Source organism: Chelonia mydas, chromosome 1 (assembly GCF_015237465.2).
Source record: "Chelonia mydas isolate rCheMyd1 chromosome 1, rCheMyd1.pri.v2, whole genome shotgun sequence".
NCBI classification, from domain to species: domain Eukaryota; kingdom Metazoa; phylum Chordata; order Testudines; family Cheloniidae; genus Chelonia; species Chelonia mydas.
The window spans coordinates 285929624-286216582 of record NC_057849.1 but is presented as its reverse complement, the minus strand read 5'-3'; the positions used below and the strand labels follow the sequence as shown (position 1 = coordinate 286216582).

General features: G+C 43.0%; 2 protein-coding genes and 1 long non-coding RNA gene across 4 annotated transcripts; all 3 read left to right on the top strand.

Annotated features, from left to right (window-relative positions):
• Positions 1–48846: 48846 nt before the first annotated feature.
• LEMD3 (LEM domain containing 3) lies at positions 48847–131240 on the top strand. Of its 2 annotated transcripts, XM_007069730.4 has the most exons (13): positions 48851–50483; positions 87089–87126; positions 91366–91429; positions 108005–108072; positions 111025–111104; positions 111184–111329; positions 114499–114600; positions 115948–116050; positions 122189–122367; positions 124378–124459; positions 128461–128566; positions 128645–128723; positions 128975–131240. In XM_007069730.4, the coding sequence occupies exons 1-13, from the start codon at positions 48977–48979 to the stop codon at positions 129136–129138; spliced, it is 2718 nt and encodes a 905-aa protein (XP_007069792.3). In that variant the 5' UTR covers positions 48851–48976; the 3' UTR covers positions 129139–131240. The 2 variants fall into 2 exon arrangements, with proteins under 2 accessions (XP_043404285.1, XP_007069792.3); XM_043548350.1 differs by having other exon boundaries at positions 48847–50483; positions 128461–128723.
• A 2220-nt stretch (positions 131241–133460) lies between these two features.
• On the top strand, positions 133461–271438 carry MSRB3 (methionine sulfoxide reductase B3). The gene is given in 7 exon segments (XM_037887230.2): positions 133461–133661; positions 170706–170832; positions 191185–191293; positions 192984–193061; positions 209604–209632; positions 257935–258032; positions 268459–271438. Coding segments are annotated over 7 exon segments (792 nt in total). The 5' UTR covers positions 133461–133475; the 3' UTR covers positions 268624–271438.
• LOC122466154 lies at positions 151262–152184 on the top strand. Its single transcript, XR_006291459.1, has 2 exons — positions 151262–151572; positions 152066–152184. It is a non-coding gene; the product is annotated as an uncharacterized LOC122466154 (long non-coding RNA).
• Positions 271439–286959: the final 15521 nt, after the last annotated feature.

Here is a 286959-nt window from a genome sequence, read left to right as displayed (position 1 = left end):
GCACCTTAGAGAGTAACCAATTTATTTGAGCATGAGCTTTCGTGAGCTACAGCTCACTTCATCGGATGCATACTGTGGAAACTGCAGAAGACATTATATACACAGAGACCATGAAACAATACCTCCTCCCACCCCACTGTCCTGCTGGTAATAGCTTATTTAAAGTGATCATCAAGTTGGGCCATTTCCAGCACAAATCCAGGTTTTCTCATCCTCCGCCCTCCCCCCCCCCCCAAACTCACTCTCCTGCTGGTTATAGCCCATCCAAAGTGACCACTCTCTTCACAATGTGTATGATAATCAAGCTGCTGCAGCCCAGGCTGCCTCCTGGCTTGTGGCTCAGCCTTACCCAAATCGTATTTACCAACAGTGCACCATGTAGTTTCATCTGACGTTGAAGTTTCCCCACCACTTTGTTTCCGTAACCCCTTTTTTAGCAAAGTACAGGAGCACGTGCCCTACCTAGCCCTTCCTTCAAGAGGACTTTGCTCTGCGAGCTAAAGACAAAGAATGATGCAGTTTACAAATATTTTAAATAATCAGTCCTCTGATACCAGCAGCCCTTTGCTTTACCAGCTGACACCTACTCTGCATGCATTTGATTGTGGCTTTACTCAACCTGTATCCTGCAAGCCGATTTGCACTGCTACCTCCTACAGTGCCTACCCCCTTTAAAGTCAGTGGGGTTCTGCACATGCCCATTATTAGTGCCTTTGGTCATAAGGAATTTAGGGCAGGCATTTTGTCTCATGCACCTGGAAAGTGTGGTGTGCATTTATGATGCTACATATTATCAAATTATTATAATTTGCATTGCAGTAGTACTTAAAAGTCCCTTGTTAATAAGATAAATATAATTAAAATAGGCAATTCTGAAAAATCATGACTCCTTGCAATAAGGAATTTTCTAAATGCACATTGACAGTACACTAGGTTTAGTATTGGAGAAATGTGAACCAAACGACATGTGTGTGCAATTGGGCAGCGCCAGTGGCACATGGGCCTTCAGCAGAGCCGTGTGCTCCAGTGAACCTTTCCCTGAACCCAACAAAGGCAAAGTGCCAGCTTGCTATAGCAGCCTTCCAACTACACAAGCTAGTGACTTGTGAGTACAAGCATTACACGGTTTTCTTTGCTTTGGTATACGGATGCATTGGTGAATCTGGGACAAATACCACTAAGGAGCAATCAAGCTCTATCTTGCACTTGGACAAATGATATAGTGTAATGGATGCTTTTTGAAAATATCAAAGTAATGTTGCAATTTACATAGAAATCATAGCTTAACTAACAGACAAACTAAATACAGCAGGTCAAAAATTTCTATTAAAATGTTTTTAAATGAAAAACAGACTTTTTAAACCAATTTTTCACAGAATACTTTTTTCCCTAATGTTTTTGTTTTGTTGTGGGTTTTTTAATGAAAAGCTGAAGGCCAAACATTTTGGTTTTCAAGAACTAGAAACTGACCTTTGGGGGAAAGGGAAGGGTTGTTTGTTGAAAAAAAAAATGGTTTCCAGATATAATTTTTAAAAAATACTATCAAAAATATTCTTGGAAAATACTATTTTCCAGCCAGGTTTATAATTACGATTAAACATACTTTCAAAACTCAGTTCTTAATATCATGGAAAGCAATGACAAATCAGATGTGCATCAAGACAGAGCTTTACAAGAATGGCATATTGTGTATCAGCTGGTGCAAATACTCTGTGCAAAAAAAAAAGACGTATTCATTTGTCTTTATGTGTGGAATATGTATATTGATATCTGGATTAATAATATTAATTTTTTTTAAAGAGTTTTGCTTTAGAATGGCAACCAACCTGTAATTTATAGGAGACTAGGAGGAAACTTTCTCTGGGGGAAGATTATCTCATAAGTGCCTACTGTGGTATTTCTTTCATCATTTGTGACGCATTTGATCCTGGAATAGAAAGACCACTGCTCTAATCCAGTATGGTAGTTCCAATGTTTATTTCCTACCTTATTTCTGTTATTTTGACTGAATGTCTTTTAAATTTGTCAGAATATATTCAGTATACTATTTATTACATCTCAGAATTACCCATACAAGTATATTTGGTTTTTAAAAACAGAAACTAATAGATGTACTCTTACTCTGAATTTTCCATGGTTTTACATTTTTGCTTGAAGATGCTTTCAGAATAAAGGTGAATAAACTAAATGCAGGATTATAGTTCACCATAATTTTAATGTTGGCCTGCTTTAAAACTACTCTATATGTTTTTAAAGTATTTAATCTTAATTTTCACAAATTATGACCATTGACATCCAAGGATTTTGTAAAATAACCGAAGCATGGATAGTATTCCTCTCCCCTTCTTTTGCACCTATCATTTTAACAGGATTTTGTAATAACAAAAGCTCTCAGTGCAAGGAGGCCCTCTACAGGCTGATTTGATCAATAGCAAATTGCTGAAGGACTGAATCTTCTTCCAAAAGTTTAGTGAAGGATAACAAACACATCAAATCATGACAAAACAAAACAAAAATCATTTTTATTGGGGGTTTCTGGAGGACGGTTATATTCTCTTTAGCAGCAGAAACTTTTCATACTGTTTTTTTTTTAACAATGGTGACAGTAGCCCACTGGCATCTGAGCATGGCTTCTCCTTTTTGTGTCTGACCCCAGCTAGACATCAGCCCCAGAAGTTCCATTTTTTTCTGTTTATTTTCCTTGTACACAGCTATGTTACCATCCTACTCCTTTGGCCTGGAAAGCTGAAAATCTGTCTTCCCTGAACCCAGTGCCAATAGCATTCTTTGAAGAAGGTGTTCATGCAAAAAACAGCCTTCATTTTTCTTTAAACGCCAAATCAGACAGCTAAAGAAATAACCCTTCCATGGCTGTGGTTTTTCAGGAATCTTTTCCACAATCAGCATGGTGATACATACACAGCCATTATTTGACTATATTGGGGGACAGTAAGTCTTTCTGGGGGGACCAGAAGGAGGGGCCAGCTGGCACAAGTTAGAGCAGCACCCATCCACAATACCCCACATAACCAGGTCACACAGATCTTTTGAGTCTTCTATAGCTTAACAACAACATCGTGAATTGCACCAAGAAACTTACTGAAAGCCACTGCAGATCCTAAAACAGTGGTATAATGTGCTCCCAACATGAAAATCCGTTTAGTGAGCAGATAGCTGCATACTGCACTAGTTTAAGTTTCTCAGTAGTCTCAAGGTATTGAGTGCCTTACAGTAATCTGCAGTAGTGGCTCTCAACCTTTCCAGACTACTGTACCCCTTTCAGGAGGCTGATTTGTCTTGCGTACCCCAAGATTTACATCACTTAAAAACTACTTGCTTACAAAATCAGACATAAAAATACAAGTGTCAGAGCACACTATTTCTGAAAAATTGCTCACTTTCTCATTTTACCATATATTATAAAATCAGTCAATTAGAATATAAATACTGTACTTACATTTCAGTGTATAGTATATAGAGCAGTATAAACAAGTCATTGCCTGTATGAAATTTTAGTTGGTACTGACTTCGCTAGTGCTTTCTATGTAGCCTGTTGTAAAACAAGGCAAATATCTAGATGAGCTGATGTACCCCTTGAAAGACCTCTGCATACCCCTGGTTGAGAACCACTGATCTACTGTCTTGAGATGACAAAGGCGTGGAAAATTGTGGTAAAGTACACATAAAAAGCAAAACAAAAAACAAAAAAAACCAACCCAATTCTCACCACATGCAGGTGAAAAAAGTACCCTTAGCAACAGCACCCAAGAGCAGCCCAGGATGTAACAGCACAACTAAGTTGCTTACCAGTGTTACAAATTGTGGGTACATTCATTTGGTGGGGGTGCTAATATAAGTTTTGCCAGTTCTTCCATCTGTTGATATATGTTACATGGCACTGTCCAAAAAGACAGGGAATAGATGCCAATTCAGTGTTTCTGTTCTGGCATAGTTCTAAGCACTATACTAGTTACGCTTCTCCAGCAAGAATCTAATTATCCCCCTTAAAACTTGTTAAAACATGAGACCTGGTACTTTATGGATCACTCCTTCAGCGATTAAATAGGACTTAATTCCAACAGATAACCCTGTAAATAGAACTGTTGGATTTAGGGAGACAAGCTTTCTATAGAATATTGTAGGTGTCATATGAATTTGCCAAAGTAAGCAATTATAATTCAGGAGGCACCACAGCACTCGCAAAAGCCTACATCTATGATGAGTTCTATTAACTAATCTGTTAAGGATATAGGCAGACTGAAGATAAACTCAGATGCTGTACTCTCTCAAATAGCAATACAATCTGTGGCATCCTCTCTCCCTGAGCCTGTGGGGAAGGGTTATCTCAATAAAAATCAATATTCTGCCTAGGCTCCTCTACATTCCAAGCAGTCTAGCTGTATAATCCCTCCATTTTAGAAAATATAATAATATCATTTAAAAGACTCCAAATCCCCAAGGGGATCCCAGACCTACAAAATTGTTATGATGTTCTCATCATGTCAGAGATATCAAACCATTTCCAGCATTCTAATACCTTTATACACACATGGGTGGAAATTGAATGTGTATTAATGTAGCCAATTTTCCCTGCGGGTCCACTCAGTTTCTCTTTTTCTCCAGTGGAGAAAAACAAGTCGGCTGCATGAAGGGTCTGGGCTATCCTAGCAAAGAGGTATCAATTTCATCCTTGCCATCATGCAAGAGCATCTATTTGGGGCAATCCAGACTTGCAGATTGAGAACAAACCTATAATTTGGAGCACTGGCTGAGCAGGGGGATCATATGGATTTCTTAATTAGTCAGTGATGAGCACTTTGGCCCTTTTCTAATGCTAAAGTAATGTTCTGACCTGCAGCTGTCAGTGAAGTGGCAGTACATAAAACTGAAGGCATGTCTATGCAGCCCTGAAGTTTAGGTCATTAGTGTGAACTCAGAACCTTTATGTTCATACCTCAGTGCCCACATGGGGGAGTTACAGCTCAGCTCTTTGCTGCACACTGCTATTCACACCCAGAAGGTCTGAACTACAGGGCAATATAGATAGACATGCCTAGGGCTTAAATTCTCATAGAGTATTTCACAGAGCCCCTCTATTATCCCCCTTCTCCCCAGCATCATGAAAACTGCAGGGCAGTTGAAAATATTTACCAGAGTTCTGCTCCAGACAGCTCCAGCTGAATTTAAGCACTGGACATGCCCTTAGACCAGGGGTCGGCAACCTTTCAGAAGTGGTATGCCAAGTCTTCATTTATTCACTTTAAGGTTTCGCGTGCCAGTAATACATTTTAACGATTTTAGAAGGTCTGTCTCTATAAGTCTATATTTTATATAACTAAACTATTGTCCTATGTAACATAAACAAGGTTTTCAAAATGTTTAAGAAGCTTCATTTAAAATTAAATTAAAATGCTGATCTTATGCCACCGGCCTGCTCGGCCCGCTGCCGGCCTGGGATTCCGTTCACCTAGGTTGGCAGCGGGCTGAGCTGGGCCTGCAGCCGGGACCCTGGCTGGCAAGGGGCCAGCAGCCAGAACCTCAGACTGGCAGCGGGCTGAGCAGGGCTGGCGGCCGGGACCCTAGACCAGCAGTGGGCTGAGCGGCTCAGCCCGCTGCCACTCAGCCCGCTGCCGGTCTACGGTTCTGTCCACCGGCTCCTGCAGCCAGTGTCCCGGCTGCCGGCCCTGCTCAGCCCACTGCCAGTCTGGGATCCCGGCCCTGCCCACATAGAGTGGGTACCTACCTTCTCCCTGGTTCTAGCCCATTCTCTTCCTCTCTCTCTGCACTGAGCTGAGGGTGGGAGTGCACTGAGCACAGGGCTGGGGGTGAAGGAGCAGGCTGGGGGTTGGGTTGTAGGGTCTGGCCAGGAGCTAGAATGAGGGAGGGGGCTTAGGGTTGGGGCAGGAGGTTTGGGTGTGGAGCACTTACCTGGGAAGTTCCCATTTGGTGCGAGGGGTGCAGGTGGGAATGTGAGCGATGCAAGAGTCAGGGCACGGGATGTGGGGGGGCAGGGGGTTTGGGGGGGTGCTGGAGTCAGGGCTGGGGTTGTGGGGGGTGCAGGGGTCAGGGCAGGAGGCTGGGGTGTGTGGAAGGTGCAGGGGTCCGGGCAGAGGGCTGGGGGGGTGAGTGGGGGGGTGCAGGGGTCAGAGTAGAGGGCTGGGGGTGTGTGAGTGGGGTGCAGGGGTCAGGGCAGAGGGCTGGGGGTGTGGGCTAGGGTCCTGGGGTTGCTCCCAGCCCCCTGCCCAGAGTGGCTCACGGCAGGGGGCTGGAGGGGATATGCCCTGATTCCACCCCCCTTCCCCAAGGCCCCGTCCCCACCTCTTCTCCGCCTCCTCCCCGGAGCAGCAAGCGTGCTCCCTTGCAAGGGCCATCAGCTGATCCGCGGCAGGGAGGGAGAGGAGGAGGGGCAGGAACCCAGCATGCTGGGGGAAGAGGTGGGGGAGAGGGAAGCTTGCCTGCCCTGTAGCAGCAGCCGGCAGGACCAAGCTTCTTCACCCTGCCGCCGCCGGGGGGCGGAGAAGAGCAGGCCGGGGCGGGCAGGATTTTTAATGGCATGCTACTGCCTGCCGGGGTCCGGCCTGGGTTCATCAGCTGGCTGAGTGGAGCCGGCGGCCGGGACCTGGCAGGCAGCAGCATGCCATTAAAAATTGGCTCGCGTGCCGTCTTTGGCCCTCGTGCCATAGGCTGCCGACCCCTGCCTTAGACCCTTGCTAATATAGCGATTGGGTCTGGATTCCCCAGATTCCCTGTTAGAAGCCCCAGAACTACTGGGACCTTAGAAATATTTCATAAACTCTTCAGGCCCATGTCCATGATGTCTACTTTGTTAAGGAAGAGGAACTCCATTTGTCTGGCGTTCTCTGTGAAAGCGTGGGATGGGATTTATCAAAGCCCTTTAAAGAATCCCAGTGGCAGAGCATATTATGTAATATTAACAATGCTTCTGTGCATCTGAGGTTATGCTTGATACAGCAAGAGATTTTATTCAAAATGCATTGGACACCACGGAGGTTGCACAAAATAAAAGGCCTTTATCCTCTGATGTTTGTTGGCCCTGTACCAAAGAAAAAGGAACTCTGATGCATATGCTATGGGACTGTCCAACAGGCAGGCATCTGTGGAAAAAGGTGGACACAAGAGTTAAAATAGTGCTCAGCTTTAGCAGCCAAACCCCAATCCAAAATTCTTTCCTATTTACCTACTAAGCTGGGTTTAACACCGTGTGAAGGAGCAGAGAAACTGCTGCCTCGCACAGCAGGGGTTAAAGAAAACCTGTAGATTCAGCCAGCCCCGCCCTGCTACCTGCTATCCGTGCAGCCAATGCCATGCCTTGAGGGGGGGAAAAAGAAGGGAGCCTGGCTCAGTCAGGCACTGACTTGTGAGGAGGCAGGAGCTCCCAGTTTGCCTGCCTGAAGGGATGGAGTAGCAACCTGCCAGCCAGTGCAGCCACTGGAGACAAGTAAGCCTTCCTCTTGCCCAGGGGAGCCTGCAGATAAGCCTCAACTGTGGGGTAACTAGACTAGAGGGGCCATGCCCCAAACTAATGAGATTTTAATAGGAAGTAGCCCAGCGAAAGAGCCCATTGAAGGCTCTATCACAAGTGGTGGAGAATGTGGACAACGCCCTAGTCCCTGCTGAAGGGGATTTTTTTTAAAAAAGAGAGGGAGAGCCCAAAATAACAAAAGGAAAAAACCATGAATGGAGATGGAACAGCTGCTGAAGTGGATGACCAAACATAAAGCCCACCATAAAGAGCAACAGAAGCAGCTTCTGCAGCGGATGGTGACGCAGCAGCAACAGCTAGTTCGCGAATTGGCAGCTCGGCAGCAGCAGCTGGTTCAGCAAGTGGCCTCCATTTTGCAACCCAGTGCTCCAGCAGAGTTGACTAACTCTGCCCCTATCAGACTTGCCACGATGGGGCCTGATGATGATCCTGAGGCTTTTTTAGAAACTTTTGAGCAGGTGGCCATGGTAGCCCGGTGGCCCCAAGACGAATGGGCTGCAGTGTTGGCCCTGTATTTAATCGGGGTACCACAGACCACATATCGTGCGTTAGACCCGGTCACCACCCAGGAATGTGCCCGAGTTAAGGCAGTCATCCTTGACACCCTAGAGATCTCTGAGGAGACGTTTCATCGACGCTTCCGGGGGGAGCAGTACCCATCGGCTAGGCTCCCTGTAAGCTGCACAGCCGCGCAGCAGGCTATTTAGGGCTGCACAGGTCCCCCGGCCTGGCCCCTCTGGAGCTGCTGGGGAGGGGAGACCTTCCTCTGGACCAATTGGGCCCAGCCCTGCCAGAGCTGCGAGAGGTGCTGCTCCACACCAGCCCAGGTGCTACTGTGGGGAGAGAGAACTATGGGGAGTCCTCTCTCCCTGCTGTAGCCCTGGGGCAGTCAGCACCCCAAACCCCTCATCCCCAGCCCCACCCCAGAGCGTGCACCCCTAGCCAGAGCCCTCACCCCCCCCACACCCAAACCCTCTGCCCTAGCCCTGAGCCCCCTCCAGCACCCCAGAACCCACACCCCCTGCCCCACCCCAAAGCCTGCATCCCCACACCCCAACCCTCTGCTCCAGCCCTCAGCCCCCACCCACACTGCAATCCTCTCATCCCTGACCCCACCCCGGAGTGTGCACCCCTAGCCGAAGCCCTCACCCCCCCACACCCAAACCCTCTGCCCTAGCCCTGAGCCCCCTCCCACACCCCAGAACCTACACCCCCTGCCCCACCCCAAAGCCTGCACCCCCACACCCAAACCCTCTGCTCCAGCCCTGAGCCCCCTCCCACACCCCAGAACCTACACCTCCTGCCCCACCCCAAAGCCTGCACCCCCACACCCAAACCCTCTGCTCCAGCCCTGAGCCCCCTCCCTAACTCCAATCCCCTCATCCCCGACCCCACCCCAGAGCCTGCACCCCCCAGCCGGAGCCCTCACCCCCCGCACCCTGCCCCTGCCCAGAGTCCCCTCCCGCACTCCAAACCCCTCAGCCCCAACCCACCGCATGAATTTTGTTATGTGCACCAATATGGAGATGATTCTGCAGATGGGTGGAAAAAATTAGAGGGAACACTGCTCACCGGGAGCCCGACCACACGTGGTTGCCCAGAAGATGCAGGACTCATGCTGGAGATGGCTCAAACCTGAAGAGAAGATGAGAGTGCAGTTGGTCCTGCTGGAGCAGTTTGTCCAGATCCTGCCCCCTGGGGGAAGAGAATGTGTGTTGCGGCACCATCCTGAAACCATGATGGATGCCATCCAGCTCACTGAGAATTACCTAACTGCCAAGTCTCCTGTGATGTCACCCTCCCCCAGGGATCGTCTGGGACCAAGAGCCCTGTGCTGTCAAAGGATGGAACCACCTGTGGACCCCAGATCCTTAAGGAATATAGACATGCCCCCCCCACCCTGTACCAGAGCCCCAGAGGGCTCGAGGGCAAAGAGGCGCCAAGGTCCCCCACCCCAGAGACCTAGTACCATTTACTCGTACTCCAGTTCGAGACACCACAGGCCCACCAGAGGCACATCAAGGAGCCTTCCCTGGCCTGGAACTTGGGGCGGCCTGTGGGGACCAGAACAACCGAGTACCTAGATAGGAAACTCCACGCATCACCCAAGATCAGGGTCGGTGTTTCATGTGTGGCCATTCTGGGCACTGGTCCAGAGACTGTCCTTATATGGAATATAGCTTTTGGAAGATCTGCACTCCGTGGACACGAGCATGCCAAGGGGACCCAGCCAAACTGACCATCCTGCTGCAGGTAAATGGGAGAGAAGTGATGGGGCTGGTAGATTTGGGGAGTGCCCAGACCCTTGTACAAAGTGCAGTTGTTCCTAATCCAGGCCCAATTCAGGGCACCGTCATGTTACACTATGTGCATGGAGACGTGAGGGCCTACCCCCGCACAAAAGTGACTTTAAAGGTGGGGAGACAGGAAGATCCCCTGATGGTTGGTCTTGCCCCGATGCTTGCCTACCCAGTTATTTTAGGCAGGGACTGGAGCTACTTTGGAGAATTGTTAACCAAGCTGGTGGGAATCCCTTCCGATGGCCAGGGGGCCCTACCTCCAGCCACAGGACGACCTGAAGTGGCAAGCCTTGCAAGTGTGCAGGAGGTTACAGACCCCGGTGAAGGGACATCCTGGTCTTCAGTTCCAATCCAGCCAGATCAGGCCTCCTCCCAGCTGGAAGGGGAGCCCACCCTCGGACCCGAATTGGAGATTCTGACTCTCCTGTTGGACTTTGTGGGAGAGCAACAGGCTGACGACACACTGAGTCGAGCATATGCCCAGCTGGCGGTGGTAAATGAGGCGACCGTTGAACCCCATCAAGTGGGATGGTTCCCATATTTTGAGATTCAGGGTGACCATCTATACCGCTTAGAGAAAGACCTGCAGACCGAAGAGATTCAACATCCGCTCTTGGAGCTCGGCCTCTAACAGAAGGAGTTTATGCAACCCGCCGCTAGGCACCTTGAGAGGGAAAAGACATTAGCTTGGATTCTGGCCTGGTTCTTTTGGCCGGGGATCTACAGAGAGGTGGTGGATTTCTGTGCCTCCTGCCCAGAGTGCCAGCTCACTGCACCTTGGCCAGCTGAGAAAGCCCCTTTGATCCCTCTCCTGCCTATGGGCTTATCTGCTTTGAGCGGATTGGAGTTGACATAGTCGGCCCTCTGGAGAGGAGTGCTACCGGATACTGGTTCATTCTCATTAAAGTGGACTATGTGACCCGGTATTCTGAAGCCGTGCTCTTATGTTCTCTGAATGCCAAAAGGGTGGCAATGGAACTTATGAATACCTTTGCCCAAGTCGCGGTGCTCTGGGAAATCTTGATAGATCAAGGAACAAACTTTATGTACCAGACGATCAAGCAATTCTGCCGTTTACTAAAAATCAAGACTCTACAAACAGCTGTATACCACCCCCAAACAGACAGCCTGGTAGAACGCTTTAACAGAACCCTATAAACTATGCTCCGAAGATTTGTCCTGGTGGATGTCCGACACTGGGACCAGCTACTCCCTCCTCTCCTGTTCGCGGTCCGGGAGGTTCCCCAGTCTTCCACTGGCTTCTCACCATTTGAGGTTTTATATGGGAGGCATCCCCAAGGGATTTTTGGACCTCGTTTGAGAAATGTGGGAGGGGCAACCATCCCAAACCACCAATGTGGTATAGTATGTCTTGAGCCTGCAGGAGAAACTTGAGGCTGTAGGCTCATTTGCCAGGGAGAACCTCCTACATGCCCAAGAAACCCAACAAGCTGCCTACAATAAACGGACCTGCTTTTGGGAGTTTCAGCTTGGTGGTAGGATACTGTTGTTGCTGCCCAGCTCAGAGTCAAAGCTCCTAGCCCGCTGATAGGGGTGATCTGACGTGTGGGAATTGGTGAACTATGAAATCAAGCAACCCGACAAATGTACGGTACAACAAATCTACCATGTGAACCTTTTAAAATAGTGGAAAGCCCAGGAAAGCTTACTAATAGCTCCCTATCTACCACAGCCTGAACTAGGCCCGCTTGGGGAGGCTCAATTGCAGGAGTGGTCAAGGTTGGGGACAACTTTACCCCAGAACAGAGAAGTCAGGCACAGCAAGTAATCACTGCCTTCTCTTCCATTCTTTTGACCCGACCAGGGCAGACTCACCTGATAACCCATCATATTCAGATGGTAGCAGGAGTTAAGGTCAGAGAAAACCCTTGGTCCCTTCCCCAGAAACTAAGAGAGACCATGAAACAGGAACTCCTGTCAATGCTAGTGTTAGGGGTGACTGAGGAGTCTTTCAGTGACTGGAAAAGCCCCGTGGTACTGGTCCCTAAGCCCGATGGAAGTACCTGCTTTGCATTGACGTCTGCAAGGTCAACGCCATATCAAAGTTTGATGCATACCTGATGCCACGTGTGGATGAGCTGCTCGACCAGCTAGGAAAGGCAGAGTACATCACCACCCTGGACTTAACAAAGGGATATTGGCAGATCCCCCTTACACCCGAGTCCAGGGAAAAGACAGCTTTCTCCACCCCCTTCGGGCTTTTCCAGTTCCAGACCATGCCCTTCAGTTTGCATGGGGCCCCTGCCACATTTCAGCAACTAATGGACCACATTCTCCACCCGCATAGCCAGTATGCAGCTGCCTACCTAGAGGATGTGGTGGTTTATAGTCGCGACTGACAGAACCATTTAGAACATGTGACCACAGTGCTATAGTCCCTCAAGGAGGCCGGCCTGATGGCAAACCCTGCTAAATGTCACCTCAGGAAGGATGAGACCACCTACCTCGGGTACATGTTGGGAAAGAGCACAGTCCGACCCCTGTTTAGCAAAGTCCAGGCCCTCCAGCTGTGCCCTCCTCCTTCCTCAAAAAAGCAAGTACACCGGTTTCTAGGACTGGCTGGTTACTACCACCACTTTATCCCAGGGTTCTCATCCATTGCGGCCCTCCTTTCTGATCTCCTCAAGAATGAGAGTCCTAAAAGGATCCAGTGGACCAGAGCCTGTGAGGAGGTTTTTCAAACTCTGAAAGCCCAGCTCTGTCAGGAACCCAAATTGTATAGCCCTGACTTTACCAAGGAGCTCTTGTTACAGACGGACACCTCGGACATCGGCCTAAGAACTGTTCTGTCCCAGGTAGGGGGAGACAATGAACACCCCATCCTATACATTAGCAGAAAGCTGTTCCGAGGGAGAAAGCCTACTCTATAATCAAGAAAGAACCCTTGACGGTAAAATGGGCTATGGAGTTGCTCCATTATTATCTTCTGGGCACATACTTCACCCTAGTCACTGACCATGTCCCTCTCTGCTGGCTGCATGCCATGAAGAGAGCCTGGCTCAGTCAGGCGCTGACTGGCAAGGAGGCAGGAGCTCACTGTTTGCCTGCCTAAAGGGACGGAGCAGCAACCTGCCAGACAATGCAGCCACTGGAGACAAGTAAGCCTTCCCCTTGCCCAGGGGAGCCTGCAGATAAGCCCCAACTGCAGGGTAACTGGACTAGAGGGGCCACGCCCCAAACGAATGAGACTTTAGTAGGAAGTTGCCCAGGGAAAGAGCCCATTGAAGGCTCTATCACACACCGTCACAATGACTTTGGTTCTTGAGGATTGCAATGATCCCCAAGTGGATTTTTTTATTTTACAAAAGTGGAAGAGTAAGTTTATGACCAGAATAGAGCAGTGGTATTCAGATCTTTCCGAGTTAGCAGCCAAAGGAAGAATAGGTTATTGCCTTAGAGAACAATTACATTCATTTGAAGAAATTTGGACTCTGTTTCTAGATACATTTGGATAAAAATGTTGAGATGGCTAAGAGAATGCCAGATTTCCATTCCACCTAAGCCCTCCTCTCCCTGTCTATATATATCTTCTCCTACTTCTCACCCCAATGTGTTATGTCTATAGAGTATTGTCTGGCATTGCAGCTTTGGCAAGTAGTAAAATTGTGAAATTCCATAATTCTATTGTGAAGAGAGTGGGATTTGAAGACCTACAAGCTGTAAGTCATTCACCTTTCTGTATTTTGTTTCTTTATGGAAATCAATAAAAAAATTAATCATAAAAATGATATAAGCAATTAAACTTTGATGGATTTCCTAAGAAGCATGCCAATTTAATTTCTCAAATCTCTGGGTCTGATGCAGCTACAAAACTACAGCTATTCATCATTTTTCAGATTTTACTACCAATACTCTTTTCCATTATATTTTCGGGCACAGGAACAAGAGTGTTTTTAATTAAAAAACACTTTTTTTTTTATAGCGCCAGAAAAGTGCAGGCAATTTTATACCTGAAAAGGAATTAAAAATTAAGTGAAGGAGTAAAATTTTCTTTATTAAACAGTTCAAGAGATGCTAAAAAAGGCATCCAGCCCAGAGATGTTATAAAGTGAGATTCATTTCTCTGTCACTATCACTTAAATGGTTTTCTTAATATTTGCCAATGGCTGGTGTCATTTTGAGTACCCCGGAATGCTGTATAGTACATCAATTCCTAGAAATTTACCTAACTAATTATTAAAACTGATAGGATCAGAACCAAAAGCCATACCTTTATAACCTCTGAATAAGGGATACACTAACCAGATTTCTCTCTGCAGGTATTAATAAAATCAGACAGTGTCTACCAAGGATACTTCCATTCTATAGAGTACGCTCTGTATGTTTCTGTCTATCTATATAGAGAGAGTGGGTCCATATATACTTGACCTGTACTGGCTGAACGAGACCTGAATGGGTATGTTTACTGTGTATTTGAATTCCACTGGGATTAAGATGTGACTAATATTAGTGTAGAGATTGCCTTGCTCCATTGCAGAGTCCTTTGGTTACCTGAGGGTACGTCTACACTCCATGAGCCACAGCTGCAGCAACACTGCTGTAGTGTAGACACTTCTTACAGCTACAGAAGGGGTTTCTCTGTTGCTGTAGTAAATCCACCCCTCTCAAGAAGCAGTAGCTAGGTCAATGGAAGAATTCTTATCAGGGTTTAGGTCAGCTTAACTACACCTTTCAGGGATATGAATCTTTCACCCCTGAGGGATGTAGTTAGGTCGACCCAAGTTTTAGGTGTAGACCAGGCCTGAGTTCCTCAATATAGTAGTGTTGGAATGAGACTGCGCTGGAGGTTACTAGCTGTGCTCTTTGATCTCTTTGATGACCACCTTGGAATGTCTGAAAGATTTGAACAACACTACATCCAGCTGGGGATATGGTAACCCAGGAGGTGACTGGTTGCCAGGTCCCCTTGATCAGTGTCGTAGGAGGAGAGGAGGCATGAAAAGAGTGTACAGTAGGCACAACCCTGGACTGAGATGCTTAATTTGGATCCCTCTGCTTTCACCTGATATTGACTTTCAGGTGCACAGCTGATCTTGTTCTTTGCTTCGTGCTTTGTAAGTAAAGTTTGGTGGCTAATAAAGTAATCGCTGTCCCTGACTTAATTAAGGAGGAGTCTTCTGATTTGAGGGTGGCATATTTAAAAGCACTCAGCAGTGGCCTAAATTTGAGTCAGGGGTAACACTCCTGTTGACTTCACTAGGAACAGAGGTAGGCCAGTTTCAATAGGACTACTCAAGTGATTAAAGTTAAGCACATGCTTAAGTGCTTCACTGGACTGGGACCAGAGTATTCAGCACTAGAGCTGAATGGAAAATGGTTCCCTAAAGTTTTTCCATTGGAAAATGCAGTTATGTCAAAATCAAGAGGCTTTGGAGAAAAAATAAAAGAAGTTTCAACAATGTCAGGACATCCCATTTCACCATAATCTTTCAATTTTGTTTTGAAACAATTTGTCATTTTGAATCTTTTAAATTCTCTTCTATTATGTATTATAGCATAAAAAAAAATTCAAAATCTAAACAAAATGTTTTGATTGATCTGAAACACAGACATTTTCAGAATTCTTTTGCAGAGAATTTTGAAATTTGTGGGTTCTTTCTGATTCAAAAGGAAGCCAAATTTCAAAAGTCTCAAAATTCTTTGCAAAATGGAATTTCCATCCTCTGCCCAGTTCTGCTCAACACCTTGAATGATGGAGCCCCATTTACTGAGGACCTACCGTACTGAGCCCTTAATTCTAATCAGAACCTCTGGGCACTATTGTAATGTAACTAAATAGTAATTATGTATAGGACGTGTGGGACAAGTCACATGGACTAAATTATAGAATCTATGTGAACTAAATATGTTTTTAATTTTGTTGTGAATAAGGACATTAAATACAACAGTTATGCTATATTTCTTTATGTAAAATACCAAACTATTCAGTGCCAGTGTCAAATGGGTTGATGGTTTCGGTCTCCTTCTTAGTGGACAAGTGTCCACATCTCAAAAATCAAAGTCGCAATTTATATGATCACCTATATTAACAGTCTCAGTAGAGGGGCCAAGAACGGCATGGGAATGGAGATTAATTTATCTTCTATACTAGTGTTCCTCAACCTTTTTGATACCAGGGACTGGCTTGCTGCCTTCCTACACTTCAGGGGGATCTCAGGGACTGGCACTGGTCCAGAGACTGGTCGTTCAGAAACACAGTTCTATACCATTTACAGTGATTCTTCCAAAACAAACTTGAGGCACAGTAGGTTGTGATATTTGGAATTTTGCAAGAGCCATAGCTGCAATCAAGGTCCTTTGCCTTTTGCAGCTAGCTGGAGTAAACCTGCAACAAGGCCCCCTAGTTGATGTTCACTCTGGGTGCCACCAACTGGAAATTCTGCAACTGCTTCAGGTAGACTCAAAAAAGGATGTTTCTATTTAATTAAATATGAAAATGGATAATACAATTCGTAATACAATACCATACCCCGCTATTGAATTGTTTATTTTACTATTGCAGAACTTTCTGTTGATGACACATAACTGAATTGTGGGAAGTGTCAGGGGGGAAATCAGAATTTTGGCAGCTGGGTAGCCAACATTTGGAGCTTTTGGCACACAGGAAGGCACAGAGGACAGTTCAGGAGCATAGAATAAGAACATTAGCTGGATGTTTCTACTGAAACAATTCAAAGTGAAATGGCCAACAGTGTTGATATTTATACGGGTGTAACAAGCCTGAACTGTGTAGTATGGAGACAGAGTCTGCAGGAAGACCACCAGCTTATGCAAGAAAGGCCCGGAGCAGACACAGGGAGTGATTGTCTCTATGGCAGTCAGAGTTGGCACAATTTCCCCTTCCAGAGGCATTGGCCCTACTTGGCCAAATTGAAGGATTTTTCAGCTGCTGTCTCCAGAGAGTCAAGGCAGGGGAAGGGGTTGGGGGCTATAGCTGTTAGCAGTGGTAATCCTGAGGGAAAGGCTGCAGGATAGCAGGCTCCTGGGGAGGTTGGCTGCAGTTTGGTGAAGTGAGCCGACAGGTGTAACTGTGGGTGAGCAGCTCCCTTTTTTTTTTTTTTTTTTTTGATGCTGCTTCCAGGGCTTGTCCCGAGGTGCCAGACAGCTGTAGATAAAAAAAGCTAATTTGTTCTTCATCCTGTAAGCGATCTCCTTATGCCCGATTTCTCCAGTTCTGAGCCCAGTCATCGAACCTGGAACTCCCCTTGGTCAAAGTGCACCTTGCCCCATGGCATCCCTAACCTCACCCTGGACAGAAGTGGGGTAACAGCACCATATTTAGGTTTCAGATTTAACAACCCATCAAGATGAATAGCACAGTTCACATCTCTTATAGGAATATTATGGTTTAGACTCATTTCACATTTAGAGTAGGTGTTCTTTACAATCCTAAAGGTTATCAACCTCATTTTAAAATATTGAGAAATCTTAGATTCTGGAGCACAGTTCTGTGGCAGGGAGAGAATGCACTGCAAATTCCTCAGCTGCATAATTGTGTAATATACAGGGCTCTGCCCATTATACAGAGAACTTCTATTTTCAGTACTGTTAGTGTCATGCTTTTCTAAAGGATTAAAGGCAATGTAAACAAAATAAAAACCACCGTACATGGACCTTAATCTGTAGTAATCTTCAGTGCAATAGGCTATTTTTACACAAATGTAGAAAACTTGTTTGTTTCAACTTTCTCAGAACTTGATTTTCAAATTTTCAGTTCATCAGACTGTATGAAAAGTAAATCCCAATAAAACAAGCAGAAACTATAATTCTATTCTTTAAAAAGCTAAAATTAACTTTATATAGTACTACCTTGAATGTAATTTACTACATCTAGGTTTACTTATATTTACAATCAGACTAGCAAATTTATCTATACATTTTCAAAGTAGAATGCAGGGATTTAACTACACAGTTCCTGGAGGAGTCATAAATCTAATTAATCATACTTGAAAATATAGGGGCAAGGATAAAACAATTCTTGTGAGAGAATTTGCCTTTATTTGAAGTTTGAATTTATGAAGATTCCATAGTGCTGCAGGCTGTTTTGTAGTTAATGTGTGAAACAATGTCATTTCCTCTGAGCACATTTTGCTACTGCAGTGTTTAACAGCTGACTGCACATGCAACCTGGACTGTGGGACCACTGAGCCCTCTGTCCCACCAAGCTGGGTTATCCCTCTCACGTTGTGATGCTGTGTCAAGACAAAACCCCCTGGCAGGTACTGCACCTACAGACATCCACAGGCAGGGACTCACCCAGTTGAGTTACATGAATGATCTCTCAGCCACTCATGAGACTTAATTGGCCCATATTGGAGTGTGGGGTAGTCACCCCATCAATAGGGAGGCTCCAGCCAATTCCCCCCTAGCTCCAGCCCTACACCCCAGAATTGTACCTTCTTGCACTGGTCAGAAGCCTGCCCAGTATAAGTTTATTACCCAGTTCGCCCCCTCCCTCGATGTGGGGAGGACACACACTATCCTTTATAAACTGAGCTGAGATTTCCCAAGAACTTCAACCAACACACACTGTTTTAGGTAAAATATAAAACAGATATATTAACTATGGAAAGATAGATTTTAAGTGATTATAAGTAGCAGGCATGGAAATCAGAGTTGGTTACTTAAGAAACAAAATTAAATTCACGGTCTGAGTTCTACAAACTAAACAGGATTTGAATGAAGAAATGTCTCACCCTGACAGATGGTACAAACAGATCTTCAGTACACAGGCTGGAACTGCTTTCCAGCCTGAGTCCACCCTCCCGCAATTCAAAGTCTTTATCGTCCAGACGTGTTTTCAGGTGTTGAACTGTGGGGAGAGTGAGGTCAAGTGATGATGTCACTTCCTCTCTTTTATAGTTTCTTCCAGCTTGATGGAAAGATCTATATTTGTAATGTGACAATCTGTCCCCATTGGTCGAGCAGTCTTCATTGTCTACGTGTTCTCTTTAAGAAGTCTCCATTGTATACAGTTCCTGGGATAGCGGATTCTTTCCTTGATGGGTGTTGATGAGCCATTAACCACTGTCTGGCAACTCCATTGTTGTACCTGAAAGGCTGGTTGTGGGTGTTCCCAACTTCACAATATATTTCAGTAACACACCCATAGCAAAATTTCATAGCTTCACATACAATTGTAGCACATACAATCAAAGAGGACAGTAATGTTCAACAGATGAAGACTTTTTGCCTCAAGGCATACGTTTTGTACAAAACATATCCTAATTATATGACAGTGGTGAATATGGGGGTTCCAGGGTGCCACGCTGAGGTACAGAGTGTCACAACATTAGACAGGAACATAAGAATTGCAATACTGGTTCAGAATCATGGTCCATTCAGTCAAGTGTCCTGTCTCTCACAGTGGCCAGAATTAGAAGTTCAGAGGAAGATGTAAGAACCCCAGAGTGGGGAGATGTGGGTTTATCTCCCCCCAGACCAGATATTAGGTCTTGTCCTGATTTCTAGCATTTAGAGATTTGGAGTTAGGCTTAAATCTGGAAGCATGTGTAATATCCCTTCCAAACATTCTTATTAATTATAACGCTGGATATTCTTGAAATCCATATGAGTCCAGTCTCTTTTTGAATCTTAAGTTCTTGGTCTCAGTGACTTCTTTTGCCAATGACCTCCGCTGTTCAATTGCACAGTGCGTGGAAAAGAGGGTGTTTCCATTTTTAATTTCCCAGCTATATTTTCATTGAATATCTCTTGTTCTCATCTCTGACCCATTCATTTTATGTATGTTTATCATGTCCCCTCTTATTTGTCTCCCTTCTAAGGCAAACAGTTCCAATCTTTTCAATCTTTCTTCATATGAGAGTTTTTCAAAGCCCTTAATCATTCTTGTTGTCCTTTTCTGGACACTCTCTAGTTCTGTGATATCCTTATTGAGATGGAGGTAACCAGTACTACATACAGTATTCTAGATGAAGCCACTCTGTCAGTTTGTATCATGATATTGTAATATTTTCAGTATTATTCTCCATCCCATTCCTGTTCAATCTAATATTTTGTTTGCTTTTTTTATTGCAACTGCATATTGAGCAGAGGTTTTCATTGAGCTATCTAGAGAGATGTCAAGGTCTCTTGTTTGAATTGATATAGCTAACTTAGAACCCTGTAAGTTGCACATGTAATTTAACTTTTTCCCTCCAATGTTCATTACTGTGCATTTGTTAACATTTAACCAGTATCAACAGGCTGTAACATTGCAAAGGTTCAGGCAATTGAAATATACTCTGCATTTAAATTAACTGGGGAGATGATTGTGACCTAATTTCACCATCATAGTGAGCAAATTTGATACATATTGCTCACTGGAAAAAAATGAAGCATGTTGGGTAATTTGCTGCTGAATGTAGCAGCTCAAAGGTGTTTGATGATTGTAATCACACACTTAAGATTAAAAGCTCAATATTGTAATGATGGGGTCATGCAAGCTTCTTTGATAACAAATCAAAGGGTCACTGACTTGCACAGTGTCATGGGGCACACCTCTCTGTCTCTACTGTCTGTGTGCCGCCCCTCTTGCAGCCTCAGGAACTGCAGCATCCTCTTAATGGCTCAGCCCTCTGGCCATGTCACTACCAGTGTTCCTCCCTTCCAGGGGAGGTTTAGCTCCTCAATAGTCCTCAACGGTCTTCCCGCACAGTGCCTCTGTGCCACTCACCCAATGGCTAGTAGGGGAACCCAGACCCACCCTCTTCTCTGGATTCCAGCCCAGGGACCCTCAGCTCAACAGTCTGGGCCTTCTCTCTCTGGGCTCACTGCTCTGTCCTGGCCTGCTTCCTACTACAGGTTCCCCTTGGAACCTACCATTTCCCAAAGCCTCCTCCCAGGGAGAGCCTGCAGTGCAGTACCCACCCACTCCTCCCTTTCTCCTGGGAGTGTCTACCTTTTCCAAGCAGCCCCTTCACCTTTCAGCTCCTGGGCTTTATGGGCCCCACCTATTCCTGACCCGCTGAGCATCCTTAATCAGCTGCCTACTGGGTTAATTGGACCATCTGGCCTGCATTCAACCCTGCAGGATGAGTGTGGGGTGATCACCCCATCACACACAGCAATAAGGTTTGGGAGTACTTTCAGTACTTATACCGTGAAAATTAAAATTTAAAAATATAATTAAAATCCCTTCGAGAAGTAATAGAAAAAGCGCATCATAATATTTTACAAAGGTGCTGCGAGAGTCTAGCCAATGCTTGAAAAGCCAATTGTAGGGACGCTGCCATAGGAGCAGAAAAGTAGAGTTCAGGTTGCACGTTCAGCAGCGAGAAAGGTGGAAAAGAATGGACAGGGAAAAGATTGCAACTGCTATGTCATGAAACAATACTTAACTATGGTAAAGTGTATGCTAACTGCAAAGGAAAAAAAATAACTTTGGACCATATGTTCCGCTCTGGCATAAAACTGCATGGAGGAGAACAAAATAATCGAAAAATGATGTGGCTTTTGAAGTGCAGCTGCTGGGCTGCATTCTCCTCCCCACTTTCCTGTGGAACCAGTGGGGATGCAGAACAGCCAGGGTGCAGGGCCATGAACATGAATAGAGGCCAGGGATTCATGCAATTAAATCCAGGGTTTCCCATGAATCCAGGCCAGACACATGGGATGAAATCCTAACCTCACTGAAATCAATGGCAAAATTCCCTTTGATTTCTGAGGGGGCCAGGATTCCCCCCATGGAGTTTGTCTCCTTGTGCATCTTCCAGGCTTCCCATCCCTCAAAATGACAGCACAGATAGCTATTAGCATGCTGCCATTGTCTTCTAGGCCATAGATTGTATTTTGTAATTCCTCTAGTGGAAGTCAGAAAATGTGGAAGAGCAATTATTGTTGCTTCCAGCAAGTCTGATTAATTTCTGGTTTTACATAGCCATTAGCCTGTCTGAGGGGTGGCATGCTGACTGGCTGTCAGCTCCTCCCTTCCTATTCCTGGCTAATCCTCCTTTTCCCACACAATTTAATGGTCAAATTTTTCCAGAAGGGAAAGTGTAGTGGCCTTTCTGTTTGATGTGAGTCTCCTTTAGCTATTTCTTTGGGTTTTCTGCTCTCCCCACCATGTGGACAGAGATAGGGGTGTTATACAGATGTAGGGAAGATGTGTCTTTTAGGAGACACGTCTGAGGTACATTTTATAGACAATGCTGATAACACATAGGTGATATTATATGTGAAGTAGATAAAGAAGCAGACCAACATTCTGCAAGATAAGAGAAGCCACACAAAATAGACAAATTAGAAACAAAAGGACTATACCACTATAAAGGGACCCACAAGCCTCCCAAGATGAGACACCTGGAGCAGGAGACAGCCTTCCAGGGAGGGGTTTAAATGGAAGAGTTGGGCTCAGTTGAAAGGGAGCGGGCAGACAGAGTAGATATGGCACTCTCACTGTGGGAGAGAAGTCTGTCTATGGCCAGGAACTGGGGAAAGACTGGCACCTAGCAGATCTCCTGGAGGAATGGGAGTGTTTGTTGTTTCATACTTGATGTGGACTTTGAGGCCCCAGCAGGGGTAGAACTGTAAGTGACCTAGCGGGAGGGTTAAGTCTCTGCCATCCAGAAGTGGAAGCTGGGCAGAGCAGCAGAAGAGTACTTGGGGGAAACTGAGAGTGAGTGGCTGCTGCACCACACAGTGCTGCAAGATGGCACTCTAGTAAGGACATGCTATAGCAACCATGCTGTAACTGGCACAAGAGTCATAGTACAGCTGGATAGAGAAGCAAAAGTGAACACACTGGGGGAATCAGGAGGAATAAAACTATGCCAAACTTCACAAAGAAATAATGAAATCTACAATCCTAGCCATTTGAGTTCTATGCGTCCAGCCACCAGTAATTTCCTGGTATAGAAACTCCAATTTTTCTGACCGCTTGTCCTGCTGTTGGGTGTCATCTTTTGTTTTCTGCCTCCAGCTTATCTTGTGTGTGCTAAACTTCAATTCCCCTATAAGAGGGAATTAAATGTTTTCACTGTACAACCTCCAGCTGCCCTAGCACCTTTACTAAGGAACAGTGTGATTACTGTCAGGACCACCAGAATGGGTTTGTCCTGCCCTTGGAGGTGGATGCAGCGAATTGGAGCAGCTGGAGACAAAGGGAGAAGGAACTGACACATACAGGGCGCATGTGGAGAATCAGGGTTGAAGGAAAAGCTGCCAAGCATGCAGGGTTACTAGGATGAGGTGGAAAGTAAGGTGGCTTAGTACATTCAGGGATCATGGGGGATCTGAGCAGCAGAAGGCAGTGAGGTGCATAGCATTAAGTGTACTATAAATTCTAGAATGTATAGTATTACTATTGTTACGTGTTCACTGAATGGTACATCTTAGAATTATTTCACTAAAACTGAAAATCCTGGGAAGATTAATTTGCAATCAGTCAACAGAGCTGCAGAATCACTACATAATTCAGTACAGGTTTGCTATAGAACTCAGGCACCTTACTGAAAAATGTAGGGTTAGTGTACTGCCTATAACAGGCAGCTGATTGAGATGCAAAGACTACATTGCTTAAAAAGGGATGAACATTAACTCTTTGTAACACTGTCACTTGGAGAAGGAGTCTTTGCTAAGAAACCAGGTCCAATTTTTTATTTAAAACAAACAAACAAAAAACAACAACAGAGCAGTGCCAGACAAAGAGCATACAAGAGCTGTCTGCTTTACAATCAAATTAAACCACAGAGACAGCAATTTCTTCGCACTTCTGATGGTATTTTAATGTTGTCCTTTGGGGCAGGTAATACTGCATAAACCGTGCTGTTTAACAACATGCTGTCTGTAAAGTGAATACTGGTGGCCTTGACAGTAATTACAGAAAGAATTAAACAGGCTGGTTATACAAAGTGTAAACCCAGTAAGAAGCTCATAGACTAAGTGGATTCAGTGGAGGGAAGTGATGGGATATTCAGAATATGTATGGACCCCCAGAGATCCATCCATTATAAAAATATAATACCAGATCACTACCAGATGAGGGGGGAGGGGGAGAAAATGTGAGATGGCAGCAGAGTTGATGTATCACATGGAAGTTAGAGCTAGCTAATGAAAGTGCTCAAATGTATACATTTGACACATCTTTGGCACTGTTTGTTTGGGATGTGTTCATCTCCAGCAAATTCCACCAAGCAACTGCAAATAAATTTAGAGGGGTCCAAATTTCCACTGCTGATGTGGTGATCTGAGACAATACCTTCCATTAACATGACACCAGCACTGGGAATGGGACTCAACAGGAAGAAATGCTAATTTGCTGCATAGTAAACCACTTTGTAGGGAGCGAAGACAAAGGTAATGGGTGCTAGAGCCCGGCTTAAGTAAAATGCAGCTAGTGCAGGAAGTGCTCAAAGCCAAAGGATTAGAGCCAAAGAGTCAATGAAATATCATAGGGACAAGTTAGTACCTTGTCTAGCAGCTACAAGAGTTCCTGTTGGGGCATTAACACAAAATAATCGAGTGGTCATGGGTTCTACCTCATGAGGCCTGGAAGCAACTGGAGCACTGGGGTTAAAGAACAAGTGTGTGCAGCATATATGGTCCTTAAAAAAGCTAGAATAGCTGCACATGAATCTAAAGATGGATTAAAGGAGCACAAAACTGGGGCTAGAAAGGTGTGGGCCACCCTATGCACCTTTTTGTGGCCAGCTGTAGCACTGCAGGGGAGCCCCACCTTGCTTTCCCTCAACTGGGTGTGAAAAATCCACTTGCACAGATCAGAGCAATGAGAAGCACAGTAAGCTAATCAATAGAAGTATATCTCCTTTAATGGAGCCCTGGGGAAGGAGCATGTGGAATAACAGTTCTAAGGCCCTTTTCCTCAGGACCTGGGTTCAGAGCTCCCAAACTCAAAGTCTCTGTGGATAATCAGGCTAGCCTCATACTGCTGGAGAGAGATCACCACCCTTCTTTGGCTTCAGTCTCCTCTCTCGTACTCAGAGGCCTGTTCCTGTTTGAATAGTTCAGCCTTAGGGCAGAGTAGGGAGATTCTTTGATTCTCCCCAGACTGTTCTGATTATGACCACCTGGCTGAGCCTTAAAGGGGTAGTAAACTCCCTCAGAGTGTGAAGAGGAAGGGCGTTGATAAAGCTATGTTCTAAATCAAGACATGTTTTGGTCTAGTTTAGTGTTTGTGCTTTTTATTGTATTGTATCTTGGTTTTATTGATATAGCTCAACATTCTCAGTGCAACAGCAGAGGCTTGAAGGCACTTTAGAAATAAATTTGGTAAAAAAGATTAACATCTGTCATGTGTTTTGTCTGTAATTTAGTGTTTTGTTTCGGTAGGGTTTTATTTGGGGGATGGTTTTGTTTGGTTTGTCTGTTTTTTAATGTACATGAGGCCACGGGTTTGTGTTAGAGAAGGTGAAGTTGAAGAAGTGCCTTGCATCTGGAGTGGAAGGTGGTGAAGTCTGTGATGGTCCTAAATTTCTGTGGTACTTTGTTCCACAGTCTCTGACTGGCTGGCAAGAAAGGGATCTGCCTGTCTTTACAGTAGAGAGTTCCATTGTGCCTGAGGTGTGGAGTTGTCAGCCGTGGTCTTCATCAGAGAGCTTTAGTTGATCTTTTAGAGAGGCTCAGACCACTGAGCACCTTCAAGATAAGGACCAAGAATTTCACTTGTGGCTTGTCTACACAGAGACAAAGGATATGCCCACCCAGCATAGTAAGCCTGGATCTGCGGGACATGCACCTGTGCAGACCTGTTGTTTCCAAGCCTCCACTTCAGCATCCACACCCCATTGGACACCTGGGCCTTACAACTGCACTACACAGACCTGAGCTAGAACTTCAGCCTCTCTGGGCATATACCATCATATCCCAGCGTTCCCAGTGCCGTTGCCCTGTGTTGCCATTCTAGGGCTTGGTTCATAGTGCACTGTGGAAGAACTTCTCTCTCTGCCCTGTGTGAGTTGACCAGAGTTGTTGTGGGGTTTTAGTCTGCAATACATCCAATTTTGTGTCCTCACACTGCCAGCAGCTAGAGCCATCAACATGGATCCCAACCTGCTGGAAGAACTTCTCCACTTCAGAGTCTTATTTCAGGAAACATGCGGAGCATCTGCAAGAGGCTGCTGAACATTTCAGCAGCAGTTTTTGACCTGCCAAAGGCATCTCTCAGAGGAGGATTCTGACATGTCAGAACAACCCAGCTGATGCCACTCATACCTGTTACCTTAGCCACAGATTGCCCTTATGTAGACCAGCATTTCTGGAGCAGGGGCACAAGCATACAGTGAAGGGATCACATTGTCATGTGGACCTGGCATGACCGACAATGGGTTCAGAACTTTTGTATGAAAAAGCAGACGTTCTTGGAGGTTTGTGATCAGCTTGTCCCAGCCCTCCAGTGCCCCAACACCTCATGTGTCATTAGAAGTGGGTCACAATAACCATCTAGAAGCTGGCTATCCTAGACTGCTACAGGTCCATGGTTTGGAGTTGACAAATCAACTTTGGGGGTTGTAATGGCAGGTTTATGATGCGATTAGAACTGTAATGTACCCAAAGATGGGGGGCATTACAAATGTTCCTGAAATAATTTCTGGCTTCAAAAGATGAGCTTTCCAAACTTTGCTGGGGCCATTGATGCAACTCATGTGCCTATAGCTTGCTCTCTGTAAGGAGCACATGAGTCCATAAACTTGAAAGGGTATTATTCCACCATTATACAGGCCCTAGTTGACCCGGGGCAGATTCATGGACACTAATATGGGATGCACTGGCAGCGTGTATGATGTCAAGGTGTTCTGCAGATTGAGACTTCATCTTCATGGAGAGGCTGGGACATTATTTCACTGAATTACATTATTATAAATATTACATATATATACTGTTCCTGCTGTTATTCCAGGGAACCCTGCTTACCCCATGTTGCCATGGCTTATGAAACCATATTCTGATTTCAGAGCACCTGGCAAAAGAAGGTTCAACTGCACATTCAGTAGCTGTAGGATGGTGGTGGAATGTGCATTTGGCAGATTGAAATCCTGTTGGCATTGCCTACAAGACTGTATGGATGTTGTCAATGCAGTCCACATTATTGTGGCCTGCTATGTTCTGGAGAATGTCTGCGAGGAGAAGAGGGAACCTTTTTGCAGGGAGTGAACCCAAGACAGCGCTGGATTTCTGAACCAGTACACGCAGGCAGACAGTGCTCCTCTCATGACTAGTGCTGGATCTACATTCCCAATGGAAATCAGGGCTGCTTTGTGCACCCACCTAATGGGTTTGCACAGTCCCATGCATGAGGGGATATGAAATGGTATTCGAAGTTGTGCTGTGTACAGGGGAGCTGTAAGAATTTTTTTAACATATTGGCATTATGAATTTTGTAAACACTTCCCTGAAATGTACGGAGATGTCATGCTATTATAAATATTGGTCATGTATTGCAATCCACAAGCTTATGGATTACTGCAATGACAGTTTGTAATTTTTATTATGAAGTTTATTGAGAATTGGCATGTGATAAAAATGGCACAAACTTTCCTAAATTTTAGCATTGCATACAATAAAACTTGCTATCGTAGCCTTGGTGCAAAATCAACACTTTATTTTACACATGTATTTCCATTTAAGAACTAGAAAGGCAGACCAACTGCCATCAAAACATACAACACAATCACCAAACTCAGTGCCAAAACAGTGAAAGGTACATTTTGCCAAATTACATAACGGGATCACATTGTCATGCAGACCTGACATGACCGACAGGGGGTTCTGGGTGACCCCTGTCCCTCTGTTCTCCTTGGCCTTTTGGGTGCACTTTACATGTGTGGGCCGTGACTACACTGGAGGGGATGAATGCACATGGTACACTTGTCTATTCTATGTGCTGCTGTTCATTGCCTATGACATGGTCCAGCAAATCCCTGAGTTGTACAAAGGCTGCATAGTCTGCAGGACACAATAGCGGGGAGAGGACTCAGGTGTGGGGTTGGAGCAGGAGCTGAAGGTGGCAGCGGAGTCTGGAGTCTGGTAGTCATGAGCACAAGTAAGTGCTTGAACAGCTCTGTGCTCTGTCTTCCTCCCTCAATCTGTGGTCATGCTCCATGAATCTCTGCCAATCTCTCCTTGTGCTGTGCAGCCTCTCTCTCTCTTTCTCTTTCCACCCTTCTTGCATATTTACCATCTAATACTCAATCTGGTCCTTCTGGAATTCTATCTGCGGATTTGTTTTATCTAGAATCTTCCATCAACTCATCTCAGATTCTCTTTCGCCTTATCTGCAGTCAGTAGGTCGGCTCTCCCAGGCTTTGTTGCCGTGTGTTTCCCTTGCAGAGGTGGAAGGGCCTTGAAAGGAAAATGAAAGAGCATATTGTCTGATCATGATAAAAAAATTACGTTATTACTCGGTAAAAACCCCAGGGCTCGGGCAGCGGGGCTCAGGCCGGGATTTAAAGGGCCCCAGGGGGGGTAGCAGTGGCTGGAGCTCCGGGGCCCTTTAAATCCCCACCGCCGCTACCCCAGGGCTTTAAATTGCCCTCTCGGAAAGCTGGTCCTGGTACGGCACACCGGCTCTTACCGGTACGCTGTACTGGGGTGTACTGGCTTACTTTCACTTCTGGACTAGGCTAAGGAAATATTTAGGAGTCTAGTGACTGACTAGCACATCACAGAATGGAGGGGGCTTGTGAGTTACAAAGGTAGCCCTATAAGTATGCTTTGCTTTGGAACATAACTGGAGTAACTATTCTGTTAGGTTCTCTTTCATCACCAGCCAGCAAGGAGTGAAAATTCATGGAAAAATCAGCAAGATGCTCATATGGCATGGAGATGCAGTACAGCCTCCTTACAAGCACCCTGCCTCCATCCACAGACCCAAATGACTGCCAGCCAGGGGGACTCATAACACGAATAACCATCCTCATTGTAACTTGGACTCATATTTAAACTAGCTATGGACCAAATACACAGTCCGGTTTGATTTGTACTCTGAACAGCCAGGTTTCTCTGGGACTCACTTTACAAGTGGTCCAGGACGGTATAAGCATGGTTGATTTTTATTAGATATATTAGATGGGAGGGGTATGTGAGGCTGTTAATTGTGGAGACCCAACCCATTCTTATAACAATCAGTGAGTCACTAGTATAAATTTGATGTTATTTATGCTTGTTTAACTTTTCCCCTCATTTGCAGTGTCCATTTTGAATCCTACATGGCATTAGGGAAGGGTGAGTACAATAAAAGAATGGTGTGGGTCCCACACTGAACAGAAGCACATCAAACCCCTAGATTATATTAATAACGTAATAGGACCTGTTGTGATTATTGGATCTAAAATCCTTAAGATGAACTGTAAAAAGTATGTGAAAGTTATAGTAACTGTAAAAAACAAGTTGCTTACCACAATGAACATTATACCAAGTGCAAGATATCCAGACAAATAAAAGCTGGATTTGTCCAAACAAAAAAGACCTGCTTTGATTCATAGACTATTGAAATCATACTCGGTAAAAACAGAAGATGTAAAACCAGAAGATAATTGATCAAAATTAGTGTGATGCATATTATGACAATTGGTTGACAATGATGGGGATGAAGTATGGTGCCCAATTCCCCCTTTTTGGGTTTCTTAAAAAGAGACTTTGAAAACTCCATTCTTTCTCCCTCTCTCTCTCTCATCTCCTGTCGCACTTTGCATCCCAGTCCAGCTCATCTTATCTCATCCTCCCTGACCCCAAGAAACAAAATGAGACAGACTTTCTTCCAGGCTGGCTGGCCTTATCCTTGTTCAAATAACTTTGTTTTTCACATGTGAGTTCTGAAAATAACATCATGACATCCTGTCCTCAGCCTGTCAGTGGGGTTACCTAATTGCTAGCATCCCGGAGACACATAAGATCCTGTTTTGTCCCCTGCTCCTCCTCTCCCCCTGAAACTCTGCCCCCTGACCAGGTCAGAAGCCAGAAGCTGAAGCTGGTAAGAGCTGCCCGGGCAGGGGGGATCCAGCTCCAGGGCTGGCAGAGCCCTCGGAGAGCAGCGACTGTGGGAGGTGAGGGGCCAGGAGCCCAGGCTGGAGCAGGTCAGTCCGGGCTACTATGGAGAGTCCTGGCTCCTCCAGCTGCCCTGGGTGGTGTTCCCTGGAGGGCAGGGACATGGGCTGGGGGCTGCTCTTGGGCATCCCTGCCCCCAGCCTGGGCTTACTTCTCTGCTGCTCCTGCTGAAGTTGGGTGCCCGGCCAGCAGCCGCTGCTCTCTCTGCTCTGCCTTCAGAGGTGGATGGCTGGAGAGTGGCAGCTGCTGGGGGTGGGGTGAGGGGTGAGGAGAGGAAGGGGGAGGGTTAAGGCAAATTTTGGGGTGGCTATAGCCCCCCACCCCCAGTGTTGTCCCTGCTAATACACAAGGGTTAACTGTATCTGGTTGAGCAGTCTGCATGGAAATGAAAGGTTAAACATCAAGCGGCTACATTTGAACCAGGAGGTTGCTTCTGGTTCTTGGGAAGCAAGTGGGAAGTTTTGGGATGGAACGGCTGGGCAGCACAGCCTCAGGGGATTGTGGAATAGTGTTATCCGACTCTCCAGACCTGAGTCTGACAACATGGACTGAGCTGCATCTCTATGGCAAAATACCTGGGCTTTGAACTGTGTCGCAGCTGGGCTTTGGCTATGACCACCCCTTAACAGTGTCCAGGGGCCCAAGTCTAGGAGGGTTTCTGGCTTAAGTCAGATTGATTCCTGAGTGCCTGGAAGGGGGACTTGGGCTTAAACCTGCGTCAGAGCCCAGGCTTAGTGTGCTGTGTAGACATACCCTTATTGTGCAGCAAGTCAAGGTGTGAATGTACAGCTCATTAACCTGCCACGCACTAAGTTTGAAACAGCAGTATGTCAAAGTGTGCTACAAATGTATGAGGCATGGTAGCAGGGGCCACAGTTTAATAGTGTGTTTTTTTTTTTTTCATTCCAACCCTTTACTTTGTTTGTTTTGCTTTTTTAAATATAACTTCCATGCAGAGTTCTCCAGAGTAACTGCTGATGTCTGAGCCAGTCTCCTGGCCTTGGCACAGCCACAGATACCATTTAGCCACATGGAAGGAAAAGCTTTTGCTACATGACAGTTTTTTTAGTTGTAGGCCAACAATGTGTTCTCATCTGAACATTACAGTAAATGTGTCCTATTGAGAATTTCTAACAAAAAACTGTACATGAGTTTACAAACATATTAACATATAAATAATGAGAAGCTTCCTGCCCGGAGCCTCCACAGTAGTCTTTTTGCTTGAGAATATAATACTGGAAGGGAAGACCCAATCCCTTTCCACAGCACCAGTCAGAGCTGGCTTAGTCCAGTCAGCTGTTCTGCTCAAGCATCACAGGATTTGTCTTCTTCAGTGCCTCTGGCTTCAATAAGCAGTCTGTCTGTTCATTAACAGCCTGGCTATCCATGTCTCTGCTCAGAGTATTCAATGGGAAGCTGAGAGAGGACAGGTATGATCTGCTCTTGGTAGCCTGTGTTGCTGAAGATGTGTTCCAGTTGGAATTTCCTAAGGCTGATTGGCTTCAGTACCAGGTGTTTTGTATTGCTGTAGTCCAGATGAGAGATAACAAAGGTGTGTATAACTCTTCAGGGCAGGGACTCTCTTATGTGCTTGCACAGTGCCTTGCACAATGGGGTCCTGATCTTGGGCCTCTAGGTGCTCCTCTAATACAAATAATAATGATATCTTGTAACACACTGAATGGACTGCTTTGCCTAGTGACATGAGTCAAGGGTGTAGAGGCAGGCCTAATTCTGAATTCCCTTGTTTTCATTGGTTTAAACCGCAACACTCATTTTACTCTAATTTACTGTGTGTTTTTACTGGGCTTCTTGATTCTTGGAGTAAACTGAAATTTGAGTTTTGTGACATGAGAAGCTTGTGTACTACACACCAAACCTTAAAATACAAAAATAAAGATATTAACTTTATTTCTACTATATTATGGAAAAAAACATTTCTTTTAACCCTTTTCAATGAATTAGATAAATTGTAGTACTCAAAACACAATGGCATTAGCTAAAGCCAGGTACAGGGTGATATGAAAAAATATCTCTAAAGACTATCAAGCTCAGTTTCACTTATCCATACTCAAATTTAAATTCAGTACTCTTGATATATGTTACAGTGGTAGTGTCTTTGAGTATATATTTCCCGTTTTTGACCTGACCAGTTAGCCAAAAGCAGCATGTTGCGGGTTGTTTCCATTTGGAGGATGAATTGATGATGGAGTCAGGTGTTTCTTTGATGTAATCCTGTGTATTTACACAGAATGTACAAAGTCCTGTTTACCCGAACACAGCAGGACTCAAACAAGAAGAGACAGTGTCCTTTGCTTACAGGTTCAAGCCACATTTCCAGGCAGCACTTAGCCCAAAAGCTCTCTTAGATTTTCTCATGCTTGTTCTGAGGCCTTGGCTTTTCTACCTCTGCTTCTCTGATGCTTTCTCCTGCTTCCCTGCATCTCTGTCACAGACAAACAAACACTCACAGAACAATGACCACCAAAACCCTTCTGCCCTCATGTGCCTGTGTTTGGGGTGGAGGCTGCTATCTGGTTCCATAAAGGAGCTTAACGGTTTGTTTCTTACAACTATATTTAAATGAAGGGCAATGGTTACGTCCAATCCATAACCATATTCTGGGACTGATTGTCAACCCAGCCTTAATCAGGTCTCCCTTCTTTTGTGTACTACTTTTTCAAGAATAATTATTTGTAAGTGCAATTTAGGCTGGAATGACACAAAGAGACCAGGATGGGAACCAGGATCTGGGACTATATATTTTGGTTTTCACTTATGGTGTCTCCATTCTCTCTCAATATCTTAATGGTTGGGACTTATGCCCAACACCTCTCAAGCATTCATTTTACACACATTGGCCTCTACTACAACTGAGGTGTTTCTGGAGAGCATCCCAAACGGAGGTCAAATTTAGGACTGACCTCAATAAAAATGTCTGTCTGTGAAACTGTGTTTTTGCAGAAGTTCTCTTTTCCTTATCCCTTTCTCATCTCTTGTCAAGCCTTACCCATTGTTGCCAACTGTTGTGATTTTATCACAAGTCTCATGCTACTTGGTGATTTTTCTTAAAGCTCACTTTCTGTAGTCAGGTGATTACATGAGAATCTGAGTTTTCATTAAACAAATCTTGAACAATGGATCAACAACCTACTAGTGGTGGGGAAATCTTCTAGTAAACTGAGGATCTGCACAGCTTCACAACCATTTAACAGAGCATTGAAAAGAAGTCAATATCCATTATCAACAATTGAGGACAAATTGATTCGCAAGCCAGTGTGCCACCTTCTGGTCAGGTGTGGCGTTGCAGGGTACTTCCTCTGTAGTCCTGCCAAGCCAGCTCTGCTGGTGGTTGTCCCCTTTAGCCTTGTGACTTTACTCTCCAGTCAGCTCACCTTTGGCCTTACCCCTTTCAGGGTAAACCAGGGTTTTCACCTAATAGTCCCAGATCCTCACAACAGGTTGACATTCCTGGTATAGACCGAACAGTCCTTCTGGGCCCTTGGGTCCGGGGTCTTCCCTGTAAGGCTGTAGAGGAATGGAGGGACTCCATCTACCCTGGCTTCCAGCCCTGGGACCCTTACAGCAAGTGTTTAACGTCTCTCTGTTCAGATCTCTTGCTTCTTCCCTGGGCTACATCCTACATCAGCCCACCTTCTCCTCAGGGGACTCATTCTCACCAGAGGTCTTCCTGGGGTTCAAGCTCTAGTCTCAGTTCTAAATGTAACAAAGGAAAGGAAACCAAATTAACAGAAATAAAGAGCAGCACCAGCTTTTCTAATCCTACCAGGATCCTCCAGCCCTCCATCCCACTACTTTGCACTCACAGGTGACCGAAGGTAGCTTGGCTGTCTGCTGTGCTCCTCTCTGGAAGCTGAGGATGAGAGATTTGTCCATCTCTCCAGGCTGGGCACTTCTGAATAAGCATCTCCCTTTTAAAGGTTCATCCTTCAAGACTGGTATACCTCAAAGGTGCAGTGGGGCAGGGCTGCCTGAACCCAAAGCTGCTCTTTAACCCCTTCTTGCTTGGTGAAGGGTTTGTGCATCTTGTCACACCAGGGTAAAAGTGTTCACTGTCTGTGATGTCAAGAATGGGTTCTGGGATACTGAGCTAGATGAAAAGGAGGACTTGGGGCACTTTAGAAACTAACAAATTTATCTGAGCATAAGCTTTCGTGAGCTACAGCTCACTTCCTCGGATGCATTCAGTGGAAAATACAGTGGGGAGATTTATATACGCAGAGAACATGAAACAATGGGTGTTACCATACACACTGTAACCAGAGTGATCAGTAAGGTGAGCTATTACCAGCAGGAGAGCGGGGGGGGGAGGGGGGGGGAAGAGGGGGCAGGAACTTTTGTAGTGATAATCAAGGTGGGCCATTTCCAGCAGTTGACAAGAACGTCTGAGGAACAGCTGAGGGTGGGGGGGGGTGGGGAAATAGTTTTACTTTGTGTAATGACCCAACCACTCCCAGTCTTTATTCAAGCCTAAGTTAATTGTATCCAGTTTGCAAATTAATTCCAATTCAGCAGTCTCTAGTTTGAGTCTGTTTTTGAAGCTTTTTGTTGAAGAATTGCCACTTTTAGGTCTGTAATCGAGTGACCAAAGAGATTCAAGTGTTCTCCGACTGTTTTTTCCCCCCATCCCCCCGCTCTCCTGCTGGTAATAGCTCACCTTACCTGGTCACTCTCGTTACAGTGTGTGTGGTAACACCCATTGTTTCATGTTCTCTGTGTATATAAATCTCCCCGCTGTATTTTCCACTGAATGCATCCGATGAAGTGAGCTGTAGCTCACGAAAGCTTATGCTCAAATAAATCTGTTAGTCTCTAAGGTGTCACAAGTCCTCCTTTTCTTTTTGCGGATACAGACTAACACGGCTGCTACTCTGAAACCTGAGCTAGATGAGCCATCCAGGGACCTGGCAACTCTTGCCACACCTTCTGGTATGTCCCACTGGGTACAAATGCTTATGCCACAGAGATGCTCCAGTGTAAACTGAATCAGGTACTAGAGGCACTCCCCAGCATCAAGATTATAGCTGATGATGTTCTTATTGTAGAAGAGGGAGAAGTCAAGGAAGAGGCAATCCAGAACCATGATATCAAGCTGCTACAACTCCTAAACAGGTGCTGGGAACAGAATAGTACGCTGAATGCAGACAAGTTGGAGCAGAGGAGAGCTGAGGTCCCCTACATTGGACACCTGTTGACTTCTGAGAGACTCTGAGAAACTGAGAGCCAATAAGGAAATGCCTAGACCAAAGGATGTAAAGAAGTCCAGCAATTTTTAGAGATACCCTTACTATCAGAAGCCTGTGAACCCGAGAGAGAGTTAACACCCAATTATGCAGTGTGGGAATAGTCAGAGACCCAAGAACAGGCATTTGAAAGAGTCAAGAAAATAATAACAGAGGCACCAGTCCTAAAGTATTACAACCCTGCGGAGCAGCTAGAGCGACAGTGTGATGCCTCAGAAGGAGGCCCAGCAGCAGCACTGATGCAAAGCCCGGAACACAAAGCATTTGCTAGTAGCGCCCTGACACACACGGAAAGGGGGTGTGCTCAGACAGAAGAGGAGCTACTGGCTATGCTCTTTGAAATGGAATGATTCCATCAGTTCACCTTTGGGCAAAAGGCAGACATGCAGTCTGATCATAAACCATTAGAAAACATTAAAAAGAAGCCACTGGTGAGAGCAGCCAAATGATTACAACACATGTAGAGACTCCAGTACTATTGTATGAGGATAAGGTACTGCCAAGGAAAGTTACTACTGGTAGCAGATACCCTGAGCAGAGCAGAGTACAACACAAATGGCTCTGGAACAGGAGATGGAATCAGTCAACATGCTACAATACCTTCACACTTCTGATGGGGGCATTCCAGCAAGCCAACAAAGTACCAACAGGATGGGGTGTGTGATACAGCATGGCCAGAGGGCAGCAGGAGAGTGTTTTTTTTTTTTTTTTTTGAAGCAGAAAAGAATTTTATTTGTGTAACACTTACAAGGAATCACCAAAAAGGATAAAGCAAAACTATGCAACAAAACAAAAGCAAACACAAGGTATAACACAGCAGCCTTCAGGAGGGAGAAGTGTTCAGACTAGCCTGGGCCCAGAGCGGGGGGGCTTCCTCGACACTCGTGGTCTTCCACCCTCCTGAGTTACCTGGTGGCCTAGAGTGGGGGGGGCTTCCCCGACACTCATGGTCTTCCACCCCCTCGAGTTAGCTAGCGCCACGCTCAGTGTCACCGATTATTCCTCTCCTGAGAGTGCCTGACAAGATGGGCACGGCTGCGGGGTGGGCGGTTTGAGGGTGGGGGGGGGACGTACACCACGTGTGATAGGACCCCTCCTAGGTGACAGTGATGATGGTATCCACAGCGGCAATGCCTGGGGCTGAGGGGAAGAGCGAGAGACCCCAATCAAAGGGTCAGACGGAGGGAACCGGACGGGGTCACCGAGCAGAGAACCTCGGACAGCGCCCACCGCTCCTCGAAGGCGTCAAGGGAGTCGGTGGACGCCGCCCAGAGGAACTCCGCCCAGATACGTGAATGTACTGAGGAACGGAAAACGGCCCTACAATCGCAGGATGCTTCATTAGCCAACCTCCCCTCTCTGGTTTTATAAATGGCTGTTTTAGCTAGGGCTAGGAGGAGGTTAACCAGGAGATCTCGCGATTTTGTGGGGCCACGGATGGGGAGTGTGTAGATAAAAAGGTGAGGGGAAAAGTGTAACCAAAAGCGTAATAAAATATTTGTGAGGAGCCGGAAAAGGGGCTGCAGCCTGGCACACTCTAAATATACGTGCGCCAGGGTTTCCCTCACGTTGCAAAAAGGGGAAGTATCCGGGATGGGGGTGAACCGCGTCAAAAACACGCCCGTGCTCACCGCTCCGTGAAGGAGCCGCCAACTAATGTCCCTGACGGGCCTCGGGACCAAGGTGGAATACAGGCTGGCCCACCGGGGTTGCTCACCCTCCAAAGGTGGCAGGAGGTCCCGCCACTTTGTATCGGAGCAGGACACCAGGGTGTGGGCATGAAGGGCGTGAAGCGTGAGTGTGTATAGATATTTCCGTGGCGCGATTTCATGCACCAGTTCATGCAGCCGGCTCGCAGTGAAAGGGTGAGGGGTTTGTTGGGATCTACGGGGTAGGGGCCCAATTGAAAGGTCCGGCAGGCCTAGGGTAGAGGGTGGGGTGGTGCGCCCTCGCGCAGGGCTCAGTTGAGATAAGCCTGAGCAGCGGGCGTCAAGGCGGCCTTCACCTCCTGAAGTACGCGCCGTGGGGTACGAGGTTTGGAGAGCCCCATGAGCCGAGCGAGTGTCAGGGGATCCAGCCAGTCTCCCCGGTCGTAATCCAGGAGATCTCCGACTCTCGTGACTTCCGCCAGGACCAAACACTGGTGCACCGAGCGGGACTCTGCCACCTGCACACAGAGCTGGGGGTTGTGTAGCAGGGGCTCCGTGAGGAGATCTGCTCCCACGGTGGCCGCCACGGACCTGGTCGTTGAAAACAGTTTCCAGGTCCGGAGGAGGTCCTGGTAGAAGACCGGCAGCCCAGAGAGGTCTCGCGGAAAACCTCTCGGACAAAGATAAAAGAGCTGCCGGTCGTATTGGAGCCCTTGGAAGCGGCACAGGAAGGCGTGAGCCAATATGCTCCACGTCGAACTACCTGCACTATAAAGGAGCCTCTGCAGGGCCTGGAGGCGGAAGACACAGACCTGAGTGTGCAGACACTTCAGGCCCTGCCCTCCTTCCTTCAGAGGTAGATGAAGAATCCCAACAGGGGCCCAGTGCATTCCTGACCAAAAGAACTCTAGAATCGATGTCCGGAGATTGGTCAGGAAACCCGGGGCCAGGGTGTTGAGCCGGTACCAGACCGTGGACAGGACTAGTTGGTTAAGCACCAGTGCTCTCCCTCGGAGAGAGAGACAGCGGAGTAGCCTCGTCCATTTCCGGAGCCGCTCTATCACCCCGCCTTCTAAATTTTGCCAGTTCTCCGGCGGAGAAGGGTGCGTGGCAGAAAGGTAAATGCCTAGGTGGAGCAGTGGACCCGTGCTCCACTGGATAGTTTGAAGCGCAGATGGGAGGGAGCTCACCCGCCGCCAGTCCCCCACCGCCAAGCCAGAGCTCTTGACCCAGTTGACTCGGGCGGAGGAGGCTGCCGAATAGATGGCCTGGCAAGCCTCCACCTGCGCCAAGTCCCTCGGGTCCTGGACCACGAGGAGCACGTCATCGGCGTACACTGACAGGACCAGCCGCAGCTCCGGCTCCCACAGCACCAACCCCGTCAACCTCCTGCGGAGGAGACAGAGGAAGAAGCTCGATCGCCAGAGCGTACAACTGGCCTGAGAGGGGGCACCCCTGCCGTACTCCTCACCCGAAGCTGACCGGTTCGGTCAGGGTCCAGTTGAGCCTAACCAGACACTCCGCGGAAGCGTACAGCACCTGGAGAAAACTCACAAACTGAGGTCTGAATCCAAATGCCTGCAGAGTGCCCAGGAGGTACCCATGGTCCACTCTATCGAACGCCTTCTCCTGATCAAGAGACAGGAGGGCGAACGACAGACCGTCTCTACGCCCGAGTTACAAAAGATCTCGGACTAGAAATAGGTTGTCAAAAATGCTGTGACCCGGGACAGTATAGGTCTGGTCTGGGTGGATCACGTCCGCCATCACGGACCCTAGCCACAGCGAGATTGCTTTCGCTACGATTTTGTAGTCCGTGCTAAGGAGCGAGACGGGACACCAGTTTCGTAAATCGCGGAGGTCCCCCTTCTTCGGCAACAAGGCGAGCACCGCTCGCCTGCACGAAAGAGGGAGGACCCCGCCCTGCAAAGACTCAGCCCAGACAGTGGCTAGGTCTGGGCCAAGGATGTCTCAGAACGCGCGGTAGACCTCCACGGTCAGCCCTTCCATGCCCGGAGATTTATTGGTGGGCATGCGACAGAGGACTTCCGAGAACTTGGCCAGGGTGAGAGGCAGCTCTAGACGGTCTCGGTCGCCCACGCTGACCGTGGGGAGTTCCTCCCAGAGCACCCTGCAAGCGCCAGGATCGGTCGGATCAGGGGAGAAAAGGCTTGTGTAGAAGTCACGGGCCCTCCCACACATCTCCACCGGATCCGTGAGGGGGGTGCCGTCTTCTGCTAGAAGGCAGGTGACGTGTTTCCTGGCCCCCCTCGTTTTCTCCAGGGCATAGAAGAAACGGGAGCCGCGATCCATCTCCCGAAGGAGGCGGATGCGGGATCGAACAAAGGCACCTCGGGCCCGATGGTCCTCGAGGGCCCAGAGCTCCTCTCGCTTCTCCCGGCATGCTCTGCAGAGGAGCGGGTCCTCGGGGCTGGCGGCCAGACGCCTCTCCATCTCTAAGACCTCCCGTTCCAACTGCTCTATTGCTGCATTTCTCTGTCAGCTGGTGCCCCGAGTGTAGTCACGGCAGAAGAGCTTGGCGCGCACCTTCCCTAGATCCCACCATTGCCGCGCCGAGGGAAAGGCACGCCACTGCTCTTGCCAGGCCAGCCAAAACTCCCGGAAGGATGTCACGAAGCCCTCATCCTCCCACAGGCTGTTGTTAAAGTGCCAATAGGCTGGCCCCGGCCTCTCTGCGTGGAGGGAGGCTGTTATGGTGGCTAGATGATGGTCGGAAAATGGGGCCGGCTGAATGTTGGAAGAGTGGGCTTGTGAAAGATGGAAACGGGATAAATAAATACGGTCCAACCGAGAGTGGTGTGACCGATGGGCCTCCACCCGGACAAAGGTGAACGTGGAATTGTCATCTGGGTGGTGATCACGCCAGATGTCTACTACGGAGTGATGTTCGACAATTCCTCGGAGAATGTTCGCAGCGGCTGGGCTCAGCTCGGCCCCTGAGCGGTCCTGTTCCTTGAGGGTGGTGTTAAAGTCCCCTCCCAGGACTAAGCACTCGTGAGAATCTAGGGTGCTGAGGAAGTTGGACACCCGCTGATAGAATTGCGGCCGCTTTGGGCTCGTTGTCGGGGCATAGATGTTAACGAGGTTGACCACGAGCCCCTCCATATGGACTCGGAGATGCAGCAGGTGGCCCGGCACGGCCTCAGTGACCCCTAGCATCTCGGGCCGTAGGTTGGGGGAGAACAGGGTCGCCACTCCAGCTTGTCGAATCGCGAAGTGGCTGATCCGTATGGGTCTCCTGCAGGAAAACCACAGAGTACCCCCCTTCCCGAAGGTAAGAGAGCACCTGGGACCTGCGGAGAGCCATCCTACAGCCCCTGGTGTTCAAAGTTGCAATAATGAGGGGCGTCATGCGGAGGGCTGGGGGGGTGGGGGTTCCTTGTTGGCGGGGGTGTTCGCAGCCCCCGGCGGGTCGCGCAACAATCCGTGACCCATCCCGTAAGTGAGTAAATCGTCACGGAAGCTGCGGGCCCGCCCGTAGGCCGCAGCACCGTGCCTTCCTTTCCCTTTACCCTCCTTTATAAGGGCCCTTGTGGCCTGGAGGATTTGATCAAAGTCCCCCCATAGTTGGAGAGCCAGCTGTACCCTGTTGCGTGAGCCACAGATGTCTTCTAAAAACTCTTGCAACGCTTTTCGCAGCTCATGCAGGGGTGGGGTTGCGATTTCCGCGTTATTCCCTGGTGGGGCTCTTGGTGCAGCCTCGTGGTCTGCTGAGGCGGGCAGGCAGGGTGCAGACCACCGACAGGGCGTCTGACAGGCTAAAGTTATTAGGTCCATCTCAAACCTTGGGGTAGAAGGGGATGGCGGAGGGAAAACTGCAGCTCCTAATGAGTCGCGGCAGGAAAATGCAAAGGCTGCTCCTTGGGGGCAGATCTGCAAAAAACGGGGAAGAAATAACCCCAGGGGCGGCAATAGCATTGCAGGAGGAGGTGGATTGGGCAGGGACAGGGGTGGGGGCGGGGGCAGAGGCGAGGCTCTGGGCTTCGGGAGGCAAGCAGCTGAGAGGTGGTATCTCCCAAAGAAATTCGAGAGTTAAGGGGGTTGGGAGGGGGCTCCCAGTGACGCTAGACGCAGGCTCTGTGGTGGATTTGGCAGCCATGGCATCAGGTGGTGGACCACCTTCTGCAGGGTGCTCGCCCGGGAAGGTGGTTAGCGGGAGGGAGCATGGGGAAAGGGGAACTGGGGTAAGGTTGCCCAGATCGAGGCCAGCCGGCAGTAGGTCATTCTCTCCCTGGGTGACCGGGGTCAAACCTAGGGCCTCGATCTCCTCATACATGGAGGAGAGGTCGTCTTCTGCCACCCCGGGGGTCTCCCCTCTGGCGCCCGCTACGACGGTCGCTTCAGGGTTCGCGGGGGGGGTTCGGATGATATTCGGGCAGAAGGGGCTTCCTCAGGGGTCTCGGAGGGGAGGGTCTCCCGTGGAGGGGAGATTCTACCTTCCAGTGCTATTTTGTCTTCCCCTCCCGACACCGGCGGCTGGATCTCACTCATGGGCCTAGCGGAAGGCTCAGTGTCAGTGCCTCCCTTCCTGGTCTTCCCGGGGGCCTCCGCATTGGATGGGTGCAGCGGAGCTCGAGCCTTCCGCTTGCCTCGCTTTCCCTGGACTAGGGTCCGGCCCTCCATAGCATCGTCTGGGGGCTGGTTAGCAGGGGTCATGTCGGGGGGCAGAGGCGATGGTTCAGGGGCTCGGGGGGGTAAGGGTGAGGCAGCATGGCGGGGGGCGATTCTCCTTGGGGCGGGCCCTCTCCTATGCCCGGTAATATCTTTGCTGCACCCTCCTCCATAGGCTCTGCTGGATTATTAACAGCAAGGGTGGGGCTCCCTCACTCATCTGGGCGTTGTAGGGGAGGTGTCTCTTGGGCCCGGGCAGGAGCAGCGGTGGATCAAGCAAGGGGAGAGGTGGTTTCAGATGTCGGGCGGCCAGGGGCATGTGCAACGACGGAGCCGATGTCCTGCCGGGTCTCGGGTGCCCCTCCCCGCCGGGCCAAGGGGCAGTCTCTTCGGACATGCCCCGCTGATCGGCAGAGGTAGCACCGGGCCTCTCCTGTGGAGTAAAAGACCCAATAGCGGGCTCCCTGATAGGGGACTAGGAAGGACCCTTCGAGCTCCTCTCCGTCACGCACCACCGGCGGCGGTAAAAGCTGCACTTGCCAGCGGCACGAGAGGACGTGACGGAGGGTGGGGTCCTTGCAGCCCAACGGGAGAGGGCTGATGACGGAAACGGGTTTCCCCAGGGTGGAGAGAGCGGGTAACAGGGCGGCACTGGTAGAAAAGGAGGGACGGAGGTCAGGACTAGGCGGATGCCCAGGTCTTCTAGCGGCTCCAGGGGGACAAACACCCCCCCCCCACCACCACCGCCAGGGGCTTCTCCACTGCCTCCTGGGCGGCAGCTTCCGATGCTAAGAAGACGACGACCTTCCCGTACATTTTGGAGGCCGCCACAATAGCCATGGGTCCTACCACCCTCGCCAACGTCTGCACGTATGTCTCCATGTGGGGCGAGGCGGGCACCAGGAGGCATCGGACACCGTGCTTCCTGGTCATGGTGGGAAAGGGGCCCCAGCCACTATTGATGGAGGCGGAGGCGGTGGGCAGGAGAGATGACGAGGCGGCAGACGAGGGGGCTGCCGCCGCCCAGGCATACGTTCTGGGGGCTGAGGAGGGGACACCCACAGAGCTGGCGGAGGAGGCAGCAGGGAAGGACGCCGTGGTCGGTGGCAGGGCTGCAGCAGTGGGGGTGGCCCCTGCCACGGGGGGGCCTGGTGGTTTTGGCGGGGCCCTTCCCCTTCTTCTTGCCCTGGCCTTTCCCGCCAGCTGGGGGGGCTCCCCTAGAGTCTGGGGAGGTGATGGGCATGGCAGCGGCGGAGGTGAGCCCGGTGCCCTCCATTGCTGATGCCCCAGTGGGGGCGGTGGCAGGTGGTTAACAGGAGTTGGGGTCAGGTAAAAAGGGACAAGCTGTGGGGTGGACAATTCGGCGGGGGGGGGGGGCACATGAACCACCGTACGCTTGTACAGAGAGTCCTGTTTGGTTGGCTGGTGCTTCTGGCCCACACGGTGGAATCAGGGCGAGCAGCTGAGTCCAGAGGCAGATGTTAAACAGCCAGCAAAGACGGTGGAGGGGGGCAGTGGTGAAGATAGTAGTGTGGGGGTTGGGAGGACACAGATGGATCGGGGGGCAGCTCTGTGCCACACCTCCTGTGTCCCTACAAATACAGTCAAGGCCTCCCCCCACACGAAAGCACAGTTCGAAAGTTACTCAGTCTTAAGGCCCCCTCCACGGCGATTTGTAGATTCCCTGGGTGGTGTTCCTCCAGTAGACGGCTTTTTCCTTTTCTTTTCCGGGCTTTCTTTGCAGCTGTAGCATTCCAGGGATGCCGGAACAGATGATAAGAGTCTCTCTCGGCCAGATACGGGTCCACAAACAAACAGCAAGCGGCTGGGTCTGGGTCCCTCCACTCCCCGCCTCCGGGGAGCGGGTCAGCAGGCCCCCCCTCTCTCAGGGGGTTTCAGCTGGAGCGGTAGCAGCATCTGAGGGCAGGCGGGGGGAGGGGAGAGTGGCTGACAGCCAACCGGCAGCTGACCAGCACTCAAGCAACAGCAGAGAAACAAAAAAAAAGGGGGGGGACAAGGTGGAAGAGTGTCTGGCCCAGTCAGGGGGGAAGCCGAAAGCAGGGGCAAAAAGCAAGGAAAGCCCAGGCCAGGGGGCAGCAGGAGAGTGCCAGAAGAGAGCCTTATTCCCTGTAGAGGGAAGAAAGTTTGCTCTAAATTAATTAAAGCACCTGAAGCCAATTAAAGCACCTGAAGCCAGTCACATGATAAAAACTCCCTGTTTCAATCAGACAAGAGGAGGAGTTGAAGTAGAGTGGTTTGGTGTTGAAGCAGAGAGCAGTGTGGAGGGAAGCACAGGAGAGTTTGGAGAAGTGCTATGGTAGACTAAGAAGACCAAGACCCTAGGTAAAGGGACACTGGGTTTGTGCAGAGGGAGGGTAGGAAGCCCCACAAGCTGAAGGGCAGGAGAGGGAAGTAGCCCAGGGGAAGGAACTGCTAGTTCTAGTGGTTTACTGCTATCCCTAGGGCTGTGGGCTGGGACCTGGAGTAGAGGGTGGGCCTGGGTCCCTCCCTCTCCACTCCCCTCCTCTAGGACACTCGTGGGGCAGTTAATACCCCAGTTCAGGGGCAAGAAACAGTGCCCTGAACCCCCCCCCCCCCTCGGAAGAAGAGAAAGTGTGAGACCCATCACAGTAGAGCTGGCAATTTGCCATGGGTGCTACAGGCAGTAAAACAATTCAGACTCCAGAACTGGCCAGATGGCAAGAAGCAAGTTCTGCAGGAGGTTACCCTCCTGCTGCCAGCTGAAGCAAGATCAGCGAGTGCAAGATAGGATTTTATTTAAAGGGGACTGAGCAGTAAGCCCAGCAGACTTAAGCACGGACATCATGAGGCTGACACATGCCTCATACCTGGGGATTGAGGCATGCCCAAGAAGAGCCAGGGATTCCTAGGCCAGAAGGGACCATTGTGATCATCTGTGTTGTATCATCCTGTGTAGCACAGGCTATAGAACTTCCCCAAGATAATTCCTAGAGCATATTTTTCAGAAAAACATCCAATGTGGATTTTAAAATTGTCAGTGTTAGCGAATCCACCATGACCCTAGCGGAATTGTTCCAGTGTTAATTACTCTGGGGATTAAATGTGTATTTCCAGTCTGAATTTGTCAAGCTTCAACTTCCAGCCATTGGATCCTGTTGTTATATCGTTCTCTGCTTGATTACAGAGCCTATTAACTATTTTTTTCTCCATGTAGATACTTATAGTCTGTAATCAAGTCACCCCTTAACCTTCTGTTTGTTTAGCTAAGTAGATTAAGTCTGTGAGAGGAATAGAGGAAGCTGCCTGCAGGACCCTTGAGGCCTGGAGCAGACTTGCTAAAAGAGCCAACCAGAGGCACCTGGCGCAGGGAGGGAACCTCAAGCATCTGGTTCCTTGTAAGAGAGCTCTTGTGGAAGAGCTGAGCCTGGGAAGTCTGCAATGGAGTCAGCTGTGAGTAGGACAGTGGCAAGCCAATTCCCAGAGTGGATCTTAAGAACTGGGGGAAAAAAAAACCCACTTGAAGGAACCCTTTTGCTCAACCAGGCTCTCAGGTAAGAGCCATGCCCAGGACAGATATTTGGAACTTTGAGTTTTACTTTTGAGTTGACTTTGTCTGAATTAATGCAGATCCCTAACAAGGGTAGTGACTGGTTTAGTAAGTGTGTGGAATCTGTGTAAAAGGGTCTGGAAAAGGGAGAATCAAGAGCAGGGGGCAATGCAAAGACACTGCTGGTGGTATGGGGGTGCATGGGACAGTCAATTCATTTACAGAATCTATCACTATATTTCTCAGAGGTAGACTATTTGGAGGACACTCAGGCAAGAACTGTGATCAGGAAACTGAAGGCACATTTTGCAAGGTACAGTAGATCTAACATACTATGCTCAGACAATGTGACAGGTTTCAGAGTAGCAGCCGTGTTAGCCTGTATTCGCAAAAAGAAAAGGAGTACTTGTGGCACCTTAGAGACTAACAAATTTATTTGAGTATAAGCTTTCGTAAGCTACAGCATGAAGTGAGCTGTAGCTCATGAGAGCTTATGCTCAAATAAATTTGTTAGTCTCTAAGGTGCCACAAGTACTCCTTTTCTTTCTTCAGACAATGTGCTGTACCCTGCAACAGAATTCAAATAATTCAGTGCCAAATGGGAAGTTGTCTTGTGCTTAAATTCCCTTGGGTATCCACAAAGCAATGGAAAGGCAAAGTCTGCAGTCAAGACAGCCAAGAGGCTGACAGCAAAGGCAAAACAGACATGAAGGGATCCTTACCTGGCAGCTTTGAACCATTGAAATACACCCTCCCAGGGACGAGATTAGGGGTCTCAAACTCAATTTACCTTCGGGCCAGTGCCAATCCTCCAATCCTCCCAGTGGGCCAATAATGTCACTCATGCCACCCAGAACCTGCCCCCCAATACTCCAACCCCCATCTGCCTAAGGCTCTGGGCTGGGGGTGCAGGCTCTGGGAGGGAGTTTGGGGGAAGGAGAGGGTATATGGGGAGAGAGTGGGGGTGAAGGCTCTGGGAGGGAGTCGGGGGTGCAGCGCTTACCTGGGGCTCCAAGGCGGGGCAGGCTAGGGGGGCCTCCGCGTGCTGCTGCTGCCACCAGGCACTGCCCCTGCAGCTTCCCATTGGCTGCAGGGGCGCTTGGCGTGGGGGCAGTGTGCAAAGGCCCAGCCCTGCCCCGTGCCGGGGCACAAGGAGGAGCCAGCAGCCACTGGAGTGAGCAGGCAGATGCTGCTGAGCTCCGCTGAGCTCCACTGCGCTGCCAGGGCCCCTGGGGTGGAGCGCCCGGGGGCAGCAGGTGGGGCCAAGGGAGAGACCCGGCCCCAAAACTGCTGGAGCCCCGCGGGCCACGCTGGGGAGGTTCACGGGCCGCAGATGGCCCGTGAGTGGGGAGTTTGAGACCCCTGGACTAGACAGTAGCCCAGCACAATGACTGATGGACTGGAGAACCAAGATTCTGCTTCCTAAGAGGGGCAGTGTGTTTCAGTCCAGCAGAGGAATGATGAACACTACACAGAAGCAGTTAAGAGAATGCCAAGCTAAGCAGGGAGCCCTTTACAACAAAGGAGCAAAGACTTGAGGCTACTTTGCACAGGGGAGCAGATCTGGCTTAACAATTAAATAGCCACCTAAAGAAATGGGAAAAGCAAACAATTGAAAATTCAGTGGGACACAGGTCATATGAAGTAGTTACAGTCTCAGGTCAGTGGTGGAGATTAAATCAAATACAACTGTATAATAGCAGCAGAGAGCTGGCACGCTTGGACAAACAGGGCCAAGCCCAGGACCAAGAGGACACAGAGCCTTGACTAAAACAAATTTGTTAAATTCACAAAATGTGCTGATTGAGCAGAATCTGCATTTTTCAGAGGAAAAAGAATTGTGTGAAAAATGTTGTCCAGCTCTACCACCCATAACAACAAAAATTGTTTAAAGATGTAACAATCGGCATGGAACTTGAAGAGAGGAGCACAGGGTGCAGGAGGGAAGAGTCTGGAGTCACCACGTTGTTCCTGGTGGGAGGAGAAATTGGTGATGGAGTCAGGTATTTTCTTTTATGCAATTTTCTTTCTTTACAAAGAACAACATGAGTGAGTTTCCTTGCTCATAGAATCCAGCCTCTTTAGGTATATCTACACTACAATAAAACAGCCACAACTGTCTTATGTCAGCTGACTTGGGCTCAATTCCAAAACTGGACATGTACACTGCAATTTTATAGCCCCACAGCCTGACCCCCAAGAGCCTGAATCAACTGACATAGGCCAGTGATGGGTGTTCTATTGCTGTGTAGACAAACCCTTTCAGACCACACCTAGCCCAAAACCTCTCTCTAGGCTTCTTCCAGGGCCAACACACAGTACTTTGTTCAGGGGACATACAGACTTACATCTGCCTGTTTTAGGCAGTGTTCTTTGTTGGGTTTGGCCCCCTATTGTTTCTTTCATTTAACCTGAATGAAAAGCAGCTGTTAACGTCACCAGCTTCAGTGTGGTTTAACTCAACATATATCAGTATTAAACTGACATTAGCCAAAAGTGCAGTGCAATGCCCAATTACAGGCCCTAGTGATCTCTGAGGAACTGACGACTACTGGGCTGGCCAGGGCTATTAGTAGCCTGAGACAAGTACTGAGCTTGCAGCACTCCTGTTCCTCTTTACTGCATTTCAGACTGTAGCGAAGGGAAATGTTATTGAGGGTGGTCCTCATTCCATAGGTGCAGCAACTAGGGGTGCAGGGGGTGTGGCAGCACCCCCAGCTTGAAGTGGTTTCCATTATATCCAGGGTTTACAGTTTGATTCAATGGCTCTCAGCACCCCCACTACACAAATGGTTCCAGCGCCGCTGCCTCATTCAGCAGGAATAGGGACAGAATGTTGGAAACAGAAGTTCCTGTGGCAGTTGCAAATGACAAGTGGCAATTCCTGGCTACTGCTGTAGATAAAGATAATACCTAACATTTACACAGTGCTTTTCAGTCGTAGAAGAGCTATTTGAAAGGGCTCTTCCTGAAAGAGCAATAGGGCTGATTTTTCTGCTCCAGGTGAGCTCTACTTAGTAAGGAATGGAAAGAGAGGCAAAAGTGATTAATCATCCTCACCATTCTAAAAGGCCTTCTAAGCACCTGCATAGTCTGGCCCTGCCTCCAGTATAAGTTGAACAGCCTCAGAGCTAATAGTCTTCTGTGTTGAAATGAGCCTACAGGGGTGGGTACAGATTCTGAGGACAGCTCCCTATTGCCATGCCCTCTGCCTCAGCCCTAGTCTACACACAAAATTTAGATCAACCTAGATCCGTCACTGAGGGGTGTGAAAAATTCATAACCTCGAGGTCTGGACCATAATTAAAGTAGCCAAGCCTGCAGTGTAGACATGACTAGGTCGAGGAAAGGCTTGTGGAAGCAAATTGCCTACACTGACTGTACCCTCCCCCCCCCCCATCTTGATAGCATATCTTATCCACACCTATTTCAGACCTGTTCTGCTGCAGCTTTAATGGAGCAATTGGTACTAAACCTAAGCTTGCCTCATTCTTGTATCCATGGCTCCATTTTCATGCATGTGGCAGAGGGGATGACTTTATATGTCCACCATTTACCCCATGCCACTTCACGCAGATTTTTGGCTGCAGGAAGGGGACCCAACTTTGCTGGGTGGAGCCCAGCCTCCTACACCATTCCCACCAGCCGCCTTCCTGGGACGCCAGAGAATGGCAGCAATCAGCGCACCCTGCGCTACCTAGTAGCTCTCACGGCTCCGTCCCCTCCGGCGCCGCCCCGCTTGGCGCATTGCAACGCGTTCTTCTCGCCGGGGAGGGCCGCGCTGCTCGCAGACGGGCGTGCACGTGGGTGTCGTTCAGCCCCCCTGTGCCCAGCACCAGCGTAAGGCCGTGGAGCGCAGCGCAGGCCATGCTCACGCAGAAGGGTAAGCTCGGCCCCCGGGGGAAGCGTCCCCTCCCTCTCCAGTCTGGCTGGCGTCTCCGGCGGGGGGGGGAGGCGCTTCCAGGGTGACAGACGGGTCTAGGCCACAGTCTAGTGCGCACGCGTCAGTTCCGGCGGGGACGGGAGAGCGGCGCGGCGCGTGGGTAGGCAACGCCGCGGCGGCGGGGCAGAGGAACATGGCGGCGGCCGCGCAGCTCACGGACGAGGAGCTGTTCTCGGAGCTTAGGCGCTTCGGCTTCTCCCCGGGGCCGGTCACCGAGAGCACTCGGCCCGTCTACCTGAAGAAGCTGAAGAAACTGCGGGAGGACGAGCGGGCCGGAGCCCGCGGCGGCGCCAACAAGACCCGGAACAGCAACAACAATAACACGGGGGCCGCGGCAGCGCCGGGCGGCGGCGGCAGAGCGGCCCCGGGCATGGGGGCCCGGCCGGCCAGCCCCGGCCAGCCCTCCTTGCCGGGCGGCGCAGGCGGGGGCGGCCGGAGCCGCGCAGCACCCCCTGTCGGGGGCGGCAAAGTGCTGCTGGGCTTCAGCTCGGACGAGTCGGATGTGGAGGCCAGTCCCAGGAGCCAGGCCGGCGCCGGGGGCGGCGGCGGCGGCAGCAGCCGGAGGGAGCGGGCGTCACCCCCAGTCCGCGGCTTGAGGCCCGCAGCCTCCCATGGAGCCTGCAGCGAGAGGAACAGTTCCCCCCCGGAGGCGGCTAGGAGGAAGCCCAGTGCCTGGTGGGGGGCGGTGGCCAGGAGACCGACGGCCACGGCGGGGGCTCAGACTCAGGGCATGCGGGAGCCCGGGGAAGGGGAGGAGGAAGAGGACGAGGAGGAGCGGCAGTGGAAGAACCGGACTGTGAATGGTAACAGGCACCCCTCCCTTGGTAGCAGGGCCGAGTATTCCGACTCGGAAGAGGAGGGGGAGAGAGCCAAGCAGCAGGTATTGAAGGAGGAGACTGCAGCCCGCCAGCACCGGGCCAGACGGAGCCTGAGCAAATCTGCTGCCCCATTCACGGCCAGCAAATGTGCTGCAGCCGGCGCTGGCATGATGGAGACGGGCCAGCAAAGGGCTGGAGGAGGCGGCGGTGCTGGTGTAATCGCAATGAATGACAGGGCGGAGGCGGCTGCTGCTGGAAGTCTAGACAGGGGCAGAAATCAGGAGGAGGAGGAGGCAGCGGTGACGAGGGGGGGAGATTGTGAAAACTTGGACACCAGCCCTTCCATCCCCAGATACCGGAGCACTTCCTCCAAGAATTCCCCTCCACTCTTGGTACTGCCGCAGCCCACAGACATGGACAGCAGCAAAATCAGTGACCCTCTGGGCACTGTTAGGAAAGCAGCCAATAATCATGTTCTCAGCGGTGCTACTGGTGGCTTTAATATTGAACCCAGGATTTATTCAGCTACTAACAGCCTCTCTCTGGGTGCTGCAACCCCTTCTTCCCTTAGAATCAATCACTCCAACCACACGGGCTCTAATCACACCTACCTGAAAAACACCTATAAGCAAAAGCTTTCTGAGCCTGAGGAGGAGCTTCTCCAACAGTTCAAGAGAGAGGAGGTATCCACCACTGGAGGCTTCAGTGCACATTACCTGTCCATGTTTCTCTTAACTGCTGCATGCTTGTTTTTTCTGATACTGGGACTCATGTACGTGAGAATGAGAGGTTCGGGAGTAGCCGAGCGTGGGGAAGTCAACAGTAAGTATTAGGTCAATGGTAAGAGGGGCCTCTTACTGTAATGAGGCATACACTTACTCAATGCTATTTTGCACTCTAACACTTTCCACTTCAGGGTCTTGACAGCATAATCTTCCCAATGCATCTATAGTATAGGTAAGTAGTGTTCCCACTTACTGATGTATAAAATTGAGGCACAGAAGGATGAATTGCTCGAGGTGTCCCATGAGTCTGTTTGACAACTCTGTAGAACCTGACTCGATCTCCTGTTCTAACCTGTTGACACCTATCTATCTAGCATGATTTTTCTGTTTCACTAAGCACTTTGATATTTGTTTTATGTATTGGTATGATCTCAGTAAGATTCATCTGCATTCGGATGTCTTTGGGCCAAACAGGGCTGGAATTCACCTGTAGCTGCCAAATGGTAAAGCAGATTAAGTTTTAATACATAAGTGAAGCTGTGCAATCAATAAAGCATAACCCAGGTTTGGATGATATTTTCACAAATCAGGTTATACTGCAAAAGGTTTGGTTTTGCTCTAGGACAGTGGTTCTCAGGCCTGCCAAGGGAGGTGCAGGAATGTGTTAAGGGAGGTGTGAGCTGTGTGCTTTGTTTTGAAGAGCTCTGGCTGTTAAACCTGGGATGCTGGGGCTCCTGCAGAAGGGCCATGAACACCAGGGAGGTAGGGATAAAAGGTACAGCCACAGCTCCGCTGCCCTGGGGCTGACAGCTGCTGCACTGCCACATAGGCTCACATTCCTCTGCCCCTTGCCCTCACCAGGAGGTGGCTCAGGATCTCATCTCATTTCCTCCCCACCCCCCACAGTCCCTCACCTGGAGGTGGCAGACTCCAGCTGTTAGCCCTGGGGTGGCAGCAGTGGTACAAAGGTAAGGGTGGCAGTGGGGCGCTACGTCTTCTGTGAAAAGTGATATTGACAAATATAATTTTTTTCCCCACATTTCCACCTCTACTTTTGTGCTGCTGCTGGCATGGCGCTGCTTTCAGAGCTGGGTGCCTGTGTGTGTGGGGCGGGGTAAACAATTACAGAGGGGTACTGATCAAATAAGTTTGAGAACCACTGCTCTAGATTGATGTGATGCACTGCTTTCTAGCAGTGATCTTAATCTAAATTTGTTAAGATTGACTATCCTGTATAAAATAAAGGTTGAGGCCTTAGTTTGAGCATCATAGCAGTCTTTTAAATCTTCACATAGAACCTGTTTGGACTTCTTAAATATGTGAAAGTAACTTTTAAAAATGACTTAAAATGAATTTAGAAACTGCCATTCTGTAACCACAAAACACATTTCCATTTTTGTATCTATCATCTCAGGGTGGTGAATCATGCTAATTCAACTCTTGGCCTCCCTGAAATGGGCATCAAAACTGTCTATTAACTGTAGTGGTATTTTTTTATCTAGACAGCTGTTCATTAGAAATTAAAAAGATGACAGAATCTTGTCTTAAAGAGAGTGAGCAACAGTTAGATGGTAATGTGTAGTCTGGTCTTGGAACAGTGACTGAGATGAAAAGCTGCATATATCTTTAGTTGAAGTAAGTGTGTAACATGCAAAATAAACAGATGGAGGTGCAGTCACTGCCATAAATTACTTGCAGACTAGATAGACAAACTAATTCAAGACACAAATACAATAGATGTAGGTAGATGAATATATTGGAATATAGCAAATGTGTATTTCCTTGTGTGTGCAGTGCCCTAGCACAATGGGGCCCTAATTCCTGATTGACGCCTCTAGGTGCTACTGCAATACAAACTATTAATGTATCCCTGGAACCTACTGGGTCTCTTGCAACAGCATATAGTTGTCTGATACATTTTGAATCTTTCTGCTATTCTGGGAATGGGAAAGAATCCCCCCTCCTCCCCCCCTCTCTGAACACTATCCTTTTGCCTGTGGAAAGGGATGTAGCAGTTACTGTGCCATTTTTGTGGTCTGCCGCTGACAGTAGCCTTCTCAAGCAGTAGCAGAGTAATAGGTATGTAATTGTCAGTTTTATTGCTACCCACGTGGCTCAGAAGAGCTGCAGTGAAACTGGGCAGTCTTCTGCTCTTTGGGAAAGCTGTGAACATAAGGCAAAACACTGGAGTAGACTGAATACTCAGGAAGATATTCCTGTAATGTATAACCACAAGGGCTAGAAACTTGCCTCTTTTTATTAAGTGGTACTGGGCATCACAACTCCCAGTGAAGTTTTTAATAAAAGACGAAAGTATTAAATTCTGAAGATTTTGATGGGCAAGTTTTCCACTGGTGAACAGTCAGATGGATTTTATAAGCCCTCCTGAAGACTAAGGTCTAGTCTAGAAAGTTAGGTGGACATAGCTACATTAATCAGAGGTGTGCTGTAACTGTGCCAACCTAACCCCTAGTGTAGACGCAGCTAGGTCCATAGAAAATTTTCATGGATGTAGCTACTGTTGCTTGGGAGGGTGATGGTCCTCCATGAATGGGGAGAAGGGGTGGGGGGAACCTTTTAATCAGTGTAGGCTGTGGCTACATTACAGACTTATGCTGGCTTAGCTATGGTGACCTAGCTATACCTGTATAGTCTCCGGAGTGTGGATATTCCATAAGCTGGATTTCTCAGTCACTGTACAAAAAGTACTTTGTATGTAAATGTATCTTGAACTCTTTGTATTTGGAAGAAAGCTACTTCTCTTTTGAATCAGAGTTTAGAGCAGTGGTGTCATAAGAACGTAAGAATGGCCATACTGGGTCAGACCAAAGGTCCATCTAGCCCAGTATCCTGTCTTCCGACAGTGGCCAGGGTCAGGTGCCCCAGGGGGATTGAACAGGTAATCATCAAGTGATCCATTCCCTGTTGCTCATTTCCAGCTTCTGGCAGACAGAGGCTACGGATGCCATTGATGGACCTATCCTGCAGATTTATGTTCAGCCTTCACACTGAGCAAATATGTAAAAAAAGGTAAAGGGGTCACAATCAATGCTTGGTCCTGTTCTGCTTCCTTTCCATTGTCTAGGTGGTAGAAAGGCAGCAGAAACCACCTGTATGTTCCCTGCTGGAGACTTCTCTGATGAGCGGGAGCCTCTAGAGGGCTATAAATAGAGGCTGTGCGGATACAAAATTTGTATCCACAAAAATGATCTGTGGATATCTGTAGATTTGCAGAGCTTCAGATGTAAAATTTGGATCCCCATCCATCTGCAATCGGCAAAAATGGTCCATGGATATCTGCATCTGCAGATATAAAGTGGACATCTGCAGATTTGCAGGGTTCTAACTACTAGCCAATAGGTGGGCTATTAATTGATTAGTCGGTTTGGTACGGCAGCCCCCATTTTTTCATTCTACCCCTCTCTCTCTCTCTCATCTTCCTACTGTATTTTCCACTGCATGCACCTGATGAAGTGGATTTAGCCCATGAAAACTTATGCCCAAATAAATTTGTTAGTCTCTAAGGTGCCACAAATACTCCTCATTCTTTTTGCTGTTACAGACTAACACGGCTGCCACTCTGAAACTTTTTCTGTTGAGTGTAAGACATGGTAAGAGGTGGCTAGTCTTTTTTTTAAACCCCATTCAACACTTCGATTAGAAAAGTGGCAAGCACTAACTCTTTCATGAAGTAAGTGACTTGTAAACGTCAGTGCATACGTTCTCATTTCCTGTAAGTTGTGTGCACATTAAATTAGTCTCTAGCATATGACCGGGCATTGAGTGATTGAAGTTCAGTCACTATCTGACTGTTATCTTTCAGTTCTAATTTTTTCAAAAAGCCTTAACAGCTTTCTTTTCCTACCCCAAACTATTTAAAAAAAAAAAAAATTTATTTGGAATATTCCATAAACTTGTAAACTACATTTCAGCTTATGTCTGTCACTTTGCACCAGAATTACAGTGTAAAGAAATGTTATTTTAAATATTATTTTTAATCTCTCCCTCGAAACTGGCCCTACCTCTTCTCATAGTTCACCATCACTGTGTCAAGAAACACTCCTGTTGCGAAGCACAGCAATAAGAGGGTTTAATTTCAGACTGGAGCATTTTTGGCATAACTTTTTTTTTTTTTTTTTTTTTTTTGCTTGTATTCAGTTGTTTCCCACAACTGGGAATCCTCAAGGAATGAGTAAAGTGCTGTGTGGTTTATACCTTAAAAACTCAAAAATTCACTTTTTACAATGCATACACATCTTTCACTTACATAAAAGTTTTTGTTTCTTAGCCTCAGTAAAATCTAACTCACTGCAAAATATGTAAGCCAGTAAAGGTGAAATCCATTTTTTGCTGAACTGTATAAAACTTTTAGCCCATGACAGCGTTTACTCTTTGGACCCAGTGGGATGTTAGTGATCAAGCTAAAAGAAAAGGAGTACTTGTGGCACCTTAGAGACTAACCAATTTATTTGAGCATGAGCTTTCGTGAGCTACAGCTCACTTCATCGGATGAAGGCTCATGCTCAAATAAATTGGTTAGTCTCTAAGGTGCCACAAGTACTCCTTTTCTTTTTGCGAATACAGAGTTACTCTGAAAAGTGATCAAGCTGTGATACTGTGAATACAGATAGCTGTTAAGTGTCTCTGCATGATCCGCCAAGCACTTCGAGTGACTGCTCATCTTGAGTTAACTTCTTGTGTTTTTTCACAGTAAAAGAATGGGAAATTCAGATAAGGATTCTAGAGATGTTACCTCCACTCCAGCAAATAAGTCTTGAGTGCATAGTAAGGTTTCTATTGGGAAAATAAGAGTATTGTATAGTGCAAAGTGAAATTGTTAAACTGGTTCAATACATGTTGGGAAATAACCTTTCTGGCACATCACTCTAAAAGCAGTGAGGACAAGAGATCTTAAAGGAAAAGTAGTATATGTTTGGAGACTTTATATGGTAGGTTGTATATAAGGGAGACAAGGTGTGTCCAACTTCTGTTGTTGGGAGACAGGCTTTCAAGCTTACATGTAGCTGTTCTTGTCCCAAAGAAGAGCTCTGTGTAAGCCCAAAAGCTTGTTTCTTACCAAAAGAAGTTGGTCCAATAAAATAAACTATTATACCCCCCTTGTCTCTATAACAGCTTGGGACCAACACAGCTACAACACTATATACATTCTATATGCAGTCAGTACTTTGTGTAGTTTGTTTCACAAGTGGCAGAGAAGAAGATATGTGATGCGGACAAACTCATTAGAAATTCTGGAGACTCAGTGGTCTAGCTCCTTGTTGGGGTCATTGACTTGTTTAGAGGTAGTCTAAAGTTATGAATCAAAGAACTGGAAAGCAGAGCTAAGAATGAATGTCTTCATACTGGGGCCATGTTTTGGGTCTGTTGACCAGGAACCTGAATCCTTGATTAAACACTCCAGGTTTGTGGCCATTTTGGAACTCTTGGGAGCAAACTGGATTTTTAAGAGGTAGAGTGCAGTGCTACTTATTGGTGGAGAACAGGGCCGTGAAGGAACTTGGTTACAGTAAATTCCTTTCACTAATCACCATCTATAAGCTCATTTTGTTATCTGAAAATAATGCTATTATCTTTTGCTTTGTACATGACTACTTTCTACCATGAGATGATTTTGAAACTGGAGCTACCTGGCGATTTAAGTCTGAATGCAGTGCTTACAGTAATAAAAACTAATTGTTGTTGGTTAACAAAATGTGTGTGGTGTAAGCAAACAAAGATCCAGTATTGAATTGGAAAATGAACACATAGGCCTAAAGAGGATGAAATTCTTTTGACCCCTTACGCTATTTAACACTTCTTATCCGTGACCTGGAAGAAAACAAAATCGTCACTGATTGCACTTGACCCCAAAATTCTGGGAGCAGTAAATAATGAAGAGAACAGCTCAACAGGTGACCAATTCCAAGCAATCTGGATTGCTTGGTAAGCTGGGCACTAGCAAACAATATGCATTTTAATATGGCTAAACGTATACATCGAGGAAAAAATGTAGGCCATATTTACAGGGTGGGGGACTCTATCCTAGGTAGCAATGACTCTGAAAAAGATTTGGGGGTCATGGTGCGACTCTGTTGCCAAAATAGCTAATGCAATCCTGGGATGCATAAACGGAAATCTTGAGCAGAAGCAGAGAGGTTATTTTACCTCTATATTTGGCACTGGTGTGTCCGCTGTTGGAATACAGTGGGCAAGTCTATGCTACAGAATTAAGTCGACCTAAGTTATGTGGCTGTATAGCCACCGCAGTAATTAAATAGGTTTTACATGTCCACACTACACTCCTTGTGTTGGAGGTGCGCATCCTCACCAGGAACACTTGGACTGATTTAACTGTCAGTTTGGGGCGTTGTGGGACAATTTCTGAAAGGCAGCAACAGTGGATGTATAGGTGGCGTGTGACTCTTGTGTTTGGGGTGGCTGTGCTTGAGCGCTGGAAGCTCCCTAGAAGCGTGGGGGAGGCACTGGTGCCCGGACTGTGGCCCCACTCCTTGCTCCCCCATAGGCTCCGACTGCACTCCATACTGAAGCATTGCCCCAGCTCTGCCTTTTCTCCCGTGCCTCTCCTCCCCTGAGGCCCCCCTGCTCGCACTTCACCCCCTCCTCAGGAGAGGAGCGGTCGGGGGGGAAGAGGTGGAGCGGGGGTGGGGAAGGGAAGAGGCGGAGCGGGGGCAAGGCCTTGGGGGGAAGAAGTGGAGTAGTAGATGGGGCCTCAGGGAGTGGCCACTGTCTGCGTGCTGGTGGCTCCCCCACTTCTTGGGAGCTTCCAGCGGTGGCGCTTCAAAGGTGGTGGGCTGGCATGCCTCCAAAGGGAAGTGCACTGCATCTGGCATTTCTTGCCCATTTGGGAAGGTTTAGCTTCCCATACCTGCTGCTCGTGAGTGGATGTAAGCAACACAGTGTCTACACTGACACTGTATCGACGTAATTACATCGGCCTAAGCGCTGTGCCTCTCGTGGCGATGGAGTTAAATCGGTGTAGTGGGTGAGTTACATTGGTGGAAGCTATCTTTTAGTGAAGACGCTTACAGAGTTGGGTCGACGTAAGCTGACTTACATTGACCTAATTCTGTAATGTACACCAGGGCTGTGTCAACTTCTGATGCCCCTGATTCAGAAAGGATGTTGATAAATTGGAGAGGGTTCAGAGAAGATAAAGAATGATAAAGAATTAGAAAACATGCCTTATGGTCTTAGTGATTGATTCAAGGACTTAATGTGTTTAGCTTAACTGAGAGAAGGTTAAGGGGTGACTTGATTCCAGTCTATAAGTATCTATATAGGGAATGTTCAGATATTTGGGCTCCTCAGTCTAGCAAAGAAAGGTATAACACTCTCCAATTTACCATGGGTTATGGTGATCATTTTAAAATCAGGTTTCAGAGTAGCAGCCGTGTTAGTCTGTATCTGCAAAAAGAAAAGGAGGACTTGTGGCACCTTACAGACTAAATAAATAAACTAAATATATTTGTTAGTCTCTAAGGTGCCACAAGTCCTACTTTTATTTTTAAATCAAGATTTTAAAAAAAGATATGTTCTGGGAATTATTTTGGGGAAATTATATGACCTGTTTTACAGGAGGTCAGACTAATCATCACAATGGTCTCTTCTGGCCTTGAAATCTAAAATATAAAAGAAAAAGCTTTAAAAAATATTTTTAGAAAAATTAGACAAGCTGTTTTGAATGAGATGCAGAATTAAGAGGCTGTACCAGTTTGAGGTATTTTTGCTTGGAATACAAATAATGTTTTATGCCCTGATAGACTAATAAGAGACCGCTTTCTTCTAAAAGATGATATTCTGTCATTCTTCAAGTTGTAAATTAACGAGGTTATTCAGGGTTGTACGTATGGGTGTACTTACAAATTTAAGAAATATGGGAACTGGCGGTGGATCTACCATGGCAGTCTTCTGTCTTTGCCATGGTATTTTGCACCTGGATTCTTGTGTAAGCACAAAGAATGCAGGTGCAAAATACCGTGCTTTTAGAAGGAGTTACAAATTTTAAAATACTGCTTGTGGTACTTCAGTTATATGTGAAAATTACCTAATAACTGGGATAGAAGTAAGGGTTTATTCCATAATAAACTGCACACTTTAAGAAAAGTGTACTCCTTTAATTACTGAATGCTTTCTTTTACATTTCAGAGTAACAGCCGTGTTAGTCTGTATTCGTAAAAAGAAAAGGAGTACTTGTGGCACCTTAGAGACTAACCAGTTTATTTGAGCATGAGCTTTCGTGAGCTACAGCTCACTTCATCGGATGCATAGCATATCGTGGAAACTGCAGAAGACATTATATACACACATACTGTATATAATGTCTTCTGCAGTTTCCACGATATGCTATGCATCCGATGAAGTGAGCTGTAGCTCACGAAAGCTCATGCTCAAATAAACTGGTTAGTCTCTAAGGTGCCACAAGTACTCCTTTTCTTCTTTTACATTGATTATTTAGTTTAGCAAAATCTAGGACATTCTTCACATTTCAGTTGCAAGTTCCCTTTTAACCAAAAACCTGTTGGGCAGGTGGAAATTAAGAGGAACTGAAAGGATAGTGTCCTGTTGTTCATAATGTACAAATGAGTAACTCTCCTAAAAAAAACAAACCTTAGAAGATTAAAACTGACAAGTTTCTCCTTGGCTTGGCAAGCTGTTCAGTTGACTGCCTATTTGTCCATGGGCAGGTATTGTCAAATATTCTAGTGAACATATCTTGATGTAGTCTGCAGGTTTTTATTATTGCATCATGATGCCATGTGTTATCAAGTCTACTTAAATGTCTTGATCACTCATTTGGCATTAGCATGTAGCAAACTTTTGGGGGGAAAATGTGTACTGCTTGAGAGTTGAGCATCTTGATTGGCTGGACTCTTCTAGAACAAATGTGTGTACATCTTTATTTGAATACCAGACCATCAATAGACCTGACAGTTCACAAAGCATATTAATCAAGTTTTAGAAGACTTGCTCCCTGCCCTGAAAGAGCCTGCAGTCTAAACTGACTACGCAAACATACATAAAGAACTCAGAAGGGATAGGGGAGGGAGAGGAAGGTTCTGTCATTAAATTTCCCCCAACATACAGAGAAAAGGTGCACACAATCAAGCTGACTGAAGTTAGCCTGCATATTTTCATTTAAAAACTACTTTTATAGTTGCAGTGTGTTTTATTTCTGTTTAATTTCATTTCTCTTTTTTGTAACTGTCCAGTCTTGAATAATATTCACATTTAAATGTTAACCTAACACTTCTAGAAAGGTAATTCGTTCATATTGTAGAACATCATTTAACTTCTGCATTATTCTGAGTTAAAAATAAGCCTAACTTTAAAAAATTACTTAGATATATACTTAAGGCTATGCCTACTGCAGACCATGAAGTCTTACTTTTTTGTTACTTTTGTTGCAGCTAATAAATTAGTGCTCTTAAATATATGATCAATCTTTTGACCATTCAAATAATGTCAAATACCAACCCTAGTCCTTCACCAGCGTTCTTCAGTTCTAAGCATGTAAGCATAATCACAAATGCTGAGATGTCTTTTTTCCCTAATTTAACAAGTCCATTCTACAACAACCCATTGAAGTTTTTTGAAAAGGAAAAAACCAAAAGGTATTGCCACAATTTTTATTTGTATTGTGGTGTGCCTAGGGGTGGGCAGTAAGAACAATAGGGCTCTGTTGTTCTAGGCACTGTACATGCAATATTAAGACCGCTCCTGCCCCAATGCATACAGTCTAGCTATGACAAGAATACAATCGGGGTCTGGGGTCAGAGGAAAAGGATGGTACAACTCAGACTAGAGGAGCACAAGGAAGTGGTGAGACTCATTACACCGATAGCAGTGGACAGTGGTCCCAGCACACTAGTGGTTTAACTGCTTTCAAGTGTTTTTAGGTATTACAATAGAGGTGAATTTTAAGGAAGTATGTGAAGAACGACAGTGTAGGGGCTTTGTCGATTTTTTGCGGAGAGCTCCTTCTATGCATAACATGCATGTGAAGGTGTTGAAGGGGAAAACAGGACTAAAAGGCAATTAAGGGTGGCAGCTTTGGTGGAGTAGAGTCATTGGGATTGAAGGTTTGAAAATGTGTGATCTAAAACCGGGAAACTTGTGCTATGAAGGCTTTAAAAATGAAGACCAGTAGCTTTTATTTTTGCAATGGAAAAAGGGTCGTCAGAGGGGTGTGACGAAAGGGGATGATGTGGTTGGAATCGGGGATGTCGCTTGCTGTGGGGCAAGGTGAGCAATTGCCCCCAATGTGTTGGTTCCTCCCTCCCACCCAAGTTTTTCTGAAATGATGCACCTGGTTGGAATGACTTTGCAGCAACATGTTGAATTGAATTAAGTGGGCCAAACGCATTCTTCAAGACTAGAAGGGAGGAGGAGGCTGCAGAAGTCAAGAAGCGAGATGGGGAGGGCCTGGACAAGAGTTTTAGTTGTGTGGACACATCTTTTTCTATATCTCGGAAATTGTTGTGCAGGAAGACGCAGCAAGAATTAGATATCGCCTGTATATGTGTGCAGTGTATTGTAGTATCTTAATTTTAACTTTATTGTGTGTTTGGGCGGGGTGGGTTGGGTGAGAATTCTGTATACATCTGTCAGTTACCATGCAAACCAAATTGTTGTGCTTTTAGGTTAACATGTTGTTTTAGCCACCGTTCTGTGTTTGTCAAAGAAAACAGAATGTTGGACGGTTCCAGTATTTATCTTTTAAAGAATACAGAAAATAAAATTAAAAGAAGGTTCCCTGGTGTAGTCTAAGCATGGCATACGGCATAGTGATATGCCTGGTGATTGATACATTCCAGTTTTTGGGATTTCTGACACTGAATATCCCTCTTCAAATATTGGTATACACAGTCTAGTTAAGATACCTGACAATGGAAGAGATATGAAAAGACTAGTATTAAAGAAGGTTTGAGACTTGGATGAGGTGAAAATGGTATGGATAAAAACCGAAATAGTAAACCAAGAAAGCTGATCAGAAGGTGCAAAGTGAGTGACAAATTCCTGTAGTCTTAAAATAATTTCTTCTTCTTCATGCTGTTTCTAAATTAATTTTGGCTGCATGTGCTAGGGAGACAGGTAACATTCTGGCTAGAGCTTAAATAACTTAACTTTATAAATTGGGTCAGACATCTACACAATCACTTTGGGCCAGTTTAGTTTGAAGGTATTTGGGTGGCTGAAGATGCAGATTTTTTATTTGCTTCTTTAGGTGACAAAATATTTTTAAAAATATGACTTTATTACCTAGCTAACTCATTGGGACAGGGAAAAAATAAATTTGACTTAAATCACTTATGCAGCCTGTTCTTCAGGATTATCACTCCTATTTTAAGTCCTAAAGAGTTAGGTGACTAACTGTCCTCTGGACTTTTGAAAATATCCCTCTAAATCTCTTAAGATTTAATGTCAGCACCTTAACATCACAAGGGAGAGACCAGCTGTACCTGTGTGTGAATTCTGGAACACAATATTTTCCACTTGATTTTTCAGCTGGAAAATCACTTGAGCTGTTGTCAAAGAAACAGGCTGTGATGTGCTCTGTTGGGATGAGTTGAACCTCTGTTCTAAAACTCTCATTATTCTCTTCTTTTAATTTTCCATTTCCTTTTCAGATCACTTGGTAGAGATAAATTATTTGCATCTTCCAAAGAGTTATTGTTATGGAGTGCCTTGTAGTGAGTCCATAGTTAGAATTGCATTTTAAAATGGATTGTAAGTAGAGCCCTTCCAAATTCACAGCCATGAAAAATGTGTCACAAACCATGAAATCTGATCTCCCACTGTGAAATATGGTCTTTTGTGTGCTTTTACCCTATATTATACAGATTTCATGAGGGAGACCAGCGAGGGAGTTTCAGGGGATCGCAAGGTTATTTTAGGGAATGGGTCATGGTATTGCCACCCTTACTTCTGCGCTGCCTTCAGAGCTGGGTGGCTGGAGAGTGGCGGCTGTTGGCTGGGCGCCCAGCTCTGAAGGCGGAGCCTCGCCAGCAGCAGTGCAGAAGTAAGGGTGGCAATATCATACCATGCCGTCCTTAATTCTGTGCTGCTGCTGGGGGCAGCTCTGCCTTCAGAGCTGGGCTCCTGGCCAGCTGCCCAGCTCTGAAGGCAGCGCCACTGCCAGCAGCCATGCAGAAGTAAGGGTACCAGTACTGCAACACCACCTACAATAACCTTGCGACAACTCCCCCCCTCCACCCCCTCAACCTCCGTTTTGGGTCAGGACCCTTGCAATTACAACACTGTGACATTTTAGATTTAAATAACTGAAATCATATAATTTATGATTTTTAAATTCCTGTGACTGTGAAATTGACCAAAATGGACTGTGAATTTGGTAGGGCTCAAGTTATAAGTCAGGCATGAGTTCCTGTTTTTCCTCTAAAGAGGGGTCAGTTGATCTAAAATGTCAATGTTAGTTTTTATGCTATTTTAATTTTCTAGGTAGCTCTTATTTGGTTTCTTTCAATTTTTAATAGGAATAGTTGAAATTAGGCTTTGGTTTAATTTTTCTTGGCATTCCTACTTCTCTTTTTGACTATCTTCTATTAAACTGTCTACGCAAAAACTGTTAGGCAGATTGATGCAGTGGTTTTAAAAAAAAATTGATTTATGAATAATTGCCAAAAATTACCATGTTATATTTTAAAGTTTCTGCTCTGTATGCAAGCCTGTTTGGGGGTGGGTGCACATAAAATCTTTTAGCAAATCAGTACCTCTGTGCTTGGTGGTCTTCCCCTCTCTCCCAGTGTCACCCTTGTTTATGCTTTAAAATATCCCATGAAATTTAACATGCAAGAAACTTTGTTGTGAAGTAGTTAATGTGGTTGCACATGTACTATAGTTAACACAAACTCACAAAAAACAGGAAAGCAAAAAGTTAATCCACCTAACATAAATCTTTATCCACAGGCAAACACCTTGTCATTACCACACCTATTATACATCAGACCATACATTGTAATTTTGCACCCTATACTAAAGTCGTCGATGGGTTAGGTGGCCAAGTGGTCAGTGCACTTAATGCCACCTTCTTGCCTTGCAGTCCAGGCCCTCTTTTAATAAGATGTGGGCAGTGGTAGGGGAGCCTGGGCCTGCCCACTCTGTCTGGCTTTGAACCAGGGCCTTAAGAGGGTCAACAGTGTCTGATCCCCAAAGGTGCCCTCCGAGTTACTTTCCCTGAGTCTCTTCCTACTCTCTGCTGTTCTTCCCTAGCTTCCCATCCAGTGTGAAAAGAAAGAACAGTAAACCAAACCATCAGCCCCAGCCAGGCTCAGCATACATCAGTGATACTAATTAGATCTACCTGTGGGTTGATCTGAGAATTTTATGATAAGAGTCTGGCAATTTGTGCAGAAGGCTTTCAAAAAACAACCCCTTCTGCTGCCAATAAATAGAGACCTTGATTGCAATGTAAGTATTAGTGTTTCTATTTTTTAACAAAGTTTATAAATCAATATTACATGTGTCCGTGGCAATTGCTAATGGGAGAGGTGACACTGACGATCTCTGGGAAGCTTTGTGAAGAGTGGTTTGTAGATCAGGGCAAGGTGCATGCACTGGTGAAGATGCTCATCTGTCCGGCGATTGCCATGTTGGTTTTTTATAATGTTCATGGTAGAAAACCCAGATTCGCAGCGGTATGTTGATCCGAAAATCATTTAAAAGATAGATGGCTAGATTCTGCCTATTCTGAAATTGGTCAGCATATTGAGTCTAGAAATCACAAAGTCCCACTTCTCTGGAGCCTTACAATTTCTAATTGAAAGGAACTGTCCTCAACTGAATCAAGAATGTTCTTTGCTTCAGAAGGGCAAGGTCCATCAGATCACGAACAAATAAAAGCAAATCCTTTGGAATTTTCAAATCACATTTTCAAATTTTCGATCAGACTGTTTAGGAATTATTGTGGTGTTTTCATCGAGGTTTCATGTGTAGCAGCAACAGGCGTTGTGGGAAAGTGCAACATCTCTACTATTAAGTCTGTCTGAAAGATTTCAAGATTACTCTAAAAGGCACACGCTTTTTCAAACCGATCCCCAACTCTGCTCACAAGGCCTTGGAGCTGCAAGTTGAGGGAATTCAGGTGACCAGTAATATTGCACAGAAAAGCTATCTGTGACAAAAGGGACATTATTAATAAATTCCAGGAACTCGCAAGCCTGATTGGGCTTGTGGTTTGAAAGAAATTTTATTTCTTTTTGAAGCACACACTGACACATGCCCCCTATTAACAAGCGAAGGTCATTGTGCTGCAACAGGTCACTGTATTCAGCTGAAACATCTTGTAAAAGCTCTAAAAAGACTGTTGCAAGCTAGAAGTTGAGTGTATGTAGTTCACTAATTTCATCATAATATCCATTCTTTTTTTCAAGTCCCCAGACAACTTACTGCAGAGGAAAGTCTGGTGAATAGTGCAGTAAAGTGCATTTAATGATGGGTGTATTGCTGCTAAATGTGAAGCAATGCCCTTCTCTTTCCCTGTCATGGAGGTACCTCCATCTCTAACAAGCAAGTTTACTTTCTGCAGTTCTAAACCATATTTTTTTTTTTCCAAAAGAGACTTTTACCTTTTCAGACATGATATCTCATGTGGTGTAGTTTCTAATGGCATTACGCACAAAAATTCTTCCTTGAAAATGTCACCATCATAAAATCGAAGAAACAGCAATAGCTGGGCAATGTTACTTAAATCACTTGATTCGTCCACTGCAAGAGAGTTGTGTTTGGCATTTTTTTAAAATCGGAAAGCAGTGCTGACAAACAGTCCTCTTAAACTACCTCCAGTCTTCACACTGATGTGGAATCAGACAGGGGACACTGCTTCACACGGTTCACAATGTCATCTTAGTTTTTATCTCTGGCAAATAGCTCCTGCAGCATTTTCCAGATGTACTCTTTCACAAGCTCAGCATCCAGGAAGGGCTTTTTCTCTCTAGCTAGTATCAACGTTATCCAAAGAGAAGCAGCTGCTGAGAATGACATTTGAAGCATTTGGCAGTTTATAGCCCCGGCATCTCTGGGCTCCTGGCCAACAGCTAACGTTCTCCAGCCACCCAGCTCTGAAGGTAACACCGCCACCAGCAGCAGTGCTATAGAAGTATAGTCGTGCCACCTTAGTTCTGCGCTGCTGCTGGCAGCAGTGCCACCTTCAGAGCTGGGCGTCTGGCCAGCAGCTGCCACTCTCCAGTTGACCAGTCCTTGATTAATTTGTGCCAGGGTTTGAGCTATAGCTCCTCTTTCATTACAAATTAAGCATTGCCAGTAGGTTACTTACTAAAGAAGTCATAGGCAAATGGTGGGCAGAGGGCATCAGTGTTCATGTATGTAATTATAAACTTTTTTTAAGGAGAGCTGGCAGACCACAGAGGAAGCCTTGGAGGGCCATATCTGGCCTGTGGGCCACCTATTGAGTATCATTGGCATACAGTCTTAGTTCCTCGGGCAGGCTTCTCTGACACCCTTGTCAGGAGCCAGGTAGGTTTGTTCTCCTCTCCTTTCTGAGCTGAGTTGCTCCCTTTTCTACCCTTTCTCCACTTGGAGTGTGCTCTGTAGGGCTGGAGGGGCGGGGCTACCTGGGTCCAGTGGTGTCCTTTAACTCCATCACCCCCCCCCCCCCCCGCCACTCCTTATTTCACTCTTCTGCACATATCTCTTCAGTAGATTATTTTTTTCCCAACACTTTGTTGTACAGAGAGGTAGTTTAGTAAAAAGGAGTTTGCAGGAAGACAGGGTTGTGGAAATTTGACATCCCTGAGTTGTGGGAGGAGAGCAAAATTAGATTAGTATGTGACTGTGATGGCTGGTAGTTGTGTTAGTGGCGAGATGTGTGCCTGGGTGAGGAATAGAGCAATTATGCTGTTGGGTGGCTTAACTCTTCATTTCCTTGATATTGAAAAAATGTTATGTATGAACCTTAACTGTTTCATAAATCAGTTTTCTGTGTATTAATTTCCTAACAAGATTACAGGGTGCAATTTTTCAGCAGCACTGATGTGGGCCTAAGTGTGTCCAGTGAAGTCAATGAATGGTTGAAAATTCCACTCCTAATGTTTAAGCATTAGATGTCACCCTCACATACAAATTCTCACAATCTCTGCTTCTCTTTTCCTGGTTCCCCCAACTTCAGAATGGTGGTTGGTGGCAGTCTTGGATCAGTGAACTTCCCATGGTTTTCCTTAGGGGGTCCTTTGTGGTGGTGAGCCTGGGAAGTTTGTCAGACTGTGGCTGACTCACTAGGGGAATTTGGAGCTTTGCTTGTTTGGGGAGTATGCGTGTTAGTTTCCCTTTTCCTGCAGCCTTTTAGGAGCTGGGATAGAGGGGAGAAAAGAAAATTAAGGATTGTGTTTGGGGAATGAGAGGGCAATAGAAGCAGTATTGCCAAATACAAACATTCAAAAATCATGCATCAGACCTCCCCAAATCATGAGATTTAAAAACAAAAAAACCCTCCCTTTTGTAGGGCTTCTGACTTTTTGAGCTGTTATTAGGAAGTAGCCCACTCCCTATTTGTGTATGATTATTACAACTTCAAAATTCAACTTAAAATGCACAATGAGCCTCTGCCATGGTTTGCAGGACTAGCTGTGCCTTTGATCCTCTTCTGGTCTCTGAATGCTTCCCTTCAGGTGTTCACCTCTCTGTGTGGAATCTCATGATTCGCTCACTCTGGGTCGAAGGCTACAGTGCCTGTTTACCAACCATGATTGCTCAGCAGATCTGATTGGGTTCAGTTACCTGCAGTTCTTTCCTAAGGCATCTGTGATCAGTGGTGAATACAGTGACACAAAACAGCCTTGTCAGCATATAGTGTTTAATCTCAACAGTGGGAACAGGTATAACAAGAGTGAGGTTTTTTTAACACAATAAAAGATCTACACACATACGTTTACCTAAGGGCTTAGGTAGGCCTAGTTTTCCTATACCCCAACACCTGGAGATAGGGGTTTAGTCTGCTCCCCAGAAGCCTCTGTCTCTCTCTCCTGTCCTTAAGGGGCTGTCTTTTTATCCACTCCAAAGTTCTTTGACACCTGCATTGTTCTTTAAGTACTGGTAAATGGATAGGATTATCTGAAGCTATTGCCCCTTTCCTGCATATGTGCAGGTAATGCCTACTTGAATGATCCCTTTATAATTCTGTGGTAAACACAAAACAAACAAATGGAACATATAATGAAATATTACAGGCAGGTTTCACAACTTCTATGTTGGTGGCTTGGAAGGGCCTCTCTTAATCCCTGAGGTGGGGGAGCTTCCATTCTGTCATCTGTCAGTCTCCTTTGTCCTCTTCCTCAGTCGTATTCTTCCTCCATGTTTCCCATGGTCTCATCTTCCATTTGTCTTTTCTGCATTGCATGCTCAGTTGCGTTCAATGTACATTCTGCTCTCAACAGAATAGGCTGAGATTCTGATTCCTGGTCTGGAGGTAGAGTTAAGGATGCTACCATATCCGAAAGCAAATCTTTTTAAAGGAGCTGTTCCTTATGCAAAGCATTATAGGAAGGAGACAGGAGTGTGAAAGAGTGACTCTGCATAGACTTTAGTAGTATTCTTATTGCTGTTCTTCTTTGTGTATAATGTAAGCATATTTTTCGTATTGTGTGTGTGTATAATATATGTGCACGCAACATAGAGGGATAGTTGTATACATACTGTTATTTTTATGAGGAGATAAATTTAGTGCAGAATCATGAAATTCATGTTGGCCTGTTACTTCTTCTGTAGGAGAGTTGTACCCTTCAAAAACTTGTGTACAATTTCCACTGATCAGTAGGAACTGTGTGGGAGTACTCGATGGCAAATTTTGGCTGATAGTGCTTGCCCAGCTGAGTTGGCAGGAGCCTGGTAGTTAATAAAAGATAGGAATAATTTCAGTTTCATGCTTCTTGTACAGGAATAGCAAAGTCTCAGGTACAGTCCTTGGTTAATGTTTGAGAATGCTGTAAAAACCTGGTGAGACACTTTAAGAAGTTGTTCTTACCCCTTGTAGCCACAGATGACTGCTGCTGGCTGTTGTACATGCCATTGTTATTAGGAATAACTGTAAAACTGACAGTTGCACTTTCATGATCCTGTTGGACGTGAGAGAAGAAGGCACTGTATGTGTAGGCGAAGTTTGGAATTAAATTTAGTTCCTTTGTCCCTTCGTTAACAAGTGCTGGCAACAGTAATTTAGCATACTTGTTTCTTGAGGGAAAGAACTCCCGTGTTGTCATTAGGTGATGCCTGAGCTGCATTCGCAAAGCAGAAGGGTTGACAGGCTGTGGAAGGAGATGTGAAGACCTCCTCAGAGGGACAAAAGATGCACAGAAACAAGAGATCATGGGGGGATATATTAATTTTAGTATAAAGGTTGCCATTTACCTGTTTTGGCTATCAATTTATTGGGGATAGTTAATGAAAAACAAATCTCTAAAAAGAAAATGGGATATTCTTCCGTATTTTTTCCAAACGCCATCTCTGCCAGATGGGATGCTTATTAGTGGTGGATATTTTTCTCTTTTTTGATGGTGCGGAGGAGGGGAAGATGGGAAAATTGACAGCCTTTCTCCTCAAAAAGCTCAAAACCACTGCTGTTGTGGCTCTGAGACCGAAGTGCTCTTTATTCTGGTAGATATCTTATTTTGAAGGTTAAGTTGTAGGAGTTGGCTGGAAGTTCGTGCTGCCTTTTGCTGGAATAATGCTGAATTGGCTTTAGTAATCTGTGGGATCTTTTGCTTAGGAGATGGGACAACTTTTACAATAGAAATTGCTGACTGAAATAAAAACATGATTACTTCATTTTCCTAATTTGAGGAGAATGTATATGGCTTTTTGTTAATATTAAAGTGTTTAAAAATTACTGTAAAAATCTAAAGGTAGGTTGGGAAACTAGGTAAGAATTCATTTTTTGCTAATAAAATGTTTCAGTGAGTTACAGGTCAGTAGCTATTTTATTGATGCTGTTGGGTATGAGAGCTCTAGATCGGTGGTTTTTTCAAACTGTGGGTCGCGACCCAGAACTGGGTTGTGGAATGGAAGGCACTGGGTTGTGGCAGCTCTGGTCGACACCGTTAACTGGGTCGTTAAAAGTCCTGTCAGCAGTGCTGCCCAGCTAAGGCAGGCTAGTCCCTGCCTTTTCCTACACTGTGCTGCGCCCTGGAAGCAGCCAGCAACAGGTCCAGCTCCTAGGTAGGGGACCCCCAGGGCTCCGTGTGCTGCCCCCGCCCCGAGCACTGGCTGTGCACTCCTATTGGGCAGTGCCTGTTTACTGGTTCCCGGCCAATGGGAGCTGGGCCGGAGAGGGGTGGTGCATGTGAGCGAGAGCTGTGCAGAGCCGCTTGCGCACGCCTCTGCATAAGAGCCGGACCTGCTGCTGGCAGCTTTCGGGGCGCAGCATGGTCTGTAGTGCCAGGACAGGCAGGAAGCCTGCCTCTGCACCCCCACTGTGTTGCTGACTAGGAGCCGCCTGAGATAATCCAATGCCCCAACCCTGCTCTCCAATCCCCTGCCCCAGCCCTGAGCCCCCCCCAAGCCTAGAGCCCCTTCCTGCACCCCAAACCCCTCGTTCCCGGCCTCACCCCAGAGCCTGAACTCTCAGCCCAGAGCCCTGACCCCTTCCCACACCTCGACCCACTCCCGCACCCTCACCCCCAAACCTGGAGCCCCCTCCTGAATCCCAAACTCCTCATCCCTGGCCCCACCCCAGAGCCTGCACCCCCAGCCCAGAGACGTGACCCCGTCCCGCACCCCAACCCTCTGCACCAGCCCTGAGCCCCTCCCTCACCCCAGCTCCATTGGGTTGTGGGCATCAACGGTTTTCTTCAACTGGGTTGCCAGAAAAGTTTGAAAACCACTGCTCTAGATCCACCATAGTTACGGTTGAGAAGGTGATTTTTCCCTTGGTACTCTAAAATCCATACATATATTCACATTGTTGTGGAAAATTGGTTGTACCTTATCAGGGTTTGGAACAGGAATAGTGGTACAGATTTGGAATCATTTGGTCAAGAGGTTTCCAAGGCATAGGGCTATGAGGAAAAGGGACTTGTCAGTAAATTTAGGTTAGTCACCTGAAAACAGAGCTTTTCAGGATGACTTCTGCATATCCCCCGGAACCTTTTTAATAGCAGTGCCTGTTGGAGCACTCTTGTGCCCCTTGTGGTTCCTGACATTTGGAGGATGAAGTTATAAAGGGAGGAAGTAAAGGCTGTCTTGAGTGATGAAACGGGGAACATTCTCCCATGAGTACAAAGAAAGGTTTCATGAGCAGACTATTCTAGATTGAGATCCCATAGAGGTGTGGGCAGTGTAACTGGAGGATGGACATTCATTATCTCCTTCAGGGATCTCTTTACTATAACACAGATAAATAGCATTTTGTTTGATTTAAGTTGTGGTGAGCTGAGATGAAAACAATATGAAGTGTCTCTAGGCTTTCTGGTCCTGATGACTTATTACTGTAAAATTTATCAATTTGTTCCAAAACCATCTCTACTGACACCTTAATCTGGGACAGTTCCTCAGATTTGTCACCTAAAAAGAATGGCTCAGACGTAGGAATGTCATAGATTCATAGATATTTAGGTCAGAAGGGACCATTATGATCATCTAGTCTGACCTCCTGCACAACGCAGGCCACAGAATTTCACCCACCACTCCTACAAAAAAACCTCACACCTATATCTGTGCTATTGAAGTCCTCAAATTGTAGTTTAAAGACCTCAAGGAGCAGAGAATCCTCCAGCAAGTGACCCGTGCCCCATGCTACAGAGGAAGGCGAAAAACCTCCAGGGCCTCTTCCAATCTGCCCTGGAGGAAAATTCCTTCCCGACCCCAAATATGGCGATCAGCTAAACCCTGAGCATATGGGCAAGATTCATCAGCCAGATACTACAGAAAATTCTTTCCCAGGTAACTTGGATCTTACCCCATCTAAAACCCATCACAGGCCATTGGGCCTATTTACCATGAATATTTAATTACCAAAACCATGTTATCCCATCATACCATCTCCTCCATAAACTTATCGAGTTTAATCTTAAAGCAAGATAGATCTTTTGCCCCCACTACTTCCCTCAGAAGGCTATTCCAAAACTTCACTCCTCTGATGGTTAGAAACCTTCGTCTAATTTCTAATCTAAATTTCCTAGTGGCCAGTTTATATCCATTTGTTCTTGTGTCCACATTGGTACTGAGTTTAAATAATTCCTCTCCCTCTCTGGTATTTATCCCTCTGATATATTTATAGAGAGCAATCATATCTCCCCTCAGCCTTCTTTTAGTTAGGCTAAACAAGCCAAGCTCCCTGAGTCTCCTTTCATAAGACAAGTTTTCCATTCCTCGGATCATCCTAGTAGCCCTTCTCTGTACCTGTTCCAGTTTGAATTCATCCTTCTTAAACATGGGAGACCAGAACTGCACACAGTACTCCAGGTGAGGTCTCACCAGTGCCTTATATAACGGTACTAAAACCTCTTTATCCCTACTGGAAATACCTCTCCTGATGCATCCCAAGATGACATTAGCTTTTTTCACAGCCATATCACATTGGCAGCTCATAGTCATCCTACGATCAACCAATACTCCAAGGTCCTTTTCCTCCTCCGTTACTTCTAGTTGATGCGTCCCTAGCTTATAACTAAAATTCTTGTTATTAATCCCTAAATGCATGACCTTACACTTCTCACTATTAAATTTCATCCTATTCCTATTACTCCAGTTTACAAGGTCATCCAGATCCTCCTGTAGGGTATCCCTGTCCTTCTCTAAATTAGCAATACCTCCCAGCTTTGTATCATCTGCAAACTTTATTAGCACACTCCCACTTTTTGTGCCCAGGTCAGTAATAAAAAGATTAAATAAGATTGGTCCCAAAACCGATCCCTGAGGAACTCCACTGGTAACCTCCCTCCAACTTGACAGTTCACCTTTCAGTAGGACCCGTTGTAGTCTCCCCTTTAACCAATTCCCTATCCACCTTTCAATATTCCTATTGATGCCCATCTTATCCAATTTAACTAATAATTCCCCATGTGGCACCGTATCAAACGCCTTACTAAAATCTAAGTAAATTAGATCCACTGCGTTTCCTTTATCTAAAAAATCTGTTACTTTCTCAAAGAAGGAGATCAGGTTGGTTTGGCACGATCTACCTTTTGTAAAACCATGTTGTATTTTGTCCCATTTACCATTGACTTCAATGTCCTTAACTACCTTCTCCTTCAAAATTTTTTCCAAGACCTTGCATACTACAGATGTCAAACTAACAGGCCTATAATTACTTGGATCACTTTTTTTCCCTTTCTTAAAAATAGGAACTATGTTAGCAATCCTCCAATCATACGGTACAACCCCTGAGTTTACAGATTCATTAAAAATTCTTGCTAATGGGCTTGCAATTTCTTGTGCCACATGTCCTTCACATCCTCTGCAGTGAAGACAGATGCAAAGATTTCGTTTAATTTCTCTGCAACTGCCTTGTCTTTCTTGAGTGCTTAATCGTCCAGGGGCCCCATTGATTGTTTGGCAGGCTTCTTGTTTCTGATATACTTAAATTTTTTTTGCTGATTTTGTGTCTTTTCCTAGTTGCTCTTCAAATTCTTTTTTGGCCTGCCTAGTTATACATTTACACTTGCCAGAATTTATGCTCCTTTCTGTAATATGGTTTGGTCCTCATTATCAGCCTTTGCTTTCTTTGGCTTGGATGTCTGAGACCGGACCATAACTATTACGCTTTGCACTTCTGCGTGCAGAACCAGAAGTAGTGGGTCCTTAGTGGTATGTTCTTGAGGATTGGCTTTTTCATCAGACACCTGTGAGGCCAACTGGTTATGCTTAGTTGGATCCAATCTCTGTACAGTTATCTTAACCAGCACCTTAGATTTGGCTCCAGTCAAGAAGGCAGTAGTCTGTGCTAGAACTTGGGCTTTTAAGGGTCAAACTAAGGCTGGTCTCCCAGCACTTATGGATCCTGGTGCTTCAGCACAGGAAGGTTTAGCCGCTAATGGTTCATGTAATAGCATAGTTGGAGGCAATTCTGATTCTTCTTTTTGGTCCTAAAGGTGAAAGTGCTGCACTTAGAGCAATAAGAGGATAAATGCCTTCTCCCAAGAAGGCCAAACAATGCATGTGTGCACCCAAAGCAGGAAAAAAGTTAGGGCAAGAGCCATGCTTCTTGATCCCTGTTTTTTTGTCTTTAATTCTAGCATATCGGAATCAAGGCTGTGTGCCTGTGTTTAGTTGAAAAAGAAGAAAATAAAAGCAAAATAAAGAACTAACTTAATTTAAGAGGGTGGCACTGGGGATCTTTTCCAACTAATCTGGGTCCAAAGTCCCCGCATAGTTTCTGGTCAGTTTTGTATCATAGTTGAAAGGAACAGTAGTCAGCATGCCACACAGTTTATAGCTTTGTCCTCCAAACTGTTGGAGGGAAGAGGAGGGGCCATATGAGCACTCTGATGGGTACTGCTACTAGAGGACTTCCTCAGTCCATGCTGCAGTGTTAGCACATCTCAAGAGTGGGAATGTGCAAAGGACTCTTGAAAAAACTTTTTTTTGCAGACACTTGGGGTTCAAATTATTACACTGATATCCCCTGAGTTTTGCACTCTGGATGCTTTGATTTAAATCAGTGCACCGAAATGCTACTTAAATTGCTGATATAAATCATTATTTAAATCTGCAAACAGGAAACCTTGATTTTAAATAGACTTTGTGTGTTGTATTTGTACTCTGTAGTTATTTTCCTAAAAGTTGAGTCTCATTGGTTGGTAACCATTAAAACATGTTGATGTGCAACTAAATATAGCTTTTGTGCTTAATCTGGTGCTTCTTTTTGCTAACCAGAATGCTCTCTGTATGACATTTATTTAAGCAATTATATAGCTTATTTTACATTTATTCAGATTATTTTTTGTTAGAGAATCATGAATGAAGCATTTCTTATGTATTTAATCTTTGTGTGATTTGAATGGAAATTCAGCTTAAAAGCACAAAAACATCACTTAATTTTGTATTAAATAAAACTACTTTAAATGTTCTGGATACATATGGTAACAAGTTTGTCAACACCTGTTTTACATTTAAAACTGATTTTATTAAAAAAGAGGTATGATTTGTAGTTAGCAAATTTAACAGAACGTTTCTGGTCACCATGTGCTTTAGGATTTTAGAACTAGTATGCAGGTGAGTCGCATCATACGCGCATTTAACTTACCCGAATTCAACTGTACGTGCTCAGCAAAAAAAAAAAAAAAAAAGAAAAAGAAAAATAACAAGGTATCTGTAAATAGTGCGGGCAGTTTAGCCCACCATTCCACTCAATGAGCATATACCCTGGAGTGAGCATGAGATGGGATACGTGAATCTGCTGTTCCCTCAGTCGGTGTGAGTTCCTGAGTGCCTCTCAAAGTGTGAGCATCTCGCTGCCCTGAGTGTGATTCTAGTGTTTAAAGGTACTGTACATATTTTTCGTACAGTATGGCCCTAAACACAAGTCATCTACTTCATGTGGTGTTCAACAAAAGAAACAGCGATCTATTCCAATGCCGGAGGAAAAACTGGCTGTGCTGGACTTACTGAGAAGATGGTATGTCAGTCTCCAATGCGGCTTGTAAATATGCCGCAATGAATCTAACATCCGTGCCACAAGATTTGAGAGAGAGAAATTCGTGAAGCCGTGGCATGAAGTGCTCCAATAACTTTGAAGGTGACGAGCCAGGTGCGTGATAAGACTTTAGTGAAGACTGAAAAGGCATTGAACTTATGGCTGGAAAACATGAACCGTAAACGTGTGCCTATCGATGGCAACATGTTGCGCGAAAAGACTCTTAGCCTCTATGCGCTGTTCAAACCTCCTACTGAAAAGGGACAGCCTTCTGATGAGAAGGAATTCAAAGCCAGCCAAAGGTTGGCTTAACAGTTTTAGGAACCGCTTCAACCTCAAAAACGTGCAGACTACTGGTTAAGCTGCATCTGCCAATGAAGAGGCAATAAAAGCCTACCCCAAACAATTAAAGAAAATCATAGAAGAAAAGGGCTATCTTCTGGAACAAGTTTTTAATGCCGACGAGACTGGGCTCTTCTGGGGGGGAAAAAAAAAATGCCCAACTGCACTTACACTTCAAAATCAGTAAGACAAGCCCCTGGCTTAAAAGCAGCTAAAGACCATGTGACTGTGTTGTTTTGTGGCAATGTGGCTGGACATTTAATAAAGCTGGGCTTGCTCTACAGGGCTTCAAAGCCCCGTGCCCTAAAAGGCAAGAATAAAAATCTCCTGCCTGTGTTCTGGCAATCCAATAAAAAGGCTTGGGTGACAGTAGCATTATTTCTGGATTGATTCCACAAGTGTTTCATTCTGGGGATCAAGCGGTACCTCGAAGAGAAAGGACTTGACTTGAAAGTGTTGCTGATCATAGACGATGCTCCTGGCCACCCTGCGGCACTCCAGTTTGCGCATAATGATGTTGAAGTCGTCTTTCTCCCCCCAATACCACCTCCATCCTCCAACCTCTCGACCAACGCGTGCTTCGCTGTTTCAAGGCCATGTACATGATGCTTACGTTCTCACGGATACGTGGCACTATGGATGCTGATCCCAGTCTTAATGTGATGAAGTGTATACTGTACTTTATGGGCGATTTAAGGGATTTTCAAGGGTAATTTGATTATACGTGATTTTCGCCTTACGCGCTGACTTTAGAACCTACTTGAAATGAATCTGAAATGAAATTAAAATGGTTCCTGTGGATGACGCAGAGATGTTTCTCATCGTGTTCGAGAGAGTCGCTGCCAAGGCCTGATGGCCCATGGGAAGCTGGGCCCCACCCTGTGGGTCACCTACTGATCTACATGACGTACTGGGACTTCCATGTGGCGGCTGCACAGAACTACACCCTTGTCAAGGCAGCCATCACAGACATCCTGAACATCTTACCTGAAACCTGCTATCAGTGGTTCTACCGTGAGAAATTGCTGCTTGGAGTCTGGCCCCGGCCCACTGCCCAGAAACTGAGAAAAGCATTGCTGGCATTGACTCTAGCCCAAAGGATGTACGATTCAGTTGGCAGAGAAGATAGTCGTGGAGCAGTTCACTCGATCCTTTGCACAGAGGGGCATAAATGGATGGTGAGACACCAACTGGAGCCCTTGGCAAAAGCCATTGTCTTGGCGGAGAACTACCTGATGTCCATTGGGCCTGAAGCAGAAATGCTAAAGTCAGTTTGGTGTGCCCTTGGCGCCCGTGTATTACTGAGGCCCCTATCCTGCTGAGTGTATTCATCCAACCTCACCAGAGGGGGCTACAAAGGCCAAGAGAGGAGCCTGGAAGCCCATCCTCAGGTAACCAGGAGAGATTTGGTTCCGGTGGAGAGGTCTTATCAGAAGGAGCCATTCCACTCAGGAGAATTAGTGGCAGAACCTCCTTCTTTCAGAAGGGGCTCTTTTGTATGTAGGCAACCAGGCCATTTCAGATGGGACTACCTGTTCACAGATTGTGATTATGGGCCATCGTGGACAGCAGATAACTGGGCTTGGAAAAGGGGCCAAGGGAAAATTAGTCCCTGAACATATGAATGGAGAAGAAGTACAAGGACCTGGTTGACTAAAGTCTGGCTTCAGCCAGAGTCAGGAAGTGGTGGTTGGTGCCAGGAGGAAAATCCAGAGGCATGATCTATTTGCAGTGTATCCATGGGGACATACAACCTTATCCAATGATAAAAGTGTGATAGACTATGCAAGACCAGTTTACTCACTTTTTTTTTTAAAACAAATCAATGCAATATCTATTCTAACACTTAGTCTAGAAAGTAACAAATTGCGTAAATGCGAAGAATATTTTTGCTCCAGGTTATCATTTCCAGGTCAGTTTGCTAAAATGTTGATGCAGATGCTCCTCAACCCAAAGGGTTTAGATGTAGTGACCAGAAAGAAAAAAAGCCGTTTAATTAGTGCTTGACTGAGGTAGCTACTTAAGTGGGGGGAGGGGGGAGAATTGGAGTCAAGGAAAGTGTTAAACAGAACCTATTAAAGGGAAAAAAACAGTCTCTATGCAAAAGAATAAATGGACACAAATCCAATGTCAAGAATTATAACGTTCAAAAACCAGTCGGAGAAGATTTCAGCCTCCCTGGACACTCAATTACAGACTTAAAAGTGGCAATTCTTCAACAGAAAAACTTCAAAAACAGACTCCAATGAGAAACTGCAGAACTGGAGTTAATTTGCAAACTGGACACCATCAAATTAGGCCTGAATAAAGACTGGGAGTGGATGGGTCATTACACAAACTCAGAACTATTTCCCCATGCTAATTTCCCCTCTACTGTTACTCACACCTTCTTGTTAACTGTTTGAAATGGGCCACCCTGATTACCACTACAAAAGTGATTTTTTTTTCCTCCTGCTGGTAATAGCCCACTTTAATTGAATTGTCTCGTTAGAATTGGTAAGGCAACCGCCATCTTTTCATGTATTCTGTATATATATCTTTCTACTGTATTTTCCACTGCATGCATCTGATGAAGTGGGTTTTAGCCCACGAAAGCTTATGCCCAAATAAATTTTAGTCTCTAAGGTGCCACAAGTTCTCATTGTTTTTGTTGATACAGACTAACACCACTACCACTCTGAAACTTCTTAAAGGGAGTTAACAAAACTCTTTTCTACTACTTCTGTTCTCTGCTTAGTGGAACATAGCTGATTTTTAAAAATCAGCTATCTCTGAAAACTGTTACTACTAATGTTACAAATGACTTTTAAAATAGCTATAACTGAGATCAGAGAATCTTTCTTCAGTTTGTTTTGTGTATCTATCCATTTCAATTCATATTCTTCCTTTATGTAGAAAGTTTGTCCTCCTGTATGTGTTTACTCTTGTTTTATATAACCTGTAATACTTTGTTAATTTTAAACTTGTCTTGCAACTCTTTCTCTCGTTTTTACAAGTCTAAGGATAGTTAATCAGGAAGAAAGGAAATTAACATGACTGCCCTTGAAACACAATAACATCAGAAGGAAACAGTACTTGATCCTGACTACTGTATACAAACAAAATAGGAATATTTGGTGGTAGCAGTTTCCCTCTTAAAAAATAAAATGCCTAAATTCTAAAGGTTTTTTTTTTTTTGTTTGGTTTTGTTTCCAACCTCTGGCAATGACAAGACTGCACCAATGATTTGTCTGTGATGCCACTATTTCAAATATTGTGTCCTATCCTTCAGCCTCCCTGTTACTCTGAACCTTTTTTCCAAGATAAGACATAAAAATTAGGGCTGTCAAGTGATTAAAAAAATTAATCGCGATTAATTGCACTATTAAGCAATAATGGAATACCATTTATTTAAATATTTTTTGCATGTTTTCTAAATTTTCAAATATATTTCAATTACAACACAATGCACAGCGCTCACTTTATATTTATTTTTGATAAATACTTGCACTGTAAAAAACAAAAGAAATAGTATTTTTCAGTTCACCTCATACAAATACTGTAGTGCAATCTCTTTTTATCATGAAAGTTGATCTTACAAATGTAGAATTAAGTACAAAAAAAAAACTGCATTCAAACACAAAAAAATGTAAAACTTTAGAGCAGGTTCATGTTCATCGTGTCCACTTCTTGTTCAGCCAGTCGCTCAGACAAATAAGTTTGTTTACGTTTGCAGGAGATAATGCTGCCGGTTTCCTGTTTTACAATGTCACATGAAAATGAGAACAAGCGTTCGCATGGACTGTTGTAGCCCACGTCACAAGATTCATATGTCCCTTTATGCTTCGACCACCATTCCAAAGGAGACGCACCCATGCTGCTGACAGGTTCTACTTGATAACGATCCAAAGCAGTTCAGACTGACACATGTTTATTTTCATCATCTGAGTGAGATGCCACTAGCAGAAGGTCGATTTTCTTTTTTGGTGGTTCGGGTTCTGTAGTTTTGGCATCAGAGTGTTGCTCCTTTAAAACTTATGAAAGATACTCCACACCTCATCCCTCTCAGATTTTGGAAGGCACTTCACATTTTTAAACTGTGGGTTGAGTTCTGTAGCTATCTTTAGAAATCTAACATTGGTACCTTCTTTGCGTTTTGTCAGATCTGCAGTGAAAGTGTTCTTAAAACAAACATATGCTGGGTCATCATCCGAGAGCGCTGTAACATGAAATATATGGCAGAATGTGGGTAAAACAGAGGACGAGACATACAATTCCCCCCCCCCCCCCCGAAGGAGTTCAGTCACAAATTTAATTAACGTGTTATTTTCTAACGAGTGTCATCACAATGGAAGCATGTCCTCTGGAATAGTGGCTGAAGCGTGAAGGGGCATACAAACGTTTAGCATATCTGGTATGTAAATACTTCGCAATACCGGCTACAAAAGTGCCATGCGAACGCCTGTTCTCACTTTCAGGTGACGTAAATAAGAAATGGGCAGCATTATCTCTCGTAAATGTAAACTGACTTGTTTGTCTTAGTGATTGGCTGAACAAGAAGTAGGACTGAGTGGATTAGTAGGTTCTAAAGTTTTACATTGTTTTGTTTTTGAGGGCCTGCAATACCACAGATTTCCACTGGTTTCACTAGCCTTGGTTAACAACTGGCAAGGTGACTCTGTCTCCCCAAACCCGGATTTCCCCCAAAATGTGTTCTGAAATGTCCAGCCCTGCTCTGGAACAATTAGAGGAATGTTTTAAAGTTCATTGCTCCTTTAAAGAGTCAGTATCAACAGTTTTGTTACTTTAACTGGAGTTACTAAACAGTTCAGTTCAAACACAGTACTGGGTTGGTTTAGATTAAAAATAAAAGAAATTAGGTTTTAAATGAGTACTAGTATAAGGATTAAAACCAGAAATGGTTACAAGAGAAATAAAGATAAAATGCCATCTAGTATCTCAAACTTAACAAACTAGACTTGGGTCAAGGTAAAATACTCACCAGATGTTTCCATCAAGATGTTTGATGGAACTGCTGGGTCAGGACTTATCCCCGAAAGTCAAAGGGCTGGCACCTTCTGTAGTCTTAGGTGAAAGACAGATAATTTAAGATTCTGTATCACTGTTTTTACATTGAATCTTTGAAATGGATTCTTCTGAAGGATACCTTCAGATAATAAATACAACTAGGCTACATGGACTTTGCTTTGAAGGAAGTGTCCTGCGGCTGCTCAGGGGTGCTGGGGGCTATGGCCCCATCACGTTTAGAAGTGTGGGGAGGGCAGGAGTGGAGGTCTGGGGGAAGGGGTGGCGCAGGGGGCAGAGCCATGGTTCCAGTGCTGGTGGCCACCTCTCTTTTAGGGAGCTTCTGCTGCTGCTGCTTCCACTGGGATTGTCTGCTAAAATGCAAATAATTTAGTTCTTGCCCCTTCATGCAAATAAATTAGAAATTAGAACATTAGAAATATGATTGTTAGTTCCCTCCCCCTCTGTGATAGTGTTAGGTTTGCCTCCATCCCTTGTTAAGTTGATGTTTATGCAATATGTAAATGCATTCTCATTGCCTTTCGACGTACTTTGGAATTAATACCGAGGTGGGGAAACCGCATTCCGTTGTCTAGGGTGGGGTAACTCCTGCTTGGCTGGCAAAGATATTTTAAGAATTATTATTTCAGTTTACATCAAGCTGTTCGCATCAGTTGCTTGGACCTACGTTATATGATGATATTAATAACCAGTGAGTAATGAGCTTTTCATTGATACCTTGCATGCCGCTTATCAGATACATTTCATGGTATTAAAAAGGATTTGGGTAAAGTAGAACTGGTTAAGCCATCTGAAATTCATTAGCTGTTATCCGGGTGCCATTCGCCTTCTGCACTTGTGCTGTTCTTAATGTCACAATATGCAAAGGTGATAATCTAATAGTAATAATTTATGGTGTTGTCTCTGAACAGCCAGTATCTTTGTGAGAGAAGCTCCTATTTTTATCATGGACAGAAAGAAATTTGCTTACATTACAGTAGTTTGGTAAGAGGAAATAATTGTTCAGCAGATCATTTTAGCAGGTCAAGATTTCATGCATGGAAATGGAGGTTCTGCTCTCAGGTGTTCCCTTTTCAGAAATGGATGGAAAATGCAGAGGAAAATGTGTCAAATTCAGTGTATTCTGGGCCCAAAGACAAACTTACCCAAGAATCTGAAAATCCTAACTGCAACTGCAAGAATTGCTCTGCAAAACTGTTCTGAATATTTGCCTGCCATTTACCATGACAGATTTTGGTTTTTTTAAAAAAAATCTTTAAAATTAGTGTTTACTGTAGGTGAGGAGTTTAGCGGGGCTGTAATATTGTGTCTGCCTAGCCAGTAATGGTCACCTCAGTTTGATCTGCAGGATGTGGTGTAGCGATCTGGTGCGAATTGCTGTAAGAGAGCCAGTTCTCTTTCTGTTGCCTTCTAATTCAAGGATAGGTACGTTAGCTAAACCCAGTGATTCTAGTGCCAGGCTGGTGATAAGGGTGTTCCTGGTAAGAAAGCATCTTACTTTATTTGAGCATCAGCAGTGTTCTTACTACTATGCAGAGAGGAAGAAAATGTACACTGTGGAGCACTCATTCAATATATCCTTTACAGATAATTTTGTTTGTGTGCATGTGTCTGAAGATCTTGGGTGAAAAGCCAAGTCAGATGAGTTTTGCATTTCGTCTGAATGTGGAAGGTCCTGTAATGTGTGTCTGGCAGGAGTGAGCTCCATAATTGAGGTTCATCACCTGAAACGTTATGACTTCCGTTTCATGTTAATAAACCTCTGCAATTTGCCTACAGTTTCATCTTTTTATTAAGCACTTACACTTTTTATGATTATCTTAGGCTTTAGATATCTATCCCGTAAGTTAAAAACACACACAAAGATTGCTTATAGATATTCATCAAATCTCCCTCTAGCTCTTAGCCCATATTCCTCTTCGGTAGGTTGATTTTTTTTTTTTTTATGGGCTTTTTAGTATGTTTGGTTAATGTTTCTGGATTGATGCTGACTTGAGGTATTAGTTCCAAAATTGAGAATCCCTCAGAGAGAATTCCTTGTCATCAGCCACTTCCTTTATATCCGGGGTCTCAAACTCAAATGACTACGAGGGCCACATGAGGTCTAGTACATAGGCCTGAGGGCCGCACCGCTAACCCCCCCCCACGCTGCCCCGGCACCACTCCCACTTCACCCCTTCCGTGAGGCCCCACCTCTTCCCATCTCTGCCCCGAAATCCCCACCCCAACTCTGCCCCCTCCCTGCCCCCAGGGAGTGCAGGAGGGGTGCGTGGTGCATCGGGGGCTCAGGGCAGGGGGTTATGGTGCAGGGTGGGTCAGGGGGTTGGGGTGCAGGAGGGGGCTCAGGGCAGGGGGTAGGGATGCGGGGTGCGGCAGGGGCGCAGGGCAGGGGGTTGGGGTGCAGGAGGGGTGTGGGGTGCAGCAGGGGGCTCAGAGCAGGGGATTCAGCTGCAGGAGGGGTTCGGGGGGCGGGTCCAGCCCAGTGTGCACTGGGAGCAGGACAAGCTCCCTGCCTGCCCGCCCTCCCCCCCGTGCCGCTCCGGGAAGCAGCTGGGACCTCTGGGGCGGGGGGAGAGCACAGAGGTCTGTGTGTTGCCCTGGCCACGCCTCCAGGTACCTCCCCCGAAGCTCCCATTGGCTGGGAACGAGGAACCTCCCCCTGGCTGCTTCCCGGAGTGGCGCAGGGGCAGGGAGGGAGGGAGCCTGCCCTGCCCCCGGTGTGTGCCGGGCCAGAGCTGCTCTAGGTAAATGCTGGGGGGGCCGCCAGGAGCTGGCGGGCCACAGAAAATAACCCTGCTTTATATCAAGGGGGCTCTGGGCCAGGTGCCTCTGCTGATCTCTGCTTCACAGGGAGTGAGGCAGTCTCTCTTAGGTAACTCTCTTAGCTTCTAAACCTTTTAGGGACTTCTAGTGAAATGCAATTCATGTTTTCAGCCTAGTCCTCCAGTAAGGCATGCAAATTCTCTGATGTAAGGGTTCTTGACATTCTTGTTGTGCTGTATTCCTCTGATAACAGCTGTCTAGACTAGAGTCTCTCTTTTACAGGCCTGTTCCTCCCCCCCCCCCCCCCCCTTTCCCCCAATCTCATTTTCCTCCTTTACTTTAATTGCCATTGGGTAAAAATTTTCAAAAGTGCTTAAGTTGCTTTTTTGAAAACTTTACCAGTGGTCTGCTGGCTGGCCCTGCCTCCCAGTTCCTTCTTGGGTTCCCAGCCAAGGCTTACTAGATACCTACTAGTTAGAGAAATAAACTAAAGAGAGGATGTGTGTGGTGACTCCAGTAAAGTTTAGGGGCAGTGACCCTGCCATCCTAAATAGAATTTCCTATGAGAATGTTGTCCTTGGATCTGCTCAGAGACTTTAATTTATTTGGCTGAATGTTTGATATATCCGTAGGCCCCATCCCCTGGCTGCTGGGAAGGAGAGAGGTTTTCCTCCTTCCCTTTTGCTCAGAACCTGCTGGCTTATATTATGTGTATTGGGGTAAATGCTGCTTCCTCATCCGTTTCCCCAGTCTGTCTTGGGGAGTTCCTCACACACACACACAACTCCTGTACGTCTGTTTGCTCCAGGTGATTGTTTCCCCCAGTAGCAGAATAAAATTGGCATGATTCTGATTAGTTTAAGTAGTACCCATAGGGTTCCAAACAACAGTGAAACTGTCTTGATACCGTACTCTGCTGCAGTTGGGTATAGCTGTCATAATCAGAGGCATTGGGTCTGTCAGCTGATTTAGGAAGATGACACTTGCAGTAATTTCCATTGTGTTCACACACTGGAAAGTTATCTCCACAGCTGTAAAATTAGAAACATAATTAAGATGGAATCTTGTCATCCTGCAGAAACTGATAATTAAGCACCAATAATAAGCTTAGTATGGAGAAAGATTGATAGACAATCCCTGCTCCAGTGGATCAGTCTAGAGAAGAGCTGTCAAATTCCTCGAGAGGAGAGGGCAGATACTATGTTGATGGTCTGGGGGTCAGGATATAAATTAAGGATTTCATACTTTCTTCAATCCACAACAGATCCCCACTGATCTCTCTGGGAGGTTTGTACAGAGGTTAAGGGGAAGATACAAGATACAGAAGTATTAAATATTTCTGTTCTGTATTTGGAGAGAAACAGAATGAAGGATTCATATTTTGGAGTGATAAGGAAATAATTTCTCTTCTGTTAGCAACTAGGAGGATGCTAAGCAGTAGTTATAAGGTTAAACTTATTAATGTAGTCAGGACAAGATAACTTGCACTCCAAAATCTTAAAAAAAAAAAAAAGTGTCAAGGAGCTTTTTGAACCATTAATGTTGTTGTTTAACAATTATTGGAACACTGAGAAAATTCAGAGGACTGGGACAAAGCTAGTGTTAGGCCATTGTTTTAAAAAGGGTAAACAGAGTGACACGGCTGACTAGGTCGATTATCCTGATGTAGATACTGCGCAAAACCATGAGAGAGGCTGATTTGGTTGTAATCATTAAAAAAAATTAAAGGGATGGTAGTGTAACAAACGCCAATTAACAAGGCTATAAGGAAAATAGGTCTTGTCAGCTAAACTTCAGATCACTTTTTATGAGATTACAAGTTTGGTTGATAAATTGACTGTTAGCATAATGTTTCAACTTCTGAAAGGTATATGACTTGTCCTGTATGGCATTCTGATAAAAATTAGCCCTATATAATATCCATGTAGTCCATATTAAATTAATTAAAACCTGGTTACTGGTTAACTGATAGATTGCGAAAAGTAGTTGTAAAAGGAGAATCATCATCCTTTAGGGTGTTGCTAATGGCATGTTGTAGTCTCTACTTGGCCCAATGGTATTCAGTATCCTCATGAATGATCTGAAAGAAAATGTAAAAATCACTGCTGGTAAACTTGCAGAGGACATATTAGAGAAGTGGTAAATATGATGGGGACAGATCAGTTATACAGGCTGATCTGAATTGCTTGGTAAGTTGAGCATTTTAATATAGCCAAATGCAAGGTCATACATCTAGGAATTAAGATGGGTCACACTTACATGATTGTCTGTAACCTGGAATACAGTGACACAGAGAGATTTGGAGGAGATAATGAAATTACCTTAATTTAAATTCCTCCACTTTGATCATTTCATGCATTGGAACAATTGACAGTTTTTGTGCAAGAGGGGCTTAAAAGCATGGGAATATTGAAGAGTGTAGTATGGAGAATTTTGCATTTTTTTTTCACAGGCTCCTGCCAGTGCTGAAATCTCTATTTCACAAACAGTAAGATTCACCTACTTTGGCTAAGGGAAAATACTCATGTCCCATCTAGCAAATTGGGCCTAAATTATGGGAAGTGCATAGAATTCTGTAGCACTTGTCCTTTTCCCCGCTTATTGACCCAAACCCTAGTTCAATCACTAAAATATTCTTTGGTTGTGTTCACTTTAATATTAAGTTCAGTTTTATACTGTGATGCATTTTTTCTCTTTTTTTTTCTTTTTTTTTTCTTTCACCCATCCTTCCTCTCTTGGGCAGAAGCAGCAGTCACTTTAAGTTTCAGTCATAAAGGGTTTGAATTTCTTGTTCCTTCGTCCAGAAACCCTTGACTGGAGCTAGATGATGCCCCACTATACTCTAAATATTTGCCACAACATTAAACAGTGACAGAGAACATTAACACTCTGTTTTTACCAAAATGATCAGTAGTGAAATAGCTAACTTTCACACTTGAAATTACCATTGGACTTCAGGTATGAATGGGGGCAGTTCACATATCCCAGAAAAGGTTCAAGGTGTCTACAGATGCGGGTGGAAAGGGCTGCACCAATTAATGTTTGGCTAATGTTTCTAAAGTTCTTTGCAAACAGAAGGTCTAGAGATTTCACCTTTTAAATGAAAATTTAGATTTTGTAGCAAAGTGATGATGCATTTTAAAAAAACACAAATGTTGCAGTTTACACACCTGAATAATCCTGTTTTATACTTTGGATTCTTTAAAGATTTCAAGTGATGGGGAATTCACCACATCCCTTGAATGTTCCATATTCAAAATTTGTACTTTATTTCTGGTTATAATTTGTCTAAAATCCGCTTCTTCTGGCTCCAAAGGCATTCACTGTAGCCGGGGAAAGCAGATTAACTGCAGCTTAAATGAACTGTGGAAATAGTTCTGTCAAAAATACGTTACTTCCTGTTGTAAGCAGACCTATATTTCCCTATTCATTTGAGAATCTCTCAAAGTAGTGTCTCTTAAAGAAATGCTTTTGAGAGGGGTATGATGTCATGCAGGGGTTTTCATTGAATAAGAATGCATGTTGAAATACATTTGCATTGTTTACACTATATACTGTGAAAATGTCTAGCTCCTCAAAATTCCGTTATTTAAGTGTAATAGTTGAATCACTTTTGAAGTTTGTTTTGGGTTTGCTAAACCACTCTTTATTTTTATATTCATATTGAGGTGGTTGTTGAAAACAGTTTAAATAGCTATATGGCTAATTATAGCTCCTAGCTGCTGAGATGACAGAATTTGCATCTTAGTCCAATAAACTGCTGCTGTAGCTGTCTGATTCTCATTTAGCATAAATTTAAAGATATGATTGTCCCTAAAAATATCTATGTAATTGCCTTTATACACTATGAAATTTTATGTGCTAAGAGACTATAATAGTGATATATTTTATTACCATCTACAAGCCAGACAATGAGTGAACTAATGAAGTTCTTTTTTTACCCTCAATAGTTAAAAATCCCTTCAGTGAGCAGCTTGAAGAAATAAAAGTAAGTAAATATGATTATAATACATTGTGATTTATGTTTTGTTAGGTATTTGTATGAAGTCAGTGCAAACACCAAGAATTATTAAGGTGTATGAAATTTTGGAATGTATTGCATGCTTTTAGCAGAGGTCACTGTGTCATACAGGACAGTGAGAAAATTAAGTAAGCTACTGTTATGTTACACAAATGGCTACTGCAAGACCTAGGAATTAAAACCATTATTAGCTTAAAAATGCTAGTTACGTTACACCTAAAACAAATAGGATTGAAAGAATGTAAAAAAAATCCTGTAGTGCTTGTGTTGTAAAATCCTGGAAAGAATTGTATTAGTCTTCAGGTTGTTAAGGTTAATTCTGCAAAACCCAAATCTGACTTGGATAGTGTTTTAAAGTTAGAAAAAAATAACCTGTGTGAAATATCAGGAGATTAAGCTCCTTCTACTTCTGAAAAAGCTCCTTGATCTTGGTTCACAAGGAAGGGTTTCAGAAGGTGGATTTCACTGAAGAGAATTTGTCCCTCTATTCCACATTGGTTCTCTTCCATCGTGATATTGACTTTTTCAGCTAGAGAACTGGGACAACAATTTCTGAGGTGGACCTACTCTGAGGTGTCTGTATGTTGTAATATGAAGTTGGCAACCAGATCTCTGACTGATGCAATCTTCTTGGAAATACCGGCCTGATGTTGCAGGATACTGTCTTTCACCTCAGAATGCCTTCTTCCAAACAGTCCAGTAGAAAGGCCCATAAGCACTGCAGGAAGAGACACGATTCTTTTGACATTATAGTCTCTTGTGCACCAGATTTGACAGACAACCCAAGAACTTGTTTTCAGTTTCTCATCCTGTCCCTTAGGCTTTTCCCTTTCCTTCTGGGAATCTTGTCAGTTTCCTTCTAGTATGGAGTAGAATTACTATGGATTGTTCATTAGCCAGAAGGGTTATGCTCTCCAGTTCCCTTCCTTCTAATCCACATCATTTGTTGATTGATTGTTATTGTCAGACATTAAATTGATTCATGAAAACAGTTCTCACAAGTACCTTGAACAAGAGATCATCTACAGAGCTATAGGTGGCTTCTTTTTCCCATAGAAACAAAAGAATTGAACAGTGTGTTCTAAGTGCCAAACTTTGTTCGTAAGTTGATTTTTGTTTTATGTTCGCTATTTTCCATCTGGGAAATGAAATAAACAAACTTGGTTTTCTATAAAATATTCTCTAGGAAGTTGACAGTCTCCATCTCCAGGTTGTTGAGATAAAACTTTTTGAAATCTGGTATTTGGAGGTATTTGATCCTGTGTGGCTCTTGGGCCGTTACATGTTTTCTAGCTGTCAGATCCTAAACTCCCGGTAAGATTCCCAGTTATATCTGAATGTCTAGTGCATTATTATGTTGCCAGCATGGCCTATGAATGCTGAATTGTTCAGATGTTTAGTCAATGAAGAGAAGTATTTTAACTTTCCAGTATCAGGTTTCAGAGTAGCAGCCGTGTTAGTCTGTATTGGCAAAAAGAAAAGGAGTACTTGTGGCACCTTAGAGACTAACCAATTTATTTGAGCATAAGCTTTCGTGAGCTACAGCTCACTTCATCGGATGCATTCAGTGGAGGGGGCTGTAGCTCACGAAAGCTTATGCTCAAATAAATTGGTTAGTCTCTAAGGTGCCACAAGTACTCCTTTTCTTTTTCCAGTATCAGTCATCTTGAGTGGTTCCACTTTCTCTTCATAATCTTAGTAGCCACTAGGTTTGATAACAATCATTCCTTGACCCTTGAAGTTTTACATTTAGTTTGTGGTTGTTGAATAAAGCCAACAAGTCATTCAACCATTGCAGATTATGTAAAACTAATCTGTCTTCTCTTTTCTGAAATAAGAATGTGATTTCAGTTTAGACATCTGATGCTTCTGTCTGTAGGAATCTTGCACTGTGACTACATTTAAGAGCTCCAGTAACAATGAAATTCTCAGCTTTTCTGTTCATACCTTCATTATTCCAAGCATTGATAAACTTTCTTTGGTAAGGAGTGCTTCTTAATGTATGCTGCAGTGAAAATGGACTTCTTTAACAAGATACTGAACAAAATCTCCATTACAACTGACAATGCTAGGCCTTCCGTATCTTATTTGGCATCTCACTGTCATGCGTATTTAGGGAAATAGATCTTCAATCTTCATTTAATTACTCTTCACTCGTTCTCCTAGTGGCTTACTGATAATATTCATGAGATATTATTTGGATGTATACAGAGTGTAATAAAAGAACCCCAATCCATTGTTCTGGGTGCACTTAACAGTTTTTTTCAGAAATATGTTAAAATAAATCCATCATGTACAGCAACAACATAAATGTAACTGAAATTAACCACATGCACAATCTCCGAAGTCCTACATCCTGCCCTACCCAACAATGCCAGTGTCTTCATGATCCATCAAAGAAAAGGTGTACATTGCATCATGCCCTGAAGACTTACAAAACTGGCTTTCCAGAAAATATTCTCTAGATGCTTTTTTTTCTAAATAGTTCAGCGCTAATAGCACAGCTTACATGCTGCAAATGGAGATGTACAGACATAATATATGCAGCTACTGACAAGTAACTCATCCTAATAGAACATCTTTAATTCTGAGGGATCAAAAGACTATGTAGTCCAAACTGCTCAAATTCATCCATTTCTGTGGTGAGATGCTACACAACACACACTGTTGAAGTGCAGCCACTTCTGTGGCAAAATTCCAGAAAGTTACATACTTTTTTTTTTTCATTTTGGATACAAATGATGATTTCACTGTAAAATGCAGAAACTTAAGTAGACTTTCTGCATATACTTGAATCTGGCCTGGACTGAAGGATAAACACTACTACTCTTGCAAAATTTTACTCGTGGAGAGATGGTAACTACTGGTCTGACATGAAGGATGGATGTATCAGTTCATCTACGTTAGGGGTGAGATTGAAACTTGTGTGGGCATGTCTGTGCACTACTGACTTTAAAAAAAAAAAATTAAATCTTTTGAATTGGTGGAAGTTACTGTGTAATCACCTAGGTGCAGAGCTTTGTGTCTGAAGTAGGAGAAAGGAATATAAGTATCTGAACATATTTTTCCTTCATTAAACTAATTCAGATTTGAGAAACTGAGAATGAAGAGTACAAAAACTAGTCTTCACATTGCAATATACAAAAATATGAGATTCTACTCTAAACCTCATATGCCTGAGCTAATTGTTAAATTGAAAATATTGTGGTGATGAAGTAGAAAACACAAGTTAGATGCTCGAGAATAATGTTTTTGAAAAGTGTGTGGTTACCACATACACTTAAACATTTTGCACTTTAAAGAGTGCCTGCTATCTGAGAATTGCAAAGCACTTTACGAGCTCTAATAATAACTCAGTCTTATAAAAATTCCTGCAAAGGAGGTATTAAAACCATTGTACAGGTAGAAAAATTGAGTCAGGTGTTAAATGATTTGCCTAAGGTCACACACAAATTGGGCATACCTGCAGTAACAGGAGATATTAGAATAATTCACTACTCAATTTGCATCATTCTCTATTCCTGACTCCTATTCTTCTCCTTTGTCCACAAGATCATTCTGCCTCTATAGAATTGTCTCTTCCTCCCACCTTTACACTTTAGGTGTCACAGCTTTTCTTTCATGCAATATATGAGTCAGTCAAGTTGAGGGTCGCCAGTGTAATGAGTTTTTGTTCTGGCCTTTCCAAAAGTCTAATTTTGGCCTGAATTTCCCATGAATAGAATATAGTTAGGTGAATAGAAATTCAGCTGGGATGGTTAATGTACCTTGTTTTGCCTAAAGTGTCATAGGACCTTTTAATGAGAATAAATATCCAGGGGCTTTGTTTAAATTTTTTGTGAAAGTTAGCACCTCCAAGTTTTTAATACGTATTAAGACCATTCTGGGGTATTGCTTTAGTACTATGTTAGAGAGAACAGTGCAACCACCTAAATTGTCAATCTGTTTCCTATAATTTTCCTCTCTAATTCCAAGAACTAGTTTAAACTAGCTCAATAAAAGATTATACCTTGAATGGATACAGATAAATGCAAAAGCAGTTGAGACTGTCTTTTTGGTGCACAAAACACTATTTGGCTGTCTTATCTAATTCTGTAGATAAAATACTATTTTACTGTAACTAGCTTTAGGTTCTCAGTAGATGAAAAATGTATTTTTCTTGTGAAGCTGTAAATTCTTAATGTTAACCAGCTTTTTTAATTCCAGGCAAACGAAAGAAGTCTGATGAACAGCTTATATAAACTTCATGATAGATTGGCACAAGTAGCAGGTATGTTTTTAAAATTAATATTGACTATAAGAGAATAATAATTTATAAATGCAACTAAATATATATGCAGGCAGTGTTTGTGGCAATAGATAAAATCCCGGGGCCCAGATTCTTGGCTGCAAGATACAAATGACTTAACTCTGTTGAAATTACTAGGAGTTATTCATATACTGTGAATAGGGAGATTAGGAGTCCCAGTTCTAAATCACATAAGCTGCCTTTTCAAGCATGTAATCTTTTTTTTTATCTTGACACTCTCTAAGGTTTAGTTCAGCAGGATTCAAAGATTCTGAGGCCAGAAGGGACCATTTTGATCATCTAGTCTTAACTCTGGCATAGATAGCATAGGCTGTAGAACTTCCTCCAAACTAATTCATAGACCACATATTTCAGAAAAAATATCCAATCTTGGTTTAAAATGGTCAGTGATAGAGAATTCTTGGTAGATTTTTTTCCAATGATTAATTACGCTCGCGGTTAGAAATTTACACCTTATTTTTGGTCTGATTACAGGGGGATAAAAATCAATGATTTTTTTTTTTAAATAAAAAATATTGGATTTTTTTATTTAAATCAGATTTTTTTAGAAGATTTTTTCCCTCAAAGCAATCTTTGAGCTATAAAGTATTTATCTTTAGATATCTCATCATAGAATAGGGATGATAAATTCTAATTCTGTAGTATGAGACAATATAGTCGTGTAATGTTTAAGAAAAGTTTTGTAAATGAGTTCCAATAGTTCATGGATTAGGGACCCAATCTTATGGGGTTCCAGGGGCATCTGTATAGATTATTTAGGTTAATCTTTCTGTCTACCCAGTGGGACTCAGTGCTCAGTCTAGAAGATACCACCACAGATGCTTAGTTTTGCAGTTCTCCAACTCTGGATTTGTGTCTCCAGAGATAACATGCTTGTTAACAGCAAAAATGTTTTAAAATAAATAATATATAGAGGTGAGAAATAACCTCAATCCTATTATCCCTCTGCAAGTTTGTGTACACAGAGTCAATCCCTTACCTCTCTAAAAGTGCAAAGTTTCAAAAAGTTCAATGAAATTGTTGGGGGCGGAATAGATCTGGACAAGGAGAAGAAGTCTGGAGATAAATGTGAGAGGGGAGGGACAGGCAGTAGTAACAAAAGTAAAACTGTTTGAGCAGCGTATTCCAGAAGTCTTGAGGTCTTTCTGAGTGTAGCTTTCATTGATTTGAGATCTGCCATACCATTCTTTCACTAGAAGGGAAAACCTATAATGGTAGCAGGCCACAAAAGAGACTCAGTTTGGGAATATTTTAATGAAATTCTTCACAGGTAGAGGAACATGTATTAAGTTTATAATAACCAACAAGAATGCACTTTTATGTAGAAATCCATGATTAAATTGAATATTCCTGACTAGTGATTTAAATCATATCCACCCTGCGTCTCAATTTATCTAGTTTCAACTTCTAGTCATTGGATTGTGTTATACCTTTCTCTGCTAGATTGAAGAGCCCATTATCTAATATTTGTTCTCCATGTAGATACTTATAGATGGTAATCAAATCACCCCTTAATTGTCTCGTAGGACAAGTGTTTGAAATTTTTTGTGTTGGTAAGAGCTCTGGAACTGTTCCATCTACTGGCCCGAGCGGAAATAAAGCAGTCCAGTTCTATTTCAATGCCTAAATATGCTGTAATGTAGGGAAGATGGCATATTTGTTAAAAGCTAAACAAACATGCCACTTTATTTGGAAAAGAAATTACCTGTTTTATCTGGTATACTGTGCTATATTTTTCATACTGATGTTTAGAAACACTCTGTTAGCATTATTTGTTATGTACATAAAGAAATAGACAAGTTCATTAACAAGAAGTCTGAATTAAGAATGCTATGTGCTAATGTAAACCCTTTATATACATATTTTGTGACAAACTATAAAGGAACAATTATTTCAATTACTGTTAAAATAGTTAACCATAATGACACATTAAGAAACAATGTGTGTTTTTTGTCTAGAGCAATCTAGAAGAAGCTTAAAGTTACAAAGTGAAGCTCTAAAAAATCAGAAAATAGCAAAGGTGAAGTTGTCTGAACAACTCTGACATCTTGTGAGACTGCATTACAATACAGTATCTCATTGCTTGATTATATACTGTTTTCTCCATAGGACCCTTGCCTGTTTCAGTGCATAAACTGGATGGTGCATAGTGAAAGAGATTGCTTTTGAATATTTTTTTTATCCTCATTGTTCATTTTGTGGCCCCGTGCCTTATTTACTGCACACCATCCAAACTCTAAAACGAATACAGAATTTTTTGTTGACACATCTGTGGCACCCAACATAGCATAAGTGCCTCACAAACATTAAAAAACAAACTTTGCAGATAGCTGTATGTTATAGATGAGACTGAAAAACAGCATGATTTGCACAGGGTCACATGGGAAATCTGACAGAAGCAGCAAAAAAACAAGTTCTCTTGGATTCCAGTCCAGTGCTTTCCTCACAAGAGCATTCTTCCTCTTGCGGCAGGTCCTGTCTTGCTCACTGTACACGTACAACATCGCCAGTGACTGGATTTTAGAACAATTCGCTATTCAGTTTGCATCATTCTTTTATCAACATGATGAAGAAAGTCTTATTAGGTATTAGCAAAAAGAAAAGGAGTACTTGTGGCACCTTAGAGACTAACCAATTTATTTGAGCATGAGCTTTCGTGAGCTACAGCTCACTTCAATGCATACATTCATGCACAGCCTTAAATTTGTCATTTCCTGAACTGAATGCTTCATGCTGCAGCCTCATTGATCTCTTTAGCTTTTAATAGTTTCCTAAGTTTCCTACATTCTTTTTAAATAAGATTCCATTTTCAGCTATTTAAAAGACAGTAGTAGAAGGTTCTGTACTGTTAACCAGAAGGTTGGATTCTATATCATATGGAGGAAGACATGGCTCCTCCATTTGTTTGTGTAATTACACACACACACACGCCCCCCCCCCCCCCATGTATACATATATTACAGTTGTTTGCATGTTTATCTCTCCATGTATGGAAAGGACTTCAGTCATAAATAATCTTGCAGCAGATCTTCTCTCCTTATGTAGAACCCAAAAAGACCTACTGTATCCCTATTTAGTCGTCCCTCACTCCAGTGACTTTTTGAGACTTGTTTTCTGAAAACATAATTTTTCTCTACACGGCCCTTCTTTTTATTAGACTGTTCTCTGGCAGGAGCCACATCTCAAGGATTATTTGATCGCTCTACCTCGAATAACTTTTGCATGATTGATACGTTATAAACCATTCCAGGTGTTAAACTGCTGAACTTTTCTGTGGCGAATCAAGAAGAGTTTATGCTATTGGAGATATCCTTTCCTGTTCCCTTACCTTCATTCCACTCTTGCACCTCCCCTCTCCAAAACACAGGACACAGAACAGCTGCCCACTCTAATGCCCTGTTTGGTGCACCCTGTAAGCATGAGATCTATTTAAGCTTATTAGTGCCTATTAATTCCGTTGCCTTATCGCATTGGGTCAGTACATCACACCCAGATGTGAATCAGCAGTTGATCACAAAATCCAAATTTTCCTCAAAGATTTGGATGAGCATTTGAGCCTCGTAAGTGGAACCTTTTTTCAGATAAAGCTCTATTTAAATATTAAATTAAGTTAATCTTAATACAAACAAGAAACCAAAAATAAAACTGAAGCATAGGCCTTCAGCCTTTACTTCAACAGAAGACTATGCTAAGGCCCTGGTATTAATAGAGAGAATCAAAGGCCTTCTACATAAAGCTCTACTAGTAATCAGAAAACAGTTTCCAAATTTATTTTTTAAAAAGGAAAATGTATCAGCTCTTCATTTTGAGTAAGGAGAACTTTCTGAACCTGAGCTATAAAGTTGACTTTGAAGTATGTGATTATGTCCCTACTGAAGATTTTGAGATATGACAGAACAATCCGTTTACCATCCCTTGATGGAGGAGAGGGAGAGAAATATACTGGACGCTTCAGCTTGGTGTACAACTGAAAGAGAACAGATATGAAAACCAAGAGATAGCAAAAAACAAACAAACCCCCAAACCCTAAATATTTTCCCTTTTATTTTTGGTGCTTGAAGCAGGCTTTGAGATTAATGGGCAATGGCTTAATAAAAGCCAGAAGAGTCAATAGCAATTTCAAATGTTTGGTCAGTGCTGAAAAGCAAATTTTAACTTGGTTTATCTTTCCTCTCTAGTGAAGGACAGAGTAATCTTGATTCCTCTTGTAGACCAGAAGCTCTTGGACTTTCTGGGGAGAAAATCTTACTCATCGGCAACCCTACAGTTCTGCACTGCAAATTATTAGGCGCTGATGGCCCAAATACAATTTTACAAATCATGCAAAATTTGGCTCCTTTATTCAACATCTTCCTCCAGACCAAAGGGAACAATTTCAGGCTACTATATCTGAGGGACAGTTATTGGCCAGGACATCTCTTTAGGCGGCACTTGATGCTGCAGATACTGCAGCCTATTCCATTTCCATAGCAGTGGTGATGTGCAGGGCATCCTCGCTACGGTTGTCTAGTTTCCCCCAGAGAAGTCCAGAATATGGTAGAGGATCTCCCGTTTAATGGTCCAAAGTTGTTCACAGAGAATATCGATGAGTTTTTGCATGCTCTTAAGACTCGAGGGCCACATTACATTTGTTAGGTATCTACACTCCTGCAATCAAAAGAAAATTCCGTAGATTGCAAACAGCTCAAAGTTTCTACCTGATGCAATTCTCTGGAATCAAGATTACTCTTTCTTTCCTCTCTAGTGAAGGACAGAGTAATCTCGATTCCTCTTTGTTCACCTCAATTTGCTGCTAGTTCCTGATCTTGAATTTTTACAAGATATAGTAGCCTATCACAAGATATACTAGCCACTCCCTTGTCTTTAGTCTGTCAGCTGCAATGATTTGCCTACCTCCTCCCCCCATTTGGGGACAAACTCTCCCAATTCCAACAAGTATGGGGAGCCTATCATCTCAGACAAATGAGTGCTGGATATGCCACCATTGGGCTGCAATCCATTTTCCCTCCCTCCCTTCTCATTCCCCATCGCTGTTCCTCAGTTGTTCCTAAGACAGGAAATAAACCCCCTTCTTCGTTTAGGAGCAATAGAGCTGGTCCCTGTTCAGCACAGGAGATGGAGCTTCTACGTGAGGTACTTTCACATGCCAAAGAAGAGTGGAAGGTGGAGAAAAACTCCTAAGCAAATTTGTGAGGTCTCAAAAGTTCAAGATAGTGACATCTGGTATCTGTAGTTCCTTTTCTAGATTCAGGGAATTGTTTTTCAGCCCTTGACCTTCAAACATGTACTTCGATATAGCAATATACCTGATACACAAAAGGTTCCTGTGTTTTGTCATAGGCCAGGATCATTCTTCTTTGAGTGCTTGTTCATGTCGATTCCATTCTAGGTGTGCACAAATCCACGTGCACAGCCATCAGAGATTTTTGCCTTAGTGGTACCCGTAGTGCCGACTGTGGCGCCCTCTGGAATGTCGCGCTCATGCCATGGTATATCAGGTGCTGATGGCCAGGGGTGCTGGAACAGTTTTTAAAGTGCGGTGCTGAGAGCCATTGAACCGAACTGTAAACCCTGTATATACTGGAAACCACTTCAAGCCTGCGGGTGCTGCAGCACCCCCTGCACTCCTACTTCCAGCACCTATGCCACCGACCCTATGCCCTCTCAGTTCCTTTTTACTGCCTGTGGTGGTCAGTCGGAGCGCCTCTCTTGCTTGGCAAGAGCTAGCGATTGTCTACCATTTTGAACTTCATGCCGTAAGGCCATTGTATATAGTTCACTTTGTTAATCTTAAGTAGTTGTTAAGTAGTTTAGTTAAGTGTGAGTTGGTTAGTAGTTAGGGTCCCAGTGGGACTTTGCCCCAGGCAAGGCATGCCCTGATCTCTCTGGTTCGAGCCCTGTTCAGACTGCAGCAGGCCTATGCCTGTGAACGACCCCCACAGCAGCTGCCTTAAGTGCCTGGGGGAGTCACACGTTAAGGAGCGGTGCCGGGTCTGCACTCCTGCTACATCCTAATCCCGAAGCCCAAAGGGGGCCTCAGGCCCATCCTGGACCTGCATGGCCTCAAGAAGTTGAAGTTTCGCGTGGTTTCCCTGACCTCCATCATTCCTTCCCTGGATTTGGGGCACTGGTATGCCGCTCTCAACTTAAAAGTCGCTTACTTTCATGTCTCCATATTCTTGGGTCACAGGCGTTTCCTGCACTTCATAGTGACAGCACATCACTTCCAGTTTAGTGTTACCCTTTGGCCTATCCTCGGCCCCCAGGGTGTTCACGAAATTCATGGCACCGGTAGTGGCTTACCTGAGACGTCAGGGTGTCCAGATCTTCCCGTATCTCAAAGACTAGCTCATCAAGGGCAGGTCTCTGGAGCAGGTCCAACAGAGCCTCAACCTGGTGCTATCCATCTGCAATGAACCTGTTAATAAACACAGAAAAGTCCATGTTAACGCTGGTCCAATGAATAGAGTTTATCGGAGCAGTTCCCAACTCCACGCGAGGCAAGACCTTCCTTCCGAAGGCATGCTTCCAGGCCTTGTTGGACTTGATTGCCCACTTAAAGAGCATCTACTTACCACAGCCCACACATGCCTGCGACTGATGGGCCACATGGCTGCATGCGCGTATGTGGTCCACTATACCCATCTTCATCTATGACCTCTGCAGGCATGGCTGGCCTCGGTCTATATTCCCAGCAGGCACGCCCTGGACCGACTGGTCATGGTGCTGAGCCGCTTTTTTTCATCCTCAGACTGGTGGCTGGATCCGAGTTGGTGCTGTGCAGGGTTACTTTTGTGACCCAGTCTCCGTTGCTTACCCTGGTTTTGGATGTGTAAGACCTGGGCTGGGGAGCCCCTCTGGGTGAGCTCAACAACCAGCGCTGCTGGCTTCACAGCGATCTGGGCCTTCATATTAACGTCAGGGAGCTCAACACGGTTCTCCTGACCTGCCAAGCATTCTTGCCCCACCTGAAGGACAGGGTGGTGCAGGTCCTGACGGACAATACAGCCGCGATGTACTACATCAACAAGCAGGGCAGAATCAGGTCTTTGGCCTTTGTCAGGAAGTGCTCAGCCTCTGGGACTTTTGTGTGCGGCATGCCATTCATCTGGTAGCCACCCACCTGCCCGGAGCCAAGAACGTCCTGGCAGATCACCTCAGCAGGATTTTCTCGTCTCGCCACGAATGGTAGCTCCATCCGGAGGGGATCAGCCTGATCTTCTGCATGGCCTCAGGTGGGGGACTCCCCAGGTGGACCTGTTCATGTCCAGACAAAAAAGGAAGTGCCACGTGTTCTGTTCTCTGCAGCGCAGGGACTAATCAAGTGATTTAAGTGACACTGCCCGGTTATTGCTATTCGTTAGCTTTTATGATGGTGAAATTTTCAAGGAAGAATTTTTGTGTTTAACACCATTAGAAACCTATACCACATGAGAGATCATTTCTGAAAAGGTAAAAGGCTCATTTGAAAAAAAGGTTTAGATCTGTGGGAAGTAAACTTGCTTGTTACAGACTGAGAACATGACAGGGAAACAGAAGGGCATTGCTTCACGTTTGGCATTGATATGCCCTTCATTAAACACATTTCACTACATCATTCCCCAGACTGTCCTCTGTGGTAAGTTGTCTGGGGACATGAAAAAATGGGTATTGTGATGAGATTAGTGAACTACATATGCTCAATTTCTAGCTTGCCACCGTGTCTTTTTAAAGGTCTTTTATAAATGATCTTTTCAGCAGAGCCAGTGGTGGATTGGACAGGGGCCCTGGCCAATTGGGGGACCCTGGAAAAATGGGCATTCCCATGCCTGGACCCGCTCCGCCTGCCCGGCGCTCCCCCGACCCCATTTCCCTGGTAGGAGCATGGGCAGAGGGGATTGCAGGCGGAAGGGATGGGGTGGGGCCCCTACTTGCTCTGGCCCAGGGCCCCACAAAAGCTTAATCTGCCTCTGAGCACGACGACGTTCACTGGTTAATAGGGAGCATGTATTAGATTGTGTGCTTCAAAAAGAAATAGAATTTTGTTCAAACCACAAGACCAACAAGGCTTGTGAGTTCCTGGAATTTATGAATGATAGCTTATCTGTGCAATATTACTGATCACTCAACTTGCAACTCCAAGGCCTTGCGAGCAGTGTTGGGGATCTGTTTGAAAAAGCGTGCTTCTTTCAGAGGAATCTCGTAATCTGTGAGACAGACTTAACAGGAGAGATGTTGCATTTTCCCTCATGGCGTGCTGCTACAGATGAAACGTTGATGAAAATGATGCAAGAATTCCTAAACAATCCGATCAAAAATCTTAATGTGATTTTGAGAATTTTAAAATTCCGAAAGATTTGCTTTAATTTGTTCGTGTTCCGTTTGTTGTCTCTGCCGATAGACCTTGCCTTTCTGAAGCAAATAACTTTTCTTGATTCAATTGATGGAGATGCCTTTCAATTACAAATTTTAAGGCTCCAGAGCTCAGATGTCGTGAAGGCAAAATTCAGTAAAGTGAGACTTTGTGATTTCTGGACTTGATATGCTTACCGGTTTCAGAATATCCAGCATCTAAACCATCTATCTTTTAACGATGTTTGGATTAATGTACCTCTGCAAATCAGGGTTTTCTACCATGAACATTCTAAAAAACCATCACGGCAGTCGCCTGACAGACTGGGATCTTCACCAGTTCATGCACCTTGCACTGACCTCCTACAAACCATTCTTCAGAAAGCTTGCCAGAGATCATTTATGTCCTCTCCCATTAGAGATTACCATAGACACAGGTGGTAATGTTGATTTATAAACTTCGTTAAAAGATAGAGACACTAATACTTAATGTTGCAATCAAGGTCTTTTTTGGCAGCTGAAGTTGTGGGTTTTTTAAGTTTAAGTCAGCCTTCTGCACAAATGGCCTGCCTCTTGTCATAAAATTATCTGATTGGCCCATGGGTAGATCTAATTATTATCGCTGCCCAAATGGTACAGGTCAGATGGCAGGCATCCAGCCTCCATTTCAACCAGAGTGATCAGAAATGCCTCCCTTCATTTTTTGCCTCTCATCAGACACAGGCCTATGAAAGTCATCACAGATAATGTTGCCTGCGTGTTCAATATCAGTTGGTGGGGAGGAGTGAGAACCCTTTCCCTCTGTGCAAAGCAATAACATCATGGAACTGTCAAATAGAACATCACAGAAGAATTTCTGCAATATATTTCCCTGGCAGGCAAAATGTCTCAGCTGTCGCTTTTAGCAGGTGATTTTCATAAAAACATAAGGACAGCCATAATGGGTCAAACCAGTGACCGGAGTTATTCTAGTAGCCCCAGCGTTATCAAGGTAGGCATGGTTTCCTTACCTGTTTCACCTAGCTCTTTGTCCAGAAATAAATCTTCCAGTCGCTCCTCAGCTGCTCTCTTAGAGCACTGGTCGACTGCTTCATCCCAGTATTCTCCATCTCCAGGCATGGCTCCTTGATGTTTTGTGGGGTAGAGTCAGTCTGTTCTGCAGAAGTACAATAGGTATTATTAAATAGTAGGAAAGAGTCTTCCAGAAATATCTTCAAAAGTGGAGAAGCTTTTAGTCGCTGGTCTGAATTCCCGAATGCTGTCGCCAGATCTGCCTTGATTCTGCTTGTTCTGGAATATCTGCTTCAATTAAAGAAAATGGGACTGTCAGTACTTTCAGGGTTCATTTGGCTGCCTTAACAGCTTTTCATAGCACTATTGAGGGGTTTTCGCTGTTTGCTAACCCTACAACTGTAAGGTTCACAAAAGGTCTGGGTAATCTCGCCCACTGGTCACCCCTGTTTGGGACCTTGATTTGGTTCTTAAGTCTCATGAAGTCACCTTTTGACCAATGGCAAACTGCACCTTACTGAATTTGTCCATGAAAACAGCCTTCTTAGTGGCTATTTCATCAGCCTGCAGAATCTGAGAGTTTGGAGCTTTAATGGCAGACCCCCCTGTGATGGGTTCCCCCCCACCCCAGGGTGCCACTTGGAACTGGGGTACCACTGAGCCTGCCTGTCTCACTAGCCTGGGTTCCCTCTACATTGTACTGCCGAGGCAAGTCACCCAAGCCCTCCCTCAAGCTTCAGACTGCATTTTACTAGCACACACCCAGGTAGGGACACGCCCAGCTGCAGTTTCACGCAGATGCAGAGATCAGCTTTGCATGGGAAATCTCAGCTAAGGAATTGCCCAGAACTTGAGTGCACACCCCCTCTGGAGTGTAAATCCATAATTGTATCATCTTGAGCTGCACAGAGAACTATACAGTGTAAGCGCATTGAAATTCACCCCCTCCCTCAATGTGGAGGAAGATATGCACAGCTCTCCCCCCAGTTATGAATTCCACAGACTGGTTTTAGAGAAAATAAAAACAAGTTTATTAATAACAAAAGGTAGATTTTAAGTGATTGTAAGGGATAGCAAACATATTAAAGCAGATTACTTAGCAAATAAAACAAACACTCAATCTAAGCTTAAAATACTAAAGAAACTGGTTACAAGTAGCACTCTCTCACCCTAAATGTTGGTTTAGGCGGATTGCAGAGATTTTTGAAGACCAGCTGCACTTGCCTGCAGCTTAAAACTTCAGATATTTCATTTACAGGCTAGACAACCTTCCAGCCTGGGCTCAGTCCTTCGCCCTTCCTTATCTTTGTTTGTTAGATGTTTTCACTGGGCGGGGATTCAGTGAAGAACTGACCACGATTATGTCACTCCCCAGCCTTAAATCGGTTTTACATATGGTGGGAATCCTTTGTCTTCCAGTGTGATTCCCACCCCCAGTCAGTGGAAAAGTACTAATTTTATTATGGAGTCCAGTATTAGGTGACTTGATCACATGACACTGCAGCCACAACTCAGTCTGTTTGCGGTGTCCACAGGAAGGCTTTCCATGAAAGTGGGAAATTAGCACCTTCAAAGACCCATTGTTTTTCCCAGTGACCCTTTCCAGCCAGCAATCTAGACTGATTACATTCTGTCTAGTGGGCATTCCCCAGGTATAAACACATTTGTAATAGGTGCATAGACAATATTCCTAACTTCAGATACAAAAATGATGCATGCATACAAATATAATAAGTAAATCATAACCTTTCCAATGATATCTCACATGACCCATCTTGCATAAAATACATCTTAGTTATGCCATAATCCTATCATAATCATATCTCTTATGAAGCATATGGGACATAGTGTGTCACTCCCCTTCAAAGTATTCTGCAAGGACAGAGTTCCCTTATGACCACACCCCAGGTTTCTTTCTAAAGTATCTTCTGAATTTCATCTGAATGAGGTCATTTACCTACCAGTTTTCTTTCCAAAACCACATAATTCCAACCTGGAGACTGCCTTCCATACTCTAGATGTCAGAACTGTGCTAGCCTTCTGTGTAGATGGGACTAAATCATTTGGTAAATCTCATAGCCTGCTCATTTTGTTTGCAGATAGATCTAAAGGTTCTGTTTCTACCCAAAGATGATCCAAATGGATTTTGGGGTGTGTTATAGCTTGTTACAGTGCTACATTCCACCTCCTGCTGGCATGTCAGCTCACTCGATTAGATCAGTCTACATCTGTGGCTCTACTTAAAGCTGTCGTGGTATCTGAGATCTGCAGAGCTGCTACATGGTCTTCGGCACATACCTTTTCCAGGCATCATGCCTTAGTTGATGCCTCTAGATCTGATGTGGCAATTGGCAGTGCAGTTCTTTCTGCTATGCCAGATTTGATTTTGAAGCCCCCAAGCAGTATCCCCATAAGGAGAGGGAGTCACCTGAAGTGAAGTACCCACAGGGACACTATTTGAAGTAGAAAGAAGTTATTCACCCTGTGCAGTAATGGTAGTTCAAGATGTCTGTGCCTATGGGTGCTCCAATACCCACTCTCCTTCTCCTTGGCATTGGAGAGGAAACAGAGTATGATTCACCCACAGAGCCTGATATAGCCATGGTGCAGGGCACAAGGATGTCAGCAGCGCATGCGCAGGCTGAACTCAAACTGCTAATGAAAATCTACGATCATAGAGTCACACATCTCAAAGAACTGCACAGGGTGAGTAACCTCTTTTATTCATAGTGTAAATCAGAGGTGGGCAAACTATGGCCCGCGGGCCACATCCAGCCCATGGGACCATCCTACTCAGCCCCTGAGCTCCTGGATGGGGAGGCTAGGCCCCCCCGCAGCTATGCTGCTGCTTGGGCAGTGTGGCTTGCGCCCGCCAGCCTCCCAGGCTTTCCAATAAGCCTGTCCTGCCGCTGGCATGGTAAGGGGATGGGGGGCAGGGAGGGTTGGGTAAAGGGCAGGAGATCCCGGGGGGCAGTCAGGGGACAGGGGGCGGTTGGATGGGGTGGAGGTTTGGGGCGGGGGCACAGTCAGGAGACAGGGAGCAGGGGGGATCCCGGGGGGGGGCAGTTAGGAATGGGGGTCCTGGGAGGGGGAAGTTGGGACAAAGAGTTGGGGGGGGTTGGATGGGGCGGCGGGTTCTGAGGGGGACAGTCAGGGGGCGGGAAATAGGAGGGGGTGGGGGCCAGGCTGTTTGTGGCGGTACAGCCTTCCCTACCCGGCCCTCCATACCGTTTCGCAACCCCAATGTGGCCCTCGGGCCAAAAAGTTTGCCACCCCTGGTGTAAATCATCTGTTATAAGTTAACTACCATCTTTCTGTACAGGTACTGCACATCCCATTGTTCGTTGATCAAGAATATTGAATCAAAACTTTCAGTAGTTTCATCCTACTTCAATTCAACTTGATAGAAAAACTCCACTTGATTTCAGGTGGTGTGGGATCAGACACTATACAAGAAGTATCTTTCTTAAAAACCATATCCCCACTTCTTCTCCGCCAGCCACCAGTCAAAAGAGAAGAAGCCTGTAAGACATTGATAGCTTAGTGCTTAAAACACAAATTGCAAAGGCTTACAAAATCAGAGATGCAACTTCTAAATCTATAAAAGTGTATTCAGTCAAATCATTGGCTACACCAGTCTGAAAAAGGTCTGTCTTCACATAAATATTTCTTATTCAGATCATGATTGTGCTCTGGACATCACTGCTGTTTAAAATTCACAACAGAGTTGGCAGACATGGTGCTATGTCTTTCTGGAATTATTTGGTTGTAGTATTTGACTGCTAACCTGACCCACTGAGAAATTGTTTGAGCACTGTTCGTTCAAACAACAATTGTATTCAGCTACTCCATTTAAATTTAAATTCTAGTTTTACCTTAAATGGTGTGTGTCTGTGTGTGTGTGTAAAAAATTAAATAGCTAACATTTCTTAGCTTTGTTACCACTTTGGGGTTTTCCATTCTGGAAAGGATTTTAGGGGGTGGAGTCTGTTCTTGGGTCAGTGAGTGTTTCGGGTTGGCTTCCCTATCTGGAGAGAGTAAACTTGCAGACATGAATACTAGCAGAAAAAAATAATTTTATTAGGTAAGGTGAAGGGAGAAAAATGCTTTCATGGGGTTGCAATTGCCCAGCAGTTCTCTGCAAAGATCAATTCAAGGGCGGATGGAGGTCAGAGATAGTCTTTTCTTCTCTTCCCGTGTGACCCCACATTGTGTATGTCAATAAACTACAAAAAGAACAGGAATACTTGTGGCACCTTAGAGACTAGCAATTTTATTAGCGCATAAGCCTGCAGCCCACTTCATCGGATGCATAGAATGGAACATATAGTAAGAAGGAAGATATATACACACACACACACATATACAGAGAAGGTGGAAGTTGCCATACAAACTGTAAGAGGCTAATTAATGAAGATGAGCTATTATCAGCAGGAGAAAAAAACTTTTGTAGTGATGATCAAGATGGCCCACTTAGACAATTGACAAGAAGGTGTGAGGATACTTAACTTAGGCAAATAGATTCAATATGTGTAATGACCCAGCCACTCTCAGTCTCTATTCAAACCCAAGTTAATGGTATCTAGTTTGCATAGTTGACTTCTGGGTACTCTTCTGGCTCTGTCAATCTGTTTTTTCACTTCAGCAGGTGGTTATTGTAGTTTAAAGAAATGCTTTGATAGAGATCTTGTAGATGTTTGTCTCAGTCTGAGGGATTGGAGCAAATGCGGTTGTATCTTTCCATCCCACCATCAATCTCAGCCTAGACCAATCCACACAAATGGTCCATTTTCTGGACACTACTGTGCTAATAAGCGACGGTCACATAAACACCACCCTATACCGGAAACCTACTGACTGCTATACTTACCTACATGCCTCCAGCTTCCATCCAGGACACACCACACGATCCATTGTCTACAGCCAAGCTCTAAGATACAACCGCATTTGCTCCAATCCCTCAGACGGAGACAAACATCTACAAGATCTCTATCAAGCATTCTTAAAACTACAGTAACCACCTGTTGAAGTGAAAAAACAGATTGACAGAGCCAGAAGAGTACCCAGAAGTCACCTACTACAGGACAGGCCCAACAAAGAAAATAACAGAACGCCACTAGTTGTCACCTTCAGCCCTCAACTAAAACCTCTCCAGCGCATCATCAAAGATTTACAACCTATCCTGAAAAACGATCTCTCACAGATCTTGGGAAACAGGCCAGTTCTTGCTTACAGACAACCCACCAACTTGAAGCAAATACTCTCCAGCAACCACACAACAAAAACACTAACCCAGAAACCTATCCTTGCAACAAAGCCCGATGCCAACTCTGTCCACATATTTATTCAAGTGACACCATCATAGGACCTAATCACATTAGCCATGCCATCAGGGGCTCGTTCACCTGCACATCTACCAATGTGATATATGCCATCATGTGCCAGCAATGCCCCTCTGCCATGTACATTGGCCAAACCGGACAGTCTCTACGCAAAAGAATACAAAACAAATCTGACATCAGGAATCATAACATTCAAAAACCAGTAGGAGAACACTTCAACCTCTCTGGCCACTCAGTAAGGGATTTAAGAGTGGCAATTTTGCAACAGAAATGCTTCAAAAACAGACTCCAACGAGAAACTGCTGAGCTTGAATTAATATGCAAACTAGATACCATTAACTTGAGTTTGAGTAGAGACTGGGAGTGGCTGGGTCATTACACATATTGAATCTGTTTCCCTAAGTTAAGTATCCTCACACCTTCTTGTCAACTGTCTAAATGGGCCATCTTGATCATCACCACAAAAGTTTTTTTCTTCTGCTGATAATAGCTCATCTTCATTAATTAGCCTCTTACCGTTTGTATGGCAACTTCCACCTTCTCTGTATGTATATATATATCTTCTTACTATATGTTCCATTCTATGCATCTGATGAAGTGGGCTGTATCCCATGAAAGCTTTATGCTCTAATAAATTTGTTTATCTCTAAGGTGCCACAAGTACTCCTGTTCTTTTTGTGGATACAGACTAACACGGCTGCTACTCTGAAACCTGTCAATAAACTACAGTTTCTCTGGATGATCAAGGAGGTGCATTTAATCTAGAAGTCTAGTTCTGGTCAAGCCTACTAATAGAATGATGGTGATGTAATTCTTGAAGCTTTCCAGACTGACTCGGGTCTGCAAGGTCTTACGACTTTCTGTTTGCACACGTCTATTATAAGGAGATAAAATAGAAAGTTTCGAATACCATTAGGTCTGTTCAAAAAGCTGGTGTGCCTTCACACATTGATTCCCCCCCCCCCCCCCCCCTTTAAGTTTGACTCGCATTCATTTTATGATGACAGGGGCATGTGTGTAAAACGCACTCTGCATTTCTGGTGGTTCTAGATACTTCTATTTACTAATTTTTTTTTAAGGTGCGCTTATATAAGAAATTTGTAAGACCAATGTGGTGGTAAGTTATTACACAAAAATGTGTTCAGAGTAAATGGGAAATCTGCTTTTACTTTACATTGGTTTGCATGTAAAGTAACCATTTTTTATCTTTAAAATATAAAACTGTATGGTATGTATGTGTATACTTCCTAGCCTTTTTCAGTGCACTGAATTTACTTCATGTACTAGATTCATTTTAGGAAGGGAAATTTATAGAAACTTATGACTCTCACAATTTTGAAAGAAAAAGCCAGGAAAAATTAATTCATATATGCAAGAAGTTTCCCAGTAATTAGGCACAAAATGGAGGATTATCCAATTATTTAAGGCATCCTTTTGGGGCAGGGTTTGGAGGTGGACCAAGTGTTCACCCTTAACTGAATCAGTAATTCTTTTGTTTTGCCTCAGTCTTAATGTTTTTTTTAATAAAGTTCTGTAAACAACCTTTTATTTCACTTCTAGTTCTTAAAGGTTTTTAAAAACGTGCTTCTGCTCTTGTTTTTTGTTTCGTACCTGAAGTTCTAATCATATTTGTAGCATCACAGTTGATAGTTGTGGCAATCAGATGTTTGGGGGGGGGGAAAGCATCCAGAAGTCTCTCTCCCACGTTCTTATTTTAAATACTTAGCGCCTCCAACTATTCTCTGCTTGTGTAGATTGCATTAACTGTGTAAATTTGCACTTGTGGGCTTTTTAGTTTATATAACAAAGTAATAAATAGATTAAAATTTTTAAAAAAATTTAATTTTACCAGGAGATCATGACTGTGGCAACTCTATTCAGAGAAACCTTTCCGTCCAGGAGACAGCTGCATATTTAAAAGTAAGCGATTGGAAAAGATATTTTTTCATTAGTTTTATCTGTTAAGGTTTGCACAAATTAACATTACCATTTGTATTTAAAAAGCTGTTTTCACATGCAGTGTAGCAGTATAATTAAAATTTAACTACTTATTGCATATCTTTTTTGTATTTCACTGGAAATGAACATATCTTTCACACACAGCCCTTATGGTTTTTATTTTTGGGGGAAAGGGAAAAGACTGTTTTATTAAACTGCAAAATTTCTTCTGTGAATGTGAGTGTAAATGTAGAAAGTAAAGGTGCTTGTTATATCCTTTAACCTTTTCCTGTTTCATGAAATGAGCCAGAACACCCTAGATGTCGTATATAGAATCTTAAGAGAACATAGATTTTAAAACTGAATGGAGACGTTGTTTTATAAGCACAAATTTTGCTGTAAGCTTGTGAATTACAAAAGTGTAAAAGGACAGGTCAGAATTCAGTAGACAGTAGCATTTTGCTATTCTGTGTCTTCATGCTGTTTTCAGTTGCGTGGACGCAGAGAAGAAGCAAGAATGATCCTCTTTTCAGTGAGAGAGGATGGTCTCTAAGGATATGGCTACACTTGCAGATGTAGAGCACTTTGAGTTAAACCAGCCTTCGTAGCGTGCAGTAGGGAAAGCACTGCAGTCTGTCCACTCTGACAGCTTCAAGTGCACTGACATGGCCACATTTGTGGCACTTGTAGCGGCATTGGGAGCGGTGCATTATGGGCAGCTATCCGAGCATGCAGTTGACTGCAACGTGCTTTTCAAATGGGGGGTGGGGTGGAGTGTGATAGGGAGTGTGTTGTGTGTATGTGGGGGGGGGAGAGAGTGGGTTTTTGGGGGCTGAAAGCATGTCAGCGTGCTGTCTTGTAAGTTCAGACAGCAGCAGACCTCCCACTCCTCCCCGCCTCTCTTTCTCACACACAGCATTTCACAGTAATGGCTTGCTTTGTCTCGGAGCTGGCTGTCAGAAACGGAGCTTTCAAAGGGCATATCTGTATTCCTAGGTGAGTTCAAAACAATGAGAGGAGTGGCCACTTGACTTTAGGGGATTATAGGATGTTTCCAGAGGCTGATCAGAGCGCAGTAATGCAACACTTCATTCACACTGACACCCCCCGGGCATTTCAGCCACTACGCAACAATCTTCTTTAATCTTCTTGCTGAGGTGGAGTACCAGGAGCGCACTCGACGTAGAGTCAGAGCACTCTACGTGCCTTGCCAGTGTGGACAGGGAGTGAGCTAGGGTGCCCGGGGCTGCTTTAATGCGCTATAACTCGCAAGCGTAGCCAGGCCCTAAGTTTACCATGTATACTAGCCAACAGCAGTAACAGCATGAGGCCCTTTGACAGGACTTAGAGGCAGTAGTCTCTTAGGAAACCCCACCTATATATGCATTCCCTAATAGATAAGGGGAAGAGCATAAGAGTAGAGCTGGTTGAGAAATGGAATAATTTTGTGAACATTTTTGCAAAAAAATCCAACCCTCTTTCTTTTGAAGTGTCAAATCTGTATTTTTCAACCACCTCCATGAGAGAGAGTTCATATCAAAGTGATGCATTTGGAACCTTCTGAAAGGAGAGTTTTGTCTCACTCTTCCTTTTGCTCCCAATTGGGGCAAAAATACTATTAAGTTGCTACTCATTTTAATCTCTTTTTTAAAACCAAACAATATGGTATTTGGAGGTTTTTTTTGTATTCTCATTTTAACAGCTAAACTAAATGTTGTTTACTTGGCAAAAATTACTTGTACTGTGAACAAAAGGACAATTTCAACAGCATCCCAAACATTAATGGGAAGGAGTGGAGGTGTTGCTGGTTGCACTTCTGAATAATGGGTGAAGACGGATAGCAACGTTCTGTATCTATTGGTATGCAGACCTGGGCGTAACCTTTTGAGGGGGCTATAGAAAAAGGTGTTAATAGTAAAGGTAAGAGATAAAATGCACAGTAGAGGATTTTAGCAGAGAGGAAGTAAAGGCATTTGTTATGGTGATAAGATTTCAAATCTGTAAATGTGAGAGGCTGTAAATTGGTATACAAATTTGTCATTTTTAAATACAAGTTTCATTTACTCTTAACTCTCCCAGCCTGTAACTGGAATATAAATATAACATCTGATGTGCAGCACTTCACTAATTGTGTGCAGTGACAGAATTTTAAAGCAATGCAACACATTCAGCACATTAGAATCTACTCAGTGCTTTCATTCTTGGTGCGAAAATAAGTTCACACATTAACTTTTGTCCTCTAATTTTAGGACAATTTATATCAGTCTGATCCTTAGGTGATAGAATAAGACTTACTGTAAAATCTTTTTTCAATTTACATTTTTCAGGAAAGTAGTCCTTAAACTGTGTTTCAGCTTCAGTCTGGTTGTGCAAAGGATATTTAAAGGTGAATTGTGGAGCTTACCTGCCAAAACGTAATGAAGGCTTTCTCCTACAACAGATGATGTGAAATGTTTTACAGTAGAAACATTAGTATGCTAGGAAAGGAAGGATTAATTAAAATTTTGATAGTATATTATGCATTTAAAATTTAATTAATCTTTTGTTGCAGTTTATCTTCTAGGATAAATTCTATATATAGGTTCATATCTAGTTTTGGTTTTAATTTTGCAGAATGCTGAGCTCCCCCTAGTGACTAAAAGGTAGACTATTGCTGAATGTTGTGATTCATGACTCCTTTAAAATTGAGAATGGCACACTTCTCAAATATCTCTCAATTCAAGGGATGTCATTCATTTTTAGTCCCAAAGTTACATATAATCTGCATATATTTGGTGTCCCTTTGTGTGCGTTGTCGAAACTTTATATGAAAAATAGTCAGTATTGGCTACTAATCCTTCTTATATGGTATTACATAAACCTATGTGTTAGGGTTACATTCTTTAATATACTAGAATAAATCAATCTTTTACTTCTACTACTTGTTTTTGACAGAGTTTAGGTCCAGAGTATGAAAAAGTACTTAACACAGCGCTACAATGGATCATGAGTAGGGGGGAAGATGTTGGCATAAAGTAAGTGATTTTATTTCATAGGCTTTTATTTTCACAATAAGTTAATTTAGCCCTAACACTGTTAAATGTTTTTAAATAGGTGTATTGGTAATGACCCCAGTGAGGAATTAAATAATGTAACTGATGTGAAATACCTGGAATCTACTAGACCACAGATGTCTTTCAGATGTCGTTTTCGCCGTGCATTTATTACTGTAACTCACAGATTATCAATATTGCTTTTGGGTAAGTTATTTAAATTCAGCCTATTAGTGGTTGTAATTTGCAATTAAGTGTGTGGGTGGGGACAGGGTCTAGCAATGTTTGCCTTCTAATTCTGTCTGTCATATTTCTTTGTCTGGAGTGAGTTGGCTCACACTTTAATTGAAGTAATAAATTGATATGACTTGATTGTAATATCTGAAGTTTTTGGTACAAGTCATATACAATTACTTTTATAAACATTTATAGGAAGGGGAAATTTTTTTTTATCCTTGGGGCACTGATTTGTTTAAACTTTTATGGACAGTAGTAATGAAAACTAACGAAAATAATATAACCTTTACAAAACATTCTGTGTAGGTGTTGATGGAGGAGGGGGGATGAGACTATCTACACGGAGAGGATAGAGTAGAAATTCCAGAGAACCTGTATATTTCTGTAGAAAGCACTGAAAATAAAACCTATCCTGTACAGTAGCACTTGTGTGAAGCTTGGTTAATTAAAGCTGTTACCTGTAGATCAGATATTCTTCAATCAACGCCCCAGTCGCAACCAGGTTTGACTTAGGGGTAGAAAATTAGGTCTTTAACTTTTATTTTTCTGTATGGCGCACCAGTCACTGACTCAAGGTGCGATGCAATGATTAATGCATAAATAATACAATCCCCTGTACAAACAAATTCACTGCCTAGTCAAGGTCATCTTAACTAAAATATATCCCACAATAGAATAACTACAAGCTCACTTATCAACCCATTGCATGCTCCTTATCAACAAATCTGGGCTACGACAGACTGATGCAGAACATGGGTTAGTGTAATGAATCATTAATAGAAAATGCCAGTCTGATGCCCTCCTGTTTAAACTGACAGGGCTCTTGCTCAGTTGTCACTGCTGATCTCATCAGGAGTAATTTTGCATGGAAAAGAGATTTTCTTAAGTAACTGAATCCCAGACTATATATGATTCAATAAGCCAAAATCAGAGCCTTGAACTCGGATGCAGACTACTAGGCACAATTTTAACATTTTTACTGTGAAATCCTGCTGAATGAGCAGCCCATAACATTCTCTGACTTGACTGTATTGAACTTTGGATGGTATTGCTAATAATAAATAGCCTCTCAGATCCTTTGCTGAAAAGGGATGGAACCAATCAAGAGCCATAGACTGGTTCCTGTGTGGACTGCACATGAATCAAAAAAGATCTCATGGTCAGTGTATCAAAAATGGGTGGAAGAACCAAAAGTATTTCCTTCAGCACTGTTTCTTCATTGCTAAGAGATCATCAACCAGTACAATGCCTGTCCCATACTAGAGTTAAGGGGAAGAGGAATCAAAACTCCAGAAACCATCAGAAATTACCATCCATGACCTTCTCACTAAACATTCCCCCAAAAATTTGATACCGATCAATAAGAAGATTGTCCACTTCAGGAGATGACTTCTTGAGCAGAGAATTCGCAATTTCATCATTGAGAATAGTGTGGCACCTTGTTTTCCTTTCTTTCTCTCCTGCCCCCTAGCTCCTTTATGCACATGGGAATGTTTGACAAGATTGTTAATGAACAGTAAGCTTAATTTCCTGTCTGATGAAGTTCAGTGGGGAAGAACCTGGGTCAAATTCTGAGTTGAACATGTTATGTACAATAACTAGAATACCAGACATTTCTGTCTGGAACTGAAGCAGAGAAGGACTTGCAGGCTTGGCAGAATTTGATTCCCCCCCCCGCCCCATTTTGATATTTGTCAATGTTTGTTTATTTTTAACAATTTTTTATTTTTACAGTCGCTGGAAATAAAGGGGGTAGTACGGTTGGGGTTAGGTGTAGGGCAGTGCTGCACTGGGGCTTCAGGGGGCTCCCAGCAATGGCAGCAGGGCTGCAGGGGATTCCTTGAATAGTTGAGGGCCCCAAGACACCAGAGCGCAAGGTGTGAGGGAGGCTACAGTCCTGGTGGAGCAGAGACCCCTGGCTGGGACCGCAAGGAGGATATCTTGGTTGCTGGGTGCTGCTGAACAGTTCCTTGTCTGGGGATGGCTCCCACACTCCTTGCCTGGTGAGTGAGTTAGCGGGGCCATGACAGCAGAGCTGCAGAGGGCTGCCTGCATGGCTGCAGAGCCAGTGATGCCTGTTCCCTGCAGGTGTAAGGTATGGGTAAGGCTGTGGTCCTGGCATGGCAGAACAGACCACTGGCCAGGACTGGGAGGAGGAGGAGGATGAGCCCCAGCTGCAGGGGAGGCCATCCCACTGCTGAATGGCTAGTGCCTGGGGATGGAGCCATTCAGCAGTGAGATGGCCTCCCTTGCTGCCTGGAACTCGTCATCCTGGCCAGGAGTCTCTGCTCTGCCCCATCAGGCCCTCAGGCTTCCCCACGCTTTGCGCCTGCAGGGATAGGCTGTTACCGGCTCACTGCAGCTCCACTGGCATGGGAGTGAGGGAGGTGGTCTGTGACAGTGGGGCTACAGAGGGCTCCCTGCTCTGCTGCAGTACCAGGGACACCTGATCCATATAGGCACAAACTGTGGAGGCTGCACTCCTGCTAAGCCTAAAGATTTGTCACCTCTTTGGAGATACAAAGTTAGGATCAGAATGATTTTCAGCTGTAGAAATACATGCAATACTTCACAGCAAGGAACACTACTGAGTTGAAGCAGTCCAAGTTTATGAGAAATGAGACTTTCCCATTTACAAACATCCTGCCTCTACTCCCAAACGCTTGCCTGTAGCCAACAGGTAGAGTCCAAAAGCTGCAAAGCGTGTGCTTTTTAAAGTTCCACAGGCTGTCAAACTGAAGGTTTAGAGGGGATATTGGCTTATGTGAAACCTTACTATTTTCATCTGTCAAGATAATCCAAATTGTATTGTACTTCATCTCAGGGAAAATTAAATGGTCTTTAGTTTACCAAAAATAATAGCAAAATGTGATGCTCAGCAGAGGGAAACTGTCCTTTTGGTGATATCAGTGAAGTATTTTTTTAAAAAATCTAATAACCCATTTCTTATTCAGCCTCCAAACTAGCTTCTATGCTCCTTTGTTGCAAAAATGCAAAACATTAACAGTAACGTGTAGTATGTACTTCTGATACGTCAAGGCTTTTGCTGAATTTAACGCACCAGCTAGTATGTGGTGCACATTTAAGAATAGCTAAAGTTCTAAGTATATCTAAAAGAATATTATGAATTTTAATGCAGGTATAGGGATGGTTTGGGGAGTCTTGCACTACATGAAATATCGCTGGACAAAAGAGGAAGAGGAGACCAGGCAGATGTATGATATGGTTGTAAAGATTATAGGTATGAATTTTTTAAATATACAACAAACACTGGTTTAGAAAACCTGTACACATTTTCAAAATACTGATCCTTTCTGTATCAAGTCAAATGCTCATCTTCTGATTTTGTGTTTACTCTCTCCCACATCTTCTGTTGCGAGTGCATTTCCTTCCCTTGTTTCATTATTAGCTCAGTATTTTAGGCATAATACCTGTTCTGTATCCAGAAGTGCTAAACCACTTTAGCCTGTGCTTTAAACCCAAGCAAACCATTGGCATAAGGTGTTCGATTTATGAATACTATACGTTCTTGCAATCCTGAAGATTTGTGGTATTACCTTAAATATAGCATAGTCAAAGTTATGCTAACTGAATAATCTATTCTTAAAAATGGAAATAGGGAAGGGTAGTGGATGGGTTATATAATGGTGACACAATGCTCTCCACATCCAATTTATTCTTGTAATTAAGCTAGATCTGGCCAACTTTCCTTTTAAAACTGATAAATTCAGTACTAAAGTAATCTTCAGTGGCTGTATACCAGTGAAAGAAGCCTTTTAACAGATCATTCCAAAACTAGACCAAATTTTATTTACTGAAATTGAATATCCAGATTAACCCCTAAATATTAATTTACTACTTTTGAGGGACAGTATATACACGCAGTGTTGTTACTTGTTTAGGACAGTAGCTTCACTTTAAAACTGTCTTGATTTAGGACTTCCTGTTAACTACAGTGGTTGATCCAAATTCGAACGGGGTTGAAGGGCAAATATAATTATATATGATATACAATATTAATGTCCATATAACTCTACCACAATCATTTGTTTTAAAAATAACTTTGTTGGGGAGGGGATAGAGTAACGTTCTATTCTTTAAAAAAAAACAAAACAAAAAGCCCCACTTCTGTCTAAAACTTTTTTTACATATAGTTAAAAATAACACTCAAGATTATTAAAACTCAGAACTGATTTATAGAGAATACCACCCCCCCCCTTTATTCCAGGCTTATTTTTTTTTACATTTGACAGCACTTTGTATACAGTCAGTTTTGCTGTTTTCCCTGTATATTCAGTTTCCCTGATTTGTCTTCCTTAGAGCTTTTTAAAAACCAAAAAGGCACGAAAGCTTATGCTCAAATACATTTGTTAGTCTCTAAGGTGCCACAAGTACTCCTTTTCTTTTTGTGAATACAGACTAACATGGCTGCTACTCTGAAACCTGTAAAACTACTGATATTGGCAGGGGACTTGAAGCAGCTGTTTGTACCCAGAACTGCTTCTGATTCTTTATTTTTTTTTAAAGGTGACTAAATTTGAAGTTGACTCGTAACAGTGTAGCTAATTGTTGGTTGTGGTGTTCTCAGATGTTCTAAGAAGTCACAATGAGGCATGTCAAGAGAACAAAGACTTGCAGCCATATATGCCTATTCCCCACGTGTGTGATTCCTTAATACCACCTCAGGACAGGTATGTTCAAATTATTCTGTTGAATTGCTTTAAAGGGCAGTATGTTGAGCTTACACATACATAAATGCCTTAGTCAATAAACTAAGCTACTGAATATTTCAAATGAGTAAATGAATCCATCTAGATTAAATTGCAGGCATAAGAGATGAAAACCTTAGTTCAAGCGCTGGTCCCTATGTGTATTTTACACATGGGTACACATGTGCATCATACACCTGAGATCAGAGATATCTAGCAAGTAGTGTCCATTGGTCTGCACATCTCAGTTGTTTTCATCATGCTCTGAAGTGGCGGCATGAGGGGTGGTGCAGATCAATGCCTCTTCAATTCCTTCTTACCACTGCATGGCCAGAGTCAGAATCCTCTTTATCTAAAACTCTCTTTGTCGGTCTTCTAATTTGTAAATATGTATATATTGTATATAGTTTAGTATTTAGTATTCTTAGAATTTTTAGACTTTATAGTTAGTGTAGTGCTCTCCACCTCAAGGAGTTCCTGCCCACATAAAAGTACTATGCCCAGCATCCCAGGGTTAGAGCAGGGGCAGGAAATGCAGTTCTTTTTTCTCCATCAGCGGTGAACACCTGCACTGCCTTTACTGCCTTGGGGAGGCTCATATCACCACGAAGTGCAACATTTGTTGCTCTTTCGCTCCCTGAACCCATGAAGGATGAGAGCTGTTTGTGGAAACATCTCATGGAGAAAGTCATGAGACCTCAGTCTGACCCAGACTGGAGAGACCCTCCCCACTCCCTTATCCCCCAAGTGCTGTGACCTCAGATGGTGAGTAGCAACCCTCTGAGCATGAATTCTGGAGCAGAGGGCAAAACCATTAAGCCTCTTATAAGAGTATGGGATATGAACATAAGCATAAGGACGTATCTCTATCTAGATCTTCCTCTGAGAGACAGGACACCTCTCTGTCCCTGTCCAAGTTGGTTGAGTGCTCATGCGTGAGTCTTAAAGAATTAAGTCTGCTTAAATCTTCTGATCAAGAAGGGAAGGTGCAATGGAAGAAAGATCCATTGCTTCCAGCTCTGGTTCCGACTCCAACTTTCAAAGGTCAAAAATCAGCACCTGCCAGCTTCAACTAGAAATTCCATGTTGGATTCCCATTCAACATACTCCAGGAAGGATCTGCTGAGCCCATCTCCTGAGATGCACTGGATCTGTCAATCTGGCCTCCAGGACTCGGAACTCCAGGATGGACTGAGATCTTTACGTCACCGGAGGATATGTTTGACTTATCCTACCCATAATCTTCTCTTCTCTTTTTCTTGTCCCATCCTCCATGGGACATTTCAATACCAGAAGAAACCACCTTGAGGAGAAAGGGTCTTTCCTGTACCCTGTCCACAAGCTGGAACATACCAACGGCACGACGGGTGGAACTTGAACCTGTCTTTTCATCAGATGAGTCTGATGTTCTGGATGAACCTTCACTCCCTCGGAGGGAGACCAGTCTACACAGAACTTCTTCAAGGTCTTGGAGTCACCCTCCTCCCAGGTATTATGACCCAGGGGACTGTTGACACCCAGTGCCTTGAAGCACTCCCCATTCAATCAGCCTTCATTTTGACCCTTCTGGGGTCTGTACACTAGACATCCCAGATCTGGACAAGAATCACACTTGGCCCTCTTCCCCTGGCTAGTGCCACTGGCCCCATTGGAGTAAGCAAAGGAGGAAATTGAGCTGGATCGCTGGTGCCTACAGTTCCATTGGGCATGTCATCCTCCTGACTAGATGAGGCAATCTCTACATCATCCCCATCTCTGCCTGATGACCACAGGCAATACCAGGAGCTCTTGCAGAGAGTGGCAGCTGAGCTCAAGATCTGTCTTGAGGAGATCAGTGACATGCAGTGTAGACTCCTGGACATTCTACAACCTTTTAGCCCTAGCAGGGTGGCCTTCTCAGTAAACAAGGCCATTATAGTACCTGCTAGGGCAATATTCGACACTGGTGAGGCCTCATCTGGAGTACTGTGTCCAGTTTTGGGCCCCACACTACAAGAAGGATGTGGATAAATTGGAAAGAGTCCAGCGAAGGGCAACAAAAATGATTAGGGGTCTAGAGCACATGACTTATGAGGAGAGGCTGAGGGAGCTGGGATTGTTTAGTCTGCAGAAGAGAAGAACGAGGGGGGATTTGATAGCTGCTTTCAACTACCTGAAAGGGGGTTCCAAAGAGGATGGCTCTAGACTGTTCTCAATGGTAGCAGATGACAGAACGAGGAGTAATGGTCTCAAGTTGCAATGGGGGAGGTTTAGATTGGATATTAGGAAAAACTTTTTCACTAAGAGGGTGGTGAAACACTGGAATGCGTTACCTAGGGAGGTGGTAGAATCTCCTTCCTTACAGGTTTTTAAGGTCAGGCTTGACAAAGCCCTGGCTGGGATGATTTAACTGGGACTTGGTCCTGCTTTGAGCAGGGGGTTGGACTAGATGACCTTCTGGGGTCCCTTCCAACCCTGATATTCTATGATTCTATGATTCTATGACACATCTCAGCCTTCTGTGCCCCCACACCAGAAAGGGCTGAAAATTGTTACTTTGTACCAGCTGAAGGAGCAGAGTTCTGTTTACCCATCCAGTTGCTTGGCGGTGCAGGGAGCCACAGAAAGATCCAGGCTGCATCACTGCATGACAACTCTGATACAAGGTCACTAAATGCCTTGACCTTCTGGAGAGGAAGGTATTTTCATCTAGCAGCTTTCAGTTCAGAACTGCTAACTTAAGAGGCTCTGTTAGCAAAATATGATTTCACAAATTATTCCGAACGTGTGGAATTCAGGACAGACTTCCCCAGGAGGACAGGACTCAGTTCTAAGCCTTCATCAATGAAGCAAACTGGTGGCTAAGACTGCTCCAAACAGCAGTGGATGCAGCTGACACTAGGTCCAGAGCTACTGCTATAGTCCTGCAAATCTGTGAATATCCACTATTTTGGATTGGATACGGATACAAATTCTTGTATCCACACAGGGCTCTAGCTGTTGCCACACTATAGTCATGAGGCAAGAGTCCTGGCTTCATGCTTCAAGGTTCCCCAGGGAGGTCCAGAATACCCCTGAGAACCTCCCCTTTAGTGAGTCCGATGCCTTCATTGAAAGGAGATGAGTTGATTTACTCACTTAAGTTGTTCTAGAGTCCTTAACGCTCCCTGAGCATTTACATCCTAGCCCCAAAGAGAGAGCACCACAGGCAGGTTTATAAGCCTGAATCTTTTCCCTCAGTCCTTTTTAAACCAGTGCTCTTACAAACTACTACGTAAGTGCCAGAAACTCAAAAACTCAAATTTGTGGCTTTCTCCACCTCAGCTGCCACCACTCAACCCCACTCACCATCCATAGGTTACTTTTGACAGGATACTTGAGAACTGCATTCCTCTATTGATGCCACCCTTCATTCCCCCCCCCCCCCCCCCCCCCCCCCCCCCCCCCCAAAAAAAAAAAACCACACACACACACAAAAAAAAACTTTTGGTGGCTACCTTGCTCATTTCACTCGCAACTGGAGGGCAACAAGAGTGGCCAAGTGGGTGCTGGAGAGGATTCAGTCTGGCTTTGCAATCAAGTTTGTCATCTCACCACCAGAAAGCCCTTCCTGATCCCTTTTTCAAGGACCACTCTCACAAGGAGATCCTCCATTCGGAGGTGGACTCCTCTTCAGTGAGAAGCTATAGAGCACATGCCACCTCAGCATTGAGAGACAGTGTTCTACTCCCCATATTTCTTCCCGCCCAAGGAAAACGGAGGTTGGAGATCAATTCTCGGTGTACGCCAACTGAATGTCTTTATTCAAAAATCAGAATTTTGTATGGTCACATTGGCATTCATAATCCCCTTTGTTGAAGAGGGCACATGGATTGTGGCTCTTGATGTGAAAGATGTCTACTTTTATGTGGACATTTGTCTGTCCCACAGAAGTTTCCTGGTAAACCAAGAGCACTACCAATTCAAAGTGTTCCTGTTCAGCCTAGCTACAGCACCCAGGGTCTTCACAGAGGTCTTCTCAGTGAGGTTGGCCTGGATGACTACACCATCTGTCCGTATCTGGATGATTGGCTCTTGACTGGCAGATCCAGAATGGATGTTCAGTTGGTGTCCCTATTCCTACATTGTCTGTTATCTTCCTAGGGAATCTGTGTTAATATAGAAAAGTCCTGGCTTGGCTGTGGTCTGCTTACTAACCCTACAGACACAACATGAATACTAGAGTATGATTCCTGCCAAGGTCACAGCTTGTCTTATTGGACAAACCCAGAACAAGTATGTGTGGGAGTCCTTCCCTTATCCATCCGCCTGGTGCGACCATTTTCATGGCCACATCCCTCATAGGTGGTGGAAGCAACAGCTCTGGGCCAAGGCCGCAGGGGCGATGTCTTTCATCTACCATGGATGGACCACCTCAGGTATGCCTTTCCTTCCATCCGAATGATACTACAAATTCTACAAAAGATTCACCATGACAAAGCTCGGGTTATTATCATTGTGTCCAACTGGCTCAGATAACTTCTGATAACATCAGCCTGACCTCCCATCAACATCCAACCCTTTACGGATCTCCTGTCTCGAGAACAGTGGGGCCAGATATCCCAACCCAGGCCCTTCTCATTTCAGAGCCTCGTATTTGGATGGGCATTAGACATAGAACATTCATGTTTGGAGACTATTCAGTCTATTCTCAAAGCAGAAAGGATTGCACCAGAAAATGCTGGCTGACCTATGGAGATGTTTCTCCTCCTGGACACAACAGAGCCAACTATCCACAGAAATCATGGGAATTGCTGTTACTCTAGACTACCTACTCATGGACTTTGAGACTGTTAGTTTGCTGCTGGTCTACCTTGAGGCAATCATTGCTTTTCATTCTCCAGTTAAGAGCTATCCTGGATGAGTGAAAACAACTACAGTCAGATTCCTGAAAGGCCTCATTAGGACCTTTCCACTGGTGGTAAAACCAACCCTGCACTTGGATCTTAATCTTGTTCTTTCAGAACTTACCAGACTTCCCTTTTAATCATTTTGCTACCTGCTCCATGTCCTACCTCTCTATGAAAAAGTTGTCTTCCTAGCCACCATCGTGTCAGTCAAAAGGGCAAGTGAACTGGGAGTGCTTATGGCAGTATACTAGTTTTCATAACGAGGTTTTTCTTTGCCTTCACCCAAAATTTATCCCTAAGGTAATTTCTGAGTTTCACACGAATCAGCTTACTTACTGGTATTTTTTTTCCAAACCTCATGCTTCTGATGAGGAGAGAAGATTTCACTCTCTTGATGTACAATGGGCTTTAGTGTTCTGCCATTGGAGAGCAAAATCAATTAGGAAAATGCCTAGATAGCTTGTTCCTTTAGCAGAGTGATTAAAAGGACAAGCATTATTTGCTCAGAGACTCTGAGTGGATCTCTGGCTGCATCATTCATTATCAACTGGTGCATGTGCCTCCCCAGAGCGGTGAGTGCCCGCTCCACTAGAACACAAGTGACTTCTACAGCATCTCTTCAAGACATATTTATACTGGACCTATGTAGGGCAAGAGCTCTCTCCATACTTTCGTGAAACAGGCATTGGTCCAGACATCTTCTGCAGATGCAGCTGTGGGGACAGCAATATTACAGACATCTATAACAACTGCATCCTTGCACTCCCTCCACTGCTGTTTAATTGCTTACCAATCACATATTTGTGGAATACACATAGGGACCAGCACTCGAAGAAGAAATGGAGATTACTTACCTTTTACTGGAGGTTCTTCGAGAGTTGTGTTCCTATCTGTATTCCACTACCTGCCCTGCTTACCCTCCTGCTGCAGATCATCACTGGATTCTCAGTAAGAAGGAACTGGGGAGGCATCGGTCTGCACCGCCCTTATTCCTCTGTTCAGAGCATGAGAAGAAATGCGCATGTGTGGGCCAACGGACACTACTTGCTAGAAATCTTTGATCATAGGTGCCTGGTGCACATGCTTATCCATGTGTGGTATACAGATAGGGACCACACATCCCAAAGAACCTCCAGTTACAAGTAAGTAACCTCCATATTTCTTCTAATTAGAAATTACTAGTATTTGGATGCATAATGTATTTTTGTTATAATATTAAAATTATAATTCTTGTTCTTGCTCTAAATTGAAGGAAAAAAATGAAGAAGGTCTGGAATAGAGCTGTTGACTTCCTTGCTGCAAATGAATCTAGAGTTCGCACAGAGACACGACGAATAGGTGGCGCTGACGATTTGGTTTGGAGATGGATACAGCCATCTGCAGCATGTGACAAAATTTTAGTTATACCATCTAAAGTATGGCAAGGCCAAGGTATAGTTATATTATTAAATGTAACTTATTTTGCATTCTACACTTAACATTTATTCTTGCATCTCCTAATGAGGCTAATCTGTCATTTGAAAAGGGAGAATTTGATTTTTCTAATCTATTTAAATGTAAATTGCAGTTATTGTCTGAAAAAGTGACAATATAAAAATAGCACTTTCCTATTTAATAGACTAGCTCCTCTATACTTAGCGTCTCATCTGTTTACTTCAGTGCCAGGTATAAACTTTTCTGTTAGTGCTGCAATGGCCATACAGCAGAGCCCGCAGAGTAGTCAGACAGAAAGTGAGCTATTTTCTGGCTCGTGTATTATCAACAAAAATAACTGCGCGTCATTTACGGTGTCAGATTCTGACTTTCATTACCCTTGTGCTAACTTATTGGAAACAGTGGTGTACAGGTGCAAGGGCAGGGTTGGGCCTCCAACACTTATTGCTGTCATTGTGCACAGGTCAGGAAAAAGAAGCATGACTTCCGTTTCAGGTGGAGCATGAAAGAGTGGCATTCAAATAAATAAATCCTCTTATTTGTAAACTCTATAGTGGGGAAGTCACGTACAAAAATATGTATCCATGATAAGTTGTTTTTAGCATTTCAGAGTGGAACTGCTCTTCTTAGAAAATATATAGGATGTTTTTGCCACCATGTCTCCTAGTTCTGTCTGGCACAACCAACCGTTTGCTTTAATGTAGAAGGGGAAGTCAGAAATTAAACTTCCCATGGCTTTGTTTCCCTGAAACTTGATAGGGATGTCACTTCAGGCACACCTTGCCTGAGAGGGGAAAAGGGAGCTGCGCGCCGCGGGTGGGAGGGTGACTGGGGCAGGATGGGGGAAGGGGGAGCCGTGCTCGGGGCAGGATGGGGAAACCACCAGTACTTCTCTCTGCTGGAGCCTTTCCTGAATGCTCTTGCAGGCTCCACCTGCTGCTCTTGCCACCTCCTGGTGGCGGAGGCAGATTACTGCAGGTAACCGGACTTTTAATGTCCGGTTAGCATTGCTAACGGGACCCCGCCAGGTTCCCTTTTCGAGCAGACTTCTTGGTAGCCCTAAATGGAATGCCCTCCTTGAATTAATTTGTGAGGCTACTAACAAATCCTGCAGATTTCTACTTAAAACACTCTGACTGTAACACCTTCAAGAAGGAGTTAACCATTGACAGATTGTGTAGAAATGGGATAGTTTGTCTTTCTTCAGAAACCCTTTCAGATATAGAACCATCAAGTTGTGCAGTAGCTAATCTATGTAACCACATTCTTATTTTCACTGTTCTCATCCTTCTCTTCTTTGTAAACTTGGTGTGGTTTTTGTTTTTAAAATTAGATTGTAAATTTTTTGGCTTAAGGACCATTTCTACCAGTTCCTAATACATAGTGTCCCCATCCTGATTGTGGGCCTTCATATGTCACTCCAATATAAAGAATTAATAATGGAAATTATTTTTATACTGAATCATCATCTGTCCCTATTTCTTAATAGATTCTTATGAATTATAGAATACCCAAAGGATAGTATAAATGAAAAGTTCATCATAAAATTACATTCTTATAAACATATTGGCAGGTCACAATTATAACTGAATAATTACCTCATAAATCCTTGTCAAATTTAAACTAGTTAGCAAGAACTTAGATTTCTGTTTTTACTTACAGATAGTGCATGCAATTTCTGCATTAGTTATAGCATACAACTTTTTAGCTATCTGGAATTTGTTTAACATCCAGTGTACTGGCCGGAATATCAAAACTAATATCTTTAGACCTAGCAATTATGAATCTGAAAAAATAAAAGTATCTGTTTTTTTCAATATTATTAGTGTCTTTATGGGAACATTGTAATTTGTTGAAATTTTTTTCCTTCATATTGTGGAAGGAAGATATTCTTACTCTTAAGTTCAAGGCAACAAAAGGATTAAACGTAAAGATGAGATGCTTGTAAACTGGATAGTATTGTATTCATTACTTACTAAACTGTTAAATCTGTTTTTTTCCTTGTAGCATTTCATCTAGATAGAAGAAATTCGCCACCAAACAGTTTGACACCATGTCTAAAGATTCGCAATATGTTTGATCCCGTCATGTAAGTAAATGTGGTCGTACCCCAAGTGCTATTTCCAATGTGCCTTAGGACAGGGTGGAAAACTTTGATTCTTCAAATCCCTCCTGAAAATGCATCACATCTCAAAAACTTCAACCCCAATACTTTGGTCAGAGAAATAGTATCGTATATAAGCAAAAAATTAACATTCAGGATGTGTGCATTACCAGCCAAAGTGACTAGAGACTCTTTTTGCTTTTTTACCTCACCCTCCCTTTCCTCTTGCTTTTCGGTGTTAGCATTCTGCGGACCACTTCCTCAACAATAGTGTGGTAGTCAGTCATCTGCTGTCCAAATACACTGTCACTCTGGCCCTCTCCTGTTTGGCTGTAAAAATGTTTGATTTTCTGAAGCACCAAAAAAGACACTGGAGCTTCTATGGCTTACATGTAACAGACTGCATTGGCTGTAAAATTAAGAATACAGTCTTAAAGTTGCACAATTTGGATTTAGAATGTTAAACATTGGGGTGTTTTCCATTCCCTTGAGTCTTGATCACCAGCCCAGTTGGGGGGAATCTCATCAGAGCATATGATGACAAAGCCACCTTGGTTGGAAGTACAAAATGCTGTTCCCACAGAGCACTTAGTGCTTCAGTAGGAACCTTTGCCCAGGGAACCAATTTTTAACACAGGAGGATCCATCTGCTCCTGTTAACATCTTTTCCTCCTCGCTTAATGACTTCATGATCCTGGACACTTCCTCTTCCGTTGCAGATGATTGTCTCATTAGGAACTTCTGAGAAGAATGGTTGCAGCTTTGGACATAAAAGCTGAGCTTGTACAAGAAAACACCACAAGCTTTTGGACATGCTCTTCTGCCCCTGTGAGGATAGCCCCTCCCTATTAACAAGGATCTTCTAGAGCCAGTAAAGACCTTATGGCATATGCCAGCCTCCTTAGCTCCTACAGCTAGGGACATGGACAAACATTCAAGTGTTTTTATTCCCATGCCACCCTGAACTCTTTCGTAGTGACAGTTACCAATGAGAGATCACGTTGGGGAGACTTAAATCAACTCCCACAGAAAAAGAGCCCAAAAGACTTGACTTAAATGGGAGAAAATTTTTTATTCTGCCTCCTCTCTGAAGATGTATATAGTAAATTAGCAGGCACTGTTAGCTAAACTTGACTGTAAATTGAGACGCAATGTCCACGTTTTCTGAGAAACTACCAGAGGATGCAAAGGAAGAAATTAAGGCTTTCTTTGCAGAAGATTGCATGGTTACTAAGACGTCATTCCAGTCTGCACTTCATGTGGTTGATGCTTCTTGTAGAGTGAGTGCCTCTGCAGTAACTCTGAGGAGAGCTTCCTGGTTACAGAACTCGGGAATAGCTATGAACTGTCAACAAATGATATAAGAGATTCTATTTGGCAGTTTTGTCTTTGGTTTCAGATATAACCTGATGAGACCTTACATTCTTTTAAAGACTCTCAAACCAACAGTTTTTGCTTATTAGTGTTTGATACTCCAGCCCCCAAGAGGTGCGTGTACAGACCGCTAACTGTAGCACAACACAAGCATCTCATTCTCAGTTGGCTGTCGGGAGGCATGCCATTTGATTCCTCCTTTGAGGATAACTCTACAGTTGCCAGCAACAGCCAGTCCTCCTTCCTCCCGCCCCAACCCCAGGTTGAAAACAGATGATCACATTTCCTCAGTGCTTGCGAATCTGTAACGACAGACAAATGGATCCTAAGCACTGAGAGACTGGGGTATTCTCTCTAGTTTCTGTCCACCTCCTTCTCCACCTAGCTATTCCATCCTTTCTCAGGGACCCATCTCACAAGTCAGTGCTCGTTCAAAAAGTTCAGACACTTCATCCTAGGAATCATAGGAGAAGTTCTCTTTCAGCATTGGGGAAAGGGGTATTATTTACAATACTTTGATTCCCAAGTCTGTGAAGGGGGGTTGTCTGAGACCCATTCTAGTTCTTTGAAATCTCAACAAGTCCATCAAGTATGTAAGAGTTCCCTTGGCTTCCCTAACATCGATTATTTTTTCCCAAGATTGCAATGCTGTTTGCTGCCCTTAATCTCAAGGAAGTTTGCTTCCATGTGGCAATCTTGCCAAGTCACAGGAAACTTCTAAGTTCTGTGGTAGCTCAACAACATTATCAGAATATGTTATTCCCCTTTGGTCTGTCATTGGTGCCGCAAGTATTCAGCTGGAGTATGGCTGTGTCATACCTAAGGAGGAAAGGAATTCATGTCTTCCCTTACCTGTATGATTGGTTACTTCAAAGCAGATTTGAACATCATGTTCTTCATGACATCCATTTCATCCTTCGTTTCTTTGACAGTCTGAGACTTACACTGAACAAGGGGATATCCGCGTTAGTTCCAACGTAGAAAATCAAGTTCATTGAGACCCTACTTGAGTCAATGAAGTTGACTGAAATCTCTCCTAAGGGAGAAACGCAGACTGTTGTCCAGCTGTGTAAGTCTCTCATGTCATGCCCCACCACCAGAGTCTGAGCTTGCCACACGGCCTCATGTACTTACGTGACCCAACATGTTATGTGACCAAACATGTTCTCTCGGGGGGGGCTACAGCAAAACTATCAACGAAACAGAAATCCCTTTGACAAGTGGGTCCATGTACTTCCTATGTTCCTAATGTCTTTAGAACAGTGAGTGGATCAGAACAGCATATGTAGGGATGTGTCATGTTCTCATCCCCTTTCATCCAAGACATTTATTACAATGCATAATGCATCCCTGATAGGATAGGGGTGCTCAGCTAGAAGGTTTCTGAACCCAATAATTATGGACAGACAATGAAGGGTCAATTCGTAATCAATATCCTCAAACAATTTTCAAGGCTTGCTGCACTTCCCCCCCCTTACATCAAGGGCTTGTTGGTCTAGATACTATCCACTCAGCTTTGTCAAAACCAGAGAAACAGACTTTTGCATGAAAAGGAACACATTGTTCCCAGAACCTGTTGGCCAGTCATCTCAGCAGGAAACTTTCCAAAAATCATGAGTGGTCTCTGAAGAACAGTGTGCTCAGAACTCTTTCAGGTCTGGAATATTTCATTCGTTGACCTCTGTGCAATAAAAAACGAAATGCCATCATTCTGTTTGCAAGTGGGTGACAGTCCAGGCTCATTTACTGACACTTCTCTCCTACAGTGGAGGCAGAGTTTCCTGTACACATTCTTCATTTCGGCCCCCTGCATTCTGTTCATACCACAGGTGATCCTCAAGTTGACAGAAGACCATGCCAGATAATGCTTAAAGCTCCAGCATGGTTGAGACAGTGCTGGTTCTCGGACCTTCACAGCCTCTTGATTCAACCTCCATCAGCTCTCTGCCTCTTCTTCAGACCTGTTTTCCCAGAAGCACAGGCAGATATTGCATGCAGACGTGAACAGCCTGCACCTTATGGTGTAAAGGTTAATTCAGGTGGAGGAAGACTGCTCAATGGCAATTCAGGAGGTATTGCTTAATAGCAGAAAGTAATCCACTACACCTGCTTATTTAGACAAGTGGAAGCAGCTTTCAATCTGGTCCACACTCCAGGGCATACTTCTATCAGAAACTAGGATTCAAGACATTTTGGAGTACCCGTTACATCTCAGATCTTTGGGCCTTTCCCTAAGCTCCCTGAGAGTTTACTTAGTAGCAATCTTGGCAATTCTCCCTCCAGTTCAGGAAACATCCATTTTTTTAAAAATCTGATTGTTTTCTAGATTTTTAAAAGGGATTGTTTTACTCTTTCCGCCGGTAAAGGATGCATTGCCATGTTGGGACCTTAACATTTTATTAGCTACTTTAATTGGCCATCCAAGGTGCACATTCCAAGGGTTAATGTTACTACATATTAATATCATATTAACATACTTTGCATGTTCCTTTAAACATTGCTTTGTTGTAAAAAAAAAAAAAAATTAACCAGAATCAGACTTCTTAATAGAAATGTAAAAAAGTGTTCATGCAGACTCTTTCATTATATCTTCTCTTAATTGTTTTACTTAGGGAAATTGGTGACCACTGGCATTTGGCAATTCAAGAAGCAATCTTGGAAAAATGCAGCGATAATGATGGAATTGTTCATATAGCTGTGGACAAAAATTCACGTGAGGTAAATGCATTTCCTGTATTCCTGTTATATGTTTTGGCTTGTTGGTCTTACAGCTTAATTTTTTTTTTCTCACCACAGGGTTGTGTATATGTCAAGTGTCTGTCTCCGGAATATGCTGGAAAGGCTTTTAAAGCATTACATGGCTCTTGGTTTGATGGTAAGAAGTTTGGGGGTTATAAATTGAGGAGAAATGCAGCTACTGTCATTTTTAGCTAGCACTATAAGATGACTTCTAACTAAAATATTAAGCAATAGCAAAATACATTTTGACTTTTTTCGTAGGTATGAATTATCTGGCAATTTGTTGATTACATCAGTGCATTGAAGTATTTATCTAACTTGCAGTATATTTATCTGTTAAACTAAATGTAATGGTCTAAACTAGTAATTGGTTGTATTTTACTGCAGGAAAGCTGGTAACGGTAAAATACCTGCGGCTGGATCGATATCATCATCGCTTTCCCCAGGCTCTTACTTGCAACACACCCTTGAAGCCATCAAACAAACACATGAACTCAATGTCACATCTTCGTCTACGGACAGGCACAACTAACTCTCAGGGAAGCTCCTGAGAAGACTTTCTACAACTACTAGGACTGTTACTTGCAGCAGGAAAATTCCTGTTTGGCTGCCGTCTTCCTTTTTTAGTGCTTTTTGTATGTAATATTTTCATTGATTAAATAAAAGTCTGAACGTTCCAGAAATCTTGTTTCCAAAGGGACTTAGCAATGAGGCAGTAATGCTAAGTGGACAAAAACAGTTGCTTCAGGAAGTTTTGGAGCTTGAGTAAACCAATGCATTTAATTTTTGCATGAAGAACACTGAATTTATTAAACATTTTCAGATGTGGTGGCTGTAATTTTTTTGCACCAAGAAGTGTTTTGATAACAATCCAAAAGCATGGAGAAAAGACGACTTCCTGTATTTCCATAGTTTCCTGTGAAATAATCTTGTGGATATTTTGTAACACACACCTACAGTTCCTGACGGCAAATAAGTAAAAAAGTTAATTTTTCAGTCTAATTTTAGGTTTCTGTTGCTCTAAAGGATTCATTTGCTCCAGCTGGGGTATGGGAAAATTAATTTGGCTTTAGTGGTTGCATATAAGTGTGAGGGAAACAGAAACTGAATGCAGATATACTGGTTTTTGTACATAAGTGTAAATGCTGGTGGTGGCAAAAGTAGTCGTGTTCTGTGAGGATGTCTGCATTAAAGCAGTGAATAAGCTTCCTATTTTATTCATAACCTAATGTTTTTATAGTGTTGGCTGTACCATCACATAAACGTCAAACAGCCACACACCTTAAAATATTAGATACAAGTTAAATATCTTTTATAGTTTTTATATTGAAATATCTGACTATGATTTTGTGTGAAAGGTCTGATACCAATTGTAGTGGATTCAAATTTATGTGAGCAATAAAGAAACAATTGGCAGATACTGAAAAAATATTTTGTGAAAAGCTGTATTTATTACAAATACCAGGACTGTGACAAAGTACTATTGGGATTAAGTAACTTTCCTAATATATTTATAACTTTAAATAAGTTTTAATTAACCAGTTACATGTAAAATTAACAAAGGTGCATATTTTTTGCAACAAAATTTTGGTTCATGAGAGCTAGAAATATAAATGTACAAGTGAGTTACTTTATTTCAATGTTAAATTTTGTATTAACATTTATTCACTCTTAGTAACTACAGAATTGTTGCTGAGAAGTTTCATTGCATATCTAAGACTATTGGCTGCACTGATCCCTTGTTTACACCACATAATTTTGTCTATAATTATCCAGCTAAATATTGCATAGGTGGTGAGACTGGAAGTGTACCAGTTAAAATAAATTTAATAAAACTCACTTTAATTCTTTTGTAGATATGGTGGATTTGCAGCATGAACTTGCACAAATAATGCATGTTTTTCTTATGGTTCATTAAACATGATGCACACTATTCTGCAACAGAAAATCCTTTTGTGCCTTACCTTGTGCTTTTGAGGGCACCATGTTTATTATTGGAGGGTTTGTTATCTGAAAATTTTTTAATTCTCAGTTTTACGTCTCAGATGCTAATGAATTAGTATATATAATATATATAATCTGCCATGCAAATTTCTACTCATGAGGGACAAGTACATATTTTTGATGAGTGAGTAGATTTTATGTCAGGTCTGGTAGATTTTCGTGAGTTTTACTATATGTACATATACATATATGTATATGTATAATATACATGTATATGTATAATATATGTATATAAACTGATTTTGCTGTATTTGATGTGCATCATAGTGATTTGTTGACCTGATCTTAGTGACCCCATCTTGTGACCTGTTGCAAGAGTGAATGTAAAAATAGTTGTGGCATTTTAAAAGGTCACCTTTTGATGCAGATGCATCATTTTCTTGCTTCTAAAATATATTTCTTGTAAACACTGTACATTTTATTATTGTAATATGTACTATTATGCATCTTATTTTACCTAAAACTGTTAAGTTGACCAATATCCCTCCCTGCAAGACAGAGGGGAATGTGTATAATATCTGGACGTTTGAGAAAAATCAGATATTTGATGTAATTTGTCACCTGTCCTGTAAAAACAAACAAAAAAAAACACACACACAAACAAAACTCTAATTAAAGGTTTATTAGGGGGTTTTTATATGTGTCTCAACTTTTCGATCTTCAGAAGTCTCTTTGATTTGTATATTTGTCTGCATTTGGTGAATGGGTGAGAGAGAAGAGCTTCGTACTACAACTGTTTAAAGTTTTAACAAAAGCTCATGTTCTCAAGATACAAGTTTTAGGGTATGCTCTAGGGCTGATTTAATACATACTTTAACTCCACTGAAGACCAATCTTGAGCTGAGATCACTGACATTGAGCATGGGAGTGTATTTTATTTTTGTAATATATTTTAAGGCCAGAAGGAAACTTTATGATTACCTAATCTGACCTGCATAACACAGATCCAAGAATATCACCCACAAATGTCAGCAGCATCAAGCTCATAACTTCTGTTTTGAAATATAGCAAATTTTTAGACTCTATCATATCTCTAGGTAGATTTCCATGATTGATTAGTCACTCTTAAACTGCACCTTTATTTCTACTGTGAATTGGTCTAGCTTCAGCTTCCAGCCATCAGATCTCATTATACTTTTTCTGGTAGATATCTCTACTGTGACAAATATTTTTCCCATGCCATTTCTTGTGGACTGTGACCAAGTCACCTCTTAATCATTTATTTGATTAAAGTATTGTATGTTTTCCACAAACATTAGACTGCAATAAATGCCTATTCCTGGAGACTAGAATGTTTCATAGGTGCCTGAAAGTCTAAAAGCTGTGTTACTGTACTAGGGAAATTATAACCTGCATATTTTGAAATATCAAAAGGTGAGCCCACTAGTGCGATGAAGAAATTCCCTATAGATTTTGGGTTAAAATACAAGAGTGAGTATGAGCAGGGGAAGGTGACAAACAGCTCAATCAGAAAAGTCTTAAAAACAGTTCAAAGTTGGAAATATTTTTAATATTTCCTGGTTTCTTCTATGCTGCTATTAAGTTTTTTCTATTTTGGAAACATGGGCACAGATTTCTTTAGAAACATCTATCTTTTGTTAAATCCTCTGGTTTTCCAGAACAGTTTCTTTAGCTATGTTGTAATTCTGGTTTCTACATTTAGCCAGTTAGCATTACAAAAGGAGCAAATACATCTTGCCTTTATGGGCTGGAGAACAGTAAAGAAAAAAGTTAATTCCAGAAGCACATCTGCTGTCTGATCCTTGCTGCTAAATATTGTATACAGTATTTGACATATAAAAGACCATGATGAACCCTCTGCTCTTGTTTCTATGCTGGCTAATGACACCACTTTACTTTGTGATAAAATTCTTAAATAGCTACCATTTTTTCTGTGGCTGGGTATGGGGGTAGCTGTTAAAGCTAGCACACCTGGGCTACTAATCTTCAGATGTTCATAAAGCTGTACTCAAGGCTTTTAAGACACTTGGCACAATAGTGGTTAAACTAGTAAACTACATAACTAAATAATACCCACCTTCCCTCTCTTCTGCCCTCAGAGGTCTATGCTTTCTGAGACCAGTTGCTCCATTTAATGTAGGCTTAATCTTGCTACAGCAAAAGAGAAATAAAGACCAAGTCACCCTTAATCGCTCTCTTGACCAAAAAGCCATTCTAGCGGAGTGGTAGTGGTCGCTTTCAGACTGGGAAGCCAACAAATAGCAAATACATTAACGAAGCTGATCACTCCACCACATCCTTTCCTGTTTATATTAAGCTTTTTCCAATATATAATCTGGATTTACTTTAATGCTAAAAGGGGAAATTAATAAATCGAGAGACGCTGACGATAGTCGTATCTCTATACTAGTAATTTGAACCCTGCCCTTGGGAGTGAAAGTCACTTTCACTGGCGGGTGTTTACCCTGCTATAGGAGTTGGTGGTTTTTCTTTTTCCTTGGTAATGGGTTGTTCGCGTTACAAAAACTACTGTTGAAATTAGCACTTTGCAGTCTCCCTGCAGCCCGCAAGGGAGCTGCCTTGGAGTCGGTGGTATTAACAGGGGGCGGCCTGCTCCGTTTTCGCCGCACCATCCTTCCCCGGTGAGACGGGGCTGCGTGAGACCTTTCCGGGCTGCCGGCTGAAATCACGGCCGGGCTGTGCTAAAGCCCATGGAGTAATTCCCCACCTTTAGGCGGAGAGACGCTCCGCGCCTGAACCGAGCTGGCAAGGGCACCGTCCTTGGGGGGGGGGGGTCTCCCCGCAAATAACACGCGGGTGCTGTTTGCTCCGGGGGGAGGCGCGGCAGCCCGGCCCTGCGGCTGGGTTGGCGCCCGGCGGGGCGGGGCAGGCCGGAGCTGGCCCTTGCACTCTCGGCGGCTCCATGCTCATATTTGGCATTAGAGGCCGGTGCCCAGGAATTTCCCGTCATGCCTCCCGGGGCGGCCGGGCCCGTCATTCTGCTCCCGGGGGTGGGCAGGGAGCTGCTGGCGGGGCCGCCCCATGCGCGCTCGGCCGCCCCCGCCGCTCCTCTCGCTCTGCCTGGCGGCCGCTGCGGTGGTAGCAGCAGGTAAGAGGCCCGCGGCCCTGCCCGAGCCCCCCGGGGCGGGGAGCCACCTGCCGGCCTCGCTTCCAGAGCCGGCCCGGCCCGGCGGCGCTGAGGCTCCTGCTGCCCAGCGCGGTGCGCAGGAGGTGATGTCTGTGCGCGCGGGTGCGGGGAAGACCCCGAGGGGGCAGGAGACTGAGAGCGTGGGGGTGGTGCAGGGCTGGGGCTTGGCGGGGAGAGGGGCGGCAGGAGCAGCCCCGGGGGGGCGATGGGGGGGGAATGCAAAAGCAATACCTGCAGTGCGGGAGGGGGGAAACGAATAGCCCCAAGTGGCTTGGACAAGCTGTTCATATTCAGCAGGAGGGGACCGGGCCCTGGGAGGCAGTGGGGGTCCCGAGGGGGGTGGTGGCAGAATGACAGGAGCAGCACCAGAAAGGTGGGACCCTTTGGAAGTTGGGGCTAGGCCCAGCCTGAGCTCACCACGGGGTGCAGGTCTCTGCAGGGTTTGTATCAGCCCCACATCCTTTCTTGGGGGAAAGAGGGAGATGGCCTTTGCTGCCTTTCTTTGTAGTACAGCAAACTAACTAAGTCTTCCAAAGGTAAACACACAAAATAGAGAAACTGAGAGTGGATCCAGTCGCTCAGCCTTTGATAGGTAAGGCTCTGTTCCTGCTTACTGCAGAGCCCTTTGGAGCTGAGAGCCTAGCACACCTTGGTGTCCTAGAATAATAGTGGGATGCTCTAGTCAACGTTTACCATATTTAGTGAATGTTAATAACCAGGCACAATAATTATAAAGGAATATTGTATTTTGGAATTAGTGCCTCTGTAAAATAAGTGTTAGACTTCAGATGGACGTACAATATTTTTTAGAGACTGCTGAGCTGCCTATGCCCTTACTTTAGGAACAGCTTGAGCCTTATATTGCATATGTCATGGTTTGTCAGTTCCCTTAACTTTCCCCTTTTTTATAATCAAGATGGTTCTAAAAGTACACTGCTTTGAAAGATAACCAAGCAAAATATCTACAGAATACAGATGGTTTGCCTTAGTGATATGGGGCTCGGTTGATGGCTTGCAGTCCATAAATGGTAGCTTGGAATCTACCCACACTGTGGCCTAATGCCAGTTACTTTGAATCCAGTGTTTAATGCTAAGAATCTTTCTTGTTTATATTTTTGTCCTTGCTGACTTGTTACCAGTGCTTACGGTCTCATTTTATTATTATTTCTTCCTTCCTTCCTTTTGATTTCCCTGCTGCATGCCTTTGCAGTTTTGTCATGGTGCATGGGCTGCATGTCTGGCAAGTCTTGTTAGTTGCATTGCTTTTTGAGGTTTGATTCAGGATATAAATTTCATGTGGCTTTTAATCCTAATCAGGCATTTGTTCCTAGTTTTTAAGATACAGTAATGGCCTGCGCTATTTTAGAGATTTCTCACTCTAGAAAAACAGTATTTAACAGACTACAAAAAGATATTTAATCTGTACAGGGAATTAAATATGGCGAACAACTAATCACATTGCTAAATAACCCAGGAAGGTAAGTGTCTGTCCTAGCAAAAATCTGGGTTACAGAAAAAGAAATATTAGATAAATTAAACAGAGAATCTCTGCTTTGGGATTGGAAAAAAAGTGTCCACTTAAGAGAGAGATCTCTGTGTAACATTCTGCAGTGACTTTCACAAAGTCATTTAAGTCAAAGGAGTCATACTATATATATCAATCTGGAATTTGGGTTCTTGGTTTGCTTTCCTTTCTCAATATTTCTTTGGTTCTTCAGAAGTCACCTCAGATGGATCCTTTAGGAAGAAAAGTGTAATCATATATTTCTCTGCACAAAGAGCAAGCCATCAGCTTTAAACATGTCACCTTTTGTCCACCATATTGGCTTAGGTTTTTGGCTTTGGCTACAAAGGGCTTGTCTACACTTACATTTTATAGCGCTCTAACTTGCTGGGTCAGGGGTATGAAAAATCACCCCCCTGAGCGCAGCAAGTCTGAGCGCTTTAAAGCACTAGTGTAGACAGGCTCCGAGTGCTGGGAGCTGTCCTGTAGAATAGATAAAACCGCAAGCAGATTCTACAGGATAAAACCCCATCTATGCTACAGGACTCTCTAGGTGACTGGGCAGTTAGTAGGTGTGTTATAGCAGAAACTCCAAGGAAGTGAAGCTTGATAAATTGAGGAGGGAACTGATTTTTATGGAGATTGTTTAAAACTTGGAAGAAAAGATCTCTCTGTTAAGGATTCAGTATCCCTCACAACTGCGACTGAGGTTTGAGAAGACACAATATTGGAACTGTTATTAGGAGGAAAGCATCTTTTTCTCAATTACACAGTTTAAGGCCTGAAAATTGAAACCATATTAGCCAGAAACATGTTCAAAGACAGTTCTTATTAGCAAATTGCTAATAGTTTCCCTAGCTGTGCAGACTTAAGTGCTAGTATAGCAAAATTTTGTAATATGCTTAATGGCATGGTTCATCCTTGTTCACACTGGACAGGGGAAGTGGCCTTCTCAGTAAGTTCTGTGTTTAAACATGATTCAACTTGTGACTGTAGTATAGGCAAGACAGGCCTAAGAGCGGACTACTATGCAGTTTCCCACCTGACTATCCCAAACGCCCAAACATGTGGATTAGTTATTTTGTATTATCAATAGTAGAAAGTGATCTCTTTAAACCTTAAGTAGCAGTCTAGCAAAATATATACATGATAATAATGTAATTGCATTGTTAAGAAGCGCCACCCCATCCAAAGGATAAATGAGTAACTTTACACATTGAGTCTGGAAGTTTCTCCTGAAGGAATCTCTGATTCACTGTTCCTTCCAGGGAGAGTAAATGACTATAAGTTTCACCTGACAGAACACACCTCACTAGTACCAGAAAGTGACAATAAAACAGATGAAGACTGGCTGCTAAATAACATTAACTTCACTCGGACTGCACAATGAAAAGGAAATCTTCAATGCAAGACATCTAAAAACTTCATGAGGAAGCGATCTATGCCAGTTGTAGCCAAAAGAGAACATCCCAACAAATGTTTGGCTGAAAGGCTTTCCTATGCCCCTTTTCCTATGCATCTTGAAAATTCCATATTAGGCCAGTGTACAGGCAAGGATACAGCTGCTGCTGCTGCTGTGCCAGAATGAAAGCCAGGGTAGTTCAGGCAGTCTAGGCCGTTTCACTTACAGCACTTTAAGCAATTGTGTAGGGGAAGAGTGAAATTGATTTATCTTGGGTTGGATTTACAGTGGTCTTTGTAGCTCCTGAGGGTGAAATTGGCTAGGCTTTCACCAGTTTCAACACTAGGGGAGTTGGCAGCCCCCTCCTGTGAGTATGGGGAATGGAGTAAGTGAGAAGAAGCACGCTCTCTGAAAGGACCACAGTAGGAGGATGACCAAACAAAAATCCAGAAGGGATTTTAAGGAGAGGTGAAATGCATGAATCCCCCTGCCTCAAACCAACCAAAAGGGTAAGGTGCCCCAAAAATACCAAGATAAGAGAACAACCCCGAAAGTAGGGAGGGAATATTGATTAAAAATCCCAGGATGAGAAAGGGACCCACAAGATTTCTAGAAGAGGAGAGAAATTAATTTTTAAAAAAATTGGGAAAGGAGAAAGAAGGTACAGAGAGAAAATACAAAAAATATTAATTTTAGAATGAAAATTCTGTATTTGAATCTTTTGGCTATTAGTGTTCTAGTTATAATCGTACCAGTAGCCAAAAGAGGCTCCGAAATAAAATTTAAGCATGGGATGGTGTGACATACCAGGGTACAATCCAGACTGATGAGTAGCTGTGTCACCCCAGCCTGTAATCTGGGGTGCCCTTTACAATGCCTTGCTGCTGTAGCCTTCAGCCTGGACTGCTCACAAAACAGCCTTCAGCATGTAAATCACTCCCAGCGCGCGCTCTCTCTCTCTCTCTCTGTGTGGTGGTGGAGTTGTTGCAGCCAGCCACACTTCGGCTCTTAGCAGCCTTAAGATTTCCACAGGGTGACCCCAACAACTCCTAGACCAGATTTCTCCCCAGAAATGTATATCCTGTACTTCCGAGCCCTGTCCTGGACAGCACAAATATATTGAGTACATTATTCCTTTAAGGGAATAATATGGTCACAACTTGTTACCCCAAATGGAGTTACCCAGACACTTCAACTTGAACACACTGGATTAGCTAAAAACAATGAAACAAATGTATTAACTACAAAGAGAGCTCTTAAGTGAGGAGAGTAATGAGGCATGAAAGTCAGAAATGATTACGAGAAAAATAAAGATCAAACACTTCCTGGAGACTGACATAAAAACTATATTAAATTCAAAACAAAGTTTTATTCTCACCACCTGCTCTTGGCAGTCTTACTGATCAAACTCTTTAGGTCAGGACTCCTCCCTCAGAATCCTATGGCTGCTTCAGGTGCAGTGAATGCAATGGGGGAGGGGGTGAAAGGGGGTACTTTGGGCTGCATGTCCCTTCTTTTTATAGTTTCAGTCCCCCTCTTGAAAAATATTTTAGCTTAGACCTATGGGACAAAGAATTTATGTGGAAGGATATTCCCTGCTGTTTTTTTTCACCTGTTTGTTTTCCCTCCCTGCTTGATGACTCTGTTTACTGCTTAAATGCAAATTAAGGCAAGCATATATCCCTTCCTTTGTTTAGGGCAGACCTCATTTCTGCCTGGAAAGGGCTGTGGGGTTTGGAACATGTAGTAATAACATCATGCAGGGGAATCTTCAAACTTCATATTATGCGTTGCCACAAACTTTACTGGGACAATACTGACTAGCCAATTATGAGCTTTCAAGTGATATCTTACAAGGCACACTTTGTACAAAGATTATTACAGTAGTGTGGAGGGTGTGAATACAGGGAAGTATTCTATCACAGATGGATTGTGGGATCCCTCTGTGGTGACAAATTAAATTAGAGACCTGTCTAGTTTCTCTGATGATTAACAGGTGCAGCATCTCCCTTCTTCTGCCAGGGTTCCCTGGACAAAAAAAAATTCTCTGTTTCAGGCCTTCTACCACCAGTCAGTTTTAACCCCTCGCCAGAAGGCATTGAAAGCCACTTGATAAAAGTGGTAGCATTTCATACACTCTCCCAGTAAGGAGCACACATGGTGTCAGTTAATCATTTTGTCTGTGTAACTGCTTTAATCTTTCATCAGGTTGCATTTTGGTGTATATACAGTATGTATAACTAAAATTTTAAATACAAGTCAAGAAATTCGCAGTTATGAGGAAGTGATTCCCCTTCTTTCAACTGTCAGTAGTGAGACAGATTTCAGCACTGCTAGTGTGAATTTGTGTGCAATATAAACAAGTATGTTTGCTGTGGGAACCATAATTTTAAATTTAGCTAATTCTTGTGGGATTAAAATCTTAACCTTAATATGTATTCAGAAAAAGATAATGAAACAGTAACAGTAGCAAGATATTCTTTATTGCAATAGTACTTCTAAAAAAACATTTGAGAAAAATGTAATGCCATGCATGTTCTTTGTGCATCAGCATGCACACCTGCTTTTACCGACTGAAGCACAAAGAAGTTAAGTGATTTTCCTGTGATCACACAGTGAGTTAGTACCTTAATCTGAAATAGAACACTAGACCCACCTGGCTTCTAGTCTTTTGCTGTATTTATCATTCCTGGTCATAAATTGTGAACAGCTTTGCCATTTGACTTGTGGAGTTGAGAGATGAATTGAATCAAACTATTTTAGCAGTTGTTGAATTGCTATATGTATAGGACTGCAGTGGATACTCTGTAGTTTCCTCAAAATCTGTCTATTTAGTCCTTTTTAATTTTGAACACTTGTCTGAATAAATGCAGTATTTGTTTTTTTCATTGTTGTTCAGTTGTTACATAAAATATAGAATGATGCATTTTCATCCAAAACATGACAAGTTACAGTAATGTAGCAGTTCAGTGTAACATTTTTTCCAGTGCAACACTATTTGCAATATAATAGGTGGCAATCCCTTGGAGTTTGAGGATGATCATATTCCGTGAAATGATAACCAGTTATCGCTGGTGGATCTGCAGGTGGCTAATAAGACCAGTTGGGGATCCATAGATATTATCACAGTTCGGGGTAGATGTTTCCTGATGGAAGGGGCAGATCTGGATTATTGAGTTGGGCTGCAGCACATTCCTTCCTCCTTTTTCATTTCTCCATTTCCTGTTGTCTTCATTGCATCTGTCGATGTTGCACTTCTTCATGTTGGCTTTGAGGGTATCTTTGAAGTGCTTTTTTTGCTCTCCCCTCATCTGTTTGCCTTGGCTCAGGTGTGAGAATGACTTCTTCAGGAATCGATTGTCTGGCATTCGAAGAATGTGACCAGCCCAATAGAGTTGGTGGCGGGTGATCATAGCCTCAGTGCTAGAAGTTTTGTCTTGGTCCAGGACACTGATGTTGGTGCATCAGGCATTCCACTTAATCTGGAAGCTCTTGCAGAGACACCATTGATGGTATCATTCAAGAGCCTTGAGGTGTCTACTGTACGTGATCCAGGTTTCGGCACCCTATAGGAGAGCAGGAATAATGATGGCCTGGTACATGAGAAGCTTGGTTTGGTTCTTGATGTCACAATTTTCAAATATATCTGATAGCTGCAGTGATGTATAGGAGGTGGTGTTGAATCTCCTCATCAAAGTCGGCTTTCTGCGACAGATAATTACTGAGGTAGGGGACGTGCTCAGCGTCCCTCAGGGCCCTTATGTTGAACTTGATTGCAGGAGCAGGATCCTGAAGGTTCAGAGCCTGCTGGAGGAGCACTTTAGTTTTCTTGGTGTTGGGTGACCTTTGGTTCTTGTTTTATGTGAAAGAGTAAACAGTTCCTGATTCACTTTTTCCACAGTCTCTTCACAATTTTGTAGACTTCTATCATATCCCCTCTGTAATGGAGCGGACTCACCCCTGCGGTGCCTCCTACTGGTCGTTGGGAATTAGCTCTTTTCCAGCCTGGAGCACCGTTTGCAGGCTGGTGATCCGCACAGCTCTGGCCCCCATGTCCCTCACAGACTCCAGTGCCCCTTCCTCTGGGGTTCTGCCCCCTGGCAGTACCTCCACACTCTGCCTCTGGGTCTCCCCTTCCTGGGGAACCCCCAACCCACTATGCCCACCTTGCCTCAGTCTGGGCTACTGCCAGTCATCCCCAAGCCTCCGCTCCCTGGGGCAGACTGCAGCATAAAGGCCACTCATCATAGGCAAGGGGGTTCGGACCTGTTGCCTTCCTCTGCCTCCCAGTACCTCTATGGGCCTTGGACCAGGCCCTACAGCCTGGGGAGTTGCCAGTCTAGAGCATCCTGCTCAGCCTGCTCGTTCCCCAGCCCTACTTCACTCCCAGTACCCTGTCAGGTAGGCAGCCAGGCCCTGCTCTCCCAGCCTGGAGAGAGACTCCCTGGGCCTCTGGCTCACAGCCTTTTTATACAGGCCAGCTGGGGCCTGATTGGGGCGTGGCCCAGCTGCGGCTGCTTCCCCAACCAGCCATCCCCAGCCACAGCCTTCTCCAGGGCTGCTTTTGACCCCTTCTATTTTAGGAGCAGGGTAGCCACCCCGCTACACCCTCTTAGCTGTCTCTTTTCCAAGAAAGTGCCATTCTTTCTAATCTCGCTTCATATGAAAGCTGTTTCATACCTTTAATAACTTTTGTTGCCCTTCTCTGTACCTTTCCCAATTCTAATATATCTTTTTTGAGATGAAGTGACCAGAACTGCATCAGTATTCAAACTGAGGGCATACCATGGATTTATCTAGTGGCATTATATTTTCTGTCATCTTTCCTAACGGTTCCTAATGTTCTGTTGGCTTTTTTGACTGACGCTGCACATTGAGCAGATGTTTTCAGAGAACTATCCACAATGATTCCAAGGCCTCTTTCTAGAGTGGTAACCACTAATTTAAACCCCATCATTTATTATGTATAGTTGGGATTATGTTTTCCAATGTGCGTTGCTTTGCATTTATCAACATTAAATTTCATCTGCCATTTTGTTGCCCAGTCCCCTAATTTTCCGAGATCCCTTTCTAACTCTTCGCTGTCTTCTTTGGACTTAACTCTCTCGAATAATTTTGTATCATCTGCAAATTTTGCCACCTCAGTGTTGATCCTTTTTTCCAGATCACTTATGAATATGTTGAACAGCACAGATCCCTGGGGGACACCACTATTTATCTCTCTCGACTGTGAAAACTGACCATTTATTCCTCCTCTTTTTTCCCCTGTCCGTTAAACAGATACTGATCAGTTTATCCATAGTCAGGATATACCAGATCCTATCATTCCATTCATCCTTCACCAGGAGTTTAAACCTTCTCCATATTTTTAGCAGATGCAATAAAACTGCCATTTTTCAAATGTCAAACGTACTACCTGTTGTGTCTTGTCATGGTGTGAACATGCAGGGAGCTTACTGAGCAGTAGAATTTTCAAAAGGTGTTGTCATTGGTATTGCATACCTGCTATAACAAATTGATGTATAGACATAAAGTTGTGTATATGTAAAATCCACCTATTAACTCAGGGCTTGTCTAAACACAGTTTGTACCAATTAAATTAAATCACTTGAGAAACTGATCCAGTTACATCAGTGCATGTGTAGACCTGCTTAAACCAATGTAAGGGTGTTCAGACAGGGGTTGCACCAATCAGTTTCTAAACCAATGGTTCTCTACCTGTTTACCATTATGGGCTGCATATGCAGCTCTCTCTGTGTTGTGTGGGTCTCATCCACACAATATATGTACTATCTATATGGCCCTGAGGATGTCACATAGGCTGCAACTGTGTGCTGATTGGGCCATGGGTTGAGAATGACTGTTCTAAACCAATTTAACTAAAATTGGTACTGTGTGTATGTGTGGAAAGGCCGTAGTTTGAAGTAGGTCAGTTACGCTAAAGTTGGGGAGACAGTTGGAAAATGATCTATTTTGTTGTCCCTATACCAGGATGTTTTACACTAAACTCTCATTAGCATTCATGGAAGTCGAAGAACTAAAAATCCTGTAGCAGTGGGTGACAAGATCCTTTGTAGTAGACTGCTTTGCTATAAATAGAGGTCTTATACTCTTATAATCCATTTTATAGTCCAGTGCATTCTTTTGAAATCCTGAAAAACTGATTCTGTATTGATTACTGTCCCAGCTAAGAGCTGCAGGGGTTTTTTTGTCTGAAAAACTGCAAGTTTAATTTGACTTTGCAAGTGTCATCCTTGTACTATTTCTGTCCTTTGTTTTTATTTTATTTTATATATTATTTCAAGCACTTAGAACAAATACGTTAGACGCTTCACAGGGGACACATAGAAGAGAGCTTTAGTAGTAGTAGTAGTAGGAGTAAATATTTATATTATGATGTTGTAGGGCCCCATTGTTCTTGGTTCTTTACAAAAGCAGAAAAGAAATAATCCCTATCCTGAAAACATAAACAGATGGAGGATGTGGAGTGGAGGATGTAGATACAACACTATAAGCAAATGAGTTTAGTGAAGAAGTGGTACAACTCTGTCAGTGCCAGTGGTATTGGAATTCTCGTTCTCTCTCTCTCTCTCTCCTTTTTTTTTTTTGTTTAAATAATTGGGTGTAGAGCAGGGGTGGGCAAACTTGTTGGCCTGAGGGCCACATCTGGGTATGGAAATTGTATGGCGGGCCATGAATGCTCACAGAATTGGGGGTTGGAGGGCAAGAGAGCTCTGGCTGGGGGTGCGGGCTCTGAGGTAGGGCCAAAATAGAGGAGTTCAGGGTGTAGGAGGGGGCTCCCGGCTGGGACAGGGGGTTGGGATGTGAGGTGGGGTGAGGGCTCCGGCTGGGGTGCAAGCTCTCGGGTGGGGTTGGGGATGAGGGGTTGGGGGTTCAGGAGGGTGCTTTTGGTTGCGACTGAGGGGTTTGGAGGGCAGGAGGAGATCAAGGCTGGGGCAGGGGCACAGGAGTGGGGCAGAGGAGCGGGCTCCAGGTGGCGCTTACCTCAAGCAGCTCCTGGAAGCAGCGGTGTGTCCCCTCTCCAGCTCCTACACAGAGGGCCAGCCAGGCAGCTCTGTGCGCTGCCCCGTCCATAGACACCACCCCTGCAGCTCCCTTTGGCTGCAGTTCCAGGAAATGGGAGCTACGGGTTTGGCTCTTGGGGCAGGGGCAGCGTGTGGAGCCCCCTGGTTGCCCCTATGTGTAGGAGCCAGAGGGGGGACATGCTTAGGGATTTCCCTACAGCCCCCCTGAATTTCCCCCCCCACAGTTTTGTGAACTGGTTACATGCAGTGTTGCCAATTTAATGATTGTTTGGAAATTTGAATTGAAATTGAAACATTAATACACACTTTAAAAGCATATAATGTGTATGATAAAATACGTGTATCTGAAAAAGTATAATAGATTTGAAAAGTATGAACATAGACTAGCTTCCTTATATAGCTGTTGTTTTTCAGTTGTTGACAGTGTCAGTGCATTCATGTCGGTGATGTTGGCCAACCTAATAATTTCAAACTATGATTTGTAAGCAAAGTCTAAATGAGCTCTCCCTGACAGCTAGTGATGAGCTGGGGGGAAAGGCTTCATGACCAGATTGTATTTACATTCACACCTAATCTACTTAGGTATCCAGCAAACAGAGCTGTGTTGCCCAAGTGATAGATTTTGGTTGGGGTTGGGTTACAAATCACTTGAATATGGGGGTGGGAGAGCTAATGAAATGTTATTTTTATTGTATGAGTAAAGGGCAGTAGAAGTGTACTTAGCCTGTGCTGATTGAGTGCACCAAGAGCGAGGGAGGGGAAAGGAGTTTTGCTTGATGGTCTACCTGAGTCACAAGTACTATTTGACCTGCCCCTCTCCACTGTTTAAAGACAGAGCTGATTAGGCTCCATAGATAGTCTTTTGTTTTGGTAAGTGACCACTACAGCTGAAATCACTGATAATGACCTGCTGTGGGACAGTGTTTCTGTGGAAGAGACAGCCCAGTCTGCACTAGCTGCGAGGTCCCCCCCACTGACAGCTCAGCTGAAAGCACTGAGAGCTGTGTGGAACCTCAAGAGACCAACTTGCAAGGGTCACGGTGCAGGGCCATTGGCAACAGAGCAATGGAGTGAACGGTGGCACAACGAACAACAGTGGTCAGAGCGAACAGTGAGCAGCTGGAGGAACGAGCAAGGTGCCTTCTTGCCCCCCACCTGGGGGGTGAACTCAGGTGAAAGCACCTCTGAACTGTGAGTCTCCACTGACCAAGGACAACACTGGTGAGTGTTAATGAGGCTGTTAAGAATGTTGGAGACACAACACAGTTCATGCAAACAAACATGGCTGTGGCATCATACTTTCTATTTAAGCAAGAGATACCACACGCTACAAACTGGAGACCAATGTTAAGTGCATTGTGACTTGTTCATCCTGAAGTTGAACACTGGTTCCAAACAAGACCAGCAAATGCTCACTATCTTTCTGCAAGAAACTCAGCTGACTGGCTAGAAGCATGTAGTGCAACAGTGAAAGACTCAACAGTTGAAAAAGTGAAGAACTGTCTCACCACATTCAAAGAATTTGCATATGTGGCTGATGAATGCACCGATGCAAATGGGCATCAAGTATTAAGTCATTGTGTACATTATCTTGATGTCAGTGGTAGGCCAGTAGATGCATTTCTAGATGTTCAAGTTATAGAAGACCCATCGGCGGCATCTGTGACAACCCACATCTTAAAATAGTTAAATGTTTGTCGATTGGACCCAAAACAGATGGCTGCTTGTACATTTGATGGAGCTGCAAGTTTCTCTGGAAGACATAGAATCATAGACTATCAGGGTTGGAAGGGACCTCAGGAGGTCATCTAATCCAACCCCCTGCTCAAAGCAGGACCAATCCCCAATTTTTGTCCCAGATCCCTAAATGGCCCCCTCAAGGATTGAGCTCTCAACCGTGGGTTTAGCAGGCCAATGCTCAAACCACTGAGCTATCCCTCGCCCCGTGGGGAGTATAAGCTTTGCTCAGAGAAAAGTGTAGCCCTAATCTCTCCTGTACACACTGCAGAGGCCATCTACTCCAACTAGGACTAGTACAAGCTGCAGACTCTTCAAAAGACATTAAAAAAGCTATAAATTTAATGTCTTCATTTATATTTTTTTCAGCAAGAGTCCAAAAAGACTGAATATCTTGGAAAATATAGAAGATATACTGGGACTGAAGTTCAAATTAGTCCAATCTGGGAAAGCCCTTTGGCTTTCTCACGAGCAGTCCTTGGCTGTTGTCTTAAAATTACTCCAGCTGTTACTAGTGGCTTTGGAAAGTATCTACCAAGATGGGATGGATCTAAGTAGTGAGGCTGGTGGATTACATTTGCTACTACATTCAGAAAAGACTAGTGCCATTCTCTGTCTTGTAAGTCTACTGTTGAAACCAGTTGGGTTATTAAACAATGCCATCCAGGCATCTGCTACAACAGTAGTAGACCTTTGTCCAGCAGTAGAAGCTACATTTGGATCAGAGAGCTATCCATTGAAAAAGTACTGGAAGAAGCAAAGACTTCAGTCTAGAAGTTGACTAATGAAAGCATTTATATCGAATCCTTAAGTGAAGAGGACAAGAAGTGTTTGTTAAGCCACCTGAAAAAGTACACAGACTTGATTCTTAAAAATCTACAACAGCAACTTCTGGATTCTACTCAACCTCTACGTAGCTTTTACAGATCCCTGTCCTATAAAACGCTGACAGTTGACTGGAGTGAGGCACTACCAGCAGTGGAGCTGCCATGTGCTCAGGACAGAATAGAGAATTTGAACACAGAGTGGAATATCATATGACGGATGAATGAAGATTTGACTTCAACTTCTTTTTTATCATCACTAGTGGTTCGATCCAATCTTTATTCTATGTTTCCTGGGATGAAAGAAGTAGGAATTCATCTCTTGCTACTCCCAGTCACAACAGCTACAGTTGAGCTTTCCTTTTCATCATTGAATAGAATTTTGTGTTCTGAAAAAAGTCGCCTTCTGCCTGATCATGTGAATGAACTAATGAGCATATCAATTGAAGGAATGGAAGTACCGGACACACAAAAAGCCACCAAAGATGAACGCATTGCATTCAAGGAGCTCGTTAACAGAGTTGTGCAAAATTATAACAACAAACCAAGAAGGATGTAGATGTAGTGCTTCATAGAAGGCTTGAGTAGCCAACTTTAATTTGTGTGATGATTTTAAAACATGAGTTAAATCAAATAAAATGGTCATGAAATATTTTTCAGTTTTTACTATGGTGCCATACAGCCCACCTTCACCCTAATGGTCTCACCCCTCATCAGTCTTCCCCCCACCCCCATTTCAATTCCTGGGGAAAACACTGGACATGCTGCTGCTGCTTCTGGGAGCTGCGTGGAGCCATGGCACGTGCAGAGCGGGGCAAGCCTCTGACCCCGCTCCCCAGCTGGAGTGCTGGAGCAGGGCAAGCCCTGGACCCTGCTCCCCAGCGGGAGCTCAAGGGCCGGAATAAAACGTCTGAAGGGCTGGGTGCGGCCCCCTGGGCCTTAGTTTGCCCACTCCTGGTCTAAAGGGTGGAAAGAAGGGAACAGGGAAAGAGAGAGAGAGAGAGGCACAGCTTGTCACCTGTCTAGCCATGTTCAGCAAGCTGTTTTCTGTCAGGGAAGGAAGAGCATATGAGAACTGTGGAGGAAGCTAAGGAGCTATTGAAAAGCACGGCTAGGTGAGAAAAATCAAAAGGGAACAATAAGGAAGCTAATTTATTTTAAGTCCAGGCTTCCTGAAATTCCTGCTAGAAGCCAGGTAAGAGAAAGTCAATGTTTAGAAAGTGTGAGACGATCTAGTGGTTTGTCCCAGGAATTGGCTTCATGCAGTGCCCAGCTTTCTGGGCTGAAATTGAATGATCTTAAAATCTGAATGATCGAACTGAGGGAAAACTGGAGAAATAACATATGTCAGGAAAGAGGGGAGGGCAAGGACACGGGTTACAGAAAAAAAATTGAGGTTTCTCAGTTTAGGCATACAACCACCCTGAATCATCTACACTTCTGTATTTCATTTAAAATGTGGATTCTCTCACATTGTAGCTAAGTAATGCTACAGAAGTGAGTTCTTAGGAGTGATATGAAGAGTGACCATGGAAGCTTGATGAGTAGATTTCATTAAGGCATTCCAAACACTGGGACAGCATGGAAAAAGGCAGGGAGACATGTTGGAGAAAGTACCACCCTTATGGAACCTTCTGTCGGCAGAGCAGTGAGGGTGGGAAAGATAGAAAGAGACCAGGTCAGAGCTGTATAAAATATATTAATAAAAAATTAGACCAGGGCTGATAGTTGCTATAAAAGTCTTAGCCAAAAAACAAGTTTTTATTTGCATGCTCCCACCACTTTGTATATAATACATTTTTTTTAAAAAATAGTTTGTGATTCCAGGCAATTTTATGGCTTGTAGAACTTTTATGAGTACTCCATTTTTTCTTTCAATGGAACGTATATAGACTGTTGGGCCATAATATGCAACTTCAGCAGTTTAATTCACATGATAGTTCATTGCCACTCTAAGTGACTGTCATGCTCTACTGTGCTAATGATTTGTGACCAAAGACAGATCTATCTACTCAGTAGATGTTGAACAGTTTAGAATTAGCCCTTACTGTTTCTTGAGACAGTTTTCTCAGCTTTTTCTTTTAAAAGCCCCAGAATATGCATTGACAACATGTCAGATTATATAGATAGCAAATCTGGTGGGTAGTGCCTAATTCCAAACACAGTCTACTGTGTACATCTTTTTAAATTCACAAATGTCAAGCTCTGCAAATTGACTTAATAGCCATCTGTCTATACGGCTTATCCAGTCATTGTCTTATTTGTTTATTCAACCAGCTGCTTAAAAATGCCACATAAGTGTCTAAATGATATCTGCTTCAGTCTGAACCTCTAAATATATACACATCAACATTAGAAAATATATAAATATGCATGCAAAATGAGGATAGCCTCATTTTGAATCCTCCACTGGTTCTCCCTTCTCTGTTGCATCAAACATAAGCTGTTTGTATTTACTTTCAAAGCCCTTCACAGGCAGTCCCCATCCTACCTATCATCTCTCACTCACTACTGAATGTCAAAGCTCGCCTCTGATCAGCCCGTGATACCAATTTCCACTGCCCACTTGTTACATTTTCAAACAAACACTTTCATGCTTTCTCCTGTGCTGCTCCTCATGTTTGGAAGGAGCACTCCATAAACATCTGCAGAGCTGTCTCATTATTTACCTTCAGATCCCTCCTCAAAACTCTCCTTTGCTCTGATGCATACAGAAAAATTGACAAAAGTGAGGCTGTTTGTGTGCTCAGGCCATTGCCTAGCATGCTGACCACCTTCTCCTCATTGTTTCCTAATAATCCCCATCTGTCTGTGTCCAGCTGTTGTCTCTTGTCTCAGGCTTTGATTGTAAGCTCCTTGGGGCAGGGACTGTTTTTGTTCTGTTTGTACAATGCCTAACATCATGGGGCTCCTACATGCTACAGTAATATAAATAATAAAAACAACACGTATATTTTAAAAAAATACTACGAAAATGGAAGGGAGTAAACACTGCTAGTAAGGAATCCTCTGTACTGTTATGGCAGAAGGTACTGGTGGCTTGTGCATTAGGGGTTACTAAGGCATAAACACCCCACCCAGTATGAAACTCTCCAGAGAAGACCTGAGAGATGTCCTGCAGTAGTCACATCCAGAAAACTCCTGGATATTTTGTGAGTTAAAACACTCCTCTCTGTTTGGGCCTTTAGACTTCTCTGAGTTTCCTTTGTGTTGCAGAGCAGTGGCACAAAAGGAAGATTAATGGCCCAGCTACCTTTACAGATCACTTAGTCCCAGTAGATTCTTGGACTAGGGGTTTCCTGGGTATAAAGTGAAGGGAGTGAGGGAAGAAATGGGGCTCAGATGTGTTTAAATTGTTGGATTGGTTTGAAATTGGAGTTCAAGTCTGAGAGAGACAGTCAAAGGCAGTTGCTTCTAATCTTGGGACAGGGAAGAGGTGCCTTATATTAGGTTGCTGTAAGAGAGAGTTGCCTATGTGCAGTCTGTTGCTACCCCGTTCAAGGAAACAGGACTCATGTACATTTTGTAAATAAACATATTACACTAAGGAAATACCTAGTTCTGTGTTAGAGTTCTGCTCCAAGTGGGAAACTGACCTGCTAAACCCTGAAATCTACTTCTGCTCAGCAACAGGTTAGCAGAGTTGGAGTACATCAGAAGAGCTCTGTGTAACTCAAAAACTTTTCTCTTTCACCAACAGACGTTAGTCCTATAAAAAATATTACCTAACCCACCTTGTCTATCAAATATGGCTGTTTTACTTGCATTCTCAATGAGCCCCAAAGAAAAAATATATTTGTAACCCTTCTGCCAGCTGGAGCCAGTAGCAACGAGGGCCGGGTTCAATATCCTTTTCAACAGTACAACACAGAACCAGCTCGAGCCCCCACCCAATAACATGGGAAAATTACACACCACCCCTGGACACCTCTGAGAGGCAATATTTGCCCACTCACTAGCACAGAGTCTGAGTATAGAAAATAAACTTTTATTGAAAGGAGGGAAGTCACCTGACATTAATCAGGGAAAATGCCACAAGTGGGATTCATACTTATAAAACTGAGCAGGACACTCATCCCAGAGTGGATGGAGCAGTGCCTTCTGCCTCATGTTCTTGTGTCCTGCAACTAAAAGTTCCTCTTCTGTGCCCCTCTCTGCTCCCTCACCATACCCCACTCACAGTGGTTGTCCTTGGTCAGTGAGGACCCAAGGTCCAGATGTGCATCTGTGTGAGTTCACCTCCCACCTGGGGAAAAAGGCACCTTGCTTTCTCTGCCATCTGAGCACTTGCTTTGGCTGGCCGCCTCACCAGCCGCTTGTTCACCGGCTGTCAGTCACCTTCTGTTGTCATGTGCGTCTCTGCTGTGATCTCTGCACATCTCTTAGTAATTTTCAGCTCTTTGCAGGCTGGGCAGAAACACTTCCCCATCTCAAGTGATTTCAGCTCTCATTTGAGTACTTTAATATAACAAAGAGGCTCCTAATGAAGCCTGTTTAGCTCTTTCTTTGAACAATGGAGGGGACAGGTTAAACCAGACAGGGGATCCTTGGGGAGAGTCCACACCTCCTGACTGGGACACCTGTCTCCACCCCTCTTACTTTCACAGGGCTCTGACATTTCAGCCCCTGGCTTAACGCGGGCCTTTCAGCTGAGGGTGACCCCCTCATTTGGGACAGGTTAAGCACAATTCTGCTCCCCTTTATTCATACAATAATGACAACATTGGTAACAGCAATTCACTACCCCTGAATTCAGTACCAAAGCGATTTGTAACCCAACACCAGCCATAGCTGATTACTTTGAGCAACAGCACTCTATCTGCTGGATATCTAAGCAGAGTAGGTGTGTGCATGTAAATACAGTTTGCTCCTGAAGTCTCTCTCCCTCCCAGCTAACTGTCAGGGGAGAATTCTGCGTACACATTTAATAGCTGGTGTCATTGTCTAAGAGTGCTAGCATGCTTGCCCTGTTAGCAGACTGCTGATTATATGGACTCTGTAGTTCTAGAGAGGATAGTTACCCTGTTGATGTAAATCTTTTGCAGTGGTTCTCAACTGAGGGTGCGCAGAGTTCTTCCAGGGCAGTGGTTCTCAACCAGGGGCCCGGAGACCTCTGGGGAGCCGTGAGCAGGTTTCAGGGGGTTCGCCAAGCAGGGTCAGCATTAGAGTCCCTGGGGCCCTCTGCAGAAAGCTGAAGCCCGAAGCTCGGAGCTGCACCACCTGGGGCTGAAGCCAAAGCCTGAGCATCTTAGCTTTATGGGGGCCCCTGTGGCAGGGGACCCTGGGCAATTACCCTGCTTGCTGACCCCTAACATCGGCCCTGGATTTTATATGCAGAAAACCAGTTGTTGTGGCACAGGTGGGCCATGGAGTTTTTATAGCATGTTGGAGGTGCGGGGGCTCAGAAAGAAAAAGATTGATAACCCCTGTTCCAGGGGGTGCATCAACTCATCTAGCTAGTTGCCTCGTTTTACAACAAGCTGCATAAAAAGCACAAGCAAAGTCAGTACTAATTTCATACAGATGACTTGTTTTATACTGCTGTATATACTATATGCTGAAATATAAGAATTTGAATTGATTTATTTTTATAATTATTGGGTAAAAATGAGAAAGTGAATTATTGGGTAAAAACGAGAAAGTGAACAATTTGCTTACAAAATCAGACATAAAAATACAAGTGTCACAGCACTGCTGTGACACTTGTATTTTTATGTCTGATTTTGTAAGCAAATAGATTTTAAGTGAGGTAACACTTGGGGTTTGCAAGAGGCAAATCGGCCTCTGAAAGGGGTACAGTAGTCTGGAAAGGTTGAGCACCTCTGTCTTAAAGGACTCTAACTCTGTTGCAGAGTTGCTTTGTCTAAGCTGTGGATATCAGAAATCATACAAGAACTCAGCATGCTGAAATGTGATTGTCATGGCTGACGGCATGGTCACAGAGCATGAATAAACACTAATGTTATCCTTCTGACAGGCTTCTGTTTAGATTTTTCCTCATTTGCAGTATGTTTATAAGATGTGCATATACTCTGTATGTATATAGAAAAGGAGTACTTGTGGCACCTTAGAGACTAACAAATTTATTTGAGCATAAGCTTTCGTGAGCTACAGCTCACTTCAGCTGTAGCTCACGAAAGCTTATGCTCAAATAAATTTGTTAGTCTCTAAGGTGCCACAAGTACTCCTTTTTCTTTTAGCGAATACAGACTAACATGGCTGCTACTCTGAAACCTGTATGTATATAGATACACAAAGAAAAACCTTAGTTTAAAAAAAGCTAAGGCTAAAAGTGTGTTTCAGCTGACAGACTAACACGGCTGTTACTCTGAAACCCCCAAAATTGCTTGCTATACAAAAATTCTACATGTTTAAAAAATAAACAACCCCCGCCCCCCCACAACCTCACTACCACCTATATTGAAAAGTCTTTCCTCACCTCTGTACCGTGCCAATCACCTGCCCCAGTCCATGCAACTCCTCTTTCTGCCTCTTTTACTGACCTTGTTTTGAGACCAAGAATTGTGGCCCCGTGGCACCCTTCCATGTCCCTCCCCGACCCCTTCCCTCTGCCTTCTGTTCAGTGTTCATACCTTCAGTGACCCTCCTGGTCCTTTCACCTCTGGTCTCCTACACATCCCGTCCATGGTCCACCACTTCTGGATCAATGCCTACTGGCTGTATTAGCACAGCCTTAAGTCAGCAGAAAATCAATTTATGTTTATAAATTATATTAAACTTTGTTCTATGTACATGTGAAAGCAGCTCTTTGTAACTCCCATCTGACTGCAAAAGCAAAAAGTTACTACTCACCAAGGCCAACAAAACAAAACAAAACAGGTTTTCCATGACTGATGGACTGTTACACGTCGGGTTTGAGATACATTGTCAAAACTGCTTGCTTACTACATAGAGGTGGTACTTAGCTTTAGCCAATGCTGCTAAAAAATCATTAATGCTTTCATAAGCATTAATTTTACCTACACTTTTGTTAAAGGGTAAGATATTTTGAGGAGAAAGGTATGACTTACTTTTTTTTAAGTCATACCTTAAAATTTGCAATCTAACTTAAATACTTTTGTCTCCTGATTGCATATACTTTTTACTCATAATACTGTATACAATAGAACCTCAGAGTTATGAACACCAGATTTATGAACTGACTGGTCAACCACACACCTCATTTGGAACTGGAAGTATGCAATCAGGCAGCAGCAGAAAGAGAGAGAAAAAGCAAATAACAGTACAGTACTGTGTTAAATGTAAACTGCTAAAAAATTAAGGGACAGTTTAAAAAAAAAAGATTTGACAAGGTAAGGGGAAACTGTTTCTGTGCTTGTTTCATTTAAATTAAGATGGTTAAAAGCAGCATTTTTCTTCTGCATAGTTAAGTTTCAAAGCTGTATTAAGTCAATGTTCAGTTGTAAACGTTTGAAATAACAACCATAATGTTTTATTCAGAGTTACGAACAACCTCCATTCCTAAGGTGTTTGTAACCCTGAGGTTTCACTGTATTGGCATATGTTCTAAGATTATGGTTCTTTGTAAATCATTCTCTTGAATACGTCTAAGATTTGGAAAGCTTCAGTTTTGAAAAACTGTCATTTAGGGATGATAGTTTACCAGCTAAATATTGTGTATCAATCAAGTTTACAGTATTTGAACTAGGTTTTTCCCCGCTCTCATATTATTCAGTCACTAGCACTCAGTATGAACACTCTGTAACAAATGTAGCTTCAAAAAAGGTATGAACATTGAGGATTAACACAGTTTTTATATATTACTGGACATTTTAGTATGTTTTCAACAGTTCTCTTATTTAAAAGGAAAAAAAAATCTGTAAATCAGATGACACCAACTAGCATATGTTGCACTTTCTGGAATGTTCTGTTCTGTATATAAAGATATATCAGTGGCTTAATAGCTTTGTTACACTTATTAAGCGGCTTTTTTTAAAAGATTAATTCTAGAGTTATGGCACGTTAACAGTACTTTTCACGTTGTGGGTGCAGTATTTGGTATATCTTCTTTAGACTATTCAAAAAAAAAAAAAGATAATTAGTTTTTGTATGCCAGCATTTAACTTGCACACTCACAAGGTTACTTTAGGTGTAGGCACAGCACAATAGGATGGTAATTGTTGCATTTTTAAAGAAATATTTTGCTTCAGTTGCTGGATGCATAGGCTTTTTTTGTGTGCTTAAGATTTTTAAACATTGTTTTAAAGATAAGTCAGAACACTATTAATTACATAAGTTTACTAAAAGATTGTGGTGGAAGTAGTATTGATAGTTTAAAAAAAAAGCTGCTTGGGAAAATTTCCATGTAAGGAGAATGCCTGAGAGAGAATCTGGTGACTATGATCCTTTTAAGCTGAAATGCTTTGGAATACCTGAGGTGTTTTAAAAAAAAGAAATTAAAAAAGGAACCTAGTGATTCTCAAATGTTACTCTGTACTAAAGTAATTGATGAACTAATGGAGAAGTCATTACAGTATTTTACCAAAAACTATATTCAAATAATCTTTTTTGCTAAATTTGAAATGGTGCTGATTTCTGGTTATAACATGCTGCAGGGGAACCCGAGCTATGAGCTGTTGTTACCCCTCTGCCTCAGCAAGTGTGAGTTTTGCTGGCAGACTGTGTGACAGCTTCCTGCCACACCAGTCTGTCTTCCTCATCAGCAAATTCCTCAAGGCTCTCCTTGCCCAAACCTCACCTAGCAAGTAACAGCCAGTAAACTCCATCCCCTGAGTTCCTCAGAGATGTTTCTCTGCAATGCACAGCCCCTGCCACTGTGCATTCATAGAAGATATCGTTTGTTGCTCTGTTAAGGAGTCAGTACATCACAGTTTTAGTTTAACTGGGGTAGATACATCCTTTCTCTCAAAAACAGCACTGAATTTGTTTATAGTAAATGTAAAACAAGTTTATTAACAAAAGAGCATAGATGAAGTGATACCAAATAAAAGAAATAAAGGTAGAGATGGTTACAAGCAAATAAAAGTGAAAACACATATCTAAAAATCTAAAACGTAGTTTAGCAAGTTAGTGTTCGTTCAAGATGGTTTTTCTCACCCCTAGTCTCCTTTCCAGCTTTTTGCTGGCCAGCTTGGACAGGGCCCATCAGAGAGATCAAATTGGATGGTTTCTTTGTCTCCTCAGATGAAAGATAAAGATGGAGTCTGTCCTGTTCCTTATACAGTGGTGGTAGAACAATTTTTTACGGTGGGGGTGCTGATGGCGGAAACCATGTTTTTGGGTTGTTATTACTACTTCAAGTCAGGAGATGTGGCAGCACCCTCAGCACCCCTAGTTCCATCACCTATGCCCTTATATCCCCAAAGGGATGTCTTAGTGTTACAAGTCAGGAAGGCATCCTGGGGATTCAGTCTCGTGTATGTGTCTGCGGAGCAGGAGCCATGTTAATTTTCTGTCTCGAGTTCAGGCTCAGGATAACCTCTGCTGGTTTAGCTCTACAGTTTTATTTATGGCTCATACGTAAATTGAGGTAAGCCCACATTCCTTTGTCTAGGACAGACCTGTTTATCACCTTTACGTGGGTTAGACTGTCTGGTCTTAAACATGTTTTAGTAACATCATAAACAGGGGATTCATAACTTCATATCAAACATTAACACATGCATTTTACAATGATATTAATAACCAGCATGCTATTAACTTTCATATGGTACCTCACAGGGCATAATTTATTCAAATATCATTGTAGTAATGTGTGGGGTGTGAATGCAGGGGTGCTTGGGTCACACTGGTTCATGGTTGTGACTGAGAATTTTAAATATACTTTTATTTATTCTAAATTTTAAAAAGTAGCAAACTGCAAAAGAATGAGATAAGATGAAGCTAAAAAAATAGGGATTATATTAAAGAATCAGGTACTGAATGAAATTACATAGGACTGATTTCTGATATATAGGTGTGTGTCATGGTGTCTCTAGGAAAATCAGCTTCTCCATTGGAGTGCATGTTCATTTAATGTATTAAGATGTATCACATTTTGTTTAAGATCAATTATTTTAATTTATAAAATACTAATAAAAATATATCCCAAGTCTCTACTGGCTATATACCTAGTGATTATTTGTTAGACGTTTCTCAAAGGCACCATGATATAGCAGTGGCAACTGATCCTGCATAGAGGATGGTCTGTGGTGTGTTGGGACGATCTAGGCTGGGGCTGGAGCTCTTTGGGAGATGCTAGCCCTGAACACAAGTTTGGCTCTGGGAGCCCCCAGGATCTGAGGGTGGAAAGACGGTGTGAATCCATCTGTGTTCTCAGCCTTGCTGAGCAATGCTTTGATGCATTTGGGAAGCTGGTCCTATCATTTTCTTCTTTCTGTGTTTCTTTCAATTCTGTCTTCTCTCACTTGTCCTGCAGTGCCTCACAAATGGGGTCATGAAAAGTGACTGACTGCCGTATTGATGCATAATTTATTAAAATAAAGCATCTGCATGGGCAGCTCTGCATATTGATCAGCCACCTAAGGATACCGTGCACGCTCAGCAAGCTGTAAATTAGCTTCCACAGTAAGCCGTCACATCCTCATTTATTTTAGACAAAAGCAACACAAACATGCAAGAGTATTCTTTCAAAGCAGTGTACTTCCTCCAGACTTGAACTTAAAAGTCCTATTTAGGTCCCAGTGATGTTTGGTAAAAGTTGAACTACTCCTGTAGGCTCCTTTGAAAATCCCAGCGCTAGTCATTAATGAAAATAATTCCTCGCTCACATAATGCTTAGCACAATGGGGCTGAGATCCCAACTGGGGCCTTTTAGAGCTGTCAAAGTGCAAATGAGATATAATAATTTAATTAACCTGCTAAAGAGTTTAGTATTTTTTCCAGAGTACACTGAGTACAGCAGAAGGCAGCAGTGCCATAATCTAGTGCACAGAGTTTAGGACTTGGAACAATGAACTCCTTGAGTTTTAATCTCAGCTCTGCCTCTGATTTGGCAGATCGCTTAATGTCACTGTGCTGGGCTGTTTGCCCACTTGTAAAATGGGGACAAAAATGCTACTTCACAGGATGTGGCAGTCCTTGTCACAATGGGACAATTGGCAAGAGTGGGGCCTCACTCGTCTTCTAACCAGGCCATTTAAAAACATTTTTATGAGTGGTAGTTAAAGTATGAGAATTTAATTACATAACATTCTTTACTGTGATTTATTATACAACATGCTTCACTCGATGCACATCACCATTTCACATACATACTGTGTACCACATTTTAGACAAACAGCATATACTTATGGAGAACGAAGAAGATGGGGCATTGCAGTTTAGGATAGAACCACAATAGAGTCTCAAAAAATAAATAATACATTTGTTTAACCTTCAGTCAAGGGGTGAAACTTCAGAATTGGTCTGTTTTCTCAGAAGTTAAAATATTAAGTCATTTCTGAAGAGCGGGATAGAAATTCCAGCCTTAATCAGTGAACAAAATGGCAGGCTAGCAAGCCAGCCAGTAGGAATTATTAAATTAAAAGTGTGCTTTCAGAATATTTGCATCATGTCCTCTGAGCACCAGAAGCCATCTAATCTTTGCTGTTGCACTATTAAGGCCTGTCTTGGAATGGAAAAGATTAGGGATATTTTTCAAGATGTTGAAAGGATTGTAACTTTTAAAAAAAAGTGTATTTAAGTCTGTTGCAGTTATAAACTTACTGCCATAAAAGGAATGTGCTGTAAGTTGGTACGCTGCCAAGTTCGGGAAAACAAAAATGTAACAGAGCTCTATTTTAGTGCATCAGACTTGAGAAGACTGGGAATAGAATAAGGGATAATCCAGACTGACCCAATTTTACTTTATTTTGGAGAAGTCTTGCCAGTTGTACTCTCGGGCAATAGTAATCTGGAAATGAAGCAATTGCATGCACTGACAAGGCTCAGAGACTCTAGGTACTGCTTAACCATGGATCCTTTCTCTGGGCTTTTGAGACTCAATATTTGACTGGTTCTCTTCCAAACTCTGCAATCGCTCCTTTGGTGTCTACCTCAGCAGCATCATGACCTGGAATGTGTTTCCTGTTCCTCAGTATTGTGAAACCTCCCTCGCCTACTTCAAATCCCTCTTCAAAGCTCAACTTTTTCCCACCGTCCCTCAAACAATGATCCTCTAACTTTTTTATTGTTTAAAAGGAATTAATTTTTTTTTAAAAAATAGATTCTTAAAGGCTAGGAACTGGTGTCATATGCATCATAATTACCCAAGAAGCCCTATAACCTTATTCTAAAACTCTTTCATAGTGCAGACCACCTCTTAGAGAGATTCTCACAGGTCACTGATACCCCATGTTCTTCTCACTGACCACCTCCCTCCCATTTGCAGTTGCATAACATAACTGCAGAAACTACAGCAGTCCCATGTTTGAGAAAGTGAGATTGCGAGGAGTGTGGTTTTATCTTTTATGAAAAAAAGTTAATCACACTGTCTCCTATTTTTGCCTCATTTTGTCTCTGCTTCTCACATGCTTCTCTCATTTTTCTCTTCCCTTGCTCACCTGATCATACTTATACTGAATTCCATTTTCCTCCTCTTCCCCTTTCATACACTTCCTTGTTGCCTTGTCCATTTTCTCCCAGCATAGGCTAACAGTCACCTGGCTGTCATCTCCCCCATGTCATTGGACACAGTGGTGAGCTGGAGCCGGTTCCCACCGGTTCGCTAGAACCGGTTGTTAAATTTAGAAGCCCTTTTAGAACCGGTTCATTAATGAATATGTTGAATAGGACTGGTCTCAGTACAGACCCTGGTGGACACTACTATTTACCTCTCTCCACTTTCATCTTTTATTCCTACCATTTGTTTCCTATCTTTTAACTGAAGTGCCTGGCAGTGTTTTCAGGATCATCTAAGGCAGTGGTTCTCAAACTTTTTTTTGCGTAGACCACTTGAAAATTGCTGAGGATCTCGGTGGATCAATTAATAATGTTTCCAAATGTTGTTCGTACCGGTAGCTAATTATTGTAAAGCGCTGTGGATAAAAACTTAATAATAAACATTTTTTGTTCTACAAATAAAAGCACACAACTCATATTTAATATCAGTAAGTCTTACCTTTCTAATGCGATAGATGTGCTCTCTCTCCCCCGCCACAGAGCTGAGGCTGGGAAGGAGGGCTGTCTCTCCCCAGCAGCCGCAGCCCTGGAGCTGGGGAAGGTCTTCTGTTTCTCTGGCTGCTGCCCACTCCCACCTACCTCCTATTCCCCCCCAAGGCCACCACCTCACCTCACTCGTGCGTCTTCTCCAGGGTCCAGGCACCTAATTAGGGAGCCATGCCTGCACGGGCATGGCTCCAATAATTAGGTGGGTGGCCCCATTCTCTTGTATGCAGCCATCTAGGTGCGCACCTTAGAGGGAACTATCTGCGGACCACCTCGAAGGGAGCTCAGAACCATAGTTTGAGAACCTCTGATCTAAGGATCTTTAATTTACTTTAGGATAACAAAAGGCTTGTCATTAATCACCTGCATCTGTTTATAAACAAACTCCCAGCCCCCGAACTCATCACATATCACACTCAAGCTGTTGCAGTTAAGAGCTCCATCTGGGGTTAGGGTGAGTAGACCCGACACCCTCTTCCCTGGATAACGCTCTGTTGCTGGTGCCTTACAGTTCCAGTCCCACATTGAGTCTGGTTGCAGAGTGCAGTGCTCTGTTTCCTCTTCTCTTTTAGCTGTGGCCTCTACTAAAGGCAGCTAGGTTAGCTCCTGCTTCTTGTTTCCATCCTTTTTTCAAGCCTTCAGGCAAGAGCCTTCACTATAGGTTGAAACAAGGAGGTGAAGCCAGCCCAACATGTGTAGCAGGAGTGGCCAAATTTACTGACCCTCTGAGCCACATACAATAATCTACAAAAGTTCTAGAGCCACAAGACATGCACAACCTGCCTCGCAGGGCAGTGCCTGCTGGGGCATGGGACTAAAACCCTGAGACCTCCCTCAGTACAGGGCAGAAGCCCCTAGCCCCACCACTTCATTGGAGGGCAGAAGCCTCCAGCCGCCCCCCCAACCCCTTTTGGTGGAGAATGGGAAGGAACATGGGGGGGTTCCATGAGCCGCAATGTAACTGTAAAAGAGCCGCATGCGGCTCACGAGCTGTGGTTTGGCCATGCCTAATACATTATCTAAGCCCTCCTTGAGCCACTAGCGAGTGATATGTGGTCCACAGTTTGGGAACTGGCAATTTAGACTGTAAAACTCTTTAGAGGAGTGCAGCGTCTTAGCTATGGTGCTGAATACCAATGTTAAGTAACAAAATAATGAGGAATCAATGCTGTAGCTATCTCCCTGAAGGCAGGAAACATAAGAGTAGTTGTAAAAGAGGAATGATAATGTGCTTTTATTTTCCATTTTTATTAGTGGTCTAGAATCCAAAAGAGTCAGTTTATTTTGAACTTCCTCTTACCCTTCCCACATCATTTTTTATTTGTTCCTGGGATATATTTATATTTCTTTTGTCATACCAACAATTCAGAAAGCTGACCTTTGGAATACACAGACAGATGCTATTAAAGTGAACAACTTTAGCAAACAAGAATATCAGAATCAGATGGCAAAGGGTCATGAAGTCCCCATCTCTTACAGCTGTTGCCAGAAAGAAGCTTTAACTGAATTCAGTTATTAAATACAAATTTTGTGTCACTTTCTGACCTCCTCAAATCGAATGTAAAGTAATTTTCCTATTTTGCGGAGAAATCACTTCCATCAAAACTAGAATTGTTATCCTGATAGCTAGAAAGGAAATGTACAGATACCTCACAGAACTGGAGTCTGACACCTATGATTACAGTGAATATTTTCTTACTTTACCAAAGCCACTGAAATCAGTAGAATTACACAAGAAGTAAGGAACTACTCACTGTGAGTAAAAGTTTTAGAATCTGGCCTGTATTTAATATTTTCAAGGACTTTCTTAACTGTAAAGACGATTACGTAAGTTTCTGAAATGTATTGTACAGCAGACCCTTGATTTTATGAACACCAACCTTACAAATGATATATAGGTGCATGCTGTTAACTATTAATGATTTGGAATACCATACTCCTATCATGTAGCAGCTCTTGCCAGGGATTTTAATAGAAAATCTGGAACATGTGCAATTTACATTATCAATTGATATATTCTACAAACACATGAAAATCTAGTGCCTAAGACCTCTCATAAAGGTGAATTTCAAAGGTTTTTGAAATGTAACATCACTATTATGTGCCGAATGCCTCAAGTATGGTAGGAGTAAGAGCTGAAACATACATTAGTCTAAAAGTACCATTTTTATACCAAAATTAAAAATAATGATTTAAAAATTCAAATTGATCTGAGGCACTTAAAAATGTCCACTTACCTGGATTTTCATAGACAATTCCCAATGTTCCCTCCAAATTTCTGATGGTTGTGGCATTTCAGAATTCTACATACTTAAGCCCTTGTGTGATTGGGAGCTGGCTGGCAGAACTGTGCTATAGCTAACAAGTCTTTTTAAATTATTCGAGAGGGAAGGCTGGAATAATTGTACACGTTAAATACCACTCTCAGTCAGGTCATTGAGCATTTGGTACAGAGTTGTTAAGGCAGAAAACGAAGCAAAACAAAAACTCTTCGAAATAGTTGTTGGGCTTAAATTCGTCAAAACACTTTTGAAATTCAACTTTATGGGAACAGCCTACAAACTCAAAGTCTAGGAAATAGATAGACGCCACAGTGCTTGAGATACCTAAGAAAGAGGTGAAAACCTCATTGTTTGGGACATTTAAAATTGGAAATGCCCAAGAGCTAGTAAATGTCCTCTAAGGAACACTCATACATTGGCAGTGAGGTAGAGTGGATGACATTCCAAAAATATGTCTTTTCCATCTCTAAGTTCTGTGATTCCCTGAGCTCAGTTAAGCTTCTACCATAACACTTTCATCTCATTGATTTGTGTACCAGCTTAATGCTTCTAGTTATTTGGGTTTCTCCCACATGACAGCCTTCTTATTCCACTGGAATTGTTGCAGTGTCTCAGCAGGCCCCTGACGCATTCATACTCTACAATACCAGTTAATTTTTGTAAATATGGACATAAATCAGGCCACTTCGGGGCATGGTGGAGGAGGGTAAAAGGGACATTATAGTCCATTTATCCAGCCCATACTACTTTAACTTGCTGGCAAGAATACAGTGGGAGACCATATCAAAAGCTTTGCTAAAGTCAAGGAATAACACAGCCACTGCTTTTCCCTCATCCACAGAGCCAGTTATCTCATCATAGAAGGCAATTAGATTAGTCAGGCATGACTTGCCCTTGGTGAATCCATGCTGACTGTTTCTGATCACTTTCCTGTCCTCGAAGTGCTTCAGAATTGATTCCTTGAGGACCTGCTCCATGGTTTTTCCAGAGACTGAGGTGAGGCTGACTGGCCTGTAGTTCCCTGGATCTTCCTCCTTCCCCTTTTTAAAGATGGGCACTCCATTAGCCTTTTTCCAGTCTTCCGGGATCTCCCCCAGTCACCATGAGCTTTCAAAGATAATGGCCAATGGCTCTGCAATCACATCCGCCAACTCCTTTAGCACCCTCGGATGCAGTGCATCCGATCCCATGGACTTGTGCTTGTCCAGCTTTTCTAAATAGTCCCGAACCACTTCTTTCTCCACAGAGGGCTGCTCACCTCCTCCCCATGCTGTGCTGCCCAGTGCAGCAGTCTGGGAGCTGACCTTGTTCGTGAAGACAGAGGCAAAAAAAGCATTGAGTACATTTTTCCACATTCTCTCATTCAGTTGCCTCCCTCATTCAGTAAGGGGCCCATACTTTCCTTGACTTTCTTCTTGTTGCTAACATACCTGAAGAAGCCCTTCTTGTTACTCTTAACATCTCTTGCTAGCTGCAACTCCAAGTGTGATTTGGCCTTCTGATTTCACTCCTGCATGCCTGAGCAATATTTTTATACTCCTCCTTGGTCATTTGTCCAAGCTTCCACTTCTTGTCAGCTTCTTTTTTGTGCTTAAGATCAGCAAGGATTTCACTGTTAAGCCAAGCTGGTCGCCTGCCATATTTACTATTCTTTCTACACATCGGGATGGTTTGTTCCTGCAACCTCAATAATGATTCTTTAAAATACAGCCAGCTCTCCTGGACTCCTTTCCTGCTCATGTTATTCTCCCAGGGGATCCTGCCCATCAGTTCCCTGAGGGAGTCAAAGTCTGCTTTTCTGAAGTCCAGGGTCCGTATTCTGCTGCTCTCCTTTCTTCCTTGTGTCAGGATCCTGAACTCGACCATCTCATTGTCACTGCCTCCCAGGTTCCCATCCACTCATATACTATGAGGTGCTTAGTTTTAGCAGGCTTCATACATAGGTAGCTGAGTAGGTGACTGAACCAGGGGGAAGGCCAGGAGCCGTGATATAAAGCCCCACTCAAGGATGGGGGCTTCATTATGCTAGGCACTGTACACACACAATGAAAAGATAATTCCTTCCCCAAGAATTTGCAATCAAATCTTTGTACAGTTAAAGAATAAAGTTTTTAAAATGAAAGGAGAGGAACTGCTTGCAGTCGTGAGGGCTAGAAATTTTTTTTTTAAATGAGAGTTGAGATACTTGCATAATCACAGGATTCCAGTTAGCTGTGGCTTTCAAGAAAACACCTAACATTGCAGGACTCACAAGATAATTATAGTATTGACAACTCATGTGATTTTGTTGTGAGGCTTGAGATTCTTGATATTTTACCTGTAGCTCCAGCTCTCTGAACCATAGGCTAATATGAGAGTCTCAGCTCTCATTTTTTAAAAACATATGTTCCTAGCCATCATAGTTGCAGAGCTAACACCTTGTAAAACAAGTGACCCAGCTGTACCCTAAAGACTCAAAATCCAGAAGGCAAATTAAAACAGAACCCCTGCATTTTTTTTTAAACAATTCTCATGATTTTTAAGCCATACTCATGGTTCTGGGGACCTGATTCATGATTTTTGAACATTTGGAATTGACCATACTGAAGTAGTGAGAGTTGACAACACTGCAGTGTCCTCTTTTTGCATCAAAATCCAAAAAGTAAGGCTTTCCTGAAGCTATTGTTTGGGTTTATAATAGAAACAAATGGTTTCCAGATCCCACCTAATGATTGAGTAAGGCAATGCAGGAGCTAGTGGAATTTGTGATTTACTCTAGTTATATGGTTAACAAGATAGAACATGGGCACTATGTTTGGAGATGAGAGCCAATCTAACAAAAGACTGCTTAAACACCAAGAGGGAGATCCACAGCCCTGCTCTGGCCCCTTTGCACTAGGTCAAAGGGGCCCTAAAACTAGGGTTGATAGGCATCTGGTTTTTGACCGGAACCCCCAGTTGAAAAGGTACCCTTGTGGCACTGGTCAGCACCGCTGGCCGGGCCGTTAAAAATTCGGTTGGTGGCGCAGCGGGACTAAGGCAGGCTCCCTGCCTGTTGTGGCTCCGCGCGGCTCCCGGAAGCAGCGGCATATCCCCATTCCGGCTCCTAGGTGTAGGAGCAGCCAGGGGGCTCCACATGCTGCCTCTGCCACAAGCACCAGCTCCACAGCTCCCATTGGCCAGGAACCCCGGCCAGTGGGAACTGCGGGGGTGGCGCCCGTGGACAGGGCAGCGCGCAGAGCTGCCTGGCACTGCCTCCACGTAGGAGCCAGAGGGGGAACATGCTGCTGCTTCTGGGAGCCGCCTGAGGTAAGCGCCGCCCAGAGCCTACACCCCGATCCCCTCCCATGCCCCTGCCCCAGCCCTGATCCCCCTCCCATCCTCCAAATCCCTCCGTCCAAGTCCAGAGCACCCTCCTGCACCCCAAGCTCCTCATGCCCAGCCCCACACCAGAGCCCTCACCACCTCATGCACCCCAACCCCCTGAGCCAGCCCAGTGAAAATGAGCGAGTGAGTGAGGGTGGGGGAAAGTGAGGGGGGGATGGAGTAAGCAGGGGGCGGGGCCTTGGAGAAGGGGGTGGGGCTGGGTAGTGGCCTCGGAGGAGGGGTGGGGCGGGGCACGGGTGTTCGGTTTTTTGTGAGTAGAAAGTTGGCAACCCTACCTAAAACCCTGGTTCCAGTTGGGAGAGAAGCCTTAGTGTAAGGGATTTGTTGAGTGCATAGCTGGCGCAGGAGGGGTATGTCGGGGGTGTAGCTGTACACAGCACCGCAGAATCTGCACAGTGCTGCAGTCCATCGGGCAGCCCTGGGAGGCTGCTATAACTTAGACAGGCCCCCCTGAGCTGCCTGTATTATGCTGGAGGGGTCTCTTCTGTCCCCAGAACAGTCCAGGACTGGGAGGGTGCAAAGGTGGCTTAAAACCATTTTACTCACCGTCTCCCTGGGCTAAGCATTCTGTGCTGCACCCCCTTAGAGAAGTGGTTCTCAACCATGGATACGCATACCCCTGGGGGTATGCAGAGGTCTTCCAGAGGGTACGTCAACTCATCTAGATATTTGTCTAGTTTTACAACAGGCTACATAACAAACACTAGTGAAGTCGATACAAACTAAAATTTCATACAGACAAAATGAGAATGTGCGCAATTTTTCAGTAGTCGTGTGCTGTGACACTTTTTTGTATTTTTATGTCTGCTTTGGTAAGCAAGTAGTTTTTAAGTGAGGTGAAACTTGGGTTATGCAAGACAAATCAGACTCCTGAAAGGGGTACAGTAGTCTGGAAAGGTTGAGAGCCACTGCTCTAGAGGCACAGCATAAAATCTCTCCCCAAGAATGGTAATTGGCATTGAAGATACTGGAACAGTGGTTTCCTCCTAAGTTCCTTGTAGTGGCCTGACGACTTATTTTAGAAATCCAAGTTGCAGGTCTGATTCTGAACCTGTGAAGTCTATGGCAAAGTAGAAACAGAGATTTAACTGATATCCAGATATGTTACCACTATCAGAGGTGGATTAAGGTTTCGTGGGGCTCTGGGCCAGAGCAAATGGTCATCCCTTCCGTCTGCAGCCCTGCCCCCCTTTCTGCCCCTGTGGCCCTGCCCATTCTGCCCCTTCCCCTGCTGCCCCGCCCCATTCCACACACGGTCAGCCCCATTCTGCCCGCCCCCCCATTGTGGCTCTCCAACCTTGCTCCTTTCTGTAGCCCCAAGACGGGAGAAAGCTCTGCCCCCACTCCCTCTGACATGGCCCCGGGCTGCAGCGGAGAGTAAGAGCTCCCCCAGCCCTGAGGCCGCAGCAGGGAGCCAGAGCTCCTCCAGCCCCGGGGCCATAAGCGTAGTTTGACTGCTATGTTGGAGGGGGCAAAGTGTGCCCATGCACACACACACACACATGCACATGTCATGCTGAAGCCAGTCCCCTTGGTGCACTGCCCAGTCCCCTCTCTCCTCCCATCTACAGCAGTACCTGGGCTGCCAGTGGGGGGTGGGAGGGACAGGGCGGCATAACGGGGGAGCCCCAGCTGGTGCTGGAGACCACTCTGGCACTAGCTGCTGCAGCGATGTCCCTGCTCTGTTGCTGCTGCGGTTGCCTTCCTCTTGGGGCTGCTGCTGCCCAGGGAACGCCACATGCGGGGCTGCTGCTTCCGCCCACCCCACCCATTCCCATATCCCCTTCTCTTCCTCCTCCTCCTCCCCCTTCCTTTCCCCTTCTCCTCAAACCCCCCCCCCCCCTTTGCTCTGCCCCCTCTCCCCCTCCCCGGGCATCAGGGTTGTAGAGGTGGACACTAGGACCCAGGAGGCAGTGTCCAGCTGCTGAGGCAGGATCCAGAGTGCAGGGGAAAAGCTGTTCAGTCCTGCTCCGTCTGCTCCCCATGAGCCGAAACATGACAGAAAGGGGGTCAGGGCACGGGGGTGCCTATTTTTCCAGGGCCCTTCAATTGGCCGGGGCCCCTGGGCACGGGCCCTGTCCGCCCAGTGGTAATCCACCACTGACCACTGTTCCCCTTCAAACTACACACTCTCTTACTCTTGCTTGGAAATAACAGGGCAGGAATGTACAGCAGCTTCTTAGGCACATTTGTCTTGCATTAGCTTATGCTAAAAATTCTCTCTCTTTTGACTGTATCTTTCTTCCCTCCACCCCCCTTCGCATGTCATTTGTCAGCTTAGATTGTAAATTCTGTGTGGCAGGGACTGTGGCTTCGTGTGTGTCTGCACAACACCTAGCTCAGGGGGGCCCTGGTGCGGCTTCAGGCTTCTAGGAACTGCTGCAGTACAAGTAATAGAAATAGCGCTTAAACTTCAAAAGAGAGAAGAAAGCCTTCTGCTGTAGTGTTTTTTTTTATGAATGCTAGTTCAGTTTTATTGGGTTTTGTAGAGTTATAGCCTTACATCCTTTGTAGATACCTGGGACCAATAGCAACAATTTAGTGAACACTGGCTTTTTCAGGAGATCAGGGTCTGTCTAGTTCAAAATCTTTGGGGTTTTTAAATAGTTTTTCAGCAGTTTACACTTTGGGGAGTTGCAGTCCTGTTTACTTGTAACAAAAGAGGAAAACCTAGCTTGTGCTGCAGCGGCAAACAGCCTCAGGTTGTTAAGAAACAAATCTATGAAACAAGCAGAGGGAAGGAACAACAGGAAAAATGAACCATGAGGAAAGTATAAAGAGAGGAGACTAACTTTTCTCCCTCCTTTCCCCTCGCAAACGGATGTGCCAGCTCCTCTGTCATCTAATGGGAGGTATCTATCTAAAGAATAGTGAACAGAGGATAAAAAGTGTGAAAAAAACACAAATGATGATGATCTTTTAGAAAGTGTGAAATTAAGTATTTTTATTTTTCTATCTTCTATTTCTCAGTGCAACAATGTTTGGGAATATTGTATTTCTAACTGGCTGCAATGGAAAATCTCTGGTAAACTACATATCAGACATGGTATGGGCAGCTTCTGGTATGGGCTATCACACCTTGGCCTACAGAAACTGATGTCTGACACCAAGGTCTCCAAAATAACTGCGAGTTTTCTCAGCAGATTACTTTTAATAAACTAGGAGTACTATTTTGTGAATTTCTTATGAGCCAAGCCTACCTAAAATAATATCTACAGGAAACAAAGTTCCCATTAAAGGTAGTGGCAGTTTTGCCTGAGAAATGAGCACAGGACTGGGATTTGAATGATGTAAATGCAGACATTAGGAACTAGATATGAGTCTTACTCTTTGAATTACAGTTTGTATTGCGGTAGCACCCACAGTTGGCTAGATGCTGTCCACATCCACGCAGGCGGACACAGTCTCTGCGCTGAGGAGTTTGCATAACATCGCCTTTTAGTTTTGTAATCAATTTTTACAGAAGCCAGTTGACTTCATTGACAAATTCTGCATGCAAATCAGTGGTATCTTATCGCCCTAAGGATTGCATCTGTTAAACTGATGTACATTTTCAGTATAAATTATTCTAACAAGAGACCGATCAGTGATTAAATGGATAATGCTCTGCCAACAGCCCCCTTTATACCAATGGGGGCTCCAGCTCTTGGGTCTCCACTGACCACATCTGTGGTGGTGTGGCCTGGGAAGACAGGTGGTCTCTCAGAGAAGTAACAAAAGCCTGATTTGTTTACACTTGAAATCACTACAGAGATGCTGTTCTCCTTTTCACTCCCTCCCTCCTACTTCCAAATTCACTCATGAGAGTCAAAGGAAGTATTTCAGCCTTAGTACTAAAACTTGGCAAATATTAAACATTTCACCTTGCTTGTGTGACTGTGCCATGTAATAGATACAATTGCTGTATAGGGGCATAAGATCATTGATGGAAAGCAAGCCATACCCTTTGTCCATCTTGCTGTATGAAGTTCTTTTTAACACTTTCAGAGTCCATTAACTAACCTTAGCAACACAGCTATATCTTTGTTAACTGAATGATTTTTTTCCTTAAAGATCTTTTTGCAACAATAACCACTAGATGGTGCTCTCCTATTTAGATAATAGTAAAAACAGTATTAACTATAAGTCATCCAGTAAGAGCATGTTGGAGACCCCCTACTCTTGGGGCACCCAGCTTTTTAATTGTAGAATACATCTTTGTTCTTTGCCTGACCTGCAGAGTGACATCACTGCCTTTCTTCCTGTTGCACTGTAGCTGCCTGACTCACAGGCTTTGACACAAGCCAGATGGCTGCGATTGGTAGGCGCACAGGCTGCCTGGTACTGCAGTTGATGAAACAGAATAGGAAGACGTTTTATGATCAGTTGCGGGAGCACAATAAGACTGCAGCTTTGCTAGGTAATTACATTTTCACTGCACACTTTACTTCTCACAGTGAAGGTCACTAGAAAAAAATACATTTTTATTTGTAGTGCTTATTATGTATAGATCTTTGATCTTTTATTAGTCAGTAGTCTGCTCTGGAGGATTTTTTTTAACCAGTTCTGCAGTCACTCGTGAAAATGACATGTTTATTTATGTTTAATGGTTCTTTCGAGCTGTTCGTGGTGTGGCACTTACCTTCCTTCTCTCTTTTGTCTCCATTTAGTAACATAAAAATGTTTTGGTTTTTAGTGAGTTTAGTTTGGAGAAGTCAGAGTTCAAGCATGTTAATGCAAGCAGATTTCTGTCAGATATACTCCAGAGTGATGTGATAATATATATTACTGTTTATTATGTGTTTGTTCTTCAGGGGTCAGAAGAGATCATGCACAGACTTCTCTTCTGGTTCAGGAAATGTACAAGAGAAAATCATTCCTGAGTACATTTCTGGGCATTTCCATTCTGTAACCATTTTTAAAAAACGTGTCTTGGAAGAGGTTGAGAGTGGTGCATTGTTGTTCAAATCATTAACCATGAGGGGCCTAATCCTGCTCCCACTGAAATCAATGAGAATTTCACTATTGACTTCAGTGGGGATGGGTTTGAATCCCAGGTGCCAATTACTGCAGTAATCTTCTGAAGCAGACTGCAGCTATGAATGACTATCCTATGAGGCAGCTGCATTTCATCCTTCCTATTGTGAGGTAAACAAAACAATCACCATAGACACATGTTGCATCTTACAAACTAAAAAATCCCCACTGCCATATCCCTCTCTTCTATATTGGTGCCAGCTGGAAAATTGCTTGAATGTATCCCTTGGAGAATTTAAGATCCAAATGATCTTTATTTAAAGAAATGATTGTCCCATTATTTTTTCTGGTAACTGGAAAGTTTATTTGTTAAAATAAAGTTTGGCTTTGTTTAACCAGCCAGCCAACTGAACAGGTTTTCATAATGGTTGGTTACCAACATTCACCACATAGACATGTGTTTTTAGTAAATTTTTAATTGCAAATTTGGGTTGCCCTGCATTGCACGACATTAAGATTTCCCCCCTGCCTGGTAACTAACAAAGACTTGCAGCATTGTATGCTATGTATTCTAATTAACAAATGTAAACAAGCTTACAGAAGAAGGCAAAAAGGGGCTAAACGAACTAATAAATGTGCATTCAGAATTCCGTAGTCCTATGTTTTCTTTTCAGATAGAATCATAACCCATCAGGTTTGCTATGAATGTATCTAACATTTTTGATGTTTTCATCTTTTTTTTTTTTTTTTCCCTACTCAGCTCTTGCCCCTGTTCTTTGCCTCTGGTTTTGTTGGTGAGGATATCACAGTGATGTCTGCATTCAACTTGCTGCATTTGGTGACAAAGAGCCAGCCAGTGGCCCTGCGAGCCTGTGGGCTTCCCTCAGGTTGAATGGGTGCTGCTTGTTGTGTCATGCATATTGAGGGCCCTTTTAGGAATGGGTGTCTCTGCTGCAGGAAATGATACACTATGGTTTACTAAATTTAGTTGCAATTTATTAGAGTTCTCTGTTGAAGCCGGAAGTTTGTAATAAATCACTGCTTTGCTTTTAGTGTTCATAGCCCAGATTTTAGAATGCTTTGGAAACATTGTCCAGCTTCCTTGCCCAGTATATTACCATATCTCAAATTTGATAGCATCTTCCTGTCCCCTGACACAGACTATGCAGTTAACTTGAAAATCACAGTTGTATTACATATTACACACGTTTTTAATAAGAAATTGCTTAGCATTTAATATATGCAATATTGTTATTTAATAAGTCTCCTAGGAAAATGTTTTACAAATACTGTTCAAGTGCATTGAAATCTTTTTCACCATTTATTCCTTTGTGTGTGTGTGTGAAATTTTTATTGTAAATTTACTTTTAATAATAGTGCACACAAAGGTTCATGCAGAAAGTGATGTGAGCTGTAATGTAATTTTCTTTCCCTCACAATGTGTACTTTCGTTGTGTTACTATAGTTCAAACAAACCAAAATGCTCCATCACAGCTGCCTTTTTTTAGAAAAAACATCCACCTTTAAGAAAAATTTAAAGAGGAATAACTACACTTCATGTGTAATGCCCCGCTCCTGAATTGGGATTTGCCAAGACAGCTGTTGGGGCATAAGGGCCCATCCATGTGAATCTGATTGCAAGACCTTAGTCTAAATGTTTAATATCTGCATTTAAACAGTAACATATGTAATATCTTTATAAGATACCAAATCTGACTATTTGACAGGAAATGACAACTTTAGTGGGTTAATTTTTAGAGTTCAAAGGCTATCTGGAATTATTTTTTTAAAAAGTCAAAATAAAAACTAAGATGCAGCTGTAAATAATCACTGATTGAAACCCCAAGTAACCTTCCAATCTGGGCATTTGTTATGCACCCATCGCCACTGAATACAGGCACAAAATACAACAACCAAGGCATCATTGCTGTTTGCTAATATAATTTCAGAGCAGCATATTGCATATGGAAGAAGTGTCATAAATGCTTTCGGTGATCGGACACAACAGTTAAGCTTAATTGATTTTTCTAGAGCTGTTTTATTTGAACTATCAAAACTGAGCCCCAGTTTTGTGGCATAGGGGTCTATTTTCCTTTCCATAACTCCCATTAACCTAAACAGGAGTTACAATCCATCTTGATAAGGAGACAATAGACCCCATTGTGTTAGCCTGATCTTTGCTTCCAATTATATGTGCTGCTGACTCAGGCTTCAAATCCTAAAAACAGAGGACAAGCAAATTTCCTAACTTTTTGTGCACTTTTGATGTGAGCTCACACTAGTGAGACCTGCCTTAAAATGAGGCATTTACAGCTTTCCTGTTCATTTTGTACCTATTCTAACAAGCAGATCCCAAGCAGATCTCAAAGCTGGTCTGTTAGGAACAGAATCTGACAGAAGTATTTCTGGTGCATACCTGCTCATAAATCATCACATTAACCATTTTGTCACCTGCCTCACTGGCATAATCCAATATTCACATGTTTTATTATAACTTTTATATCTCTGCAATTTATTTCTGTTTGTATGATCCATAGCTACCCAAACTTTAACAGATCAGTTACACTGTTACTCTGAAACCTACTTTATAGATGTATATTATAAAACAAAATTCATCCACTGATAGCAGAATAATGTATAACTGCATATTTCATGTGTTCGAAGAGGAAATTAAATTTCCTAGACACTTTTATAAATTAATGTTGGCTAATTTTGTCTTCAATTTGTGTATGTGTAGTAGTGGTGGGGAACAGAAGTAAATGGTGAAGGGTGCATCATATAAATGCAAGAGTAAGTCCTAGAAGTAATATTTGCATAAATGCCACAGTCCAACTGGATCTTGAGTTTACCTTCAAAGACAGAGAAGTGCCCTGTTTTCTTTAGAATTACAAGCATTTTATGAAAATTATTTTCTTGTGCCCCCCCCCCAATCATATTCTGTACAAAATGTATAATGTACGACTCTATCACTTTGTGCTGTGACCACATCAAGTCTCAAGGTAAGCAGGATTAGATCTACTTTTAGTTGGATAGAAATTTTCAAAGAAAATCCAGGTGGTACAAGAAGTGGTTTAGGAGGCATAATTTCACGTGCGTCACTTGGTGAACCAATGCCACCAAATAATTTTAGGGAGCAGTGTGCTGACAAAGGTTCCATCTTTCAAATGAGGAATAAAACCAAGGCTCTAGCCTTGTTAAACTATCTTGTAATTGGTAAACTGGGATTACTCACATCAGTAAAGTTCCACACTTATAATATTTGCTGGATTGGGCACAATAATGTAATTTTTATACCCATTTTAATTTTCTGGATGATACCCAGAATCAGCTGTTGCCTCTTATGAATAAGTGCTTCAATCCAAATATGTAATCTAGATACTGCCCCTAAGCTTTGCTTGTGCTATAAAATGGAGTTCATATATACTGTCATTTATAGATTAGGACCAAATGAAATCTTTTTTGCTTTTCAAAACAAATACATTCAATTTCATTTCAGAATAGTACATGCATTAATTTTTAGAACATCTGCTTTTTATTTCGAGTAATTCTTCCCGATCCAAAAATCTTCAGTATATTGTAACTTTTGTCTTGTCTTCTGACCATTCTGAAGTTTATGGATACACACTGAGTTATGTTATAAACTGTATACCTTTCATATCATTATTATTATTATTGTTAATTTGATGGAAGGTTTGTTTGCATTTTTAATATCCACATATTAATGCCTGAGGTATAAATGCATTCTTCTAACTATACAAAATAATAGGATTAAATCTAATTTATAGTGAGCAGGGAAGAAATAGCTAAAATGTACCCCAGTGCTCCAAACTTCCAGTAGATGGCACTAATCATATATTCTTTTGCATAAATAGAACAGAATGAAAAGTTTCCACTTTAGAAATCATTCATATATAGGTACAATCTGAGAATTTAGTTTAAAGTGTGTGTAAACTATCATAAGAAAAGCATGAGCATTATGAAAAACCACCCAAGTTTGGGCTTATACACAAACTTCATTCATATAATGTTAGAGGTTTCCTCATTTCCAGTAACAGTTGCAATTCCATTATACTTTCACATAATTTAGAATAAACTGACAATGTTTGACCCTGATCCGGTGCGCTCCACGTCCAGTGAAATGTAGGAGACGGTCAGCATCTCTCAAGATTGGGTTCATAAGGAAATAGATCTGGTTTGAAATCTTTTAAGATAAGAACAAATTTTCCTTTGGCTACTTTAATGCATACCAGCAAGTCACGGGTCCAAGCAGTAATGATGCATATTCCATATACATATGTTTTCTGTAGCAGAGCACCAAGTTATAAAGAAAAATCTTACTTTGCTTTGCTGTGTCTTTGAAATATTATGGGCTCTCATTCCTTTTAAGAAGTGTCCTTTCTTTTTTTCTTTTTTTTTTAACACTTTGAATGTTGTGCTGCTTGCATCACATTTTTTTGCATGAGATAGAAATCTGGTTTTCTGCTGCTGTAGATCAGGAAAGATTACAGTATTTGTAAAAATTAAGTAAAACTAATGATACAAAATTCTAGAGAGCTTGGGTATGCTTACGTGCACATTTTCGCATAGGTGTATGAAATAATAAAGACTTAAATTATAATTCAGTTGTTGTGCAGTGTTTAATTACTAGAATGATTAAAATAGTACTGGCAAACCACACTTTTTTAGGATACGGTTGTTGTATTACAATACATCTGTATGAAAAGGGTGCTGGGCATATGGTGTAAGTCTCTTTTGTTAAATAAATATATGTAGTATGTTTTTTCATAACACCTTTTATTAAATCTCAATTACTTGAAAATTAATTGGAAATATAAGTAAAATATACTGAATAGATAATCAAAATTGGACTGTTTGCAGTAATCCATTAACATGAAGGATTACATGTAGGGCCAGCTCTTGCAAACATGAGTAATTCACCTGTGTGAACCATGTGAACTCAGGGACTACTCATGTCAGTTAAATTAACTCACACACACAGTTTTTGCAAAATCTGGCTTTTATAACGGAAGTTCTGAAACCTTGAGTCAACCATGCCCCCTCCCCCCCGCTCGCCTGCGCATCCACCAAAATTGTAATCACTATTAGATTTTATACAGAATGTGTATATATTGTGTAACTTAAATATGTCTAAATGTATCTGTTGTATATGTGTACATATGATTTTCATATATGCTGTAACTTTCCCGTAGTTTCTCTTCGTATGTTACCAAGGATGTCATACAGCAGATGTCTCTTCACGTGGTTTGAAAAAAATATTAGTGAGAGAGAGAATATATACTAACTTTAGAAACACCCACTGATTCGCCTATGGTTAAGTGCCTGTCAATGTTTTCATTATAAATTCCTGTTTTGTGGGGTTTATAACTTACTTGCTCTGAGCTTAAATTTGTCATACAAGGTCTGAGATATGTGTGCTTTTGTCCCCTCTCCAGACAGTATTTTAAAAGAACGAGAGAGAGAGAAGAAAATTCATTGTTTTTTGAAGATTTAAATACATTTATGCTTCTATAATCAAAATATTGTTTTTATCTGAAATACAATTTTTCATGTTGCTAGTTCATTAGTTTGCCAGGATATAGAGAATTACCTAAGTGTTGAAGATGAAAAGTACTATGTAAGTGCCACAGTAAATAGTATGCTAATGCATTTATATATACTTAACATAAAAATGGTGCTTTCAGTTGTCGCTTATAGAGACTTAGTACCTTTCTTCAAGATTTTTATTGTGTCTATCCTAGTGACATCATAATAGCACCCTGTTGTAACCTGACATGGTATGTTGTTTTCATATCTATGTAATGGCTCTAAAGGAAGAAGACACACCTATATGAGGAAAAAATCACCTTTGTAAAGGTGCCTGAATGGAAATTTACCCAGATATTTTGATCATTTAGGAAACTAATGTATCGTTTACTACTATTTAAATCTGCAATTGTTTAAATATTGTACATTTGTATATATGCAATGTAAAAGGTTTTGTTCAATATTATTTGTTCATTCTTTAGTATCAAAGAGAGAATGAAATTTATTCATAAAATTGGTTTGAGTAACATTTATATCATGCCTTATACTTGCAAAAATTGGAATTTGTATAAAAGGCTGAAATTCCTTCCTTAGCACCCTCTTCTCTGCCCCATATTAGAAGTAACCAACAGGGAACGCTTTCCACATGAGCTGCACAATATAGGCATATCATGTTAAGTCACTGGTGTCCACCCCTCTTTTTTTCAGTTGGACCCCTGCACCCTTGCAAGAAATTGATGGACAGGCAATGCTCTGTGCAGGCATTGTTGCCAGGGCCTTTCATTTTCTGTGTATTCATCTCTTATATCTTTGTTTGTCTCTGTTCCTTTTCCTTTGCATTCTTTTTCTGCATTTTTTTTCTTGGGTTTTTGTCCTCTCCTCATTCTGTGACTCACTAGAAGGCCCTGTTACATGCTTCATCTGGTGGGAAGTCCCGGTGGTACTGAGTGGCCCGTGCTTAGTGGCTGAGCACCGTGCTGTGAGAGAAGAGAAGCTGCTTGGGATGGTGAGCAGGTGCCTGTGCTCCCATCGTTGCAAACAAAGAGCCACTTCCACAGTCTGTTGCATTAGAGATCCCAGTGGGAGCAGAGTGGGAATGCGATGATGACTTTTAAGGACCCACCCAATTGCATGGGGTTCCCAAACTTTTTACTGGCACAATCCCATTTTAATGAAGTATTTTCTGCCGGGACTCCAGAAGAGCAAAATGACATCCTCTGCACAGCGTGACTTTGCACGCATCGTACGTGTGAGACCATGCTGCATGGACAATGCCATTTTGCTCTTTAAAATGGTGTTCTCTACGCAATGTGACCTCATACATATGGTGTGTATAAGGTCACGCTGTGCGGAGGATGCCATTTTGCTCTACAAAATGGCATCCTGCGTGCAAGGTCACGGTGCATGATCACTATACATGCTAGATCACACTGTGCGGAGCAAAATGGCATCCTTTGCACATTCGGGATTGCCACAACCCCACAGTTTGGGAACTACTGAAGTAGCATGTTTGCAGGGCAAGTATGGGGTAGTTTTGGGATATCAGAACTTTCTTCGCACACGTCATTCCACTTCTATGCTTCACACCACCTCGGCTGAGGTAGCTTGCCCCTTCCTCTGAGCTTGGGAAACACTAGGGTAATTTAAAGATGGATTTTCAGCCTTAACTCTGGGTTTCATTGTTTTAGAGACTATACAGTCGTGGCCATGAAAAATGAATATTTTGCCAGCAATTATCATGTTCTTGTTTAACTTTTGTATATAAACAGCCCCATAGGCCTGAGTAATTCCTCAAGCGCAACAAAGAAACTCTCCCTGATCTAAAGAGTTTTTAATCCAGGTTAGAGAGGATATCATGCAGAGGGAGATGATCTCGAGCAAGAAGAAGGGAGGCTTACACAAAATAAGGTTTCTTGTTCCTTCAAATTTATATATCATGTTACTTCCCCCTTTAAAAAAAAAAATCTAGATTTTATTAGGTTGACCAGGGAGAACAGGAGACTGTTGGAGAGGGTGTGGTGAGCAGTAGGTTTCGAGGAGGCATTTGACTGAGGTTGCATTACATACAGGATCAGGGTAGTGAGCAGCATGGATTAAAGCCCAGATGTGTTGAGGGGGAAGGATATACTGGAAAGCAGAATTAGCAGAGTGGGAGAGAAGAGAGGAGATACTAGCTGGGCAAGAGTTGCATAGACACTTGAAGGTGGTGATGCATTTGGAGTTGATGTAGGTGGTGTTCTGGATACACTCAAGGGACTTCCAAAGGGGAAGGGTGTCTGCCTGTCAACTAGACCTGCAGTGGTATAAAGTGCGAGTCAGATAAGCAAGGAAGGGGAGTGTTGCTATAGCACAGATGTGGCATTACCAAGGCATGGATGGAGATTTTGGCACTAAGAATGGAGAGGAAAAGAGATATTCAGGAGAAATGGTAGAGTAGTGTTGTCTAACTTGTGGCCCTCTAGGGAGACTGTTAAAACACCTTACACAGAAAATTTGCTTTTGATTACAAATTGAAAATGTGCTCTGCTTGCCATGCTTGGGGATGTAATAACGGAGGTGTTAGAATTGAGTCCATCATTACGGGAAGGAAGTGGCTGGGCATCGCCTCTCCTGCAGCTCTGATGTGACCAAGGAGTGCTCTGAGCAGCTGTTGTTCTTTTCCTGCTGCATTTACTCAATAGATCCCCTCTGGCTACCTGCTGTATTGCAGGCAAGAAAGACAGATTAGCTCTGGCTACTCCATTGCCAAGTATCCTGCTGAGCTGTGGGAGCCCCAAGGAAAGCACAGCAGGATAAGAGCTCAGCTGGGTCTTCCTGAGCCTGTGGGTATAGCTAGAGAAGGATGGGCTCCCTCCTCCACATAGCCGTGTAGGGGAGAGGGAAAAGAGAAGCTGAGAACTAAATCATTTATGGATCCCTGTTTTTCTGGCTTAGGCCTCTTGCAGGTTAAAGTATTTTGGGGGCTAAGTGCTGCCAGCTGGCAATAGTCCACTAGGCAGCAAAATCTACGATGGGGATAGCTGGAGCACAGTATGCTCCAGCCTTGTCCTCTTGTCCTCAGTACATCTCTCTGTGCCGACGGTCGTCGGCATAGGAGCCAGCTGTGCCTGCTAGGGACTCTTGGATACTGTGGGACTTGCAGGTAGTTTCAGCTCTTAGCAGCTCAGACGGACACGAACAGGGTAGAGAATGTGCCCCAAAATATTGATTGTGGCACCTTGGCCTTTTGAAATACTGTGTTCTGTCCGCAGGCTGAGAAGGTGGCACATTGCTATTGCCGAGGAAGTTACCAGGAGGACTTAGCCACAGCCTGAATAAACTCTAAGTTGCACACTACTGTGGTAACTGCTGGCAAATGCTGACGTTTTAGTTGTTTCTACTGCAGGTTAGACTTTTATTAAAGCTGTGGGAATATACGTATTTTGATGGGTTACTGAAATATTTTTAAACGCATAAGGTAGCTGGAAAGACTGAGCAATTTGCTATTTTTAATTTTAGCTTAATTCTTACGTTAATAAAATATTTCCATATGTTATGTCTTCATTTTTATGTCGTGCCTGGTGAAAGGTGCCAAAATGACAGCACTGGACTCAGAAGTCTCCTCTCTGGGGAGAAAAAAGATAGCGTAGCATAAGTTTCTCCCCACTCAGCCAACCTGTCTCAATCTTGGCTTGTGGTGTTCACTTGTAAGGATGAAGAGAATAGGCCAGTCTTCGTGCTTCCTCAGGTTTTAGCCTTTCTGATGTGACCGCCAGCGGAGGTGCCAGTTACTACGGTGAGGATGGTTTCTTTTACGTGGATGTTACCGTTGGGAGCTATGCTGAGTATCTACTCATATCACCTAGGCCACTGAACAATTATAGAACAATTCAGATTCAGAACTTAAAGGTAAAAAACTTCATCCTATTACCAATCCACCATAGCTATCCTGTTCCCAGTTTGTCATTAATTTAGAAGTTTAGTGTTATATGACTTTTTTTCTTCTCGAAGGTATAAAATTAGAGCTGTTGATTAATCGCAGTTAACTCACGCAATTAACTCAAAAAATTAATCATGATTAAAACAATTTATCGTGATCGATCACAGTTTTAATCACACTGTTAAACAGTAGAATATCAATTGAAGTTTAATAATTTTTGAATGTTTTTCTACATTTTCAAATACATGGATTTCAATTACAACACAGAATACAAAGTGTACAGTGATCACTTTATATTATTTTTATTTCAAATATTTGCACTGTAAAAATGATAAAAGAAAGTGTTTTTCAATTGACCTCATACAATACCATAGTGCAATCTCTTTATCATGAAAGAGCAACTTACAAATGTAGATTTTTTTGTTACAAAACTGTTTTGTTTTTGAGTGCAATGTAAAACTTTAGAATCTACAAGTCCACTCAGTCCTACTTCTTATTCAGCCAATCCCTAAGATGCAAGTTTGTTTACATTTACAGGAGATAATTCTGCCCGCTTCTTATCTACAATGTCACCTAAAAGTGAGCGCAGGCGTTCGCATGGCATTTTTGTAGCTGGCATTGCAAAGTATATTTATGCCAGATATGCTAAACATTCATATGACCCTTCATGCTTTGGTCACCATTCCAGAGGACATGCTTCCATGCAGATGACGCTTGTTAAAAAAAAATGCATTAATTAAATTTGTAACTAAACTCCTTGGGGGAGAATAGTATGTCTCCTGCTCAGTTTTCCTGCATTCTGTCATATATTTCATGTTATAGCAGTCTCAAACGATGATCCAGCACATGTTGTTCGTTTTAAGAACACTTTCACTGCAGATTTGACAACGCAAAGAAGGTACCAGTGTGAGATTTCTAAAGATAGCTACAGGACTCGATCCAAGGTTTAAGAATCTGAAGTGCCTTCCAAAATCTGAGAGGGATGAGGTGTGGAGCATGCTTTCAGAAGTCTTAAAAGAGCAACGCTCCAATGCAGAAACTACAGAAATCAAACCACCAAAAAAGAAAATCGACCTTTTGCTAGTAGCATTTGACTCATGATGATGAAAGTGAACATGCGTCAGTCCGAACTGCTTTGGATCGTTATTGAACAGAACCCATCATCAGCATGGACACATGTCCTCTAGAATGGAGGCTGAAGCAAAGGGCCATATGAACCTTTAGCACATCTGGCACGTAAATATCTTGCAACACTGGCTATAACAGTGCTATGTGAACACCTCTTCTCACTTTCAGGAGACATTGTAAACGAGAAATGGGCAGCATTTGTTCATCTGAGTGAGTGACTGAACCGGAAGTAGGACTGAATGGACTTTGTTTTATTTTTGAATGCAGTTATTTTTTTGTACATAATTCTACATTTGTAAGTTCAACTTTCATGTTAAAGAAATTGTATTACAGTACTTGTATAAGGTGAATTGAAAAATACTGTTTCTTTTGTTTTTTATAGCACAGATATTTGTAATAAAAATAAATATAAAGTGAGCACTGTACACTTTGTGTTCTGTTGTAATTCAAATCAATATATTTGAAAATGTACAAAACTTTCAAAAATATTTATATAAATAGTATTCCATTATTGTTTAACAGTGCGATTAATCACACGATTAATCACAATTAATTTAATAGTTTGACAGCCCTATATATAATGTGGCAACATTTTTTCCAGGACCTTTTGGAGTTTAGCTGTAATGCAAGGACAGTGACCTCATATACATATATCCTTGAAAGAGGCTGATCTATAATATCTTTTCAAATTTTCTAAGTACCAGGATTGCTCAATTTTAGTGAAGGTGCTTCCATTTACAAAGCACTATGCCACCGTAATCATAGTAATCCTAAAGAGAATAGATGGAAAAGCCCTATAAGGTAGTTATAGTCACCTGCCAGCCTATGCAAGACAGTTGCTTGAGTGCTTTGCCCAGTCTATGTATAAATCTGTGATTATGATTTTGAAAGGATGTAAAACCAAGTGTCAGTGACTAGTCGTGATATTTCAGTAGTGCACAGGACACAGATGCTCTGATAAGGAGGTAAAGGGGCCATCCCATAGAGATGATATACAGAGCTATTTTTCCCATATGAAAAAACACTTTTTTCTTTTTTTTAAAAAATGTTTTTTACATTGCAAAAGCAGCTCTTTATTTGTTCTTCATAGGATGAGTCATTTCTCACAGGCTCTATCGCAGTCACATAGCCACCATTGTTTCACTGGCAGTTTTATGGAACTAAAGGGGAAAACACTAGGCATGAGATGAGCCAGGCACCCATAACTCCCAGTGACTCTAGCTCTAAAGGGTGAGATGATTAAAAAAAAAAAAATTGGTTCCAATACCAAAGTCTAGCTTAAAAGAAGAGTGTAAAAAAGGGGGTTTGGTTTGGTTTGGTTTACACTGCTATCAGTCATTGAGATCTTTGGAAGTTTGATTTTTGCATGGGAATCTTATGATGGAGCTGAAAATATCTGGAGAGAGAGGGCCAGTATACGTGGATCGTCGTCAAAACATCATGGTCATGGTTTGTTGATGATACATCCAGATTAAAAACAAATTAGAGAACTCCAGATCCATTGTAAGTTTCTCATGCAATAAAATACACTTTAAAAGAACCAGCTTTCCCCTTCACTGTGTCAACTCTTCCTTCTGTCCCTTCTGAGTGTTAAAATAAAAAAGGGGGCTGATATTATTTAACTGGCACCTGACCCAAAATATCATCTCCAGCACTCAGATTTCCAACACACAGTGCTGTGAAAATGATCTCTTTCTCTATTGCTAGTGCTTGCTTAAAACTGCAAATGGTATGGGATGTAGGTGGGATGTAGTCACCTGAAGCAAGGAAATGAAGGAGCCATTCCACAAAGAAATACAGAGCTCTCCCCCCCATCACCCCAATATATGAAACAGTAATTTTAAGACCAAGATTTGAATTTTATTTAAACTTGGCTTTGCATATATTCAAGATAATAGCATGTTGTCTTGCTAGTTGAAGAGAATCCTAGAATATCAGTGTTGGAAGGGACCTCAGGAGGTCATCTAGTCCAACCCCCTGCTCAAAGCAGGACCAATCCCCAACTAAATCATCCCAGACAGAGCTTTGTCAAGCCTGAGCTTGAAAACCTCTAAGGAAGGAGATTCCACCACCTCCCTAGGTAACCCATTCCAGTGCTTCACCACCCTTGAAACAGTTGAAAACAGCTATCAAATCCCCCCTCATTCTTCTCTTCCGCAGACTAAACAATCCCAGTTCCCTCAACCTCTCCTCATAAGTCATGTGCTCCAACCCCCTAATCATTTTTGTTGCCCTCCGCTGGACTCCACTTTCCAATTTTTCCACATCCTTCTTGTAGTGTAGGGGCCCAAAACTGGACACAGTACTCCAGATGGACCTCACCAATGTCAAATAGAGGGGAATGATCACGTCCCTCAATCTGCTGGCAATGCCCCTACTTACACAGCCCAAAATGCCGTTAGCCTTCTTGGCAACAAGGACACACTGCTGACTCTTATCTAGCTTCTTGTCCACTGTAACTCCTAGGTCCTTTTCTCCAGAACTGCTGCCTAGCCATTCAGTCCCTAGTCTGTAGCGGTGTATGGGATTCTTCCGTCCTAAGTGCAGGACTCTGCACTTGTCCTTTGTTGAACCTCATCAGATGTCTTTTGGCCCAATCCTCCAATGTGTCTAGGTTCCTCTGTATCCTATCCCTACCTTCCAACGTATCTCCCAGTTTAGCGTCATCTGCAAACTTGCTTAGGGTCAGTCCACACTATCCTCCAAATCATTAATGAAGTTATTGAACAAAACCAGCCCCAGGACTGACCCTTGGAGCATTCCGCTTGATACCGGCTTCCAACTAGACATGGAGCCATTGATCACTACCCGTTGAGCCCAACGATCTAGCCAGCTTTCTATCCACCTTATAGTCCATTCATCCAGCCCATACTTCTTTAACTAGCTGGCAAGAATACTGTGGGAGACTGTATCAAGAGCTTTGCTAAAGTCAAGGAATAACACAGCCACTGCTTTTCCCTCATCCACAGAGCCAGTTATCTCATCATAGAAGGCAATTAGGTTAATCAGGCATAACTTGCCCTTGGTGAATCCATGCTGACTGTTCCTGATCACTTTCCTGCCCTCCAAGTGCTTCAGAATTGATTCCTTGAGGACCTGCTCCATGGTTTTTCCAGAGACTGAGGTGAGGCTGACTGGCCTGTAGTTCCCCGGATCTTCCTCCTTCCCCTTTTTAAAGATGGGCACTCCATTAGCCTTTTTCCAGTCTTCCGGGATCTCCCCCGGTCTCCATGAATTTTCAGAGATAATGGCCAATGGCTCTGCAATCACATCCGCCAACTCCTTTAGCACCCTCGGATGCAGTGCATCCGATCCCATGGACTTGTGCTTGTCCAGCTTTTCTAAATAGTCCCGAACCACTTCTTTCTCCACAGAGAGCTGCTCACCTCCTCCTCATGCTGTGCTGCCCAGTACAGCAGTCTGGGAGCTGACCTTGTTCGTGAAGACAGAGGCAAAAAAAGCATTGAGTACATTAGCTTTTTCCACATCCTCTGTCTCTAGGTTGCCTCCCTCATTCAGTAAGGGGCCCACACTTTCCTTGGCTTTCTTCTTGTTGCTAACATACCTGAAGAAACCCTTCTTGTTACTCTTAACTTCTCTTGCTAGCTGCAACTCCAAGTGTGATTTGGCCTTCCTGATTTCACTCCTGCATGCCTGAGCAATATTTTTGTACTCCTCCCTGGTCATTTGTCCAAGCTTCCACTTCTTGTCAGTTTCTTTTTTGTGTTTAAGATCAGCAAGGATTTCACTGTTAAGCCAAGCTGGTCGCCTGCCATATTTACTATTCTTTCTACACATGGGGATGATTTGTCCCTGTAACCTCAATAAGGATTCTTTAAAATACAGCCAGCTCTCCTGGACTCCTTTCCCCCTCATGTTATTCTCCCAGGGGATCCTGCCCATCAGTTCCCTGAGGGAGTCAAAGTCTGCTTTTCTGAAGTCCAGGGTCCGTATTCTGCTGCTCTCCTTTCTTCCTTGTGTCAGGATCCTGAACTCGACCATCTCATGGTCACTGCCTCCCAGGTTTCCATCCACTTTTGTTTCCCCTACTAATTCTTCCCGGTTTGTGAGCAGCAGGTCAAGAAAAGCTCTGCCCCTAGTTGGTTCCTCCAGGACTTGCACCAGGAAATTGTCCCCTACACTTTTCAAAAACTTCCTGGATTGTCTGTGAACTGCTGTATTGCTCTCCCAGCAGATATCAGGGTGATTGAAGTCTCCCATGAGAACCAGGGCCTGTGATCTAGTAACTTATATTAGTTGCCAGAAGAAAGCCTCGTCCACCTCATCCCCCTGGTCTGGTGGTCTATAGCAGTTTTACATTGTTTTGTTTTTGAGTGCAGTTAAGTAACAAAAAAATTCTACATTTGTAAATTGCACTTTCACAATAAGGAGATTGCACTACAGCAGTTATATGAAGTGAATTGAAAAATACTATTTCTTTATCATTTTTACAGTACAAATATTTGTAATAAAAATAATATAAAGTGAGCACTGTACACTTTGTATTCTGTGTTGTAATTGAAATCAATATATTTGAAAATGTAGAAGAGCATCGAAAAATTTAATAAATTTCAGTTGATATTCTATTGTTTAGCAGTGCGATTAAAACTGATTAATTATGATTAATTTTTTTAATTGTGATTAATTTGAGTTAATCGCGTGAGTTAACTGCGATTAATCAACTGCCCTAAATTTTAGTGATGGTTTGCATGGAGAATGGCAGAGCAGGTTTACTGATAAGTTGGTTTACATTGAGTAAGAATCTAATTTCATTTGTTTCCCATTGTTACTGTTCCTGACAGTGCACGTTTTGTTATCATCTTAAGGAAATGCTGGCAGGTCAAACTACAATACCTAACTTTGGGTTCTAAATGTTTTCAAACTCAGTCAACATAAATTTTTCCATCAATTGTTTTGTAATTCCAATGAAAAGTTTCTTCTATAGTGTTCTTTTAAAAACAAAAACAAACCAACATTCTCCTATGTTGGGGCGTTCTGCTAAAGCTAAATAAGCATAAAGAGAAACAGACTAAACAAAAATGAAACTGACCTGCCTATTTTCATTCTTTCAAGATGAGGGAATTGCAAAGTGTCAACTAATAGCATAAATGGTGGAAACTAAATTAGATATTCCAATTTTTAATGAAATGGAAAGTTTGGTAGTATGGGTAAGGAATTTGATTTAAAAAAAATATAACTCTTAGGCTGGCAACATTCCTTTCGCATCAGTACTAGCTAACTCGCCATTAGGGAGCAAGGTACCCCCCACAGACAGGAGCACGTGATTTGGAGAAGCAAGGAGATGTATACTTAGACATAGATCTTGCAGTCTGATCCACGTGAGTAGACCCTTCTGTCCACACAGAATCCCTTTGAAATCAGTGGGGCTCTGCATAGTCTCAGGGGGCTCTATACCGGTCAAATGGCAGAATTGGGACCTATGGTGCTGTATAAAAACCATAGGATTAAACCTCACTGACGCATGCTTGAAACGTTTAATAACAGTATTGAAAACTGGAAGCCGGATTTATTATACAGTGATGCTATGCTGGAACACTTGTATTGCTGTATTTAATTCAGGAAGTCTTAATAGTATGTACTCATTGCATGCCTATCATTGCCATTAGTGCGAATGGGACTTATGCACATGTACAAAGAGGAGAATATACACAGTGCTTTACATGAAATTTGAAATGTGAGTTATTTTCAATGCAGTAAGAGAAAGGAAGCAAAAAAAAAAAAAAGATAAAATTGTAACAGTTCAAAAGAGTATTAAAGAAGCAAAGCTATCGGTAGGCAATATGCCTACATATTTCAGTACGTGGATGTCATACACCAATCTGGTCCCTCAGGCACAGTGGAGCAGATTAAGGACAGTGGCCAGGAGTAATGACCTGACAGCTTTTGCCACTCTATCTGAAGAAACCTTACTGCTCTTTTGTATTTTATTTTATTTTGTTATTAATTAAATCAAAGGAAATTGTGTATTTGTTGGTGTTTGTCTTCATTATGAACCCCAGATTTGGAAAGCTTCACAAAAATAGGAATTTAGAAACGAGGTGAGGTGCTCAGTTCAACACCAGAAAATGGTTACAGCTCACTTCTGTTTTATAGTGCTGGGCTCCAAGTTGAGGGAACAAACAGTAAAACAAAGGGAAGTGATGGTGAGGATGGTAATTATTTCCAGTGTGCTTTGCATTTTTGAGATGCAGAAATCAATAAAACATCCAAAAATGATATTTTATGCATATTTATTAGCCTAAAAATAGATATTCCGGTTTTATTATTAGTTTAGTCTGAAAAAGCCTCTACCTTGTTTTCAAGCCTTGAAAGCTATGTTTCACTTCGGTTAGCACTGCTGCTGTTTTTGGCAGCACAAAGGATCTAACTAAAACTTTTAAGTCTAAAATGGAAATGTTGACATATCCTTGAAGTACAGCTGTCTGCAAAATGCCTTTATAATGAACAGTAATGAGAATGCAGAGGGAAGGATAAACAACAAATATTTAACTGGGGCCCAGATCTCTCTGCGCTCCATGCAGGTAGCCCCTGCCACACACTTCAGTGGAGCTCCATGCAAGGAGCTCGCTGCAGAAGCAGGGGCAGGTGTAACAAACCAAAACAGGATTTTCAGTTGCATGCTTACTCTCTTGAGGATCTGTTTAAAATGTCTCCTGCTTTTTACTTCCAGGAGGCAAAAACTGGAGTGAAAATTTAAGATTTCCGCCCTCCTCATGGTCCCATGAAATGACTGGTCCCAAGTGGATGCCATGCTATTTTTAAACCTGCAGATTATTTGTCTCTTTCACATTGGCCTGCAGAGTTTGTGGATAAGCAGCACACAAATTTAGACCTGATTTGCCAGGAAATTAAGAAGCCTTCTAAAGTTTTAGATACTTTCATGGGAATCCTGTTTCAACCCCATTATTGATCCCTTGTTGAGAGAACTAACACAAGGAAGACAGGCATGGGCTGATGGACAGGTTCATTCTGTGTTCTTTATGAACAGTAGAGTGATTTGATTGGGCTCTTGCTCTGTACTGTTGATATTTTTTCATAATTGGTATGAATACCACAGTAGTTGCAAAAAAAGATAATTTTTTGAAAGTGCACACAAACAACTGTCTTTAGAAACGATCATATAAAGTTTTCAGTGTGGAGTACAGGCATTATTTTAGTGCAAAGTGAGCGTTTTCACTCCTCTAGTTTGCTGCCTCTTCCTCGTTCTATTTAAACCAGTGGTGGTGATAGCATTGCTATAAACCACAAAGTAAAGATATTGCATCTGTGCATGTTTTGCCTGGGGATGGCTAATCTGGCATGACATAGTATTATAAAATAAGGCTCCAATTCAGGAAAACACTTAAGCCCATGCTTAAAGTTATGCATATGTTTTAAGTGCTCCCTTGTAAAGGGATGCTATTCTGAACTAGGGCCTAAATAAAGAACTTGAAACACTAGAACCGCACTAAGGCCTGGTCTACACTATATGGGAGGGGGGAGGGAAGAGAGAGGGTGAGCTAAGTCGGTCTAAGTTACACACTTCAGCTATGAAAATAGCGTAGCTGAAGACGACGTACTTAGAGCTACTTACCATGGTGTCTTCACTGCGGTAGGTCAACTGCTGATGCTCCCCCGTCAACTCCGCCTACACTTCTCGCTCCGGAGGAGTACTGGAGTCGACGGGAGAGCGCTCGGCGGTCAATTTATCGTGACTTCACTAGACACGATAAATCAACCCTCACTGGATCGATCGCTCCGGAGGTAAGTGTAGACATGCCCTAATTCACCCTAACAGGGGAGACCCATTCCAGATTAGCCAGTGGTGGGGTAGCCAAGGGGTATACACCATATTACCCCTTGTCTCTGGCATTCAAGAGCAACATGAAACAGGCTTAATTAATTTACTGGTCTATTGGTTTGCCATTAACATTTAAACCATAAGTGTCAAAGCTCTGCTTAACAATGTTCCTGAAATCTGAGGGTTGGGCCATGCAATGACTTGTGGTTACTCCAACTGGGTTGCAGCACAGAATTAGAATTTTGCTGGCCAGTGCTCTGCAAACCTTGAAAATCCCTTTCCAGTGTAGGTTTGCAGTTTACACCAGTGCAGAGTAGCAAGATTTCACTGTACACGTAACTACTTGTCTGTCTTGTAAAACATACAGGTAACTATAAAAACAATAGGGAAAAATCTCTTATAACGTGCTTCCTACTTCTGATTGCAAGGTCATGGATTAAATGATATTCGGTGAAATGGAAATTTCCTTCTGTATAGTAGTGACTATACCCAGTAAAGAATGGTGATTCTAAAATGATAGAATCAGGGTACCCACTTAAGGAGTCATTGTAAGAGTTTAAAATGAGATTTTCTTTTCAAACACTCAACTTTTCATGATTTTTCAAAGTTGAGACATACTTAGGGGTTTTTTTGTTTTGTTTTTTTTAATGTTAAGGAATGAGATGAAGTTTTGGAAGCCAAAATAATTTTGAGCAAGTTTTTAAAAAAAATAAAGGGGTGTTTGTCTATAAAGCTCATTGTACCAATTTGGGCTGCTTTTTAATATTAAAATATAAGATTGAAGAGTCATAATGCTCAGACAATTTCTTATTGAGCTGCATAATGCAACATTGAGTTATTTATGTAATGCATGTACTTCTTTCAAAGTGTAACTAACAGCAAAAAGACTTATTAGAGCAAGAAGACAGCACACCCTGAGAATAAAAATCTCCAAAGTTTGACATCTTTAAATAAGCAACCAAATGTTATAAAGAACAAACCTCACTTACAGTTAGGAAACAATATTTACATTTAAGGTTGAAAAGCCAGGATGTAGGAAAATTTTGCTAATTTGGAAGGTGACCTTTAAGTGCACCAAAACCAAATAATTTGTAAGCCATGGCACAGGGCACATTCCTGCAAAAGTTGTCTGAATACTTCTTTAGTGGTTCTTGAAAGACAAACAAAGAAACCTGGAATGAAATCTTTATCCCCCTCCCAAATAAGATTGAAACTAACAAAGGAGTATAGCAGCGCTCTTTCAAAGCTTGCCATTAAAATGCGGGTTCTGCAGCACAGTTAATGAGATGTTTCAGAAAACAATCTGGTTTTGAGAATGTTTGGATCAAAAGCAATTTCTAATCTATGAAATGAAGTTGCTTTTCAATACCTTTCATTCAGTAGCCAAGCTTTTTATGGTTGCATTATTTATTTCAATCAGCTGTTCTCAATTTTACTTTTTCTCCTTGGACCTACTTGACAAGGTTAGTCAGTGACCAACAGTTTTATTCTTCCAAAGCAAAACGAGAGCGAGAGAGAGAAAGAAGGGTTGGGGGTGGGGGAGAAACGTCTTTGCCGAGAAGATTTGCAAGCATCTGTGTTTAAGCTACTTTTTATGAACACTCTTAGTAATGACTCAAGGTAAAAAAGCAGAAAAGCATCCAATGTTAGGAAATTGCAATCCAATACCAAGTAATTTAAACCTGCTATTGCTTCTCTTGTACTAAATGACATACAGATGGGTAGCTCTGTTCCCTCTACTTTGGGAACACAATTGGACTTTTTATGAGTGTATATATTACTGACAAAAATATTTTTGTCAGGACTGTTTATTTCTAATTGTGCATATTATAATTACTTGAATAATTAGAGTTATTTTATGTGAAGTGTTACATATGGTTAGTAAAGCTATTTCCACATTCAGCACACTTATACTACTGTAACTTTTGGTTTTCATTCACCAGAGCAACCAGTATTGGGTCTTGAAAAGTATAAATCTCAGATTCCCTTCCTCAAAAAAAATTTTTTTGAATTCTTTTCTAAAGTAATTACAGATTTTGCATTATAACAATGATGTTTTTACAATAATGCCTTGAGACCATTTAGATTTTCGTTTTCTGTGTAGAACTAGGCATAGCCTAGGTTGGGATTTTCAAGGGAGTATTAGCCAGCTCTAATTTTACTTAATTAACAAATCCCAGCTCTAATTTTTAAGACAACTTTATTTTTGAGGACACCTCCACAATTTTTAGAATAGTGAAATGACTTTTCTCTTAGGGCTGATATTTTGATCTGCATTATAAGACATAGACCCTAAGATTAATTCAATTGTGACGAAAATACACCTTTTGAAACGAAGTTAAAATAAATGTAAGGATTATGGAGAAATCAACCATATTAGAAGTATAATGATTTGTAATATTTAAAATGTCTTTAAAAGGTTGTGAAATCATTGGATGCTGAATTGTGGCGAAACATCATATGCCCATTACCTTATGTCTACAATATAGATGTCTTGCAAAGAGCATTGAGTTTGAATGATTTTTTGCAGACTTTTTTTTAAGTAGTAGGAAAATGTTACCATCTCATGAAGGACTAGGTAAAGATTTAGATGGCGCACAGAAGGCTTTGGCTGTAGCACATTGTCACTGCTCCAGTGGAATCACCTGGCTTTTGAGCCACATTCTTTTAAAACTTGGATTTGAAGAAATAATCAGCTGCAGTTCAGCTGAGCCATTCTATTGCATTAGGGACTGGTCTGGTCATTGACAAGTGAATGCAGAAGCTATGCTGTGGCCGTCAGCCAAAGCAATTATTCAAGATTTAAGCTAAAAAGACTCCTTCTCTCATATCCTCTCCCTTTTACAGGGTCATGTAGGGATAAAAAGAATTGCAAGGTGGTCTTTTCCCAGCTGGACCTGAGGAAGCGGCTGACGCCTTTACAGTACCATGTCACTCAGGAGAAAGGGACTGAAAGGTAAGGCAGGCTGAAGGAAGCCCATTCATGAAGAAATAAACATCTTTCCTTCTCTCCTCCCCTTTGCTGCTGCTTCCCCACCAACCGCTTTGAAGAATTCTCCACTTGTTTACTAACCCCTACAAATTCACACCACTGAAAAGACAGGCATCTGCAGTGTGGTGGTCAACACAAGTGTGTGTGTGTGTGTGTGTGTGTGTGTGTGTTTTAAATGAACACTAAGTGTCTTATAAAGTCACCGAGCTTATGTTTAGGGTCTGTTTTTAGTTTACTACAAAATGTGTGGAAGTAATAGCGGTTTAGGTACATTTTTTGGAAGACATCACAGTGAGCAGAACCATGAGGAAAATGGCTCTGTGCCCAGAGACTGAAATTTTGAAGGTGGCCATTGTAAGTATAGACATTTTGGCTGCAAAAAGAAGGTAGCCTAATTTAGTTCCTTTCCACCCCACTCCAATTTCTTTTTGAAGCACATGTGGAGAAGGTATTTATTGGCTCATTTGTGGTAGGAATGTCAAAAATTTTCAATAACTGCCCTCACATGGTTTTAGTCCCTGGAAGCTAGCCCTAAATCCTGGATGGAAAAAAAAAGTGCTCATAGTGAATAGTCTCTCTCAGCTGATTCCAGCATGAAGGCAACTTGCCAAGGTCTAACCATTTTGTTGTCTAATTTATACCATGGAGCTTGGCACAAGGCCCTAGCTTACCTCGGATCCAAATGTATTAATGATGTAACTGCTTGTTTTCATTCATGACCTGAAAGGGCTCTTTACCACACATGGGGTCCATAGTTAATAGGCAACACTGTCCCTATCAGAGTATACTGTTTGCTGAATGTAATGAATGTGAATCACTGGCAGAAACCCCACTTCCCCCCCCTCCCCCAAATGAGCTGCCAGTGGGACCTGAGCCTCCACTCGTGAGACCTTCTTCCACCTCAATCACTTACTGTTGTATACATGATGAGCACAATGATTTAATGCACACAAACAACTGGAGAGTAGGTCATTCTTAAAAATCCTGTTTATAAAAAAAAAAATTGGATCTCATAAAAAGGGTGAAAGGATAATAAAAACAAGCTGCCGAGCACACAGGCTTTTTGTGGGGCTAGCACAGCTGATTTGTATTAGATGAATGACCGCCTAGCCCTTAAGTTTGTTAACTTAGAAAAATATTCCCTTAAAACTGTAATATTCCTTTTCAACTAAAAATATAAGGCTCACGCAGCTTGAAATGGTGGACCAGTTGTTTCATTTTCTGCGACTCTAACACAGGGGCAGCCCATCCTGTGCTAACAAACCAAGTGTCATTTACCTACTACACGAGTGCTTTATTTGTTGTTGAGCATTTGAGATCATTGTTAAAAGATTGTTTGAAGACTAAAGCTGGAGAAATGCTCAAGATTAATTGAATTTTAAACCATCTTTATTTAAAAATTACTAATTGTAGGATGTTGCCAAACAGTTTTAAACAGCAGTTGGTTTTTGTGTTCTTATCTTTGATGTGTGTGACATTTTGCTTCCTCCTGAATGGTATGGAACTGTTAAGGCAAATTTATGAAGATATTCAGTTTTTCATTTGATAAAGAATAACAGCTACCTCTTGAGTTCAGCTTTTTGCACTCTAATATAGTATTTAAAAAACACTATTCCCTTACTGATTTTTAAAATAGCGTTGTTGTTTTTCCCAGTGCCTTTGAGGGAGAATACACACATCATAAAGCTCATGGGATGTACAGATGTGTTGTCTGTGGAACTCCTTTATTCAAGTGAGTATATTAAATATAATTTCAAGACTTCTTTCTGTATTAGATTATGTTATGATCCACTGTAATCTCTCGTGTTCCAGACTTTACAGTAGCTTTGTAAGAAAATTTAAGAATTAACTGTCATTCAAACCAAAAGATAGTATAAAAAAATTTAAATAGCATAATACAGTAAACTGGAGTCTGGTAGTATAAGTAACTTGACTGGGAAATGAGTTTTATAATACAGTGTCATGGACTTAGCTGGTGAGGTGACTTTAGAGTTATTTGAGTTCATTATTTCAGCAGTGGAGATTCAGATGTGGGTGTAAACCAGTGATCCCCATTCTACAGGCTTATGTAGGCCCTATTGGGGTAGTCTATCCATACTCCAGTCGGGTGGTTAGACCATTAAGAACATCCATGCTGGGCAAGAACAGTGGTCCATCTTTCGATAGTGGCCAGTGCCAGAAGCTTCAGAGGGAGTGAACAGAACAGGGCAATTATTGAGTGGTCCAGTCCCAGCTTCTAGCAGTTTAGGGGCACCCAGATTGTTGCATTCCTGACCATCTTGGCTAATAGCAATTGATGGACCTATCCTCCATGAACTTATCTAATTCCTTTTTTAACCCAGTTCTACTTTTGGCCTTCACAACATCCCCTGGCAATGAGTTCCACAGGTTGACTGTGTTGTGTGAAGAAGTATTTTCTTATGTTGTTTTAAATCTGCCGCCTATGAATTTCATTGGGTGATCTCTGGTTCTTGTGTTATGTGATGGGGTAAATAACAGTTCCTTATTCACTTTCTCCACACCAGTCATGATTTTATTAGACCTCTGTCATATCCCCCTTAGTTGTCTCTTTTCTAAATTGAACAGTCCCAATCTTTTTAATCTCTCCTCATACGAAAGCTGTTCTATATCCTCTAATCATTTTTGTTGCCTTTCTCTGTATATTTTTCATTTCCAATATATCTTTTTTGAGATCGGGTGACCAGAATTGTATGCAGTATTCAACATGCCATTATATTTTCTGTCTTCTTATCAATTTCTTTCATAATGTTTCCTAACATTCCGTTAGCTTTTTTGACAGCTGCTGCACATATGAGCAGATGTTTTTAGAAAACTAACCATGATGACTCTAAGATCCCTTTCTTGAGTGGTAATGGCTAATTTACACCCCATAGTTTTCTATGTATATCTGGGATTATGTTTTCCAATGTGCATTACTTTGCATTTATGAAAATTGAATTTCATCTGCCATTTTGTTGCCCGGTTCCCCAGTTTTGTGAGATCCCTTTGTAACTCTTTGCAGTCTGCTTTGGACTTAACTATCGTGAGTAATTTTGTATCTTCTGCAAAGATGCTACCTCATTGTTTACTCCTTTTTCCAGATAATTTATGAATATTTTGAACAGCACTGGTCCCAGTGCAGATCCTTGGGGGATCCTGATCTTTATGTCTTTCCATTGTGAAAACTGACGATTTATTCCTGCCCTTTGTTTCCTGTCTTTTAACTGGTTACTGATACATAACAGGACTTTCCTTCTGATCTCCTGACTGCCTACTTTGCTTAAGAACGTTTAGTGAGGGACCTTGTCAAAGTACACCCTATACACTGCATCACCCTTGTCCATATGCTTGTTGACCCCCTTCAAAAAATTCTAATAGATTGATGAGGCATGATTTCCCTTTACAAAAGCAATGTGGTCTCTTCCCCCAACATATTGTGTTCTTCTATGTGTCTGATAATTCTGTTCTTTGCTATAGTTTCAACCAGTTTGCCTGGCACTGAAGTTAGGCTTACAAGTGTGTAATTGCCAGTGTTTAGAGCCTTTTTTAAAAATTGGCATTATATTGGCTATGTTCCAGTCATCCGGTGCAGAGATCAATTTAACTGATAGATTATATACTACAGTTAATAGTTCTGTAATTTCATATTTGAGTTCCTTCAGGACTCTTGGGTGAATACCATCTGTTCCTTGTGACTTATTACTATTTAATTTGTCAGTTTGTTCCAAAACCACATCTACTGACGCCTCAATCTGGGACAGTTCCTCAGATTTGCCATCTAAAAAGAATGGCTCAGGTGTGGGAATCTCCCTCACATCCTCTGGAGTGAAGACCGATGAAAAGAATCGATTTAGCTTCTCTGCAATGGCTTTATGTCTTCACTGAGTGCTCCTTTAGCACCCTAATCATCCAGTGGCCCCACTGATTGTTTGTTAGGCTTCCAGCTTCTGATGTACTTACAAAAAAATTTTGCCATTAGTTTTTGTGTCTGTTGCTAGTTTCTCTTCAGATGCTTTTTTGGCCTGTCTAATTATAGTTTTACACTTGACCTGCCAGAGCTTGTGCTTCTTTCTGTTTTCCTCAGTAGATCTGACTTTAACATTTTAAAAGATGTCTTATTGTTTCTAACAGCCTCTTTTTTTACTGTGTTTAGCCATCGTGGAATTTTTTTGGTCCTCTTACTTTTTTTTTAAATTGGAGGTGTATGTTTAGTTTGAGCCTCTATTATTGTGGTTTTTTAAAATTTCCATGCTGTTTGCAGGCATTTCACTCTTGTGACTGCTCATTTTAATTTTCATTTAACTAGCTTTCTCATTTTTTGTGTAGTTCCCCTTTTTGAAGGTAAATGCTACTGTGGAGGGATTTTTTGGTATTTCCCTCCCTACGAGGAGGTTAAATTTAATTACATTATGGTCACTTTTACCAAGCGGTTCAGCTATATTCACCTCTTGGACCAGACCCTGTATGCCACTTAGCACTAAATCAAGAATTGCTGCCCCCCTGGTGGGTTCTAGGACTAGCTGCTCCAAGAATCAGTCATTAATGGTGTCTAAAATGTTTTCTCTCCCATTATTATTGGGCTTTCTGTTTTTGTAGCCTCTCTAATCTCCCTGAATATTTCACACTCCCTATCACCGTCCTGGTCAGGTGATTGGAAGTACATTCCTATTTCTATATTCTTCTTATTCAAGCATGGAATTTCTATTCATAGAGATTCTTTGGTACATTTTTTTTTTAAATTCAAGATTTTTACTATATTTAATTCTCTGCTTTCTTTCACATATAGTGCCGCTCCCTCACCCTCATAACCCACTCTGTCATTCCTGTATATTTTGTACCCTGATATTACTGTGTCTCATTGGTTATCATCGTTCCACCTAGTTTTTGCAATGGATATTATATCAACATCCTCATTTAATACCAGACACTCAAGTTCACCCATCCTAGTACTTAGACTTCTAGCATTTGTATACACACACTAATAATATTTAGTTGTCTGCCTTCATGTGATGTAATTGAATGGGACTCTTTTTCATTTGATTGTTTCTCTTCAGTTACTACCTGTACTTTATCAATTTCTATCCTCTCCTCTATACAGTGTCCCCTTCAATAAATCTTCCCCAGAGGGCTTTCTCTGTCCAAATCGTGTGCTCCTCTGCACTTGTTGGCTTAAAAACACCTCTGACCTTTTTAATTTCACATGCCAGCAGTCTGGTTCTATTTTAATGTAGGTAGAGCCCGTCCTTCCTGTATAGGCTCCTCCTTTCCCAATAGGTTACCCAAGTAGTTCACAGAGAGACTAAAATAATTGGTTTTCTTATTCAAGGGAAAATTATATATGCTCACGGAATTTTCATATCTATTATTCCATATTAAGAGTTGAATTAGACATTTAGGCCAAGATTTTTCAAAAGCAGACTGCTAACTTAAAACTAAGCCCCTTTTAAATGTACTAGGGGAAAATATCCTACAAAATGGGTCACTGTAAGCATAACTGATTGATTAAATAGTGTCAATTACTTTTTTTTCTTTAAATATTTTTCACTTTTGTTTCCGCACTTTCCTTTTTGACTCTAATTTCTTCACTCCGACTTCTTCTCCTGCCCTGTTTTGGCTCAAGTCTAGCCCGATCTTTCCCTTAAACGGCAACATCTGCTTTTACATTCTCGCTCTGCAGAGCGTATGGAAGACAGCAGGTCAGGACAGTGCTCTTATCTCTGAATAGGTTGGGGAAAGGAGATCAGTAGAATGATATCTGCATGAGACATCCCTAAAACCTGTTTAAAAGTGTTGGGTGGGGGATGGGAGGCTGTGTCAAGAAGGAAGCAAGAGCAGAGAATAGGAAGAATGGCATTTGAAAGTGTCCTAAGATCAGTAGTAAGCAAAATTGTTTGGAAGTGTATGTGCACTCTTTCAAACCCCATGTTCAGACTGCCACTTTGGGGGGAAGTATTCAGGATCCAGGATAGAACAAATTCCACTTTAAGACTTACTTGTGACTTTCTCAGGTGAGAAGTGTTGACTAAGTCTGCTCTTATGGCACTGCCTTGGTATTTTTAGTTGAAGTAAAGATAATAAGTTGAATTCGGTTTCTGTAGCCAAGTGTGAATTTGACGATACTTTGTACCATTGTACAAGCCCTGGCTTCTCTCTTCCCCACATATGGTAATACACAGTATTTCTGCAAATTAGGTCATTGTGTCCATTGTATGTTTACATGCTGTATTGCCAGGGGCAGTGTTGAAGATATTCATGCAAACCATGTCCTGCTTCAATATTTTGCATTTCATGGTTAGGGCAACCATGTATCCCTGAAAATGGGAATGGCCCTGTTTTCAAAGCCTCACCCAGTGTCTCTGGCCAAAGATGGGGAGAAGGAGGAGTGGGCAACCCCTGCCTGCAGCTGCAAAAACCCTGGTGTGCCTATCTCTTTGAGCTCCACCAAAACGATCTTTGGTGTGCCTGCCATGATTAGTATTCAAGCTTTTCAGGCCAGATCCTCAGCTAGTGCAAAACACTGTAATGCCATTGACTTCAATGGAGCTATGCTCATTTATACCAGCTGGGTATCTGGATGTCTGGCATACCATACAGTGATTGGGCAGGGTATATTTTAAAATATTTATTTATAACATTTGAAGTAATGTTAAAAGTAAACACACAAACATGGGATTATTCTTGCCTATCATCAGTATCAATTTGCACTTGAAAGGTGCTCAGATAAGTGATGGGCAGGTATAAAAACCTATGTAGACATCAATGTCGTCATGCTAAGGAATACAAAAGCAAATATTTTACAGTGTAACTCAGTAATTTGTCTGTTGTAATAATCCATTTCAGAGGCAAAATAGCAAGGAATAGTGAGTTCCTCGACTAGAAGATATACTATATGTTGAATGAATTAAAATTGATAACTAGGAAAAGATACTGAGAGATTGTTAAAGCCCCAAAAAGTTGAAAATTGCTACCTATGGTAGCAAAAGTATATAACTAGGAGAGTACAAAATCAATAAATGTCCCCATACAAAGGCTAAATCGCCAATATAGTCTCTTAGGAGAGAACTGCTAGTGAAAGAAGAAACTCCATAATGCTGAAAACTGAAAATTTAGGCAAATAGGAATTTTTTTTCCCCAGATCTTCATCTGAAACCCACATTTGGCTCCTGCTGGGTGCCCATTAATTTTTTCTTTGCATCAGTGTAGCTTGTTAATATATAGATGTTTGAACTATGGACCCATTAGTTAGCCAGGAAGGAGACTGAAGCTTCAGTAATAATATTAACAAACTTCAACTTTTAACAGGTCTGATTTACGCTGTTTCATTACCATGTGACACGCAAGGTCAGGGAACATATGAATTTTGTGCCCAGATGAAAGACCTATTTTTTTGCTACATGCTTAAGATAGAATTTTATCTTTATCAATAGAAGAGATCAAAAGAAACAATTAAAACTCAACATCTCTCTTCATTTAAACTGCTGATACCACCACGGGTTTATGGAGAATGTGCTTTCACTTTTTCCACAGTCAGAAGGTGTCTCAAACTTAAAAAACAATATCGTTCCTTTAATTCCAATTGTTCCATCACTGAACTTCAGTCCAGACAGTCTCCCACATTGGAATATAGCTAAGGAAAGGGATGTGTGAGATACACAATGAGCAAGTCTCAGGAACTCACTTTTGTAAACCTCTGCCTCTAATATCTTCTACGCCAGACTTGAAAAATCTTTTGCTGTGCCATGTCTATTTGGTTTGCAGGATCTTTGGGATCTGTCACTTCATGGCAGTTCACAGAAAACTAGAACACCTATATCATTAAATGACTCTAGAAATGATGAATGACAAATCCAATCTGCTGTTTGTTTTCTCAGGACCAAGAATGTTAAGTGTTTTACTCTTAGCTTGATTTTTCAAGGAATTTCCCTTTTACCGTGCAAAAATAGCTTTTTCTCAGCAACCATGGCAGAAGGAGTTTAGAATGATCAGTGTCTTTCCTCAGAGACACACAACTGGAATTTTCACTCTGAAGTCACTTCCACAGAAGAAAATCTATAGTGAATTATTTATTAAACATCAGCATTGTGCTTGATACAAGAAGTAACAGACAGCCTATGCAAGAGAGACATAGTACAGACAAGATGCACTGGGAGGCCCCAGGAATTGACTAGTTTTTCCCCCTTAATATTATTGTTGTCTAAACTTCCAGTTCTGAGGTGCAAGAAAAGTCACCAAGTCTTAATAAATTGGCCACTCCTTCACTGCTACCTTTGCTGGCTTCTGAAAGGAATTCTCTTTGGCAAGGGTGTTAGCTAATCCCCTCCCATGTGGTGAAAGAAATAGTAATGTATTTATTTATTCATTTTATATATTTATTTGACTTTTGTGTGGCACTTCTGGCACCTCTCGACGTTTCCAAAGCAAACCATTAGAAATGCTAAATGCATTAATGCAGTATTTCAAGTAATTTAGTGGAGTCTTTCACAAAAATCCCATCGAACTCCCCCCAGCCATAGCCATAGCACAAGACCCATCTAAATCAGCTCTTAATCACCAGATTTCCATCATGCCATCTATAGGTGCCTAATCTCCCTAATTGCTTACAAAGAAAGGTATGCTCTGCAATGCATCCAGAAGGTTAACATATCCAGACTTGGGAAGCACAACCCTTCTTCTCACTTCCTCCAAAGCACTAACTTTATAATGGTCTTACCTAGATTAACCCTCGCCCAGCTCACTCCTAGTGCTTTTGGAAAGGTACTAAATTATTTGTTCCACTTTCCAGTCAGGCCTGATGTGATGGAAATAGAGCTATCATTAGCAGCTGGTTCATATTTCCTCACCAAGTTTTGTAATGGTCTCATATCCTCTCTGAATGGGAGGGAGTGATAAAACCAACTCCAGTAGTAACACTACATGAGAGAGCTGTTGGCGGGGACAAGCAATTGCCCCCAAATGGACAGGAGTAAACCAGAACCACTTGTCACTTCATGGGAATGGATGGAGTTGCTAACAAGCATCCCAACAAATTTTCATAGTCAACTGTATCAAAGATAGCTGCCAGATCTAATAAAATCAGCTCCCATAAATTAGCCTTCTCCATTGCGAGAAGAAAATGAGCAGCCACTGTTACCAATGTGGTTTCCATTCCAAACCCAGCTCGATGACCGGAGTGGTGAGACTCCAGGGAATCTGAGGATACCAGAAATTGCCAGAATTGATCTGCCCCAATCTGATCAGTGACCTTTCCCAAAAAAGGAAGATCAGGTTGATAGCTTGCAATTCCAACACAATTCTCAATACACCACAACAATCTTTCAAACTGTCTCATTACGGGTGGGGAGTATGGGTGGTTCCTTATACTTCTTGCAGGTTAGGGGACTTTGTAGTAAAGCATGCAATCAGAATCAGTCTGGAAAGAGCCAGCTCCAAACAAGGTAGGTGAGTTGTGCCTTGCTGTCTTAGGGAGCAGCCTGTGGTTTCTCTCTGGTTTTGGGTTCTTGTGCACTATTGTTCTGAATGGTAAGATATAAAGTAGTGTTATGTTGCAACCTTCCAGCAACTTATGTTTTTATCTAATTTATCAACTTATGGTATCATCTGATTTCTCATTGTGTATGCTATGAACATAACTGTCAGCATCAGGCAATGATTGCCTCTTGTGTCGTAAGTTGCAGGGTCATCTTTAAACAATGGTGACCTGTGAAGGTGAAGCCAGCCAAGAGTGTATTTTGGGGCTGTTGTATCAATGGAGTTGATACAGGTTGTTATGTATTTCCACCAAACTCTGCAAAGAGTGGTCTTTTGGCTGAACAGTATTCTTTCAGCGAGCCATCTGGAAACTCAGATTCAATAAGTTCCTGAGGGTTGAAAACCACAACGCAAGTCTTATGTCCCTGCAGGAAAGGAGCAATGCAACCCCTGGTTGCCAGAGGTGGTGATCAGTCTATGGGAGTAATTTCTACTTCCTACATCTCCAGTCCCGTATTCAATACTAGATCCATAATGTGACCAGCTATGTGTGTTAAACCAGAATCACCTCAGGCAGTCCCGGGTTTGTCATGGCAGCCATGAAATCCTGTGCTGATCCAGAAGGGAGATGGAGCAGCTGCCAATTGAATAGCTCTCCATTGGATGCCCCTCTGGTCACCCACTTCCCCCACAACCAAAGGCAAGTCAGAAGGCATACATTGGTCTAGGAGCTTCCCTGGCTATTGTGCTTTCTTCAGCCTGTTTCTCATTCTGGCAGCATTGATACCTAGTATAGTAGAGCAACACAACAAAAAGGTACAGTGCAAGGAAATGTTCTCTGTCAACAAGATAAAAGAATCCTGAAGAGGCTGATACACGAAGGGACTGCTGGAGAAAAGAAAATGGTCTTAGTGAGTCGTCAAAGACACTAGTCAGCATAGCCACTGTCTTGGTCTTCACAAAGTAATGAGTTATTTACCCCACAGTAAATTATAAAAATATCTTGATTTGATAGTGTAACCTTATTGGGAAAGGAAAGGGAAGAACTCTAAAACCATCATAAAATTTTAAAGGAGGTTTTCTAAATGCCAAGAAAGCTGATTTGGAATTATGAGCCACTTGTTGGAGTTCAGTTACAGAGAAGTCTGCAGGTGGAATCAGTTGTGCTTTCATCAGCAGGAATTGTGCAGTCCCTGAATGGGCTTCCAGGTAAAAGTAATGGGAGCAAGGACAGTGTGGACCAGAAAAAAGAGAAGAAAAGACACTAAATTTGAATTTTTTTCCAACTCCAAAAAATAAACCACTATATTGCTAGATAGTGGATTTAGTGTGTATGGGGAATTAGTGTTAGGTCAATTTTCTGTGTGGTACTCAATGTGAATTCCATCAGTGACTGAGTTTAGTTCCGAAAGAGATGAGGAATGCCCTGAATTTTCTGGTAGCATAGAGTAGTATTGCACTGGACGCTTCTAGGAAATGTACCAAATGGGAATATTTGTGCAAGAAAGGTACAGTTGAAATACAGTCGCACAGTTGGTGCCGTGACTCAGTTCACTAGCACTTGACACTAGCAAATGAACCCTTTGCCACAAGCAGGGGCGGCTCTACCTATTTTGCTGCCCCAAGCAGTCGCCGCCGAATTGCCGCCACCGCAACAGCAGCCGAGCTGCCGCCAAATTGCTGCCCCGGGACATGGACTGCTGCCCCATTCTCATTGCCACTCCAAGCAGCTGCTTGGAAAGCTGGTGCCTGGAGCTGGCCCTGGCCACAAGCCTGCGCTTTACCCAGTTTACAGGAGTCAGTGAGCAGCTACACAGCATGCCATTCCTGGAGTTTTCACATGCCATCTATGTCTTTTGTGGCAAGTTGGAAGAACAGTTTATTCTACAAGTCCTCAATAGCGCCTTAATGAAAGAATTACACAACTCTACTGATTAGTGAACAGGCTGAGCAAATCTTATTGATGCCTGCAGCTGCTTCAGCCCCCCTATTCCCAGCCTTGATCTCTAGCATGTGAGTACTGTCTCCCTTGGATGTAGCTACAGAGCTAATGGGGAAAGGCTTGATTCACTGTTTTTGTTTGGCAAGAGTGGCTTATAGGAGCTGCAGTAACTAGAGTAAATACAAATATGTAGAATTTGTAATAAGTGCATGGGTAACTTTAAATTCTTGATTTGCCAACCTCTTGGCAAACCTCATAAGTATTAGTTTAGATACCTTTAAAATGTGAGCAACAAGTATATGTATGTTTGCTAATAGACATGCAAACATCCAATTCCTGTAACATTTTCATATCTGTCTTAGGGATGGGCGAACCAGTTTAGAAAACTAACAGTAGATGTCCACTTTTCTCTGATTCCTGACGAGCCATATACAATTGTTAAAGTTGGTCTTGGTTTTTCTGTAACTCTGGCAAACTCTACCAGGCTGGCTGCTGCCTATAAATTTCATGGATGCTAAGACATCCTCGGCTAGTCCAGGAGCACATATAATTAGAATGTCAGCCACAATCTAGGAGGGCACTAAATCTGAGACTTCTCCCTTTGTACATTCCCTTGATGGAACATCACCAACAGTAGAGTGTTTTCTGGGGAAGATACAGGGAATTCGGGAATCGTATAGTCTGTTGGGTAGAGGAATTTGGAGAGGGTAGGACTTCCAGAACAGGAAGGATATGCCTGGAGTTGGAAGAAGGTGGTAGAAGAATGCGAAGCACCGTAAAGGACAAAGGAAGAGAAGAGAGACACTCTTCCTCCTCCCTCACCCCCAATACAAGTTGATTAATATTTCAGAACTCATCCAATCAAACTTATGAAATTGTTTAGTTTCACTATTATCAGTCACTACTGAGGTGCAAGCCCCTATTTAAAATGTTTAAGGGTAAGGTGTAATAAATGCCAAGATTTCTATGGATACTAATGACCACATTCTGTCCTGAGTTACCCATGTGTAGTACCCATGGACTTCAGTGGGAGTTTCATGTGTGTCTGAGGGCAAAATTTAGCTTTACATGCTTAGAAATGTCAAGTTTGTATCCTGTTTCCTGTGTTTTAAAACTCATGCCATCTTGGATTGACTACACATCAGCCCTGACTGGAAGAACTAGACTCTTCAGTCAGTCCTGGTTACTCTATGTTAAGTTTAGTCATATTTACTGTATCTAGCCTGACAGATAATTAGGCACAGTGAATAGGTATTGAACTACATAACAAGCTGCAGAAAATTCACATATGTTGTCTACAATAACATTAATATAAACATTGCGGGGAAATCATTCTGGAGTCACTCGCTTGACCACAGTTGAGTTAAAACTCTTCAGTTCAGCAGTTGAACACAAACACACACAATAACAACGTACATACAGTTAGTGAAGCTGTTTCTCTTACAGGCTGAGAAGGGAAGAGATTTTTTTTTCTTTTTTAAATACTTGGAAGGTGCTTAGATACCACAATAATGGGGTTGTATAAATCCCTGGATGGATAATTACACCAGGTATTAGTTTTCAATCCATGATGTTTTTTTTCCTTCTTTCTTTTTGGAAACTTGTCTTGTTGGTTAGGGTTTGGTGCATAAATAGGATTTGTGAGCATTTTTGGTTGAGGCACTGTCTATGCTTGGAAAGGAGATGAGGCTGCTGATAATACTTCTTATCTTAGTATTATCTGTATTTGGGAGAAAATGGGAAGAATGATTAGAGATTTTATTTCATTCTGCCTGCAGTGATCAGGACATCAGTTTGACTACAATTTGTCTGCTTGTATGCATGTTTTACATCTGTGTCTCCACGGCCATAGACAGTCTGGAGCAAAGTTTATTCACACAACCCTATGGAAAAGTAGAAAGTAATAAGTGAAGAAAGCTGGCCCATAGTTACCATTTATGTTTCCAACTCCAAACTTCCAACTTCTTGATCAACCAAAGCTCCATTTGGAGTGGTGTGAAATTGCTAATATTTCTCCAGCCAAAGCTATACCTGGTATTATTAGGGAAAGCAAAAAGATAGCCTGGTATCCATATAAAATATGAGTCCGAGGAAAAAGTACTGACAAACTGAAAGGGGTCAATGCTCTCTCTCTCCCTCCCTCTTGTAACTATTACAAGGAAAAGAGCTGTTGTAAAGATAGGAACTAAGGAGGCTGCCGCAGATGCTATTCAAGGAGGCAGTGAGCTTTATAGTATCTGTTCCCTGTGTTCATTTAATTCCAACTAAAACAAATCTCTCGCTCAGTTGTGAAGAAGGCTAAAGAATCTGATAGAGACTCAGACAGGGAAGGACAGAGGAAGAAAAATTAGTAATGGTGCTAATGTTGAGCTGCTGCAGAAGATTAGTGGAATTCTCTAGTAAAGACCTGTGGGCAATTCCCCCCCCCCCCGCCCCCCCGCATCCCAAAAAAACCTGCCCCACTGACAAATGGCACATCAATGCTCATATGCCAGATAGTCACAGTTGTATTTGTGCCACTACGGGTCCGTCTGCAATATGTGCCACAGGCCAGTTGTTGTTACATTTCAGTTATACACTGGAAGAATATACCACAAAGTCAACAGCACAGAAACATTTTGAGAGAGACGAGGTGGGTGAGGTAATATCTTTTAGTGGACCAACTTCTGTTGGTGAGAGAGACTTGGTTCTGAGCTCCAGAGAGCTCTTCTTCAGAATCATTTTGTGATTCTCACTGCTCAGTTTTGTTGGGAGAGAGGCTTCAGGGTCAAAACATCAGGTTTAAATCACCTAGGTGTTCTGGAACCACAGGTTCAGTTCCTCTCAAGGTTGATTTGCCTTTCATCTTTCCAAAGTAGATGAGGTGACTAACATGCAATTTATTGTGTTTGACCCTCAAAAGAGGCTTTCTCCACTCCCTGTGGATATTTATAGATCTCATGGCACCTTCCGTAAGAGTAAAGGGTTTGTCTGAATGTCCTTAGCTAACATTTCCCAATGCTCCAGTTTCACTATTTTTTGTTTTTCTGTGTTAGTAGTTTTGTTTGCTTGCCCTGCATTCCAGCATCATGCTATATGTTTATGGATTGTAAAGCACTTTGCGATGAAAGGCACTTTTATCAATGAACAACCGGAGCCATCCCTTGGGTATGGCGAATTGGAACGACAGCTCTGGGCTTTGCGCTTTTGGGGGCCCAGCAGGCCAGCGTGGTCGGTCCAGGAAGTGATGGGTCAGTTTTGGAAGAGACGGATTTGTCACTTCGACCCCAAGCCCTGCACCACCCTAGGGATGGCGCTGTGTACAACAGTATAATCTTCTGTTCCCTGTGTGTCTGAATGCTGCTGTTACTTTCAGAACATTCCCATAGGGCAAAGGAGAAGGGAATATACAGGAGGGATAAAAGATGAAGAATGAAAATCACAAGAGTTTTAGTTAAGCAATAGACTTATTACACTCAAGGAAAAACAAACAATGGAAACAATATTAAAAGTAGTTTACAAAGTGAGTATGTGGTTCCATGTCATAAATCTTGCTTTTCAGCATACTCAGATTGGAGCAAATAACAGAACCACAAAGTCCTTCCTGCTAGTTAATGTAATTTAGAAATGTTAACGTAATAAAGTCATAGGGAATATTTTTATTTTTAATAGAACAAGTTGTCCTCGGAACGAACTTCCGGGAATTTGTTTGATACCATCTCTGTTATTGGTGTTTCCTTATTCACAGTTTTAATGGCCATATGAACCTATTTTCTGATACGTTAATCTGCTGTATTGCAAGGGGAGAAATATAATGACTTTGAGGTGTAAGATGAAATCCTGGTTCCATTGAAGGCATTGGAAGCTTTGCTATTGCCTTCAATGGGACCAGCATTTTACCCCTAAATTCTAGCCGTACCTCTTTCAACCATTCGAAACAAAAACATCTTCTTAAATATCTTCCTTCTTGACATTTGAATCCTTCCATTCCTGGAGAATTGCTTTTTCAGTCTTTCCTCGAAGTCATTGCTTAGTTTTAGTGTCAGAGACACTTCATTATTCTTGACCTTTTTTCCCTTTTTCAATTCTTCAATCAATACCATTTCTGTAATACTGTGTTCTAAATTTTGCCCAGTACTCTAAGGTTTGGTCCCTGTAGCTCTCTCTACAGTGGTATAATGTTCTCTTATTAAATGATTTCTATGGCAACATCCCAGTGTTCTGTTTGCTTTCATAGCAACTGCTAGACATTAAGTTCTATTCATTTCTTAACCCAGATCGGTTTCCTGGTTTGCTGTCCTGTAATTTATGACTATTTAGAGCTTTAGTACTCATTACATTGCCCAGTGACCCCTGGCAACACCCCCCCCCCCACTTTCTGGCTTGGTGGTTGTTGCAGCAACTCACGGTGTGTTACATTTCACATGACACGGTGAATAATAGGTCTCCAGCCCAATCAAAAAGCCTAGTCCTGTTTCCAGCTTATGACATTACATATCAAGATAGCACTGGAGTGGCCATGCTGTGTAACGTCATGCAGTAAAAGCTGTTTCACGAAAGGAAAAAAGTAAAACCTGAAGCAACCCAATCACGAGAGAAGAACAAATACAGATGAAGTAGCATGTTTATTGCCACAAAATTAACCACTGAATAGAGCTAAAGAGAGACGAGATCTATACTGCATCTAGGTGGTGTTGATGAGAGCGAAAAGTGATTGTCTGTTTTTGATAAAAATGGTTTTGGAACGCATTTCCTCAGTCTACAAAATTTGCCCAAATTAAACGGGTGGGAAACCAGAGAACTTCAGTGAAGCTGTCCCACTATGGCCTTTTGGGATCCTGGCCCTCTTTAAGAAGAGAAGTTGCCCTGTTACCTCTATTTGGAAAATTATGCCATGTATGGGGCACATAGTCATTCTAGCACCTGCCAGCCATAGAAAAGCCTTGCTATTATCTTGGATCCCATATTCATATTAATTGTATTGATGCTCAGTAAGTCCAGGCATCTGAGGTGTTCAAATAACATGGTGATGGGTATGACCAAACTGCATAAATAGATACAGTGCAACTTGGTGAGAGTATGTTAAGCAAAATATACTGAATCTCTTTGTTTGGAATTGCTCTGTATTTTTTTTCTTTTGGTATGAAAAGAAATTCTGTGGGAATACCCATTGTAAGTCACATGCATAAATGTTTGCAAGAGCAGGCCTTTCCACTCCAGTATAAAAAAGGAACTAAAATAGAGTGTTAACTGCGCAGCTTTTCCCATTGTGTTGATTTTGAATGTTTCTGAATTACATGTTTTCTTTGTTTAATGCTTCTGTTAGCTCTTGATAAAAATGAATAAGAATGTGTTTCTGCTGTAAGTATCAGAAAATATCATTGTATTTTCTTCTCCACTCCATCCTTTGAGTGAGGTTTTCATTTAAACTGTGCAAGAAGGAGAAAATGGGGAGAAGTGGGAAGGGAAAAGGGAGGCTGGTACATTTCTAGTTTCCTTTTTGATTAACTCACCCCCTCCCTTTCTCTTGCTTTCCCCCTATACTTCCATAAATATTCATTGTGTACATTTGTCCAATTTTCTTGAATGTAGAGGATTAACATTAATTTACTCTTATAGGTTCTCACCTTACGATTATCTTGACATTGTTTTTAGACATGTCAAAGTCTGTCTATCTATCTATATTTTGTTCCTATACTTTAGTTATTTTTCATAAAGCAAGGTTGTAACTTCCAAAGCCATCCCAGCATCCTGTCACAGATTAAAAGAGCCAAATGTTTTATTTCTCTCTTGATTAAATGCATTTCCCCAAAAAGTCTTTCTGCCAGTTAACTTCCTCTAACAGGACTCCTGCTGGTCAGTTCTTGTATCTTGCTGTGGCAGCTGTGAGCATATATACAACTGATTGAGCGATATACATCTGACTGGAGCATGCCCGCTAATTGGTTTGAGAGATAGATATAGACAATGCTGTCTTATAGCTGCTTGTTCAGATAGACCCAGTGGTAGGGTTAATTCTGCTTGACAGCACATCAGCAGCATCTTGAGAATAATTACCCAACTTAAGTTTTCCCACAGCTGAACTGAGAGCTTCAAAGGCTTCTGAATTTACAACTATTATTAACCTATATCTGAAACATAATGTTCCCACAAGGGCTAGACTATTTCTCCTTATTAAATGTACAGGTTATTAGGTTCATTTGCTATGTGCTAAGCACTTAGAAGACAATACTCCTTGTTAGAGAGTGAAAATCTGTAGTACGCAACAAGGAGGATAATTGTGCATCTAGCACACATCATTATCTTTGCTAAGACATCAAAATCCGTTCAACTTGTGTTTAAAGAGAACAGAACTATTTTTTTCTATTTGCAGAATGAATAAATTAAAGACACACAAAAATCCTTCATAAGATGTTCTCCAACTAAATACTGATCGTTGTATACAATACATATGATATTAATGAAATAGTATCTGGTTCAAAAATAGATTAGAAACGTTCATGAATATATGGAATCCTGTTAATGACTTTTTGAAAATTAAAATGAATTAGAACAATATGTATTTCATAACTACAAGTATGTGCTGTAATTCATAGTTATATAACTTAATCCTGTTTTTATATTTACATCCTGTGTTTGGTTTCCCTTGTGCGTTTTTTTTTCTTTTAAAATTTCTCTTCTTTATATCTGTACATTGTGCAAATCCAATAAAAGTATTAAACATGAAAAGCAGCATTTGGGATTAAAATTGATTTGCATGCGTGAATTATTAAAACACAGAGGTATGCCTACTTCTTAAATACAGTAGTTTTTTCCTCTTGTCAACTAGTTTCCGTGATTAAAAGCAGTTCTTATAATGTAAATTCTTTTTGCTTCCCTTTGCAGGTCAGAAACAAAGTTTGACTCCAATTCAGGTATGTTCAGATTTACAATGTCATGCTGAATACACTGTATTCATGTTATACTCATCAGACTAATTTATCAGTTTTGCTTCAATTTTAATGAGACTGAGGCAGGCCAATCTTGAAAAGGATCTGAGTTTTCTCACCACCTAAGAATAGCATTGTTATCACTGATGCCTTTAATTCATTCTCTTCATTGGTTCATATCTTCTTTTACTTTCTTCTTTTTACCTTGAGGTGATCACCAGGAAGCCATTATTTTGCAGTAGGTTTTAACTGATCCATCTTTAAAAAAAAAAAAAAAAAAAATCATGATAAAAAGTAAAGCAAGCGGAGGAGAGGGAGAGCTTGGTAATTATCATTACCTTTAAAAAAATTTTTTTTCTTCCTCGTGGACAAAGACATTTCATGGGAATTTGAATTTTGTGCAGCCTGTATGTCAAGAAGCAGGTGATTTGTTGTGAAATTTTCATGACAGATGCATATACACAATGCATGCCAGACCAGTCTGCAGACTTCTCTATAGTAGGTTTACCAACAGGCAATCTCTCTCAACTTACCTTTTTCGAGAATTTTAATGTGTTACAGGGAAAAAAGCGAAGGTCAGTATAACAGATTCATGTGTATCTAACAAGACAAAACACACAAAGCAGCAAACAGAACTGTTTTCTCCAAATGGGGATGGTGAAAGCAGACTGCCACTTGTTAAGCTACTTCTACCCGGGTTTTTGTTTGTTGAAGTTATAAAATAGTATGCCCTTAAATTGTAAAAGTAATTTCTTATACTGAGAGCAGCTGAAATGTCTATTACTTGAGTCAGTCACTCAAAAATACACATCTTAGTTAAGAAGGAAAATATTATTTTAAATAGAAAAACAATATTAATATAATCTCAGAGCAGTCTTGTAATTAAGTTAATGTTACCCCATGAATTTATTTAATGCAGGGGTTGAAATTATTATACTTATGAAAACTTTACAATGTTAGTGACCTAGAAGTCTCTCAGAAATGACATATTTCCTTTCTTCCCATTTACAGCAGTGATCTCAATTTGAATTGTGAGGTACCTGTACTATTTTCCCTTTTCTTTTTACACTGGACTGTATCTTTGCAGCAGCCAGTATAGGGTGTGAAATCTGAAGAGTGAAGCACTTACAAGACCCAATTCATGATTTGTATTTAATTGAGTGATATTGTTGTGGTTTTAATTAATGTTGTTGTGTTTGGGGTTCCTAGTTGCAGATATGGCTCAAGGGAGGTAAATGCTCATTTTGGTGCCCATGGCTTGTAAATATGTAATGGAAGGGCAGGGTAGTTTTAAATGTTTTCTGAAGTATTTTTTTATAAAACTACTTAAAGATGGCATGGAACATAACTACCAATTGTTACTCTTCCTTGTTGACTAATTGGAATGAAAATGCTCGTTAAAGAATTCCCCTTTGCAATGAATATGTTTAAGGTATGAACAAGGATGCTGGCATTCTGTATGGTTTTGTTCTTTCTCTCCTGATGGGCAATATTTACCATGCTTTTTCTTTAGAGTGACTACGCTGGGAATAGAAAGAGGGTAGAGGCATAGAAAGCTTAGTGGGATACTGACGCCACCTCGTAGTCATGCCAGAGAGCTGCTTTGAACATTCAGCCAGTCACCATGCTTGGGAAATCCCCTACTTCTGGTATGAATGTGTCTTCAACATGGACAGATATAGTAGCACCCACCTTTAACACCATGATGTATGTGCCTTCATCCTGAAATGTGTAAAGTTGGTCTGTTGCCTGGCGATCTGTCTACTTTTGAAGGGCTGCTCCTACATGGTAATGATGATGGCTTCAACTGTTAAATTAAGGGCTACCTTCAGTTCCTTAGTGGAAGCTTGAGGGAAATATTTGTCTGCTACTATTTTGACATCCTCTTTTTCTATTTGAAGTCCAAGTGCTGTGATTTCTCAGCAAGCCATGGTCTGGAACAAGTTTGCAGGAAGGAAACATTCTTGTTTCTTCATCTCATTTTTCATATCAAAGTCCTTCCTGTTTTGTGGAGAAATGAGAAGGAGATGAGTGGTGGGATATATATAGGGCCCTACAAAATTCACAGTCCATTTTGGTCAATTTCATGGTCATAGGATTTTAAAAATCATAAATTTCATGATTTCAGCTATTGGAATCTGAAATTTCACAGTGTTGTAATTTTAGGGGTCCTAAAGGAGTTGTGGGTGGGGGGGTCGCAAGGTTATTGTAGGGGGGTTGTGGTACTGCTACCCTTTCTTCTGCGCTGCTGCTGGCGGTGGTGCTGCCTTCAGAGCTGGGCAGCTGGAGGGCGGCAGCTGCTGGCCTGGAGCCCAGCTCTGAAGGCAGAGCCACCACGAGCAGCAGCACTGAAGTAAGGATGGCCTGGTATGGTACTGCCACCCTTCCTTCTGCGCTGCTGCCTGCAGAACTGGGCCCTTAGTCAGCAGCCGCCACTGTCCAGCTCTGAAGGCAGCAGTGCAGAAGTAAGGACGGCATGGTATGATATTGCCACCCTTACTTCTGCACTGCTGCTGGCAGGGCGCTGCCTTCAGAGTTGGGTGCCCAGCTAACAGCTGCCGCTCTCCAGACACCCAGATCTGAGGGCAGCACAGAAGTAAGGGTGGCAATACAATGACCCCCCTAAAATAACCTGGTGACCCTCCTGCAAATCCCTTTTGGATCAGGACCCCCAATTTGAGAAACGCTGGTCTCCCCTGTGAAATCTGTATAGATAGAGTAAAAGAACACAAAAGACCAGATTTCACTGGGGGAGACCAGATTTCACGGTCTGTGGCATGTTTTTCATGGGCACAAATTTGGTAGGGCCGTAGATACGTACTTTTCTTGAATACTTTTGTTTCCATCAGGCTAATTTGGTGGCTAAGCTTCCCTTTTTCTGATTTGTCCTTAGCGTCACAGACCGGGAGTGTATTTTCTTTCCTTGTCAAGCAAATAGAACAGATTGGGGGAGTCCTGACTTGCTCCCTATGCAGTCATCATTTTGAGATGGATAAGTGTGTCTGGTTGTGTCCTTTGGACTCAACGTGAGGGACAACTGCCTGGATTGGTAGTTGGAGCCAGAGTAAGGGTGCTTATGGCTTACCCTCAGAAAAGATCCCATGCTTCCCAGCTCTGGGCACAGGGCTGACCTTTCAAGAGGAAGCCATCTTTGCTCTCTTTATAGTTAAAAATTTCCCACTGTGGCAGAGGAAGGGGAAAATAAAGTCGTTCAAATTCTGTCATTTAAACAGGCTAGAAAAACTGTAGTGCCACATCAGAAAATTATTTTTTTGTGGGGTGGTGTATTGAGGAGAGATGGCCTTGCTGGTGTGTCTTTGAAGGAGGCTGAGGACAGGAGCCCTCAGCCTACAGTGCTTCTGGCCCTGGAGACAGGACATTCTTGTTTGCTGACTGACAACTCCATAATTGCCTCAAAAACCAGTTGGAGAACACTTCAATCTCTCTGGTCACTCGATTACAGACCTAAAAGTGGCAATACTTCAACAAAAAAACTTCAGAAACAGACTCCAAAGAGAGACTGCTGAATTGGAATTAATTTGCAAACTGGATACAATTAACTTAGGCTTGAATAGAGACTGGGAGTGGATGTGTCATTACACAAAGTAAAACTATTTCCCCATGTTTATCTCCCCCCGCTGTTCCTCAGACGTTCTTGTCAGCTGCTGGAAATGGCCCACCTTGATTATCACTACAAAAGGTTTCTCCCCCCCCGGCCCTCCGGCTCTCCTGCTGGTAATAGCTCACCTTAAGTTATCACTCTGGTTACAGTGTGTATGGTAACACCCATTGTTTCATGTTCTCTGTGTATATAAATCTCCCCACTGTATTTTCCACTGAATGCATCCAATGAAGTGAGCTGTAGCTCACGGAAGCTTATGCTCAAATAAATTTGTGAGTCTCTAAGGTGCCACAAGTACTCCTTTTCTTTTTATAATTGCCTCAGTGCCTTAAAGGGGAAGGAGCCGTTCATAAATACTTGACTGCTGGACCTGTTTTGACTGAGAACTAGTACTGATGATGTTGTAATGACCTATATTTACCCCTTGTAATGTAAACACAATAATGGTCACGTGAGAGTTTGTGGTGAATATCTTTTGAAAAAGAGATTCTACCTTGTGAAATAGATAAATATACTTGTTTTGATGCCTATGATGCAAGTCAGTATGGGTAGAATTCTTTTGATTGAATAATAAAGAATCCCGGCTATTGGAACCTGGTACTCTGTTACCCTGTGATTGCAGTAACTTTCATGTGCGTACGTTGTATGTATTTGGTGGGATGGGAAGAATGGAAACTATTCTTGAAGTGCAAAAATCTACTGTAGGGGAAGAAGGGGAAAATTTCCTTCTGTTCCTTTCCTAGCAACATGTGTGAAAATATTGAAAAATAAAGAAGACATGACTCTTTTTTTTTTTCCGAAGCTGGCACAAAGTCTGGAATGTAGCTTTTAAAAAAAAAGTCTAATATGTTCATTGTAAATTCAGACTTTGGAAGCATTGTACAACACTGAAATATTAGGCAACCATTGTCAAAGGAAGATTAATTTGAACTTGAACATTTAACTTAAAAGTGTGCTGTAAAATTTCTGTATTGATGATTAGTATTTATCATGTAAATAGCTATAACATCTGCACAGAACACATAGTTTTCATCCTCGTGACTAAAAAATTTGTCTGAAACTTTTTTGTGTGCTAATTTTGTATCTTTATCAAGGGCAAAATTTTCCCTCCAAGAACATGAAATTAGCTTCATGCCGTAAATGTTCTTATGTGACAAAATGATTGTGGTTTACTTTTATATCATGGTATTATGGATTTAAATAATATTTAAATAATTTTAATACAATAGATTTTTTGCTTTAATATATATAAGAAATACTTTAAAAATATAGTATTTGTCTTTCTGTTCTCTCAAAATTGCCATTCATCATAGTAACCCATGAAAAACAAAGCTGAGAATATGTCCTTGGCATTTGGTATGGTATCATTTAGATGATTATGATAATTAATTAATTAATTAATTAATTAATTGTATAGAGACCCCATTGTGCTAGGTGATTGTTCCAAAATGCCACCTGAATTTCCAACCAATGTGACCATTCTCTTGTTGTAGATCAATATCATGCTGTTGGCAGTAAATTAGATCTGATTAATGTTGTGTAGACTTGTAGCGATATATCTGACACACATCTGAAGGATTTTAAATTAAGGGAAATGTCAATCTTAGTAATAAAATAATAACACTTAGTATTTATATAACATTCTTAATCTGTAGATCTCAAAGCAGATAGCTAAGTATCATTATCCCCATTTTACTAGTGGGGAACCAGAGTTACAGAGAGGTGGAGTAAGTTGCCAGTGTTACACAGTGTGAGAACCACAGAGTCAGAATAAATCTCAAGTCTCCTTACTCCCTGTTTGTGGCCTTATCTGTTGAACTGTGCTACAGTTTATAAACAGTGTAGCTGACAAGTAGCCACATCACTGTGAAGTCAGATTTGTTCTGCTCAAGAGAAAAACGTCACTTTATGTTGGCAGATACTTACAGATGGCCTAGACTGTGTAGAGAGTTGTATGATTATTATGATAGTGCTCAGATGTCCTGATCATGACCAGCGACCCATTGCACTAGGTGCAGCACAAACATAAAAGTAGTTTCTCTCCCCAAGAGCTTACAAATTGTCTAGTGTGCTACACTTAAGGAAATGCCACAATAGAACTGGGAATTTCATTTTTCTTGATCAACTGGCCAATCCATAACCACTTCATTCTGCTTGTGGGGTTTTTACCCACCTGGTTCTCCTTTGTCACTGAGCAGAAAGCAGGCCACCCCACTGGATAAGAACTCATAGGTTATTGTGAGACCGGCTGAACTGAGTGGGAGTAAAAGGCAGAAGTGCATTCATGTGTTTGAAGGAGGGGCCAATCCTTTCTTCACTTAGGGCATCAGGAATCATTGCTTTACAATGAGTCTCTTGCATATAAATTGGATTGTGAGTGTGTCATGAACAGGTGATTTAACAGAAAAGAGAGACAGGCATGCATGTCTGGTGGTATATGGGGAGAGTTTTAATGTGCTGTATGGAATGGATTGTAAAATATAAGAATTGTGTACATGGCCCTTTTTCACTCTCTATAATGTGTATATTTCAGGTGATCATTGCGCACGCTTTGTTGGTAATAGTAAAGTACCCAAAAAACAACCTTAGTTTGATGGTATCACCGAAGAGAACTTCTCTTGTAGAACCTTTAGCTACCACTTAGTTTTTCCTCTGGTTGTTTTTCTGTCGATTTTTTTTTTTTTTTTCCCCCATCAGGAAACCTGCCTCTCCTCCATATGTTCTCCTGGAACTGCAACTCAGAGTTCAAGTGTCACATTAGCAGGAACTTCCCTAATTTAATTACAAAAGAGGCAGAAGTGCTGGTGCAAAATGCCAGTGAGCACTTTCCTCTTTTGTTCATGTAACCCTTCTGCCATGTGTCATTGGCAGCAACGAGGGCTGGGTTCAAATGTTAAAACTAACCAGCACCACCTGCTGGAGCCCCCACCCAGAAACCTGAGGAAAATGCTAAAGCTTCTCTGGACACCCTTAACAGGCAATACGTCCCCGCTTACAAGCATGGCGTTTGTATATAAATCAAGGATTTAAGGGGACACCGCATTAACTTGGGAAAATGCAGCTACAACATATATAAGCACTAATAATAAAGTAAAACATCCACTCTGCGGTATCTCTGGCAGTAGTCCTTTAACTGGGTAGACACATCCCCAGAGTCTGGGAGTGCATTCAGGCAGGCCTGTCTCAAGCTTCTAGGGGGAGTGCTGCCTGGTCTGCCTTTAGTCTCCAACACCTAACACATCTATGGCGATTTCAGCTTTACAGGAGGCCTTCAGTGGAGTTCACTCAGGGCTGCTGCCGCCTTCTGCAGCTTCAGCAAAGAGCCACCTCTGTGTCTCTTGCCACAAACCCATCTCTGTGCCTGTTGACTCTCACTGCGGAGTCACCTCTGTGTCATCTCTTTGCAAAGTCTTCAGGGTGGAACATTGCATGTAGGACCATAGAGCAGAATCCCTGACACAACGTAAGAGCACCTTACCCCTCCTTCTTTCTCTGTTCATTCCCACCACCCTACCAGTTCAGAGTTTGTGAACAGTTCTGTTCATTCTTTAAAGTGTCACTGGAGGATTTCTGGGTAAAAAGTTTATGCAAATGAATTATCTCTGTAGCCATACTCCCCCTTGTTCACCAGGAGATGGTGGCAGAGAGGGCTTTCCCTATGGAGCTTCTGTCTGTCTGGAGTCCTGAGTAAACAGCTTCAGAAGCAGCTTTTGGCCAGTCTTTCCCCTGTTCACCAACTTCTGAACTTATGTTGTAGAAACCGTGGTAGGTTCGGACCACAGGGCTTACGTTCAGGGACGGAGCTTTGAAAGAAAACTTTACAAAATTTAGAAGATGCAGTTTGTCACTGCTCAGCGATACTGTGTGTAAGACACAGATTATAGTGATGGTGAAAGTAGGGGGAAATGGGGGAAAAGGAAGGAATTAAAAAAAAAATGTGTATAACTTCATTTGTACTCCAGTAGTATAATGTCAAGTAAACATTTTCCTCACTCAGACCAGAGAATGGAATGTGGAAACCTTGTAAAATAAGAGAGGTGCAAATACTGTGCCTCTGAAACAGACATTTGCAGCAGTTGAATACACAAATGCATGCAAGGATGCACACTGTGTTGCATTTAATTTTGTTGCATTTGCTGATGCAAGTTAACCTGACTTGATATGATGTTTGTTCCTCTAAAAATGAAAGTGCTTCTCTTGAGCAAGTGCAACATCTCCAGAGACAGTTTCTCTCCTGTCTCACTCCTTTATTTATTTCTGTTTAGAAATGCAAAATATAGTGCCTTTGTTTATCTGTCACTCCCTTGACAGTTATTTTGAAAAACAATCCCATTAAAGTCTGCAGCTAACCTACAACAGTCACCAGCAAAACTCATCCCCCAACTAAAGCATGTCCCAAGCAAAAACTAAACATCAGTCTTCATTGGACCTTCCCTCCCCCAAAAGCCTAAAATTCAAATGTGGACTAAACAATCAAACATTTTATCAATACCTACTAAAAAAATTTTAGGAGTGTTTAATAGATTTAGACCTCATTTAAAGACAGGAAAGGGATCCTCTGGAGGGTATAGTAAACTCAGATTAATATCTACAATATGCTGAGGAATGCTCACGAACTGGGACAAAACATTTTGACATGTCTAATTCATTAAGGAATGAAGAGCTAAATAGTGCCCTGACTTGTGATAACTATAAAATTGATCAGCAGCCTGTTCTATTTTTTCTTTGCTACATAGGAGTAGAAAACTTGGTCAGATTGTTCACCATACATCGCAGTATCTGGACTTATGATGGCTTGTCTACGTTACAAAATTAAGTTGACTTTATCTAATTCGACCTCGAGCCTCCGAATTAATTAAGTCTGTTGTGCGTGGCCACACCATGCTCATTGTCTCGATGGCGTATGTCCTCACTAGCAGCTTCTGCATTGATGCTCAAAGTGGTGCATCGTGGGTAGCTATCCCAAAGTGCAACTTGCTTCAGTGTGTTTTGGGAAGTTTGTGCAATGCCTCAAAACATTGTCACAGGGGAGAATGGGCACATTGCGTTAGCATCCCATGACGCATTGCCCTCCCTCCCTCATATCAATGGCAAATAACCCAGTGGTTTTTGCGCCTTAAAACCGCCATGCGTGTGCCATAACCCCAGAAGCATGGAGCCTGTTCAGTTGTGCACTCTTGTGAGCATCTCAAACACCTCGTGCCTTCTCCTGCAGTATTTCCAGAGCTGAAGTAGGGCTCGTTGCGTGGAACATAGCCATGTCATGCAAGCAGCCCTGCTGCAAGCCACTGAAAAAAACAATTCACAGTTGTTGCTGGCAGTCACAGAGCAGCTGCACTCTGTTGAGTGCCGTTTCTGGTCCTGTGAAACAAGCACTGGATGGTGGGACCGCATCGTTTTGCAGGTCTGGGATGACGAGCAGTGTCTGCAGAACTTTCGAATGCGGAAGGCCACCTTCCAGGAACTTTGTGCAGAGCTTTCCCCTGCCCTGCAGTTCAGCAACACAAAAATGAGAGCTGCTCTGACAGTGGAGAAGCAAGTGGTGATCACTGTTTGGAAGCTTGTAATGCCAGACAGTTACCGGTCAGTGGGGAATCAATTCGGAGTAGGTAAATCAACCGCGGGAGCTGCTGTGCTCCAAGTGTGCAGGGCCATTAATCGACTTCGACTACGAAGAGTAGTGAATCTGGGAAATGTATGGGACATAGCGGGTGAGGTTCCCTAATTGTGGTGGGGCGATAGATGGCATACATATCCCCATTTTGGCACCAGACCACCTTGCCAAAGAGTACATAAACCTTGGATGTAGGATCTAGGGTACAGCAGCCTTGAACGGATTTGTGGCCTTATTGCAATTATCTACACCAATATGGAGTGATCTCTTTTGTATTTTATCAAAGGTGGATAAATAATACGACTCTGGATCAGTGTTCCCTCTAATTTTCCCACTCGTGAGGAATGAATTTTGTTATGTGCACCAATATGGAGGTGATGTGTGATGAATCACCTCCATATTAGTGCACATAACAAAATTAATGGGGGGTGAGGGGTTCGGCATGTGGGAGGGGGCTCAGGGCTAGGGCAGAGGGTTGGTGTGGGGGGTGGGCTGGGTTGAGGGCTCTGGCTGTGGTTGCAGGCTCTGGGGTGGGGCCAGGGATGAGGAGCTCAGGGCTGGGGCAGAGTGTTGGGGTGGGGGGCTGAGGGCTCCGGCTGGGGTGTGCAGACTCTGGGGTGTGGCCAGGGATGAGGACTTTGGGGTGCAGGCAGGCTGCCCCAGGGCTGGGGCCAGAGGACTCTCCCAGCCCTCCCTTCGCTGGCAGCAGCGAGCTCCAGGGGAGGGGCCATGCTCTCCTCCCACCAGGAGCATCGAGCTACAGGGGAGGGGCCCGTGGCAGCCCTGCACGCCCCAACTAACTTGCTCCCAGCCCCAGTCCCCGCCCACCTCCTATCTCTCTCCTCTCCAGGGTGCTGTTGCGCGGCCATTTATCGCCTGCTGTGCGACCACGCAATTTAGAGGGAATTTACCTCTGGATTATATCCTCAAAGCCTCAACCATTCCCTTCTTTCTGCCCATCTCATGTGTTTAGTAACCTAACTCCAAGGTTACCAAGGAACTCACCATCTCAATGAACTAGAAAACACACTGGATTAGCCACTTTTGTTCCAAGCAATTAGAAAGCACTGTGTTGTGGCATTTAAAAAAATCTGTGTGTGTTAAAGGGCTTTGCCCAAGGAACTAAAAATTTAACGTCAGCAAGGATTATTTATTTTCTTTCTCTTCCACTTATTTTAGCAATCACTCCTCCTTTTACAAATCTCCTGTCTTGCTCAGAGACAGTAGCTTTCAGATATACTTAAGTTACTGTTGTAATGGAAATATTTCAAGAAAAAGCTTTTCCAATTTAATAGTATTAATGTAAGCAAATCTGTCAACTGTATCTGGAAGAATAATTTGTACTGTTCTAGCTAATTATCAGAGGCCCCCTTCTTTCCTTTTATTTGCTTTTTTTAATATTTGTGTTCATTTTACACAGTTAAAAAAGGTTGACATTAGAAACAGTTTGGTAGGTCAATGTTGGTTTAGAAGAGGTGAACTAAATCCACATAAAAAGAACGAGGAGTGCTTGTGGCACCTTCAAGACTAACAAATTTTTTTAAGGATAAGCTTTCATGGGCTAAAACCCACTTCATTGGATGCATGCAGTGGAAAATGCAGCAGGAAGATTATATATTTTTCAAACCTTTTTCTCCTGCTAATAGCTCACCTTAATTGATCACTCTCTTTATAGTGTGTATGGCAACACCCATTTTTTCATGTTCTGTGTGTGTGTGTGTGTGTGTGTATATATATATCTTCCTGCTGTATTTTCCACTGCATGCATCCGATGAAGTGGGTTTTAGCCCACAAAAACTTATGCTCAAATACATTTGTTAGTCTCGAAGGTGCCACAAGTACTCCTCGTTCTTTTTGCTGATTCAGACTAACACGGCTACCACTCTGAAACCTAAATACATACACACACACGCGCACGCACACACACACACATATAAGTCATGAGTTTTTGTGACATGTGGACTTGGAGATCAGGGTGCTTAATTAGATTACAATGTAAACTGCAAAGTGTAGATTGGCTCAGAGTTTTACATTTTTTTTTTAAATTTTTTTGGTCAGAAATGTAATTAAATTCAGATTGCTTGGCCTGGGAGGAAATTACGTTGTCAGACATTAAGTTGCCCTTTCAAGTAAGCATCATTCATCAGCATAACATCTTGCGTGCTGTATTTCTTAAAAACAGAAAAGCTGAAATAGCCTGCTCAGGACTGAAACTCGTTGTGCAATTTTATATTGAGTGAAGCAACCTAAACATTCTGCAAAAGCTGGTCTTGCTGCAGTCTTGTGCAGTGAACAAATCAGAAGAGACTTGCTTATGTTCCTGAAATACTGTGTATTTAACAACCATGTTAGAGTACAGAAAAGTTTTATTTCTTGCTTTACTAGTGAAAATGAGTCTGGTTGTCTCATCCTGATACCAACAGTGTGAATACATTATCTAAGTTTGGCACAGTTTGGTTTATTTAGCAAGAAAAGCCCCAAGAATGGAATATGCTCAAGAGACGCCTCAGGAATGGGATAGGAGAAGTGGTTTGGGTCAGAACTGTGGTGCAGTGGCTGAGTTGTATGAATAGGCTTGCACAACATCCACCTACATAGCTCAAGTCAGTATTCTTAATCCATCACTTTTTTCAGTACTATACTCACTAAAAATCCAAAATGGGAAGTACAATAATATTGCCATTCTGTTTGTTTTATATGTAAACTGAACTATGGTTCTTCTTCGAGTAGTGTCCCTATGGGTGCTCCACTGTAGGTGTGCTTGCGTCCCTACGCTACTGATCAGAGAACTTTTGATGTCCATTCGGCCCGCACATGTGCTATCCCCCCTCGTGCCCCACCACGAGGCTACCCAGCGCACGGGGGTGATGCCCCCTCAGTTCCTTCTCAACCGCCCCTGGCTAGAGAGACAGACATTAGCAGTTCAATTGTGGATGGTTATTGTTCTCTCTCTCTCTCCTTTAGCATTTCAATAGCTAATTATTCCCCATTTTCTCCAAGTTGTAGATTCTCTTTTTTTTTTCTTTTTAAAAAGAATAAAGAGAAAAGACTTTGTTCTCCTTTGTCTGGCCCCACCTCCCCGCAAGCGCAGAGCGTGCCTAGCTCACTGGGCTTCAAGGAGTGCCTCTCATGCAAGGAGGCCATCCCTGTAGCACAGTGGTTCCCAAACTTTGACAACCTGTGAACCCTTTTCACTAAAATGTCAAGTCTCGTGAACCCCCTCCTAAAAATGAGTATTTCCAGCGATTTTCGCCCTTTACCCAAGTATAAATTATAAAAGCAGTGATCTTGGAAATATAAAATTTGTTTTTATGACATGCTTATTACACACTATTTATTATTAATTATTATTTATGATTACAGTATTTGTATTACATTATGAAAATGGCAACATGCTTCTAAGATCTCACTTTTGTAGCTTGTATCACTTTGAATAAGCCTGTTCTAAGACAAGGCTCCTATGTTTCATCAAGGAGTATCAGATGTGAAACAGCATGACAGTATTTAAGAAGCCAACTCAAAGAGTTCCTCTTCCACAAGCATTCAGGTCTTGAGCAGTCCAGGCAAACAACGCACATTACAAGAAAGCTTAAACATGTTCTTCATAATAATTTTACAACAATACTAGCTGCCTATTTAATTTTAAAAACAACAAAAAATACCCACCTCTCTTTCCATTTCTTATAAGGAGTCTTGATGTTTAAATCTCCTCAGTGTGATAGATATACTTGTCTTGATCTGCTTAGCTCTTGGAAGTCCAGGGGCTCTGGGCTGCTGGCCCCGTGCTGCCCTGGGGTCCGTAGGGACAGCTCTGTCCACCCTTAGGGAATTTTTACCCGGGAACCCCTTGTAACATTTTGTGAACCCTCAGGGGTTCATGAACCCCAGTTTGGGAACCACTGCTGTAGCAGATAAATATTCTTGCTGTATCTGCTGCCTCGGGGAAGGCCACATTCCTTACAAGTGTGGTCTCTGCCAACAACTCAAGCCGAGGTCTTGGAAGGACAGGGAACTGAGACAAAAACTTATCCCAACAGAGGCAGCTCTTCAGTCGTCCCCGGACCCGAGCCAGGAGTCACTCGGACGGCACAAATCTTCCCCACAGCCCTCGACATCTAGGGACTAAGGGTCTATGAAAGCAGCCGTGGACCCCTCACATAAGGCTTCTAAAAAGAGAGCTGTGAACCCTGAGCCAGCTGAAAAACATCACTAGCACACTCTGTATCATTGATACTGAGACAGTCTAAACATGGTACCTATAGCTCACGAGGGTCAGGAACAGCAGGTACCACTGATGCTCATAAAGACCTGATGGGCATAGGTACCAGTAGATAAGACAAGGACAAAGAGGCCACACCACCACTAAGAAGATGCTGCTGGTACGAGCAGTACCATCAACACCATCACCAGTGAGCCACTCAGCTTCGGAGCGCTCGGCACAGCCAAGATCCCTGATTCCCTCCGCACCGACCGCCTGACAACCATCACTGGCACTGCAAGACTTGCAGCACTCAAGAGAACTCAAGATATCTGATATACCAGCGTCTCCCTTGCTTGGTACTGGGGCTCCAGTACCAAATCGTCTCTGGACGTGGGAATCTTCACCGGCACCGTATCACACACCTTCACTCTCTAGTGGTGACTCAGATAGTGAACCAGAGGAGGTCGTCTCTCACCACTCCTCCCTTATGGTGCCTGCTATCAATCTGGGGCTCCCCAGTCATACCCTTTGCCTGCTGCACTGGGATCCCTGGGCAGTATATAGACTTCACGCCTCTCAGGCATCCAACATGAATCACCGTGAGCCCTTGAGACACTGTCAATTAGCCATGGCATCCAGAACCTCCAGAGAAGATCATGGAGGAACAGGAGGGTAGAATCGAGGAGGAAGTCATGCCAAGGACTCTTCCTTCTCCCCAGACGAGGCAGTAATGCCCCCTCCGCCATCCTTAGCTGATGATTTCAGGCTTGGCTAAAAGGGTAGCAGACACACTGCAGATACCCTTAGAGGAGATAAAAGATACCCATCATAAGCTCTTGGATATCTTGCACTCCTCCTCATCCTCCAGAATAGCTTTCCCCATCAACGAGACCCTTCTGGATCTGGTCAAGATTATATAGCAAAGCCCAGCATTGGTCACGCCCACCTGTTACATGCCAATAAAAAAATATTACGTCCCAGATAGAGATATGGAATTTCTTTTTTTTCATTCCTCCCCCCGCCTCCCCCATTCTGTTGTTGTGGATGCCGTAAACTTCCGGGGCTGCCGACACCAAGTGAGATCCACTTCTGATTATAGGGATTGGAAATGCCTCGACCTCTTCGGGAGAAGGGCCTATTTCTCTGCCACATTGCTGTTTAGAATTGCAAACCATCAAACTTTAACAGCAAAGTATGACTACAACAGCTACACAAAGCTCAACACTTCTATTGATCAGCTCACATATTTGCACCATGATCCGTGGCCAGTTCCAGGCCATTGTCAATGAGGGGCAACTAGTGGCCAAGACAGTGCTCCAGTCAGCACTTGCTGCAGCCAGCACAGCAACGCAGTCCATCTCTACAGTGGTGTTGGTCTGTGGCAAGCGTCCTGGTTGCACCTAGGGAAGCACAGATTACTGTAGAAGACCTTCCCTTCGAAGGCATCAAATTGTTTGCCAAGAAGACTGACTAGTCCCTTCATATGCTTAAAAACTCCAGGGCCACTCTCCACTCATTAGAGATTTATACCCAGGGTCAAAAAAGTTTGATCCACAACTCAACATAAATCCTGCACTTTGCATTTTCCAACTCAACGTTTCTGTGAGCCTGAGGAAAAAAAATCCAGGTTTTCTGAACCTGGCCCACAGCCTTCTGCATCACAACCATCTACCTCAAAACATCAGGTTTTATGTGGTGGTCGAGGCGTTGACAGACCACTCCCCTCAACGCCAACTGCAGCCGACCAACCCATCACCCCCATTTGGGTACCACCATGCCACGTTCTGCCACAACTGTGAATGTATAACTGTGACAGGACCCCTGGGGTGCAGCCTGGGACTGTGGGAGTGCTGTGCCCCCTGAACTCTCTCCAGCCTGGGCCATCTCTCACAATGCCTGGCTAGTGACCAGCAGCAAACCCCTCCAGGCACTGTGATCACTTAGCACAACCACAAATGGAGACCCACACCCAGCTAGATTGCATGAGTGCTCCCAGAGCCACTCATGAATCACACAGGGAAAGGCACCAGCCAGATTCCCTCAGCTCCCAGCACTGTACCTCAGGAATATACTGTCTTGCACTGTTCAAGACGAGCAGTGCAAATTTATTAATTGGTTCACCACTTCATCAATGGAAAGTGGATATATGCCAGCCTTCTCCAACCTGGGCAGTTTTGCCACACTTCATACAAATTCACTGGTAAAGATAAACAGTAAAATACATTTGACTACAAAAGATAGATTTTAAGTGATTATAAGTGATAGGCAAAAAGTCAGAATTAGTTACCAAAATAAAATAAAGTGTATAAGCATCCAGTCTAAACTCTCAACCCTATTAGACTGGGCAACATCTAGCAGTTTTTCTCACCTCACTGGATATTGCAGTTCATAGTATACAGATTTCACCCTTGAAACCTGGGCCAGTCTCCTCCGTTGGAGTCTCAAGTCTTCAGTGTTCTTGTTGCTTGCAGCATAGGTGGGGGCAGGAGAAAAGGCCAAGCATGGGCCTGCTCTGTTCTGTTATATACCCTCAGTCCCATGTGCTTGGGGAACACACAAGTCCAGGCATGTCTGGTGGGCATTACTGAGTCTCCAGGCAAGGCTGAGCAATTCCCCTGGTGTGGCCTCATGCAGGTGAGTCATTGAGTTGTAGCTCCCAATGTCTGTTGATGGGTTGTTTGACACTCTGCCCAGGTGTTGGTTACTTTCCTTGCTGTTGCCTCTGGGGAGCTAATATCTGGCTGATTCCCCAATTTACAGCATGTTTTAGTGACAACCATGCAACACAATTCTCATAACTTCATATACATTAATGTTATACATATATGGATAGAAAAATGTCTTTCAGCAGATCATAACCTTTCCCCTGATACCTCACATGGCCTGCTTTATGTGCAAGATCATAATTATGTATACATGAGGAATATGGGGGTTACAGGGTGCTCCCCCAAGGTACAGAATGTCACAATAGCATCAGACCGATGGGTCCTGGAAATCATCTGCAATGAGTACTCCATCCACTTTACCTCCCCGCCACCCCAATACCCTTCCCCATATTTCTTTAGGGACCCTTCTTACAAGAGTTTATTATAACAAGAAATAGATCACCACCTTCATCTAGGAGCCATAGAGCCTGTACCTTAGCATCTGTGAGGCAAAGGCTTTTACTCTTATTTCCTGATACCCAAGAAGAAGGGAGGTTGGAGACCCATACTGGACCTCAGAGCTCTGAACAAATTTGTCAAAGCTCAGAATTCAAGATGTTCACACTAGCAGCAATTATTCCATCACTGGAACAGGTCCTTGACCTCTACAGGATGCTTTTATCCACATACTGATCCCAGACTGCTGCACTGGGCAGCACAGTATGGGGAGGAGGTGAGCAGCCCTCAGTGATGAAAGAACAGGTTAAGGACTATTTAGAAAAGCTGGACATGCACAAGTCCGAGTCCGAATCTAATGCATCCAAGGGTCCCGAGGGAGTTGCACCCAGACATCCCACCCCAACATGGGATCTAAACCTGGTACTAAAACACCTGACTAGACCTCCCTTTGAACCCATGGCTACTTGTTGGCTCATATACCTGTCGAAAAAGACATCCTTCCTGGTGGCGACCACTGTGGGGAGGAGAATAGGGGAAGCAGCAGCACTGATGGCACACCCCCTTTATACAATATTCTTTCAAGACAAGGTCACTCTCAGTCTGCCCCCAAAGTGACCTCCCCTTTTCACATAAACCAACTGATTCACGTCCCTGGCCTTTGACCTGGATAGGATGAAGGCTTTTAGGAAGTCTCCTAAGCTTTCCCTTTCCATTGCAGAGAGGTCTAAGAGCACAGAGATATCAGCCCAGAGTCTCTCCAAGTGGGTCTCAAACAGTGCTGCCAGGTTCACAACAGAACACCTCCATACAGAGTCTGCACTCCCTACAGGAGGTTGGTTTTGTCCTCCGTTGCCTTCCTCAAAAATGTCCCTATTTCAGAAATCTGTAGAGTGGCAACCTGGGCATCTGCGCATACCTTTGCAGAACATTACATGATTACCAGGTACTCCACTTCTGATGCCATCTTCAGCTCCACGGTACTTTCATCCATAATGGACTCAACTCCAAAGCCCTGCCCTGCAGTCGGGATACTGCTTGAGAGTCACCTACAGTGGAGCACCCATAGGGGCACTACTCGAAGAAGAGGAGGAAGTTACTCACCTTGTGCAGTAATGATGGTTCTTAGGGATGTGTGTCCCTATGGATGCTCCACAACCCATCCTCCTCCCGTCTATTTCGGAGCTCTTGTCAAGGACTCTGTGGTAGAAAAGGAACTGAGGGGGGTTTGCCCGCGTGCACTGCTTAGCCTCTTGGCAGGGCATGAGGAGGGTACAGCACATGTGAGGGCCGAACAGACACTGCTATCAAAGTTCTCCAATCAGCGGTGCAAGGACATAAGAGCACCTACAGTGGAGCACCCATAGGAACACACTGTGACACCCTGGTACCCCAATATTCACCACTGTCATGTAGTTAGGATATGTTTTGTACAAAGTATGCCTTGTGAGGTATCATTCTAAAAGTCTTGATCTGCTAGATGTTAATATCTTCTTGGATGGTATGTGCTATCATTGTATGTGAAGTTAGGAAGTTTGGTTATGTATGTTTGGCTATGTTACTGAAACATGTTGTGAGGTTGAAAACACCCACAATCAGCCTTTTGGGTACAACAGTAAAAAGGCCAAACAATGTTCATAGCTTATTGAGGAAATGCACACAAGCACAAGGATTACCGCAGGATCTGTGTACAATGGAAACCTCTCCAAGATAGCACTACGCAATGGGAACTGATTGACCCAGGTCCCAGCAAAAGAGCTTTCCAGCAAGTGGGAAGAAGATATAAAAGGGGGACAATAACATCATGATGGTACCTCACTATCCCTACAACAACACACCTGGAAACACCTGACGCATAAAGACTGAACAGGGGGAAAGTGATGGTCCCAGGCTAGAGAGATTGCTACCCTGTATATGAAAACTTGGGAAAGCCAAGGCAGCTTGTGCCCTAAGAATCTACCAGCCTGTTTATCACTCAGGGTGAGAATATGATAATTCATATCCTACCTATCTAGTGTGTTCAGCTTGGTGCAGTTTTGTTTATTTACTAAGGTAATCTACTTTGATCTGTTTGCTATTGCTTATAATCATTTAAAATCTATCTTTTGTAGCTAATAAACTTGTTTTTATTTTGTCTAAAAGCAGTGTGTGGAAATTATAACTTGGGGCAAAAAGCTGTTGCATATCTCTCTCTGCATTGAGGGAGGAGGTGAATTTTATGATCTTATGCTGTAGAATTCCCCTTCCAGTGCAAGACGGTATAATTTGGGGTTTACCCTCCAAAGAGGGGTGCGTGTCTTAGCAACTGGGAGGTGCCTTAGCTGTGCCTTCCCATGCAGGGGCTGGTTAAAGAACCTGTGTGTGTAGTGCTGAAGCTGGGTGTATCCCAGCCTGTGAGTCTGTTGGTGAAAGAGCAAGGTTGGAGAGCTTAGCAACTTGTCAGCAGTAGCACAGAGTGAGAGGGAGCCCAGGCTGGTGGGTTAGGCAGGCTCACCGGTACCCCAGTTCCAGGCGGCACCCCAAGGAGCAGGGGAACCCGTCTCTCTCACACACCTTGAAGAACCATCGTTACTGCACAAGGTGAGTAACTTCTTCATTCCAAAGTGGAATATTACCATACAGTTCCCTGAGTAACTTTCATACATATTTTTATAGAGTAGAGCTTATGAAGGGAGGCCAAAGCCACCAGAATCTACCCGAGCAGCAGTGTCTGTGTGTCTCAGTTAGTGAATACAGTTATTTGGAACCTTACTGTGTTTGCATGGTTTTCTCATATTCTTAATGATGGGTAGAGAGCAAAGACACAACAGATTGGATCCCAGCTCTGCCACACTGACCTGCTGTGTGACTATGCGCAAGCTCTTTGCCTTTTCTGTGCCTCCATTTCCCCTCCCGGCCATCGTCTGACTTGTCTAAACAGGAAGTTTTTCAGGACAGGGACTGACTGCCTCTTATTATATGTGTGTACTATGTCTACTTCTAGCATGAGGAGACTCTGATCTCAGCTGGGGCCTCGAGACACTACCATAATGCAAATAATAGTAATAAATAATGAAGAAGAATAACAATTGATGGGTTGCCTTTCTGAAGTACATTAGTTTATAGAATCATAGAATCCTAGGATTGGAAGGGATCTTGAGAGATCTAGTCCAGTCCACTACACTCATGGCAGGACTAAATATTATCTAGACCAGAGGTGGGAAAACTATGGCTCGTGGAACACATCCAGCCCGAGGGACCGTCTTGCCCGGCCCCTGAGCTCCTGGCCCAGGAGGCTCGCCCCCAGCCCCTACCCCACTGTCCTCCCTCCCCCGCGGCCACGCCACCATGTGGTGCAATGCTCTGGGCAGCAGGGCTACAGAGCCCGGCCTGACCTGGTGCTCTGTGCTGTGCGGTGCGGCGCGGCTGCCTGTCCTGGTGCAGCAGCACTGCCAGGCACCGTCACTCCAGGCAGTGCGGTAAGGGGGCAGGGAGCAGAGGGGGGGTTGGATAGAGGGCTGGGGAATTTGGGGGGTGGTCGGGGCGTGGATAGGGGTTGGGGCAGTCAGAGGGCAGGGAACGGGAGTTGAATGGGGGCAGGATCCCAGGGGGGCAGTCAGGAAGGAGAGGGGAGGTTGAATGGGGTGGTGGGGGGCAGTTAGGGGCGAGGGGTCTGGGGGTGGTCAGGGAGAAGGGGTGGTTGGATGGGGCAGGGGTTCCAGGGGGACAGTCAGGAAGGAGAGGGGAGGTTGAATGGGGTGGCAGGGCGGCAGTTAGGGGCGGGGGGTCCGGGAGCAGTCAGGGGACCAGGAGCAGGGGTGGATGGGGCAAGGGTCCCCAGGGAACAGGGTGGGTTGGATGGGGCAGGAGTCCTGGGAGGGCCACCAGGGGGCGAGAAGTGGGGGGGTCGGATAGGGGCAGGGGCCAGGCCGTGCCTGGCTGTCTGAGGAGGCACAGCCTCCCCTAACCGGCCCTCCATACAATTTCAGAAACCTGATGCGGCCCTCAGGCCAAAAAGTTTGCCCGCCCCTGATCTAGACCATCCATCACAGCTATTTGTCTAACTTGCTCTTAAAAATCTCCAATGATGATGGAGATTCCACAACCTTCCTGGGCAATTTATTCCAGTGCTTAAGCATCCTGACAGTTAGGAAGTTTTTCCCAGTGTCCAGGCTAAACTGCCTTTGCTGCAATTTAAGCCCATTGCTTCTTGTTCAATCCTCAGAGGTTAAGAAGAATATTTTTTCTCCTTTCTCCTTTTAACAAACTTTTATGTACTTGACAACTGTTATCATGTTCCCTCTCAGTCTTCTCTTCTCCAGACTAAACAAACCCAATTTTTTCAATCTTCCCTCATAGGTCATGTCTTCTAGACCTTTAGTCATTTTTGTTGCTCTTCTCTGGACTTTTTCCAATTTGTCCACATCTTCCCTGAAATGTAGTGCCCAGAACTGGACACAATACTGCAGTTGAGGCCTAATCAGCGCAAAGTAGAAAGGAAGAATTATTTCTCGTGTCTTGCTTACAATACTCCTACTAATACATTCCAGAATGATGTTTGCATTTTTTGCAACAGTGTTACACTGTTAACTCATATTTAGCTTGTGGTCCACTATGACCCTCAGATCCCTTTCCGCAGTACTCCTTCCTAGGCAGTCATTTCCCATTTTGTATGTGTGCACTTGATTGTTCCTTCCTAAGTGGAGCACTTTGCATTTGTCCTTACTGAATTTCATCTTAGATTAGATTGAGCAAATGTAGTTTTGGTAGAAAAAGTCTTTGAAATGTGGTATAAAAGACAGCTTCTTTTATTAGATTAGTAAATGAAATAACTGAATGAACAGTTTTCAGGTCTGCCCTACCCAGTCCCTTCCATGTAGCAAGCTGGTGTGGAGTGGATCTTTGTGCTGTGTCAAGGGTTTGCAAGCAATGCGTGGCAGCTCTTCCCTAGATCGAGCACCCCCTCTCACAGAGGAGTCACACCTTTTCTGCTGTCAAAGGGCCCTCTGAGGCTATGGAGTAAGGGCCTGGATTCATTCATGAATGTGTACAAATAAAATGCATAATTACATCTGGTCTTAGATGTAGTTCAAGTCATCATTGCATGTTATACAGTTAGTCTCAAGGCTTGGACACTCAGAGTAGCAATATTGGTAAATCATAAACACTTAATAGTCAATTTGGCATGGCTAAGCAAATATCCCCATTAGTGATACGTGTTCAAGAAAGCTGAGCTTATAGTTCTGATCCCATCTAATATTTCATTATTGCTTTGAAGTTACCTGCCCATCTTATGCCAATCTCTGTTATCAATAGCAGCATACACTGAGTGCAGTAGAAAGCATAGATTTTGCAAACTAAAAGCATGAGCTCCCACGGCTTGAGCTAAAGAGGCAAGGGCTGTGTAACTGGGGGCTGTAATAACTCATATCCTCTGTGATCATTAGAGAGGGGGCCTTGTAACACATATGCACCAATAGGTTACACTGGGATGTCAGGCACAGCAGAGGTTAGCAATGGCTCCTGCCCCAATCCCCCAGGCCTCCTGGGCTGGATCACTGGTTACAGGACCATCCTGAGGAGGGGTGGCCCCATATTCCTTATGTTCCCTTTTTGTCCTTGTGCTTCTCATGATGTCAGGCAGCCTGGGCTGGAGAAAGGGAAAGATTGAGCTGTTAGAACAGGGTGGCATGCTGGCTTGTGGCCCTGATTTATGGCATGGCACTATTGGTCAGCAGATGGTACTGTTCAGATCCTGCTCAGCCTGAGATCTGGCCACCTATTTAGCAGGTAGCAGCTCCAAGCAGCCAGCTAGCTTATTTAATACATATATGTTGGTATTTGGAGTGGTCTGATTACAGGCACCACCAGCAGGCAAAAATGGCCTGTAGCCTGGCAGCCCACACTGGGACTGCTTCTCACATACAATACTCACTGAACATGCCAGTTGTTTCACTTAGAGCTCCATGTTGTGAAGAACCTGCATTTTGAGGCAAGGGCCACAAAATAACCATGGTCTGATCCTACCTATGCTCAGGCAGCTTTGTGCTGCTACCATGGCACAAAGCAGCCATATAAAGGCCGAGAATCTGGCCCTAGAAAGAGGAAAGCTTGTATACTGTAAAGCCATTGTGGTAGCTACTACGCCACCAGCCCAGCCAGCCTCTGGCATAGGGGTATGGCCAATGGGAATGGGGCAAGGCCATAGCATCCCTAAGCCCCAGCAATCTCTGGTTGCCAGTGGCCCCTTGAGCTTCTCTAACGTATACGAAAGAGTGGACTGGTCCCCAGCCAAACACCAGGATCTGGGAGTATTAAGGTGTCTTGAAGGCAACTTTGCCCTGACTTCTTCAGTCTCATGCTGAACTCAGCTAGATGGGAGGATCTGAAAGTTCACTCTTCTCTCATCAATTTCTTGTTACATAATATACATGTTTTCCTCTCTTGATTTTAATTGACACATGAGCTTGTTTTCCAAGAGGATGTTCTCCAAACCTTCATGTCTTCTGTTTCAACTAGCGTGGTCTGTGAGGTCATAGATCTCAATAACAAAAGGGTAAGAGCTTTGGCCATCTGGCTTTAAAAAAAAAAAAAGAGAGAGAGAGGAATAAAGAAGAGAAGTTGAGCAAGAAGAGGAGGAGGATATCATGTAGAATGAGCAGAAATGGAAAGCTATGATGTTGTAAAGAATATTAATCTGTTTCATATAACTTAGCTGTATGGTCTGGTTAACAATGTCATGATTAATGGCAAAAGTAGATTAAAATATTTTCATTTCATTTTAATGACCATCTTGAATTAGTGCTGTAAATTTATGACTAGTAAGAAATTATAGGCGAGATCTGTCATCTTTTAATCCTCTTCAAATAGTAGTCTTCATTAACAAACTGAATTTAGTTTTTATAGCAGCAAGAGTAAGAAGAAAAATGCAGCCTGCTTTTATTAAACTGCAGCGTTCAGTGGTCACCCTTAAAATCTTTACAATAACTATTTGCAAGTAATTTATTACACTGATCCCTATACCAGGTAATGAACACTACAGTTTTCCTTTTGCTGAATTAATTTAATGACAAAACCACAGAGTTTAAACATTAATCTTAGACAGGTTTGTATCATAGCATTGTGACTGCCACTGTGGGATTGGCAAATAAACACATCCAGACACACCCACATCTGCTTGGGTTGAAAGGCAGATGTCACAACTTCATTAAAGTCCTAACCCTGAAGGCTGTTGTCAGACAAAACTTGCACTGAGTTTTACCTGCGAAATGACAAAACGATCAGGCTGGAAACCAGATGACAATGAGTTAATTAAAATGGTCAGAAGCACTGCCATGTAGCCTGCATTTTCCAAGTCATTCTGCTCTGCAAGGCAAGAATATCAGATTAGCCCATAAATCTCATTTCCCACCCTGTGTCTGGGTATTATTGCCTCATTATTTTGTATACCTCTATCATTTCCCCTTTACTGGTCTCCTCTCTAAATTAAGCAGTTCCAGTCTTTTTTCACCAGTAACTCCTCATGCTTACAGGTGTCTGGCTGAGCAGGGCTTAGAAAAGGATGTCCACTTCTGAAACAGTCATAAAACTCTGGCAGGCTCCTGGATAGATGCATATTATCCATCCCCTTCTCTGAACAAGGTTTACATGAAAACTGAAATATTAATATTCTGAATATATGACTAATCAGAATAAACATTCTATCTGTCTCATCTACCATCTATTTTGGCTTTTTTCTATCACTGTGTTATCTAAGTGCTTTGATTATTTGGGTCATTCTCCAGTTAGCCCTATGTCTGGCCTCTTCACGCAATCTATTCCTGTTGAGACAGTGAATAAGTGGGAGCTTCCATAGAGGTCATTGCTGGGTCGGGAGTGTATATGCAGGTATAGGTGATCAGTGGGTGTAGTCTCCATATTGCATTACACCTTTCCATGGTTCCTGTTGAGTAGGATGGTTAGAACACTACCTCTGTGAAGTTTGATAAACTTCTCAATTCTTCTGCCAGCTGGGTTTTCTGCCATGCACTTGTATACTTAGGCAGGCAGAATTTGGCCCATTGTGTGCTGTGGATGTGTACAAGTAATGAATGTAATAGTAACAATTATCTCCAGTGCTAATAACTTATATATTTTTTTAATTTTAAGAGGAAAGTCTGTTTATCCACTCCCAATCATTCTCTACTCCCAAAGCGACTCATGTTACAACCCTCTTTTTTCTGCCTTGGAATTATTAGTAAATATTGTCAAATGTGGTAAAGTCCAGAAAGTGCATTTTACCTAATGATACCATTCAACCTGAGCAAACACATTACTCACTGATAAGCATCCACTCTGGGGCTGGAGGGAAATTGTTTGTGTTTGGGGAGGGCGGGGGAAGAGATGGAATAGAAGTAATGAGAATGAAACCAAAATGTGCTGTAAATGTACAAAAATTAGCTTTTGTCAACCCCCAAACAATAGGCTGGTATATGTCACGCACACCAAGGCTGACTTGCAATCCACCCTAGATCTTTTCTCAGGCGCCTATCATAGCCTGGGACTTTCCCTCAACATTGGGAAGACTAAGGTCCTCCATCAGCCTGCCCCAGCACAAGTTGCCCCCATTCTCCCACAAATTGTCATCAGTGGTGAATGCCTGGAAAACATTGAGCATTTCCCTTACCGTGGTAGCCACCTCTACTCGTCAGCCCATCTTGATGTGGAGATCGAACATAGGATCTGTTGTGCCAACACATCCTTCAGAAAGTTGCTCCATCATGTCTTTGACAGAGATCTGCGAATGGAAATGAAGATCCTGGTCTACAAGGTAGTAGTCATCCCCGTTCTCCTTTCTGGGTGCGAGACCTGGGTAGCATATCCAATCCATCTTAAGCGTCTGGAGTGATACCAACAGTACTGCCTTGGGAAGATTCTCTGTATCAGAGGGGAAGAGTGTCACACCAATGCCAGTTTTTCTCTGCAGCTAACATCATGAATGTTGAGGTGAAGATTATGAAGCATCACGTTTTCTGGGGATGTCGTTGTGTGCGGCTGGCTAATACTTGTCTTCTGAAGCAAGTCCTCTTTTCTCAACTTAATCATGGGAAGAGGATCCATGGGGGACAGAGGAAACACTGCAGACTCCCTGAAAGTATGTCTTAAGAAGACAGCCATTGACCCCATGAATTAGGAAGAACTGATTGTCAATAGACTGCAATGGCGTTGCATCATACATCAAGCTGGAACCCATTTTGAAGAGAATCACCTTGCTAAAACAGGCTGAGAAATGGCAGAGGAGGAAGGAAAGTGTACAGCATCCTAATCTGCAGTTGTGCTCTCTCCACACAACCACCTGTCACATATGTGGAAAAACCTGTAGTGCATGGATTGGTATCCTCAGCCATCTTAAGTCTCATCAAGGACTTTTCTCCTGGCAGACGTCATCCTTATATCAAGAAGGAGCTGCCGCTGCCGAATACAGACTGTTTACAGAAACTTTTTGCCCTTAGCACATTATTTCAGTATTATGGTTTATTTATGTAAGCCTATTGTAAAACTAATGGATGATGGGAGACTAGAGAAATGATAGCACTCATTTTTAAAAGCCTTCAGAAAGTGAGTGGAGACAACAAAAAGACTGGCACTAATGAGCTGATGCAGTCCTCAGTAAGTGTGAGTCTTTCCTTTGACTTCAGCTGGCTTTGAATCAGGCCCTAATAAAGATGGATGAAGAAAATGCAAAGCCAAGATAAGGTAAATAATGTTGTAAGATGGACAGAGTAAAGTAGATGGTGGGTCAAAGCAAGGGCAGAAAGAAGAAGAGGGTGTAAACTACATAATTTATCTTGTTAACCTAATTTAAATATTTGGACTGGTTATTTGCCATGATTGTAACTTTTCTTTATAAAAGCATACCCAAAATGTTCAAATAATAGTAATTGTATATCTCTAAAGGATGGTTAGCTTGTTTCACGTCTTTCTAGAAAATGAGTAATAATTTGTACAATATCGTGACATTTTAGACCTCAAATTTTTTTAGGATGTGAGCAAATATTTTCTAATTCGACCAACAAACACTAAACTGATATTCTGAATATAACATAAAAATGAGAACTGAAATGTTGCGACTGAGGCATCTTAAAATACTAAGAAATTGTAATCGCCAGTATACCACAGTTCACCCCCTGAGATGTAATCAATACAACTATACTTCATGGATAAACAATAGAACTGTTTCCACATGGCTGCATCTGGGGTTCTTGCCCTAAGGCTAAATGTGGCCTGGATTAACAGCGGTTGCAAGGCCTCACCACCCCTTGTGTGTTTTCAGAGGACAGGAATGGAGCTGCATGATTTGGGGTCCTCAGATCCTTTTTGATCCTTACCTTTAAGCTGGGTCCTGCAAGGTGTTTGAGTGCCTTCTGTGATGTGCTGTGGGGTGGGAACCAAGTCAGCTCTCTGAAACCGACTGTCCTAGTGGTTCATTTTTTTCCTGCAGAGATTTAGACTGCGGTTTACTTCTTTAGTGGTTGTATAGGAAGGAACCCTACTGAGAACACCCGGTTGTTCTATACAATTACAGCAGGAGTGTGTGCAAAGCTGTTGGTATGTTCAAGTTTCGCAGAGGGCTGCAGATATTTCAGGGTTGACCGCCAACATCTCAGGGGCAATAGCCACCCTTGAGATTTCTGCCGAGTTTTGAGCTAAAGAAAAGCAGACCCCCTCCATAGGGATCAGAGTTGACTGCAGCCATAAAGCACATTTTTGCCTGCCAATGTGGGAGGCAACCTGATGGGAATGCGAAGGGAAGGGGTAACTCTCAGTCAGTGAATTCTTGCATTCTGGGCCTGTCCATTAACATTACCTCAGTTACTGCAATGGGGCCAAATCCTCTCCTCCCACATGTAAATCAATGAACTTGGGGTGGGGTAGAGATGCTGTATGGTGGGGACAGAATGCTCCAGCCAAAGCTTCACCATTGCTACTGCCCCTCCCGGGTTTAGTGGTGTCCACTTCTGCTGTGGGAATGTGTGTAGTCACTGACCCATTGGCCATCGCCATGTCACATCCGCACAGTGGTGGTTGCTAAAGCCACTGAAGAGCAGCTGGGCTCTCCACACTCAGCCTGCTTCCATGGCAGTGAAGAATGCTACTGCACCCACATAGCGAGACTGTGGTAAGAAACAGCAAAGGGAGTCAGGAGCGGGGTGCAGAGAGACAAGAGCTCTGAAGAAGCCTGAGCAAGCCTGCATAGTATTCTAATAAAGAAGGAGAGACATTTTTAATTGGACCCTGAAATGAACAGGGAGTCAGCAGAACTGTTTGAGGACAGGGGTGGTGACGTGTTCACACTTCTTTGTACGGTGTGCCTGGGCATGTGTTTAGCAATGTTCGGCTTGTGCGAGAATCTGAGCAACTTGGACTTGGGGATGTTGCAGAGAAGGGAGCTGTAAGAAATGTGGGCATGGATGAGGATTTCGGGAGAGGCAAGCCAAAACAGTAAGGTACACAGGCATTATTCCCAAAAGGGTGAAGACTTGCAGGCAGGCAGATCCAGGAGAGAGGGGAAGGTCAGGATGAAGGATGGTGCAAAGGTTACAAAAAGTGGAAAATGTCTCAAGTGGAATCGAGTTAGAAGTGGAATCTGGCATGAGAGAGTAGGTAGACCTGTATTTAGGGGTGCGCCTCTCATCCACAAGAAACACTTCCGTCTTTGAGACAGTTAGCTGAAGGCGTCTGTGCTAAAGCCACAGGTTTTATATTCCTGATGCACAGAAAGGGTAAATTAATTATCACTACATGGGTAAATAAGTAAATAAATATTTTTTCACTGTGTGAAATTTCCAAACTCATGTAATCCTATTAACCGAAAATGCTCTGGGAGATGATCTGTATTTTGGTAGCAAAGACATTGCCGGCAGATACCTTACATAGTTACATCTTACCTTCGCTATACAAATAGCCATGTAGTATTTAAAAGTGTCTTGAGTTTGTACAATATAAATGAATCCAGGTTAGGTGTAGGCTGGTGCTATGGGTTGGGGTTTGAGGTAGAATCAGAGGCAGAATTTAGAATGGGCTGTTCTTGTGCGTTTTTATTATTTCTTAGGGACCCAAAATACGCTCAGTGATTTGCAGTACCCATAGTCTTTGTCTTGAGAACCTTACACTCTAGAAACTGCTCACAGAGAGAAGGTTAGGCCCATTGGTGGGTGGTAACTTAGAGTATGTCTACCCCGCAATAAAAGACCCATGGCATGCAGCGGTTGCACCAGGTCAGCTGACTCAGGATTGTGGGGATTGGGCTGTGGGGCTAAAACCTGCAGTGTAGATGTTCAGGCTTGGGCTGGAGCCCAGGCTCTGAAACCTCACAAGAGGGGAGGGTCTCAAAGCCCAGGCTCCAGCCTGAGCTCGAACATCTACAGCGCAATTTTTAGCCCCACAGCCTGAGCGCTGCAAGCCCGAGTCAGTTGACCTGGTCTGTGAGACTTGGTGTTGCAGGTTTTTTTTATTGCGGTGTGGACATACCCTTAGATTTTTGAAATTCTAGTCTCAGGCTCTTTTCCTTTTTATGGTGTTGGGATGGCGAAGGCCTTTAACATGGGACCACAGAACCAGAAAATAGGTTTCTTATGGTCAAACCGAGAACCAAACTATCAGGTTGTGTTTAGATACAAGGAGCTGAATCTGAAGGCTCCCAAAATCCAGATAGGTTTGGATATGAGGTTCCAGTTTTGGATCGTCTTTAGCTATCAATTCTGATGAATCAAGAAGTAAATTACACTGACCAACAGCAATAGTTTTAGCTGAACACATTCTCCACATGGTTAGCTTATATCACTGGAATATCTTGCAACTTCAAAGACTCAGCAGCAGCAGAGTTGCTGGGAGCAGAAGGCTTGCCTTATCCTAATTTCTCAATTATATCCAGGTATATCAAGGTAGATCTCCATTTGAGCCAATTACCTAGTTGCTACATCTTTGAGGCTGACCTAAAAGGGAAGGGACATTTAAATGGCAGCTGAGTTGCTTTTGGCTTAGCTGACTGGAAACGCTGACAGTTGTGACCCTGTAAAATAGAATGTAAGTAATTTCAAGAATCCTACTGCACCTTCCAAAATGGTTCCAGAGAGTCACTTGGGACAACTCCAGCAGCATAATACTGCCAATATTATACGACTGCTGTAAAAGCTAACCTCCAGTTGCTTGCCGTGCTGTAAGAGGAAAATAATTCAATCCTGTACCAGCTTGGTCAGCCCAATCTTCACATGAGCATGTGTTTGTGAGTGCAGAAAAATCTCTACCTGCCATTTCATATCTTTCAAGATATTTGTGACGATTCTGAATATCAGGTGGAAATTTTAGCCTAATATTTCTATAGTTCAATTAGCCAACCCCAACATTTGAATTAGTTATAGTCATTGGGCTGGATTGTCTCGTTTGGTGAAAGTCTCTGTGAGGATCTCCTTGCAGCATTCCTTCCTTCCATTGGGGCAGGGATAGAGGTTATCGTCCCCTCACAGAATGGGCCATGGAACTCACCCCCAATGCTAAAGAATTCCCAGTGATCTATTTGGAAATCCTGTACCTTCGGCTCTGTGCCTCCCATTCTGAAGCACAGACTGCAGGAAGAGAAAGCTGGCCACTCAGAAGACAGGTTCTCTGCCTCATTGAATAAAACAGAAGAAGAACAAGGCTGCCAGTAGAGGAAGGAAAGACTCATGGAAATCAGGAGAAAGAAGAGGGGACAAATAAGGGGAATGACTGAAGATTAAAAAGACCTCTAATGACTTGAGGTGTCAAAAAATTCTCTACCTAGTGCCACCCTAAACCTTAATTTTCTTAATTATTGATGGTTGGCAAAGGCATGATTCTGTTGGCAAAGTCTATCTTGCTGTTGACTCTTCTGCCAGTCAAACGTATAGTGGATTCATATCCCCAGGTTTTTCACTCAGAGTTTTTGGCAGAATTTTTGCCGGTGAGATAGCAAACGAGTCATAGTATGTCTGATATATGAATTAATTTTGTTTCTGTGATTTCCAAACACTTCACAAATGCACTAGGCACTGTTTATGTAGCGTGTCAGCAGAGTTTACTTTCAAATAAATACTAAAGTGAAATGAAGTACAGCACTGTCTTTGAATGCAGTGCATGATTTTACACTTCATTAAGTCTATTTTTTGTACTAGTACATAAGTGGCAATTGTACAGGTAAAACACGCAGTGGGGTGAACAAAAAGAGGTGTTCCTCGGTTGAACGTGCTAAATAAATGTATCCATTTTTAATGGTGACATTTGACAAAAGGACCAGTGCTATGACTGTTTACACAAGTTTTATGAATCTGTTTATTTTGTAGTTGAGTAAAACTATTGTTCTGTCTCAGCCACTAAAACAATCTCTTGTACGTCTGAAACCTATTATATTCAAAATACCTCAAGGAAGAATACATATAAATAGCTCTGTAATGGGAACTTTTCTTCTTTTCCAAGTTTGAAGAGTTTTTATAAAATGCTCAAACAGACTTCCCTGTTGTTAGTTAACTGAGGCTTGAATTTTAACAAACCTGTTAAATAAAAATGGCTACCCTTTTGTTTTGATATTTTAAAATTCACTTACATTTCTGGGATAGACCCCAAAAAAATCTTCCTCAGGAAAACCCTATAAACAAGTAAATAAACCACAATAAAAATGGTTACCTTAAACTACTAAACTCAAGGCTAGTAAAGACAATGGGGTTGCACAGGCAAAAGTGAGGCATAATTTGGCCTGCAGTAACTTTAGTTACTGGTGGTGGTGCCTGAAAAAGAAAAAAAAAATCATAGCTTGACTTTCATCTCCTAGAAGCTGAGTTATGTCTTCTTGTATTTCATGCTCTTGTATAGCCTGGTTTATTGTTTGATTTTTCATTTATAAGAAAGTAAACTAAACCAGTAATATGAATTTCTCAACAATTAAAAAGTAAATATAAATTAATAGGTGGTAGCAGAAAAGCAGACATTAACATACATTTTGTTTAAATTAACATTGTTTATATTACTTGTGACATGAAACGACTGTGTTTGTATAATATATAATCTATATATTTAATGTAAAATCTGTTTATCTTAGGCATTTATGAAGTGCCAGTCTACGTAGGATGTAGGTAATGGTCACGTAGATAACCATACAAGAGCAATATTAGAAATAGTATTTTAATCTTTATTTCAAGAGTGAGGAATACATAAACTAGGAGATTATGTACAACATCTGCCCAGCTGAACCATAAATCTGAATCCTTGGATCCATCACATTTTTTGTAATTTCTGTTTTTGTATTATTAAGACAAATACAACACAGACGCCATTGGGTCAATTTGACATCTCTTTATAGTTCTCTCTCTATCCTCTGCAGAGGTCAGGAACAGGCAGTGGAGGGTTGCTTGCACTATTCTGCCGATACGTCGTTCTTGGGATCGGGAGGGATCTCCTTCAGAGGTGACAGAGTAGTGTCGATCACCATTCAAGCATTTGTTCTCTCTCCAGAGATCGCAGATGGGTGTGCCGAGAATGAGGATGTCTTTTGTCATTTGGATACCTGATCACTAGGAAATGAACTGAATCACCAAATTATTTTGCATAAGTCCTTTTAAACAAATATAAATCAACATCTAGACCATGAAAGGGACATCAGAGGAGAAATCCCATTGAAGACAATGGTAAAACTCCTCTTGATTTCACTGGGGCCAGGATTCAGCCCTTGGTGATTATTATCCTGTTACGACAGACATCTTTTTAAAGAGATTAGAATTAAATTCCACAATTGACAAGTGTAAAGACATGAGTCAAAGTTTATAACATTTGCAAGGGAGGGGAAACTGTATCGCATCTCTGACATAAACCAGCCAACCAGTGACAGGGAATTAGGAAGAAACATAATGGACATTTTTACACCTCTGAAGGACCTGGTACTAGCTGGTGTTGTAGATAAGATACTCGATTAAATGGACTACCGTTCTGACCCACTATGGCAGCATCTATGGAGTCTATATCACTGTTTTATTTTGCTGTGCTATTCCTTTGCACCAGAAAAGGATTTTTTGCACGCAAGAATAAAGATGTAGCTGCTGGTATAGGGAATATAGAAGTCTTGAGGCTTGAATCTACAAGGCTGAGAGTGAATTAGACATTCTTCTTCCAGCTGCTGCTGTTCACAACACTTTTGACAGGTAAAATACATCACGCATTCTCTTGGTCCATTTAATGTAAACAATTACTATTTTAAGTCCATAATCAAACCCAAATAGAAGGATGCAGACAGACAGTTCAGAGATTAAACTAAGCAGTAGATTAAACGAATGTAAAAGTAGTTTAAATATAATATAAAATGGAAAAAAAATCGAAATCAGAATGTAAGGTTTCGATCAACCCAAAACACAATTTTTTTCAGTTTGGGTTTATGGATAATTTCATTTTTTTGTTTCGTTTTTATTCTGTTTGTGAATAGATGAGATTTCAAAATAGTGACACTCCCCCTGAAATGAAAAATCTGGTTCCTGAGCAGCTCTAGTTTTTACAACTTCTTGCCGAAAGACAGCAAGAATTTTGGGCAAGCACAATTTTAAAAATATTTTAATAGTTTAAGTGTCCTAAAATGCATTCTGCTGATTACAAACAACTAAACATTGCTTATGTGAATTAGTAAAATTGTACTGAGAACTCATCAAAGAAGTCATTGAAAACTCTCCTTGCCCCACACAGAGGCATTCAAAATGGGACACTATTAACCCACCAGCTCCTTATTTTAAATGCTATATGTGATGTTGAACTGAAGTGGCCAGTCATGCTGTGTATCCCCAAATAATCATGTTGCCAGCTATTGAGTCTAGGGCTTGATTTGTTGCATTTCTGAATCCAAGTAGATTACTGATAATGCTAGTAAATAAATTTAAGGCTCAATCCTGCTAAATGCTAAGCATTATAGCCTGATTCAGCAAAACACTTATGCATATGCTTAACTTTAAGTCTTTGCTTCACTTTCAGCATGTAAGTAGTTCTGTTGACGTCAATGGGACTGCTCACATGCGTAAAGGTAAGTATGTGCCCAGCTGCTATGCTGAGTGAGACCAGAGTGCTCAGCACCATTCAGGATCAAGCCCACATAGCACTCTTCATATTCAAAGCACTTAACAGAAAGTGTCTGTCCTCACAATAGTGTGTGAAGAAGATATTAGAAACACATGCTGTGGATGGGGAAACTGAGGCAAAGGTTACATTTTAGATTATAAACTCTTTGGGTCAAGGTCTGTCTTTTATTATATTTCTGCACAGTGCTTAAATGAATGGAGTTTTGACCTGATTGGGGCCTCCAGGCCCTACAGTAATATAAATAATAAATAAATGACTTCCCCATGGCCACAGAGGGGAGATCTTGCCAAATATTTGAGTAGTTTTGAATTGTTCTTTTATCTCAAATGCAACAATCCCATGGCACAGGAGAATCTGGGGTAATTTGTTTTTGCACCTTTAAAAAACAAAAACAAACAAAGTGTGTGGGGGGCGGTGCGGAGAGAGGGGGAATGCAAGAAGGAAAACTTGTTCAGTTTCCTGATTTGTTTAAGATTGTGGTGCACTACACACAAATTCATCAAACCCCTTTCCTGGTGACAGTACTTCATTAGATTAGTTGGATTGGGTATTCACGGGGATTTTCATCTTCTGACTCATAAAATTCTTTTATTTCCTAAAGAATTTCCTGTGTCTGACTGGAATTTCATGTCTGTAGGTTTAGCTGGGCTCCTTGAAGCAGTTACTTTCTAAATTACACTGTGCTTCATATCTCCATGTAATACCTGGAGAGCCAGGTCACAGACTGACTCCTGTTTTTCAAGAAAATTGATCCCCTTCAGTACCTTACCTGTAGTCATTTTATTCAGAAATGTGTTAAATCTTTTTGGCTTCTTCCTTTCATGACAACAATGATTTTCACTTGCTGCCTCTGCAGTTTCCCCATGTCTGCTTGTGAATATTTGTGTCTAATTCTGAGCATGCACCCCAGTGATTTAATGTTAGTATGTCGCTTGCAGGCCTTTCCCATCAGGTTTTCATCACTCACATGGTGGAAAGGAAAGAGAGAGAGTTACGAGTATATCGGACCGTTTAGCGATTGATGAGAAATGCCTTTTCCCTTCTTGTTTTAGTCTTTTACTACTTTTGAAGGGGGTGAAAGTCAGGTGAGGTTGGAATACCAGAACCTTGTGTGTTCTTGTTTTGAAAGGTTCAGTGAATTGAAGATGATACTTTTTGACATGTGAGTTCCAGAAATGTTTAGACCGATTGTAGTGTGAGCGAGTCCTGCTTATACAAGGAGTTTCATCTGTGTGTCTCTCTCTACGTGTAAAATGACGATGCTTTTGTGAGAGTTATGTGATCTATTTGAATGTCCTTAAGCTGAGAAGACCGAAGTGTAAGCCTAAATGCCATTTAAAAATGAATTCAACTTCATTTGGCAAGATGACAGTTGTAAAGGATCCTCAGATCATTGTACTTTGGAAGATGCATATAGCATAGCATGATTCAAAACAGCAAAGAAAGTGGTCTTTTGAGACCATCAGCAAATTTCTGATTTAGATATTTAAATATTCTGAGCTAACTGTTTAGACCCTGATATAAATTTGTGACAGGAATTCTTGTTTTAGTGAAGACTGTAGCTATAAACCAAAACTCTCTAAGAAGTGTCCCTAGCCTCTGTCTGCCAGAAGCTTGGATTGGGTGATGGGGTATGGATCACTTGATGATAACCTGTCTATTCATTCCCTTTGGGGCACCTGCCATTGGCCACTGTCAGCGGACAGGATACTGGGCTTGATGGATCTTTGATCTGACCCAGTATGGCCATTCTTATGTTGTTCTTACAAACAGACTCCTTGCTTGTGTAATTATTTCATTTTTAAAAGAGTCACAGATATATTAACAGTACAGTTTTATTTATCAGATTGTTTGGTCTTAATCCTCCACTCTTACAGCAGTTTTACACTGACATTATTTCACTGAAATCACAAGAGCTACTTCAGTATAAATTGTTACTCTGTACCAATGGAGAATCTAGTTTCACATTTGTTTATAATAGTTAAAAATCAGTAATATAGCAGAGCAGTTTTAATCAGCATCAAAAGCTTCACATTAAATAAAGGGCCATAGTGTCTGAAATTAAAAATTGATATAGCGAATCACAGACGCTGACTTTGTCCTTTTCCAAGGGGTGCTCAACCCCCATTCCGCCCCAGGACCTGCCCGCCCGTCCCACATCTTCCCTCCCCCTACTCTAAGCATGCCCCAACCTCACTCCTTCCCCCCTTCCTCCCCAGAGCCTCCTGCACACCACTAAACAGCTGATCCATGGCGAGGGGGAGGTACTGACTGGCAGGGCCCACCAGCGGGTGGGAGGCACTGCGGGGGGAGCTAATGGGGGGACCGCTGGTGGGTGCTATGCACCCACTGTTTTTTCCCCTGTGGGTGCTCCAGCCCCGGAGCAACCCACAGAGTTGGCACGTATGTAGCGAATACTTTTTTGTGATATTTACTTTGAAAACCAAATGAATAAATGAATTGCCGTATACATGTATACAACAGTTTTTAATGGCTGAATGTAGCACATATGCTAGCATTGCATAATCTATATCCATATGTTAAAATGTTAGGGCCTGGGAAAGTTCTAGGGTAAAATTATTCTTGTCTTCAGGAAGATTAGTGAAAAAATATAGTTAAGAAAACAGTCATTTATAATTTATGCCATTGTCACAATCCACTCACCCCCCACCTCCACATTTTGGTGTTAGAACTGCATGATTAGCTATAGATGTGCTTTCATAAACACAGTTTTAGAACAATCCTCTTATATTTCTATGTAGGCCTTTCTACAAGTCCTGTATTAGCCTGGGCAAGTGGGATTACTTTCCCTATCAGCAGGTGGAGACAGGAACAAAACTTTAGATGTCACTCTTTCTGGAGCCTGCTTGCTGGATCTCATTCACCAGTTGTTTACTGTCACTACCAGGGGGGACCAGCTCTGTGCTATTTAGTGATTTTCTTACGTGTGTCACGCTTCTGACCTATTCTAGACAATCTTGTTCATGTTGCTAGTAGTGTCCAATTTTAGGTGAGCACCTTCAGCTTCTGGTTCTACATTGTGAAAGCTCAATAGGCCTGGGTCTAGCATTGCAGGTCATTCTCAAATAGCATCCTCACATGTCAAGTTGGCAACTCAGCAGACATTGTTCTTTCTTTGTTCTTCTCCTTCACTGTTTAAAGAGGGGGAAAAGCTAAGATCTTATTAAGGGGCAACAATTTTCTATGCTCCCCTCATGCTCAGTGGTTGAAAAGGCCAGGGAAGGGGACTCTTCATTCCTGACACTGTGGAAGATGTGATTGTATGACTCAGCGTGCTGAGAATGTTTTGTCCAGATTGGGTAGAGACAAATACTGCTTGCAGTAAGAAACTTTGAAGGCAGTGCACCAGGCAGCTTGCAGATTGTTTGTGGCAATTATTCATTTGTCTTCTGATTATGGAAATCTGGAAGAAGTATAACAACTTGCTGCCTAGACCCTACCACAATTCATTCACTCCAGAACTGTGACCTGGAGTTAGTTAAATATTTAAAAAGGATCTTTCAGATCTGAGGGCAAAATTCTCAGCTCCACTCAGAAAGAAATAAGTGAAGCTACGTAAGATCTTCACTCTAGATGTTAACATGCGCTTTTCTCCCTCAAGAGGAGTGGTCTTGAGGACAGTTGCCTTTCCTTTGTTTTTTCCTTCCTTTGAATTCTCTCCCACCGCCCAAATAATGGCATATCACTTCATTTTAATTTAGATTAAAATGTTGTTCAACTTTTTTCTTGATAGAGAATGTAAGGTGTTTGTGCTGCTTGATACATTCCTTTCAGAATCTGACTACCTTCTTGTTGTAGTGTGAGCAAGTTAAAATGGATCCAGAACCTCTTAGAACTGGTGGGTGTTTGGCACCTCAGAGGCCTGCTAAACCAGCAGCTTCTAGTTCTCTCAAGCAGGGATTCATATAAGAGAGATAGTGTCCACCTGAGCAAGGAAATTGAACTTGTTCTGGAGAGATCTGTGGAATAGCCATGTTAATATTCATTTATTCTTTAGCCAAATTCAACAGGGTAGGTGGTTTTTCTTCTGCTGAGACTACTTTGGATTACAGGATCCTCAGAGCAATGGCGCCTCGTTTTTCAGTCTCTTCCTCTTGGGCTTTGTGAACTGATTTGTCCCAGTGCAGTTTTCTTGGTAGGTCATGGGTGGAAATTGTCATCGGTTGACTTCCTAAGTTTTGTTCCAAATTATGAAAAAATGTCCTTGATGAGTAAGAATATTTTGTACCTTTTAAGTTAATTGTGACATAAGTATCACATAAATTCTCTTTCAAAGACATCACATTTAATAGCTAAAGTAAACAGAAGGAAGGGAGCCTTACTTTTTTATCATTACACATAACTCTTTCCCTTGTTTAATAACCTTGTCTTTGTAGCGAGCTCCATGTTTGTTCAACTGTATGTGGGAGTGTGTTTGTGTGGAATGATGTTTTATGACAAGTTGCTCAGTAACAAGGCACATTTTGACTGAGTGTCTCTAATCTGATGATATCCTACCAACTACTAGGGGGTCAAAGCAATTTTCTTATCAGAATTCCATCACCGTGATTCTAGTTTTTCTCTCTAACTGAACTGTGATTGTTCTTTCTAAAATAAATTCCATAGATCTACAGAATATTACAGCCAAAATATTTTAGCACTTTTTAAAAAACAATTATAGATATTCTGTTCTTGAAATACTCCAAAGCAAAGTTGTCACAAATGCAGGCCTCTCAAAGGATGAAAACATGCTTGAATTCCAATGAAGTAGGCTCTGTGCACAGTTGTTTGAGTAAACATAGAAGTCAGAGCATTACATACTTGATTACAGCTGGTAAAAAGGGACTTTGTTATATAAGCACGTCAATAATTATGTCTGATGAATCGTGCTGTTTGATACTTGGTCCTTTTGTACAGGTGCTAGCTTGGAACTCAGGAGACCTGGGTTCAAGTCCCTGTTCTGCCACAGGCGCCCTGAGTGACTTTGGGCAAGTCACTATCTGTGCCTCAGTTTCCCATCTGTAAAATGGGGATAATAGTGCAGGGATATTGTGAGAATAAATATATGAAAAATTGTGAGGTGTTCAGATACTATGGTAATGGGGTCATCTAAGTACCTAAGATTGATATGTTGCCCCAAATTGGTGTAAACGAGGAGAGAATCAGGCCCATGAAATTTGAAAGCCCTCAAATTATTTTTCCCTTGCCACCTCAATGCAAAATCTTTTTTAAAAGAAGTAACAAATTATGAAATATTGCCCAATTAATGTGGCATTTTGCAATGTCTCTTATAAATGGATTTTTTTTTTAAATTTGGTTTTAATATGGATGGCCAGGAAGATAAGAGGTTAAAGATACTTGCCTACCTTTTGTAGATTGCTTTCAGATCTGTAGAAGAAAAATGCTATATAAGAGCTAGGTGGTGGTGATGTTAAAATATTAATACTACTTAGGAAAAATCTTTGTGATTTTAGTGGGAGCTTTTCTTGAGTAAATCCTGAAGGATTGGGCTGTATAAATGAAAGGATCTAAGCTCTTTGGGGCAAGATCTGTCTTTTTTGGGTCTCAGTTTGTACAGCACCTAGCATGGTTAGGGTCCTGGTCTCTGACTAGGGCTCCTAGGTGCTACCACAACATAACATAATAATAGTTTCATTTCTAGTTGGATTATGTTGATGACTGGGCTGTATTTATTTTATTCATTTGGTTCTTCCCATTAATGCATTATATCAGGTTGCTGTCAAGGCTAACTCACTTAAATAACTACACAACTTGCAGTCACAATTTGATACTGACTTATTTATACTGGATGAAAATTGTGGTTGATTTAGTGAATTGTGGCGCTAATACATAATTATGTAAATCACAAGCCACTTGTAAGACATACATTTGCTTTACTGTTCGGGCTCTTATAAGGAAAATAAATCCATTATCCAAAACTGAATGCTTTTGGATTGAGGTTATCAGGTCAACAGTAAATTTAAAAACCTATCTGAGACATTTCTTAATCACATTTTAAAATTATAGGTTACACTGCTACACATATTATTCAGATCCATTGCTGCTGCAGATCTACAACTGACTTATGTGTCAGATATATATTTAAAAACATTAACCATGATTTAAAGTTACAAGAGGCACTGTTCAGCTGAGGGGAGGAAAAAACCCTTTTGGATGAAGTGCATTAGGTTCAGTAGTTTTACTGAATCTCAACCAAAAAGAAATCATTCTAAGAACACTGGGGAAAAGATCAGTGCTCCTGCCTACCTGTTGCATTTTAATAAAGTCCACGGTTAGAGATGTTTGATGTAGTCTAGAGGAAATGCAGCCCATTCCCAGCCATTATGTATATATATTGAGGTATTTTAGAATATTGCAGAAGGGTTAATGAAGGAGGCATAGCAATAGCTGTATGCTAATATTGTTGTTGTTTTCTAAAGCAAACAGATACCGTATGTTTTCATTGACCCAGGAATATCTGGGTTGCTCTTGTCAATCCAATTGTTCTGAGTTATTCAAATGTCAAACAAGATTGTAGATGTGAAGTTTCAGACTTCTCTCAGCAATCATTTTAAACAAATTTATCATGCCAAAACTAAGCAAAAGAAATAAATCCAGATAGGATACATTGTTGTGTAAAGACCTGTTTTGACATTCAGAGAACAGCGATCGAAAGCGATTGTCTTTATTTATGACTTCCAGTCCTTTACTGCCCAAATGAGAGACAGAACAGCAAGATGGTGATCCTCTCACATCAACAATTATTTTGTAAAATTTCCTTCAGACACAATTCCTAAGGGTGATATTTCCTTGTTGTGGTGGCACGATTCTGCTGACCACAGCGAGTTTGTTAGAGCCCATCCGCTTCTCTTTCCAAACTCCAGGCCCTACTTTTTCCTTATGCTCCCCCACATTCACAGCCTTGCTCCCAGCCCAGCTCCCTACATGTCCCTTCCTAACAATATGGTCTCATGGTCCCGCTGAAAGCCTTATGCCATAGGAATTGGACAATTGGGATTGTTTCCTTTCCAGTGGGATGTATATAACACTTGATTATAATCCTGGAAGCTCACAAGATTTCTGTGCCTGATTCTGCTTATAGATACGTTGGTATAAATCGGGAGTAACTCCATTGAAATTAAATTTCCTTCACTGTAAAATGTGCATAAATGAAACCATAATCAGGCCTACTCTATCCAATACCATCCCAGCAAGTAGTATTTTGAATCAAGGACAGTATTTCAAATCTGGTACAACTTTTTTACTGAAGCGTAAGCAAGTTATAGTATAAGAAATATTTTATTTCCTGTAACTGTTCACTGCATAGTCATCATCCAGAAAATGCTGTGAAAATAAACGTGTAAAGCTCACCAAATTAACCAAATCACATCTTGTATTTGCAAAGGCATTATATATAACAAAATTACAGCAGTTGTACCGTTTTTACATCTAGGTTGAGTGTGTGAAGTTAGAGGCTGGTATATGGATCTCTGTCAGACTCGGTCTTAGTATAAATGTGTATGGGGAGAGAGAGTGAAGTAACTTAAAGACCTACAACTGTTTTAAAGTGGAAGATTTATTACTGTATTTAAACCTTGTATGCTTCGTGTTTTTACAAAGATGTAGTTTCTCAGTGGAATAAGACAAACTATGAGACTCCACATTAAATACTGTGGTTTACAATAACAAAAATTGTGTTTAAAAAGCTTAAGAGTTCCAAAACCCAACCCATCAGAGAAACCAGGCATTTTTCAGGTCAAGGCCCTTTTTCCTCCTGCCCCCCGCCTCCCACCAGCTGGTGCCATTTTGCAGCCCTAGCATATGCTATCACTCTCTACCTTCCCACCTGCAAACAGCTTTCTGAAGGAAATGCTTGGAATAATTTAGCAAAAAAATGATGAAGTGCAGCCTACCCTTACTGTCTCTGGATTCTAAAATGGAAAACATAACTGTAAAAATCACTGCTATGGAAGACAGAGAGGAGGTCTCCAATTCACAGGTATCTGAATGGGGCACTAATGCAAAAACATAAAATGGTTTGTGATTGCAATTGTGCTGTTCAGGAAATTATCAAAAGGAATATTCTGGACCAGAAAAAAAAACAACAAAAAACAAAAAAAACCACGCTAACTGGGCCTGCTTTTCTAAAGCAGCCTGCAGTTTTGCTTCTGCAAATAATTACAGGCTCCCATTTTAGCAGTTAAACCTCTAACTTCCTAATTCGTGGACGCAGGCAGTTAGATGTCTAAGTGCTACAAAATGTGCCCCAACTCACAAAATTGGAAGCAGGATTGAGACTTTCCTTGAAAGATAAATAACAAAATCCAGGGGGTAGACTGTTTTGAAAATATTTATCATGTGTTACATTTATGCTGTAATTTGATGGTTTAAGTAGGAAATATGTTGTGTACTGTATAGGACTCTGCCCAGACGTCAGGATCACCTTATGAAAATATGCCCTGGGAGTGCATATGTTAAAGGTTTTCTAGAATTTTCATCTTCATGGAGAATAAGCTTCCTTCTGTCTTTTAACCTTAATGTGATAGAGATCATATGCCATCCGCTGCAACAAATTTTGATTTCTCTGTCACACACACGCACACCAGACTATGAGTAGATTTTGTGGGTTGCACTAACAACATCAGACATACTGTATGAGCAGAAACATTTCTGTTCCTTCCTGCTCTGAACCTGGCTGCCCAGAGTAGTCGTCAGGTGTTCTCTGTTCTGAAGAAAGCATTCCCTGATGAAGGAGTATAAGCCTCCATCTTCTCTTCAGCAAATTAAGGGTCATCAGTAAAAACAAATGATCCCAATTTTAGGGCAAAAGCCATGCAGCTTTACAAAATATTTGGGAGAAATCCCAGGTGGAGGAGGTGGAGAGAAGTGTAGCAAATGACTGATTAAATATGTGAAACCTACTGGTTTAAGAGTCTTTTTGTTATTCAGGGCCAAGTGCAAATGACCTGTCTCTAATGTATGGTTTATACACCCTTTTTAGTGAGGTAATGGATAGAATAACGTTTCATTGTTTTGTATGATTGCACTTTTGGCTCAGAATGGATGTTCACTATATCTAAACAATTAAATCTGGCATGTAATATATCAGAAACCCACAGAACCAAGGATAAATGGGCCTGATTCTCATTTACACAAAGGCCCCAGGGCCTTAAAGTGAGTGCATATATATAATATATTCCTGTTTTAAAGCCCCTTTCCGCTGTCAGAGTGGTGTAAAATGACCTTAGTGAAGATAAGAATTAGACCCATTTAAAATGTCTATAATACAATACAAATTACTAACAAACTAGGCTGCGTGTAACATTTGCATCAGTCCCTCTCAAACTGCATCTTGAGTTCAGGGATCAATGTATTCACAAAAATTTGCAGACTTTGGTTGAAGTTGTTCACTTAGCTGGGAAATCCAAAACTCCCTGTTCCCAGCTTGTCTCCTGCAATTACCCTTCTTCCCTTCCCCCCAGCTGCTGTCCTGTTCTACCCACCAAGCTTACTGTTCTTCAAGGGAAAACACTCCGGCTATTGCTACCAGCTAGATCTGCTGAGCTGGAGCTGATAAACGTCCAATTTTAGTGTGCTACCCTTCTAAAGAAACCACGCATGAACATTAATGAGGTGTCTCTTCCCGGGCACAGTCTTTGCAATGCGAAGGATTACAGTTCCTCTCAGCCCCAACTCGGTAGAACCAGCTGAGAGCAGAAGTGGGAAAGCTTTTTCTCCCCCGTTACTATTTCCCTTTTGGAAGCATCCAGCCCAAAAATGCCATTTGAAAAACTGAATGAAGCATCAGTCTATAGCTTGCAGCCACCTGAAACCCATGGTACTGCAGCCACTCTGCACCACTTACAGACTTTGGGAGGGAGGAGGAGGTGGCAGGCAGGGCCGTCCTTAGCCATATGCAAAGTACACAGCTGCGTAGGGCACCAGGAAATCTGGGGCACCAAATTTCCTGGTGCCTCGTGCAGCTGCGTGCTGCTCCAGCCCCTGGCCCACCTCTTCTCCATGGCCCCCGCCCCTGCTCCCCCCCAGCCCCACATTTTCCCACTCCTACCCCAGCCCCACCTCTTCCCGCACCCGAGTACTGAAGCAGGGGCTGGCCAGCACTCACCGGCGGCAGCCAGTGCAGCGGCCCAGCCCCAGCCACGCAGCCGGTGAGTGCGGGGGGGGGTGGTTCTCCCCTGTCCCCCAAGCCAGCCCCACCGCTACAGAGCCCTAGGGCCCCACCCTCACAGAGGGCTGTGTAGGGCCCCAGAATAGCTAGGGACGGCTCTGGGTGGCAGGGCTTCGGTCCCAGGAGGAAGGAGCAGTGGTGGGAGATTACAACATCTAAGGACTGATTTTCACTACTGGGAGATCCACACTGCTGCAATCGATGCAGCAGGGGTCAATTTAGTGGGTCTAGTGAAGACCCGCTAAATTGACGGCAGAGTGCTCTCCAGTCGACCCAGGTACTCCAGCTCTCGGAGAAGAATAAGGGAAGTCGACCGGAGAGTGTGTCCTGTCAACGCAGCACAGTGAAGACACCGGGGTAAGTTGACCTAAGCTCCATCGACCAGCTACATTATTCACATAGCTGGAGTAGCGTAACTTAGGTCAACTTATCCCGGTAGTGAAGACAAGTCCTAAGGGTATGGCCATGCAGCAAAGGAAGAGTAGGTGTACCCATCCTAGCTTTATTCTAGCGAGTGTGAGTAACAATGGTAATGAAGATCTAGGCTGTTCTCAGTGGTAGCAGATGACAGAACAAGGAGTAATGGTCTCAAGTTGCAGTGGGGGAGGTTTAGGTTGGATATTAGGAAAAACTTTTTCACTAGGAGGGTGGTGAAACACTGGAATGCGTTACCTAAGGAGGTGGTGGAATCTCCTTCCTTAGAAGTTTTTAAGGTCAGGCTTGACAAAGCCCTGGCTGGGATGATTTAGTTGGGGATTGGTCCTGCTTTGAGCAGGGGGTTGGACTAGATGACCTCCTGAGGTCCCTTCCAACCCTGATATTCTAGGATTCTATGGCAGCAGAGGCTTCAGCATGGGCTTGAAACCCGAGTACATACCCAGCAACCAGCATCCCAGACAGACATTACTGTGGCAGTTAGCCTGCAATGAAGCCCATGCTGCCACATCTCGACTCCTATTGTTACCTGTGCTAGCTAGATTAAAACTAGCACACGTAGCCTACTTGAGCTACAGATACACCTTAAATTGTAGTGTAGATGTACCCTAAAGCAAGAAGAGATCTTCTGGAGGTTGCTGGGAAAGGAGGAGAAACAAGAAAGCCCCTATTGTTTTGCTAGTTACACAATACAGACAATAAGAAGAAGCCACATGGGTCCAACTGGGTGCCAGATAAGTTTGTTTACTAAATATACATAAACATGCCAGGTCTAGCTAGATACATAATCCAGCTCTGACTGGTTTCTGGCTGCTTTTGAAACATAGTACACAATGAGCACTACTAGAAGGCTCTCAAACTATCCAAAGGATACCCTTCTATTCCTGGTTTCAGAGTAGCAGCTGTGTTAGTCTGTATTCACAAAAAGAAAAGGAGTACTTGTGGCACCTTAGAGACTAACAAATTTATTTGAGCATAAACTTTCATGAGCTACAGCTCACTTCATCGGATGCATTCAGTAGAATAACAAATTTATTTGAGCATAAACTTTCGTGAGCTACAGCTCACTTCATTGGATGCATTCAGTGGAATTCCACTGAATGCATCCAATGAAGTGAGCTGTAGCTCACGAAAGTTTATGCTCAAATAAATTTGTTAGTCTCTAAGGTGCCACAAGTACTCCTTTTCTTTTTGCCTTCTACTCCTATATGCTATGTTTCCTGCAAGAGGGAGTGAGAGAGGTGAGGGGGAAGGGTACTGGTATGCCTTGTAAGTTTGCCCAATGAATTCAGACTTTCCATCAAACATGCAGCGGTTAGTTTGGTTCCATCTCCAGGCCAACCAAATGATGGTGCCCTTCATGAACTGTACCCTGCAGGTTTCACACAGCTATATTACCAACCTTCTTAATGTTATTAGTTCATCATAGTAATACTGTAAGAGACCCAAAGAGGCGACGAGGTGGAGGAGATATCATTGAGGTGGAAAAGCAACAATTTAGCATTAAGTGGTTGAAATTCTGAGGAACCACTGCTTGGATTTTCAAACTATGTTGTAGTCACTACTTTGCGGGAGCAGATGCCTCACTGGCAGAATCTATAGAACAAGGGACATTCTGAAAAAAGTGTGTACACTGGAAATTAATAAACTAAATTCTAGTCACTCCAGTTGGGTACAAAGGCTGCTTTAAGGGAGTTCAACTCTGTTTGTACAGGTTTTCAGCTGACTTCACTTTTTAAAAGTGCATGGCATGCATCCAAAACAAATAATTTTTTGTGCTAGATGGGAAGACCAAAAGGAAAAGTCTGGAGAGAGGAGGATGGATGATCTTCCTTTAATGTCAAAACTGACATAAACATATCCCCCCAACCCCTTTGCACAAGATAATTTTCTCAGCAAGACACAGATTGCTTCAATCTCTGCAGAGCAGCCTTTGAAGCTTTCTTCTTATTGTTGTGTGTAGGGGGAGGGAGGGTTACCTTTGAGGATTTCTACAGCAGTGAAGAGTTCCTCCTTCAAATACTTTCACATTATGAGGAAAATGCTCTCTTCTTTGGGGCTTCTCTTCCTTAAGACTTAGGGCTGGCCAGAAAACAAGAATTCTGCTTCGCAAAACATTTCGGTTTTGACAGAAAAGGTTCTGTTGAAAATTATTCAGCCAGGTCTGCTTAAGACCTCACTCATCATTAGTTGGAGTTCCTTCTCAGGAGATAATTTTGCATTGTTGGAGAGGATCCACCAACTGGAAGATAACAATTTTTGACAGGTTCCCATTCTGCAGAACTTTGTAATAGGCTGCTTCTTGTTTTGTTTGTGAAGCTATGTGCATTGTTTGGCAGGGACGGTTTACAGTGTGGAGTAATTTATAAAGACATTTGTTACTTTGTAACCATTCTTTTTAAAGATTGACATTACTAGAGGGATTCCAGGTGGGTTTCTCTCTCGCAGGATATTTGCCTTGTTCAGAGTATTTGATCTTCAGCTTTGTCCATTTTTTCATTGGTCACACTTGGATAACACTTTTAGCCCCTGATCCCACAATGAGCTTTGTGTGGGTAGACCCCATGGACTTCATTGCAGGTCCTGGTGGGCTCCTACTTGGAACTCTAATTAAGATGTTACTATATTTATCCAAGTTTTTCCCAAAGGGTGAGAAATGAACCATCTCGGGGAGGGGCTGTTTCGCTCTTACATGGTTTCTTCCTCAAAAGTTTTCATCTACACCTTACACAGTAAAATGTGACTAAAGATGTGCAGTATTGTTCCGCATTGACATGCTTTCCCTGCACATATTGAGACCATTTGATAGCTTCCACACCTCCCTTTACTAAAAATCTTGTGGGAAATTCTGTACATCCTGTATTCAGCTGTGCAAAGTGATTTGTAGCTGCAGCTACATTCTTTAATGACTTACTGCAAGGCATTTTATAAAACCATTAATAACAAATGTTTAACAGATATTAGGAGAAAGAACTTTGGTATGTGCGAGCATATATACACAGAGAGAGACTGGTGTGTGTATATGTATAATGTATGGGTGAGTGACCTTAGGGGATTGCATGAGGGGGGCAGGTATCTGGTGGTGATCAGGTGTGTATGGGTTTTTAGGTGACCTTTCAAGTCTCTCAGGCAGATTCTTATGTGGAAGCCCAGCTATAAGCAACACAGCCCTTCGATTGCTATTTAGGTGAACTAATCAGGCTGTGTGAGGGGAATCTGCCGGGACACTGTAGTTGCAGGGGCTTGGGTTCCCCAGTCCCTGTGTTGGTGGGTAGGGGGAGACTAGAGAGCGAATAGTTAAAGAATGAAGGGTCATTCTTCAGATGATGATGTGCAGCCATGAATTATAAATAGGGGTCACAATATAGTGCTCTTTTTGTACCTGAGGCTGCTACAGAAGGCTCAGGTAGCAGCTGTGTTGAAGGGCGCGCGTTTCCATCTGTGCATGGCAAAGTGAAGTGAGGTCTTTTGTTTTGGATGTAGGCCTTATGCTGATCCATGCCTTTGTTGCCCTGAGATTAGACCCCTTAATGCTCTCTACTTGGGGCTGCACCTGAGACCATGCAGAAGCTGAGCTATTCCAGAATTCAGGAGCCCTTTAGTAAGTGAGGCTTTCCACTGGGAGCACATAACATGCGCATCCCATGAGCTAGTGTGGTTGCCTCTGGGCAGCTGGGTGGAACTCAAAGTATTTTTTTATTGATCTTTAAAGGCTTGCATGGTTTGAATCTGTGTCTGGGTTACCAGAGCACCCATCTCTTTACCTGGGCTAGACTGCCGCAGTTGCTGTCTGTGGAGGTGCGTGCCAGGGAGCTCTGCAGGTGCAGAAGAAGGGCAGTGCTGGCAGCTTGTTCTCTGAGAGGGCCTAAATGTGAATAATGTATTATAATTGTACATGCAAGGTAACGGGTGTTTCTGAAAATGGTACTTAGGCTCCTAAGTCACGTAGGTGCTTTTGACAGTGGTCCCCTCAATTGTTGGTAACGCGATCTGACACAAAGATACTGAAGCTCTTGATTTCTCTTGTTCCTCTTTTCCAGGTTGGCCTTCATTCTATGATGTGATCAGTCCTGATGCAATTACGTTCACCGATGACTTCTCTTATGGGATGCACAGGATTGAAACAGGCTGCAGTCAGGTCAGTATATAGCACTGAGACCATTCTGATAGTAAAGGCTGCAAATATTGTTACAGCACCCTACCCTTTCACTGTGATTTACAAAGCTTTTAGTTCATTAAATACTAATAATCTTAAAATTGCATGGTGGATTGCAAGTATGACAGACGAATGGTCCAAGCAAAGTACAAAGTGCTAATAAGAGTATGCTTAAGCACTGTTTAACAGAGCATACATCATTGGCTTGAATCAGTGGTGCCAAGTATACAGAAATTCTTGTTGAAAGGAATCCCATCAATGCTCATCCCTGAGCTCCGCTTCTCTACCTCCATGTACGAATGGTTTTGATAGAGGTTGGAAGCATTGTAGCAACTATTTGTGTGCTGATACCATCACTGTGCATTACTGAAGAACAGCACTAACTGAAATCCAAGACCCATTCCCAGGTCAATCTTAATGGCCACATCAGGTAATCCCATCTGCCATAATAATGAACTCAATAATAATGCCAGATGCTCCGAACTTTCCATTATCTGTCTTGTTCTACTTGCTTTCATCCATTATGATGCCCAGCTTTCTGTGAAGTGAATGGCATAATCATTATATAGAAGGGAGGGGAACTGCTGACTTGACATGTTACAAAAACACCCAGCAACTCTCAACCATCCAGTTCTAAATCCTCAACCTCCTTCTGGTGAGGGTGCAACAGCTTCATTCATGCTATATAAATCTGCCTTTGTGTTTCCAGACAGGACCAAGGCTGGGATAACCGATTTCAGCATTGCTGAAATATATCCTGATTATTCTGTGCTCATACAGGAATGCTTAGAGCATGTTAAGAAAGAGGCTCTCTGAAATGATGATGTAGTCTTCTGGGGCCATTTCTGCTCCCACTAAAGTCAATGGCAAAATTTCAGTGAACTTCAGTGTGTGCAGGATGAGGCCCAAATTGCCAGTGCCTGAATCAGTCTGAAGGGAAATATCTACTGATATAATTGGAGAGAGGCTGGGAACAGGTATTAATACCTGGTGGCATGGGCCCCCTGGTGAGGGCCTTACATGCTAATTGTACTTCCTCCTCTCTCCACCGTGGAATCTCAGAGCTAATTTTGATTCCATTAGGAGTCTAGTTACAGGCTGCTGAGCTGAATTCACTTTGGGCTAAGGGTGCACCAGCACTGTGGCTCCCTTCCTACAAGCTGAAATCACAAAAGAGCTGAAATCACTGAGTGCTGTGTTAAGTAGTGGGGGAGCCTGAAGCTATATGGTAGAGCCGTTTGCAGCACGGTGAGCAGGCTGGCTGGTGGAGCAGTTAGTGGGACAGCGAGCGGAGCGGCCGGTGGAGCAGAGCAGTTTGTGGGATGCAGAGCAGCTGGCGGAGCGGAGCCCCATGGAGAGGTGGGGCCATCAGTGTTGGTTTTTTTTTTATGGGGGGGCGGGGAGGGATAGCTCAGTGGTTTGAGCATTGGCCTGCTAAACCCAGGGTTGTGAGTTCAATCCTTGAGGGGGCCATTTAGGGATCTGGGGCAAAAATTGGGGATCGGTCCTGCTTTGAGCAGGGGGTTGGACTAGATGACCTCCTGAGGTCCCTTCCAACCCTGATAGTCTATGATTCTATGAACTTGTATTATTCTTATCTAGGTAACATGCTGCAAGAAAACCATTTAACACATTTTTGGTAGCTATGCTGTACACATTTTAGGAATCTCAAAACCTCTGCTATGATCTCTGATTGCTAACGAATTTTAACAACTTGCTGGAAAATTTACTGCATAAAAAGATATTGCTCAATATTAGAGGAACTCGGGCTGTGTCTTTTTTATTTCATAATAGACTGAGGAACCTTATGAGCTTCTAATCATCACTTTACTGAATTGCTTTGTGGAACTAAATGATAACTATAAATAGGCTTGGAAGGATTTTATTTTTATCAGTAAATGTTGGTAAAAGTTGATTTCCTTCTGTACACACAAAGCAATGAAAACATATTTCCATCAATAATTGAAATTTACAGATAGCCAAAGTGGAAAAAATAAAAGTGTGCATGAGAACTTAAGAGTTTGATTTAAGGATATTTAGTTTGCATATTGTGAAATGTGATGTTGACAATTTGTATTTTAAAGCCCATGTCTGGGGTACTGGATTGTGCCAATGATGCCAGGATTCAAAATCTTTGCTTCCTGCCCTTGCTCGTTTTCACTCAGCAATGAGCACCAATGCTGTCTGTACTGCCTGGGGGAAGCCTGTGCCGCATCCAGGTGAAGTATCTGCCTCTAACTTCCCTGCCCATACATGGGACGGCCAAGCCCTCCGTTGTAAGAAGCAGCTCATGGAGGTTGCCAGGGGGCCTCAGTCAGATCCTGGCTGGGACCCCACCCCATATATCGGCCTGAACAATCCAAGAGTGTGCCTCCTACCTTGGAGCCTCAGTCCAGCTCTGCCAGTACCAGTGCTATGGAACCCATGCTGGGGCCATCCAAGAAGGACACCACACCATCCACGAGTTCCGGCCACAGAGGAACGCTGCCTTCAAAGGCCCACAAGAGCGACAAGAAGTTGCATCGCTCATCAAATCTGCTGGTCCTGGTTCCAGCGCAACATGCCCCGCTGGCATCTCATGATTCGTGGGTCCTGAGACAACTCCCCTTACCCCGGGTCCGTCCATAGACTGCAGGCCACTGGCTCTGGGGAGACTCAGAAATGTTCCTTGGCCTCATGAACTGTTCCAAGTTTGCTCCGGAGTGCCCTTCCTTCTGTCCTCGCCGTGTGAGACAATCATAACAGATGCATCGCTCAACAGCTGGGGTGCCCACAGGGGAGATCATGTGACACAAGGCACTTGGACCTCTCAGGAAGTCAGGATACCTATCACCATCCTGGAACTTCAGGCGGTACGTAAGGCATGCCATGCGTTTTTACCAGCTATCCATTCTCTTTGTGGTCTTGTCACGTTGGACAACACCACTACAGTTGACTACATAAACAAGCAAGGAGGCACAAAGTCCCCAGTGCTGTGTGCGCAAGCAGTATGCCTCTGGAAATGTTGCATTGCACATTGTATCCATTTGTTGGTAGCCTGCCTGTCAGGAACCTGGAATGTGATTGCCGATGCTCTCAGCAGGAACTTTGCCGCTGACCATAAATGGGAGTTGAATGACACAGTAATTGTGGACATTTTCGGTCACTGGGGAACTCTGATCAGGGACCTCTTCACATCTCATGCCAACACCCAGTGCATTCAGTACTGCTCAAGGGGAGGACTTGGTGCCCATTCACAGGGCAATGCCCTGGTCATCAACTGGTTGGACTGGATCAGCTACTCCTTCCCTCCCCTATTACTCTTGCTGTGCATCCTTCACAGACTCCAGTGGGAGATGGTGATTGTCATCCTGATTGCTCCGTTCTGGCAATCACTAGTTCTGGTTTCCTCTTTTTCTCTGCATGTCGAAGCATCCTCCACTCCTGCTCCTGATGTTTCTGGAACTGTTCACACAACACAACGACAGACTCCAGCACCCCTGTCTGCAGATGCTGACAGCTTGCTTTTTGGATGGACGCCTGCACTAGCATGGGAGTGTGCGTTGGCAGTAGAGAATGTCCTTTCCAGTAGCAGTAAGGACTCCACAAGATGATCCTACCAAGCCAAATGAATGCGTTTTGCTTCCTGGGCCCAAGAACAAGGTCTTGCCCCCAAAGCTGTGGACATCCCAATGCTCTTAGACTATTTCCTCTATCTGAAGGCCTCAGGACTTGCTCTCAACTCCATCAGGGTTCATGCAGTGGCTTTTAGTGCTTTCCACCTTCCCGTTGAGGAGCATTCCATTTTTACCCCTCCTTTGACTGCCCAATTCTGGAAGAGCCTCGTAAATAAATACCTGCCCATTCAGCCTATCACTCCGCAATGGGACCTCAGTCTAGTGCTTACATCATTAATGAACACTCCCTTCAAACCTCTTGCCTTCTGCTCCCTTTCTCTTCTTTCCATGAAGGTCGCTTTCCTGGTTACTATTACCGCTGCAAGGAGGGCTGGCAAACTGAGGGCCATGATCGCAAACCTCCCTCTCACCGTGTTCCATAAGGACAAAGTTTCACTGCACCTGCATCCCAAATTTCTACCAAAAGTGGTTTCTTGCTTCCACCTTTACTGACCCTGCATTTGTCCACTTTCTTTCCCACACCTCAACTGAGGAATGCCAGCTTCACTCCCTCGATGTATGTAGGGCCCTGGCCTTTTATCTACAAAGAATGAAGCCATTCTGGAAGTCTCCCAGATTATTTTTTGTCATAGCAGAGAGAATTAAAGGGCAGGCCATTTCCACCCAGAGAATCTCGAAGTGGGTCTGAGGGTGTATTATGCTCTGCTATCAGTTATCGAGATGATTCCCATCAGTTGGGATACGGGCCCATTCCATGAGAGTGCAAGCATCAAATTCCACCACATTCCAAAATGTGCCAACTTGTGGACATATGTAAGGCAGCCACATGGAGTTTGGTACATGCCTTTTCTTCTCATTATGCTCTAGTGCATGATTCTGCAATGGACACCTTGTTTGTCACAGCGATTCTCCGCTCCACAGTTCCATCATCTTCCTCACACCCTTCTCCTAGCTAGGTACAGCTTGTTACTCACCTTCAGTTGAATACAGTAGGGACTATCACTCAAACAAGAAGGGGAGGTTACTTACCTGTAACTGGAGATTCTAAGAGATGTGTGGTCCCTGACTGTATTCCAATCCCACCCTCGTTCCCTTCTGTTGCTGATCTGGTAGATTCGTGGTAGAGAAGGAGCCAAAGATGCGGTCAGTCTGCCCCATCCTTCATTGCCTCAGAAAAAACCATGAGGCAGTGCAAGGGCATATGCATGGACCGCCGGACATTTCTGCTTTGAAAAGTTCCAGCGCCGGGCACAGGCTGCTTGCTCATAACCCTCAGTGGAATACAGATAGGGACCACACATCTTGAAGAACCTCCAGTTATATGTAAGTAACCTCCCCTTCCATGCATGCTGGGCAATGTGTGGAGGGAACAAGGACTAATTCTTCCCTGGCTGAGTTTAGGGCAGTACTGCTCACTGAGGTACTAGAAGTATTGAGAATACTTTGTGCCACAGTCTTTGCTTAGGACCCTGTCCAGCTGGTAATTGGTGCTATTTAACAATGATTTAACAGTTCCACAATATAATTGCAGATACCTCACGCTTTTTCAGTTGAATATTAACATGTGCTTTGGAAGAAACTATTTTAATAAGGCTTGTCTACATGGCAGAGCAAAGCATGCTAGAGGGGTGCGATTTGAAAAGCACAATAACATGCTCTCCAACTGCCCTGTGTAGACCCTGCTCTAAAGGTCTGAAACAGGACTACATCAGTGCGAACCAGGTACCTGAAAGAGAGTGCCCCAGCTGGGTCTAAAGGGGCAGCAAGTGCATAACATGTTACAGCACTGTACAAATCACAACTCTCTAGGGAGCTTTGCTGGCGCCATGTAGACAAGTCCCTACTCATACACACTCATGGGTTCTAAATTAACTGAAACCACTCAGGAAAAAGACCTGGACTTTATTGTGGACAGCTCAGTGAAAAGATTTGATCAATGGATTTTGGTGGTTAGAAAAGCAACCAAGATGTTAGCGAGTATTAAGGTATAAAGAATAATACTTCAAATATTATAATGCCATTCTATAAATCACAGGTGTGGCCTCACATAGAGCACTGTTCGTGTTGGGTCATGCTGTCTCGAACAGGATGTAGTACAAATAGAAAAAATCCAAGGAAAATCAATTAAATTAAATTAGAGGCATGGAAAAATTTCCAGATGAGGAGACCCTAAAAATTATTAGGGTTGTGTTTTACCAGCCCCTAGTATCTGAATATCTTTGTTATCTGAAATCCATATCTGGCCATGTATCTAATGTTCATATCAAAATAGCAACTGTTCTTTTTGAAGCATTCCTCTGAGATCTTCATCTTAACAGGGCTTACTTGTATTTAGTGTAGATAAGAAATAAATAAGAGGTGACATAGTGGAGATCTATCAAATAATGAATAGTAAAGAGAGCAATGTCTACTTCTCTCATAATACAAACACAGGGCTGCAAATTGAAAGCAGGATCAAATAAAATACTTTCACATGATGCATAACTCACCTGTGTCCCTCCTAGAGAGCTAATTGCCCTATTCTGGATCTACAAAACATCTTGCTTTGTATCATCGTTCCATCTGTTCTGTTTCTCTTAGCAGAAAATGAGAAGGCAAGCCAGCGTCATCTGGGCAGGCAGCTCTGTGAGCCACTAGCAAGGTCCCTGCGGGACCAGAATTTGGGTCCTTTATTCAGTGATTACTGACATTCATTGAAAATGCGGCCTACTCAGTGCCACCTGGCAGGACGTGAGTACAGCCAAATGAAGCCTGTGGCCAACATATGGGTTGGAATATGACGACTCCCTTCCGGAGAACCCAAAGTTTTTGGATTCATCTGAATGGAGCCCAAAGCAGCGTGTGGTTAGGGTGGAGGAGTCTGAGAATGTCGTTTACCTGGCTTCGGACAAACTAGGACTGGCAGATTTCACAGAATGGCATTAGCAATGCACACACCAATTTAAAACACACCAAAACCTAAATTTACTAAATAGTGTAGGAAAATATGAGGCTAAACCCCACAGCAGAGTTCAACAGCAGCTTCCCATCAGTGACTTCCCACCAGTAGAACCCGCGTTCTTGGCCCAGCAGATGCAGCAGATCACACAGGATGATAGCCTGGTGGTGGGGAACAACTTGCACAAGGCACAACTAAACCCTCCCATATAGTGTACCTATAACACAGCCATTTCCTCTCCTCCCGTGGATCCTAAGAATGTGAATCATGTATCCAGCAGCAAAAAAGACCACAATTTTACTGCAGTGCAGTTCTTGGTAAACACTCCCCCCCAACACACACACACATGCTTCAAACTGTATTAATCTCTTGCAGATGAAAAAAGTAAGTTGCTTTTTCTGTAAATGTCCCTCCATCTGTTTGCTTCTGTGTAAAAGCCAATATTTAAAATGTTCTTCAATTTAGAGATCAAACGCTGGGGGGTGTTACCTTACTATAAAACAAAAGCATCCCTGGGATTATCTGAGAAACAATGTTTACAGTTCTGTTAGAAACACGTCATCCTGGAAATACATATAAGGTTATACTTGTGACAGGTAAATGTTAATTGCAGGCACATTTAGGGAATAATATTAAATTAGTTGCACATTCTGTGTCCTTCCTTTTCCTTTCCTGTGCAGGGGGTCCTTCCCCCTAGGGTCTCTCTAGCTATTATGTTGTGCCTGTAAAAACCAAGACAATTCTTTAATCACAAAAAGATTGGTTGCAAGTTGATATGCTTTGAATAAATTATTAACAGCCGATTGCACAGTGCTTTTTTCAGCTCATGGCAAACAACGAGAACCAGGAGCCCAGAGAGACCCAACCATGTTGTCAGTTGGCTGTGGTCAGCTCTGCTCCCAATCTGCCAAAGGCCAGAGTTACACTTGGCATTCCATCATCTTGCCACGTTCTGCCCAATATATAAACCAGCATAGGATGATTTTCATGGGGAGGCTTTACCAACTTTAACAGTCACCGAAGAAAAATAGTCAGCACCCGTGATGGTTGAAATGTTGTATGTAGTGTAGGGACAGTTCGTCTTTCATGCTCTCAAATAACAGCCAAAACAATTCCTTTCTGGTGCAAACAATTGAATTTGAGTTATTTTCATTGCACACGAGTATTAGCACATGTTTACATGGAATCTATATGTAAATTTTAGTGAGAGACAATGTCACAAAATATAACAGATTTCTCAGTAATCCAATCCTGGTGTGACTGCTACCACAGAAAAATATAATGAAACCACCTCTAACCGTGTTGAGGCTTTAGTATTCTTTGCCAAGTTCTGTTGTGATACGGACTTGGTAGTCCGTAAATTTGTATGTCAATGTTTCCTGAAATCTGCTCCTCTGTGTAATTTCTCTTTCTCTGTTCCTTTACATTGGAGAATGAGTGATCTATAAATAATCTTTTGGTAAATGTTAATTTGGAAAAGACTTTGCTATTGAGCCATGAGGTTTGAAAACTTTCTCAGTCAAGAAGATTAATTGCCATATTTTTGATTTGTACAAATATGTCGGGAAACGAAATTATTATGATTGATTTGTATTATGTTAATGTCCAAAGGCCCCAATTGGAATAAGATCCTCATTATGCTAGACCACATGCTGTAAAAAACAATAAGATGAGGACAATCCCTGCTTCAAAAAACTTACAAACTCCAAGGACAAAAGGGATCAGGGCTAGGAAAGAGGGATACAAGGAAGTGATCAGTCATGAATAACATCAGACTCGTTAGTTGTATTATTTTAAAGCATCATCTTTGTTTATATTATGCTTTTATTTTTTTCATTTAACCCTCATAACCTCCTTTGTTTTTCCCCCTCCTGAAAAAAATAATTGTAGGTAGTTATACTGTCCCCAGCCTTACCAATGCTGTTAACCACTTCCTTAACCACTTCCCTAAAAGTCATTCCTGTGCCTTCCCAACGCTCATTTGCATAACAGCAGCTACTGAAAGCACTTCCTGATGATGCCACAGGGTGGAAGCAGTCTCACTGGCTGATGGTGTGTTTCCACTGAGCTACCACTGCCATTTCCGCTGCCTTGCCAGGGCAGAAGGGCTTTATCATGGGCTGCCCTCAGGAAGCTGGTGTGGTTTTCAGTGATCACTCAATGCTTAAGGTGCTTGCAAGAGGTCTGCTTTTTTTCTATGGCTGATTCCAACTGGCTGTGCATAACAACAAGAGTTTCACAGAGCCCTTCCAAAACTCTCTGTCTGGGAAGTTTAGCCCTTAATGGTGCCATTCCCAATACCACAGCTGGAGCCTGCCACTCACAGGGATCCGCCCACACAGCTCTGGTTGCAGGATTGGAGTCTTAAACTTTAAACTCTTCATGGTAAGGCCTGTCTCTTTATCCAGCACTAGGTTATGCACACGCCTAGGACCCCTGCTCCTATAGTCTTGTGTTGATCAGAATTAGAGCAGGTGGGGAATTTTTCAGTAAAACATTTTTTGTCAAATATGTTTGTGAATATGTTTGAGATTTTGACTTTTTGTCCCAATTTGAGGTGACAATTCTCCCCCCTCCCCCCCAAATCTGGAAAATATTTAAGGGATGGATAGGAAAGCAGTTTCCTGCCCAGCTCTAGTCAGAAATTCAGTTTTCATTTGGGGCGGGGAGTTTTTTCTAGCCATCACGATTGTGAAATACCTCTTGGAAGCATGAAGAGAGTATAACCTGCAGCAGTGATCTCTGCCTGCTCCTACAGACGGCCTGAGTGCATGCTTAAGTGCTTCGGTGAATCGAGGACTATAACATGAGGAGGACACTGCAATAAAAGGGACCAAAGAGAGCAAAAAATTATCCCCAGTATGCTGAGCTGTTAGGAACTTAGCCAACATGAATAATTATTCACAGCCAGGAATACTCAATATTGCTGGTATGTGCTTTGGATACTGTGCTAGAAATGAATTAAGCATAAAGAATAATTCTTTGCCTTAATTTCTGTTATCTGGATGTCCAGCTGGGTGACTGTCTGTCTGTCAGACTGCTAGCCCACGAGGGGATATATTCTGAACTGTGACACCGCTGTAACTCCACTGATTTCAACTCATGTTGGAATCAACCATTCACTTTAATGGGAGATGCATTGGGCCCTAGCAAAGCAGCATGACTCCCTATTCAAGGTGAATGTTTGTACAGTGCAGGGGTTTATTTTTTATTCCTCCTGACCTGCTGGAGAAATAAGAGAGAATCGGAGTGGCTAATTACAGCATGCTGTTGGTTTCAAGATATTTGTTAACCTAATTCTCCCCCATCATGTGCCTCTGCAGCAGTCTTAGTTCTTCAGTAATGGCTCAGTGGATCAGTTTCTTCAAATGTTATGTTCTCTATGTAAAGGAAAGTGAATGTTACCTCTGTTATAGTCAGCAACATGGCTTTTTCCATGCTATCATACATATCTGAAATCCACTCATCCAAAACAATACATCTCTCTGTGGTGACAGCACGTATACTTTCACATTCCTTGCAAGTAACAAATTAAGCATCAATCCGATTTATAAATTATTCCTGGCTTCAATTATTTAGCCAAAAAATCTGAACATACCTGAAATATTATTGTTTCTGAATGATTTTGTATATGTACAGTTCCACTATTCTGTGTTCCCTCGTATGCATAGTCAGCCCACAGAGACATCGACTAGGGGTTAGGCTAATGAAAGGTACCTAAGAAATTCTTCAATCTAGTTTCCTGTGTAAACATTGTCCCACTATAGACTAACCTTCAGATGTTAGTATTAATAGCATTGCCGTGTCATGTAGTTGTATAGAAATACAATGATACTCTGTTGTTTTATTTCAGTGTGGTGCTCACCTGGGGCATATCTTTGATGATGGGCCTCGTCCAACTGGCAAAAGATATTGCATAAACTCTGCTTCATTATCTTTCGAGCCTGTAGATAAGAACAATGCTGGAGAAGGCAGCAGTAGCACCAGTCCTGCCCAGACAGACAAAACCGAGCTGTAGGATAAAGGGTGGTCTTCAGAAAACTCACAGCTTATGAAGAACGTTTTTTCTAACTTGCCTGCTATATTATATCATATTTTAAAATGTATAAAGGCATTCTGTACCATCAGGTTTTTTTCTTTGTTGAAATTGAGGCCTTGCTTGCCAATGTATTTTACTATATAATAGGATCTAAATATTTGTTGACTGACTCTCCTGGTTTTGTTTTTGGAGATTGCTTTGGGGAGGGCTTAAAACAAGAGACTTTAGCCCCATTAGTTATTAGTTTCTTCTTCTTGCTTTAAGAAAAGGAGTACTAGTGGCACCTTAGAGACTTGTTACTATAGATCTGAATATTTTTCCTTTTTTTTGTGAAGAAAAGGGGATTGTGGTTATCTTCAGACAACAGAACACTCCTGAGTGTAATAAAATTCTTGAGATCCCAGCACATCTGTGGTGGTTCTGATTTGTGAGGCATGTGGCCTTTGGTCATGTGTATTCAACCATCTCACTGTATCAACCACACCCTGCAAAAACTTGGACTTAGGCAATTCCCTTCCAACTAAAAGTGATGGATGAGATGTAAAGCCCTTCCTTTGGCTAAATTATTGCCAAAATACAAAGGGTGTAGTTGCAGGGACATATATTGCATTATAATAAATTTTTTCCCCTTGTTGGATGTTGGAATGGGGTATTAAATCAAGCTCAAAACTATTGAGCTTCACTTGTTCAAGGTTCACTGAATAGCCTTTGCTTTTTTGTGAGGCCCTGTCTTCTTCCGCTACAACAATTAGAGCTCTGGACTTGAATTAAAATATAAAGGGGATTATTTATTTGGGCAGGAGCCGGTAGAACTTGTAGAGAATTGAAGTGGATGTGGGTTGACATAGGTGGGCTATTTGCCCTACCCAAGGCAAGGAATCACTACAAGGTATCAGCAGGCTCTGCGGAACCGTGGGACTGCATAATGAAAAGTAAAACGCCCTTTTGAAATACTCCATTTTTAATTTAAACTGGCCTGGGACCATAAAGCCTTGAAGGGCCAGGTCTTTATAACAGGTAGCTATAGTGAGGGGTGTTGGTGGGGAGGTGGATGTAACAAATGAGCATGAAAAAAGCTGGCAAAAAGCCAGACTATTCACTTGGTGAGTTGCTGATTTCCCCTGGCAAGAAGTTGTCCGCAACTGCTCTTAGAGTTTAATTTAGTAGCATATAATTGCGAGTAATGAGGTTTTCTAAGCTTTAGCGAGACAGTATTATCTAACATCACTTTGCCTTGAAATGCTCAGTGACCAACCAGATCAAGTGCTCCCTTTGTGAGTATCCTGTTATGATTGACATTGGGTCCAGTCCTATTCCCGCTGAGAGCAAAATTCCCCTTGATTTTAATGGAAGCAAGATTGAGCCTATTATATCAATAAAACTGAACATCCCACCTGAAATGTAGAGGGTGGCTGCACTCCGAGCTAGGGGTTGCTCCCAGCTCCATGAGCCGTACACGCAGTAGCTCTGTTTGAGCTACTTGGCTAAAAAGAGAGCGTAGCTGTGGCAGCACAAGTGAAGGGAGGGGTACCCAGCCCAAGTCTGCACTTAGCGCCTCGTCCGGGTGCAAACTCAGGGCTTGCATTGCAGTGGCTACGCTCTATTTTTAGCATGCTAGCTCAATGCCAATGGGAATCGCACCCCCAGCTTGAAGTGTAGACACAGTCGCCCTTTATTTTAAAAACAGCCTCTGTAAAAGCGTATAGAAAGGTGAGAATTGCCCCCATCAGCACTATTACAAAAGTAGGGAGGCAGCATAAAATGCTTTAAAGTAAAATGAATACAAATCAAGGTGCTAAATATTTAGGGCTGGATTGTTCAATCCTAACATTAACGAGCCACTACTTGGGAGTAGTCCCACTGATGTCGTGTAAACAATTACTCACTGAAGTAGGTAGAGGTTATACAGGCTAGCCCTTAGTGTATAAAGGCAGTCAAGCTTTTCAGGGTCCCGTGATTCTTTAACAATTTCTTAGAGAAGGGCTGTTCTTATTCCTTACCTTTGTTTGAAGAGAAGTAAGTTTTCTCCTACCACATTTTCAGATACAAACGTAAAAAATGCAACATTATAAAAATGTGGTGCATGCATGTGGTTTAATTTCAGATTGCTCTTGGATTTGTTATCAAGTTTCAGTGTATTTCTGTCTTATGTTAGAGAAATATATTGCTAAATCTTCAGTGAGCAATAATGTCAGCTGTCCTACAGTAGATTTATTTTGGCAGGATATGGAATGCAATGAACTGAATCAATATGGTGAGGTGTATGTGATCTGTGGGAGTTACACCGTTTAACATAGGAAATTCATTGTTCTCTCTCTGCACCACAGCACAGTGCAAGGTAAGAGCTGTTACAAAATGCCAGCACTGGCTGGTATTAAAAAGTCCAAATTTAGGTCAGTCAGCCTGTGGTCATGACAAAAGGATCTTGGGAATTGAGCACATTGTCTAATGTAACAAGTGAGCATTTCTATCTGGTTAAACTTTGTACTGTCTGGAGGCTTATATATACTGAAAGCAAATGATGCCGAAATAGAAAGCTGTCTTTTATAATATCCTCTCTGTATTGCAACTTGGATGTTTGAACAGAATAACTTTTTAAATGTTACCTAAAAGGTACACATACATATTATAGATATCCAATGATCATTTCACCCTTCAGTACCTTTTAATACCTAAAACCTTTCCTCAGAACAGTTCAATACTTTTAAGAAATCGTATATAAATTTTTCAATGAAAATTTCTTTTCATATATTTATCATATATGAATATACAATAAAATTACTTTCTGAATACACACTGCTCTGTTTTCTTTCGTAAGTGTATCTGTTTTTGCCATGGGTTCATCTGCTTTCAACTTCAGCCAATCCTAAGGTGCTTCCTTTATCTGGGTCCCCTTATGACAGTCTGCATTTTGTGTATTTTTTTGATATATCCAACTTTTTATCACAAGCAGCTTTCTGTAGTAGAGGCCTAAGCAGTGTAGTGTACTCTGATTCCCTACATGCAGGAGTCCCTGGGAAAGTATTTGAGAGATCCAGATATAATTGAGGGGAGAGTGCTCAACCTTCACCTTAGCAAAAATCTTCAGCCACTTCCGTATGTTTTTGTGTGTAGTGTAGGACTTTGGGGAGTTCTATGTAGATAGCACTTTGCAAATTATAAGAGTTATACCATGCGAGTGCATAGACTGCAGCTGAACAATTTGGCTGAAAACTTGCATTTTGTTAAGGATTCATCTCTAGGGAAACAGGTTTGGAATGCCTCATTGTTCACAGATTAACTCAGTTTGATAAATCAACTCTACAGAAAGTTTTACAAAAATTGGGGGGGGGAGGCGGGGGTGGAGATGGAGAGCTTTCATGTTGTTTTCAGTCCTGCTTTCATGTTTACATTCCTGGGAACCTAAGTGGTATTGGTGTAATAATTCAGTTGTTAATTGTTCTCAAGTATTGCAGGCATCTAAGGACAATCTGTGTGACAATCAATTAGAATGTCAGGTGACATTCTGAGGACTCATTTTGCCACATTAGTATAGTCTAAACCAACCCATTCTAACCCCTCCCCTTTCTGCCTCCTTTCATAACTGAGATCATTTGGTGCTTCTGGGACTGAGGGACTGATAATACTGACTAAAATGTGACACGGGGCCAGCTTCTCTCTCATGCTCTGATTGTTTTGTACTGCACTGCTGGTATAATCTGACCCTAACACCAGTGTATCCCAGGCAGTGCAAGGAAGATCTTCTAGTGGCTTAGAGCTGGTGTAGAGGCTTTTACATCAATACCCTTCCCTGCTGATGGCATAGCGGAGGAAAGGAGGAATGACCAGGGTGCACCCTCATTTCATGTCAATCCCCAGCTACAGTTTTGGCTCCTTAGGGGCCATTAGATTGCTTTAACTTGATCCAGAGGGGTGGGCCCCACATGCCGGACCCACAGAGGGTAGAGATGATCTTGAAGTCACTTTGCATCCCCAATCACAAGGTTGCGCTGTTTGCCATTTGGTTGTAGATGAGGTTGTGACTGATAACACGGGCAGACTTGGTGCAAGCTTCCCTATGTAACTCTGCCACTAAACATCAGTCAGGACCTGCAATATTCCTGTTGTTCTGATCCTTGGCCTCTCATGCGTCAGCTATCAAACTATGGCCAATTGTGTCATCGTTTTGTAATAACAAAAATTATCCACAAAGGAATGTAATGAGACTGTCACATTTATTTTTTTACTAGAGCTGAACCCAGATCTCCACAGATATGGCTAATGGATGTGCTGCTGTTCCCACTGCAGTCTATGAGAGATTGCTAATGACCATTAACCTGCGGTTGTAATAGTGCCTTCCAGTCAGGAAACGCCTAAGGCTCTCTAGACACGCCATTAACTGATATTACATAATGAAGGGCGAGGTGGTGCTCTGGGTCAGTGAGCTAGACTTTTATCTCTAGTTTCAGTTAGATGTGATATTCTTTACTCCCTGTTCAAAAATGGTATTCCTGTGAGCTGTTAGCCAGCTGCCAGGTTTCAACGTAGAGGTAGCTCCGTTTCTGTAGCGGGGAAAGTGAGTCATTGACCTTATATTTCTATGAATTTCATGACTCCCAAAGCTCTTTACAAATATGAGAATCTGATTTTATTTTAGATTCATATGTAATATTTAAACTATAGGATCAGATACGTAAAGTGGGGGGCCTTAATACAGCAAGGAACGTATGCATTCAGGAAACTATTCAGTAGATGTAGCATCGGTATCTATACAGGTATTTCCATAGCAGAGTCATTTAAAAGAAAGAGAGGGTGAGATGAGGTGGGTGAATGAACTGAACTTTTATCTGTACTTGCAGCTGCATATGTAAAATGATCTGTTAGTGATGTTTTCATAGAAGCTTTGTGATCCATCAGGATAAAGGGCAGTATATAAATGGAAGGCCCTACTCCCATTGACTTAATATAATACCACGATGATGATAATAGGAATCACTTTATCTGCACCTGAAATGCAGCCACCAGTCCGGTGACTTGGAGAAGCTATTTGATAAAGTTCAGCAAGACTCCTTGCCACTTTAGGACAGGGAGTGAGGAATACAATGCCCATCTCAAACTACAGATAAAAGTCTAGCTTCCTATCCCATGGCACCAGCAAGTCTCTGTCTCTCTTTTCACCAAATTATGGTTTTCTGCTGCATAAATTAACATGTATATCGCAGTAGCACCTGAAGGACACGCTCATTACGCTAAGTGCTGTATCATAGGCGTAGTCTGACTTCTATATTGGGGGGGGGAGGAATTCTACACCTGCCTGAGGCTTGCAGTTTTGGGGGGGGCAGCCTATGGCTGTGCGCTGTACAAACATAAATGTGGATGCTGATGCTATAGTTCCTTGTAATGAAGTGTACCAGGCCCTTTGAGGCCCACTGCTGGAGGCCTCACGGTCATACCACACTCCACCCCAGGAAAGGAGCAGTGAAGCTGGATCCTCCAGACCTGCCTAGAAAGGCTGCAAGGAAGCAGCCAATTAGAGCACAGCAGGCTCACATAAAAAGAACTCGAATAAGGAACAGACTGGGAGAACCCAGGGATTGTAACCCTAAGGCAACGGCTGAAGGTGATGGGATCAAGTGGGAAGCACCCCAGGGAATGCAGCAGCAGCCACTATTAAAGGGAAGGAGCAGGTGGCTGCTGTCTATAGGGTCCATGGGTTGGGATCTGGACCAATGGGTGTGCCCGGATCCACCCACCAGACACTGGGGAAGTGACCTAAGCCCTGAAAAGGGGATAAAACCCTGTCCTAAAAGCCTGAGAAAGGGGCTGGAATTTAAACAGGCCCGGAGATGGGGCTGAAGACCTTGGAGAGGGCCAACACTTTGTTACCTGGGAAGGTAGCATTGTGGCCTCTGTGACTTAGCTGGAGGACTGAGCCATTGAAGACCTGCCTGATGAGGTCAACACCCTACAGGGGTGCCAGGAGAAAAAGAAAATTGCAGCACCACTCCCAACCAACAGGAGGCACTCACCAGAGTTCAGGACACCCCGTCACGCTGCTTAATAGTTATTTACTTACTATAGGAAAGAGCCTCATTCTTAATTCACTGGATCTAGTTCTATAGAGTTTCCACTCTTGGCAGTCCCACTGGCTTCAACAGGACTTTGGCATGCAGAGCAGCCATAAGATCAGGTCCCAGCTGCCCTTTCCTAGTGTAACATAAATGTTCTTTACATTCATCTTATTTTTCCAATTTGTAACAAAATGCCAGCAATAAAAGTTAAAAAGCAGGGTTTGACCAACAATTCTATTCTCCGTTAGCTAATAAAGATAATGAAATAGTGCCCTCTCACATCCCATTCTAAAGCAATGTTTTCCATAAACATAAAAATGAAAATAAAGCTACTATCTACTTGTTAAAAAATAACATCAGTACAATCATAGACTATCAGGGTTGGAAGGGACCTCAGGAGGTCATCTAGTCCAACCCCCTGCTCAAAGCAGGACCGATCCCCAATTAAATCATCCCAGCCGGGGCTTTGTCAAGCCTGACCTTAAAAACTTCTAAAGGAAGGAGATTCCACCACCTCCCTAGGTAACGCATTCCAGTGTTTCACCACCCTCCTAGTGAAAAAGTTTTTCCTAATATCCAACCTAAATCTCCCCCACTGCAACTTGAGACTATTACTCCTTGTTCTGTCATCTGCTACCACTGAGAACAGTCTAGAGCCATCCTCTTTGGAACCCCCTTTTAGGTAGTTGAAAGCAGCTATCAAATCCCCCCTCATTCTTCTCTTCTGCAGACTAAATAATCCCAGTTCCCTCAGCCGCTCCTCGTAAATCATGTGTTCCAGTTCCCTAATCATTTTTGTTGCCCTCCGCTGGACTCTTTCCAATTTTTCCACATCCTTCTTGTAATGCGGAGCCCAAAACAGGACACAGTACTCCAGATGAGGTCTCACCAATGTCAAATAGAGGGGAACGATCACATCCCTCAATCTGCTGGAAATGCCCCTACTTATATATCCCAACATGCCATTGGCCTTCTTGGCAACAAGGGCACGCTGTTGACTCATATCCAGCTTCTCGTTCACTGTAACCCCTATGTCCCTTTTCTGTAGAACTGCCGCCTAGCCATTCGGTCCCTAGTCTGTAGGGGTGGATTGGATTCTTCCGTCCTAAGTGCAGGACTCTGCACTTGTCCTTGTTGAACCTCATCAGATTTCTTTTGGCCCAATCCTCTAATTTGTCTAGGTCCCTCTGTATCCTCTCCCTACCCTCCAGCGCATCTACCTCTCCTCCCTGTTTAGTGTCATCTGCAAACTTGCTGAGGGTGCAGTCCACGCCATCCTCCAGATCATTAGTGAAGATATTGAATAAAACCGGCCCGAGGACGGACTCTTGGGGCACTCCATTTGATACCGGCTGCCAACTAGACGTGGAGCCATTGATCGCTACCCGTTGAGGCCGACGATCTAGCCAGCTTTCTATCCACCTTATAGTCCATTCATCCAGCCCATACTTCTTTAACTTACTGGCAAGCATACTGTGGGAGACCATGTCAAAAGCTTTGCTAAAGTCAAGGAATAACATGTCCACTGCTTTCCCCTCATCCACAGAGCCAGTTATCTTGTCATAGAAGGCAATTAGATTAGTCAGGCATGATACAATATAATCTGGATCATTGTGTGATAAGATTGGCACCGTGAACAAATGCATTAGCTTCCCAATGCACTACAACAAGGTTGAAATGCTGCTTAGGTCAGTGGGAAAGTTGAATTAATATTTGTTAAGTTTATTGACTATTAAAATGAGGCCTTCTACAGAGCTCACAATAAACCTGCAAAATATCTGACTCAGCATTTTGTGTAGCTGAGTGGGAATGATGTGTGTGACATTTTGACTTTGTTTCCCCCCGTTATTAGAAAATAGGTCTATAGGAATGCTCAGTAAGTCTTTTCAGATCAAGAATCTGGTAACAATTGACACTAGTATTATTTTCACAATAAATTTTTAAAATAAATGAAAGTAATATTTCTACCCAAGATGTTTAGACAGAAAACTTACAGACAGTGCAGACATGAGTCTTTCTGTAGTCCTTATAGTGGCAACCAATCCAGTAAAAAGTGCTTAACTCCATAAGCAATAAGGCTCCCATCATGTGCATGCTTACACATGTGTATGTGTTTTCAGGCTCAGGACCCAACCATTCAAATTGAGCAGAAATAATGTATTAGGGTGTGGCTAATTGCAAACCTGCTCCACAGAATTTCTAGCACTTCTGGTCAAATTTTTCAGACTTTCTTTTGCTTAACCGACCCAGGCCAATAGTAAAAGAAAAGTTGTTCCACAAATGGGGGGAAAAAAAAAAAAAAGCCTTCTAGTTTCAAAAATCCTTGTTTCTGTTCATCTTGGACAGCTTTCAAACACTTGGAAAAATGTCAGTCTGCAGATATCTCAGACAGGGCTTTCTGATTTGGTGTTTTTTAATGCTTCACTGAGAATGACACCAGCAATCTAATCTCTTGTATTAGACAAGCAATTCTTTTTGGCTGAAGACAACAGATCCGTTTTCTTCCACTTCCATTTTCAGCTACTGGCAGTTTTTCTTTTCTTTATTTTTTCTTTCCTTTTTCGTTTGGTTGGTTGGTTTTGGACTGGTAGCATTTAAGTCAATGCAGCTCCAATGTGAAGGATTTTTTTCTCTCACTTAAATATGAAAACTAGGGTTGTCAACCCTCCAGGATTGTACTGGAGTCTCAAGGAATTAAAGATTATGTCATGTGATGAAATCTCCAGATATATGTCCAAATGAAATTGGCAACTCTACTGAATACTATGGCTTCATGTTACATCCCAAGCACAGAACTACAAACATCCTGTCTGCCCAGGTGGGGAAAAATACCTGTTCCCAAAAATATTAGCGATCAAAATATTGTATCATGTCTGTCTTAAATGTTCCTAAAAGAGCAATGCCACAATTCATCAACCCACCTGCCTAGAGCAAGTAGCTGTTGACAAACAAGTGAGAGATGTCACTTTTACAGTGATAATGAAAGACAAGTAGATTTTGTTCCTGGGCTAGTATATTTTCAGAATGTGTTTTTTTCCAGGCTGTTTTTCAGGCAGCCCTCTTCTTGTAGTCTGGGCATTCTCATCCAGTTAACAACATTATTGTACATTTTGTACATACATGAACATCTGGAGAACATCGTCAGGTGTAACTCTTGGGCAGTGTGGAAAATATCTGTAATTATCTGCAACAAGTTTTGCTTTCCATGAAAGTATGCCCCTGGGGGCTGGATAATTGAGGAGGTATGTATTGGGATAGAGACACTTTCGCCTCTAGAACACCACTTCAATTTTGGCCTGTGTCTGTAATAGCCAAAATCCACAATGATTTCATAGCTGTTCGTTGGCCTTTGTGAAATGAGTTGGTCTTGGCACCACTTTACAAACCCACCACCCCCATAACCCTGCTCGTTGGCAGCCTCAGCCAATAATGGAAGAACTGAATGAGCACAGAGACTGAACTACTGCCTTTGCTCTAGCAGTGGTAGCAGAATGGGGAAATTTGCATTCACACTGTTCATCCTGTGCCTGTTTTGTGGCTAAAGACAGGCCTTAGAATCATAGACTATCAGGGTTGGAAGGGACCTCAGGGTCCAACCCCCTGCTCAAAGCAGGACCGATCCCCAATTAAATCATCCCAGCCGGGGCTTTGTCAAGCCTGACCTTAAAAACTTCTAAAGGAAGGAGATTCCACCACCTCCCTAGGTAACGCATTCCAGTGTTTCACCACCCTCCTAGTGAAAAAGTTTTTCCTAATATCCAACCTAAATCTCCCCCACTGCAACTTGAGACTATTACTCCTTGTTCTGTCATCTGCTACCACTGAGAACAGTCTAGAGCCATCCTCTTTGGAACCCCCTTTTAGGTAGTTGAAAGCAGCTATCAAATCCCCCCTCATTCTTCTCTTCTGCAGACTAAACAATCCCAGTTCCCTCAGCCGCTCCTCGTAAGTCATGTGTTCCAGTTCCCTAATCATTTTTGTTGCCCTCCGCTGGACTCTTTCCACATCCTTCTTGTAGTGTGGGGCCCAAAACTGGACACAGTTCTCCAGATGAGGCCTCACCAATGTCAAATAGAGGGGAACGATCACGTCCCTCAATCTGCTGGCAGTGCCCCTACTTATACATCCCAAAATGCCATTGGCCTTCTTGGCAACAAGGGCACACTGTTGACTCATATCCAGCTTCTCGTCCACTGTAACCCCTAGGTCCTTTTCTGTAGAATTGCTGCCTAGCCATTCGGTCCCTAGTCTGTAGGGGTGGATTGGATTCTTCCGTCCTAAGTGCAGGACTCTGCACTTGTCCTTGTTGAACCTCATCAGATTTCTTTTGGCCCAATCCTCCAATTTGTCTAGGTCCCTTTGTATCCTATCCCTACCCTCCAGCTTATCTACCTCTCCTCCCAGTTTAGTGTCATCTGCAAACTTGCTGAGGGTGCAGTCCACACCATCCTCCAGATCATTTATGAAGATATTGAACAAAACCGGCCCCAGGACCGACCCTTGGGGCACTCCATTTGATACCGGCTGCCAACTAGACATGGAGCCATTGATCGCTACCCGTTGAGCCCGACGATCTAGCCAGCTTTCTATCCACCTTATAGTCCATTCATCCAGCCCATACTTCTTTAACTTGCTGGCAAGAATACTGTGGGAGACCATGTCAAAAGCTTTGCTAAAGTCAAGGAACAGCACATCCACTGCTTTCCCTTCATCCACAGAACCAGTTATCTTGTCATAGAAGGCAATTAGATTAATCAGGCATGACTTGCCCTTGGTGAATCCATGCTGACTGTTCCTGATCACTTTCCTCTCCTCTAAGTGCTTCAGAATTGATTCCTTGAGGACCTGCTCTATGATTTTTCCAGGGACTGAGGTGAGGCTGACTGGCCTGTAGTTCCCAGGATCCTCCTTCTTCCCTTTTTTAAAGATGGGCACTACATTAGCCTTTTTCCAGTCGTCCGGGACTTCCCCCGATAGCCATGAGTTTTCAAAGATAATGGCCAATGGCTCTGCAATCACATCCGCCAACTCCTCTCGTACTCTCGGATGCAACGCATCCGGCCCCATGGACTTGTGCTTGTCCAGCTTTTCTAAATAGTCCCGAACCACTTCTTTCTCCACAGAGGGCTGGTCACCTCCTCCCCATGCTGTGCTGCCCAGTGCAGTAGTCTGGGAGCTGACCTTGTTCGTGAAGACAGAGGCAAAAAAAGCATTGAGTACATTAGCTTTTTCCACATCCTCTGTCACTATGTTGCCTCCCTCATTCAGGAAGGGGCCCATGCTTTCCTTGGCTTTCTTCTTGTTGCTAACCTACCTGAAGAAACCCTTCTTGTTACTCTTAACTTCTCTTGCTAGCTGCAACTCCAGGTGTGATTTGGCCTTCCTGATATCACTCCTGCATGCCTGAGCAATATTTTTATATTCATCCCTGGTCATTTGTCCAATCTTCCACTGCTTGTAAGCTTCTTTTTTGTATTTAAGATCAGCAAGGATTTCACTGTTAAGCCAAGCTGGTTGCCTGCCATATTTATGATTCTTTCTACACATCGGGATGGTTTGTCCCTGTAACCTCAATAAGGATTCTTTAAAATGCAGCCAGCTCTCCTGGACTCCTTTCCCCCTCATGTTATTCTCCCAGGGGATCTTGCCCATCAGTTCCCTGAGGGAGTCAAAGTCTGCTTTTCTGAAGTCCAGGGTCCGTATTCTGCTGCTTTCGTTTCTTCCTTGTGTCAGGATCCTGAACTCGACCATTTCATGGTCACTGCCTCCCAGGTTCCCATCCACTTTAGCTTCCCCTACTAATTCTTCCCGGTTTGTGAGCAGCAGGTCAAGAAGAGCTCTGCCCCTAGTTGGTTCCTCCAGCACTTGCACCAGGAAATTGTCCCCTACATTTTCCAGAAACTTCCTGGATTGTCTGTGCACCGCTGTATTGCTCTCCAAGCAGATATCAGGGTGATTGAAGTCTCCCATGAGAACCAGGACGTGCGATCTAGTAACTTCTGCGAGTTGCCGGAAGAAAGCCTCGTCCACCTCATCCCCCTTGTCCGGTGGTGTATAGTAGACTCCCACCACGACATCACCGTTGTTGCTCACACTTCTAAACTTAATCGAGAGACTCTCAGGTTTTTCTGCAGTTTCATACTTGAGTTCTGAGCAGTCATACTGCTCTCTTACATACAGTGCAACTCCCCCACCCTTTCTTCCCTGCCTGTCCTTCCTGAACAGCTTATATCCATCCATGACAGTACTCCAGTCATGTGAGTTATCCCACCAAGTCTCTGTTATTCCAATCACATCAAAATTCCTTCACTGTGCCAGGACTTCCAGTTCTCCCTGATTGTTTCCCAGGCTTCGTGCATTTGTGTATAGGCACTTGAGATAACCTGCTGATCGCCCCTCTTTCTCAGTATGAGGCAGGAGCCCTCCCCTCTCACGCACTCCTGCTCGTGCTTCCTCCCAGTATCCCACTTCCCCACTTACCTCAGGGCTTTGGTCTCCTTCCCCCGGGGCCATTTAGGGATCTTGGGCAAAAATTGGGGATTGGTCCTGCTTTGAGTAGGGGGTTGGACTAGATGACCTCCTGACGTCCCTTCCAACCCTGATCTTCTATGATTCTTACACGAGAAGGATTTCCAACCTGGCAGCTACCATGAGCTCTAAAATCACTCAAAACATAAAACAATATAAGCCTCTGAAATAATTTACAAAAATACAAGTCTTAGTTTTTCCACTCCATTGCATCAGTTTTATGCCAGGAGTTAAGCTCCTGTAAACCTGGTACAATGGAATGGAGAGCCATACAAAATGCATGCATCCATCTTTATTCATGAAATTCTGCATTTTTCTAGGCAAACAACTGCCTGAGCAATCTTTTTGCAGGTACCGTTACCCCATTTGTACATCCCTGTCCCTTTGTATGTCAATACAGGCTTTCACAGTTACAATAGGTTCCCACATGTTTTGCAGACTCAAATGTTGCACAGGACACCAAAAAACCTATCATATTATCCCAATCCTAATCTAAGGAATTTCTAGCCATCTGTCTCCAGGTCACTGAATATAGTTTTGTGGGCTAGCAATGACCTGAGCGGTCAGAAGTTGCAGAATGAATTCAGTGTCCTCTCTGTTCATCAGCTAGTTTTTCTCTGCCATTGTGTCCTTTTAGTGTTTTGCCAGTTCAAACCCATTGTCCAATAAATTGTTACTTGGAGTGGTATGTGCAAGAACAGGTCTGTGCATACGTAGTAAATATCAGCACCCGATAGAATGAGTGACAAAGGATAGCTGAGAATTTACTGATTGAGAGACTGATCCTGGTGCAGTTTGAAATCAGTGGGAGTTTTGCCATTGACCCCAGTGAGAGCACAATTGCCCCCCCTAAGATAGATAAGATTAGAGGGTGGTGGGAAGGCACCAAAGGTCCTATTCTCCCCTTTAGAGCCCCAGGGTCCTGGTAGCTTCCACTGAAGTGGGTGGCCAATGCTTACATCCTGCAGGGGGAGGGCAGTCATTCCCCAGAAGATGCAGGTCGAAGCAGAGAGCCCTTTCATTTAAAATAACATTGTTTGTGTTTTTCAAGGGCAGACTCTTGTGGCTGTTTAGATCACGAGACGCCGGCGCCTGTTTGCATTGAAAAATGAGGGCAGAGGTGGTGGGCGGTGCCTGAATTGCTACACCAAACCTAACATTCTAAACCAAACACTGACCTGGCCAAAAGGCGGCTTCATTCATCCCTAGTGACACCGTGACATGAAGGGAGCGAGTCCAACAGCTGAATGACGTCCGTCCAAGGGGAATAATATTTGGTATTCTCCCTCCATGAACATCAAATACTTCAATCCGTGCAGGGGTCCTGCAGGAGTTATCCTCAAGTGAGCTGGGTAAATATGTATTGGCTACAGCTGACGTTCCTAGTGCAAAGAGATTCCAAAGGGTGAAGCTGTGCCCAGTAGTGGGATACAATGCCTGCGTCTGAAAGCATATTGGTCACAAAGGGGCCATCTTTTTCCCTCCACATTAAACTCAAAACTAACCAGTAGGTTTTGTTACACCTTAGACATGGGTGAAATAGAATGCAGAGATTTTTTTCAAAATGGCTTTCTTTCTCGGTTGTGAATTTTGTTGTGCTGCTGAAGAAGCAAATTTGTTAAAATGCTGCTATATCGTGACCCAGAAAAAGTCACTATTGGCTGACAGACACTTTCACACAAAGGTTTTCATTCTTATTTCATGTTTCGAGCCAGGTTGCCAGAATGAGGTTAGTCAGGTGAGTCACATGGCATTGGGTCTGGGTTACCAACTGGCTGAGTTGTAGGAATACAGGAATTGCCATATTTGAACACTGCCTCAGTGCAACAGACAGGCTCCGGTACCAATGCCTATGCCACTTCTTGATGCAGAGTTGGTGAGTGTACATCTCCAGCTAATTCCATCCTCAGGTGTGAGTAAATAATGCAGTACAAATGTGTGTGTGACTTTGTGTTGTTTTATTCCTCCCTGTCTTCAGTCCAGAAGCTAAAATTGCCATAGATGATGACAATAAAAGCATTTTCCTCTATTGCTATTTAATCAGCAGATTACGCCTCACTAAACGGAGCCTGGATATTTGAACATTGCTCATCGCCTCTCTTGTCATTTGAAAGAAAAAGAAGAATCAGCAGATAAATGTTTATGACCAGAGCAGTCGTGCAAAACAGTTTTAGGTGACCCAATCCTTTCTTAGCTAATCCATTTGGCCTGTGACTCATGGGGTGAGCAGTTCTGTTACTATTCAGTAGAAGTAAGTGATCCATACTACTAGTGGGCTATTGGTTTACATTTGAAAATATCCATTTCTACTAAGTGCATCAAATAAATATATTTTTTGCCCTGTGATGAAATTAGATAGATTAGAACTATCAAACTTGCTTACCCTGCAGTTAAGGGACTCATCCATCTCTCATTTATATCATTTTTATACTGGCATAACCCACTTGATTTCTATGGCCTTACTTCTGATTTGCACCCATGTGAGTGCGAGTAGAAGCCCACATTCAACAAAGTGCAGCATTCCAAGTGGCTGCCAGTCAACATGAACAAAAGGCAACATCAGCAACCGAAAGCACCATGTAGTCTGCAAAACTGCTGCTCAGCCATCTTGATCTCTAGCTTCCTAGATACATTTCTAAATGAATTAACAAAAACTTTCCATAGCCATTTCTGAAAAAGAAATATAAAACCTGGCCCCTTGTTTGAGAACAGGGCCCCAGAAATAAGGGGTAAACCATAGAGTTTACTAAACCGTCCATCTGAGGGAATCTCACCTAAATGTACCCCCCTCCTCTCCCCTCCCCCCCATCCCTCAGACATACACAAGCTGCTGTTTCAGGCAAAGCCCAAAGGTAAGTCTCAGACATTGGCTTACCAAATGCACATACTTCCCTGTGTATACTGTGTAATGTATAATCACAATGTGTTTAGCATTATGCAAAGGTAAATCTGAACTCTATTCCACTCAATTCAGGAATCAAACAGCTTGTTCTTATCAGGATTAGTGGACCAAGCAGTCAGCTGTATGAGGCCAGGAAAAGAGTAAATTTGGGATTGTTCACAAGGTAATATTTACAGAATCCCTTGGAATCAGCTGAGAAAATCACTGCCTTAAAAAAAGCTTGACATTAGCTAAGATTATTTATACTTTCTGAGTAATGGGATAACTTGGACTATATATTTACTTCCCAACTCACAAATTATTTTCACATCTGAGCTTAGGTTACAGCGCCGAAACTTCTGAGGAAAGTCTCTAGGTTTGTTTGAAGATGCACATGGCGACTTATATTGTGAAACATGGTGGAAGCTAATTCAAAACAACTGCAATGTCAGCCATGAAGATGTACAACATTTTTCAGGAAGTCTTGTCCACTCTGAACAAATGTTTTCATAAAAAAAAAAATATAGCCTATCTTTAGTAATCGCTGTTATTGAAAAGACACCCCAAGGTTGCCAAATGGAAATATGTTAAATACGTTCTGAAAAGCAATTTAATTTCAACATTAGAGCTCATTCATAATTCTGTATTAAAAGCCTATGCAATTTTCATGAAATATGTCTGTCTGCGTAATCATGAATGCCGAATATTGTCATGGCTTTCCAGGAATTTTCAACCTCGGTGCAGAGGAAAGAAAATCCTTCTTAACCCACCAAGCAGAAATAACAATAACAACTCTAAATTTAAAATAAACATTTCTGGAAAAATAGTGTTTTTTAAAAGAGGCCGTAGTCTGACAGTAATGCTACTTGTAATATGATACAGAGGCTTTGATTGTGCATATAATTACAAACCCTTGCTTTGGAGGGGACTGAGGACAAACAGGCCCATTAGTAAAGGATCTGCTTACTAACACCCAGATTTGGAAAATTATCCTTTCAGATGGATCTAGCCTGGGCCCCGTCAATATTTTTTTTTCTCCAAATAACCGGCTTTGTAAATATTACTCTAATTATCTAATTGCAGCATGCTGCTATTTGCTAATTTGTCTTTAGTGCTAAATTCTGTCTGTGACATACCTCTACACATCTACTCTATATCTGAGAGGCTGAAAGGTAAATGGGGACTTCTGAGGCCCATCTTCATACGAATGTTGGCTTCACTGCCATGATTTCTTGGGATTCTTTGGGCGTTTCTACACAGCAATTAAACATCTGTGGCCAGCCCGGGTCAGCTGACTCGGGCTGCGGGGCTGTAAAATTGCTGTGTAGACATTCAGGATGGTGCTGGAATGGGTGGTCTGGGGAGGGGGGGGGGCCCCAAAACCTGTGCTCCAGTCTGATCCCGAACATCTACAAAGCAATTTTACAGCTCCACAGCCTGAGCTCAAGTCAACAGGTGTTTAATTGCTGTGTAGACATACCCATATAGGCCTAGGTAATTGAAATAGTACAGCTGTTGTTTGTCATGCATTTCTTTTTTATTTGTTGTTGTTGTTTAGATCTTTCTTCTGCTACTCAAAAAAAAGAGTTTTGTTTTTGTTCTGTTATATTCTTATTAATGGCTCTTTGAATTTATTATAGATAAACTTCTGTTAGCAGAATATTGCTGATTCTGTGGCATGAGTTTAAAATGTTAGGAAAAATCATGCAAGTAGGGTGTGAGCTTTTTCAGCACAGCTATTCTAATCCTTCCTGTTATTTCACCCAGTACAGGGCAATAGACAACTTATTTCCAATTATAATACAATTCACACCACATTCATCATGTCCTGAATGCCCGCTTTTCCATTTGCCAAAGATATGAAAGTTTGTGATTCAAAGAGTTCCATTCAGACTACCCTACATGTGGACAATTAAACAGAGTCAGCTATGTAGTATCTAAGGGCAAGTCTACGCTACCGCGCTACATTGAGGCAGCTGCACCGATTCAGCTGTAGCGCATCTGAAGACGACGCACTATGCTGACGTGAAAGCACTCTCCTGTCAGCTAAATTACTTTACTCCGCCTCCGTGAGAGGCGGAAGCTATGTCAGTGGGAGAGTGTTGCCCAGGGATGTAGCGCTGGTCTGGAAAGTACTTAGGTGGATGTAACTTATGTCACTCCGGGGAGTATCTTTTTCACACCCCTGAGTGACCTAAGCTACATTGACTTAAGTGCTGGTGTGGACTAGCCCTCCATTTGATTTCCCTATCTTAGGGCAGCTGGGAGCTTCTGTGGAGATACTTCCCTGTAAAGATTCCCACCAGCTGATGATTTATCGAAATAGGTTCTTAGCTGAAGTATGATCCATTTGTATTAATAATACTGAATAGCACATTTGTTGTTAAGTGGGCAATTTCATTTGGAAGAAGGATCCCTTTTTATTGCCTAAGGTTCGCAGACAGGGCCCTTTATTACAGAGTATAATGCCTGCTTCGGTGAAGAGCACAACTGAAGTCACTGGTTACTCATGGCAAAAGGGCCTATGTTTAGTAGTAGGTTTTGGCCCGAAATTGCGAAGGGACAGTGAAACTTAGAGTAGCCTAAGGATTGAGGCTAATTTACATCAGAAATGCATTTTCTATAACCCAGCCACCAATATGAATAGCAAGGATGCGTACCTGTCCAGCTTGTAGAAGGCAGAGCTTTTTGGCACCTTTTGTCCTGTCTCTTTTCCAACATGGGGTGTCGAGTCCAAGAAACAGTGTCTCATTCACTATTTGGTGGAAAAGATACGTGCCTGCTGCATAGATGCTCAGCCAAGCTGGGTCTGCCCCAAATTTGTAACACTCAGCCAATATGTGGTAGAAACTCTTT

What these genes read in the sequence shown, in the direction of transcription:
- LEMD3 (XM_043548350.1), top strand. Translation starts at nt 48,977, where the DNA reads ATGGCGGCGGCCGCGCAGCTCACGGACGAGGAGCTGTTCTCGGAGCTT. An exon ending in CGAGCGTGGGGAAGTCAACA is followed by an intron (nt 50,484 to 87,088) that starts GTAAGTATTAGG and finishes TACCCTCAATAG; the next exon opens with TTAAAAATCCCTTCAGTGAG. An exon ending in TTAATACCACCTCAGGACAG is followed by an intron (nt 116,051 to 122,188) that starts GTATGTTCAAAT and finishes TCTAAATTGAAG; the next exon opens with GAAAAAAATGAAGAAGGTCT.